The sequence below is a fragment of the Culex quinquefasciatus genome, chromosome 3 (genome assembly GCF_015732765.1).
Source record: "Culex quinquefasciatus strain JHB chromosome 3, VPISU_Cqui_1.0_pri_paternal, whole genome shotgun sequence".
Classification (NCBI taxonomy): Eukaryota; Metazoa; Arthropoda; class Insecta; order Diptera; family Culicidae; genus Culex; species Culex quinquefasciatus.
The window spans coordinates 137,960,383-138,248,740 of record NC_051863.1 but is presented as its reverse complement, the minus strand read 5'-3'; the positions used below and the strand labels follow the sequence as shown (position 1 = coordinate 138,248,740).

Below are 288,358 nucleotides of genomic sequence, written 5' to 3'. Positions count from 1 at the left end.
TATTAGATGCCATTATGTTTTTGGAGTATTTTTATTGTGATTGGAATGCTCTTATTGTGTTATTTCACTTTGATCGCTATATGATACCCTGTTAATTTTCTCTAACCCACAACCTTGGGTATCATGAAAAAATAAATTAATTAAAAAAATAGTCACTATTGGTTTGGTACTTTGAAATATTCATTTGATTCTTGACTGCATCCTTTTGTCTATATTTATGAACCCTTTCAATTCATATTTGACCAAAATGTCCATCCTTAGGCAAGCTATTTTGATATCGTTGCAAATTATTGTTGAACAAATCTCAAGATTTCAGAACAAAAAAGGACTTAATAAAAAATGTAAAAATAAAATGAATGGATTTCAATTAATTTTTCAAATATTATTCAACCAGTATTAATTTATGTCCCAAGCCAATATGATCAATCAAATCAAATCAAATTATTCTCTCTACAGCATTGCCTTGGCGTTCTCGATTGCGAGATTCCTACTCGAAACTAGGTGTTCGAAGGCTTGATTGAGGCAATTGCAAACCTCTTTTTACACCTTAGCTTCCATCCACCCCGGGATTCGAACTGACGACCTTTGGATTGTTAGTCCAACTGCCTACCAGTGACTCCACCGAGGCAGGACCCAGGGAGACGACTCCTACACCTGGATTGAGCTAACGACCTAACCTCTAGATTAGTCCGGGGCCAACATTTACTTCCCTTCCGACGGAAGGCGTGATCAGACAAATCTCGTCTCGAAAAATGCCACCGGGACCGTCTGGGATCGAACCCAGGCCGACTGGGTGAGAGGCAATCACGCTTACCCCTACACCACGGTTCCAAGCCAATATGACGGAAGGTGATAATCTTTGCAAACCAATGTGAGGTCTTTTTGAAATATCCGTGACCTAGAAAATATTTTAACAGTGGAGTTTTATTTTTTTCCAATTTTATATTTTTCATATATGTTAATGGAGGCGCACGATCATTTATAAAGCTTCGCTTTAAGTGAATATTCAAGAAGTATCGCGCGCCTCCTTATATATAGAAAATTATTAAATTAAAATAGATCGAAAATCCCTGGGTACAATATTTTCTAGGTCAAGGATATTTGAAAAGAACCCCTTAAGCGTCCTTTCCACGAATACATTTTTCAGGTACATTGATTTGCAATAATAATCTTCTCCAGCTATGGCGTGATGTCCATGTACGTCTTAAATAAAAATCAATAGAGCTTTTAAAAATTGTTTCGTTTAAAATTCTTATTTAAAAAAACCAAGGTGGATATTTAAATCGATCATTTAGGCTAGGTTTATTTTGATGATTCATTAAAAAAAAAAACAGTTAAATATTTAAATTTTTTACCGTCTTCAGGAGTGACATTGGGTCTGGGGGATGAGAATGGGTCATACAAATTTCAGGATTTTTGTATGGGATCTGGTACGTTTCGCCGAATGGACATTTCGCCGAATAAAAAGATTAAAATTAAAGGTAAACAAAAATATAAAAACCAAAATTACCAAAAGCTAAAACAAAGATCGATTCATGTTTGGCCGAAGTGAAATTTTTCCGAGGCCTTCAGATAATCGAGTCTGGACAGTATCTGTTTTAATAACGTATATAACTTGTAACCTAGATTTTTTTTCCGTTTTGAGATTCGAACTTATTTTCTTTGAGAAAAACTTCACACTTATTGAGTATTTAAATAATTCTATTTATCAATGTTTTCAAAATAATCATTAACTAATTTTTGAAATATTAAAAAATATGTGGAGTCGGAGTCGGAGTCGGAGCTAACAATTTGTTGAAAGCTAGAGTCGGAGTCGGAGTCGGAGTCGGCTAGAGTTGGTAGGCCGGAGTTGGAGTCGGAGTCGGAGTCGGTTGAAGCTGAAAGCCGGAGCCGGAGTCGGAGTCGGAGTCGGCTAAACTCAGAAAGCCGGAGTCGGAGTCGCTTGAAATATGACCCTACTTCGCAGCCCTGCTGACTAAACATTAACAAATATTTTGAAAAAAAAATCTGCCCCTGAAAACTAAATAAAAAAACTTGTTTACATGTATGTATATTAGGGTGGGTCATTTTTTACGAAAGTGCTCGGATCCGGCTGAAATAAGGTCCATCTTGTAGAGGGTACCCATAGGGACTCTCATACCAAATTTGAGCTCATTTGGTTGAAAACTGGCTTGTCGCTCGGGGTTTAAAGTTTACATGGAAATTACTATGGGAAATGTGTGATTTTACTTCAAACGCTTCTACAGGCTAAGCGACAAACTTTAGACCACACTTACACTAGGTAGCCGTGTCGGGGGTGGTCCAAGGAACATTTTTCTCTAAGGGTTCATGGTCATCCGTTCAACCCTGAGCTTGCGCAAAGCCGAAACATCCGGCGACGCCGGAATCCTTTAAAATCTCAGTTTTGATGGTCAGCGCATACTACGAAACTAAGATTGCATCGTGTGACAGAATGAGAAACACGACGCCAAACGTCAACTCACTAAAATGGAAGCAATAAATGAGGGTGTTCGCTCTCCCAACAAAGTGTTTAATAAGCAAATTGAAAATAAAGTTCACCGGATCGGATCAAAAAGTTGAGCCCTGAAGAGAACATGGCCTCCGAACCCGAGTTCGCCGTTGAGCAGTTCTGGAGAAATTTGCGCGCGAGGAATGCGAGAAGCGGGCCAGCCGCGGCAAGCGATCTTCGGCGGACTCTAACTCAAACATGGATCGGGCCGGAGAAGAAGTTGATGAAGTGCCGCCAAAACGGCAGAGTCTGCCGAGAGTGACGAAAAGTTTAGCGCCATCGGGATGGACAGAACAGGGATGGATTGGCCTTAATGAAGCGGTTATCACCGGCTTACCTAAATAATATTCCATGTAGTAAAAAACTAAAAAAGTATAGCTGTTTTTTTATTATTTATTTTTTGGACCAATAAAAGTTATTTTCTTTAAGTTTCACGAACGTATTTAACATTGTATCACTTGTACTTCTACTGCACGCACTTCTTGACCGCGTTGTTGCAGATGATACGGCTCTCGTAAAAATCAATCACCAGCTTTGAAACGTGCTGGCGGACACTCCTGGACAGTTCAGTTCCACCTCGTCGAGTCCCCTCCAGCGATCCTGGAACAGCCTTTCGCCGTCCTCTTCGGTCACTGCTTCCAACTTCTCCGCCACGTGTCCTTTTTCGAATCCGTTCTTGGCCTTCGTGCGTTTGGCCGGAACCACTGGAGGCGGGGCTGTGACCTCCGGCGATAAACTTTTCGTCGCTCTCGGCAGACTCTGTCGTTTTGGCGGCACTTCATCAACTTCTTCTCCGGCCCGATCCATGTTTGAGTTAGAGTCCGCCGAAGATCGCTTGCCGCGGCTGGCCCGCTTCTCGCATTCCTCGCGCGCAAATTTCTCCAGAACTGCTCAACGGCGAACTCGGGTTCGAGGCCATGTTCTCTTCAGGGCTCAACTTTTGATCCGATCCGGTGAACTTTATTTTCAATTTGCTTATTAAACACTTTGTTGGGAGAGCGAACACCCTCATTTATTGCTTCCATTTTAGTGAGTTGACGTTTGGCGTCGTGTTTCTCATTCTGTCACACGATGCAATCTTAGTTTCGTAGTATGCGCTGACCATCAAAACTGAGATTTTAAAGGATTCCGGCGTCGCCGGATGTTTCGGCTTTGCGCAAGCTCAGGGTTGAACGGATGACCATGAACCCTTAGAGAAAAATGTTCCTTGGACCACCCCCGACACGGCTACCTAGTGTAAGTGTGGTCTAAAGTTTGTCGCTTAGCCTGTAGAAGCGTTTGAAGTAAAATCACACATTTCCCATAGTAATTTCCATGTAAACTTTAACCCCCGAGCGACAAGCCAGTTTTCAACCAAATGAGCTCAAATTTGGTTTGAGAGTCCCTATGGGTACCCTCTACAAGATGGACCTTATTTCAGCCGGATCCGAGCACTTTCGAAAAAAATGACCCACTCTAATGTATATCAAATTTAAGGTATTTTATTTAAATTTGTAACAAAAGAATCCGTCAAAGTTTTATACATTTTGACAGTTGAATGAAAAAATACAAAATATCAATAAAACGAAATCCCGGAGTGCTACGGGTATTTTCAATCCGTATTTCAATTTATTTTGATATTTTTTTGTTCCAAAATGCAAAAATTTCGAAAAGAAAACTTTAGAGTGCCAAATGATGTTTCGAACGCTTAAATAATCAAAACACATTGTACTTTTATTTTAATAAAATTTCTTATTATTAGCATACACTTTTTCGCCCCCTATTTTTCTGGAGAATTGAGACAATTTTAGAGTTGTAGAGAAAAATATATTATATAAAATTTCATTACTTTTTTCATGCTGGTTTCTTCTGATGATTTCGAAAATCAAATATTTGTTTTTAATTGATGATTTTATTACTGCAATTAGGGAGTAGCATTCATTTGTTTGTAAATGCTTTAACCATTCTATTTAATGGTTATGTTCCATTCAAATATTACAGTTTAACTCAAGATTTTTATAAGTTTCACGTTTCAAAATTGAAAGCGATTAAAATTTATACTTAAACCTTTGCTGGTTGCACATTTTTTAAATTTGTTATTTTTTATGCATTGATTTCAGAAATTTTTTAGAAATTTACGAGATTTCGCGAGAATTGTGAAATTTCAGTCACTATCCATTTTTTAAATATGTTTCAGTGAACCAAATAAAGCAACCTTTGAGCACTGAGAAGTAGGCAATCATTATTTGACGGAACATTATTAAAACATTATTTTCAAAAATATTTGAAATTTGCTCTGTAAATTATTTAAGAGCGAGTCCACGAACAGGGCATACCCCTTTGTATGGGACGTCGTTTGGACCTCACCAATCTGCCTGAAATTTTCAGAGGTTGTTTGTACATATAAAAATAGCATCTGGCCAAAATATGAGCACTCTAGGTCAACGGGAAGTGGGGCAAATCGGGACACAAAGTTTAAAGGTTCAAAAACGTCAAAAATCTTAAAAAGGCTATAAACTTTGGCAAAATTCAATTAAATTTCAAAATTCAAAATGCATCTGAAAGGGCTCAAAAACTGCAACAAAATGCAGGGTAGAGCATCCCGATTGTTTAAATCTAAAGGGAGTTATTGGCATTTTAGTGAAAAAATAGCATAATTTTCAAACTCAAATAAAAAAGTGTTCCATCGAGATATCAACTCGGTTTGACCTGCAGCTTGTAGGGGACATCTTAGACTACCATCTGAGACTGAGAACGCTTTGGGTAAGGCAGTTTAACATATTAAATAGACACTTTTACTTTTAGTGAAGTTTTTGGTTGTAAATTTATGCTCAGGGGGACCCCTTAGGTCCAATTTTCTGGTGATAATTTTATCATATTCGTGTTCCTGAGACAATTTCACAATAGAAACATACAAAAAACGTTTATTTTGATCCATTTTAACCCTTTAAAAAATAAAAGTTAAAAAAAATTTTGAAGCTGCTTTTTTCTAGTGTCATCCAGTATCCTTGGAAACGAGTTTGATTTTCAATAAATGTAAATCGAAGATTTTTTTTAACTTTTATTTTTAAAGGGTTAAAATGGATCAAAATATACATTTTTATGTATGTTTCTATTGTGAAATTGTCTCAGGAACACAAATATGATAAAATTATCACCAGAAAATGGGACCTAAGGGGTCCCCCGAGCAAAAATTTACAACCAAAAACTTCACTAAAAGTAAAAGTGTCTATTTAATATGTTAAACTGCCTTACCCAAAGCGTTCTCAGTCTCAGATGGTAGTCCCAGATGTCCCCTACAAGCTGCAGGTCTAACAGGCAGATTGGTGAGGTCGATGCGAGATGGGTATGCTTTGCTCGTGGACTCGCTCTTAAAATCATCATTATCATCAAATTTGCCAAAAAAAATTAATTCTTTTTTTCTCGATGGAACGCAGGGTGTTATTTGATGGTAATTTGCAGGTAAAATATATGTGTCGTTTTTTTTTTATTTATGCTGTCCATGTTTGTCCATTTTACAAACTTTTTTTAAATAGATGAAAACATTCTCTGGCGCTTTCATATTTAAAACATGAAAATTAAACAAAGAGTTGCTGAGATAGAGTAATGCAATGAATTAAAATTGAGGAAATGTGAAATAGTTTTAAATTAGGCTTAATTTTTAACCTGCAGTGTTTGGTCTGATTTTCAAAGTCAAAAACGGAATTTTCGTGAATTTTTCTGTTTTCGATAAATAAACCAAAATTTATAACCATGGTCGCAGAAAATTATAAATTTTATTTTTGGGTACAACATCGAATTTGGATTTTCTGATCGATTTGGTTTCTTCGGCAAAGTTATAATTCTTTTTGATTTTGAATTCTCCCAAAAATAAAAAAAATACAATTTTACATACCTACAACTTTGCCAAAGACACCAAATCGATCAAAAAATTCCTTCAAAAGATACAGATTTTTGAATTTTTACATATCATTTTTGTATGGACAGCTGCAAAATTTGTATGGAAAATTATATGGACAAACTAATGATGCAAAATGGCTTCTTTGGGCATACCAGAGGCACCAAAAAAGTTTCAGTCGGATTAAAAAATACAAAAAAATCAAATGACCGAAATCTGAGAGAACTGCTCCATTGTCAAATGGCCAAATAATTCGATTCAATGGGTAGTCCTAAATTAGGACTTAGAACTTCTAATCATAACCTACAACTTTGCCGAAAACACATGATCCATCAGAAAAAAAAAATGTTTGAAGTCGGTAACAAGGCAATATTTTTTGATAATATTCGTATCGTTATTTTCCGTTCCATTTCCACCAGAAGTCTCTCCTTCCGGTCCAGAGCATAGTTCGCGGAGCTCTAATTGATCTAAAAGCGTCCGTTGCGTCGTCGTCGTCGTCGGCATCGTTGTTTGTTTTCCGGCCCCTTGCGTGTTCTCGAGGCAGCTGAAACCATTCGCCGGGAATCTCCTTAACGGAGATATGCACCCAAGTGCCATTAGTGGGGCTTCTCTGGCTGGTGGGTGGCCAATGTTGAGCTGCGTTTTCTCCAAAGATAAATATTTGACGTTGTGTTGGATCTTGAGCGTTCCGTTCAGGGGGAGAGATTGCTCAGAGGGTAATTTACATTCTTGTTCCAACGGCTCAACAGAGGGGCCACATCGCATCAGTATCCTTGTTGGGAATGCCGGGGAGTGATTGCACCTGAAGCAGGTTAGAGTATCATGTTATTGCAAGTGCTTCAACTGTAAGAAGCAATGTTGTCCTGATCCGATGAGTGGGCGATCGTCTACGAGGTTGGTTTTGGGTGAAATTTTGCACATATTTAAGCCTCTTTTCAGCATACAGCGAATTTCATGCATCTTATGCATGAGATTTGTGCAGTTTGGAATGTTGGAAAGAGAAATATTTTAAATAGTTTCAAACTCAACTAAACTTCAATTCCAGTTTTCCAATTGAATTAAAAACAAATTTGCAATTTAATCCCCCCCTCGTGTGACAAGCTCGCCAACTGTTGCTCCAAAATCTAATTTTGGGAAAACTCATCGAACCTCTCCCGCGTTGACAACCAGCGAATCGTTTTGTGTGATAATATCCAATCAGCGTAACGTGGCCGGGACTGTGAAAGTGGCCATGTTTTCCGTTCACAACAACCATGACGCCTTTTTCGGCCGTCACTCCCAAATGGAATGGCAACTGTTGGCAACCGGTGGAAAAGCGTAGCGTGGAAAATGCTGCACATTGATGTCATGTTGCACTCAGAGGGTGAGCTTTCACCACCTAGACTCGGGTCGCTTGATGTACAGTGATCCTTCAACAATGATGCGCCTGATGATACTGGCAAAATTGTGCTTTTCGTGCTATCATTCGAAACATGAAAAAAATCCGGGAAATTTTAAATATAATTTCGACAGAATAGAAAATTACTCCAATGTAAAGCTCAACTTAGGTATCTTGAAAGTAAGAACACAATAAGAAGGAGAAAGAAGAAGATAATTAGAATGCAAATATGTTGAAAAAAAAAATACAAAAAAAGAGTTTGTCCATACATTTATTTGTAAAATATAAATTTACCATATTTTACATCACAAAATTTGCAAATTTCACTCTGGATAGTTTCTTTTGTTATATTCAGAAGATATTGTCAAGTTAAGAACTTAACAGTAATTGTCAACTTGTATCCAGAAATTCTAGGATGTAATCTATTTCAGTTTTTTTAATCAGATCTACTGCTTGATCTTAAATCATGCAGAAATTATGAGTTGCCGATAAAATGTTTAAAAAAAAATCCTCTTATGGGAATAGTTTAACTATTCCTAGACGATGTTGAGATGAATTGTAAATGTCTCCTAAACATTATTCTTTGAAGCGTTTTAATGTTTAATCCTTGCCCTATCTTCCCTAAGGCAAATGAAAATTTTATTTAAAGTTATTGTCTGAAAAAAAAATACATTTCTACAATTTCACCTTTAGTTAACGGGGGCAAAAAAAGTTGCTTAAAAAAATGTAATTTCATTTTAAATTTCATTTCATTGAAAAATGTTTAAATAATTCGATTGATAGTGTATTATTATTTATTGTATTTTTGTATTTCTTGCTTAACATATGTGAGGGCCTTCCCTATGACCAAAGAGCCATTTTGTGTCATTTTTTAGCCAATGTGGCTGTCCATACAGAACTGGTGCGTAAATATTCGTATGTCTGTACTTTTAGGAGGAAATAGGAAATTTCTGATTAATTTTGTATATCCGCCAATACTTCAGCAACTAATGATTCAATAACCAATTTTCTGATCTCTCCGAACAAAAATATTTTGATATTTTTGGAATAAAGACTGACATTTCAAAAGTGCTTAATATTCAATATGTAACTTTTTTGAAAGGTTAGTCTCGATTCCAGATACATAAAATATGTTTTAACATTGAAAATTATACCATCAGTTGCTGAGATATTGGAATTATGTAATCGGGGCTTTTTGGGTAAATATTGAAAATTTTAATTCTCCTGATTATTTTTATTTTATTCTTTCATCATTTAATTATGTTTGTAAGATAAATGTACAGTTTTTTTAACTTTTCGATTAAAATATTTTCAAAAATGGACACTTATGAACGCTCTTTTGAAATCGAAAAGCTGATTTTATTTAGTAAAAATCTAACAATAAGAGATTGATAATTGAATTTTACTTTCAAAATTGTGTCAAACAAAATATAAGAGTAAAATTTATACATTTTTTTAAACGCAATTAAAAAATATATAATTCGGGGGTAATTTTTTTGAACGTATTTCTTTGTTTCTCAAAAGTTACGGGTTTTTATTCTTTTAAAACTATTTAAAAAAATACTAGATAAAATAACGGAAAATGGGAATTTGATTTCTAGTTTATTTAAGAATCGGAATTTTTTCCCCAATTTTTTCGGTACAGTTCTCATCAATAGCTAAAACTTTCCTGAATTCACCAAATTGATAAGAAAATTCCTCCTAAGTAAACAACATTTCGAATAATTTGAAACCATTTTTGTATGGACAGCTGCAAAAATTAATTGAATAGGTGGAACATTGAAACATTGAAAAAAAATAGCTTCATTGGTCATAGGGAAGACCCACACAAAGTTTTTGCTAAAACACTAAAATAGGAATAAAATCCATTCAGGAATTCAGAGTTTATTTTTGCATTTTCTGTCAAATAGAGGACATTTAGGAACTTCACAAAAAATGTTAATTGGTACACGTTTTTCGGAAAGAAGTTTGTTTATTCATAAATGCATAGATATTTTGCAAATCATGGATAAAAGCTCAACAGTTGTACTGCATAAATCATTATATGAATTGAAAATTAGAAAATTTGAGTACTCTTTAAATTAAAATTCAAAAATGTGATACAAGTAGAAGTTAGCTATCAACTACACATAGAAAAAAAAGCTTTAAAAAAACAACAATTTTAACTTAATCTAACGATTCAGTTTCAGTATCTGACAAAAACACGATCAATACCAAAAAGAAAAATTAGTGGATAAAAGTAACGAAGGTGTATAATAATTGTAAAATGGAAATTTTAGGAGCCATTTTAAGAGCCAACTGAGGATCGAACTGTCAAATCAATCAAAAAATATTTTTTTCATAAACTATCGAGATTTATTATATTTGAAAAACTATAAGAGTATTTCGTCGGTTAATAAACTAATTGCTTTAATAAGTATTCTTTTGAAAAGTTCAAGTAATGTGCCTACACCGAAAAAAACTGAAAAAAATCCCAGAGAGTTTGAATTTGTTACCACATTATTTGATTTCCTAGAATCAATCTAGCTAGAATTGCTAGAAAATGCATTTCTTAATGTCTAGATTCAAAAGCTCTACAATAGAAATCAAGCACTGCACATGATACATATTTTTCAAGTGTGCACAGCAATCAAGGAAGTTGTTGTCTTCTTAATCCAAAATGGTCTAACTTACCGACCTAATTCTGCACCATTCTGGTTTTAAAAATCAAACTTTATTGTAAAAATCAAACTTTATTGTAAATAATTTAGTAGACAGTCCTTAAGGGGATGAATAAAACAAATATATCGACAGTTTGCGTAGTTTTGAAGATGCTAAAATATCTGTAATGGAAATCTTGGAGTAAAAGCTCTGGTTGCTCCGTTTAGCTGACTGCCACTGGAAATCCTGTCGATAATTTCAACAAGTTTTGGAACAGATCATCCAATCATAATTTATTTTTCTCAAAATTTTAGTGATTTCTGATTGTAAATATTTTCCCAAGTTTCACTCAACAGACGCTCACTGTACCTCTCACTCTTTCTCCAAAGTGACAAACACCGTTTGGCCTCTCTTTCTCATTCCCTCGTCCGGGGTCGCGTTCGGGTTCGATTCCGGCAGCGTTGCTCCTCGGGTCGGAAAATTGTTTTGTGTCTAGAATTGAAATTTAATTGAAAACTAAAACAATTGAACCCGAAATGAATTGTGTGCGCTGATCATTTCGCTTCGCTCGTCCTTTTGTAGTTTCCCCCTCTCCTGTACACGTGGTTTCACGTGTCACCACCCAACCTTTTCTAGAATCGAGTCTCATGTTTCTGCTGCTGCTGCACCGGATCCTGATGGTAAGAAAATGGCAACACAATCGTTTGTCTGCATCATTATTTATTTGTAGCTGCTTTAGAGGTTCAGCTTTTCTCCCCTGGGGGTGAGGGAGGAGGGGGACTTTGGAAAATCCACAACTCTTCGTTGAGCTCGTCTTTTCAATGCTATTTTTAATTTAGTTCAATTTTCCGCTCACCTACCGGAAATACAACCTTTTAGCAGCAGAAGCAAAAGCGACACTCCTCTCTTCCGGAAGGAATTGGAAAACAACAGAACTTTTGAAGCTGCTGGATGTGAGACGAAGTTGTGCGCCAAAAGTGTCATTTTACTTTGCTTTGATCAGAAATTTCCACTTCACCCTAGAGGAAGGTACCTTCTTTTTGGGACGTTGTCGAGGGTTTTGCTATAGTCATGGATTGTCATGGTGACCGTGCGGTAGGACGATTCCGTTTTGAGTTTGACGGGGAAAATTCTTCAAGAAGTAATATCAATTACCGCTGGCACACAATATGCTGCTGTACTGGTTTGAGCAATTGTTTGTGATTCATACTTGTTTGAAATGAAAAACTGAAGAGTGTTCGTGATGAGTGAGTTTTGCCTTTGACCCTTTACTTTTAATTTGTTTCTAAGATATTTGCGATTTCAATTTTAAAATTAAATCTATTCGATTACAAACGCAGCCAGTCCGGAGAAAGTTGTTTGTTGCTGTTGATTTTTTTTTTTTCAAAATAAGGGTTCAATTTGATAAAAAACAATAATGAAACTCAAAGATTTTCTATCCTTTTTTGGTTAATTAAAATCTTCAAATCCTTAAATTTTGAAGTATTCAAAAATAAAAATCTTATAAGAAAGAAAAGTAACAAAAACAAAAACAAAAACAAAAACAAAAACAAAAACAAAAACAAAAACAAAAACAAAAACAAAAACAAAAACAAAAACAAAAACAAAAACAAAAACAAAAACAAAAACAAAAACAAAAACAAAAACAAAAACAAAAACAAAAACAAAAACAAAAACAAAAAAAAACAAAAACAAAACAAAAACAAAAACAAAAACAAAAACAAAAACAAAAACAAAAACAAAAACAAAAACAAAAACAAAAACAAAACAAAAACAAAAACAAAAACAAAAACAAAAACAAAAACAAAAACAAAAACAAAAACAAAAACAAAAACAAAAACAAAAACAAAAACAAAAACAAAAACAAAACAAAAACAAAAAAAACAAAAACAAAAACAAAAACAAAAAAAAAACAAAAACAAAAACAAAAACAAAAACAAAAACAAAAACAAAAACAAAAACAAAAACAAAAACAAAAACAAAAACAAAAACAAAAACAAAAACAAAAACAAAAACAAAAACAAAAACAAAAACAAAAACAAAAACAAAAACAAAAACAAAAAAAACAAAAACAAAAACAAAAACAAAAACAAAAACAAAAACAAAAACAAAAACAAAACAAAAACAAAAACAAAAACAAAAACAAACAAAAACAAAAACAAAAACAAAAACAAAAACAAAAACAAAAACAAAAACAAAAACAAAAACAAAAACAAAAACAAAAACAAAAACAAAAACAAAAACAAAAACAAAAACAAAAACAAAAACAAAAACAAAAACAAAAACAAAAACAAAAACAAAAACAAAAACAAAAACAAAAACATAAAGAGTCGAGAAAAGTAATCAGCCGCATTGATTTGAACATATTCATGTTTTATGAAGGGGGCTTGGAATTATGATTTATTTAGATTTTGTCTATTTTATTTCCAACAAAACAATATTTGCTTTTCGCAATTAAACATCACCTTTAAATGTAGAATTTGGCATAAATCAAATTTTCAAACAATTTTTGACACGCACTAAGAGTTTTTGTTGGACAAAAGTTGCTTAAAGTTATTTAGAACAAACTAGCAAAATATTGCACGAATTTTTGATTTATTTGCCATTACTCAAAAAGATTTACCAGTTTTCAACACGGTAAGTGCGTTGTACCAATTTGCTTAACAATACCCCTACAAAGATCACTACACTCAACAAGTAGAACCCACTGAAAAAACCCTCTCGCAAAAAACACTTTTTCCAATCTTCACAACCAATAAATTCTACCCCGATAAGGCGTCAGACCTCCCTCCCCTCCTCAACCCTATTCGTTTTGCACAGGTACCACTTAATTAGCATTTGCATAAACATGGTCAGCATTTCATGTACCGAGCCCATTCAAAGCAGCTGCTGCGCTGTGGCAAAATGACGCGTTCTCGGCACCCACTTCACCCACTTTTGATTAAGTCATTACTATCGAACGATGTTTTTCACCTCTTTTTTTGTGCTGTTTGTTGCTGTTGCCCCCCCCCCCCCCCCTTTGAAATGGTCGTATGCCATAATTTTAGCTCACCTCATTTTATGACCGGAACTGTTTCGACCGTTTAAAGCAGGGATGCCAGATGAAATTTTGAGTTATCTGCAATTTTTTTTCAAAAATCTGCAAAAATCTGCAAACTCAAATACACGAAAAACTAGGTTTATGAATTCGTATCCTACAATTCTGTTTAACAAAATTATGGTGTTTAACCCAAAAAACGTTCACATATATGTTTTATGTACTTAAATCTGTGTGAAAACAAACTATTTCGCTAAAATTATTTACAGTATTTTCAAGTAATTTGAAAAAGTCTTAATAAAATGTACTGGAGTTCAATTAAATCTTATTTACCTGCATGATCAAAAATCTGGATCGAATTGCATTGCGTTTTACTTTTCGATAAACGGCAGGATATCCTTAGTAAAATTTTAAAATTATATAAACAGTATTCCAAAAATTAACATATTTTTGTCAAGATACCTTTTGTATGTTTTACTCCTCAAATTTGTGTTTTCCTATTTCAAGGTTAGGCTAATATAAATATACTTTTTAAATTTTTTTTCATTGTTTTTTGAGAACAAAAATTTAGAAAAAAATAACTCATCTAAAATAATTTTAATTAAAAAATTTCGGCACGGTTTTAGTTCTGCCTATTTTGTGATACTTTTGAATAAATTAACAAAAAGTTAAAATAAAATGTGCGATAGGCGTCATCCATAAAGTACGTCACGCTCTAGGGGGGGAGGGGGGGTTGTCGCAAGTGTGACAAAGTGTGACAAGGGGGAGAGGGGGGGTACGTGAGACTGTGACGTCACGCTAGACTATTTATCTAATATTGAACATTTTTTTTAAATATAGCTTTAAAAATTTAATGTTTGATAACTTTTACTCATAAATCAAACACGATTCAAGGCTTTATGAAACAGAGTTTTTGATGATAGATTTAATATGCTTCAAAAAACTGTGATGGTTATTTTTATCACTACAACATTGAACAAAATTTAAAAATTCAAACGCAACCTGTAAAATTAAAAACATTCTCGAATGAATTCCGAATTTCAAAATCATCCTTTTATAAATCATGCCACACAGTAAAAAAATGTAAATTTCAAAGCTGTGATTTCTGAAGGTTGAATTTTACAGATTTATTGATGTAAATTTACCTCAATTTAGACTCAAAAAGTGTCATTACACCAGAAAAGTGGTAAAATTAAAAGGTTGACTGACTTAATAAATAAAAAAAATAATGAAACAGTTAACGAAAAGATATGGCTGTCGATGGTAAACTATGTCAATAGTTCATCGCTAACAACTTTTGGATGTTTTTGTGATCAGAAAAATAACCAGACTAGCGTAGTTCAAATCTGACCCTGGAGAATCCGGATTATATCCGGCCAGGAATCGGAATCTAGGTTTTCCGATGCATCGTGTTCGGTGTTAAATAACTGAGCGGACGAACCCAGAAGAACTAAAATTGGTTTAGTTTGAGCCAATATATGGGAACTATTTAATATTAAAAACGTTACTTAATCCACCCTTAGGTGGTTGGTGCCTTCCTCTCATTCAAAGGGTAATGCTATCCAAAATAGACACGCTCATGTGAAGGTCTTTTTAGGTCTCATGATATATTTGGAATACGTTTTCATCAAAATATCTGAGATCTGGCCTCCAAAAAGTGTTTAAATAACACTTAAGTGCTTATAACATTTGATAGGGTTGTCAGATCTTCAATGTTTTGGACGCGTTGGAAAGGTCTTTTGATTACCTGTTCAACGACGGGTTGCATGATAGATCCGGACAACGTTTTCATCGTGATATCTGAGATCCGGCTTCCAAAAAGTGCATAAATAACACTTAAGTGCTAATAACTTTTGATAGGGTTCTCAGATCTTCAATGTATTGGTCGCATTGGAAAGGTCTTTTAAATACCTTTCTAAAAATGTATAACATGTCGGGGTTTCTTACAAAAACCACCCTTTTTACAATCTTCCGGATTTTTGTCAAAATCGTTTTTTTAGCATAACTTTTGAAGTACTTAACTAAACTGCATAATTTTTAATAGCGACTTATGGGACCCCAAAACGGATCGAATGACGCCAAAACGGACCAAATCGGTTCACACAATGTCGAGATAATCGAGTGACAATTTTTGATCAACATCCCACCACACACACAGACATTTGCTCAGAATTCGATTCTGAGTCGATAGGTATACATGAAGGTGGGTATAGGAGGTCTAATTGAGAAGTTCAGTTTTCGAGTGATTTTATAGCCTTTCCTCAGTAAGGTGAGGAAGGCAAAACCAAGTGATTATTGAATGGTTAACAAATCTGTAATCTAAACTTTAAAAATAGTAAAATACAGTCCACACCAAAATCTCCTAAGCCTTCGCAAAAAAATTACTATGGAAAATCAAATCACGTTGAAAATAATTTTGTCTTTGTTTTATTGTGGGTCTTTGAGCTCGAATATGACCCCAAAATCATCCGAAGTGATCTGTAAAAAATACAGTTTGTAAAAAGTTTATACATATGTACTTTTGGCAATTTACACAATATGTTCTGAAACATAAAAAAACTTGAAACTTGTGGAAAAATAAGTTAGTAAAAGATTAATTCTTAAAAACTTCCAGAGCAACAACTTAAGAAAAAGAAAATAAAATGTTTTTAATATTGTGTTCATTTATTTGATTATCACAAGTAAATCTGTAGAACTTCATAAAAGTAAAACTTTGCTCAGTCGAGTCTGGGTTGTATGTAGAGCGTCCAATTTCCCCGGGGTTACAAAATTCTCGGAAAAAGGGGAATTCTCAGAAAATTTGAAATTTTACAAAAATTGATCTGATCCTGGTTCGGATTAATACTTTGCAACAAAATTGTATAGAATAGCAATAGCAATGGTTAAAATAAGTGTGAGAATCAACTAATGCCTTGACTGCCTTAAAAAAAACATACGACTTCAAGAAAATATATATATTTTTTAATTTATAATCATACAAAATATTAAAAAATAAGTTTTTTTTTTCTAGGGTTTTTTTTCTCAAAATTTATTTTCCCTAAATGAGCACTCAGCTAGCAAAATCTTAACTAAGAAATATGTACCCTCTCTGTAAAGGCTTATGAATTGATCTCAGTTGAAAGGTACTCCAAATCTCTAAATTGCAAATGTTACATCCTGGAGTATAACTGTTGAATTTTAATTAACACTGATTGGAAATTGTATTTTTTTAAAAGTAGGTAAGATTTTTTTAATCACAGTATTTGGACAGTGAGCAAAATTAATTCATGCTCAAAAACAATAAAATGCTTTTAAATTTGTCTTTGTGACCAGTTCGAGAGAAAATTATAAAGAAAAATATTGATAATTAAGTTGCAATAAAAATATTTTTCCAGAACAAGTTTTACCGGTTTGAGCTCAGGAATAAATAGATAGGCATTTAATTTGCCTTAAAAAAAATACAATTTTTATGCAATCACAACTCAAAGTTTTCAAATATTTGGAGCGAGTTTTTAGAAGGAATGTTTGCATTTTTTGGGCGCTTTTGTGTAATACGAAGAAGTTTTTCAATGATTTTTAAATGATGCAGTCTTGTGTGTGCGTGTGTGTGTGTGTGTGTGTGTGTGTGTGTGTGTGTGTGTGTGTGTGTGTGTGTGTGTGTGTTTTTTTTTTTTTTTTTTTACAAGGTCGGAATCTGCTATCAGACACCTGAGAATTCATTTCTCAGGTAGTGTGGGGTTGGGAAAACTAAAAAGAGTTTGCCCGACCCACTAAACCAGTCCTTGAACGCCGTGCCCTTTTCCCCCCGGGACCACCTTTCGGTATAACTTCGGGGGGAGGCGTTGCATTTTCTGCACTAGTCTACTTACAGGATCCATGCCGGGTGCTAGAACCATTTCCTGTTCTACATACATATGAGTCCATGCGAGGGTTTAACCGCGCCCAAGAATCGCGTTGCTTTTGATCGGTTAGTCATATGCAGCCCTCTCCTTGGACCATCGAGACGTGAACCGATTTGGTAGAGCCAACCGTCATAACGTGCTCTCCTTCACAGCCACACTCGTGGGTGCTCAACTCCTGTGACCATCGAGACGTGTACCGATTTGGTAGAGCCGACCATCATAACGTGCTCTCCTTCACAGCCACACTCGTGGGTTTTCGACTAGGCTTCTAGTCGTTCCTCCTCTGGTCGTCTCTCCATTTCCGCTGGAGAGCCGAAGTGATCTGCGTCACCGCTCCGACGACCGCATTCCACTTGGCGATGTCGCTGCACATTCTTCGCACCACATTATCCGGGCTGGTGTCTGCTCCGATAATGGCCAGCATTTCGCTTCGCGCTGCCTCGAAGCGAGGGCAGCTGAACACCACGTGCTCCGGTGTTTCCTCGCAATCGACGCAGTCCGGACAGAGAGGAGACTCTGCATGTCCGAACCTGTGCAGGTACTTCCTGAAGCAGCCATGGCCCGACAGGAACTGTGTGAGGTGGAAGGTGACCTCTCCATGCCTTCTGCTCACCCACGTGGATACGGACGGGATAAGCCGATGCGTCCATCTGCCTTTCTCCGTGGTGTCCCACTCACGTTGCCACCTTGCCAGCGATTCGGCTTTCGCAGCTTCCCGGATACCTCTCGTGCCTCTCCGGGTGTAGCGCACGGTGTCCTCCTCCAGTGTGATGCCGATGGGGATCATTCCGGCTATGACGCCAACTGCTTCCGACGAAATGGTCCTGTACGCGCTTGCAACCCGCATGGCCATCAGTCTCTGCGTTCTGTCGAGCAGCGCTCGATTTCGCTTCGTCCCCAACGCCGTCCACCATACCGGTCCGCCGTACCTAAGTATGGACGTCGCGACACTTGCCAAGAGGCGGCGCCTACTGCTCCTGGGTCCAGCGTTGTTCGGCATAATCCTCGACAGTGCCATGATCGCCTTAGCCGCCTTCTCACAGGCGTAATCGACGTGGCTGTTGAAGTTCAGCCGGTCATCCACCATCACCCCGAGGTACTTGAGCGCTCTCTTCGAGTGCACGACGTGTTCTCCAACGTGTATCTGGGCCTGCTGCACCTTTTGTGGTTACTAACCAGTATCATCTCCGTCTTGTGGTGAGCGATCCGCAGCTTCACCTCGAGCATCCAGTTCTCGATCATTGCGATTGCCTCCATAGCCAGCACTTCGACCTCCTCGACATTTTCGCCGGTTACCGTCAGCACTATGTCGTCTGCAAAGCCAACAATCTCTACGCCGTTGGGTAGCCCCAGTGTCAACACTCCGTCATACATTCCGTTCCACAGTGCTGAACCCAGAATGGATCCCTGCGGAACTCCCGCGGTAACAACGACGGTTTTTTGTCCATCGGCAGTGTCGTAGACCAGTACGCGGTTCTCGAAGTAGCTCTTCAAGATCATGCACAAATAGTCAGGCACCTTCATTTTGTGCAGCGCTGCTGCTATGGCCGCCCAGCTCGCACTGTTGAACGCGTTCTTGACGTCAATCGTGACTATTGCGCAGCAGCGGTTCCCCTGCGTTTTTCCTCCGCGCTTCGTCGGCTTTCTCGACCACTTTCCGGATGGCGTCCACCGTGGATCTCCCTTTACGGAAGCCGAACTGCCTCGCTGCTAAGCCATGCTCGCTCTCCGTGTACTTGGTCAGCCGGTTAAGGATGATCCGTTCCAGAAGCTTTCCGAGGGTGTCCAGCAAACATATAGGCCTATACGATGATGGGTCCCCCGGTGGTTTGCCTGGCTTTGGCAGCAACACGAGCTTTTGAACCTTCCACGGGTCGGGGAAGTGTCCTTCGTCCAGGCATTTCTGCAGGACTGTTCGAAACCTGTCCGGGAATGCTTGAACCGCCGATTTCAGGGCGAAATTCGGGATTCCATCCGGGCCGGGAGCTTTCTTCACCTTCAATCTCTTCGCTACTGCCACAAGTTCTTCGTTGGTGATCAGATGACCTTCAACGTTGCTACCCCCTTCGTCGTTGTACGGTGTAGGAGGCCATGCCGTTGGGTCATGTCTTGGGAAGAGCCCTTCCACAATGACCTTCAGCTTGTCGGGACACGTTTCAGCCACCATCGATGGGCCTCTGATCTTCGCCATCGCGACACGATATGCGCTCCCCAAGGGTTTGCATCAGCGTCTTGGCATAACTCCTTGAAGCAGTTTGTCTTGCTGCATTTGATCGCTTTCTTGAGCGCGGCCTTTGCAGACCGGTACTCCTCTCTGCGCTCCTCTCTAGTTGCTTCGGATCTTGCTCTCTGGACTCGTCTTCTGGCGCTGAGGCAACTTGCCCGAAGGGTACCGAGTTCTTCATTCCACCAGTAAGCTGGACGACGACAGTTCCTTGGCTCCAGTCTCCGCGGCATGGTTGTGTCGCATGCTGTCACCAGTTGTGCTGTTAGCACGTCGGCACTCAAGTCTTGGGGACCATCACACCAATGGAGCGCTTCCACGAAGAGACCCTCGTCGAAGTACTGCAGCTTCCATTTCCTTCCGTAGGACCGGCTGCTCCTATCTGGTACAGGGGCTCGTCTCCCGATGCTGTACCGGATCGCTTGGTGATCGCTATGGGTATAGTCCTCACTCACCCTCCAGTTCATGTCGGCCGCCAGTCGCGGACTACAGAACGTAACGTCGATAATGGACTCACGACCGTCTTTGCGGAAGGTACTGCTGGTTCCGCGATTCGCCAGCCTAACGTCTAGCTTTGCCAGAGCTTCCATTAGGCTATGCCCCTAGCATTGGTGCATCTGCTACCCCACTCGACCGCCCACGCGTTGAAGTCACCTCCGATAACGATCGGGCTTCGTCCGATCAGTTCGTCGGTCAGACAATCCAGCATCTGCTGAAACTGCTCCAAGGTCCATCTTGGGGGAGCATAGCAGCTACAGAAGAAGGTTCCGTTTACTTTGGCGATCACGAATCCTTCAAACGCCCTCGAGACCACTTCCTGTATGGGGTACCGCCCCATCACGTGTATCGCCGCCATTCTTGCTGTATCCGCGGCCCAGTTTCCGTTGTCGTGTGGAACTCGGTACGGTTCTGCAATAATTGCTACGTCACACCCCGTCTCCGCGGTCGACTGCCACAGCAGTTGCTGTGCAGTGTCGCAGTGATTGAGGTTCACCTGGGACACCTCCATTACTTTTGCCCGAGGCCAGCTTCCTGTACACCGGGCAATTAAAGCCACCCGTCGCATGGCTATTGCCATCGCCTTCTTTACAGAGCACGCACTTCGGCTTATTTTTGCAGTCTCTTGCCATGTGGCCTTCTCTACCACACCTTCTGCAACTGTTGGTTCGATCGGGACCGTCGCAATTTCTCGCCTGGTGGCCGAAACCCATACAGCGGAAACACCTCGTCATCTGCTGGGTCACTCGAGGAACAGGCCTCAGTGGGCACACCGACCACCCTACTTTGACCTTGCCGACTTCCAGCAGCTTAGACGCCGAAGGCGTCGATAGTCGGATCGACGCAATTTGCGTGCCGCCGTAGGCTTTCCTCAACCGGATTGCCATCGGTGTCGTACGGTCATCCAGAAGAACGATCAGCGCATCTTCTAGCTCTTCCTCCGTCGTGATCTCGTCCAGGTTCCTGCACTCAATCGTTGTCTCCGGCGATAGCGCCCTTACCTTCGACTCGCAGCCTACGGCTTTCTCGACGAGGACTTAAAAGCTGAGCTCTTGACCGCGGGATCATTCTTCAGCTCAAAAGCATCGCTCCGGTCTGTGTGCGCCTGGTTTTAACCACGTTCTCGCCAAGCTCCTTGAGTTCCGGATCGGTTCGTACTTTCCGGAGGAGGTCTGCGTACGAAACACCTTCCTTCACCTCGACCACCAAAGCCTCGCCTTTGTTACGCTCCCTGCGAAACTTGGGATTTTGGGTGTCCTCGTTCAGCTTCCTTTTTCTTCCGCTTCTTTTTCTTGACCTTCTCCCATTTCTTCTCCTTCCCTGGGTCTGGTTCTGGCTCCTTCGCTGGGTCCGGACTGTCTCCATTCCCTGCTTCTGCTTCTTTGCGTCCTCCTCCTCTCCAGGCGTTTCCCTGTCCCTTTTAGAGCCTGGGCCGGGCGGCGTTTTCGGTTCTTTCTCCCGTAGCGCTTCCTCCTCCAGTTTTGCGTTCAGCGTTTCTTCGGCTCTTTCAGCTCTGAGCTTCAGTGAATTCCGCGTCACCACCAGCGAGCTGTTTTCGCGCTCTGCGGCATTCATGGCTGCCTTGACTCCATTCACCATCTGCTTGATTCTGGTGTGGACGTTGTTTTTGTCCTTGATGAAATCAAAGAGTTCGTTAACCCTCCTTCTGACCTCCTGCAACGCGGTCCTTCCGAGCAGGACTCCGTCCTGAGGGTACTGCCGGCGAAGTTCAACAAGGATGACTTGGGAGTCTCCTCTCCAATTACTCCTATCTGCTGACTCGAAGCAGCCGCCTGGTTCAACACTGGGGATCTCAACACCTTCCCGCTTCCACGGAACGCGCTCGCCACTCCGCCTGCTGTGTCGCCGCCGTTTGACTCGCCTCCTGCCATTTCGACGTTTGCGTCCTCTTCTACCTCCGTGTTTTCCGATGCTTGGGGCGCATCGGGACCCTTTTGTTGGTTTGTTTCACTTGTCTTCATTTTGAATCCCACGAGTCGCTAGGGAAGTACGGTCCGCTGCGCCAGTGCCCTGCCGTGACGCAGTAAGGGCAAATTACGTGTGGGGTTCGCCCCTGTGCCCCACAGGCTCCGTTATCGACTGAGAATTTGTTGAACCCCCCCAGCCATGCATCCCTCGACACGGGTCGCGTCACATCTTGGATTCGGGGTTTGGTGAGGTTTTGGGCTAAAACACTTATAGCGGCGTTCGATCGCTTGACAGAGGTGTTTACGGACCCATGTGGTTTTTCGAAGAAATTAAACAGAGCCCTTGTTCAATTCCGCCACGTCCTAGACATCCTCCCGCTGCTGGTCCGGGGCGATGCAATGAATGTATGCAATCGCCGACAGCTATCCGCCTACTGCAACCCGCCCGGTAGCTGGCAGCTAAGCTCCGCAGGGACCCTCACCTGTCCCCACGGTTCACGTGTGTGTGTGTGTGTGTGTGTGTGTGTGTGTGTGTGTGTGTGTGTGTGTGTGTGTGTGTGTGTGTGTGTGTGTGTGTGTGTGTGTGTGTGTGTGTGTGTGTGTGTGTGTGTGTGTGTGTGTGTGTGTGTGTGTGTGTGTGTGTGTGTGTGTGTGTGTGTGTGTGTGTGTGTGTGTGTGTGTGTGTGTGTGTGTGTGTGTGTGTGTGTGTGTGTGTGTGTGATAGCCATCGCGCTGCTTCCAACGACCCGTTTCAGAATGACAGAGCTCCTTGCGGTCCAATTCCGAGGTCGTTGGGCATTGTTCGGCCCCGCCTAAACATAGAAGAAAGCATCTGAAGGAAACTCGATCTATATTTAGACTTCCAATCCTGTCAGGCAAATCAGGGATCAGCACGTATTTAATATGAGAAGATAGCATGTTTCGACACTACGGATCAATTCACTACTAGAGTGTAAACCTTCTGATGGCATTTTCATAGCATAAAAGTAGTTCATTAGTTTTACATTTAAACCTCTTACGCCCTTGTAGTTCTTAGTGCCATATAAATTTTCAACTTTAAACTAAAATTTCTCGAACAATTTTAAACTAATTCTTCTAGCACAACCCTCTTTGAGACATTTAATGATATCAATTCAATTTGCATCTAATTTGGTCATGGTAAACAAAAACGTAGAAGAAACTTAATGTTGACCTTGGCGGGAAGGGGTACTTTATTTTCAAATGGTAAATGGTAATGGTACTTATTAATTAGGAAGCAAACAATGATGTAGTTTTCAATAAAACTGTTTAGCAATGTATTTTGTTAGGAAAAAGCTTCAAAAAGCCAATATTTTTAAAACATTAAAAAATGTTTGAAAATGTGTCAAGAAATCACTTTAAAATATATTGTTTAATTGAAATTCAATAATTTGAAGAAAATTAGAAGAATATCTTTTCAAATGTTGTGTGTGTTTAAATTCATTTTGAAATATTTTGTAAAATATTTGATTAAAAATGCTTTAGAAAGCCAATATTTTAAACATTGAAACATGTTTGAAAATGTGTCAAGAAATCACCTTAAAATATATTGTTTAATTGAAATTCTATTGTTTGAAGAAGTTAAAAGAATAGCTTTTTAACAATAACGCAAAAAGTGCATTTATTTTTTTTTTTATAAATATTGTTGTGCTGAGGAAATTAAACTTTATAAAATTTCTACGACCATTTGTATTCAAATGCAATCGACAAAACAATTGCAATACTATTTTGTACAATATAAAAGTAATCCAAATAAACACATTTTTGTAAGATATCTTGGTTTTTCTTTCTTATAATCCAAATAAATTAATCTTATTTGCGACACTAGTTAGTTTATTTGTTTATTTTAAAAGGATCGGTTGAAAATATTGCTATGAAAAAATATAGTTTGCGCTATCAACTTTTACCAAACATTAGTTCTAGCCCCGCCATAGCTTCAGAAAAATCAGATCTGGCCCGCAGGGCCAAAAGGTTGGGCAACCCTGGGTTAATTCATCCTCCAATACCTACACCTTCTATGCATTGCTATTTCGCGATTTCGTGTTAGATATTAAAACAAATAATCAAAACTTATGCTTTGTGCTCTATCAGAAAACTAGAACGTTTTGATTTATTTCATTTTTATAAGTTTTTAAGTTTATCTTCATTAAATCCTTCTGTGCGCCAAAATTACTTTTTAAATATCGATTGCAATAGTTTTAAAAATGATATTTATTTAAAAAAAATCATATTGTGTGCACTGCAACCAAATTTTCAATGGGAAAACAATTTAAAACTAAAATAATAATTTATATAGTCTTTCAAAATTTAGAATCATAATTATTTCAATCAATCCAATTAAATAAAAAAAGGCATAAAAATGAAGTATGGAACTGACGTTTTTGTGCAATTTAAGAAATATTTTGAAATGATTCGAAACACAAACCTAAAATTAAAAACAGGACAACAATATATGTTGAAATGTTTTTAGAATGTTTGAATATTTGACTTGAAAATACTAAACTAATCATTCTTTATATGTGAACGCCTTAGGTTCTCTATACATCAGACAAAATTATACAAGATTTTTCTTTTATATCTAGAGTTTTTTAAGTTCTATAAGCTACTGTCTTTCATATGTTTATAGGACCTTTTAGAAAAAAAACCTGTAGATATGTATTGTGATACAAACAGTAATGCAGAAAGTGCTAAAAATATCATTAGAAAAAGTAAGCAGCTTTCTTTGGTATCAGATTCATGTATGATTCGTTTGTAATTAGTCGTTAGTCAAATTGAACTTATTTATGTCTCCATTATGTTTTCAAAATTGTTCCATATAAGAATCTGAAAATTCATTGAAGTAAACAACAATATTTGCTTCAAATAATTTAGGACAGCATTTTTTCAACAATAGCCAATACCTTGGAAAACATTTACTGAAACAGAAATTAATTTATTACAATTGAATTATCTTGAAGCCTAGCAACTTCAACCTTTTGAATACCAAGATTTGAGTAGGAATCTTGCAGAAGAGTACACCAAAGCCATGTTGTAGAGCGCGCAATCTGATTTGTATTTTTTCCAACAAGTGTTCCCAAGTGATTAAAAAATAGTTGGGAAAATTCGGAATACTTGCATGTTTTGACAGTAATCAATCTTGACGTAAGTCTAAGAAGATTGATTCTAAATTTGTAAATGCTATGTACTGTTGGGTAACTCAACTTATTCAAAGAAATTGTCACACAAGGATTATTTTTTTTTTGCAAACCTCATCGGTAAAATATCTGCAAAAATCTGCAACAAAAAAGTTGTCTGCAACAAATTTCGGAAATCTGCAAATTTGCAGAGAAATCTGCAAATCTGGCATCCCTGGTTTAAAGCCATTATCGAGGTTTGAAATTGCTTTTTAAAAAGGGAACTGTTTGGGTAGAACCAACGCAGTGTGTAGAATTTGACTTAAATCCCTTAACCGTGTACAGTCCACTTCCCAACACAACATCACACACACACTGACACAGCAAAAGGCCCAGTAAATGTCACTTCCCCCAAAAACTTCCGTTAGAAGCATCATTCTCGAACAAGCAGAATAAAGAACAACACGTAGTTTAGAGTTCGTCGCGACTTTCTTTTTATTTCGTTTCGACCGCAAACATTTATGGTCCTTCGCGAACCGAATAAGTTGAACCGTGCCTTTTCCCGATGGAATCGATTACCGCGAAACGGAATTCTCTTTTTGCGAAAGTAAAACGCGAACTCGAGACCGCGACACGAGTGAAGACGCAAAACCCCTCACTCTCTGAGGTCCGGGAGCGTCTGGTGCGCCTCGAGGCGCTGGGGAACAGTTTCTTCGACGTCCAGGACCAGTTCGAGGACGGAACCCCACCGACCACCCTGGAAAACTTAGTCTCGATCTTCGACTACCGGAAGGAGTTTGAAGATCGGTATTATGAAGCGAAGGCGATCTACGCTGCCCTCGACGAAGGTTCCGTCGCCAGCGATCGATCGTTCGCTGAGCCGGCGAACAACCTGAAAACTGCGGTAGCGGCGCTGTTGGAAACGCAACGAGCGCTCCTGTCCAACCAAGCGGCCCACGCAGCCCAGCTGAACCAGATTCAGCAAGGAAACCCACCTCCAGCAGGACAACCAGCTCAAGCACAACCGGATCCCTTCATCAACGTCCGGCTTCCTCCAATCAACATCCCGAAGTACGCGGGAGTCCGGAAAGAATGGCTTTCGTTCAAGGACCTGTTCGTCAGCACCATCCACAGCAAGAAGTCGCTGCGGCCGTCGCAGAAGCTGCAGTACTTGAAGTCGCTGCTGGAGGGTGACGCAGCCTCCCAAATCAGCTCATTCGGCATCTCGGATGACAACTACCCGCTGGCGTGGGACAAGCTGCTGAGGAAGTACGACCAGAAGAAGTACACCGTGTTCGCACTGGTGAAGGAGTTCCTGGACCAACCTGTCGTGTCAGACGCAACCGTTGGCAACCTCCAGAAGCTGGTCACGACCTCGGACGAGGTAGTTCGACAGCTTGACGTCTTGGGCGAGCAGTACCAGTCACGGGACCCCTGGCTGATCCAGCTGCTCCTAGAGAAGATCGACGAGGAGACGCAGGCGCTTTGGGCGCAAAAACTCGTCACGTTGGAGAACCCGAGCCTCACGGACTTCCTGAAGTTCCTTGAGGACCGGTGCGACGCCATCGAAACCTGCTCATCATTCACACGAAAGTGCACCTTGAGTGGAGCGGGGGCGAAGAAGGAGATACGAAAGCAGCCGGCCAAGCCAGCTGAGAAGGTGCAGAGCTACGTCGCAACACCGCAGCCCTGCCCAAAGTGTTCCAAAGAACACTTGCTGTTCCTGTGCGAAGCGTTCAAGGCGTCCAGCGTCGCCGACCGTCGGGAGTTGGTGCAGAAGTCCAGACTTTGCTTCAACTGCCTGAGGACGTCGCACACGGCAAAAACCTGTTCCTCGAAGCACACCTGCAAGACTGATGGATGCAACCAGCGTCATCATACGCTCCTCTGTCAACACGGCGGCAGACAGGCAGCTACCGCAGGGCTTCCGGGTCAACAGATAGCAGCGATGCCGGTCCAGCAACCGGCCATGGAAGCTCAACCCACGGTTCCGAGTTTCAAGGCGGAGGTCACCAGTGATCCAGCCGTCCAGATCACCGTTCTACCCACTGCGCTCGTCAAGCTGCGCGGTAGGAATGGTGTCTTCCACACTGCTAGAGCGATGATAGACTCGTGCTCTGGCGCGTCGCTGATAAGCGAGGCCTGCATGACGCGACTCGGGATCAGCCGGAGCAACGCGCGGTTCCCAGTAACCGGAGTTTCCGGGACACACGCAGGAACCACCCGGGGAATGGCGCTGCTGGAGATTGCACCCCGTTTCAGCGACGAAGTGGTGATGAAGACGCAGGCGTACGTGCTTGAAGTGTTGGCTCCCCCCACACCGTGCCAAAGCTTCAAGCCCAAGCAATTGGAACTACTCCGAGGGCTCCAGCTAGCCGATCCGGAGTACTACAAAGCGGGACCGGTAGACGTCATCCTAGGCGCCGAGCTGTTCCTGCCGATTCTACAAGCGGGCCAGGTTACAGACGAGGACGGTCTACCCGTGGCCCAGAAGTCATCGCTCGGCTGGCTCGTCGCCGGCAAGTTCGGTGGTGAAACAATGCTGCAAACAAATCTGGTGTCCTTCACGGTGCAGCTGGATGTCATCATCGACCAGACGCTGCGCAAGTTTTGGGAAACCGAAGAAGTGCCTGCGGCCAAGGTACTCACTCCCGACGAGAAGCGCGCTGTTGACATCTTCAACACATTCGTGGTTCGGCTCCCCTTCGACGACTCCAAGCCGGCATTGGGCGACTCGCTCGGTGCGGCACTCAGAAGGCTGCATGCGATGGAGCGGAAGTTCCTCTCGAATCCGCCGTTCAAGCAAGCCTACGCAACTTCATGTCCGAGTACCAGCAACTGGGACACATGGAGCTCATCCCGCAATCCGAGGTCGACAAGCACCCCAGCGAGTGCTTCTATTTGCCTCACCACGCAGTCCAGAAGGAGGACAGTTCAACAACGAAGTTGCGTGTCGTCTTCGATGGCTCGTGCAGAACCAGTTCTGGCGTGTCGTTGAACGACCGGTTGCTGATTGGTCCAAACAACAACGAGGACCTGTACGACGTCTACTGCCGCTTCCGCACCTACCCCGTGGTCTTCGTGAGCGACATCGAGAAGATGTACAGGCAAGTACGGGTGGACAAGCAGGACACGAACTTCCAGCGGATCGTCTGGCGCGATGATCCCGACCAACCGGTGCAGCACTACCGTCTGACGACGGTGACGTACGGCACTTCAAGCGCAGCCTACTTAGCGACCGAGTCTCTCCGACAAGCGGCCCGAGACAACGCTGAGAAGCACCCCGTAGCAGCTGACAGGATCCTCAAAGGGTTCTACGTGGACGACCTGATGTCCGGCGCCGACACAGTCGAAGAAGCTCAAGAGCTAGCTGGCCAGATCACAACCATCCTGGGCGAAGCTGGATTCGTCCTCCGAAAGTGGTCCTCCAACGCACCCGAGCTGCTGGAGAACATCGCAGACAGCCGACAGGGACCAGTCCCTGTTGAGTTCACGAACGTGACAGCGTCGGTCAAGGCACTTGGGATTCACTGGTCTCCAACTAGTGACTGATTCGAGTTCAAGGTCAACCTGGACATCAACAGCCCGAACACGAAGCGTCAACTCCTCTCCGACGCATCCAGGCTATTCGACCCGTTCGGATGGCTCGCTCCAGTGATCGTCAAGATCAAAATCATCTTCCAACTGCTGTGGCTGTACGACTTGCTGTGGGACGACCCGCTGCCACCCCTTCCCGAAGCAGATTGGAACACCATCAAGCAAACGCTTCACCTGCTGGAGCGGATTCGCGTGCCCCGCCGAATTCCAGCCTTCAACGGCAAGTTGCAGCTGCTCGGATTCTCGGACGCCTCGGAGTCGGCGTACTCTGCGGTTGTCTACGGTCGGTCTGCGGACCGCAACGGGAAAATCCACATCGTGCTGATTTGCGCTAAAACCAAGGTTGCGCCAATTCAGCAGATCTACGTCCCAAAGCTCGAACTCAACGGTTCCTGGCTGCTGGCCGCCCTGATGAAGCGAGTCTCCCTCGCTTTGTGCCACCTCGAGCTGCAACACTTTGCCTTCACGGACTCGGCAATCGTACTGGAATGGTTGTCGGCGCACCCCCGCAAGTGGAAGACTTTCGTCGCCAATCGAACGTCAGCGATCCTGGACTTCCTGCCCAGGAGCATGTGGCACCATGTGTCATCGAAGGACAACCCGGCCGACTGTGCGTCGCGAGGATCTCGCCGCTCGAGCTGCTCAACCATCCGCTGTGGTGGGACTCCCCCTACTGGGCCCACAGCGAGCAGTCGTTCTTGGAACACTGCGCAGCACCAGCACCGAAGGCACCACCCCTCGAAGAACGACAGATTCGCACATTCTGTCTGGAGATTGGCTCCCCGCGTAGCAACTTCACACTGGAGCGCTACCTTCTCGATCGATTCTCCTCGCTACGCCGCTGCACTCGGACGCTAGCGACGATCCGACGGTACCTGTTCAACCTGGCTCGACCGAAGGCGGAGCGCCTAACCGGACCGCTGACACCGGCGGAACTCAAGGTAGCTGGTCTACAACTCGTACGACTAGCACAACACGAAGCATTTGCGAAGGAGATTGCCTGCCTGCGCAAATCGACCGAAGTTTCCAACAAGAGCAAGCTGCGCCCGCTCTTTCCGTTCATCGACCGGGACGGAACGCTTCGTGTCGGTGGAAGGCTGCAGAACGCCGACATCCCCTACGACATGAGACACCCGCCCATTCTGCCGCAGCAGCACCGACTGACAACACTTGTCATTCAAGACCTTCACCTGGACAACCTACACGCAGGGCCTACCTTGGTGATCTCAACCCTCAACCAGCGCTTTTGGGTGATGGGATGCCAAACGGTCGTGCGACAGCAACTGCAAAAGTGCGTCCGCTGCTGCCGAATGAAAGCCAGAACCGCTCAGCAGCTGATGGGAAGTCTTCCGGCGGTGCGAACAACGCCGACCAGAGCATTCGTCCACGTCGGAGTCGACTACGCAGGACCAATCCTCGTCAAGAGCGGCAACCCAAGGAAACCACACGTGACAAAGGGCTACATCGCAGTGTTTGTATGTCTCTGTACGAAAGCTGTGCACTTGGAAGTCGCCGGCGACCTGTCCACGAAGGCCTTCTTCGGTGCACTTAAACGGTTCATCGCCAGGAGAGGACTGTGCACCGAGATATGGTCCGACAACGGGACGAACTTCGTCGGAGCCGATCGGCAGATGCAGGAGTTTTTCGAAACCGACGAGTTCAAGCAACAAGCCGCCCACTTCGCTGCCAACCTTGGGATCAAGTGGACCTTTATTCCGCCTTCCGCACCCCACATGGGAGGATTGTGGGAAGCTGCGGTCAAGAGTGCGAAGACCCACCTGCGCAAGGTCCTGGGAAACGAGTCGGCCACCTACGAAGAGCTCTACACCATCCTGACGCAAATCGAGGCCTGCCTCAACTCGCGTCCGCTTTGCGCCATCTCCAACTCTCCCGATAGCTGCGAGGCCCTCACCCCCGGACACTTCATCATCCAGCAGCCGATGAACCTCCTGCCGGAACCCAGCGTTTCGGACGTACCGCGCAATCGACTGGACAACTGGCAGCTCGTCCAGCAGAAAGTAGAAGAAATCTGGACAAGTTGGCGCAACGAGTACGTGACGTCGCTGCAACCGCGCAGCAAGTGGCAATCGGAGATCGACAACCTGCAGGTCAACCGCTTGGTGCTGGTCAAGAACGAGAACACCCCGCCGGCCCAGTGGGAGTTGGCCAGAGTAGTTGCGACACATCCGGATCGTAATGGCATCGTGCGGACCGTCACGCTGCGCAGAGGAACAACGGAGTACCAGAGACCGATCCAGAAGTTGGTTCCACTACCGACTGATTGAGGCTACTGCCTCAAGGTGGGGAGGATGTTTGGGTAGAACCAACGCAGTGTGTAGAATTTGACTTAAATCCCTTAACCGTGTACAGTCCACTTCCCAACACAACATCACACACACACTGACACAGCAAAAGGCCCAGTAAATGTCACTTCCCCCAAAAACTTCCGTTAGAAGCATCATTCTCGAACAAGCAGAATAAAGAACAACACGTAGTTTAGAGTTCGTCGCGACTTTCTTTTTATTTCGTTTCGACCGCAAACAGGAACTTTTAACTTAACTCAAGCAATTCTAAAAAAAACGTTTGAAGAACAAATAACAACAAAACAACAGAACAACAGAACAACAGAACAACAGAACAACAGAACAACAGAACAACAGAACAACAGAACAACAGAACAACAGAAGAACACAACAATAGAACAACAATGAAAACAATGTCCTCAACCAGGTTGTATTTTTTTTTTCATTTGAACTTTATAGCTCACACGAAAAGGTTTAAAGAATGCACCTCTCAGGTGTACTTCCACGAAGGCATCGACTTTTCCCCGAACGGAACATTAATTTTCAATTTGCAGCTCTTAACCAACGCCGTTCAGCTCACTCACAGCTCCTTCCACACTTCCTGGACGGGCGCCGGACGTTGAACCTTGTTACAGAAAGAAAAGCTTTCATCGCACCGTCCAAATCGGCACTTTTCAAGCGAGCGTCGGTTTGTTGCACAATCATCCTGTGGTCGTCGTCTCGTTGGAGGGAAAACTTGTTTTCCACAAGCTCCATCCGGGAAGCCACTCGCTGATGAGAACCGGAAATGCATTAGCACATGATGAAGCAAATTTTTGTATTCATTGGAAATTGGCGAACGTGATCGTTCAGTTTTCTGGCGAGTAGACTTGGGATTGCTTTCAGCTTTTTGCGATGGAGTTCAGCCCGGAGGGGGTGACATTATTTTTTCGTTATTAATCCTGCTCTTGCGATACATTTTCCTCCTCAAGATTAGAAGGGGATGAAATCTAATTTCTTCGCGAACGTCGCGATAAAATGAGGCATTTTTTTGTTATGAAAACATCTCCCGTCAAATTTGATGCACAATCAAAAGGCAATTATTTTCAATTTGTCCCCTTTTTGTTGCTGGAAGCCGTTCGGCTGAAGGAAAACACGGTGTAAAATTCTCATTTTGTCATGAAAAGCTCATCAAGAGCCAGGAGAGGTGAATTGATGTAAGAAGTAGGGATGGTGGTGTAAAAGGTTTCAACAGGAAATTATATGAGCGTTTGATAGGCTCGGATAATCTATTTTGAAATGAGTTTTACGCAATGTAATTTCAGCTGTCGAGGCAGGGGGGTTTTGAAGACTACCAGTTGATTGACAATATTGACAAAAAATACAAAAATACAAAAATACAAATATACAAAAATACAAAAATACAAAAATACAAAAATACAAAAATACAAAAATACAAAAATACAAAAATACAAAAATACAAAAATACAAAAATACAAAAATACAAAAATACAAAAATACAAAAATACAAAAATACAAAAATACAAAAATACAAAAATACAAAAATACAAAATACAAAAATACAAAAATACAAAAATACAAAAATACAAAAATACAAAATACAAAATACAAAATACAAAATACAAAAATACAAAAATACAAAAATACAAAAATACAAAAATACAAAAATACAAAATACAAAAATGCAAAATACAAAAATACAAAATACAAAATACAAAATACAAAAATACAAAAATACAAAAATACAAAAATACAAAAATACAAAAATACAAAAATACAAAAATACAAAAATACAAAATACAAAAATACAAAATACAAAAATACAAAATACAAAATACAAAAATACAAAAATACAAAATACAAAATACAAAATACAAAAATACAAAAATAAAAATACAAAAATACAAAAATACAAAAATACAAAAATACAAAAATACAAAAATACAAAATACAAAAATACAAAATACAAAAATACAAAAATACAAAATACAAAAATACAAAAATACAAAAATACAAAAATACAAAAATACAAAAATACAAAATACAAAAATACAAAAATACAAAAATACAAAATACAAAAATAAAAATACAAAATACAAAATACAAAAATACAAAAATACAAAATACAAAATACAAAATACAAAATACAAAAATACAAAAATACAAAAATACAAAAATACAAAAATACAAAAATACAAAAATACAAAAATACAAAAATACAAAAATACAAAAATACAAAAATACAAAAATACAAAAATACAAAATACAAAAATACAAAAATACAAAAATACAAAAATACAAAAATACAAAAATACAAAAATACAAAAATACAAAAATACAAAAATACAAAAATACAAAAATACAAAAATACAAAAATACAAAAATACAAAAATACAAAAATACAAAAATACAAAAATACAAAAATACAAAAATACATAAATACAAAAATACAAAAATACAAAAATACAAAATAATTATAAAAAGAAAATATCAATTGATTATTTTTGATTACTCAATGCTACTAAAGAAAGCAACAATGTGGAAAAATAATCCGAAAGTTTTTCACATAATAGGGGAACTATACCCTTTCTCAGCTTATTTCTATTATCGGCCTATCAGCACTTTGATCGTGAATTACAGCTTTCATAAAGTATTTTTGACTGTTCCAAAGTAATAAATAGGTCAAATAAAAGTGAGCAAGCAACTCTCCTTTGATGAAACATCTGAAAATGTTGATTTAATAGCGGAAAATGGCAAAAGTGATGAGAATTGGTCGAACGGCTTAGAGTGATTTAAATAGGTATATTTCCCCTAAATTATACCATTTTCCTTTCTCAAAATATCGATATTGATGCCACTCCCCAATCTGAAAAGAAACTCCCACCCCATTCAATCCAGCAAGTACAAAACAATTGAAACAAATTGCTTGCCGACGCCAACGGTCAGGCCACTACACTTTGGTTCAGCACAACTCACTACTAGCATCACTATCACGAGCAGGACAGCAACGGAAAACCTCTGAGGAACCTGGACCTACCCCTGCGCGAGGAGGAAGGTGAGTTTGGGCGGAAACGATAATTGAAATTTATTGAGCGTGTAACGTAAAACGGAAAGTGGAGAAAATTTCATTATTTCCTAATTAAAAGCAACAGTCGTAATTATGCACATAAATTAAAGCTCCCAGCGGCTAGAAACGATTTGTTCGTGATTTTGGTCTTTGGATTTGCTGGAGGCTTCCTTTTGGCTGAAGGCTTAAATTGTTGTGAGATGATCTCAACAGATAAAGCCATTAAAAGACAATAAAGATGAAGCTAATTGTAAACCAGCAAAGTGACAATGTCTCAACAGAAAATAAAAGACGTGAAGTCATTTCCCAAAACAAAACAAAAATAACGAAACCAAAAGTTGCCGAGAGAAACTGATAACACCATTAAATTGAAACTTACACTTCCCCACCGTCGAGGGGGGAGCTGTCAGAGAGTTTGGCATTTGGCTGCCGTCGTCGAACGTGAGCAAATTGTTGTACAAACTAACCAATTTGAACTCAATAAAAGTTTTTGCTTCTCCGAAGAATTTCTTGCTCGGTTTGATGGTTTTTCCTTATTTTTCGGTTTCTGGTCGCTTCTCAATCGTGAATGTTTTCCCTCAAATCGGTAAATAACAGCGCCTGGTGGCTTAGATCATCCTCGGTAGTTGCAAATAGGAGTTTTGTTCTAAAAATAATTTATTTTTATGATTTCTTTCTAAACAGTAAATTTTGACAGCATTCCCATTTACACATACTGCAGCAAAGAAGCTCACAAAATATTCCAATTCTGAAACACCGTGCCCCCCCAACTTGGCCACTTTCATCAAACCATCACCTTTAGTCACCACCCATCCACCCACGGTTGGCCATTTTTGATATCAAATTGATAGATTGAACTTTATTGCTCGTAGCGTGGCGCACTGCAGACAGCAGGTCACACACACACACTGGCACTCGCACAACCAATTCAGACTTTTTGCCACAACTTTGCAGACAGAGAAATTGATAGGGTGGTTTTGCAGCAGCACTCTTTCAACGGGCCTCCCCGGTCCCCGCCGAGCTTCTCGGGAAAGCCAATTGATCCTCTGGGGGGGAGGAGTGCGGGAAAGTTTGATATTATTTTAAAATGAACGTTCCAAGTGTGCGGGAAAAGTGCTGGAAGGGGGGAAAAACAAGAATAACTGTAGCATAAAATATAACGTAATAAAAAAAGTGCTTGACTTTGTCGGGTTCCTCAAGGGATGGGGGGCAGAACTCGCTTACAGGACGTTGGATGGACATGAAATCGATATTTGGGTGGGTGGGAAAGGGGTAGGATGTCGTGTTGTCATTCATTCTACTGGTTGGGGTGGAAGGGGGAGTGTCGTTCCGGCCCCGTTCCGGTGGGATCGATACGGTTGTAACTTATCGAAGTGATAATGAAGGTGGAGGGAGTTCTGGTTGATGCAACAATGTGGTTAACTTGTGGGGGTTTGTAGGAAAATTCAATTTGTTTTATTTTTCTTCAATTCTTATTCAAAATCTAGCTTTTTTGTCATTCTCAAAAAGTTCAGATTTTTTAACAAACAGTCCCGAGGAGTTATGGGAGGGGATGTTTTTGTTGTTCACTAGTGGCAATGTCTTTTACACAATTATATAACAAATTTTCTCAACTCTTCAACGAACAAAAAATCAGAATTGGTCTCTTAAGGTCACTATTTTCAAAAAAATTAAAACTGCAAATATTTCGCTAAAATCAAACTTTTGGTGGCTATATCATGTAAATGAAACGCTATTTCAAAAAATCTGTTTAGTACTTTTTCGATTGCAAATTTAATTTACATCTCAAAATTAGGTCCAATTTTTTTGTATACAATTGATTTTTTTTTTCAAAAAATCATAACTCTGCGGCAGATTTTTTTACCATACTTCTCTATGGCTCAAAAGTTGCGGTTTTTTTGTCCCCTAAAACATATCAAAAAATCTCGAAAATTAAAAAAATGCGTATTTTGGGAAATCGAGTTTTTGTAAAAAAAAGTAAATTAAAAAATCGGCATTTTTTTCCGTGTACATATTTTTTTTCAATGGTCCTCCACAATACCTACAACTTTGCCGAAGACACCATCAGATCAGTATATTCACTCAAAAGAAATAGATTTCCGAATATTTACGTACCATTTTTTTATGGACAGCTGCCAAAATTGTATGAAGACTTGTATGGGTGAACCAATGCACAGTGGAAAAAAAGGGCCCAAAAAATTACCGCAACATGATTTCGCGCAAACCATCGATTGCTATACACCAAAAGCTTCGTTTTGCACCAGGAACAATAATCCGATGAAAAATCGCACTGCACGGACCGGTGGCCGGAGTACAGGCCACCGGAAGATCCGGATTTTTGGAAAAAGTGTCAGATTTATCCAATTGTGAACTGATAAACTTTCTTCTACCATGAATAGTCACGCAAAACAATCCTAGAATAATATTAAATACCATAGGACCCATCGGAACCGGTTCCACCGATCTCCGGTGGCCACATCCGGAACCGCATTAGGAAACAGTGTTAACCAGTCATGCGACGTATCAAACTTATTGATTTTAGATGGGGACATGAGTTATACACTCCTCTCTTAAAAACATGAAGTTTGATATGTCGCAAGAGTGGTTTCAGCAATTTGCCTAATATGATCTTCGGATGTGGCCACCGGAGAACCTGGGAACCGGTCACCGGAGGTAATCATACATTTTAAGGATACTCTCCATCCAAAATCAAGAAGTTTGATACGTCGCATGACTAGTTTACGCTGTTTCCTAATGCAAATAAAATCCATTTCCGGTGTTGGTAGAGAATTGCTCAAGTGCAAAAAAGTTGAGCTTTTCAGTACTAAAATGAGAGCTATTTTGAACTTCTATGCATTGTTATTTTTGGGGATTTCAAGTAAACACATTTTCCAATGATAACAAGACAATAAAATTGCAAATTTGCATTTTTTCCATTTCTGAGTTTTTTTTCTTTGAATCAATAGAAAGTTTTTTTTAAACATTTTCACGATTTTTTTAGATGGTATGCAAATATTTCCGTTATGTAATAAAAAAAAATGTTTCGGTATTATTTTCTTTTATTTGAACAAAATATAAATTTACTACATGTATACTTTTGATCTTTTTCAAATGTTAGGATTGATTTTGTAACTATGAAATCACGCTTACTTTTTCAATAGGTCCTATGTACATAGGAAAGCCATGGCACATGAGTGGTTTTGAAAAAGTAATCTAGAAAAATTTTTAACTGGAATGGTAACAAACTTTCACTAATGTTAAAAATGTGGATATTGAAAATTGGTTAGTTACACTTTCTCCTAAATTCTTCTCATCATAACCTGTAACGTTTTTTATTTAACCATCTAATGCCCCTTTTTTTTTACTCGAAATTTTTTCTAATTTCCGTGTTCAGCGCTTATGTTCTACGAAAAACTTTTCTTCTCTTGTTTTACGGTTTCCTTGCTCCATTTTTAGTATTTTTATTTGCATTTATCTAGTTCAGTTTATGTTTATACCTCCTATCATTATCATATGCCTTTTTTATATTTGCCGTGTTTTTAAAGCAACTTTCAAAATGTTTTGCTTGTTTTTTACATTTTCTATTATAGAATTATACCATTATCATTTGAATTGTAAAAAAAATGCATAGAGGCATAGTCTAGGATATTACAAAAATCATTGCATGCATATTTTCACATAAACTATTGGAAACACAAATAAAAAAGTACATTTTTCAAAACATTGGTAAAGTCTCAAGTCAAACTTCCAATCATATTTTTTGTTTAATTATAAGAGTACTTCTTTCCAAATGCTTTTTAAAGATAAAAAATTGGCTGAAAATGTTTTTATTTGCACATTTTAACATCGAAGTCAACCAAGAGACGGGGTTGGGTTTAGCCAAATAAAATCAAAACATTTCCTTTTTTTAAGATTTAATCAAATATTTTTTTGAATTATGCTTTTTATTCATTTTTCACTGTTTCATAACTATAAACATTGGTTGCAAAATATATATTTTGCTTGTTTCGATAGAATAAACAAATTATTAAAGAACTTTTTTAAGACGTGCTTACAGAAAACTTAATTATGTTTTTTTTATAGATTTATTCTTAAAACGTTTCCAATCGGATATCGTTTGTGAAAGGCTTCAAAAAGAGAAAAAATATTGATTCAAAATCAATCCTAAAAGCTGGGCATTTTAGGTTTGATTTAAATAATAGATTTAAAAATAAGTTCAACATTTGAGAAGGTGAAACGTATAACAATTAAAACATTTCAAAGAGTTTAGAAGATTCAAAAAATTAGAAAAATATTCTGATTGAAAAGATCACCAAAAGATAAATTAATAAAATTAAAAAACACAGCGAATGTTGAAAGTAACAAAATAAGCTCATATGAAGCGATGAAATCGATAAAATTCAAAATGTTTTACCATATTTCAGAAGCTGATGAATTTAAATTTTGTTTATCGAATTATGGTGACTTTAACCGCAATGTTGTCTTTCGTCATCAACTAGCTGAATGAACTATATAAGTTTTCATAAAATTCATATTTTTTACAACTATTTTTTTCAAATTTATTTAAATAATGATGATATTGTTAGCTACAAAAAAGCTATCTTTTTTTATATGTTTGAAAAATGTTTAATCAGAATTTTGAATCTTACCACTTGTCTTTACAATTTAAAAATGCTAATAGATAGATTGTTTATTTTTTGAATATTGTCACTTGACCTGTTTTGACTGTTAGACTTAATTTATGAATCTTTTCAATAAGTTTCATCGATATATTTCATGATTTGATTGCCATTCAGACGATTTAAGTTTATAGTAATGCCACACGGAATAGGGCCGTCCATAAACCACGAGGACATTTTTTGAAAATAACCCTCTTGGTAATTTATGGATGTCCCTCAAGTGAACTGTCACATTTGTAACGCGTTTTTAGAAAAAAAAAATCTAATTGATTTTACAAGTTTTACGATATCTCAATGCTGGATGCACCAAATTAGCTGCATTTGGAGGTAAATTCTTCGAATATATCTCTTGTAACGTCGAATCTAAATTTCGAAGTTTTAAATTTTATTCATTTAATTTTTGTTGATAAAAATTTATTTAAAAAATCAGCCTTCTTTATGCCCAAAGGGAACTCTTGACGAGTCTTACCCAAAACATGAGACGATTTGGTCAATGTGTGATAAGATGTTGTTTAATCCACCTGTAAATTCGTGTAACCTGTTATATCATTTTTTTAGATTAGCATTTTTTAAACTTATTGTCAATAAATAAAAAGGTTGGGAAGTTGAAATCGTTTTTTTAAATGCCCTGCAAATAAATTCAAAAAATACTCAGAAATAAACTCAAATCAACACTGAATAAACCGATTGAACAATTTTCATACAAACTGAGAATCATCAGAAAAAGTTCCCTGTGTCGTACCAAATTGAGCAACTTCCCCAAAGTGAGATCACTCAGCTTCTCACGCACACTGCAGCCAATTCGTGACGTGTGTGACACTGGTTACAAAATTGACGTACTACACCAAAAAAAAAACACGCTTGCATCGTGAAAATTTTCCGGAAAATTGAGTGTTGAGCGAACTTTTCCACGCGTTCCCGCAAGGATCACGTGAAGTCACGTGCTCGCTCCGCTCAATCTCCTTAAGGATACAGCACGTAAACCGCTCGTTTTCACGTACTTTTGTGCTGCAATCTGGAGTAACTTCCGGCTGCTGCTGCTGCTGCTGTACTGTGTAGAGGAAGCAGTGCGGGCAGTCTGCCAAATTCGGTACAGCTCAACTCCGGGCAAGCAGACGTGGTAATTTATGGAGACTGGAGAGATAATAAGCAGCTTTCGAGAGTTTAGTAAAGTTTGAGCAGCTGCTGCACTAGCCACTGAAAGGAAAAAGTTATGATGATTGGACTCAATTTAAGGAAAAGTTCAATGAAAATAAATCAAATACATTCAACGCTGACCATTTTAAGTACGTAAATCACTAAAATAAACAAATTCACCATCAATTTAATCGAATGAAATTACAATTCAAAACCAACTCCATTAAAGGACACACAAAGCAAGTGCATATTGGAAACAAATTACTTCCTCCCTCCATGTGTCCCCACGTTCACCCCCCAGTTAGCAGTAAAAAATAACAACCACCACCCACACCACAAACAGCCAAGCAAAACCACCCGACCACGTGCGCCCGCACATTGTTGCTTGTTTGCAGGGCCAATAAATCAGGAATACACACAATTCAATGGAATTTTAATTATGTTCCACGATATGTAAATTAGTGCGCGAAATGGTTTCTATCCACCCGCGCCCCGAACGTTGCCTACATCAAGGGGGAGCCGCTGTTGTTTTTTGGTGGTTGGGTGGGGGGAGGGAAGTTTCTGCTAGTGAAAGGGATTCCAAGTTTCGTTGCGTAGCAAAAACTGGCTGTTGGTTTGCTGATGGGGTTTGCCAGGGGATACTGTTTCAATTGGTGAGAATTGGAGGAGCGAGATAAAGCTAGCGGAAAATGTTGCACACATAATGATTAAAATCTGTTCTAGAAAAAAAAGGTTGAAAAAGTGAAAAAGTTAAAAAAGAATAAAACTGTAAAATATTCAATCAGAATCATACTGTTGGGAATACTTAAGGGAAATTGTGAAACTTGTTGGCAATGTTGTATTTAAGAGAGTTTGCCCATTTTAATTAAATTTTTCCCATGCAAACCTTATTCTCTAGTATCAATGGTTGAATTACAATTTGTTTTTCTCATACTTGTTTGTTTCGAAGCAGTGCGCAAAAAAAAACGTTTTAATTTTCCATTTTTTTTTTTATTTTGATTTAACGTTTTGCTTCATTGATTTCTGAATACAAGTCTCCATACAAATTTAGGTGATATCCATACACATTTGCTATGGAAATATTTCAAAATTGTGACTTGAGGAGGGATTTTCTTATCGAGTTGGTGTCTTCGTCAAAGTTATGAGGTTATGAGGTAGGTTATGATTAGGATTATTCATCAAAAGAATTACACCGAAAAAAAAATGCATTTTTTCATTAAGTTTTTATCACAAAATCTGAATTTAGGACGTTTATTTTTTGCCAAGCTATTAATATAAAAAAAATTGAGAAACATCATGAATTACCCCGACAAAAATTCCAACAATAAATGTAAAATTAAATTTTGAATCATAAAGTACTTCTATGTTTTTTAAGGTTCGGCTTCGGTGAGAGCACTGGGAAAATTGCGGATCTTACTTTTGTCTACTTTTTTGCAAATATCTCTGGAATCCGATCGATTGTTTTAAAGACTCTCCGCAGCTAAGTTTATAAACTATCAAAACATCCTAAATCCGGCAGCGGCTTTCTGAATTTTGCCTACTCTGTGTCCAACTACGGCTCCGGTTTTCAGCTACAACCAACTGAACTAGTTTAATAATATCGTAGGCTTAATGATTTTCACGCTTCACGGGGACCACTTTTTGAAAACACAAAATATCGTGGATATTTCACGGAACGTGAAAAATCTTAAGAGCGAGTCCACGAGCAAAGCATACCCATCTCGCATCGCCCTCACCAATGTGCCTGAAATTTTCAGGGGTTGTTTGTACATATATAACTAGCATCTGGCCAAAATATGAGCACTCTAGGTCAACGGGAAGTGGGGCAAATCGGGACACAAAGTTTGAAGGTTCAAAAACGTCAGAAATCTTAAAAATGCTATAACTTTGGCAAAACTCAATATAATTTCAAAATTCAAAATGCATCTGAAAGGGCTTAAATACTGCAACAAAATGCAGGGAGAATCACTTCAATTGGTTAAATCTACAGAGAGTTATTGGCATTTTGGTGAAAAAATAGCATAATTTTCAAACTCAAATAAAAATGTGTTCCATCTAGATATCAACTCGGTTTGACCTGCAGCTTGTAGGGGACATCTGGGACTACCATCTGAGACTGAGAACGCTTTGGGTAAGGCAGTTTAACATATTAAATAGACACTTTTACTTTTAGTGAATTTTATGGTTGTACATTTTTGCTCGGGGGACCCCTTAGATTCCATTTTCTGGTGTTCCTGGGACAATTTTACAACAGAAACATTCATAAAAATGTTTATTTTCATCCATTTTAACCCTATAAAAAATGAAAGTTTAAAAAAATTAAGAAGCTGCTTTTTTTCTGGTGTCATCTAGTATCCTTGGAAACGAACTTGATTTTCAATAAATGTGAATCGAAGATTTTTTTTTTAACTTTCATTTTTTAAAGGGTTAAAATGGATGAAAATAAACATTTTTGTGCATGTTTCTATTGTGAAATTGTCTCAGGAACACGAATATGATAAAATTATCACCAGAAAATGGGTTCTAAGAGATCCCCCGAGCAAAAATGTACAACCAAAAAAATCACTAAATGTAAAAGTGTCTATATAATATGCTAAACTGCTTTACCCTTGTACCCCCTATTCCTTGTAGTTAGATCGTTTTTATTGTTTTTTTTTGAATAAACATGTCTTTTTTAAATTTTAAGGTACATAATTTAAGAAAATTTAAAAAAGAAATTGTCCATCTTTGAAAAATATTGTTTAATAACTAAAGAATTGAAATAACCGAAAATGATTTTTTCCAAGTTCTACCTAATCGGCTTTAAATTTTCAATTGATGATATCTTGGAAACTATTGGAATGTTAAAAAGGAAAATTTTCTCAATCCTTTGAAATAATATTTTGAGATTTTTCAAAATCACTACTTATGTTTGAAAATCGCTTAAATCGATTTATTTGGCACTTTTGAAATTTGATCGAGCAATCTTTTTTAAGTATAATCGTATTTCATATCCAGTTGCTAGTTGGTACTTTTTGTCCACTGAAATATATCTTAAAAATGAAGAAAAATTATTGGGTAGAGTTTGGCAAAATCGTATTTTTGTGATAAAAAGTTTATTAAATAAATTGGTGAATTCCGAGTCTAATCATATCTAATCTAATCTAATCTAATGTAATCTAATCTTATTCAATCTAATCTAATCGAACACAAGCGCAGCCAGTCCGAAGAAAGCATCCGGGAAGAACTTGCGGTTAGTTAACGCCCCAAGTCCTTTCTTGTGCATATTAAAGCGGCCAGGCCTACTGCGTTGCATTAATCGTAGAGATAGATTCTGTGAACGGATCACATTTCACATAATCAACAGGGAAGGAAGGATGCGTGGACATACCATACCAAACGCTCCGAATCTGTTAGGTGTGGTGTGTAAGTGTAAATTGGCAAATAATGTTTAGGGGAAAATAGAATTGGGGAAATTTGGGGTTGGGAAAATTGGGAATGGGGAATGGGTAAGTGAAAAACGGGTAGGAAAGTTATTTTAAATTTATAATGCTATAATATAGGGGAATATAAAAGTTAACTTTTTGCAAACAACAGAAAGTTAAAAACGGTAGCTTGAAAATGCACTTTGAACCGTCAAAAATCGTGCAAAATTAAATGAATTGGTGAATTCCGGATAAATATTTTTTTAAACAGTCTGAATTCTAACCTAAAACATAAGAAAAAGGACGAGCTTACCTCTTTTAACAAAATGTGCCAAATAATTCCCGCACTTTGGTTTTATCATTCCCTATCAACTTCAGAAACTGTAGAACCTAGCCCACTCCCATAACGCGAGCTGTCTGGACCAATAAACATTTGCTCCTGCCATCACCATGTGTGGCTGACTGGCATCACACAAAACCACATCCACACACACAAACACTCGCATGCTCAAAAACATTTTTCAGTAACAGCACAGTTTTGCAAGAAAAACGCACCTTTCGCTCTCTCACACAGAGATAGACGATTTTCCGCTGCAACATCTCCACTAAAGGCGCACACTGATTGCTCACCCCTCTTTTTTGCAGGCCGATGATAAAATTTGAAAATGCTTGGTGCTGGAAAAACCCGAATCAATGAATATGAAAACGGATTCGTATCATTGCTGGGTGGTACGGCTTCTGTAGGGCTTCCACTGATATTGGCTGTGATGTGCTGTTGCAAAGCAACACAATTCCTGAACAGAGGGAAGTTGTTGAACTTTTTTAAATACACTTTATACAACAATTTTCTTATCCTTAATTAAAGCCAAATAAAATTGATTTTTAACAATTTTCAATTGTTTTTTGAAACAAATAGAATCAGACTTTCTTTTTTTGGCATCCATGATTTCTCGGAACACACACTTGATGGAGAAATTGGTTTGGTATTTTATCGCTAAAAATGTTCCCCTTTGTTTTTGTTGAGGCCGTTCCCATCCCCCCTCTAGGTCTGACATCCCTTTTTATCATCTGCCGGAAAGTCCGCATGAAGATGAAGCTTCTGAACCGAGAAAAAAAAATATAACAGGAACCATCTACACCAGACACAACACGATCAGCATCAGCATCCAAAACACCCCGTCTAGTCGAAGTCGAAAAAAAAAAAATAAACGCCGGGAAGCATAATATTCGAAATGTTGGGAAAATTGAGACTGTATAATGTCACTTTTATGGATTCCGTCTGGGCGCTCCAAACTATAGGGATGCTGCAGACACCAGCGCAGCTCACGGGAAGTTTGGAAGTGCCAATCTGGTGTCTGACAGTCACACGGGGCACAGTTTGCTCGAGTGAGCGCGCGCGCAAGGAAGCAGGTCGTCGATGCATGCTGCTGGGACAGATACGATCTACGAAACGGAGCCGGGTGCACGGGACGTGGTTGTCAATCGATTTCAGTTTAATTATGGAAATGTTGTTTGGTATTTTTGATTGACTACACCTTGTTCCGGAACAGTGCAGAAAGTAATGCAAAATAAAATGGTCTAAGAAGACAATGGTAAGTTTCATTAGATTACCCGCTTCTTTGATAGTTGCTACACTTATGACCCTTGTAATGTATAGTATAATCAAATAATAAAGACAGAAAAAAATGATTTAACAGGTGCTTAATTTTTTATAACTTTGCTAAATGAAAGTAAATGGAACTAAATTCCACTTTTAAACACGGGCAATTCCCTACCAACTCACACGAAATCGGGAAAAGTTGTCCCGACCCCTCTTCGATTTGCGTAAAACTTTGTCCTAAGGGGTAACTTTTGTCCCTAATCACGAATCTGAACTTTTTTTTTTCATAAAATCGTGATAACTCGTGATGCTTACAGGCAAACCTGTTTACTTTACATTTCTTTTTTTTTAATTGTCTGCTCTACAACTTTGTAGAACAATAAACACTCTAAAAAACATAACCGAAAAATAATCATAATTAGAAAAAAATACGAAATTTTAAAATTAAAAATGTTGTTCTAAATGAAAAAATAACCCATTCCAACGCCCAAGGCTCCAAAAAAGTTGGAACGGTAACTTCAACTCAATGGTTCTCGGGCATAACTCAACCAATCAAGATGATTCTTCTTTCCAGTGATTTGTTAGGATGTCTAGATGATTTTAGAACTTTGCAGAACTTAGTTTGATCAAATCTGTATTTTTTGCGATCAAAAACATCGTTCCAACTTTTTTTTTCGCGTGTAAAAAAAATTCGCCGAAAATTCCGCGGAGGCAGCCGTTTTAAAAAAGGTGGAACGATGTTTTTTATCGCAAAAATTACAGATTTGATCAAATTAAGTTCTGTAAAGTTCTAGAATCATCTAGACATCCTAACAAATCACTGGACACAAGAATCATCTTGATTGGTTGAGTAATGCCCGAGAACCAGCGAGTTGAAGTTACCGTTCCACCTTTTTTTGGAGGCTTGGGCGTCCGTGTAAGTTGGACATGCGTTGGGCGTTCCAGTGTTAATGGGGTAATTCTCTACCAACTCACACGAAATCGGGAAAAGTTGTCCCGACCCCTCTTCGATTTGCGTGAAACTTTGTCCTAAGGGGTAACTTTTGTCTCTGATCACGAATCCGAGGTCCGTTTTTTGGTATCTCGTGACGGAGGGGCGGTACGACCCCTTCCATTTTTAAACATGCGAATAAAGAGATGTTTTTCAATAATTTGCAGCCTGAAACGGTGATGAGATAGAAATTTTGTGTCAAAGGGACTTTTATGTAAAATTAGACGCCCGATTTGATGGCTTACTCAGAATTCCGAAAAAAACGTATTTTTCATCGAAAAAAAAAACACTAAAAAAGTTTTAAAAATTCTCCCATTTTCCGTTACTCAACTGTAAAAAATTTTGGAACATGGCATTTTATGGGAAATTAAATGTACTTTTCGAATCTACATTGACCCAGAAGGGTCATTTTTTCATTTAGAACATTTTTTTTTCATTTTAAAATTTAGTGTTTTTTCTAACTATGCAGGTTTATGTTTTATAGTGTAACAATGTTCTACAAAATTGTAGAGCAGACAATTACAAAAATTTTGATATATAGACATAAGCGGTTTGCTTATAAACATCACGAGTTATCGCGATTTTACGAAAAAAAAAGTTTTGAAAAAGTTTCTTTTTGCGTTTCTCTTTGATTCGTCGTCCGTGTCTGTCGCGGGTGACGATGAACGGCAATGATCAACGACGACCACCTTTTTAAAAAAAATTTTTCGTAAAATCTCAATAACTTGTGAAGATTATAAGCAAACCCCTTATGTCTAAATATTACAATTTTTGTAATTGTCTGCTCTACAACTTTGTAGAACATTGTTACATTCTAAAAAAAACCCTGCAAAGTTAGAAGAAACAACAAATTTTAAAATGAAAATTTTTGTTCTAAATGAAAAAATGACGCTTCTGGGTCAATGTAGATTCGAAAAGTACATTAAATTTCCCATAAAATGACATGTTCCAAAAAATTTTACAGTTGAGTAACGGAAAATGGCAGCGTTTTTTAAACTTTTTTAGTGTTTTTTCGATGAAAAATACGTTTTTTCGGAATTCTGAGTACGCCATTAAATCGGGTGACTAATTTTACATAAAAGTCCCTTTGACACCAAATTTCTATCTCATCACCGTTTCAGGCTGCAAATTATTGAAAAAACATCTCTTTATTCGCATGTTCAGAAATGAAAGGGGTCGTACCGCCCCTCCGTCACGAGATATCAAAAAACGAACCTCGGATTCGTGATCAAGGACAAAAGTTACCCCTTAGGACAAAGATTTACGCAATTCGAAGAGGGGTCGGGGCAACTTTTCCCGATTTCGTGTGAGTTGGTAAAGAATTACCCACATATTTTTTTTAGTTATGTTATTTTTCTTTTCTTTTTCTGCAATGAATAGGTTGTTTATGATATATTTTTATTAATTTAATGTTCTTCTAAGTTGATCTATATAAATTATGAAAGATAAAATAACCGAGGTTTGATAACGATAGCTCTATTGTTATCGACAGGACGATAACGATAATATTCCGTTTTCGTTATTTCAACATGAGTATCAAACGTAAAGAAATTTTGAATGCATTCTCACTTTATTTGATTTTTTTGTTCAAATCCCAAAATTTTCCTAAAATACCGTATTTTTCAAAAAATATCAAATTTACAAATCTTGCAGCGAAATGAAATTTTATGTGAATTTTCAGTTTATTAGAGTATTGTTTGCAAAAAACATTTTTTTTTAAGAAAACATTGTATTTAAAAAAAATAATCTCAAATTTTATTGCAAATGCTGTATTTTCATAATGTGGTATTTTGTGAAAGTTTATGTACAGTCTAGACTTGATAAGCGTCATGATTCAAAATCCGAACACTTTTGCTTCGAATTCCGGACACTTCTTTCTGCTTATGAATCGCATTAAATTTTAGTGAATTCTTTAGGTCTCAAAAAAGCTGTTAACATCAAAACAATATTTTTTTTAAAACAGTTTGGTAGGATTTAAGAACATCAGATGTTTTAATTTTGTATAGATAAAAAGTCACGCAGGGGGAGATGGGTTAAAAATTTCAAATTTGAAGGCCACGTGATGTATGCTCAATCTAATATTGCGAATTATGAAAATTCGTGTACTGCCCATGTTCGCATAAATGTCCCATATGCAAAAACAGCAAGCTGAGAAAAACGCATTTAAAGTTTGTCCCATACATAAGGCTACGTGTTAAATTTTCGTGAAAAAACTGGATTTCCTCCTGATTTCTTGAACAAAGTACTGGATGTTATATGCTCTTTCGAAAGAGCACACAATTTTGAACCAAACTGCATCAACAACTCGAAATCGATGAAAATGCATATGGGACATTTATGCGATCAGGGGCAGTGTAGTTTTGTAAAAACGGTTTTTGTATTGTCTTACAAAAAAAACATAATGTACATATATAAATTTTCGCTTTGTATAAAAAAAACAACAACAAAAAATCTGAGAATTTTCTAAATAAAGGAACTTTGTGAAAATGTCCGTATTTTACTTAAAAATTCTAATAAAGTGAAAATACATACAAAATTTCGCTTCATTTGCAATATGTGTATCAAATATTGGAAATTTCAAAATACAGCCAGACTCGGAAAAAGATCACTTCAGATAATCGAATCACGAAAAAAAAAATATATATATATTTTTATAATTGATTGTCAAGCTTTAGTTGCACCCCTAAGCTACTCTAAAGTGATTGAGAATTTTTAAATCAAAGATGGCGGCCAAAGTGCCGGTTAAGAAATCGATGCCTCTGTGCTCTCATATACTAACTGGATAGGAATTCTAGTAAGCTTAGTACAAGAAAGCACAGAGGCATCGAAATTCTGAAAAAATGTATTTGGTTATTTTGAAGGCAATCAACCAATCAAATTTGACTAAAATTGTGTCGCAGAACTTGAATTTGATGTTAAAAATAAGGTAATGAAAAATACGAAAAATGTATGTTTTTTTAATGACAAAAAATTTTAAAATGAAATAAAGAACCTGAAATTAATTAAATTATCACCTGGATATAGGAAATACATCATCAATATAATTTTAAAGGTTAATTGGAAAATTATTCAATTGGGCGACGCTTTTTATCGTTGAAGTTTATATGGGAAATATCGCGAAAATGCATGCAGAAAAACATCGATTAAGTATGTTGTAGCCAGGTGGCACAAGTCTCTCCCAAAATGGTCCAAGTGAGTGTGAGATTCTTGTAGGAAATTCAGTTCCCTACAACTTTGTCGAAGGTTGCAAAACGATCCGAGTTGATCCTGAATCGATGTTTTTCTCTATACATTTTTATGATTTTCCCCATAAAACTTCAACGATAAAAAGCGACCCCTAAACCTTAACCGATTAGGCTCAAAATTGGCAAAGTTGCTTATTATTGCCTGAAGAATCGAGCCAGGGGGTATCTCTTGAGATTTTCCAAAATATTCTTGTCACCCTATTACTTAAGCAAAAAGAAATCAAATGTAGCAATTTGTCTATTTCTAGTGAACATTTTCTACAGTATAATCTCGACAAATGAGACAAAAATAACTTTTCTTCAGTTCACCCAACAACTTACGATAGATGCTTCCATCAATACAGTAAACTTATTGCGATTTTCCTCGACTCTGTTATTAGATTCAGCTCAAGTACAAAAATCCCAATTTACCGTACTTTGACGCCATAATGTTGTACTTTCAATTTCGTTTCAACGCACTTCAAACACAACTCGACGAGGGAAACCATCTCAAGTATTGATCCTTGATATTTTCACTGGGCTGTATATTTGAAAAGGGGAAAGCCCCCTTCCAGCCCACGGGGCAACCGAACGGGAATTTGATTTCCTCGGAGAGATAGCAGAAAATCTTGATATTTATTGCTCTTGATGGGATGAGTCATTTCGAGTTGAGTTTTTTTTTCAACTCCTGATTTCATCTTCTTTTCACTGGCGAAGGAGTGCTGATTTTCTCATTCTGTTTAAATATAATTTAAATTAAGAGTAATCAACGTTAAACATCATCAATTTCCTCACTCCAGTACGCTCGGCTGAATCATTTCTCAGAGGGGAGGGGCGTAACCCACTTATTTGACCCCAACGCCACACAGTTTCCGCCCCACTGCAAGGTGCAATTTTGCAGTGTTTCCAGTGGGGCAAAGTTCAACTCAGAGGACAATTATGCCCTCTCATATGATGTGGTGAAACTGTGGGGAAGACTTTCCTTTCCCAAGTCTCGAAGGGACGATTGGGGAGAAATCACCGACCCATAAATAATTCATGCCGCCTGTGTCTTGGTTCTGGAGGCTTTCTTGAGGGGAAAAGTTGGTTGCAGGAAAGCAGCAGCAGTAACTATTGCTGATAGTACCTACCGAGATTTCAGTCTCAATGCGAAAATAACGGGCTTATCTTCTGGTGCAGCATCGGAAGCTGCTTGTCCCTTCGGAGGCTTAGTTCATCGTCACTCGAGCAAGGGTTACAACTTTGGTTCTTGTCGCATGCGTGATTTTTCTTTCAGTTTGAATTTAATTATTTTTGAAGATGTTTGTTAAATAAGTTATGATCATTATTTTTGATAAATTATTACTCCGACAAACGAAATTTCTCAATTTCTCAAATGCTTTGACCACAAATTTGAAACAGAAACTATTGAGCATCGCTTTTTGATAACGCTGATGTTTCTTAAAACTCATACTTCTTAATATTCTTATCTCATATGATTCGACGGCTAACGACAGAGAGTCGCTTATTTCAGTCGGAATTGAGCCGTTCAATCGAGCACATCTGTGAATGTTGTTCATCGAGTTAATACAACAAAACTTAAGATGCGTTGGAAGTGGACTCTTTTCAAGTGGTATATTTTTAACTGTTTAGTAAGAAAAGTTGAGTAAGCAATTGATTTTTCTTCTTTCAGTGTTGTTGTGGTTCTTGCAACACTGACGTGTGTAAATCCTGAACCACTAGCAGAAGACAAATATGTAAACATTGGGAACGATTATATGCTTGGTAGAAGGTAAACACAAAAAATCTCTCTTCTTTCATATTATGTGGCATAAGGGTCATTCTTCGCCAACTCACATAGCAGTTGCCCCCACCCCTCTTCGATTTGCATGAAACTTTGTCCTAAATGGGTAACTTTTGATCACGAAATCGAGGTCCGTTTTTTGATTTCTCGTGACGGAGGGGCGGTACGACCCCTTTAATTTTTGAACATGCGAAATTAGATTCACAGATTCTTTTTATTGAAGGTCAAATAAGTATTTTTTCTTTTTTAGGCAATCAACAAGCAGGAAGCCATCATTCATCTGTACCGAATCAAATATCAACTACGATTGCATCATTCAAAACGTTCGGTTAAATCGTAACGAAGCCAATGTTCCTGGTCTCGGTGAGGTAAACAATCCTCAAAAGAATGTCACATTTATCAACTCCAGGTTGCAGTTTTTGCCAAAAGGATTATTTGATGCCTTTCCAGAAATGGAGTTGCTGAATGCTGAAGATCTTTGGATAAAAAATATTGAATACCAGGCCTTTGAAAATGCCAAAAAGTTAAAAACGATAAAATTGAAACGGAATTTAATCTCAAGCATAGATGGATTCAAAGCAGTGCCTTCATTAGTTCACCTGGATCTGTCTTATAACAGAATTACTCATTTTAATAACGATGCTTTTGAAAAGAACAGAAAACTTGAACGGCTGTTCATGAACCATAACGACATTTCAGAGCTACCTAGCTTCCAAAATATTGATAATCTTGAAGTGCTAAATTTGTCAAATAATGATCTTCAAGAAATATCTGACACCCAGTTTAGCGGAAATCTCATGCTGAATAGTTTAGATGCATCTTACAACCAGCTTAGCCACTTCAATTTAAACCAACTCGATGATAAGCCAAATCTGTCTTTCATATCTGTAAGCTTTAATAATCTTGAAAGCCTTTACATTCCTGGACAAGTTCAAAAAATGGATGCTCGAAATAATTCTATTAGTAGCATCAATGCCAATATCTGTTCACTTCAACATTTATTCTTATCACACAATCAAATTACAGACATTTCAGCATTGCACAACTGTAGAGGCATGAAAATGTTAAATTTGTCACATAACAAACTCCAAAGCATTGATTTGATCGAATCTATGCCTGAATTAAGCAATTTGAATGTTGCACACAATCAATTATTTGAAATAAATTTTCCAGCAAAGGTAGCACATCCTCTACAAATTTTAGATTTATCATATAATCACCTTAGCTTTGGCCCCACTAACAAATTTGATCAAATGAAAACTCTCAAGTTGAATAACAATAAATTTATTGAATTTAAATTTGGTGGAATGATGAAGAGTCTCAAAAACGTACAACTAAGCAACAATGAGTGGTGTTGTGATAAAATTACGCAAATTATGCAAGAAAAAAGAGAAATAATTTTCGATAAAAATGAAATCTGCATTAATTCTCAGGCTAGATTACTAAATGGGATTTGCTGCAAGGACTACACACGTGGTTTTAATAGTCGTCTAAAAGAAATGGTTACAGAAATGTATGTCAACAAAAAAGATCAAGGAAAATGTAAACCAACCAAACCAGTATTTGAGGTGAATCAAGCTATCGTTCAAACAATGCATAACAAAACTGCTGAACTGGAAAGTTCTTCAAGAGAAATATTAAATGAACTGGAAACCGTGATATGTCAAATTACACACATCGAAAAAAAAATTATTAATGACACGACAAAGCGGTTGGAACTTCAGACAGTAAACCGAAATTTTATAGAGTTAGTTGAAAAATATCGTGGAAATTACGAAATTGCAAAACAACACCTAATCAGTCCTTTGTGGACACTAGGCAGAATTGCAAAGTACACCCAGTTTAGGAAGAGAAATTCAGACAATCTTTTGGCTCGTCGCATGAAAGAAGTTGAAGAAACTATTGTTCGCGTGGAAAGAAAGAATTTAGAGAAGTTGACCTCAAAGAGTGAAAATGAAAGGCTTGAAGCAGTGCTGAACCAAATAAAAGAAGAAGAATTTAAATTAAAGAAAGAAAAACTAATTTTAGAGAAAACATGGTACAGAAACTCACCAAGCATATTAGAAGGAAAAGTTTAAATTGAAGGAACAAGTGTCTTTATTTTGTTAAACTGATTAAAGTTAAAATTGCTACGAAGATGGATTTTACGTCAATGATCACAATAAAGGAGTTAAAGAAATTGTTGTAGAAATTCATTCTCAAACAAAATTATGATTAAAAACTGATTTTTTGAAGTTTGACGAGCAGTCTTGTCAAGAAAGAGAAACTGATTTTTTTCTGCTTCACCCACGTCTTTATTTGTGGCCTTCTGGGGTTTGCTGAAAATGGCAAGAGCCAAAAAATCAATATTACGTCCTTTTTAAATGTTAGTCTTGTTTAAAAAATGAAAATAGGGTAATTCTCCGCCAACTCACACAGCAGTTGCCCCGACCCCTCTTCGATTTGCGTGAAACTTTGTCCTAAGGGGTAACTTTTGTCCCTGATCACGAATCCGAGGTGTTTTTCAATAATTTGCAGGCTGAAACGGTGATGAGATAGAAATTTGGTGTCAAAGGGACTTTTATGTAAAATTAGACGCCCGATTTGATGACGTACTCAGAATTCCGAAAAAACGTATTTTCGATCGAAAAAAATACTAAAAAAGTTTTAAAAATTCTCCCATTTTCCGTTACTCGACTGTAAAAATTTTTGGAACATGTCATTTTATGGGAAATTTAATGTACTTTTCGAATCTACATTGACCCAGAAGGGTCATTTTTTCATTTAGAACAAAATTTTTCATTTTAAAATTTCGTGTTTTTTCTAACTTTGCAGGGTTATTTTTTAGAGTGTAACAATGTTCTACAAAGTTGTAAAGCAGACAATTACAAAAAAAATGATATATAGACATAAGGGGTTTGCTTATAAACATCACGAGTTATCGCGATTTTACGAAAAAAAGTTTTGAAAAAGTTGGTCGTCATCGATCATGGCCGTTCATGGTCACCCGCGACAGACACGGACGACAAAACAAAGAGAAACGCAAAAAGTAACTTTTTCAAAATATTTTTTCGTAAAATCGCGATAACTCGGTATGTTTATAAGCAAACCCCTTATGTCTATATATCAAAATTTTTGTAATTGTCTGCTCAACAACTTTGTAGAACATTGTTACACTCTAAAAAATAACCCTGCAAATTTAGAAAAAACACGAAATTTTAAAATGAAAAATTTTGTTCTAAATGAAAAAATGACCCTTCTGGGTCAATGTAGATTCGAAAACTACATTAAATTTCCCATAAAATGACATATTCCAAAAAAATTTACAGTCGATTAACGGAAAATGGAAGAATTTTTAAAACTTTTTTAGTTTTTTTTTTCGATGAAAAATACGTTTTTTCGGAATTCTGAGTACGCCATCAAATCGGGCGTCTAATTTTACATAAAAGTCCCTTTGACACCAAATTTCTATCTCATCACCGCTTCAGCCTGCAAATTATTGAAAAACACCTCTTTTTTCGCATGTTCAAAAATGGAAGGGGTCGTACCGCCCCTCCGTCACGAGATATCAAAAAACGGATTCGTGATCAGGGACAAAAGTTACCCCTTAGGACAAAGTTTCACGCAAATCGAAGAGGGGTCGGGGCAACTTTTCCCGATTTCGTGTGAGTTGGTAGAGAATTACCCAATATTATTTTCATAAAGATAAGAAAATTTTCATATTCGAATGTTTCATATTTTAACATTGAAAATCGGACCATTAGTTGCTGAGATATCGACATTAGAAAATGGTGGGTTGAGACTTAGAAAACATCAATTTACTGTTTTTAATTCTTTACATGACAATATCTCAGCAACTAAGGGTCATATCAACAAAATTCAAAAAAGCAAAATATAGAGAATTTTCTCATCATTTCAAAAATATATTTTTTTTGAAAATTGAGCTATGGGGCATTAATTTTAAAAATTGATAACTGCGACTATTTTGAAAAAAGTTTCCTAAAAATAGCTATAACTTGAAAACGGAGCACTTTATCAAAATTTCACTTCAGTACTTTTTGATTGAAAATTTGATTTTACATCGAAAAATTAAGTTGAAACATTTTTGCGACCAATATTTCGATTTTTGAAAAAAAAAGCAGTATAAATTCAAAAATTCATAACTTGGTCAAAGATTTTTTGGATTTGAAAATTTCTGAAAAGTTGGCATTTCATGTCCCCTAAAACATATGAAAAAATAAAAAATGTGTTTTTTGCAAATCAAGATAAAGGAACAAAAAGTGAAATTGATAATCACATTTGTTTAACGTGTATTTTTACATTTTATCGGTGTAGTTCTTATCCATTACTACAACTTTGCCGAAGACACTAAATCGATCAAAAAATTCCTTCAAAAGATACAGATTATTGAATTTTCATCAATCATTTTTGTATAGCTGGAAAATTTGTATGGAAAATTATATGGGCAAACTAATGATGCAAAATTGCTTATTTGGGCATACCGAAGTCAGCAAAAAAGTTTCAGCTGGATTTATAAAATACAAAAATTAAAGTTAATAAAAAAGACCTATTTCGTAGAGCTCATTACTCAACTGTAACAAATATTCGGCACATGTCATTTTATGGGAAATTGAATGTACTTTTCGAATCTGCAATTACTAAAAAGGGTAATTTTTCATTCAGAACAATTTTTTTCATTTTAAACTAAAAGCATATTTAAATACTTGAAAATGAAACAAGATAAAAATAAAACAAGAGAAGTAAAGATTTTCGCAGTATAAAAGTTGCTCTAATGACCTCATGAGAAAAATAGAAAAAAAAAACATCTAGAAAAAACATCTGGGCATTAGAGGGTCAATACTATTAATAGGGGAGTCAGATCTAAAATTTTTGGGCCTAATAAGAAAGGTCTTTAATTTTTTTTGCAAAAATGAAAATTTTATGAAGGGGTTTTTTTTGGTTTTTAATATTTTAAATGGGGGACGTCATGAAAAAAATAGTTTTGTAAAATATAGTTTAGTCTTCTTCAAAATTAAAAAAAATATAAGTTATGACAGTTAATATATTTTCTTTAAAACAAAAATTTAAAATCTCATAAAAATGCAAGTTGTGGCAACATAGCACAACTCCATCGATCTGGAATGAAACTTCAGCCTGCAAATGAATCCTTATTGTTTGAAAACTGCACGCTCAAAGCTACGTCAGTTTGATTGGGAACTCTTTCATTTTATAAGACGAAGTGACAAACTTCACCAGAGACAGTAGAGCGGGAAGGGGGGCAAATGTCGTCAAAGATGAGCTTCTTTACTGAACCAGTTTCTTAACAAGATGATATTGTGATGCTTGTCTGTCTGTGAAGAAGCCCCTTCGGGTTAAGAGTCGTCGTTCAAGAGTGGTTTCAATATTTATTAGCAATTATTGTTCACTGGAATGGAAAATGGAAAAACAGAGGGTGGGAGGACTTGCGAGGGGAAAGTTTTAATTGCTGCCAGGGAAATCCTTCAACGGAAGAGATATTAATTAGAGTTGAAAATGTGGGGCAACTTTTCTACAGAAATGATTTCTTTACCAAAAGTTACGAAAATTCAAGTTCAGCTGTTAACTTCTTCGCATTCAGTTCACACAAAATAATCCACCAATTTTATGACATCAACTCAATCCTGACAAGTTCATCCCAGCTGGTCGTCCACAGATGGAGCTTTATTGTCCACGGGGCAGACACATAAATTCCGCAGTGTACCCCTCCTCTTGGACCCTCTCCCGTCAGTCAGTCAAGTGGGGATTGGGGGGACGTCTTTCCATCAAAGGACATCAAAAGGAGGAGCAGCTCGAGTGAGGGTGCTAACTGGAATGTAATAAAAGAGGAGCCAACTTTTATCTATTGGCACCAGATCATGAGACAACGAGTCAGCAATTTGGAAGCCATCAATCACACTGCTTGATGTTAGTGCTTCCGTGCGGGAGCTGTCTGCTGGCTTCTGGCTTGTGGCTGACACATGAGCTTTTTGTGGATATTGAGCGGGTCGGATTGATGCAAGATTCTCCTAAAATATATTTTCAAAAAACTTCTCGAGGAAATTAAATCCTTCGAGAAGATACAATAAGCATATAAATCTGTCATCTGTTCACGGGTCCCCCACAGACCGTTATTATGAAAAAAAAAAAATATTCCACCCAAACCAATGATTGGACATGGTTCCTGGGACCATTCTGCACCTCTAGGCCGAGTTTCAAAATATTTGCCGGCAGAAATTTCGAATACGGTCAGTTTTAGTGTTTCGAGTAGAAATTATGGAGAAATCACATATAAAATGCGTAGGAAAAAATCAAAGTTTCAATGTTTCAACTCCAAAACATTACTGGTCACGGCTTTAAACTGTACGAACATGTAGCAGAATAAAAACGATTTACACACTGACTTAGCCGGATTAAGCCTAAGTCAAGTAACTTAAGTATATCAATTACATGTTTATACCTTAATATTCAAAACAAACTCCTGCATTAGGGAATTTTAAGTCAAGGAAAACTAGATTGCAAAAAAAATAACTTAAAATGGGGTGACTTTGGGCCAAGGGGTGACACTTTACCAAATTTTACAATTTTATAAGGCCAGGTACCTTAACAACAAGCTCGATAAGCTACGTCACATTGTTAGAAAATCTCATGTTTTTTCATGAAATGTTATTAACAAATATCGTTTTTGAGCGAGCAAAATAAAAATATCCAAAACATATGCCTTCCCGTTTGTGATCATAGTAGCCAATGTTTTATGCTAAAAACGCTTGTATACCAAGAATTTTGAAAATTCGTCACTTTTTGTTCACTAAAATGCAAATATTTCGGCTTTGCGTGGACATAAATTGAATGTTAAAAAAAGCAAAATGATCTCCATAAAATTTCCTATAAGCTGAATGCATTAGTTTCGGCTGCAAAATTTTTTGGCTCGTTTCGATTTTTGAAATTTTTTTGGCTAAAAAATACAAATTTTTCTCCCTAAAACGCCCTGCTATGCCCAAACACAAGCTTTTATGGACTATGTCTGTACAGGAATTTGTTCAGGGGACATTAAACTATAACTTGAAGCCCAAGGCGACCAAATTTGAATGACTTTAGTATGATTGTTACTCGCATTTCTGAAAAATACTCGAAAAATGCACTTTTTTCATTCAAGCTCCGCGCGCGAGTTGTAAACCATTTTTGGGAATTTTTTGTTGTGTTAAAACATTGTTCCTGAAATCCTAATATACCATTCTAAGGGTGAGCACCGAAGATTTGACAACTTTTCATTTTTTTGGGACGGCCTGCTGTCCATACAATAATGGTACGTAAATATTCGAAAATCTGTAACTTTTGAATAAATTTCCTGATCAATTTGGTGTCTTGAGCAAAGTTGTAGGCATTGTTGAGAAATATTCTGAAAAAATAGGTACATGGAAAAAATGCTGATTTTTTTGTTAACTTTTTATTCACAAAAACTCAATTTCCCGAAATACGTATTTTTTATTTTCGAGATTTTTTTATATGTTTATGACAGGCCTGCCCAACGTCTGGCCCGCTGGCCGGATCCGGCCCGTAAAGTCATTTCATCCGGCCCGCGTCGGCTTTTCAAAATAGTTCTATGACCGGCCCTCAACTCAAAGCTGTTCATGAAATATCCAACTAATGAAATGAGTGTATAAATTAAAAATAACTGTTTTAACTAAAATTAAATAAAAAAAAACATTCTGTTTCTTTTTTTTTTGATTTTGCAATAAAATGTTGCTGGTTCAACATAATATTTGAATTTTGCCTTTTCTTTTTCAAAATCTATCATTCTTTATAATTGAAATTAATACTAATCATTTTTATATTTCATATTAAGCGCAGCAAAACTAAATTATCCAATTCGTTGAATTGTAAAATAGATATAAAAATAGATCTTTTATCAAAAAATGTATAAAAAGACACTAAATTTCAGTTCTTTCAGTTTTTGCTGTGTTTACTACAAATTGATGCTTTTCTGTTTTGAAGAACATGATTCAAATTTATTTTTTAATAAATGAGTAAGCAAAAACTATGGAATTTTTAAGAACAACTTTTAAAAAGCAAATTATTCATACTTTAAAGAAAGATCTCTGCAAATATTTTTCATTTATGAATAAAAAAATTTCAAAATGAGTCAAGAAATCAGGGAACAAAACTTAATTTTTTTAATTAAAATTCAATAGTTTACTGAAATTTGAAAAAATAACGAATTTTAAACTATTCAATATTCATTTTTCAACATTTTTAAAATTTGGAGTATGTTTAAAACCATTTTGAAATATTTTGTTATAAAATAAATTTTAACAACAACGTAAAAAGTGTTTTTTGTATGGAGATTTGATTCCAAATTTAGTTTTAATAAATTTTATCGTGCCTCGTTGATTTTTGAAATATATTGTTGTGTTGAAGAAATTAAGCTTTTAAAAAAAATTGCAACGACCAATGAATTTTTTATTGTTTTCATAGTCATCAATAATAAAACACATTGTTTACAGTTATTTTTGTTTTTCATTCCTAAAAGCAAGAATCTTATTTGCAATACTAGTTTATTTATTTGTTTACTTTAAAAGAACCTTTTCAAAGTTATATTATGAAAAATTATTGTCTTCTCTTTCAACTTTTGTCAAACATTAGATCCGGCCCGCCACTCCTTCAGAAAAATCAGATCTGGCCCGCAGGGCCAAAAGGTTGGGCACCCCTGGTTTAAGAGGACAAAAACCCGCAACTTTAGAGTCATAGAGAAGTATGGTCAAAAATTCTGCCGCCAAGTTATGATTTTTTGAAAAATAGTGATTTTTGGAAAAAAAAACAAATTTCGTAAAAAAATCGATTTTTAAGAGTTCTGAAAATATATTTTTTTTTGAAAACATTAGAAAATTTGCAATGCAATTGTCTAAGAGACTTTGAAGATTGAACCTCTGGTTGCTGAGATACAGTGGCTTTAAGAAATTGAAACAGCAAAATTGAAGTTTTTTAAATCAAAACTAACCTTTTAAAAGGGTCAAACATTGAATATTACGCCCAAATCGTTTTTTTCGTGAAATCGTGATAACTTTTGATGTTTGTAAGCAAATCCCTTGTATTTACATATCAAATTTTTTGTAATTGTCTCCTCTACAACTTTGTAGAACACTGTTACACTCTTAAAAATTACCCTTTGTGGTTTGGTTGAGCGTTTTAGCAGAATGCATTACTATGAAACTCGTCTCTTTGTATTCATAGAAAATTCCCTTTCCCTTAAAATGACATGTTCCAGTTTTTTTTTTACAGTAGAGTAACGAAAAATGGCAGAGTTTTTAAAACTTTTTTAGTGTTTTTTTCGATAAAAAAACGGAAATTCATAATTTAATCAAATTTGATTCTTACTGCTTTTTTAAATTTTAATAAAGTTCAATGGAGGGTTAATCTTTGTTATTTTCTATGAATGCTTTGATTTATTTTTCAGAAGTAATATGAATTATTTTCACACTTTTTATCTCCTTATTCCACTTCATTTCGTGCTAATCCGAATAATTCACCACCAAACTACATCGATTTGTATGCGCTGAGCCCTACATTCTCCTAAATCGTCAAACCCTCATCCTCAAACAAAAAAAGAAAAACTGTGTGTGAGTCCTCCCATAATGACATTCTTAACATGAACGCATGAACAACTCCACAAGTCGTGTGGCACCGAAAGCAATATGTCCTGCGGCGATAAACAGAACCAAATTCGATCCCCTCCCGCCGGCGCTCATTTCGTCATCTTATTTCTCGTTGAAATCGCATTCTAAATCCCGTATAGAATAATACACATTCTATATTGAGTAGCCCTTTTCGATTCCGGGGCGGGTCACACCACGCTATCAGTTGTTGGCCAGGTTCTGACGCAGTTATGCTTGGTGAATGGGACATAGACAAGTGGATCTGTAATTTTGTTTCACTTTTTATTTTCATTTGAAGAGCTTTCATAAAAAAATTCTATTTTTATGAAATTTGTGATTGCTTAGTTTTAAAATTACTCACTTTTTAATCTTTATTTTGCGTTGCTTTTTTAAATTATATTCTAGTGTCTCTGACACTAGAATCCGCAGCAACAGGAGCTGCCAACACGGGGATAACCACTCTCTCTCTCCTCGCAGATATGCTTCACTAAGCGACCATAAGCTCTTGCATCGGTGGGCCCCGGGTTGCAGTCTCCGTCACCAGCCTCCAGGGGGAAAAACTTTCACCAATTTTCCATGGAAACGGCCGGCGCGAGGGTTGCCCATTCAACGGAAAAATCTTCTTTCATACGAGTGTTGTCTAGAAAATGCAGAAGGGAGTGAAAAAAAATCCTAAACTCAATTTCCTCTCGCACAATGTCTCCCTCGCATGTCTCAAGCAGGCCCGGAATGTGCCATAATTGCACTTGTGAAGTAGGAATGGGTCCTCTTTTTGGTCGAGGGGTGTTGGTACGACAGTACGACCTGAGACACTAGACAGCAGCAGGACAGGAAATCTATTTTCTAACAGGTGGTGGCGTGATGCCGGTCCGAAGGTTTGTGTTACATCAGGAAAGAGATCAGGCTGGATTTTTGGAACGGAGCTCTAGAATAGAATTCTCTTAAACTTTTTTTTTCATAAAAATTTTTTTTTTGCATTTTGTACATAATTTATATTGACAGCCCGACATATTTATTTGTTAAAGTTGATATTTTCGAAAAATATATATTTTTTAATCTGAGAATTTTATAAAGATCTTTAAAACTTTGTTTATCTGAATGCTTTTTGCTGAGATACTGCCTTCTAGTTTTCAAATGCTGTGAAAAGTAGTTTTTCTCAGTGTCACCAAATATTGTACAAATATCAAACTCTCAGTTCTCAGCGTTTTCAATTCGCTCTCTCGCAGTCCTTCTTCGCGATTTTTGTAGAGAAAAAAATTCAGCGGCGAGAGCACGTGGTCGAGAAAAAATGCTGGATGAATGACAAAGAGTATGATCTTGCATGAAATCACGAGACAAAGGAAGAGATCTTGTTGTTATGACGGTCGCGATACTCTCTGATGCATTGATGCAGGAATATCGAATGATAGTTTTTTTCTATCACACTTTCGACACGATGCACACTGTTGCACGATTGACAAGAATTCTGAAGAGAAAAGTTTGTTGTCTTCAAAATGGTTGAATATACATCGTCATTAGAATAAATATTCACTAAATTTGTGGATTTTAAATTTAACCCGTTCATTTTAATCTTAAAGTTGCTCAAAATTGACATAAAATGAAAAATCTGTCAAAATCTAACAATCCAATCCAATCCAATCCAATCCAATCCAATCCAATCCAATCCAATCCAATCCAATCCAATCCAATCCAATCCAATCCAATCCAATCCAATCCAATCCAATCCAATCCAATCCAATCCAATCCAATCCAATCCAATCCAATCCAATCCAATCCAATCCAATCCAATCCAATCCAATCCAATCCAATCCAATCCAATCCAATCCAATCCAATCCAATCCAATCCAATCCAATCCAATCCAATCCAATCCAATCCAATCCAATCCAATCCAATCCAATCCAATCCAATCCAATCCAATCCAATCCAATCCAATCCAATCCAATCCAATCCAATCCAATCCAATCCAATCCAATCCAATCCAATCCAATCCAATCCAATCCAATCCAATCCAATCCAATCCAATCCAATCCAATCCAATCCAATCCAATCCAATCCAATCCAATCCAATCCAATCCAATCCAATCCAATCCAATCCAATCCAATCCAATCCAATCCAATCCAATCCAATCCAATCCAATCCAATCCAATCCAATCCAATCCAATCCAATCCAATCCAATCCAATCCAATCCAATCCAATCCAATCCAATCCAATCCAATCCAATCCAATCCAATCCAATCCAATCCAATCCAATCCAATCCAATCCAATCCAATCCAATCCAATCCAATCCAATCCAATCCAATCCAATCCAATCCAATCCAATCCAATCCAATCCAATCCAATCCAATCCAATCCAATCCAATCCAATCCAATCCAATCCAATCCAATCCAATCCAAAAAAGAAACAACTATTTAAATTTAAAAGTCAGAATTAAATAAAAATTATGATTTTTTTACAAGCCAGAATTTTAAAATTTCAATGAAAAATGTTTTGAATGTTACAAAATCCAAAATAGTTTTGAATCAACCCAAAAATGATAAAAATGATTCCAAACACAGAGGAATGCATTTTAAATTGATTTTTGTTGATCCCGGGCAGACGGTTATAACAAAATTCATGCCATTTCAATAACAAATACTGTTAAAATAACTGATAGTGTTATGGAATCTTCTTGAAAAATCCATTTTTGCATAAGGGTTTAATAACAGTTTATGTTATCATAACAAAATTTGTTATTTGTCTGATATTTATTGATAGCCAAAACAACTTTGAAATAACATGTTTTGTTATGGAAGAATAACTCCAACAGTTATTGGGATGATCGGATTAGTTGTTAAAATATCAAAAAATAATAACAAAGATTTATTCAAAGAATAACTAAAAATGTTATTAGTCTGTTATTACAATAACAATCAAATGACAAAAAAATCATAGCGACGAATAACAAAGTGTTATTGGCCTAGTATTTTATAATATCAAAAAATGTTATTCCCAAGTTATTTCCGTCTGCTCGGGATAACATTTAAATTTCCATTGATAAGTTTAGTAAAATTTGTACCAGCTTAATGGATGCTTTTAAAACATAATTTAATCAATCTGGAAGGAAAAAAAGGCATAATTTGAGAAAAGTTTGCAAAATTAACTGAAACTTACTGCTTTATTATTATCCCAATAAACAATAAACAATTTTATTTTTTTTTTGCATTCCAAGTTTGTTTTAAGCAGGGCTGCGGAGTCGGATCATATTTCAAGCGACTCCGACTCCGGCTTTCTGGGATTAGCCGACTCCGACTCCGGCTCCGGCTTTCAGATCCAACCGACTCCGACTCCGACTCCAACTCCGGCCCACCAACTCTAGCCGACTCCAACTCCGACTCCGACTCCAGCTTTCAAAAAATGGTTTGCTCCGATTCCGACTCCGCCTCCACATATTTTTAAATATTTCAAAAGTTAGTTTACTATTATTTCGAAAACATTGATAAATAGGATTATTTTAAAACTCTTTAAGTGGAAAAAAACGGAAAAAAAAGTTTCTAGTTTTACAAGTTTTAGACGTTATTGAAACAGAAATAAAAAAAAACGCCAGTTTTGAAGGCATTTTCAGAAGAACAGTTTGGTAAGTAAATTTGGATTTATTTGCTTAACCTCAAATTTTCATTTAATTGATTAAGAGCTAAAATATTAAATTGTTATTTTTTAATGATCATTTAAAGAAAGCTGGCCTAAATGATTGATTTAACATATAAATTCAATTTGTTCACTTTTAAGTTGACATTTATAAGAAGCACAGTGACTATCATAGTCACCTTGTATTTTTAAAGACGTTTTTTAAGACGTACATGGACAGCACGCCAAGGCTGAAGAAGTTTATTATTACAAATTAATGTATCTAAAAAAATCTTCGTGGTAAGGACGCTTAAGGGGTCCTTTTCAAATATCCGTGACCTAGAAAATATTTTATCTCGGAATTTTGGATTTATTTGAATTTTTCATTTTTTTTATATATTTAAAAGGAGGCGCGCGATACTTCTTGCATCTTCACCTAAAACGAAGCTTTATAAATGGTCGTGCACCTCCATGAAAATATATGACAAAACTTAGAATTAGATAAAAAACAAAAATCCACAGAATAAATATTTTTTAGGTCACGGATATTTTTTATCTTGAAATCCTGTCCTATCCTGAAATCTTGAGATTTGTTCAACGATAGTTTGCCTAAGGATCAACATTCTCAGATTTTAGTAGAGAAATAGTAAACATTAAGATAATCGATATATTAAACATATTCAATGATGATTTCAAAATTAGTTGCAACTTTTTTTTTATATTTGATGTCAGTTTGAAATATTTTATTTTAATTATTTGTACAAAGTTATAAACAAAATGCGCATTTTGAGTTCCAAGTAATAGATTGTTATAATCGTTGAATATTTGTTGGAAGAGTTATCCTGTCAGTGATTTTTTTGTTTTCGATTTCCATAAATAGTGATTATTATTTATATTTTTTGATGTACCTCGTAACTTTTTTCCTGAACATTGATTTACTTAAAACCACCAAGACATTCGCTATCGGTGTATAAGATGACTGCGTGTGTATTTTTTTCAGAAAGAACTAGATTAAATTTGGTCAAATTTGAGTTTAAAGGGTACATAAATATCGGCAAAAGGATGCAGTCAAAAATCAATTAAATATTTCTGACTACAAAACCAATATTGTTTTTATTTATATTTTGAGTTATGATGCAACTACATACTTGGGTAAGAGCTGATTAACAGGTTACCATTTAGTGATCTCTAAAAAAAGTAAAAATGGCAACGCAGCGCATGCAACTTGAAAAACAATTAAAAATATAAGAAGTTTTGTAAATTAATCTGTTTTATAGCAAATACTAAAAAATCAAAAATAAACATAATTTTTGTTGAATTTAAGATAACTCCGACTCCGACTCCAACTCCGGGTCCGACTCCGACTCCAGTTGATAAAATTTAGCCGACTCCGGCTCCGATTCCGACTCCAGCTGTTCGAGTTTTCACGACTCCAACTCCGACTCCAGGCTTCCCAAAAAGAACCGACTCCACCGACCGACTCCGGCTCCGACTCCGGCTCCGACTCCGACTCCGACTCCACAGCCCTGGTTTTAAGCTTCTCAATAAGCATACAATGCAAAAGCTTGTCTCCATATAATGCAAAAGGTTGTTATCTGTATGTTTTAGGTCTACTGATTTTCTTTCAAATTTGTAAATTTTAATTACAAACATTAGAATTTTAATGCAAAAACTGACTGATCTAAATTAATAAACAATATTTGAAACACATATAAGTATAAAAAACATAAATAATATAAAATAAATATTTTCAAAATGCAATTCTCCAAGAAATAATTTCTTTTTACTATTTTATTTCGCAGATTCGTTTTATCGTCGTCGTGCTAGTTTAAATTAGATCTGATTCACGTTAATTTTTGTACATATTTTATGGCCAATTGCGATCGGGATTTGATCTCTAAACCTTCGAGTTGTAACACAGAAGCTGTGACCATTTAAAGCTAGGAAGTCGGATCAAAACAATTATATCGTTTATAGGTCCAAAAAAATATTGTTTAATGTTTTAAAATTTAAGGACATTACATTTATTACTGTTAAAAAATATATCAGTTTGAATTTTACATAAGTATTTAAGGGGTTACATACATGTACAAAATCACAAAAATTTATAATTCAGAAAATTCTCTAAATTCACTAAAAAGATGATTTTCAATCACTCCTGAAAGTTCCATGAAGATATTTCATGACTGAACTGAGTAAGAGACGATTTAGTTTCACAATTTTGCCATGAGCGAAGCGAACAGTCAAAATTTGTGAACGTTTTTCTCTAAACACCGAGTTGAGCCGCGATATCTCGAGATGGGATGGACCAAATTGGCTGAAATTTGTGGTGAAGACTCCCAAGACATATCCCGTGTGCATGACGAAGCCCGATTTTGAAATTTTGCTTTTTTAAAAAATACAAAAATCAAAAACTGACGATTTTTTATATGTAAAACATTAAAAATTAAGTTTTTGAAATTGGCCTTCGTCATGCACACAGGACCGGTTTAACGAGTCTTCACCAAAATTTTGAGCTGCTTTTTTGAAACTGCTAACTTAAAATAGCTATATCTCATATTTATTTTGTATTTCGTATTTATTTTGTATTTTGTATTTATTTTGTATTTTGTATTTATTTTGTATTTTGTATTTATTTTGTTAATAGATGAAAATGTATATGTTAATGCTCTGCAAAAAGATTTTCAAAAAGTTTAAATGTGTTCTCATACCAACCTCTGACATTTTTGTCGATCTACATGTATGTAAACCTTAGAGAAAAGTTACGATGAAAACAACATTAAAGCATTTCAATTTATGTTTTCAGTTAATTTTATTTAACCAACTTTCAATATCGAAGCAACGCTTTTCCTTCGTTTTCACGTGTACACAAACAATCGCAAACTGCCTGTGAAAAGGGCCAAGTATCGCAAGATTTTTGTCTCCCGAGTCTCCACTGAATGTGTCCTTTCTCTTTATTACACTTTCGCTTTTTCTTCCCCCTCTTTTTCTGATGCAGCATCCCACTGTGTCTGCACCCTTCAACAAATTTTCCTCGTCCCCTAAAGTCCTCTAAAGCCCTCTCGACACTTCTTTCCTGGTGAGTATTTAGCGTTGGATTGTGTCCTGTCTGCTTCAGCAGCGGTGGGTGACAATCTTCAACCCACCCACCCAGTATTTGTGCACATGTTTTTGTCACCATTTTCCTCAAAATTGGTCGAAATTGCTGTTTGATAATGTGCTGGAAGATATGATTTGCACTTCATTTTCCGACCGGGATCGACTTTGTCCCCCCGAGGGACTTCTTACGAGGATTATGTCACGGCGACGGCGGCTGTTCCAATTCCCATCGGATGAGTCATTTACGAACTGGGAAATTTAACTCCAGTCCCGTTCTAACAGGCAATTACTCAGCCAAAATTGGGAGGAACAATTTTCATTATCGAACGATAGTGTCGAGTCACCATAATTTGTGTTGACTTTTATTTTGTGCCATAAAAATCTTCATTCCGCGAAGGCAAATAGGGAGAAGAAAAACAAACAGTCGCGAAAAAGTTGAACGATTCGTCGCGTCTAGAACTTTGGCGATGGAAAAAAAGCTATTTGCTGCTAGTTTTGCAGCTTGTGTTTTATGTAGGTATATTGATATCGGCGGCTGAATACTTTCACCGAAAGCGTCTTTTGCCGAAGGTTGTTTCTGACTCTTGCTTTTCATCGAATGGTGCGAAATCTTGGTTCACCAGTGATTTGGGGTGTTTTTTTTTAGTCCGAAGCATATAAATGGTACATACAATATCCTTATAAATATTAAATTAAAAGCCTTTTGGCTTGAATCGAAAACTACTGCTTTTTCAAATATGGATTATCAATTTGAACAATTTGAAAACCTCATTTAGCTAAAAATATCAATAAGGAATCGGAGCAATTCTCTGAGACTACTAGCTTAGTAAATAGTGTCTAACTTAGTAAATACTGTCTCTATGACCAAAGAGGTCATTTTGCATCATAACTTTGTCAATACAAATAAGGGTGTTTCGATATGGTCGATTATTCAAAACAAGTTTTTTTTCTGTTTATTTTAGCCCCTGAACAACTCCCCAAAATTTGGAAGCGATTTGTTCCGTCCACACTTTGCACATTGAATTTCAATTCTGCTTTGAATTTTTTTTAGACCCCCCATCATTTTTACAGTTTGATTTTTCAATGTTTTTTTTTCCATTTTTTTAACCAACACAATAGCGTTGAAATTGAGAAAATTCTCTTTAAACATTCCCCAAGGAATTATGGTGCAATCTTGCTCCTGTAAAAAGCTACAGCCTCTTCAAAACTGTTTTTTTACTCGAAAACCGCGTTTTAAACCATAGCAAGATAGTTTTTTCGGGAATATTTTCGAGAAATTGCTCTATTGTATTGCTATTGTGTTGGTTTACGAATTCAAAGCAAAAAAAGAAATACAAAATACATAGAAGCAGGTTTTCCCAAACAAATGTGCATACGAAATTGATATTAAATGCGCAAAGTATGGGGGCAACCAATCGGTTTAAGCCCAAAAGGCATTAAAAAACTTATTCTGATTTGATTCGTAAAATTTACCAACGAGCCAATCCAATACATATCTCCAAACAGTTTTTGCAACAGATTGAAACATTTTAAGGTTTGATGTTGCACCTTCAAACATAAATTTTTCATTATAAAACTCACTCAAAAAATAGAATTGCGCATTAATATTTTGAAAAAAAAAATAACATAACAATAACATAAATTCTCGATTACTGTGATAAATGTCAAAGAACACAGTTGTTATGTAGAATATATAATTTAAATTTAATCAATTTGCAACTCTAAATTATATAATCATCCAGATGTGTTCTCAATGATCCCAACTTAAGTAATGTATTTAGACATAAATAGAGGAAATTACCCTTTACAATATTTACTACCTTCAAATCGTAAATTGGGTAAATTATGCAACAAAAAATAATCGGTTTCTCCCAGTTTTATGCCAGCAAAAAAACTTTGTTAACGTAATTGATAGCTTAGGAATATTTATACGAAATGAGCCTTTTATCTATTTTGTTTTTTTATTATTATTTTTTAATCTAACTGAAACTTTTTACGTACCTTTATGTCCCAAAAATATACTTTCCATCAAAGTGGTACGTTTGATTTCGAAAATCTGTATCTTTTGAAGTTTTGCCTTCCTCACCTCAATGAGGAAAGACTATACAATCACTCGATAAATGAACTTCTTTATTCGACCTTGTAGACCTTTACGTATACCTATCGACTCAGAATCAAATTCTGAACAAATGTGTGAGCGTGTCTGTAAGTCCGTGCACCGAAAAATATGCACACGATTATCTCCGGACAGGCTGAACCGATTTGGACCGTTTGGGTCTCATTCTATCCGTCTTGGGGTACCACAAGACCCTAGTTAATATTATGAAGTTTAAAAAAGTACTTCAAAAGTAATGCTAAAAAACGATTTTATCTAAACTTTGGAAGATTGTCAAAATGGTGGTTTCTGTAAGAAAACCCGTGATGCTATATATTGTTAGAAAGGTATTTAAAAGACCTTTCCAACGCGTTCAAAAGATTGAAGATCTGACTACCCCATCAAAATTTATGAGCACTTAAGTGTCAATTATACACTTTTTTGAGGCCGGATCTCAAATATTTTGATGAAAAAGTTGTCATTTTAACATACGACCCATCGTTGGATAGGTAATCAAAAGACCTTTCCAATAAGTCCAAAAGATTGAAGATCTGACCACCCTATCAAAAGTTATAAATACTTTAGTGCAGCGATGGAATAATCATCATCAAAAGAAAATCATTGGACGTTCATCAAGAGAAAAAATCCGAAGGGAGCTTGGCTCTCCTCTCTCGCGCACGAAAGATCGGTAAAAGGAATCAAAGAAAGTCATCATCATGATTATTCGCCGGAACATCTTTTTCGCTACTACACTTGCAAGTGTTACTTCACACGTCGAAATTTGACCTGTCACATTTTGTAGATGGGCAGTGTGTGTAAACAAAGTGAAATAAATAGTTTTAAGTGGTGCTGACAAGGAAATTCACAAAAATCATCAGCAGATTAATTTTCTTGGAGAAGTTCGGGAGCGATTTTCTTTTGCGTGATTTGCCTCCTCTCTCTTTCGCGGGTGAAGAAAGTTCGCAAGCGAAATTGATTTTTTTGCGATTATTTCATCCCTGCTTTAGTGTTTTAATACACTTTTTTGAGGCCGGATCTTAGATATTTTTAGAGGCTTTGTAGTGTATTCACTTTATGAATGCGAGGAAGGCACCAACCACCTAAAGGTGCACAGCAAAAAAAGTAGTAATCCAGCTGCGTGTAAAAGGCCTGGGTGTAAAGTAAATGTTGCATTATTTTATGAGATTTTATGTAATATTACACCCTGAATTTGTAGCCCATCAGTATGGGAAACCTACTTGTCCGAAATGTCAAGCTCATATATGCGTTTATCCTTTCCATTTCTCATCGCTCTGATGGCCGAGCGGGCTAAGGCGCCAGTCCGTACTGTTGGTGCTAGGTTTGAATCCCGTCGGTTGCAACTTTTTTTTTTGTTTTTACAAAACGTGTACATGCAGCGTGTAATATTAAGTGTCTTTTTGACGAAGGTGATGTGCATGCGATTTTACCATCGGATTTTTTGCTGTGTGGATTAAGTAACGTTTTTAAAGAGTGATTTAAAAAAATCAAAAGAGGTTAACATTTTTGACTTAATTTGTTAAAATTAAATTAGCAATCATAATCTATTAAGGTATAATTTTGATAGATTGCACAATTTTCGATTGAAGTCATTGTACTTTTTTTATTTAAATCAATGTTATCAAATTAAAAAATACACATGTTGCCCATGTTTGCCCATGTCAACCTTGACATTTCGAAAGGGATAAAATAATGAACTCAAACCTGTAGGGAAGCCACACGCAACAATTTTAGCTAATTTAGAGCCGTGTTGATTTCATCAAAATATGCCCCATGCTGTGTAAATATATGGTAGTTAGTACATGTAATTTATAAAGGAAAATTTTGCTTATTTGATTTTAAATTTGAAAATTTCGCCAAAGTTTTTTCTTGCCTTATTTAAGATTTTTTTATATCATAAAAAACGAAGTTGACTTTATAGCTGTCGGCCACCATTGCTAGTACCAACCACTAGTGTCTTCCTTTTTATCTACAAGGACTTCGCCGCCCTGGGCTCCTAAGTGTATGAAAGTATGGCACGGAGCGACGGCGCCGAATACCCATATTTACACAAAGAATTTTAGAGCGCCCGCCGCGGGATTCGAACCGGCGACCTCTGGATTGTGAGTCCAGTGCGCGGTCCGATTGATCCACACGGGCGGGATATCATACCTTTTTTCATAAAATCATAATTTGTTGAAAAATTTTACCATTCTTAAATTTTCTAAAAAGATCAAAAAATAAAAGGAATCATAAATAGGGCATTTAGTTATTGGAATTAATTTTTTAGTAACAAACAGTGACTTTTAAAAGCTGCAAAACATTTCGGTATCCCCATTTTTTTCGGTGTAAACTTCATCAATAACTACAACTTTGCAAAAAAAAAACCATATCGTTCAAAATTTTTTTGGGACAGTTTTACACTAATAAAGAACTGTTAAAATGAGTTTCTTAGTTACAAGTTTTATGTTTAAGTGAAACAGAATTTAAAAATATTTTTAAATCTCATGACATTTTCAGTAGAAGAAAATTTTTGAAACCACTATTGATATTTTTTTTTTTTTTTTAAATATGCATTATCATTCCCTACCCCAGTGCATGTTAAAAAAATATTAATCTTGAGAAAAGTCTTACCATTTGAATTATATCATTTTTGACCGTCTAAATTACAATTGCCGCTCCGTCATAAGTTTCATGTTCTGGGACCAAAATTACTTCTTAAAAAAAAGTTTCACATAAATTGAAGAGGGGTCGAGGTAATCGTTGTGTGAGTTGGCGTAGAATGAATCATTGATAACCACATTGATGTTCTAATTTCAACCTTGATTTTGATGATATTTTTTTATTGTTTATTGATTTTTAATGTTTGAGGAGAATGTTTTCACCAAGTAAAGTCAAATGTTTTCTTCAAAGTGAGTAGCCGATTAGGCAGAAGAATCTATGTTAAAAACTGAACTGCACTGAAATCAAATATTCAAATCGTAATTGATTTAAATTTACTTCGATCTCACTAGATGTTTGGCAAAAAAATTTGCCCTAGTTTTTGTTTAATGTCATTTGAAGAACCTTCTGTTACCAAGCGGTTGAAGAAAAGTAAACAGTTGCAAGGAACACATATTCTTTATGAACCAGCCATTCACACAAGTTGTAAAATTGCATTTGCATTTCTCTACGTTTAGAATATTTTTTAGTATGTTTTTTTTTTGTTTTATTTGATTTTCTATGGTTCAAAACTTCAAAAGGCATTTTTTGCCGTTTTTTTACGTAATTTTTTTTAAATAATGATTTCATATCAAATGTACGGGTGTACATTGCATTTTTAAATGGTTTTTTCATTGAAATTATGAAATTTTAGCTTGTTATTTCAATTACTCTATTTTTTTTTTGAAAAAATACTTGGAATGATGAACAATCCAACATCCACCAATATTTGCTGGCAATAGCACATCTCACACCGGATATGCTCCCCCTCAGCGAATGTCACAAGGATGTTGTTCGTTTTTACTGCACACTCCTGGACCAGTCAGTCAGGGCAACATTGCGCACTGTACACAATTTTTCGTAAAAATGTGTTTAACTTTGCATTTTTTTTTTGGTTTTAACAAATTTTACCTAAAAACCGTATTATATATTTTTATGAAAATTTTCCTGATATTTGGTATTAGCAAGGAATTAAAAGGATGAGCAAACATTGTTTTATTTTTCACCGTGCCAAAAGAAGCTGGCTTCTGCAGAAAACGAATGTCTCGACGCTTTCTTGGGATCTTGGCGCTTCCTCAGAGTCTCGGGCCTGGGGCACCAGCAAGCAACCCAGAGCCAGAGAGCAAATATAAATTCTATCAAATATCATGTATCCTGTGTTACGCGCCATAAAGCCGAGTCGTTTGTTGTTCTGAAAGTGATATTGACCTGGGTATCGTCACACCGGATTCGATGTAACAGCGTGTTTGCCCTCCAGGAGCCGTTGGAAGTTCTGCCATGTGAGGACTTGTTGGGAGGAATTGTTGGAGTCGATGTACTATTGACTTAACATTGAATTTGAAATTTTGGGTTAAGATTGATTCCAACAATTTTAAAATTCTTGAGGAAGTTTTAGGAGGAAATGTAATTTTTAGAATTATATTTTCTAGTAGTTAGTAGAATATTCAAATAATTTCCTTATCTGAAAATATTTCCCCAAACCCGAAAAATTCAGTCAATTTGTGGACCAATTTCCTCCATTCCAAGTTGAATGCACTCCCTTTGAAGAGTGCTTTCGTGTGGTTGGGGTCCTTTCCCCGGGATTGTTATCGAAAATTTGCATACTAATTCCCAGTGACAAACGTTTCCCCCTGGACGACATTCACCCCCCGCAAACACGTAACACGACAAAAGGACACCCTTGGCCCCTTTTCCTGGGCAGAGGCAGAAGTGGGCAAGCCAGAAAAATGACAAACTTACCTATGTTCTCTCGAGAGAGTGGGAAGAGGGGGGAGGGTTATCAACCCATCAGAATTTGACGTCCTTTTTGTGTCGAGAGCTTGGTATCAGGAAGGAAGCGCGTCTGAGCGTTGATAACTGGTCGAAAATGGGGAAAATTTGACACGCGCCAGCCCCGAACCGCCCAGTCCCTCGAAAGTAAGTAACGAAATTTGTCGCCGAATTGGAGATGAAGCAATTTGAATACCAAATGCCCTTGCTTTAGAAACGGGAGGTAGATTTGCGGAGTTAGAGGGGGGACGTAACTTGGGAGTGGGAAAGATGTTTAGCATGAATGAAATGATTCACTAAAGATGCTGGAGGGTGACTATCAGGGAAAGGGGATGAATCAAGTTTGGATGTAAATTCTTGCAAATTCTAAGGTTACACCTCCTGAAAAAGCCTGGCTAAGGATGGCTACAGCTGTTTGGAGGAAAAGGTTGACACAATCTGAACTTTGTTGCCACAAAGGTACTTGTCATGATCTTAAGTTTTTTTTTTGTATTTTTGGTTGCTAAATTTTCGCAGAATATTTTGTTAAATTTAAAGCATGTTGCAAATTGATCATAAAATGCACATTTTTTTTAATTTTCCCTTCCAAAGCACGAATTTATTCATGAAAAGATTGCCCATCATTAGTCTAGACACGTGAAGACAAGTCACCATCAATCATAATCATTGCCATTCTTGTTGTGTAGAAGTGACGGTTGAATTAAAATTGCTTTTCCACATGATTTTCAAAGAATTACTTTCAATATTTTCAAAAAATTGTCAAAATTTGGTCAAAATTTGATTTTCCAAACAACAAATTTAACCCAGCTTTGATTGACCTACATCTGTGACGACCCTTAAAGATTCCCCTCGTTCCCAAAACTTGAATCCATTCTGTTCACGCCCACCAAATTAATCATTAATCATGACCCAGAAAAGTCACCAAACAAGTGACTGGCTGCTCTCCCAGATCAAAGTAATTTAACAACTTTTGATGATTTTTTCGTGAACCGCTCCCCCGCTTCCTGTCCGTCCCTGATCCAACTTTTGCACAGTCAAAGACCAAGGACGTCGTCACCGCCAAGTGTCCGCATGTCCTGACCGGGCAAAGCCATTGACTGAACCATGAGACGGGAGTGTCACACGTAAGCCACCAGAGAGAGCCGTCTGGGGATTGTGAAAGTTTTATTGTAAAAGTTTGGCAGCATCACCAACATCGGCCAGAGTTCGCTTGGCAGGAAAGTGGGGACATTTCATACAGCTGTGCAGTAAAAGTCATCATTGAGCGTGGAAAATGTCCGGAAAGGTGTCGGGATTCCTCTTTTCTCTCAGTTGCTATTTGATAAAATGGATTCATTTGGATTTAAGAATGAAACATTAATAAATAAATTGGTAGGCAAGCTACTACAAATACGAATATATCTCGAGCCACAAATTATACGCGCCAGCATTCTAGCTACAGTATTCGAAGCTCAATTAACAACTTGTCAAAAATAAAGTAACTTGCTTTAGTAAGAAATGCAAAAAGTAGATCCTTCTGAAACTGATGGGTATTGCCGATAGATGTCAAATTTGTTTCAGATGCTCATTCATGGTCTGGACTATGAATGTAGAAAGAAATTTCGGATACAATTGAAAACGAAAAATGTTGGCGAAGGTCGCCAGGTGGACTTATACCTTTTTATGGATTTTTTTTTCTTGTGATAGGTTAACTAAACAGCTCTAACTACAAAACCAAAATATGAATCTTGATGATCATTTGTGAGATTGTAGAGCTCAAAAGTGCAATTTTTGGGATAAACAAAATATTAGAAAATTTAAAATTTCGACCTTATTTTTATATATTTTTATATATTCGTTGAAAAGTCTTATCACAACCGAAAAAAATATTGATAATTCGAAATTTGATCGGCAATTCTTCCAGGTTCAGCATAGTTTTTATATGCAAACAGAAGAATCAAAATCGAAAACAGTGGAGCTGAGAAAGACGAGACGCAACATTACATTACGCTTTACAACTGAATCCTAACAACATCCTTAAAGCCTTGATAAAACCTTTGTTAAAACCTAGTCAGGAGTTAAGGTAAATGACATTTCATACGTCTTCAAACGTCTTATGCCAAATAGGTTTTATTTTGGCAAAAAATAAGTCTTCGTCTTGCCAAATGAAATTATGGAGATGGTTGTCAAAAATGGCGATGATAAATAATAGATATTAGAGGTAATCCAAATAATTTGAAGGCTTATTTCTCACAAATGATGGCTCAAATTCAGCTGCGGTTGAAATTTTATTGATAAACGTAGGGGAGATAGAGCCAAAAAATTCAACTCGCTTCATCAAAAATCAATATTTTGCAATCATAGTGTTTAATATTAAAAAATATTAATCTTCTAATTGAAAAGTGCCGGCGACAAAATTGGGCGAAAAGTTCACCGCCCGGAGATCGCGAGTTGGCGCGAGCGAATGAACACCGCGAAAAAAGATTCGGGGGTGCATTGGGGTTAAATGATCATTTCGTCATTCGGTTTAATCAAAAATAATTATGTTTTCGTAAATATCGCTACTTTGATGCGATGTAATTCATTTTTACAGTATTTTAGGCATTGTTACATCAAATTTGACCTTTCAAACGCACTAGAATGGCCAAATTTTAAAACATCAATGTTTGCCAATTTGACCGTTTTACCCCCAATTCCCCTTGTAGAACAAAAGAAAAGTTCATCCGCGGTCTGTCAGCAGCGCGCTGTTTTGTTTGCTGGATCAACATTTGGAAATGTCGATCGTTGAAGGAAATCGCTCAAAAGATGGAAATTAACAGATTTCAAATGTTATGGCCGCAAATGAAAGGTAAGGGTGGCTAATTTTTGATTCCGATCTGTAAAACTAGTTCTGGCGAGGGTTCTGGGCACTGCGGCAATCGATTTTACCGGCGGGTTGCTTCCGGTTGCATTTGATTTGAGGAGAAGGTTTTTCAATCCACCAGGGGCTTATTCGGGGGCAACAGTTTCGGTAATCCGGAACTTCCGGTAAGTTTCATATTTGCAGTGTTTAGCATGAAAAACAAACTTAGACCAATCTTTCAAGTGTGCGCTCTTTTTAAAGAGGGGGCGCAAACCGAAGAAGAGCGCAACTCGGGGGAGCGTTATTTCGGGGTTTGAGCGCAAATCGAAGGAGCGTTATTGTGGGGTTTTGGCGTAAAATGGGATTTTCTTTTTTAATTTTATTTACAATTAAACGAAACATTTATATAAGGGGTCATCCATAAAACACTGATAATGGGCCATCCTCAAATCTGGGTATCCAAGAACTCCCGGATGTCATGGCCTAGATAGCTACCTGATCAACGGAGGTCTATCCAGGTTTTTAAGCGAAGATGGCGTTCTAATGGTGAACGCCCGAAATGTCAAAATCAAGCAGTGGTACCAACATTGCGAAAAAAGTGTGCCTTGGCATGACCGCCATATTTTTTTTCTAATGTTGGTGCTACTGCGCGATTTTGACATTTCGGACGTTCACCATTCGAACGCCATCTTCGCTTAAAAACCTGGATATGGGTGAATTAACCATCGGTATAGCTTCAGATAGCTTTAGTGAACCACGATGGATACCCTTCGCCATGTTGGATTATTATGGGTCCTCCAGGAACTCCCGGGAGTTATGACCTGATGATCCAAGGCTTTATATCATAGGTACTCACGATCTTGCTTTGCATTAGTGTGAGTGCATGATTCCGTGCCACTAAAACCAAAACAATAACAAACGAACAATGGACCGTGCCAGGAAAAGCAAAACATAAACAATGTCAGTGGCAGTGGAGTGAGAGAGTCAGAGATAACGATTTTGACAACCGCACTACTACACACTCGCGAGTACCTTAGGTAGAAAGCCATGCTGATGATCTACCTAATCAACGGGGGTCTATATGGGTGTATTAACCATTGTAACTATAATCTTTTTTAGACTAAAAAAGTTTTTAATTCAAACCTGGTCATAACCTAAAACTTTGCCAACGGTTGGTATTCAGAAAATCTTATCTCAAGATACAGATTTGTGAAAACATTCACAGCACTTGTGTATAGACAGACACCATTTTGTATGAAGAATATGAGGCAATAGTGCACAAAAACTATTTTGGTCATAAAAAAACATCAATGGACAAGGTTTCATACAAATCTGAAAATGAAATCAAAAGTCGATTTGCAATTACGAAAGGAATTAAATACTTTGTTGAATCCAAATTAACGCCTCATTTTTCTGTTTGTTTGTTGTTGTGCAGGTTTGGTTTCAAATATTTCGTTTGATATGTTTCTTCAATTGGGCCCAAAGGTGAAGCTTACATTTGTGATATTATTGTTCACAACGATAAAGCGTATTTTTCTGAGTACAATGACACTTTGTACGACCGAGAAGGATTTAAAATCGATTTTAAATCAATTTAAAAAAAATCACAGCTCGTTCAAGGCGGACCTTAGTTGATTCATCAAAAAAATGTTGTCCTGTCCTATTTTTGCATTTAAATGAAAAATAAAATGATCAAAAATGGGTTTTAATCTGTTTCTAGTTTGTTTTTTACCGTTGAACATAACAATTGAATCAGGGCTTCAGGACCCTATTGTCTATATGGGTGAATTGATCATCGGTGTGGCTTCAGGTAGCTTCAGTGAACAAAGATGGCGAAGGGTATCCATCGTGGTTCACTAAAGCTATCTGAAGCTATACCGATGGTTAATTCACCCATATAGACCTCCGTTGATCAGGTAGCTATCTAGGCCATGACATCCGGGAGTTCTTGGATACCCAGATTTGAGGATGGCCCATTATCAGTGTTTTATGGATGACCCCTTATATAAATGTTTCGTTTAATTGTAAATAAAATTAAAAAAGAAAATCCCATTTTACGCCAAAACCCCGCAATAACGCTCCTTCGATTTGCGCTCAAACCCCGAAATAACGCTCCCCCGAGTTGCGCTCTTCTTCGGTTTGCGCCCCCTCCTCAAAAAGAGCGCACACTTGAAAGATTGGTCTAAGTTTGTTTTTCATGCTAAACACTGCAAATATGAAACTTACCGGAAGTTCCGGATTACCGAAACTGTTGCCCCCGAATAAGCCCCTGGTGAATTGAAAAACCTTCTCCTCAAATCAAATGCAACCGGAAGCAACCCGCCGGTAAAATCGATTGCCGCAGTGCCCAGAACCCTCGCCAGAACTAGTTTTACAGATCGGAATCAAAAATTAGCCACCCTTACCTTTCATTTGCGGCCATAACATTTGAAATCGGTTAATTTCCATCTTTTGAGCGATTTCCTTCAACGTTCGACATTTCCAAATGTTGATCCAGCAAACAAAACAGCGCGCTGCTGACAGACCGCGGATGAACTTTTCTTTTGTTCTACAAGGGAATTGGGGTAAAACGGTCAAATTGGCAAACATTGATGTTTTAAAATTTGGCCATTCTAGTGCGTTTGAAAGGTCAAATTTGATGTAACAATGCCTAAAATACTGTAAAATGAATTACATCGCATCAAAGTAGCGATATTTACGAAAACATAATTATTTTTGATTAAACCGAATGACGAAATGATCATTTAACCCCAATGCACCCCCGAATCTTTTTTCGCGGTGTTCATTCGCTCGCGCCAACTCGCGATCTCCGGGCGGTGAACTTTTCGCCCAATTTTGTCGCCGGCACTTTTCAATGAGAAGATTAATATTTTATTGCAATTCTTTGAAAAAAATGTTCAAAATATTTTTAAACATCTATCGCTATATAAATCATACCAGAAATTCAGCATAAATGTGTGTTTTCATCAAATTGAAATCAATTTTTTTCAGTTTTCTATTTTTTCAATCAAGATGGCGGTCAATCATATTCAATCAGAGCACGCGTCTAGCGCCATATTTGTGCACTGCTATTTGGCCGCGATAAATGCTCTTTAAGGAGCTTATGGTTTTAAGTGAGCTTTTTACTTGCCTAATGGCACTTGACAGCTACAACACCCTAGGTTTTAACAAAGCATGCGATAAAACCGTTTGGCATGGCATTGCCATCTGGTTTTCAAGCCTCTGTTAAAACTTTCATAAAACCTTATTGAAAGCCATTCGGCTTTTATTTCCACCCGGTTTTATGTCTGAGGCATAAAACCCTGTTAGAACCTATTAATTAGCTCTTGCTTGTTGGTTGCGGTGAATGCCCAAATAAAACCATTAGGCAATCAAGATGCTACAATAAACCCTTAATAAAACTTGGTGGTGGCTAGTTGGTTTAAAAATGTTACTTGGGTTTGCTTATTTCAGATTTTTTGCAACCACGTGACTTATTTAGGTATGAAATCAAGCATGTTGATCCGATATGGCAAAATTGAGCCTTTTAAGGGACCTCTGCGATTTCCGCAAATGCGGGATACGATCGCAGCAGAATAATAATTAATCCTGATAGCCGCAATAATTATTTTCGCAAAAAATGCAAATATTTTAAAGATTTTTTTTTCAATTTAATTTCATTTTACTAGGTCTAAACAAAAAATAAAAAATGTCGAAAAACAGTCTCTTGCCAAAAATAAAATCGGATCAAAACAATCTCAAAATTCAAGGAAATTCTTCAAAATATTTGCATATATTCAAGAAATGCTCATGTTTGAATTAGCCTAAAACACTCTTTTTTTTAATTAAATATTGAAATAACAAGCCATAGTTTCAACATTTGCATGGTAAAGTGTTTTAAAATGCATTTTAAACTAGTTGTTTTGCAATTTTTTGTTTTAAAAAAATGTAAGATTTGACGAAAACAAAAATTTTAGAACAATTCCATGTCAAATAGGGAATCGGTTGTACCCGACCCTCTACGATTTCAATGAAACTTTGTAGACATGTTATCCTTCGCTTATATAAGCCATTTTTGTGTTTATGGAGCCAATTTCACTCGATAATGACATTTGAGAAGGGCGTAAGTGTTTTAAATATTTTTGTATTTCGTTATTTCAAGATTGCTGTATCTCGAAGCCGTTGCATCTTATTAAAAAGTGGTCAGAGACAAACTTGTAGGAAATTTGACGAGCTTTTCGAAAAAAATACACTGACAGAAAGAAAACAATCAACTTTTATGAGATTTTTTGATTTTTAAGTTTAAAAGTATAATTTGAAGGTGAGTCCACGATTTTTTTTTCGTTAAATTTTTTGTAAAAATAGCCTTAGATGTTACAAAAAGACTCACTAAAAATGCAGGATAGAGCAACTCTCCTAAAAAATACAAAAATTAGAGACAAAAACTTTAAATAGAATTTGTACCAGCCTAATTGAGTAATTTGGTAAAAACGTTAAAAAAAATAATTCACCCTAAGAACGGAAATCAGCCAATCAAGTGCTCAGAAGTCCATAAACAACGTGGACACTTTAGGGGTGAGGGGGGGTTGGGTGGTTCTCTGAGGTTTTCAAAAAAGTGTCTACGTGGTTGATGCATGGTCCCTTCTTGAAAATGAGCTTATTCATACCTTTCGAAAGTAATCAGTTTTATTTTAGAGATTTTTTGACAATATGATTTCTTTGGTTCAATATCATCCTAATCTTACCACACCGACAATATCTCTACATCGCCATGATTATCCCCATTTTTTTATGTTTCCACCTCCTATTGCTCAGTAAGTAACTACTCAAAGATTCTCGCTACAATTCCACCTGTAACAGCATCTCTCTTCAGGTATCAACTATTTGAAACTTCAGTGCGGTAGCAGTAACTAAAGTGCCCATAAATATTCACTCCAAATGGCAGCGTTCTTCTAGCTCACAACAGTACAAACCACCCAGAAAAAAGGGCAAGGTAAAACTTGGGATAAAGGAAACAGCAGAACTTTTCCCCGCCTCAGCTGACGAAGTCAGGTCAAGTGGAAAGCATGGAAAAACGGACGAGAGATGAGGTCGGTGCATAAACGTAAATTTACAATCATTGATAAGCCCCCGGCGCGCCAAAGTTTCGTACCGGTTCGAACCGGTTCAACTCGAGCATTCCGTCAAACGACGCGACGACATTCAACAGGTTGATGAACATGGCCCGAATCCTTGGACGTCGAACTGCGCATGTGCCGTACTGTTCATCCCGAACCATCGTTTTGCTAGTCCTGTCATGGTTCTGCCGGCGTGGCCGAAGGATTCAGTCTCGGTTCGGATCTACACTAGGCAGGATGTGGCCACGCCGTCGTCGTCCAAGGCCCGTTTAACGTTGTCCGCGGTCGGAGTGAACCCCTGTTGCGGTGACAGTTGGTGAAAGTGGAGTTTGGGGGGGGCTTAACCCGGAAGTGTTGATTTTGGGCGAGGAGGTGGTGGAAGGGGAAGTGCTGGCAGGCAGCTGTCGGCGGCGCTGTCAAGTCGGTTCCCACAGTCGATATCGGGCGGTCTTCCGGAGTTGACGTGTCGTTGTCGTCGGTCGTGGAGTTCGAGAAAGGATTATTCTGCGGAGGTTTGTCGTGCTGTGTGGGGTTTTGTGGAGTTGATTTTGTGGTGGAATGGCCTTTTCGTGAAATGAGCATGGAAATGTGCAAAACTTGTGTAAAAAAATAAGATTCATTAAACAAATTGAAGAGTGCAAGAGTGCGGTGAAATTATTCAGCCGGTGATTTGGTCTAAACTCGTGCAGTGAATTAATCATGCCGATTATTGGTGTATCCTGGATAGCTGACTAATGTTCCTGAAATAACCTGGCGAGTCCTTGCTTGTGCAATGCATTTGGGTGAAGTGAAGTGAGCTTTGTGTTGGACTGCTTCTCTCTACTCATCCACCAGGACGGATCAAGAAATGGTTAGGACGTTGATTGGTGCAAAAACACGTATAATTTACGTTTCACTTCCGGTGCTTTGAGCTGCTGTTGGATTGTGTCGTACATGGTGCTATCTTGTCACTCGTGAATTTGGTTGTTTAATCTGGTTTTTCGATGAAATTAGCTTTTCGTAAATAAGTGTTATTTTTATTTTATTTTTTTTATTTGGTGCAGTCAGTAAATATGTACTTAAAAAATGATATTTTTTATCAAGAGAAGAAATTTTTAAACGATTTGGTGTGTTTATTAAAGTTTTCATAAACAATAGCTATTGTCCACATAAGATTTCCCTTATTATTGACAGAACTATTTTTAAGGCGGATATTTTTCCATTTTATTAGGATTCAGTGAACGAAAATTGAAAATTTTTAGCCTTAACATACAAAAAATATTATAATATAATTTTTAATTTTTGAAATTAAATAAAAATACACTCAACCAATTAAAAAAAACTTCGAAATGCTAATCATTAAAAGTAGTATAACATATGAATGATTGTTGGTTGATACAGTGAAAAAATTGCATCAATATTTTGAGTTGTTTAAAGCTCCAATCATGCCTTATTTAAAACATGATCTTCAGTTATGATACGTGTGAAAGACATAGTCACAGGTTTTGTTTTTCAACTTGAGTTGAATAAATTCTTATTTTAAGGACAACCAAAAACATTAGATTTTAACACAACTTTGATTGAGGAGATAACGAAACAAGTTTTTTGCGATCTTTTTTTCAGAAGCTAAAAAAACAGATTTATAGAAACTTTTGAATAATCGAAACTATTGAAGTTAAAGAGAAAAAAATATATTGATATATGTACAATTTTTCCATAGAATTTGTAAAGCAAACTTTAAAAAAAATGCTTGGAAAATTGAATCTTGGATATTATACATAATTGTGCTTTTATATTAGTAGTTTCAAATTTAATGTTAAAAAATTGGTAATTTTTTAAATGGAAATAACTCATTTATAATTCAAATTTGATGGTGATTTATAAAGTTTTATAAACCATGTAATGAGTAGTAATACATCGAATAATCAAACGATTAAACGAATTAAACAATTGAACGATTTTTTCTTCAAGTTTACCTCTGCAATCATTAGCATAAAAAATGACTCTTTGAAAATATTCAGTTGAATAAAACATAAAAGGAAATGCAATTATCCATGCAATGCAACATTTAAAAAAAAAAAGCACAAATTATTCCAAAAATAATAATAAAAACAATAAAATTTGATTTTGTGACTTTTGGACATTTGTGACTTAAATCCTTATTATTTATTTAGCAAATTTCTCATTTAAATTTTGTCAGTTTTGATCTCAATTTCAAGTAGACATTTTTTGTAAATAATATTTGTCTCAAAAAAATCTAATTGTATGATAAATATTTTGCGAAATTATTTAACATTTTTAATTGTTACATCGAATCAAAAATATTTTATAGATTGATTGATTGAAAATTCTTAGACTAAGGCCGTTGCAAATATTCTTTGAAGTTTATGTCCCTCGACTCTGACCAAAGTCTTGGAAGGGAGGGGGGGAGGGGAAATTACATGCCACGGTTTCACCATTTGAAACAAAAAAGTGTTCAAAATGCATTATACACCTGTGCAGTTGTTTTGCAATCATAAATTTCCAAGTATTGACGAAAATTTTATTTTTGTGAGAAAAAAAGTTTTTGCGGTGCTGAACATTGTAATTCCATTAATAAAATATTTTGAACTTTGAATGAGCCCAAACAAGCTAAATATGATTATCTATGCAAAAAAAAGTTTTAGATTGTTTTGAGTTGATAAGACTTCAATTTCCATTGAAATGTTCCAGTTTTATGAAAAATATTTTTATTCTCCTTTGATTTTTTCGAACCAATTTTGAAGGGGGTGCGACATAAACTTTGGAAAATATTTGCAACGGCCTAACTACCCTGTAACAAAAGTTCGGGTTTTTTTTTAAATTTTATGATGACTATTTTTGTTATTTTACCTGAATAAATCCAATCAAAAATAGGCCTTTGCTAATCTTTTTCAATATTTATGTCACCCCCTTCAACATTTCGTCGCCGTCGTGCTAACTTGTCGTACGTGCATTTTGGGCCAAATTGAGTTAAGAACGCCATTTTGTGCAGCTCACAATGCCTCGTCTTTTGACCTTCACAGATCCCCAAAATTCGATTTCAATCCTGAGATATTCAATGAAAACCAAAAACGCTCCGAAAATTTTTGTCACTTTTCATATGAAAGAAGTTTCAATCTTGTCGTGCTATCTTGTCACTCCCTGAAAATTGATGTAAGTGCGACAAAGGGCAAAGGGATTTCAGGTCAGGATGCGTTTGACGCACGTACAAGTGAGACTACCGTAAACATTTTTAATTATAACTCGGAACTCCAGCAACCAAATACAACCAAACTTCGGGACAATGCCCAGAATGGTCAGCCAAACAAAACGTGTTTGTTATTGTTATTGTTGCGTGCTTTCGTTTTTGTTTATTCAAGGTCAAACATTAAAACGCGTTTTTCTCGGAACGTCGAAATGGCGGGTGCGACAAGATAGCACGACGACGTCGATTTGCTCGAAATATTGATAATCAATTCAAAATGTATTTTTCTACATTTCCACGTCGTCGTGCTATTATGTCGCACCCGCCATTTTGACGTTCCGAGAAAAACGCGTTTTAATGTTTGACCTTGAATAAACAAAAACGAATGCATGCAATATAAACAATAACAAACACGTTTTGTTTGGCTGACCATTCTGTGCATTGTCCCGAAGTTTGGTTGAAGTTGGTTTGTGGAGTCCCGAGTTATAATTACAAATATTTACGGTAGTCCAGCTTGTACGTGCGACAAACGCATCCTGACCTGAAATCCCTTTGGCCTTTGTCGCACTTACATCAATTTTCAGGAAGTGACAAGATAGCACGACAAGATTGAAACTTCTTTCATATGAAAAGTGACAAAAGTTTTCGGAGCTTTTTTGGTTTTCATTGAATATCTTAGGATTGAAATCGAATTTTGGGGATCTGTGAAAGTCAAAAGATGTGGCATTGTGAGCTGCACAAAATGGCGTTCTTAACTCAATTTGGCCCAAAATGCACGTACGACAAGTTAGCACGACGGTGACGATTTGTTACTGTTTTCAGCATTACTAATCCGTTTTTAAATATTTTGTAATTTTGTTAAAAAAATCGATTTCCCGTTTTTTTTAATATTATTGATTGTACTAGTGCATAATGCATTTTACAACACTATTTTCAAAGAAATGTAAAAACCTTGGGTTTTATTTCAGTTGTTCTATTTCAGTTTTGACCCTCCCCCCCCCCCCTCCCCCTTTTGACTTCAGCTGAAGTCGGGAAAATAAACTCAAAAAAATAAAAAAAAAGATAAATTTATACAGGTTTTGATGTAAAATTATGAAAATTTATCTGAGAGATTTAGCGTCAAAATATTTTTTTTTATGATTTTACGTTAGAAAGTGAGTTAAATTTCAAATGCAAGGTGAAATTATGCTCTTTTTTGTATTTTCATTTATCACACCATTGAAGTTACACAGAATAAATTTCTGGTGTAAAATTACACAAATTTGTCTGAAAGATTTTGTGTCAAAATTTTATTCTATGATTTTACATTAGAAAGTGAGTAAAGTTTCTAAAGCAAGGTAAATCTATCTTTTTTTTATTTTACTTTTTTTTAAATTTCTCGGAATTCTCTGTAAAAAAATATGTTTTCCGGAAAATTTGTAAATTTATTGGGACTATCCATTACCCAAGCAGAATTTATTGTCGCCAAGCCTTATTTGCAACTAATTCAAAACAATCCAATATTGCTCAGGCAACATGTACGCAACACTCCTGGTGACAAAAAAAGCGCACGACAACAACGCGATTGGCAACAATAGCCAGATAGTTGTAAACGTGTTGCGGCAATGTTTCCTATGTGATGCTAATATTTGTAGGAGAAATTGATGGTATTGCAACAATGTGACAAATATGTTGCAAATATGTTACCATTTTGGTGAAATTTTTGGTTGCTTGAAATCAAACGTGCATCCGACATGATTTCAAGCGCAACAAACTTCTTATAAATTTCTCAATAAATATGTTTCCGCTTTGGTTTCGCTACGAAACAAAAATGGATAAGTCTGGAAAAATAAACCATTCACATTTTTCGTCGACAACAAACAAAATTGTTTTTCTCAAATGTTTTGAAGGTGTATTTCTTTGGCCATTTCAAGTTTACCGAGTAAAATTGCATTCTACTCGTGATTTTTTCATGCGCCCTTGATATTTTTGAAATTTGCTATGTTTTCTAGAGCTATTATCGTTTGGAAATAAAAAAAGTTGGCAAATATATCTGAAAATTATCAGTTTTTCAATGCAAGTTATGCAGAATGTCAATTCTGTAGAAAAAACATTATAAAAAATGGGTTTGAATAGCTGAAAATTGATTATGAAAGTATTTTTTCCAATCTACCATAATGGCGCTTCGTACGCACAGGGGTGTATTCAGGAACCTTTAAAAAAATCAGCGGTGAGATTTTTTTTTTTTTTTTTTGCAAAATAGGAGGGCATCTTGCTTTTAATGTATGTTAGGCGATACTTTTGTGTAAATTATCTGATATTGAACTTGCAATTTAAAAATATGTTGATTTTATTTTATTTTGATCTAGGAGTTCAAAAATTTACAACGAACAATATCACTAAAATTAAAAGTGTCTATTTAATATGATAAACTGCCTTACCCAAAGCGTTATCAGTCTGAGGTGGTAGTCCCAGATGTCCCCTCTAAGCTCCAGGTCGAATCGAGTTGATATGACGGAACACTTTTTTATTTGAGTTTGAAAATTGTGCTATTTTTTCACTAAAATGTCAATAACTCCCTTTAGATTTAACCAATTGGGATGCTTCTTTCTGCATTTTGTTGCAATTTTTAAATCCTTTCAGATGCATTTTGAATTTTGAAATAAAATTGAATTTTGCCTAAGTTATAACCTTTTTAAGATTTGTGTCCCGATTTGCCCCACTTCCCGTTGATCTGGAGTGCTCTAGCAGATGCTAGTTTTATATGTACAAAAAAACCCTGAAAATTTCATGCAGATTGGTGAGGTCCAAACGACGTTCCATACAAAGGGGTATGCCCTGTTCGTGGACTCGCTCTTAAATTTAGTTTTTTTCAAAATATGATGAATCCGTATCGAAATGCGGTTTTGCAAACATCAATCAATCAAAGTTTTCCCTTAGTGGATGCAAATTACCCGCTATCCTCCAGGTACATTCTAGGCTTTAGAAAAAAAAACTGTTTTCTATTAGACTTCTTTTTTGTAATCCCTTCTGATTTAACAGTGGAAAACCTTATTCAGAATAAAGAACAAAAACTATTAAATTTTATAAATCTGATAAGATTTCCAAATTATTCACCCTTGGTACGTCCCTGTTTACTTCTCTTTGAGCAAATTGCCAACCATCACTTCTGTTGCAACAACATTTCAGATATGTAGCAACGATGTTGAAGCTAAATATCCAACACCCCAATTTGTGTAACGTTGTGGTAACATAACGGTAACATAAAATTTGCAAACATTAATTTGTCTATTGAACTGTCAAACGAAATAAAAGTTCTCATTTTATTTCAGCGGTGAGATCGTAAATGATGTCTATTTTAACGAATCCATGGAATGAATTGTGTTTAGAAGGTGTGTTTTAAGAATCTTAATTTCTGGATAGCGGATGTTTCTTGGTAGGTGGTTCTCCTCCCCCTTGCGAAACGTCGCGGAGTGGGTTCCGTCAGCCCTAGGCTGGTTTCGGCTGTCCCGTACCCCACGGAGGGTGTTGATTTGGGTGGTCAGGTAGTGGGGCCACGGCCGGAACCGTGAAAGAGTCTCACCGGGAAATCCGGTGGGCAAGACTGCCCACCGGCGAGAAGCTAAGTGGCTCCGGGTAGGCGGCTCGGAACACCTAAGTACGCTTGCCGTGTGTGTGTTGCGGAGGTCGTCCTGAAAATCACACAGACCGCGAAATCCTCCTCGTCATATTCAGCAGAATTATATCATGAATAGTGAATTCGTTATTTGCTGATATGTCTAATTATCGTTTTAAGTCGATAACAGTGTGGAAAAATGTAGTTAGAAGTTCATCTTCATGCCCCAATACTTCTGACTTTAAGGCTGTAAGTCCGTTTGGACAGATTTTTTGGTAGTTTATTCCATTTATTTAAGCGCTTGCACATTGTGGACAAACTGCATAAAATTGATTTTTTCACTAAAGATGTGTTTATGTCCTGGCCCATGGCAAACGATGTTTACAACTAGTTCTATTAAGGAAACTTTGCTGCAACTAATTTGCAATATTTGTCGCTCAACATGAAGTATGTTTTTTGTTTGTTTCAACATTGGTACAATAATGTCACCGAAACGTTGCATCAATACACAAAATCAAATTGTTGCCGCAGCATATAATGGTAACTATTGTATGAAGAACTATGTTTCGATGAAACATTTTTGAGAATTGCAACATTGTTGTTCCCTTGTTGTAACTTAATTTGGACTTAGACGTTTTCAACATGTTGCGCGATGCTGCTTGGGTAACCATGCGGACACTTTTTTGGAAATCTCACTTTGTTTGTCAATGACATTGACATTGACTCAATGTTAATCTGTGTCGTATTCTTGAGAAAAACTCACATTAACATTTTTAAACGCAATTTTATGGTTGTAGATGATGGATTCGTTTTACTCGATGTTTCAACATTGTGGTTAAAAAATCAGCAGCATCAAAAATAAATAATGTCATTGTATTTACTAATTCTACAATTAAATGTACAAGTCATTATTTAAAAAAACGTTACTTAATCCACCTTTAGGTGGTTGGTGCCTTCCTCACATTAATAAAGTCAATACATTCAGTAAAAATAGCAGCATTCCCTTAACATGTTTAACAAATCAACTTTATTACTCATTTCTTTTGATAGGGTTCGCAGACCTTCAATTTTTCTAGCTCATCGGCAAGGTCTGATAAAAAAACCTACCCAATGATAGTTCGCATGGAGAATTCAGACAATATTTTTATCACAATTTCTGAAATCCGACCTCTAAAAAGTGTATAAATAACACTTAAAAGCCAATAACTTTTGATAGGGTTGTCAGATCTTCAATGTTTTGGGCTCATTGGAAAGGTATTTTTAATACCTTTCTTGCAAAAACCACCCTTTTAACAATCTTCCGGACATACGCCAAAATCGTTTTTTTAGCATAACTTTTGAAGTACTTAACTAAACTTGCTGATTTTGCTGAGACCTATGGGACCCCAAGACGGATCGAATGAGACCAATACGGTCAAAATCCGTTCATCCAGTCCGGAGATAATCGAGTGACAATTTTTTTGTCCACCCACCTACACACATCCACACAGACATTTGCTCAGAACATGATTCTAAGTCGATAGGTATACATGAAAATGGGTCTACGAGGTCGAATTAAGAAGTTAATTTTTCGAGTGATTTTATAGCCTTTCCTCAGTAAGGTGAGGAACAGGGATGCCACATGATTTTTCAAAATGTCTGTGAAAAAGTCTGTGTATGTCTGTGCAATTGTCTAAAATTCAAATATATCAATTTATAGTCATAGAAATCCATTAAAAATTGTGTTTTTAGGCATTTGAAGACCTTCGAAATAAGTTTCGATTGATATTTTTACATGTCCCGCCCGTGTGGATCAATCGGACCGCGCACTGGACTCACAATCCAGAGGTCGCCGGTTCGAATCCCGCGGCGGGCGCTCTAAAATTCATTGTGTAAATATGGGTATTCGGCGCCGTCGCTCCGTGCCATACTTTCATACACTTAGGAGCCCAGGGCGGCGAAGTCCTTGTAGATAAAAAGGAAGACACTAGTGGTTGGTACTAGCAATGGTGGCCAACAGCTATAAAGTCAACTTCGTTTGATATTTTTACAAAATATAAATTTAATGAAGTTTTTAAAAAGTCTGTGCACCTCAAAAAATGTCTGACACAAGCTCAAATGTCTGTGAAACACAGACAAATCTGTGTATCTGGCATCCCTGGTGAGGAAGGCAAAAAGTTAACATTTTCTTGAAGTTGTTTTATTTATTAAAAAGCAGTCAAGCCTTAAATTGATTTTCACACAAATTTTGACAATTTTAGATGCTGTCCTCAACATTTGTTTGCAAAAAAATTAATCAAAAACACAATCGGACCTTTTTCCAAAAAAAAAGCAAGCAAATTCCCGGGAACATTCGGGTTTTCCTAGGAAAATAGATGAAAAATTCCTGTTTCCCGGAATTTTTATAACTCGAAAAATTTGACGCTTTAGGTGTAAAATTGGATTTAAAATAGGGAAATTTACACCTATTTTCTTATTTAGGTTGAAAGTGAAATCACAACGAAATCAAAGAACAACATAAAGTTATCAGGACATCCACTTTGTTGCCTTAAACAAAAAAAAAACCTTGATCAATTTGGTAAAATTATCCAGAAATGTATGTAACTCAGCATAAAATTCACCTGTGACAAGATAGCACACACCCCCTCTCCGTCGGATCGTCCTAGCACAATCACATTAAAATGCAGACCGGCGAGCACACAATCATCGCAACCATCTCCTCATCATCCTTCGTATTCGTTTGTGATGCATTAATCATGTGGTTCGTGCGTTAAATCAATATCTAATTAGGAGTGAAAACAAAAGCCGCGAGCAGATAAAAATTAATAATAAATTGCGCGCTCAATCATTTTCGCGCGCGCGACGTTCCTCACAGCAGTGCAGCAGTGTGTGTGCGGGGGCGGTGGAATCGAGGTCCTCAGGTGCACCTGAAAATAATTAAAAATTCAAATTTTACGACCACACTCACTCGCTGCGCTGCCCCGCGTGATGAATATTCATGAGTGATGAGCGATGGTGGTTTGTTCGCGAGGGCTGAAGTTGCCCAGGGATTGTGCCTGATTGTGAAGTGCTTGCTGAAAATGGATTATCGCTAAAAAGCTCGGCCCCGAGACCACTTGATGCAATAGTGTGCCGACCGCCGCGCCCGTGGGATTATCGCTTTGGGGGGCGGGGTCTCCTAGTGAGAGTGAGTGTGTAAGTGATGTGATGAGGGGGTGGACACCTGGTTTCAGGTGGGCAAATTAACGCACAGGAGGAGGTTGAAAATTTGTAAACGTGAAATGTGTTAATTGTAAAATATTTTAAGCATTCTGGAAGCAAAGCAAGCAAAAAGCGTATACTTTGAAATTTGTAACAGGCTTGTGACCATTCAATATTATGACGGTTAAAAAAAATGAAACACGATTAAAATTTGCCATTTTTTTAATCAACTTTTTAATCCTAAAAGTTTTAATCCCAAAATAATGATTTTTTAATTGTGGATATTTATTATATATATTTTCGAAAAAGGCATCATCCTTACATTTGGGATGATTAAGTTGCGCCGGAAAAATATTTTTTTTTACAAATTATATGTTTAAATTTTTACTTCACTATTTTATTTATTAATTTCAAGCTTTTCAAGATTCAAGCCATACCCAATTTTAGTTTGTTCTACTGTTTTTGTTTTTGCAATTTAAAGAATTTAATTTTTGAAATGCTGTGAAGTGACTTACAATTATTGAACAATTCTTTACGAAATCGGCCGATATCGACCATTTTGCTCAAACTTTGTGGGGGCCTTTCCTATGACCAAATAAGCTATTTTGTGTCATTGGTTCACCCATACAAGTCTCCATACAATTTTGGCTGCTGTCAATACAAAAATAGTACGTAAATATTCAAACAGCTGTAACTTTTGAGTGAATTTTCTGATCAATTTGGTGTCTTGGGCAAAGTTGTAGGTATTGTTGAGGACTATTGAGAAAAAATAGGTACACGGAAAAAAATTTGCCATAATTTTTTTTTTTCACTAAAACTCAATTTCCCAAAATACGTATTTTTTTTTATTTTCGATATTTTTTATATGTTTTAAGGGTACCAAAACCCGCAACTTTGAGCCATAGAGAAACATGGAACATTCATGGAATTTTTCGATCTTTTCAAAAACAATACTTATAAAAATTTAATGTTTACGTACTATTTTTGTATGGACAGCAGCCAAAATTGTATGGAGACTTGTATGGGTGAACCAATGACACAAAATAGCTTCTTTGGTCATAGGGAAGGCCCCCACAAATTTTGAGCCAAATAAAAAAATACAAAAAATAAAAATGGTCGAAATTGGCCGATTTTGTAGAGCAATGCTCCATAATTGTTTTGCCTATTGATTTTTTTTGGGTTTTTAGGTGAAGGAAAACAGCTTATAATAATAAATTTGCATTGGCCTTAGTTTTCATATTTGAACCTTCGACATTTTAAAAATTATTGGCTCGATTCAACATGTTAAAAAAATTACTCTTTTTAAAATCAATTCTATTGAATTATTAAAAACGATCCAAATGCATTTAAAATTTCGAAAATAAATGTTTTCAGCACTTTCCAAAGATCCGCGAGTGAAAAATTGAGGACTCATTAGATGACACGAAGAAAAACTTATTTTCAACCAAGTTTAAACTGCAAGAGGCTGTATCTCATCAAAATTGTGGGAAATTTTAGATGTTTAAACGTATTATTTCCAGAGAAACTTTTCGTTTATAAAACATTTATAAATTGCAAAAAATTCAACTCTTTCGAATAAAATTACCTAAAAAAATTGAACTTGAAAAAGGTTCACTTTTTCGAAAAAAAACTCAAATTTGAATTTGGATCTGAAAATTAGTTGGACAATTCTATAATTTTTTCAGAAGTCACATTTGTTTGAGTTAAAACTCAGGCTTCAAATTTTGCACCATTCTGGACTAAAGGGCAAAAAATGCCTATCTAAAATACAGCAATTCCCCACGAAAACAGCATGATTCGAAAAAAAATTTCTCCAATCGAGCTCAATTATTTTCTGGAGGATCCTTGGCCGTAATAATTAGACCCGTATTTTTTTGTTTGGCCATTAGCGTGACCTACGCCGTGTTAGGGTGGTTCGAAAAATAGCAATTTTCGTCGATTTTCGCAAAAACCACTTTTTTTCAAAAAATAATATCTCCGTGCCATTTCATCCGATTTTAGCTGCCCTAGACGCAAAAGAAAGGTGATTAGTTTGGCTATTTGGGAAAAATAGTAAGAATTTTCAAAAATCTAGCTAAACATTTGAAAAGGTCGTATGAAAACTTAAAATGCTGTTTTGAAGGTCTCGGGACCAAAGAGCCTATGTCTGAAAATATTTTTATCGGATTCCTCGGAAAATTTCACATAACATATCAAAAAATGGTGAAGTTATGTTTTTGATACTCTGAGATACGATTTTTTGAAAATAAAAACTGGATTTTTCGACGCGCCACGGGCAAAAATGGGAAAATGACGAAAACGGGAAAAATCGACTTTTTTCACTGAAACTGCGATAACTTTAAAATTTCAGCGATGTCCTATAGATGTTATGGTACCAAAAGTTGCGTCTTTTAATTACAAAAATTTTGGTATCCTAACATGTATAGGTCATTGCTGAAATTTTAAAGTTATCGCAGTTTTAGTAAAAAAAGTCGATTTTTCCCCATTTTCGTCATTTTCCAATTTTTGCGCGTGGCGCGTCGAAAAACCCAGTTTTTATATTCAAAAAATTTTATCTCAGGGTATCGAAAACATAACTTCACCATTTTTTGATATGATATGTGATATTTTCCGAGGAATCCGATAAAAATATTTTCAGACATAGGCTCTTTGGTCCCGAGACCTTCAAAGCAGCATTTTATGTTTTCATTCAACCTTTTCAAATGTTAAGCTAGATTTTTGAAACTTCTTACTATTTTTCCCAAATAGCCAAACTAATCACCTTTCTTTTGCGTCTAGGACAGCTAAAATCGGATGAAATGGCGCGGAGATAAGATTTTTTGAAAAAAGTGGTTTTTGCGAAATTCGACGAAAATTGCCATTTTTTTAACCACCCTAACACGGCGGTCACCCTAATGGCCAAACAAAAAAATACGGGTCTAATCATTTTGGCCAAGGATCCCCCAGAAAAATTTTGAGCCCGATCGGAGAACTTTTTTTTCGAATCATGTCGTGGGGAATTGCTGAATATATTTAACTTATTTCGCAACGACTGTCAAATTTTAGTTTTCTTCATATTTGGCTTTCCAAATTGCTGAATATATTTATAGAAAGCAGATTCATTCCGGCGTCACCGAAATTCCCATGCTTCCAGCAAAATGTATAGGGAAAAATTAAAGCACTCTAAGAAGGCTGCCTCGATCAGAGGACGCCACATGTTAATTAGTCACCACGTGGCAGGAGGGTTTATCCAATTTTGGCTTCAAAAGTGGTTTTGTCAATGCTAAAATATTTCATTTAGTCAGATATTTGTGCAAAAACACTTTATAAACGTCAAATATAATTTTGAATCCCAATTTCTAGATACCCTCCTTATCTCATATAATTTATGATTTGAGCATTTTTTTTTTTTTTAAGGTTGAAATTTTGATTAGTTGATTTAAACGTCTTTTCTGAGTAATTTTACTTAAAAAAAATCCAAAAATGTGAACCTTATGAAAATTTACAAGAAACTGATGGAAATTTACCAGTTTTTGACATTACACATTTTTTTTAAACAAAATCTGTCACAATTTCCTGCTGAATATTGCAATCATTGTTTTTTAGGTAACTTAACTGTAACAAGTATGACGAATTTGATGATTTAAAATTAGCTTGACATTAGCTTTACTGTTGAATTGGACACTTGTTTTGTAGCAAAAAATATATTGTATTTATTTTTTGCAGACATATGAACTGGTAAATTTATGGATTTCATTGTCAATTTTAATTCCAATGGATAACAACATTTGAAAAAATCACAGAAAAAAAAATCAAATGTCATAACTTTAAGCCTGTTGCTAGAAGCATGATAAAAAACTTATGTCTCTAATTGATTTGATTAAACTTAATTTAATTGGAAGTTAACACACTTTCGAAATGTAATTGCGTGAGATATTGGTAAATGGTTAAGCCAACTATGTTTTTATATTCGCCAGCAAATACGTTAATAATATGGCGTTGTCTTTATGTTTATTACAGAGAATACGCCGATATAATTTAATTATACATTATGTTATATGAATTTTGAGCAAAATGTTAATATGTTTCATCTTTTTTTTAATTTGTGTTAAGTTTTGAATTAAAGCTTTACTGTATAACCAATCTCTAAAATCAAAAATAAAAACAAATTTAATAAAATGTATATTTAAAAACTGTAAATACCATTTGCAAAATAAGAACAATTTTGATAATAATGTTTAATACTTGCAGTATAGTATAGTTTCTCTACGGTGTTGCATAGGTTCGTCAAATTTTTGCTATGTAGTGCTTTGAAAAAATATTTAAAAAAAATATTAAGTTATCTTAAATAGATTTTGATCCACTTGGTTCAAAAAGTTGTAAATATATACGATCCATACAAAGTTTCTTCTTTTCCGTTTTTCGCATCAATCATAGGACAAAAAATTTATTTTAAGTTTTTGTCCCACACCCCTCTTGTAAATTTCCCAAAATAAAAAAAAATAGAAAAAAGATAAAAGCATTACTGTAAAGATAAATACAACATTTTGTGATACTTCTCGCCTAAAACTTTCGAAAAGCAAGCTTGAAATTAAGAATTTTTTTAAATGACGGAATGATTTATGCGAAAATTCGTTCAAAATCCACAATTTTCGGATGGCTAAAACATGAAATTCTTTAATTAACTATTTTAAACTCGTTTTTCGAAAAATAAAATTTAATGAAAATTTCAATTCAGACAAAAACATTTTTTTATTTTCTTGGATAGTATAGATATAAAATATGCCTTAATAGCTTCTAACACAATTTTTGAAAAAGACATTTTTTAAGCTTTACCAAACATTTTTTTTGGAATAAACGCAGACGCAGAGTTCTTTTTTCCCCAAAGGATGTTGCATTTACCTCATTGAATTTAATTGAATAATGGAATTTACTGTAATAATGGTTTCAAAAAGTTTATTTTTTAAACTGTAACATCTGGGTAATTCTCCGCCAACTCACACAGCAGTTGCCCCGACCCCTCTTCGATTTGCGTGAAACTTTATCCTAAGGGGTAACTTTTGTCCCTGATCACGAATCCGAGGTCCGTTTTTTGATATCTCGTGACGGAAGGGCGGTACGACCCCTTCCATTTTTGAACATGCGAAAAAAGAGGTGTTTTTCAATAATTTGCAGCCTGAAACGGTGATGAGATAGAAATTTGGTGTCAAAGGGACTTTTATGTAAAATTAGACGCCCGATTTGATGGTGTACTCAGAATTCCGAAAAACCGTATCTTTCATCGAAAAAAACACTAAAAAAGTTTTAAAAATTCTCCCATTTTCCGTTACTCGACTGTAAAAAATTTTGGAACACGTCATTTTATGGGAAATTTAATGTACTTTTCGAATCTACATTGTCCCAGAAGGGTCATTTTTTCATTTACAACAAAATTTTTCATTTTAAAATTTCGTGTTTTTTCTAACTTTGCAGGGTTATTTTTTAGAGTGTAACAATGTTCTACAAAGTTGTAGAGCAGGCAATTACAAAAATTTTGATATATAGACATAAGGGGTTTGCTTATAAACATCACGAGTTATCGCGATTTTACGAAAAAAAGTTTTGAAAAAGTTACTTTTTGCGTTTCTCTTTGTTTCGTCGTCCGTGTCTGTCGCGGGTGACCATGAACGGCCATGATCGATGACGACCAACTTTTTCAAAACTTTTTTTTCGTAAAATCTATTTTTCTTGACTACCTGTGAATTGAGAACAAGAAATTTTGATAAATCGATGCCTGTGCTCTCTTGTGCTAACTAGATAGGAAAACCAGCAAGCTTAGTACAAGAGAGCACAGAAGCATCGAAATATTAAAACTCGAAGCTTGTCAGCTGGTTAGTTTAACCCTCTAGTACCCAAATATTTTTTTCGATTTTTTTGTTATTTCTCCCGTGTTTATAGAACGATATTATTATCATTTAAATTGTTTAAAAATGCTTAGAGGCATAGTGTGGGACAATTTTAAAAATTTCTGCATACTTATTTTCACATAATATAGAGGAAACGTTATTAAGAAACACAGCAAAGTTGACCTCATTAAAAATACATTTTTAAAAACATTGGTAAAGTCACATAAAACAAGTAACACTTTCAAGCTTAGAAATTACTTAATTTAAAGAATTCCTCTTTCCAATGCTTTTAATGATCAAAAATTGGTGGAAGAATTGATTTTTGGCAATTTTTTTGAATTAAAGCCCGGGTGAATTTATAAATTGTCAAAACATTTTAGAATCAATAATTTGATTCTTTTTTAAAATATTGAGAGAAGTAAGTGCATTCAATTTTATTTGAGTTTTTTGGAAGTAGTGATTTTGGTTTAAACTTTTAGTTGACACATTTCAAATAAACTGACGCCATTTAGTTTTTCAAGAAACTCCAGAAACTTCCAACTTCCTCCCGGGCGCACTTGCATCAAGTTTCCCGGGTCTCATTTCCGCTGCTGGCGAACACACAGCTGCTGCTGCTGCTGTCCCCGACAAGTGTCCCCCCGCGTGAATGATGATGATGATACCCATCAGCAAACCCACTCTGCCTGTTCCCCTTCTATCCCACCAACCAACCAGTGATAGTGTGCTTTCAGGACCCGTTCAGAACGGGGGGAAAACCCCTGTGAAATGATTGATGAAGCCGCGGCCAGATGAGTGCCTGTCCTCAGTGCTCACACACACACAACACAAAACGAGAAACAAATAATTATAAATTTATGCCAGAATTAATTTGATTGTGTCTGTGGCGAAAGTTGTTAGTTGTTCAACCCCAAAGAGGAGAGCGGGGAGGGGGCTGAACCACCCCAGGAAAAGCTCATCGCGCCAAGTTCTGCCGGGGGGTTGGGATTGGGGTCGTGAATTAGTGAAAGTGCTGTTACTGCTCTCCGCCGCCACAAATGGTGAACTCATCGAAAATGAGCTGGAACTTGTGCTGGCTGTCGCTGACGGTGCTGGTGCTGTTGCTCCAGCAGCTGCCGGCCACCCTTGGATACTTCGACCTGTTTCTGAACCACTCAGAAGTAATAAAATTAATGGGTAAGTAAGGATGTTCCCCCCTCTGGGGGAAGGGGGAAATTTATTTCGACATTCTCTTGAGCGTGGGAATCTGGGCGGAAGCAAAATGGTTGAATCGATAGAGAAAAAACTAAAGAAGCTTTAAAAAATGGAGAGTTTTAAAACGATTTTAAAAAATTACTCGTAAACCAAAAAAAAATAACTCAAAAAAAAAACAGGAAACGGGAAACCCTACTAACTACTCTGGAATTGAGGGGGGAAACGGAAACGAACCACAGGTGTGAGATAGAATTTTATTGATCATTTAGTTTTTGTGCGCGCTCGTATTGCACGGTACAGCAGTGTTGTGTTGAGTGAAAATCCCCTTGGAGGTGGGAAACATGGGAGATTTGGTTTTGTGATCATTAACAAATTAAATTGATTGATTGATGGTGAAATCTGACAGGTGTGGGTTGTTGTTTTTTATTATATCGGTGGGAATTGAATATTTATTGTTTTGTGGAATCACTTGAAATGAAATTAAATTTGCGCTCAAGAGCTTTGTGGTTGAAGCTTTGATTGAAAGTTTATTATGTTTCAATGAGTGTTTTTATTTAATGTTGCGATTGAAATTTCTCTCTTTTTTCAATTTTTAACCGTTTGTTTTCAATTCAAACATCACCCGTGGCGCGGTTGTTAGCGGCTTCGGCTGCCGATCCCTCATGTGTGCTAAGGGGCCCGGGTTCGATTCCCGCCCATCTCCTCTGGGTGTTCTGTGTTTGTCCCGTTTAGTTAGTAAATTCAGTCTGAAAAGACGGTGTGATGTCTATTCTATTCTATTCTATTAATATGCTGAAGGAAATAGTGAGAGTTACAACATAAAAGACCAAAAATGTTATAAGCTGTATCATTTTATCTATATTTTTTTTCATAACTGATCGTTTTAATAAAATGCTTGGATTGATAAAATAATTGGACGATAATTGCTGCATTAGGGTGGAATTAAAAATTGATTTCTTCAGCAAAATTCATGTTTTATTATTTTATGAAACCAATACCGTAGAATGGATGTCCTTAAAAACTATCTCGAAAAAAGTATGGTGCTAAATTGCTTCTAACAAAAGTTACAGAACGTTCAAGAGAGACATTTCGTAATACTCGGTATAAATCATACTTTTTGCCAACACTGCCAAGTCAAGCGGAAACTTTCGAAAACTATATTATTTTTGAGGGATTGGAGTGCAATTTAACTAATAATGTCTTCTGAACATTGCTTCATAACGATTTTACGTTAGGTTCATCAAAATATAAGAATAATCATGTTTGTTTTGTATTTCATGGTTCCTTTGGCAATGTTGGCAGAAAATGTGAGTTTCACTGATTATTTCAATACACTACTTTAGAAAACTCTGAATTGTTTTTTTGTGACACGCTTTAGCACTCCCGAAGACAGTAGTTGTTCAGAACATCCAGGACTATACTTCTATACAGCAATTCCCCACGAAAACAGCATGATTCGAAAAAAAAGTTCCAATTTTTTTCTGGGGGTTCCGGCCGAAATAAATAGACCCGTTTTTTTTTTGTTTGGCCATCAGGGTGACAGCATTTTAAGTTTTCATACGACCTTTTCAAATGTTAAGCTAGATTTTTGGAACTTCTTACTATTTTTCCCAAATAGCCAAACTAATATGATATGTTATGATTTTTTGAAAAAAGTGGTTTTTGCGAAAATCGACGAAAATTGCCATTTTTCGGACCAACCTAACACGGCGTAGGTCACCCTAATGGCCAAACAAAAAAAACGGGTCTATTTATTTTGGACAAGGAACCCCCAGAAAAATTTTGAGCCCGATCGGAAAACTTTTTTTCGAATCATGCTGTTTTCGTGGGAAATTGCTGTATAATAAAACCTGAATTTTGTGAATTAATAAAATTTAAAATGCAGCTTTTCCCATAGTAATTTCCATACAAATTTCATTTTTAAAAGAGACTCAAAAAATGTGTTGATCGAACTAATAATGCATAATGTCTTCTTTGGTCATAGATAAAATACGTACGAAGTTTCATCCCATTGAAAACATTGGAAAGGAGCGTTTCTGATTAGAATGTTGGCCATTAGGGTGGTCTTTGTCTTGTGAGCAGTTCTCTACGAAATCGATCTATTTTTTTGAATGTTAATTTTTATATTTTTTAATCCGGCTGAAACTTTTTTGGTGCCTTCGGTATGCCCAAAGAAGCCATTTTGCATCATTAGTTTGTCCATATAAATTTCCATACAAAAATGATATGTGAAAATTCAAAAATCTGTATCTTTTGAAGGAATTTTTTGATCGATTTGGTGTCTTCTGTAAAATTGTAAGTATGGATAAGAACTGCACTGAAAAAAAAATTATACACGGTGAAAAAATTATTGTTGATTTTTAATTTAACTTTTTGTCACTAAAACATGTATACAAAAAAAAATTATTTTTTTTATATGTTTTAGGGGACATAATATGCCAACTTTTCAGAAATTTCCAGGTTGTGCAAAAAATCTTTGACTGAATTATGAATTTTCGAATCAATACTCATTTTTTCAAAAAATCGTAATATCGTAATATTTAATGTTTGGCCCTTTTACAATATTAGACTTGATTTGAAAATTTTGAAAACATTGTTTTCGAAAAGATCGGAAAATTTAACGTATGTTTCATATTTTAACATTAGTTGCTGAGATATCGACGTTAGAAAATGGTGGGTTGTTTGGGTGAGACTTAGAAAACATCAATTTTACTGTTTTAAAACCTTTGCATTGCATTATCTCAGCAACTCAGGGTCGTATCAACAAAGTCCAAAAATGCAAAACATAGAGATTTTTTTCTGCTTTTCAAAAATATTTTTTCAAAAGTGGGCAAACATGTGCACATATTTAAAAAATGGAAAATTGCGACTATTTTCAAAAAAGTTACCTAAAAATGGCTACAACTTGAAAACGGTGCACTTTATGAAAATTTCACTAAAGAATTTTTTGATTGCAAATATGATTTCACATGTAAAAATGAAGTTGAAATGATTTGCGAACAATATTTCGATTTTTTTGAAAAAATCAGTTTTGATTCGAAAATTCATAACTCGGTCAAAGATTTTTTGCACAACCTGGAAATTTCTGAAAAGTCGGCATTTTATGTCCCCTAAAACATACAAAAAAAAATAAAAATAGTTGTTTTTTTGTAAATCAATATTTAGTGACAAAAAGTTAAATTAAAAATCACAAATTTTTTTTTACCGTGTATCATTTTTTCAGTGTTATCCTTATCCATACCTACAACTTTGCCGAAGACACTAACTCAATCAAAAAATTCCTTCAAAAGATACAGATTTTTGAATTTTCATATATCATTTTTGTATGGACAGCTGCCAAATTTGTGTGGAAATGTATATGGACAAACTAATGATGCAAAATGGCTTCTTTGGGCATACCGAAGGCACAAAAAAAGTTTCAGTCGGGTTAAAAAATACAAAAAAAATCGAATGACCGAAATCTGAAAGAATTGCTGTTTTAACAATTTAAATTTTCAAAAAACAGCAAAAAAACTTTTTTTTTCATAAAATCATTTCTTTTTTAGAAATTGTTTTAACCAATTCAAACTCGTCCAATGAAATATTTTTTGTTTTGCTTTTAAGAAAGAATGGTTTTGTGATTGAAAATCTAGATTGAAGTTTCAAATGGTCGTATTGAATGGCTTTTGAACCTTATCAGTGTTTTCGCATTTTGTTTTCAGCTGATGGCTCTTTTATAATGTGAATTTCCAGTTTGATGGAAAGTAACTGAAAAGTGGAAAAAATAGAGCAATTCCCCACGAAAACAGCATAATTTGAAAATAAAAGTTGTCCGATCGGGTCCAAAATTGAAGTGCGGAAGGCCGAAATAATTAGACCCTTTTTTATTGTTTGGCCGCTGGCGTTTAACTCCTCTTTTTTTTTGATCATACAATTGTTTACTCTTCTACTTCCGAATTAATCCGAATTTTATTTTTTCGGATTTTTAAACAACTTTTATTTAATGCTTCAATAAGATGTAATTTGAAAACCAGGCAAATCGGGCCAGGTAATAAAATTCCATGCCAGAGCTCCTTCATTTGCGATCTCTATGTAGGAATTCCATTGTTGCCATTGCGTTCCTTATGGTACTCATCGCCATTTTGAACTCCGGGGACGCCGGATTTTTTTGGATTGGACTGTAATTTCCACTTCTCGCTGGACGCTGCGAAACCTGAAACGAGAAAATCTGTCCAAATTGTACGGATGACTAATAAAAAGACCATTCCACTTGCAGTTGAAAAAATCGTTTGACAGCAACAAACAAAAATAGCTTGACATATGAAAAACAAATCGTAGTGAGCGACTAGATGAAAATTAAGAAAAATTTGCCAGTGTTGGCCCTTTGCAAAAAACAATTACGACACCATAGCTTAAACCACTTATAATTAAGAGCATGAGCATGAGCATGAGCATGAGAGACCACCCATGGTTGTCCTTCTCCGTTGCTGAACAGGACCATAATATCCCATCAGCACAACCGGTCACACGCTTCAACGATCAAATGATGTTTCCCTTATCAACAGCATGCATGAATGCGCTGAAAAGATAAAACATCACGATCATCAAAACAAGAGCCGGTGCGAATAGGAAACAGTCGTTGGCCACCAACGGCGCCCGCCATGTCAGTTTGTAGATCTCGAGGGAATGGGACGGGAATGTTAGTTAGCACAGGCTGCTACCAAGGGTGGGTTCTATACGATATCCACACCCCGCGTGTGCCGGAAAACTACTTCTACTTGGGATTTTGTTAGTGGGTAAGGGTAATGGCCAGGATTCAACATAGAGGATGATGATGCGACCCAATAATCAATAAATTTTGTTTAATGGTGTGATGTATTATGCATTCTCAAGGCAATCAGTCGGAGTATGCGGATGAGACTATTCCCGGTTATTTGGTGTTGAGTTTAGCATAAATGATTCAATCTTAGACAGCCGGCTGTGGAAAGATAAAACCAACTAAAATGCGAAAACGCGAAACAGCCCGGATCGAAATACACGCACAATCGGGGGGACAACAAAGACGGAAACGGCAACGAAAATCCTGCGTGAGGACCGCGACGCACACCGTTCAAATTCTCCAACGCAACTGTCAAACATCCCGAAACCGCCCGGATCGAAATTCACGCACAATCGGGGGGACAACAAAGACGGAAACGGCAAAGAAAATCCTGCGTGAGGACCGCGACGCACACCGTTCAAATTCTCCAACGCAACTCTAAAAGTTTTCATATTTTAAACAAGAAAAAAAAAACTTTCCCTCAAGCTAATTTTAGCGAATTTTTAAATCAAAAATAAGTTACTTTTGTCATTACGGTAATATTTTTGTGTGTGCAATGGTGTGTGGTAACGGAAAAAAACAAAACAATTTATTTTTTTCAAAATCCACCTCTCGATTTCTCGCGCACATCCTACTCTTTTCGCGTTTGTCAAATGACTCGCTTAAACCACTTATAATTAAGCCAGATTTACTTGGATCAACCTGTGATATTCTGAAAAGTTGTTCCCCATACAATAATCTACATAAATTTTATTGGTTCTAATTACTTGAATGGGTAATTGATTGTTGAGGCAGTGAAAACTAAAAAAAAGATTTTTTCCCGTAGTAAAACGTTGAAAATCCCATGCAAACTTAAATGTCCCAGAGCTGTGGCCAAACCTGAACCAAATTGGCTGAAAATTTCAGAGGATCTTTAGTGGACATAGAACAATGATTTAATCAACAATGCAACGGTCTTTGACCACTCTTTGCATTTCCAAGGGGGCCTGATCCACACTAGGATGACCTACGCCGTGTTAGGGTTGTCCGAAAAAATTGTTTTTTTTTGTTGATTTTCGCAAAAAAAAATACATTAAAAAAATAACTCAGCGCGATTTCAACCGAATTAAGCTGTCTATGACGCAAATGAAGGGTAACTGATGGAACTTTTAGAGCAAAAGGTGGGAGTTTCAAATGTAGCCTAATATTTGAAAAGGTCGTGTGAAAATTAAAATGCGGAGGTCTTGGGACCAAAGAGCCTATATTTGAAAATATTTTTATCGGATTCTTCGGAAACTCCAATTTTGAGCCGGATTGGACAACTTTTTTTGCATCATGCTGTTTCCGTGAAGAATTGCTGAATAACTGGTTGCCGAGTTATCCTAGTTGTCAGAAGTGTGAGAAAAAGAGGAGGTCAAAATCCCTATGATGGCAAAACGGGTACTTTAATTATATTTTATTTCACAACCTGTTTGTTTCTTTTCTCAGAAATTTGATTTTTTAAAGTTCGCTACATTTGAAATATATAAATGGCTTAAACTTTAAAAATTTAAACTACAAGTGAAGTCGTTCCAAGAGCTCAATACCAGGGCACACATTGACCTCAAACTTTTGAAACGTCCGTTTCAAAGTTTCTCCCATTTCCCTTTACTCTTATCGCTCTCCAATAAACACTCCCTCGCTCGTCGAGACTTTCCGAGGCCAACAGTTTACCGGAAAACTTCCGGGGGTCCGGAGCAGCAGTTGCAAAACTCCAACTTGTTGTTTCCACCATCTTGAGTTTGCAATTGGCGGAAAAATACTGAGCAAAATTAGATTCCTTTCGGTTTCAGTTTTGACTGCGCCACCCACACTCTTTGGTAAGGTCTAGTTGTTGAATCCCACTCCCAAGTGGGTGGGTTGGTTTGATATAGTTTGCCCAGTCGGTTTGTCCTCATCGGCTGTCGGTTGCTGCTGCCGCTGCTCAGTCAACAGTTTCCACTTCTTTGAACTTTTGTGCCCGTTCTGGCATTTGGCTTGTACCTTTTACTCACGCTGATGGATTGACTGAGCAGCTGAGTTACATAGTGTGGCCTTCCCAGCTTAAAAATATTTGAAAAGTGATACGTTCTGCTTACAATTTTAGAAAATTTAGGTTTTTTATTATTTTTAAATTTGATTTATTAGTAAAAAAAAAGATTTTTTGCATTGTTAATTCTATTACAAATTCTGTAATTTTGTATTTAAAGAAGTATTTAAAATAATTAGATTTTACTCTAAACTATTATCGTTTAAACCCACCGTGAACTGCAAATACCTGTCCACACAGCATGTACGGCACCACACCAATCCATTGTAAGTCCCGGAGGACCTTTCTCCGTGGTCCTTCTTCCCTGCCGCGCGATCAGTCAAAGACGGTGTTGTAAAAACCGGGTCAAGCGGATATTGGAAGCAAATCAATCAAGCACATCTCCCGGTGTGCCAGCAAACGGGAAGGCGAGGGCATCAGGTTGCTTCCTTAAGATTTTTTTGCTTGAACTTTTCCTCCGGCGTGGCGCGTTTGTGCGCCATTTCAAGTGTCCTATTTTTTGCCACGTTGAGGGAAAAGGAATTTTTTCCCTCCTGCAGCTGTTGAGTAATTTTATACCCTCCCCCTTTTCCTCGTCATGGCCACTCGACTCAAGCGAAAGGATTATACACGGTACGGTGGAAACTTTGCCAACGAAGCGTTGTAAATCGTCCTTCTTGGGCAGAAATCTCAAATTCTGCAGCCCCTCTCTTTCTTCCACACCCCTTGAGTTGTATGGGGAGTGCGAAAACTAGGGGCTCTTCAGCTGCCCGATACTGGCCGGATTTGGCCAAAGGAGATTGATTTTCCCGGAAGTGGCCGGTGGAATTTTGGTCCGATTTTATTACCGGGAAGGCCCAGCGGCAATCGTTGGCGTTGCTTGTTGTATTGTAAGAAATTTCTTACTTAAGACGAGATTAAAAGACAGAAATTTGAGATTGAAGATGAAATAAATCAATTTAAAAAAAAACTTCGTTAGTTTTTCAAATCATCCAATTCAATCTGAATTTGGCCTGTGCCCTAAAATTACAATTAATTTTTGAACATTTATCTCGAAATCAGTGAAATTTAAAACCACATAAGTTTTAACGTTTTTCTTGAGATTAACATTTTCTATATTTAGATGCAACTTTGCCCATGCATTTTCGTTGTCAAAAGATGCCTCCTATTTGCATCATCAATTTTTTCATGCAATATTCCAAAAAAATATGTGGGCTGGTCATAAAAAAAGGAAATATGACTTTTCGAAACTCTGTATCTTGAGACGGTATTTTCTGATCGATGTGATGGAAAACATTTGATCATTTGATGATAAAAAATTTCAATGCTGAATTTCAACTTTTAATTAAATTTTTAATTGAAAATAACATATAGTATTATTTTAAAAAGTATTAAAGTTATATGCAAAGATTGTGAGTTTTCATGATTTCGCGAAACATGTGAAATCCATGGAATTTGGTGCTTGCCGTGAAAACATCACCTGCGGTTTACTTGGACTCATGAGGAAAATCGGGACAGCATTTTGGCAATTCTTTTTACTGTTATTATTATTATTATTATGATAAATTTTAATATGCACTGAAAACTGCTGTCACAAACCAGCCTGTATTTTTGATTTGCTGCAGTTGACGGTTTCTTAAGTATTTGTGAAATTAATTATAGAAGAATGCAAACTTATAGATTTTTTTTTGTTAGATAAGATTTAGTTTCAGGCAGATCTCTCGTTTGTTTTTGTTTTGTCATAAAAAATTTTAAGACAGATTTATTAGAAAAAATACTCGTTTAATTTACAAAAAAATGCTTTTTTACATAAAATGAATATATTTTGGTGAGATTCTGAATTGAATTTACATTGCAATGCAAAAGAATAAAAAAAATAATAAATTAACTCTGAATCCTTAACAGAAAAAAATAACTGTAGAAAGTTGAAAATTTGTCAATATTGATGATGAATGATGAAAGTTAATAGATTTTTGAAGAGTTATACTTAATGTTCCACGTTCTGTGAAATTTTCATCAAATTAGCTTTTTTGGAATTATTGCACAATTGAAAATTGTAATTTTTCAATGTTAAAACATCTGTATACAAAGTTAGCCATTTTTGGATCTCAATTTAAAAAAAAAAGTTATTTTTGCAATTTTAAAATATTTTGTTAACAAACATATCTTTTTTTAATATTTATTTACGAAAAGCTGAGAAAATAACCTGTTTTTTCAATATCACTCATTATGCCTTCATTTTTCAAATGACTCAGAAACTATTTGGATTCATTTTATATTACAAAAAATAAATCTCTTAAGATTTTTTTTTGCATTGAAAAAAAAAATACTTTTTCATTTTAAATTCCTGCGAAACATTTGTGATCTTCTTGAAAAAGCATAGATTTTATTATTTTTAGATAAATATATTTTTATTGATATAAAAGAAATTTTGCAAATGCTTGTTTTTACTTTGAAAATGATCCAATATTTTCCGTTTCATCGTCAACCGAAAACTCTGAGAAAATCTTATTTAACACCACCATTCTAAACTCAAGAATGGTCCCCAAAAATATCTATCAAACAAATTGGAATAAAACTTAGTGCGAGTTTTGAGAATACAACTTTTTGTGATAAACACATCAACCAAAGCATTTGCACCAAGATTGTTGTTACAGACATTTTAGTAACGATATGATTGTTAAATTCATCCCCTAAAGTACAGTCTACAAAATAGTTTACAACAGGGGTGATCAAAGTACGGCCCGCGGACCCATTTTGAATGATCATTAGGGTGCCCAGAATATGGGACTTTTTTCAAAACCTCGCTCCACAAGCTGAATATTGTTCCTTAACCTATTTTAGGATTCTGGGCCAAATATGAGCAAAATCGGTCATCATTTACCCATTGATACTCGGAGGTAGAGTTTGTATGGAAAAAATCGAAAAAATGTATGGAAAACCCTAGTTTCTTACGGTTTGGTCTGCACGGTGCGCTACTTCCATCCAAATATTCCCAAAAGTGAGATTCTTATTCAAAATTTAATGCTCTACAACTTTGTAGAACATGCCAAAGCTGTAAAACTCGATCCTGAAAAGTTATTAGCGATTTATAAAAGTCATTTTTGTATGAAAAATAGTTTTTTCGCCAACTTTAGGCTCGGGTATCAATGGGTTAATCACATCCAATTTCGCTCAAAATTTACACAGATACTTAAAATAACTCAAAAACACCGTTTTTAATTTGTGGAGCAGGGGGTCATTTTTTCTGGGCACCCTGATGATCATTCAACATGGCCCTTTGACCACTTGTAAAGTGATTTTATACTTTTTCTAAAATAAAGTTTTTTCATACTTTTTTATGCTCATCTTTTTTATTAATAAACTATTGATAAACTAAAAATTTATCAATATTTTGATCCCCATTTAAAGACACAAATATTTTGTTTAAAAATATTGACAATCAAAACAATTTCATACGTTTAAATGTAAGTGAAAATAGTAAATATCGTCATAACTTTCATCAAACATTTTTGGAAAAGAAAAAAAAAAATGTTCAAGTTTGACTTAGGTAAAAATCTGTAATAATTGCAAAAATATAAGTTTTCTATATTAATTTGAAAGTCATAATTACCCTTTTATAAACTGATTCTCAAACTTAATTTACACTTAGAAACCTTCCCTCGGGATTCCAACTCATGGAAGTTGGATAACGAATCTGATTGACTACAATCTGATTAAGGCAGACAAAATGTTGAAATCGGAGGTATAAGCCTGTTGCAATTATTTTACTAAACTTTTGTCGACCAACCCTCCCCTCCCCCCATAATTAAAAATTGGGACAAGAAATAAGGGGCAAAATATAAAAAACTGCAAAAAAATCAATGGAAATTTAAGTGCAATCAGTTAAATTATATTAAAAATGCTTACCGCTGCGTTTAAAATCATTTGAGCATGTTCGAAATTATTTTCGCTTTTTTTGTCGAATTTTATATTTTTTGAAAAAAAAAATGATTGCAATTTACCTTTAAGGGTGCTTAAAACATTTTCTAACATTTTTTTCATTGATTGTTGTGATTCTAGCTCTCAACGATTTTTCATTAATCGCACTTAGTTTAAAGATAAAACTACGCCGTTACATAAATTATTCAGATTACATGTCACCATTTTTTAAATTAAAAGAAAAGTTTAAAATTTCGTTGAAAACACAAGTACATTCAGCTATTTTTTTCAAATACCTAAAACAATAAAATCAACAATACCATTGGAAAATGCCATTTTCTGTTTTCTATTATTTTCAATAAGCGAAATTTTTCAAAAGATTACAGAAATAAAAAAAAAATACATATAGTTTAATTTCTAGACATTTAAAAATTAAATTCACGTAATTTCATTTTTTGAATAACCATTTTGTAAATTTGGCCCCCAAGCACATTTGAGCTTCAAATTTGGCCCGGCCTTCAAAAACTTTGAGCACCCCTGGTTTACAACAAAGTTAAATTATTTGTCCGTAAATTTGTCAATTTTAGAATAAGAAGACAACAATTTCCTAAGTTGCTGTCAATGCTTGAAAAGGAATCCATCAACGGATGGGACTGCTCAATAGAGGAGAAAAGCAATTCGCGACAAAATTTTGAGGCTAGGAATTTTGACAGGTATGATTTTCATAAAGTATTCGCCTCCTTCTCTCTCCCACAGAAAACTTGGGAACGAGGTAGCTGTCAAACTAGGCCAAAATGTTAAAGTCACTCACGAAATGAACTTTGAGTGATTTGAGTTCATTTCTGACGTCACGATTTTCTTCTCTATACACCCTTACCAAAAATCATGATTTTTTGAGTTCCAAATCCCACTTTTCATACGATTTTTTGAGTTCAGGTACTACAACCATAAAAATGGTTATATGGGTTGAACTGAAAAATTCGTATGAAAAGTGGGATTTGGAACTCAAAAAATCATGATTTTTGGTAAGGGTGTAGAGGAGAAAATCGTGACGTCAGGAATGAACTCAAATCACTCAAAGTTCATTTTGTGAGTGACTTTAACATTTTGGCCTAGTTTGACAGCTACTTTGTCCCCAGTTTTCTGTGGGAGAGAAAAGGAGGCGAATACTTTATGAAAATCATATCTGTCAAAATTCCTAGCCTCAAAATTTTGTCGCGAGGTCAAAGTCACTGTTAAACTCACTCACAAAATGAACTTTGAGTGATTTGAGTTCAAAAAACGTTCTTAATCCACCATAAGGTTGTTGGTGCCTTCCTCGCATTCATAAAGTGATAACTTTTGATAGGTTTGTCAGCTCTAATATCTCTTGGGCTCGTTGGATAGGTTTTTTGATTACCTATCCAACGATGGGTCGTATAATAGATCCGAACAACCTTTTCAACAAGACATTTAAGATCCGGCCTCAAAAAAAATAGGTCGCATGAGAGATCCGGACAACGTTTTCATCAAAATATCTGAGATCCGGCCTCCAAAAAGTGCGTAAATATCACTTAATTGCTCATAACTTTTGATTGGGTTGTCAGATCTTAATTTTTTGGAACGCGTTGGAAAGGTTTTTCAAATACCTTTCTAACAATATATAGCATTATGGGTTTTCTTATAAAAACCACACTTTTTACAATCTTCCGAAGTTTAGCTAAAATCGTTTTTTTAGTATAACTTTCGAAGTACTTTTCCAAACTTCATAATATTAACTAGGGTCTTGTGGGACCCCAAGACGGATCGAATGAGACCAAAACTCCAAATCGGTTCAGCCAGTCCGGAGATAATCGTGTGCATATTTTTTGGGTGCACGGACTTCAAGACATACACACGCACAGATATTTGTTCATAGTTTGATCCTGAGTCGATAGGTATACGTGAAGGTGGGTCTACGAGGTCCCCGCCCGTGTGGATCAATCGGACCGCGCACTGGACTCATAATCCAGAGGTCACTGGTTCGAATCCCGCGGCGGGCGCTCTAAAATTCTTTGTGTAAATATGGGTATTCGGCGCCGTCGCTCCGTGCCATACCTTCATACACTTAGGAGCCCAGGGCGGCGAAGTCCTTGTAGATAAAAAGGAAGACACTAGTGGTTGGTACTAGCAATGGTGGCCGACAGCTATAAAGTCAACTTCGTTCGGGTCTACGAGGTCGAATAAAGAAGTTCATTTTTCGAGTGATTTTATAGCCTCTCCTCATTTAGGTGAGGAAGGCAAAATGAAACGAAAAATGAGCACTATTCATGCAGCCGCCCGAACGATACAACGTGCTCTTTCTCTCGTTGTTGGCTCTCTCTCTTTCTTGTGTTTGCTGCGTGGTGATAGAAGTCATTTGCGATCATTGGAGAGATGATCGGAATCTCGGTAGAATGTCAAACGACCGTTTGCTGAGCGAAGCACTCATTCGTTTGAGTGTGAAACAAACGAAAGTAGAATGTCAAAATCAGGTTGTCGTGGTGAAGACGATTGAAGTGTTCTGTAACTTATCACAAACAAAGTCGACATTTCGTAAGCTCTGAAATTAGGAAAAATAAATCTAACGTATGACGTGTCATAATCAAAAAGGTTTATTCTGACACTGTTTTAAAGCAAATTTGTTTATGCATGAACATATCACTGCAATGCTACTAAAAGCCTTCATTACGTTGTATTACAATCCAATATTGTTTTCCCAGCGCAATAATTATCAGTCAAACCATACATTCACTATTCATCGCTTAAAATAATTTGATTACCAAACAAAACAACGTCTGTTTTGCTACCAGAGTGGAAAACAACCCTCTTTCCCCTTAAACAACCCCCTCCCACGACCTCCCCTTTCCCAACGGACCCGCACTGACACAAAACCAAATCGTTCGTGCATTATTTTGAAAATATGCATTCAAATGAACTTCACAACAGTGGCAGCATTGAAATGAACTGTCCGTTTGTTCGTTTTTCGATAGGCAGAGATTGGTTATGTGTGTGTGTGCACTGTTGATGCTCTGTCGATTCTGTCTGTTCAGGTGGAATGGAAAACATGAACCACTCCCGCCCTCTCCTTTCACCCTCACTCCCAGAGGAGCTGCATGAGAGCCCAAGGGAGGAAAATGCAAATAAATCAAATTTTATGCACTTCGTTTGCGATTGCTGCTCGGGTAGTCAGCGTGATGAAGGTGGCTTTTCCATTGGGATTCCAAATTGTGAAATTACTCAACCTAAAAAAATGCAAAAGAATTCCTTTAAGATATTTGAATTTTATATTTCTTTTCTGTAAACAAAATCATTACAAGCAACAATGAACCACCCTATTCAAGCAATTGATATTTTAGAACCCCCCCCCCCCCCCGCAACTAGCAAGTCGTTTTTCACCGTTGGTTGCTACAAATTTACGACCACCGTCAGCAGTCGGAGGGGGCGAAGCCTTCAGTATTTTCCCGGAGTTCTTCTGGTGTACAAATTTTCAAAAGCCCAATCACAAATGGGAGCGTATTATTTACGGCAATGGAAGCAATGGCAGTGCTGGCACGCGTTTTTAAACCGAGACCGAAGCCCGTAAATTGCGTTTCGATTGCAGCGATGCGTTTGCCCCGGCCCTGAATACCTGCCAAAAAAATAACGTTGGAATGGATCATGGACAGGTAACTTTCCAGAGGCTTTTCTGTATAAATTTGGATTTTTGTGGTTTGTCGCTCGAAGCAAATGGGAATAATGTCAGTTGGGATGTAGAGAAAGCAGAATAAAAAAAATAGTAAAATATTAATTGAAGTTAAGGAAATCATGTTGAAAAAGTACTAAACCTCAAAAGAAACATGTGTTTACTTTAATTTGAAAAACCACCTTTTTATAAAATTTGTCTTGACCCACACATTTGTATTAGATACATATTTGAGAAAGTCTATCGTGATGTGTTTTATTTTGTCTAGTTTTTAACATTGCTTGCTGCAAAATTATGCAAAAAAAAAAAACAAAAAATTACAGCAATTCCATTTGAAAAGAGCCTAAACCGAAAAAAAAATGTTTGAAGAGGTCGTATGAAAACTTAAAATGGCGTTTTGACCGTGTCTGGACCAAAGAGCCTATGTCTGAAAATATTTTTATCGGATTCCTCGTAAAATTTCACAAAACATATAAAAAAATTGGCGATGTCGAACCGTACGTTTATGAGATATGATTTTTTGAAAATAAAAACTGAGTTTTTCGACGCACCACGCGCAAAAACAGAAAAATGACGAAATCGACAAAAAAACTACTTTTTTAACTAAAACTGCGGTACCTTAAAAATTTCAGCGATGACTTCTACATGTCAGCTTTCTTTTGCGTCTAAGACAGTTAAAATCGGATGAAATTACACGGATATATGATTTTTGAAAAAAAGTGGTTTTGCGAAAAATAACGAAAATTGCCATTTTTCAAACCACCCTAGCACGATGTAGGTCACCCTAATGGCCAAACAAAAAAAAATACTGGTCTAATTATTTTAGCCAAAGAACGCCCAGAAAAATTTTGAGCCCGATCGGAGAACTTTTTTTTTCGGTTTAGGCTATTTTCAAATGGAATTGCTGTATATTGAAATAACATGCCATAGTTCCAACATTTGCACTGAAAAAGTGTTTTTAAACGTGTTTTACACTAGTTCAATTGTTTTGCAATCATTAGTTTTCAAAAAAAAATGTAAGATTTGACGAAAACAAAAAAATTGCGAAAAAAAATCATTTTGCGATTATAAACATCGATAATTTTCGAAAAAATTCAAAAGATTTTTTAATCAACCCAAACATGCTAAAAATGATTTTAAACGCAGGGGAATGCATTTTAAATTGATTTCAGCTGATTGCACTATAATTGCCATAGAAATTTTGATATTTTTTGAAAAAAATATTTTTTTGCCCCTTGATTTTTCGGGCCAATTTTGAAGGAGGGGGGAGACAAAAACTCTGAGTATAATTTGTACCAGCCTAAATTGTGTTACTCTTTAAAAAAAATACAAAAAATATTATTTTTGATACTTATAATTAAAAATCACATGAATTTTCACATAGCTTCATGATTGATGTATTTATCCTTTTTATTAGATTGAAATTATGTTTTCAAAAAAACCATATTAAATTTGGCTCGCAAGCTCATGTGAGCTGCAAATTTAGCCAGCCAAGTAAATTTTTGGAATTGTTATCATTTTTCATGAAATCGGCCGATGTGGACTTCTCAGAAAATAAGTAACACGGAAAAAGCATTTTTTTCCGATTTAGAAATATTTTTTTGCAAAAAATCAACTAACCAAACTGTGTGTTAATTTTTGAATTTTATTATTTCTTTTAGGGGATAAACACAGCAACTTTTAAGCTTTGGAGAGTAAGGACAAAAAAATTGCCACCGAGTCATGAATTAAAAAAAAATGTTTTTTGGAAAAATAGAAATTTAAGTCATTAATTTTTTGTGACCTCAACATTTAATGAAAAATGATTTGCACAATTCTTAATCGAAAAGAACTTTACAGATATTATAATTAAGTGCACCGTTTCCAAGATAAAACCACATGAATTCAATTCAACTGACAAATTCCTGATTTATGATTTTTTTTATTGTCCAAAAATCACTATTCCTGAAAAAAAATTACAAAAAGTTTTTCTCGTGAACAGAATTTTTCTGAATAGTCCGCATCAAAACCTGCATTTTGCCGAAGACACCAAATCAATAAAAAAATATGAACAGCTGAACGATTCTCCACCAAACCCGGAAATGGATTTTACCTATTTTTTTTTATTTGGCTCAAACTTTGTGGGGGCCTTCCCTATGACCAAAGAAGTTATTTTGTGTCATTGGTTCACCCATAAAATTCTCCATACAATGGCAATGGCTGTTTGTTAGGGTGGGCCCCCAAACAACCCCCCAAAATTTGGGAGCGATTGGACTTGACCCAGCTTTCCGCAAAGCGCAAATTTGTATGGGAAAACCCTCTTTTTTACATTTTGATTTTTATAATTTTCATTTTTCACTCAATTTAAAAACTAACACCGTAGAAGTATAGTCCTGAATGTCCTCTAAAACTTTCCAGAAGAAAGTATGGTCCTATCTTGCTTCTGGAAAAAGATACAGAGTTTTTAAAAGAGGCATTTCAAAATAGGTGCTGAAAATTATATTTCTTGCCAACACTGCCAGTACTTCGGTAGATATTTCGAAATCTTATTTTTTAACGTAATAAGGAAGCAACCTAGCAAAATGGTGTCTTAGGAAAAGTTGTTGTATATGAATGTGGCTTTTATTTAAAATTATTGACATGCAGGGTGACACACCTACAGGGTGTCAACCAAGCCCTAACTTCTACTGGTGACCTTTTAAAGCGTTGGTGTCTTAGGAAAAAATGTTAAGCTACTTATTCCAAAAAGTTTTGACGTGTTTGGAAGACAGGGTGGCACATCTACAGGGTGTCAACCCATTTCTAGCTTCTATTTGAGACCTTTTCGATCACTTTAAAAGGGTACAAATCGCAAATTAGGCCTGCCACGCAAAAGGCTGAACAAAAATTAGTAAAAAGTCAGTTTTTCACATAAAATTTCCTGGGGAATCGATTGCACATGTTTGAAAACACGGTAAAAAAGTTAAGATGCTAATTTGGCAACTCTCCGATCAGTTGTATTTTTTCTGTAAATTGCTCCATAAAATGAAAGGAAGCTGAATAATTTAATTTATTCTGTAAAAATGTTCAGGACATTGGAGCAATCTCTACAAAATCGGCGGATTTCGACCATTTTTATTATTTTTTTTTATTTGGCTCAATCTTTGTGGAGGCCTTCTCTATCAACAAAGAAGCCATTTGGGTTATTGGTTCACCCATACAATTTTGGCAGCTGTGCATACATGAATGGTACGTGAATATTAAAAAAATCTGTAACTTTTCAAGATTTTTTTTTATTGATTTGGTGTCTTCGGCCAAGTTGCTCATTTTTTAACACTTCTTGTTTCCAGTGATTTGTAAGAATGTCTAGATGATCCTAAAATTTTGCAGAACTTGATTTGAACAAACCTGTAATTTCTGCGACCGAAAACATCGTTCCACCTTTTTTAAAACGACTACCTCCGCGGATTTTGTGGCGTTTTTGTACACTTGAAAAAACAAGTTGGAAAGATGTTTTTGATCGCAAAAATTACAGATTTGATCAAATTAAGTTCTCAAAGTTTTAGAATTATCTAGACATCCTAACAAACCACTGGAAAGAAGAATCATCTTGATTGGTTGAGTTATGCCCGAGAACCATTGAGTTGAAGTTACCGTTCCAATCTTGGGCGTTGGAATGTTAAGCCATTCAGAAGTTTGGAGATTGAAAATTTTTCAGTCGAGTTATATTTTTTTTTTGAATAGTGATTTTTGTAAAAAAAATCCTGTACTTACAATTTTTGACCCTCACTTTTTATGTAAAATTAAATTAAATGCGCAATCGATTCCCAGGATTTTTTTTGTGAAAAACTGACTTTTACGAATTTTTGTTCAGCCTTTTGCGTGGCAGGCCTAATTTGCGATTTGTACCCTTTTACAGTGATCAAAAAGGTCTTAAATAGAAGCTAGAAATGGGTTGACACCCTGTAGATGTGCCACCCTGTCTTCCAAACACGTCAAAACTTTTTGGAATAAGTAGCTTAACATTTTTTCCTAAGACACCAACGCTTTAAAAGGTCACCAGTAGAAGTTAGGGCTTGGTTAACACCCTGTAGGTGTGTCACCCTGCATGTCAATAATTTTAAATAAAAGCCACATTCATATACAACAACTTTTCCTAAGACACCATTTTGCTAGGTTGCTTCCTTATTACGTTAAAAAATAAGATTTCGAAATATCTACCGAAGTACTGGCAGTGTTGGCAAGAAATATAATTTTCAGCACCTATTTTGAAATGCCTCTTTTAAAAACTCTGTATCTTTTTCCAGAAGCAAGATAGGACCATACTTTCTTCTGGAAAGTTTTAGAGGACATTCAGGACTATACTTCTACGGTGTTAGTTTTTAAATTGAGTGAAAAATGAAAATTATAAAAATCAAAATGTAAAAAAGAGGGTTTTCCCATACAAATTTCCATACAAATTTGAATCGCTTTGCGGAAAGCCGGGTCAAGTCCAATCGCTCCCAAATTTTAGGGGGTTGTTTGGGGGCCCAAATGGGACCGGAAAATGCCTGTTCTGATTGAATCAGTCCATTTTTAAATTTTCCCATACAACTTCAAGCCACCCTACTGTTTATACAAAAATGGTACGTAAAAATTCTAAAATCTGTAACTTATCAAGGATTATTTTTTATTTGGATTTGATTTGGTGTTGGTGAAAAAAAGCTCATTGAAAAAAGTTGGTGATTGTTAATAAACTTTTTTTCACAAAAAAAATAATTTCTCAAAATCCGTTTTTTAACTTTTGTTTTTTTTATGATTTAGGAGACAAAAACTCGCATCTTTTACGCTATTTAGAAGTATGAACCAAAATTTTTCCGACGAGTTATATTTTTTAAATAGTGGTTTCCTAAAAATGGAAATCTTATACATCAAATTTTTACCTCATTTTATATGTCAAATTGAATTTGCAATCATGAAGTACTTTACAATTGTTTTGATTAAGTGCATCGTTTTCAAAACAAATAGCCAGAATGTTAAATTTTATGCGATAAATTCAGTTTTTCAGTGTCCATGATTGTCCACATCAGATTTTTTTTTTGAGTTCAGAAAATTTCCTACAATTTTGTCTTGGAAACATTGAAGATTGGAACACTGGTTGCTAAGATACAGCGGCTTTAAGAAAAAGAATTAGGAAAATTGAATCTTTTAAGTCTCACCCAAACAACCCTCCATTTTCTAATAACGATATCTGAGCAACTAATGGTCTGATGTTAATGTTATGTCAATGTTAAAATATGAAGCATTCGTAAAATTTTCCGATCTTTTTGAAATCAATATTTTCATAGAAATATAATAAATTTCAAAAGGGCGTAATATTGAATGTTTGGAACTTTTGGAATGTTAGTCTTGATTCAAAAAAAAAACTTAGATTGATCCAAATAAAAAAGTATACGTAAAATCCATTTCCGGGTTTGGTGGAGAATTGCTTATAAACGAAGTCAACTGTCAAACTTGCAACGCGGTTTTTTATCTGGAAAACTCCTCTTCCTCCGACTCAAACAATCTGTGGTGATAAAATCAAGAAGCCCAGAATTTCAAGGGACATAAACTTCGAAAAATATTTGCATCTGCCGTAATAAAAATGTTCACAATTCAAATGATATCATAGCCTCTCCTCTGTGAGAATGGTAAAAGACTCAAATCACCCAAAAACCCACCGACAAACGCAAATTTACACGTGCCAGAGGCAAATGCAATGAATGCACACAGCTTTGTGGCACGTGGCGAAAATTCCCGGAGAGAGAATCCGTTTTGCCAATCTGAATGGTGCTGCGGAAAATATTGCACTTTCACGCAAAAGGATTAATCTGGGGAAGGGCGCGGTAGCAACGAGGGGCGCGATAAAGGCTGGTAATTTGTGTGCTCAGCACCACACCTTTACAAATTTTGCTGGTTGCACGATTGTGTGTGTGTGTGTGTGTGTGTGTGTGTGTGTTTATGCGCGTGGTTGTAAATTTGCTGATTTTCATTTGGAAACATGCTTGCACTTCAAATAAACGTTGATTGGAATCGTTACAAGTGCGAGAAAGGCGTCGATGTGTGTGTGTGCGTTTTCGCCGTTTTCAATGCTTTTGAAAGTTATGACTGTGCGGGTCGATTTAAAACTGATCATCAATCGAGATAATCTCTGAGGGCCATTTTGAGAGGGGGAAATCGTGCCCGATAATTGCACAAGATTATCGATGGGAAAATCTCGCTCGCTTTGGTGATTGATTGCGATTTCTGCTTAATTAAATGATAAAACCCGCAGCGAAATGTTATCGGATTTTCGTCGTGAATCATTTAAATTGCATTCTCATTCTCGTTCGCGGAGTCGCGCGGAGGGATGAGAATGTCATAACTTTTTTACTCTCTCCCTCTCATTGCTCATTCCTCGTGCTCATCCAATCGGAAGCGACAATGTTGCACATAAAAGTGATAAAAGCCCCCCGAAATTCCGCGCGCAAACAATAGCTTTTGTGTCCAACTCACACACACTCACACAAACACAAGCAAACAACAACAACCAGCATTGCTGCTGCTGCTGAAGAGAAGAGAGCACCGTCCAATTTATTATTTATCTCTGTCCGAGCAAATTTCCACTCCAACTTTTGGGCCCTATTCAAATATTACCTCCGGGCGATGCTATAATTGCGTTTCTTTTATTCTCGAATAAAGTGTCTCTTTTCATCACCGTTGGGACGAGATTTGGGGGAGGAGGGGGTTGCGATGAGAGGCACTTTCTCCTCTCACTCTTTCTCGTTGTTTCACCGCGTGACTTTATTTCGGGGAAACTCGCTCTCAGTCGCAGTTGAAAAATACACCGTCTCGGAAAACTGGCAACGCCATCCGGTTCTATTATCTGAAGAAAGGACAAAAATGTTCTAGAGAGCAGGAGTTCTGACATAATATTAGCAACTATGCAATTTAGTTTAAAATAGATACTTTTTTTGATAATATGTCTATAAAAGTAGATTTGAACAGAGGAATTTAAATAAAAGATGAAAGGTGCATTACAATTACAAATCAATTATTTTCGAAGAAAAATGCATTGATTCGGAAAAAAACGAGTATTTTTAAACGAAAAACCAGTAATTTGAAAACTCAATAAATGAATTCCATTAATCATTGGAAAAAAATAATCTCACTTCAACTTATGCAGGTAAAACGTCATCCCGCTTAATAAAAGACAAGAAATTACTAAAAGTTTTTCGATTGGTACTGAAAAACGTACCATGGCAATTGAACACTTTGTTTGTGGTTCCCATTTTCATGAATGCTTGTTCATGATTTTGGGAACACTTTTTTCTCCGTATGTACTAGTTGAATTGTTCTCAAATAATTGTATTTTTCTTTATTGTTTTCATGAAAAAAAAATTTCGAATATCGATGAGTTCATTTCAACCCTACCCTTAGGCCTAAAATATTTCAAATTTTTCCCCTTTTTTAGACACCCTATTGTCCATACAAGTACACAGCAAAAAAATGTGTAAATTTGGAAGGTGTAATTTTAGAAGGTTGAATATTATCTCTTTTATGATGTAATTTTACTTCATTTTAGACTGAAAAAGCGACATTATACCAGAACAGTGGTAAAATTACACATTTTCAGAGGTAAAATTACACATTTTTTCTGACATAAAAGATGTACCCCTTTTCAGATGAAATTTTACCATGATTTTTTCTTCTGTGTAGCCATATAAATTTGACAGCTGACTTTACAAAACAGTTATTCAAACTCAAAAATCTATAACTTGAAACCGGAATTCAGGATTTTTGAACGTTCGAAAATGACGAAAGAATTTTATAAGTAGTTCCTCGCCAAAAAGAAATCTCGATTATGTTTAAGAGAACAAAAAATATAGATTATAGTCATCTCACGTATTCGAAACAAACAAATGCAACATTTTTGTCGACCCTGTTTTTTCAAGCCTTATGTAGGCCAATCTCTGTTCTCTCTATTTCACTAGTAAAAGTAGTTAATTTGTTCCAAATACAGCATTTTAAGATTATTTTATCTAGATCTAGAAACTGACTCAAAATTGCCTGTTCAATAGTTCTGGGATAGATCTGGGAATATCAGATTTTGTATGTGTCAGCCAAAATAAAGTTTCATCCTTCTCTGTGCCCCATATTTACAGACTTAGCCAGACTTTTCATTTTATGCCCATTTTGAACAACATTTTGATTAAAATGAACGAATTTAATTGAAAAAAACATTTGAAATAATTCATATCCTCTCTCCCCTTCATCATTAAGAGCGAGTCCACGAACAGGGCATACCCCTTTGTATGGGACGTCGTCTGAAATTTTCAGGGGTTGTTTGTACATATAAAACTAGCATCTGGCCAAAATATGAGCACTCTAGGTCAACGGGAAATGGGGCAAATCGGGACACAAAGTTTGAAGGATCAAACAAGTAAAAAATCTTTAAAAAGCTATAACTTTGGCAAAATTCAATTTAATTTCAAATTTCAAAGTGCATCTGAAAAGGCTTAAAAAATGCAACAAAATGGAAGAAGAAGCATCAAAATTGGTTCAATTTAAAGGGAGTTATTTTAATTGTCTCAGGAACACGAATATGATAAAATTATCACCAGAAAATGGGATCTAAGGGGTCCCCCGAGCAAAAATGTACAACCAAAAAATTCACAAAAAGTAAAAGTGTCTATTTAATATGTTAAACTGCCTTACCCAAAGCGTTCTCAGTCTCAGATGGTAGTCCTAGATGTCCCCTACAAGCTGCAGGTCGAACCGAGTTGATATCTGGATGAAACTCTTTTTTATTTGAGTTTGAAAATTATGCTATTTTTTCACTAAAATGCCAATAACTCCCTTTAGATTTAACCAATTAGGATGCTCTACCCTGCATTTTGTTGCATTTTTCAAGCCCTTTCATATGCATTTTGAATTTTGGAATTAAATTAAGGTTTGCCCAAGTTACAGCCTTTTAAGATTTTTGACGTTTTTGAACCATAAAATTTAGTGTCCCGATTCACCCCACTTCCCGTTGACCTAGAGTGCTCATATTTTGACCAGATGCTAGTTTTATATGTACAAACAACCCCTGAAAATTTCAGGCAGATTGGTGAGGTCCAAACGACGTCCCATACAAAGGGGTATGCCCTGTTCGTAGACTCGCTCTTAAATATGACCTCCTAAACAAGGGAAAAATAAAAAAAATCGAAAAAAAATGTGTGTGGTAGAGGTTAACCCTCTAACATTTATATTTGACTATAATGGTCACAGAATTTGAATTTAATGTCTTTTTTTTTTGTTAATAAAAAAAATTAATAAAATTAAATAGAGGAAAACATAAACTATGAAAAAAAAATAAAGTCAAAATACAAAACTTTGAAAAAGTGAGTCTGGACTGTACAAAACAAAAGTTCATTGATATAACTTGTAAAATTTCTAATAAGATATTTAGAACACATTGCAAAAAGGTTTTTTTAAGTATTTATTTTTAATCCATTAAAAGCTTTTTCCAGTATAAGAAAAAATAATTTTGGGACTGCCAAATAAGGAAAGGAAGGATTTTTTTTCTTTAATTCATTGTTGATATCATGCAAATTGGTGACAGTAGCATTACTTTAATGATGTTTCAAGCATTTTGCGATTCTTTTTGTTTTTTTATTATTCTAAAAAATCAAAATCTGGATTAAAAAAAAATACATTTTTTTTAATTTTGTATTTTTGTAAGGCCTTCGAATATTAACATGAAAAAATATATAGAAAATAAAATTTTAGGCTTTGGTTTCAACATTTGAATTTTTTTTTAATCTCAAGGGTTTTTAAAAACTCTAGTATTGAAGAAACATTTTTTACGCAGAAAAAAGCTTTACATCGGAATTTCTGAAAAAAAAATCTACATTGTTTTAAACGAGCCCAAACCGTTTTCAGTTGATTAGAATTTTATTTAAAATAAAAGTTTGAAGTTTAAAAAAAGCTGTTCTCTGAAAATTAAAAAAAGAAAATTAAACTTTGTAGGGTTATTTTTACAGAGTAAAAATTTTCTACACCCAAACAGTGGTTGCATCATCATTAAAACATCCTAAACAATCAAAAAAACATATTTTCAGCTGTGAGCAATTTGGTCCTGAGACCTTCGTCTTAGCAAACAAAGTTTTGATTTGATCTGTAAGTGTATTCAGCTATGTCTTAGTATTTTTCATTAAAAGCCATATTATTAACCATTTTATTTAACGTGGCGAGCTAAAATTAGTTCAGCTTTTCCTCAGATAAGATTTTAAGAAAAATGTGGTTTTTGAGAAAAGCGTTTGAAATTGCTATTTTTTGGACCACCCTATTTTGGAAAAAACCATACTAATTGTCATACAAAAAAGTAATAACGGCTCTTTTTATTTTGGCCAAGGAACTCGTATGCCAAAATTGAGCCAAATCGGAGCACCTTGAATTTGGATCCTGCTGCTTTGACGTGGAATCGCTGAATTATGTTAATTATTAAACTATTAAATAAATGTATGATTTTTCTTACACTATCTTAAATGTTAAAGAATCCCTGCCTTGCACTCAACGTAGATTTTCCCACAGCCTAGGCTGCAGAAGCACTTTTCCCTCACTGACATTCTGTCCCGCGGCGATGACGAAAAAGTGAAAAAAAGCAACAAAAAAACACAAGATATTTCTGCACCATAAAGTCTTCTGCCTAACAAGTCGTTATAATGAGTGTCTTTGTATACTTTCGAGAGACTGGAAAATGAACCCTAGTTTAAGTCTCTCATCCTCATAACTCGCCCCCATAACGGTGATGCCACGCGCTGACAATGGGGCAATATCGGAATTTAGGCCACGATGGCGGAGGCGGGCGCAAGATTATTTTAAAGTCATTTTTCGCCGGGTATTTGAGCAGCGTAGTACATCAAAGGACGTCCCAGTGGAGAGGGGGAAGAGGTCCTCTTCTGTGACAAGGTCGATGAGCGGAACTTTCAGGCAGAGCATCAGCTCGTAAAAGTCAATGTGCTGAACGTAATCATCTTACGCGACATTTGCCCACGACAGGCCGCTTTGAGTATCTTCGTTAAGGAGGCGAAATGTCGCTGCTAATGTTGCCGCTCAACTTTGACGTAGTCTAGTTTCTTGAGTGCCATCGCCGCCGGAAGTAACAAGCTTTGAAGGATCAGCAACATGCTCGCTGCCACGCGGGGGAGAAAAGTTATTAATAATTTTGGACGTTGTTCAATTATGGAAGAGGAGTTGGACAAGATATTTATAAATTTAAGGGAGTGTTTTCAATGTTTGATTTTTTTTTTAATTTTTTGGGCTGGTACAAATATTTTAAAATGTTTTTCACCCCCTGCCCCGCCTTCAAAATCGGCCCGAAAAATCAGGTGGCAAAACAAATACTTTTTCATAAAACTTAAAAAAAAGTTTTTTTTTTCGCTGCAATTTTAGTTTTTGTCAAATCTGATATTTTTGGAAAACTAATGATTGTAAAACAACTGAACTCGTATAAAATGCATTTAAAACACACTCATTCATATGTTGATGTCATATGGCTTGCAGTTTAAATTTTTATATTTTTTTTTTATTTATCTGAGGTATCAAAAAGTTGAAGGTACAAAGCATAAAAAGAGATATGAGAAAGGCTCTACAGGCTTTTTATTGTGTTAGGTATTATTTTTCTGCTGTTTATATTTTTGGAGTTCTTGTAGACTTTAGAATACATTGGAGAGCAGTACATTCAGCTAACACGTCTGATTGGAAGTGGTCATGATATCGAGAAAAATAAGGAGTTTCCGAAATAATTTATGGTTATTCTTTTCGCAAAGAATAATTCTTTAGGTCAGCTTTGTTACCATTACTTAGCTAGGTATAAAATGTTAAAAATCGTTTCAATGTACTGTAATTCTCTGCGATTTCTGCCATCTGATTTATTTTTTTTGCATTTTCTAATCTGGATGAAAAAAGTTGTGGGTGCCTTCCGTATGCCCATTAACCCTCTACAACCTAACCCTTCGATCTAAAAAATCGCCAAAAATCCATTTTTCAACCAATTTTTGATCTTTAAAAAGCATTGGATAGAAGACCTCTTAAAATTTTAGAAAATTTTAGGGTTGGAAGTTTGACTTGTTTTATGTGACTTTGCCAATGTTTAAAAAAATGTCATTTTTCTAAGAGTCAACTTTGGCTGTGTTTTGCCTTCCTCACTGAGGTAAGGCTATAATCCTGCTCTGAAAATGAACTTTTTATTAAAAGCTCCTAGACCCACCTTCATGTATACATATCGACTCAGAATCGAAAACTGAACAAATGTCTGTGTGTGTGTATGTGTGTGTGTGTATGTGTGTGTGTATGTGTGTGTGTATGTATGTATGTGACCAAAATTCTCACTGAGTTTTCTCAGCACTGCCTGAACCGATTTTGATCGAACTAGTTGCATTCGACTTAGTTTAGGGTCCCATACATCGCTATTGAATTGTTTGAAGTTTCGATAACTAGTTCAAAAGTTATGTATAAAAATGTGTTTTCACAAATATCCGGATCTCAATTATATGCATTTAAACTATGTCCGGATCCATCATCCGACCCATCGTTGGTAAGGTAATTGAAAGGCCTTTCCAAAGAGTCCAAAACATTGAAGATCTGGCAACCCTGTCTTGAGTTATGACCACTTAAGTGATATTTATGTACTTTTTTGAAGCTGGATCTCACCTAAATGTATGTAAATTATGTCCGGATCCATCATCCGACCCATCGTTGGTTAGGCAATTGAAAGACCTTTCCAACGAGTCCAAAACATTGAAGATCTGGCAACCCTGTCTCGAGTTATGACCACTTAAGTGATATTTATGTACTTTTTTGAAGCCGGATCTCACTTAAATGTATGTAAACTATGTCCGGATCTATCATCCGACCAATCGTTGGTTAGGTAATTGAAAGGCCTTTCCAATGAGTCAAAATTATTGAAGATCTGGCAAACCTGTCTCGAGTTATGACCACTTAAGTGATATTCATGTACTTTTTTGAAGCCGGATCTCACTTAAATGTATGTAAACTATGTCCGGATCTATCATCCGACCAATCGTTGGTAAGGTAATTGAAAGGCCTTCCCAATGAGTCAAAATTATTGAAGATCTGGCAAACCTGTCTCGAGTTATGACCACTTAAGTGATATTTATGTACTTTTTTGAAGCCGGATCTCACAGAAATGTATGTAAACTATGTCCGGATCCATCATCCGACCCATCGTTGGTTAGGCAATTGAAAGACCTTTCCAACGAGTCCAAAACATTGAAGATCTGGCAACCCTGTCTCGAGTTATGACCACTTAAGTGATATTTATGTACTTTTTTGAAGCCGGATCTCACTTAAATGTATGTAAACTATGTCCGGATTCATCATCCGACCCATCATTGGTTTGGAAATTGAAAGGCCTTTCCAATGAGTCCATAACATTGAAGATCTAGCAAGCCTGTCTCGAGTTATGACCACTTAAGTGATATTCATGTACTTTTTTGAAGCCGGATCTCACTTAAATGTATGTAAACTATGTCCGGATCTATCATCCGACCAATCGTTGGTAAGGTAATTGAAAGGCCTTCCCAATGAGTCAAAATTATTGAAGATCTGGCAAACCTGTCTCGAGTTATGACCACTTAAGTGATATTTATGTACTTTTTTGAAGCCGGATCTCACAGAAATGTATGTAAACTATGTCCGGATCCATCATCCGACCCATCGTTGGTTAGGCAATTGAAAGACCTTTCCAACGAGTCCAAAACATTGAAGATCTGGCAACCCTGTCTCGAGTTATGACCACTTAAGTGATATTTATGTACTTTTTTGAAGCTGGATCTCACCTAAATGTATGTAAATTATGTCCGGATCCATCATCCGACCCATCGTTGGTTAGGTAATTGAAAGGCCTTTCCAATGAGTCCAAAACATTGAAGATCTGGCAACCCTGCCTCGATTTATTACCACATAAGTTATATCTGTGTTTTTTTCTGGATCTAAAAAAAGCTGAAATGTGTGTTCAAACCACTCATATTACCCATTTTTGGTGAAAAGTGAGGAAGGCATCAACTACATAGGTGGATTAGGTTCGTTTTTTACTAACATTTCCTATAATTTAAGTAAAATGAAGTATGCAGTAATTTTTGTTGTGTCCCAGACTATGCCTCTACGCATTTTTTTACAATTTAAATGATGATGGTGCCATTCTATAGCAGAAAATGTGAAAAACATCGAACAAATTTAAAAAGTGACTGTAAAAACGTGGAAAAAATAGATAGGCAAAATGTAATTATATTAGGTGGTAGAATATGCCAAATACTAGCAAAAAATATAAACTAAACAAGATAAATTCAAATTAAAATAATAAAAATAAAACAAGGAAAACATAAAAAAAGAGAAGTAAAGTTTTTCGTAGAACAAAAGTTGCTTAAAACGGAAAAAAATAAAAATTAACGAAAAAAAAAATTGGGTATTACAGTGTTAGAGCCATTTCGGCAAAATTGGCAGCTGTCCATAAAAAATTGTGTTTTAACGGTGCACATCAACCAGAGCTTTTGCACCCAGATTTTTGTTACAGACATTTTAGTATCTTCAAAACTACGGGTACTTTCGAAATATTTTTTTATTCATCCCCTAAAGTATTGTCCACAAAGCAATTTACAACAAAGTTTGATTAATTTTACAATCCCGTTATTGCAGGATTGGGTTCGTAAGTTTGACAATTTTCGAATAAAAAGACAACAACTTCCTTCGTTGCAGTGCACCCTTAAAAATACATAACTTTTTAATAAACTAAGCGACTAAGTGATAGGTATGGATGATGACTACACCTAAAAAATGATACAGGGAAAAATGCTGATTTTTAATATCTATTTATGCAAGTAAAATTGATTTCAACAAAATATTTTCGATAAGATGCCATCTTTTTAGGAATTCTAAAAGGGATTTTTTTTATAAATATATGGATTTATTTTTCGAAAAATGTAAAAAAATTAAAAATTAACAAAAAACAACTTTTGTAAAGTTTTGATAAAACGCACCGTTTTCAAAATAGGGGGAGAGGGGGTAATATGCACCCCCTAAGGGAAAACTGTCATTTCTCAACCATTACAGCATTACTGTGGAAGACTTTTGTTCGATGTTCTAAAACAACTATTATTCTTCGTCATCCATGTGAAAAAAGTCTTAAAAAACCTTAAAAATGGTTCGAAAATATCAAATTTCTAAAAACATTTTTGATTCATTTCAAACAACCATGCGGGGCAATATGCACCGCAACATTGGGGCAAAATGCACTACAACAACGGGGCAAGATGCACCACAACATGGGGCAAAATGCACCGGGTAAAAGCAGTTTTCACTAGTCACCACTAGATGACACCGCTGTGTTTACAAAGGAGCTTCACAGCGGTGCATTTTGCCCCGACCACGCTTTTTGCAGAAAATTTACTTAAAAATGCATTTTTAGATGTTTTTGGACTCATCTATTTACAGAATAATGAAGATTTTGGCAAAAACTATATACCTCAACACTTACAATATGAATAAATGCTTTTTAAATTGTCCAAAACTCATAATGAAAGTTCAATGAAAATTAGATGAAAACACAACATTTTAAAGTTTTGCAAATAACTTAAGCTGTTTTTATACTACGATGCTCAAATTTTTACAGCATGGTTTAGCAATGTTAAGCTTCCAATTTCTATGATGTTTTCCCGGAAAATTCTTCCCAATGCCGAGAAAAGCAGGGGGTGCATTTTGCCCCAGGGGTGCATATTACCCCCTCTCCCTCTATAGCCCACCTTGCCCTCTTTTTTTGATCATCGATATCTCGGAAACTTTTCATTGATATCTCGGGAACTAATCCTGTATTTCAGCGATTCTCAATGGGGGTACCAGGCCTACTTGATTTACATGGCAGGGGGTACACCATATTCTTTTTTTAAGTCACCTTTTTTTAAACGATTCTCGATTTACGCAACTTTTTTTAAGTCATGGCTTAAAATGAGAATATCCATGACTTAAATTGAGAATATGACTTAAATTAAGAATCTTTGGGATTTCGTAATTTGTCGGAGAATTTTCATCATGTATCAATTGTATTTGGTTTAGTTATGTTATTAAAACATTTTAGCATGGTTTTGGAACACCTGGGATGTTCTAGTCCATCCGAAACTTCCGGAAATTTTGTGCAGCAGGCTAACCGAAGAAACAAGTTGAAACTTCAAAATTTTGACAACGGATCCTACCCAGACTGCTTCAGTGAGTGCGGTAGGCTACAGTGCATTGTTGTAACGACTTATTGGGATGATCTGGGACATCCAAGGACTCCCTGGAGTTAAGATCTGAGGGTCTACCGCCGTAACAAGTAAGAGGTCGACGGATTTTGACCTCGGGACATATCCGCATGGCTTCAGTGAGTACGGTAGACTACTTTGCTGATGTGTTGGGATGTCCTGGGTCATCCAAGGACTCCCTGGAGTTAAGATCTGTGGGTCTACCACCGTAACTAGCAAGAGGTCGACGGATTTTGACCCCGGAATATACCCGCATAGCTTCAGTGAGCATTATATACTACTTTACTGATGTTCTAGGATGTTCTAGGTCATCCAAGGACTCCCTGATGTTAAGATCTGAGGGTCTACCGCCGTAACAAGCAAGAGGTCGACGGAGTTTGACCCCGAAATATACCCGCATAGCTTCAGTGAGCATTATATACTACTTTACTGATGTTCTAGGATGTTCTAGGTCATCCAAGGACTCCCTGATGTTAAGATCTGAGGGTCTACCGCCGTAACAAGCAAGAGGTTGACGGTTTTTGACCTCGGAACATATCCGCATGGCTTCAGTGAGTACGGTAGACTACTTTGCTGATGTGACCCCGGAATATACACGTATAGCTTCAGTGAGTATGGTAGACTACTTTGCTGATGTGTCGGGCTGACTTGAGTCATCCAAGGACTCCCTGGAGTTAAGATCTGAGGGTCTACCGCCGTAATGAGCCAGAGGTCGATGGGTTTTGACCCCGGGACTCACTCGCATAACTTCAGTGATTATGATAGACTAATTTGCTGATGTGTTGAGATGTTCTGGGTCATCCAAGGACTCCCTGGATTTATGATAGACAACCAGATCTTAACTCCAGGGAGTCCTTGGATGACCCAAGTCAGCCTAACACATCAACAAAGTAGTCTGCCATACTCTCTGAAGCTATGCGGGTATGTCCCGAGGTCAAAATCCGTCGACCTCTTGCTTGTTACGGCGGTAGTCCCACAGATCTTAACACCAGGGAGTCCTTGGACGACCTAGAACATCCTAGAACATCAGTAAAGTAGTCTACCATACTCACTGAAGCTATGCGGGTATATTCCGGGGTCAAAATCCGTCAACCTCCTGCTTGTTACGGTGGTAGACCCACAGATCTTAACTCCAGGGAGTCCTTGGATGACCCAGGACATCCCAACACATCAGCAAAGTAGTCTACCATACTCACTGAAGCTATGCGGATATGTTCCGGGGTCAAAATCCGTCGACCTCTTGCTTGTTACGGCGGTAGACCCACAGATCTTAACTCCAGGGAGTCCTTGGATGTCCCAGATCATCCCAATAAGTTGTTACAACAATGCACTGTAGCCTACCGCACTCACTGAAGCAGTCTGGGTAGGATCCGTTGTCAAAATTTTGAAGTTTCAACTTGTTTCTTCGGTTAGCCTGCTGCACAAAATTTCCGGAAGTTTCGGATGGACTAGAACATCCCAGGTGTACCAAAACCATGCTAAAATGTTTTAATAACATAACTAAACCAAATACAATTGATACATGATGAAAATTCTCCGACAAATTACGAAATCCCAAAGATTCTTAATTTAAGTCATATTCTCAATTTAAGTCATGGACATTCTTTTTTTAAACGATTCTCGAATTAAACACCCCCATTTCGTTGTGTAAATCAAGAATATGGTGTACCGACCTAGAAGAAGGTTGAGAATCACTGCTGTATTTCAACAGTACAAAATGGAATTGTTGTTAAATTTTCTGCTGTTTTGAATAAAACTAATTTCAAAATTTTAAATTCAAGAACAACATTTGAAAATGTCAAAAATAAGTATTTAGCCCTTTCAAAAACATTCTTGATTCATATAAAATTTCGAAAGTTTTTTTTTTCAAAAGGACAGAAAATTTCACTTAATATCGTCAAAACCAAATTGAAACAGTCAAATTTGAAATTTTCTTGATTTTTTAAATTGATGGCATTTTGTGTCCCATAAACATATATTTTTTTTCTTGAAAGTATGGTTGTTGGAAAATTGTTACCATTTATTAAGAAAATCCATTTGAGCATAATAAATAATTTCGATAAATTTTAAATTTCAGATTTTTGGTCAAACTGGATCTCTGAAACGTTCTAAGAAGGTTTAAGAAACCAATAGACAATTTTTACGCTATGAAGGATAAGAGTTTCTAATCAATGCTTTAAAAAAAACTAACTTAATCCACCTATGTGGTTGGAGCCTTCCTCACTTATTACCATCAATGGCTGTACACAAATTTCATCTATTTTTTAGATCTGGATTAAAAAGAACATAAATATCACTTAAGTGGCCATATCTCGAGACAGGGTTGCCAGATCTTCAATGTTTTGGACTCGTTGGAAAGGCCTTTTGATAACCTAACCAACGATGGGTCGGATAGTGGATCCGGACATAGTTTACATACATTTAAGTGAGATCCGGCTTCCAAAAAGTACATCAATATCAATGAGTGGCCATATCTCGTGACAGGGTTGCCAAATCTTCAATGTATTGAACTCGTTGGAAAGGTCTTTTGGGTCGGATGATGGACCCGGACATAGTTTACATACATTTAAGTGAGATCCGGATATATGTGAAAACACATTTTTATACATAACTTTTGAACTATTTATCGAAACTTCAATCTGTATAAAACTCGATCTATGGGACCCTAAACCAAGTCGAATGCAACAAGTTCGGGTCAAATCGGTTCAGCCAGTGACGAGAAACATGAGCTAGTTTGTTGGTCACATACATACATACACACACACATACACACACACATACACACACATACACACACATACACACACACATACACACACATACACACACACATACACACAGACATTTGTTCAGTTTTCGATTCTGAGTCGATATGTATACATGAAGGTGGGTCTACGACGTTTTTATACAAAGTTCATTTTTAGAGCAGGATTATAGCCTTACCTCAGTGAGGAAGGCAAAAAAACAATTTCGGGTTCTGGGGTTTATTATTTTAAGGCATAGCATCATATTTTGCAGAGGTAGATCCCTCAAAAATCGTTCAATAAAAAACATAAACCACATCATTTATAGATGCCTTTATCCTAAAATTTATTATAAAAGCATTCTGTTTGTATTTAATTACGCATGAATACATGCAAAAAAGGCTTTAGAAATCATTAAATTCACCTTCTTTGTTTAAAGTTTTGAAATCCATAAAATGAATAAAAAAAAATAGGATAATGGAGGGTTAAGTCATACAACTTTGTGCTGCTATTAAAAATTTAAAGAATAATCATGAAATGCACTATTCGGATCTTAAATTTTCATGTTTTTTTTTATAATTTCTGCTGAATTTCACTGTTGAACATATCTAAGGTAATATTTCACAAAAAAAGATTTTATTTAACTATCTAATGTTCAACCTCCAAACATAAATTTTATTTTTATTGTGTAGGTATTGCATGGATCTGTAAAGGATTCAGTAAAGAAAATAGAATGTTTAAATGCATGCTTATGTTTTGCTTTTAGAGCGTCCAATTTCTTGTGCCTGGAAAACAATTTTCGGGATTTGCGGTCAAAAAATCCGTTTCTCGGGAAATGTTTAAATTTTCCAGGATTTCATGCATAAGTATACATTTTCATACCTTTTTGATAACATTTATTTTTTTTACCATTGTGAATTTTAAAATAACTTTTTGAAAACAATTTTAACCTAAGTCATTTTTTAAACTTAAAAGCATGAAACAAAATTTAACCATACAAAAATCACTACTATGCATTGTTTGAATGGTGCCCAAAGAAAGTATACATACTTAAAACAAATTTAAACATAGAGTTATGTCAAGTAAAAACACAAGACGATAAATTTTCAAAAAAAAAGTTTTACTATTTGGTTTAAAAGCTAAAACAAGTATGACCTATACTAACAAAATATTTGTCATGAAAAACCTAATTTATAGATTGGGTTTACTCACTGTCCGAAACCTTTGAGAAAAAATAATATTTCTCCATAAATAATACCTGCGATCATTTTTTTTATTTCTTATGCGATTTGAAAGACAGCTTATAGAAATACACAGCAAAAAAAAAGTTGAATTTTGAAATGTTGAAAATTTGGTTGGTTGAATATTACTCATTTTTTGAGTAATATTACTCAAAAAATGTGTAAAAATGTGAACCTGATGAATATTCAACAGAAACTAATGAAAATTCACTAATTCCTGATGTAATATTACACATTGTTTTCGCCACAAAATCTGTCACCATTTCCTGATGAATATTACCATAATTTTTTTTCTGTGTAGATAAAAATACTTTTTCTTGAAGTTGTATGATTTTTCACTTGAAGTCAGGCCATGAATTGATCCTCACACTTAATTCAACCATTAACATTGCGGTCCTATACAATTTTGTTGTTAAATAACCTAACATAAAAAGTTTCTTGACAATTTCCCGTTACCCTGGATTTTTGTTACCCCCGGGAAATTTGACGCGGTGATTGCTTTATTATAATTTTAAAATTATTTTTAGTATTGCTACTGCTTTTAAAGTGTACACTTCTTCAAGCTCTCCCCTGTCCCATGCTAAACGATTACGACACGTGATTATAATCCCATTACGGTGATTATTATCACCATCGCTATCACTGAGTAGGGCTGGCAGCACTGTTTCCCGGTAAGCTTTCCCTTTTCTGGAAAAAGCTCTTCCTTTTTTTAAAGGGTGGTGGAAAGCGAAAGCCCCTTTTCCCATCACGCCTTCCCGTTTAATCAGTTTAATCAAGATATGACTTAATCCACTTTCTCGTTCAGTTTACCCCTCGGGCTGTGCCAGATTTTCTTTTTTTTTTCGCTTTTCCAGCTTCATCTTTTGGCTCCGACTTGCAGGGGTTTGTGCAAATCCCCTGGCAACATTGCTGACAAATCGCATAATGAGAAACTGCTGCAGTTGGGTGCTGCAAAAGTTGCCCATGTTTCATCGTCCCGACTTTATTTTTTTCTCGACTTTCCTGTGTGTCGAGGCAAATGTTTGCAAACAAACCACAGTCAGAGTTGGGGAGAGGGGAAAAAACGAGGAATTCATAAGCTATTCTCAAGCCCAAAGGACTATTCAGCGACACTAAAGGTTACAGCAGAGTAAAACGAAGGTGACGACAATCTGGGCTCGGAGGCAGAATCGTGGAATGTCACCGCAGAACGGCGTCTCGGTCAGGGCCTGGAGTCGCAGCCTGGGAGGAGGAACCTTGGATGCAGTGAAATAAATCTCGATGAAATATTTACCTTTCGCTGTTTGGGGACCTGCTGGCTGCTGCTGCTAGTTGCATGCAGGTTCTTGTGCAAACAAGAACTGGTCTTTGATTTGACTCAAATGGTACACGGCAGCATGGATCTCTAGAAGGGACAGTGTTGCCAGTTTAATGATTGTTAAGTTTATCAAAAAGAGTACATTATTTTTGATTTTGAAACTGCTTTGGTAAATATTGGTCAACATTAAATGATTTTAAAATCTAAAAAATAACCAAAATTCTGGCAACCATGTCCGCAGTTACTCACCATTCAAATAAGTAACAACGAGGAAAAAAGTGTCCTCCAGAAGCCCTTTTCCGCCAGCACAAACCTTCATGTAAAAACCTTCAGCGAAGCCTCAACAGACCATAACCGTAACGGGGTCCTGATTTGACTTGGCCAGATTTTTTTCTCCATCCCACCCGGAACCGCCTGCAATACAGCAGCATAGTGACCTACCAAAACCAACCGCCTAACCAACGGTGTCAGAGTCAGAGCTCTGAAGCCAAACCAGAATCCCACATCCCCCGAAAGCTTGGAAAAGCAGGAAAAAGCGGAAGCAAAACAGCAACAGAGCAGCAGCAGCAGCGGAAAAAGCAAAGGAAAATCATAACAGTCACTTGAGTAAATATTTGCATGAAAAATAGGCAACCGAGGCCAGTGAGCGACAGCAGCTGGGGAAAGAAAAACTGCTCTGGGAGCTGCGAGGGAAAAAGTCTCTTCCTCTGGTTTTGGTGTATCGCATCGCACGAGGCAAAACAGTAGACTGAAGGCAGGAAAATGATGATGACGACTACTGCCACCTCCACCAACTCCACAAACTTCCCATCTGAATCTATCTGAGTTGCTAGAAGGATAGAAATGGACCTCTTTGAGATCACGCACAGATGCAGCAATAGGGTGGTACTTTTATTTAAGAATAAGATTTTGTTTAGTTTGTTCTTCATTATTAGGCTTCTTGATTTTTGACGCTGAAAAAGTAAGTATTTTATGAAATCCATAACTTGAACACTCTAAATTTAATGGAAATTTTACGGAACGTGAACACTTTGCAGTGGCAGTGCGTGGCCGAATGGTTACGCTGTCCGCTTTGTAAGCGGATGATTCTAGGTTCGATTCGCATCTGCTCCAACCTTCCATCGGATTTTTAAATTGTAGCAATTATTGCTATAATAATACGATAACAATAATAGAAAAATGACCGAAATAATTCTAAATTTTTCAAGTCATTTCATAAGGGTCCTGATTGCTCCAAAAAGCCTCATTCACTCGCGACATAAATCATAAATCGAAAACGACAAAAACTGCTCTGACCGTTTCCTACCGTTTGTCGCTTCCACACCAATCGCTACAATATACTCTCTCTTTGTTCTCTCTCACACTCCAATCGGGTAGTATAGCCAATGGTTCAGTTGATTTTTTTTTTTTTGAAATTAAATATGTCTTTATTGAACTTTCTTATACAGTGGACTCTCTGGCTGTCGATCTTCTCGATATCAATATTGCTCCAGCTGTCAATAAATTTTTCAGTCCCTTCAAATAGATTGCTTTGATTTTTCATTCTATAATTTGATAACTCCCGCTCTCGACGGTCCCTTCAATATCGACAACGAGAGAGTCCACTGTAATAATTACATTTCTTTTACATGCTAAGTGGTATGGCCTAATGCTCTTCATCTTTGTTGTATTTTTTGTTTTATTATTAACTGATAACATTTATTTTATTTACTTCAAATTGTTTTACATTATTGCATTTAATCGAATACATTTGGGTAAAAAAGAAAAAAAAATCACTTGAACAACTAATCCTAACTTAAAACTAAAAAAATAAATTCATTGAAATATTCAAAATCATTAGAACGAGTAAACTACGAACTGTATTTTAAGATGAATGCTCCAAGCGTTCTTACCTGTTCCTGGCGAGTTTTGCAACCACGCAGTGTTGTTGTCATCTCGATGAAAATGTTCAGAAGTTCTTGTGGTGAAAACAGGTCACTACTGCCTTCAACCGTTGATGCTGGTTGGTTTTCCCCCGGTTGCTGACTGAAGCCTGGAGGTGTTGTATTCTCTGCAACTCTTTGCCGCTGATTCAACGGCAATGGCTGCAGATTTGGAACCACTCGAACAGATCCTGCTCCTGGTGACGCCAAAGCAGGAAAATCCACGTCCGTGTATGCTGGTGGTGTTTTGCGACGATTTGGTTGGTGCCTCGTCGTCGCTTGCTGCCGAATTTTTACAAACTCAGCTCGTTTTGGGCAGCTTCGATTCTTGGTAGAATGGTCGCCGCCGCAATTGAAGCATTTGGCTTCAATGTTATCGTTGATTGTTTCGCAAGCTTGTGTTTTGTGCTCACCTCCGCAGGTTGCACAACGACTCTTGATGAAACAGTTCCTTCCACCATGTCCAAACTGCAAGCAGTTCGAACACTGTGTCACGTCACGGTGCACTGGACGATAACGTTCCCAAGTCACGATGATGTTGAAAATTGCCCGAACTGCCTTCAGCTCAGACGGCGATGTCGATCCTTTCTCGAGATGAACCAGGTACAGTTGATCACGATACTTGATGTCCTTGTTGTGTCTCGTCATCTTGAAGACTTCGATCACGTTCAACTTAAGAGTTTTGAGCTCTTCTTTCAGCACACTCACATCCATGTCGTACAGGCCACGGAGGACCTGTTTCATGGGGCGTTTACCTGGATCGTCATGGCTGTAGTATTCAATCTTGGTGTTGTTCAGGAAATCCCGAACGTAGTTGTAATCTTTTCTGGTAGGTAGCAGAATTTTGAGTCCATCAGCACACAAGCGAATGGAAGCTCGTAAAGCACCAGATTTGATAAATCCGGTCAGCCACTTTTGCACCGAATCCGATGACGATGATTTCACAAAAATGGGTGGCAACTTTTCCCGTCGTTCAAATTCTTCCTTCTCGCTCACGTCCACAGGGAGGGTAGCGAACTGGTTTCCAGACAATTTTTGAGCGTCCTTGCTCAAACTGCCTGGCTTTGCAGGTAGCGCTTCGGCATTCTTTAGCTTCTTCAAATCTGCCGATCCTGCTGGTGAGGACCGCCTCTTTTTCTTGCCATGAGGCAATTTTTGCACTTTTAAAGCACTTTTCAGGAGCTAATATCCAGGAGTACCTCACTGATCGGTGGTCCACAAGGGAGTGCCAATGGTTCAGAGAGACCTTTATGACGTTCAGTCGTTGAGTCGAAATAGTTTGCGATCGGCTTTGTGTCACTCAGTTATTAAACTGCTTAAAATCTATGTTATCAAACATGTTTTGCAATTTTGTTGATAACACAACATCAAAGAAACATTTAAAAGCAATTTCCATCATGCCAAATACAAATTTACGGCAAACTGTGATAGTGCAGGCCAAAAGAGTGCCGGGCTGGTATGTTGTTAGATTCTCTCCTCTCTGAACGTATTCTTGTGTAACTCGGGTCGACGGCACGGAGTGGGCAAAGAAATTCACGAAGTATTTGTGTCGCTGGGAGAAGCGATTGAGTAAGTCGCTGACAGCCTGAGTGTAGTGTTCGCTCGCGAATGGTTGGCAAAGATTCGCTCGGCGATGAGTGAGTTCTGGTGATTTCTGGTCTTTGAACCGAAAATCAGGATCCTTGCAATTCATATTGATTTTTTGTCAGGAAAATATTTTTTTGATAAATTCAAAAATATTATGCTGAATTTTGGAGCCTTTCTCTTGTCAAAGTACCTGAAAAAATGATGATGACCTTTTTTTAATACTAAATGATGTTAAATCTATTTCTATTAAATAAACATTACTTGAACGAATTTTATTTCAACCTAACAAAATATTAGATTTCACGCAATAACAAAATGTAGGGAGACCACCAAAATTTCACGAAATTCACGTGATTCTTGAAGTCGTGAAAATAAACATACCATAATCATTATTTATGGTTATTAAAATTTGCATTTTAAAATTGTTTTTTTTTTCTGTATGAACAATATATTTAAAATTATTTGAAATTCATCTATGCCTTTGAATTCATGATTTGTATTTTTCAGAGTAAATTTTATCGGACAAATAAAATGCGAAAACAATGTTTTCCATTTCATGGAATGAATAAAAATAAATAATATGAATACTAAAGCAATGTTGATGGCTGCAAATGTACAGAATCAACCTGAATTTTAATTTGCATAGGTTTTTAAATTGAAGTTTAACAATTTATAGATTAAAATAAATAATAAAAGAGGCTGCAAAAAATCATATTATTTTTAAAAAATGACTTTTTTTAAATTTCTTAAATAAAATATCGTATTTATAATAAGCCAATTAATAATTTAGAAAATGAAACCATTTAAGAATTCAATCAAAGATCAACATTAAATAATAATAAAAAAATCTAGGATTTTTATTTCCAATAAACTTTAATTTTTTTTAGAAATTCACTGCATTATTATAACCTTAAGCATGTTTGAAATAATTTAAAAATATTTTGTTAAACATTCATATTAAGATGATTTTTCGCTAATCACACATAAGATTTTTCACTTTATTCAAATACAATCTTTCCTTTCGAAATTTGCTTTTTTTACATATTTTTGTTTATCTGCGAGCAATTCCAGCTCAAATCAGGATTTTTCTGGTCCTTTTATATTCGACCCTCTCCGATTTCAATGAAACTTTGTAGACATGTTATCCTAGGCCTATATAAGCCATTTTTGTGTATCCAGGTTTTTAAGCGAAGATGGCGTTTGAATGGTGAACGCCCGAAATGTCAAAATCACGCAGTGGTACCAATATTGCACAAAAAGTGTGCCATGGCATGCCCGCCACATTTTTTTTTAATGTTGGTGCTATTACGCGATTTGACATTTCGGACGTTCACCATTCGAACGCCATATTCGCTTAAAAACCTGGATATGGAGCCGATAGTACTCGAAAATAACATTTGGGAAGGGCGTAAGTTATTTAAATATTTTTGAATTTTGCAATTTATAAATTGCTGTATCTCGAAGCCGTTGCATCGTATCAAAAAGTGGTCAAAGACAAACTTGTAGGAAATTGGACGGGCTTTCTGAAAAAAATACACTGAAACAAAAATACACGCCACTTCTATGAGATTTTTTTATTTATAAGTTTAAAAGTTAAATTTTTTTTCGTTCAAAATTTTTGAGGAAATAGCCTAAGATGTTACAAAAAGTCTGACACAAAATGCAGGATGGTATGTCTCTCCTAAAAAAATACAAAACTCATTTAATAAACTGTTTTTTTTTTTTGAAAAGTGGTCTAAACGTCAACATTTTTAAAAGCCCTATCGATTCCCCAGACAATTTTACATAAAAGTCTCCATATTGACCATTGTCCTATGTCCAATCCATGGGATGTAATCAAACTTATATCTGTAAGCCCATACATCTAATTGAAAAGCTGTCAAAGGCAAACTTATGGCAAAGCGATCTAACTCTCACTCCAACTTTTGCTCCGTGGAAATTTATGATTTTTCCCAAATATAAATCTAATTCCAGTGTTCAAAATGTAAAATTGTTGATAAACAAACATTTACTAAATCAGTAAAGAAACTATTAAAATAGCTTGTTGATAATCGAAATGCTATTAAATTCTCTTAACTAAAGAAATTCGTAATACAAATGCATTTGTTAAAACATGTCAAATACAGCGTCAATGACATTAAGAGCTTAAAGATATGTTTAGGCGAAATAAATATTAAGAAACAAGCAAAAAGAGAATAGTTTGCAATCTAACTAAATTTGGTAAACAATGTTGAGAGCATCACCCTACACTCGCACAGCAGTCACCAGTTTTGTTGCTCACTGATCTTGACTTGGGCAAAAATGAAATCGCAACAGTCACGGCCAGCACGTAGCCCAGCGGAACAGTGACTATGTTCCGAGAGTGCCAGGAGTACCTTCCGGGCCTCAACGCTGGAACCAATTCGGAATGCCTTGAGCAAACACTGAGCAGGCAAAGCCAAAGCTCCTTCTGGAAGGTGTAGATTCCAATAAATATCATCAAAAGGGAGAGATGCAAAAAATAAGCAATCCGGAAGGAAATCGAGGGCTTGTTGTTGTCGAGCGGTGTTTATTCAACCAGATTGCTGTTTATTCTTCAATTGCTTATTTATTTTAGTGACTGTTGTTTCATCATCCGGAGGCTGGCTGGAACGTGTTGATGGTTGGAAACTAGTCGTTGAGACTTATCGTTTATTTTTTTTTTATTTTTAAACTTGTTTTTCAAAAGATAAAGGACAATCAAAGAAATAATTAATGGGTTGATTCCAGTTTGGGAAACTAATGAAATTAAGCGAAAAATTCTTATATTGAAACTCTACAAAAGGTTTAACTTCATTGTCTTTCACAAGTTTAACATGTCCATTATGGAATATTACAATGGTGAATAGGAATGGTTTCGAAGTAGACATCAAATTTGGCATTTCTGTATTAAAAATGTCGTTCCAGTTGATTATTTTTGATTCATTAAAACGGGTATAAGCTCGAACACTGACCTCTTTTCCACTGTTTTTTCCAATTACTGAAAAAATATAAATTATTATTAAGGAAAACACAATTCATGAACGCAAAACTTTACCAATCTCAAGCCATTCTTATGTGACCATCGAACGCACCAAGCATTCCCACTCTGAGTTTTGTGACATTTTTGCTTTGATTTATGTACAAAAAATTGGAAGTTTCAAAATGAGGCACTTTTGTGTAGTACCCTTCATTGCTAAAGTATTGCAGGCATCCAGAAGTTGCTAAAAATATTTAAAAAAAATATTGCAAGCATAAATTCTAAACCTTTATTTTATAATTCTTGCTAATCATACCTTGAAAGTAGTTGATAAACTCTTCATTATATTTGACACAGTTGCACATGGATACAATAAAAATCACGAAAGAAATTACTCGATACATCTTAATCAAGTGAATGTTCAACAGTTACTAAAGTTCGCTCTGATTAGCTTCAGCATCGCGGTTGAGCATTATGTTATTCTTGCAGCTGATAAAAGGACTAAAATAACGCGACTAATTCAGATATGACTCAGTCAGAAACAAAAATGTTTTCAGATAGCCTAAATTACCCAGAAGTAAACCGTAATGCATGGCTTTATCATTTAAAGATTTATTCTTCAAAAAAACTCGGAGTCATAGCCTTTGTATCCCTTTTGTTCCCTTTTTTCCCTTTCAGTTTTCTAGTAAAAATTGAACCTGTCTTTTATTAAGAAAAGTTCTTTAAAAAATAAGGATAATCTCTATGACACAAAAACAAAAACAAAAACAAAAACAAAAACAAAAACAAAAACAAAAACAAAAACAAAAACAAAAACAAAAACAAAAACAAAAACAAAAACAAAAACAAAAACAAAAACAAAAACAAAAACAAAAACAAAAACAAAAACAAAAACAAAAACAAAAACAAAAACAAAAACAAAACAAAAACAAAAACAAAAACAAAAACAAAAACAAAAACAAAAACAAAAACAAAAACAAAAACAAAACAAAAACAAAAACAAAAACAAAAACAAAACAAAAACAAAAACAAAAACAAAAACAAAAACAAAAACAAAAACAAAAACAAAAACAAAAACAAAAACAAAAACAAAAACAAAAACAAAAACAAAAACAAAAACAAAAACAAAAACAAAAACAAAAACAAAAACAAAAACAAAAACAAAAACAAAAACAAAAACAAAAACAAAAACAAAAACAAACAAAAACAAAAACAAAAACAAAAACAAAAACAAAAAAAACAAAAACAAAAACAAAAACAAAAACAAAAACAAAAACAAAAACAAAAACAAAAACAAAAACAAAACAAAAACAAAAACAAAAACAAAAACAAAAACAAAAACAAAAACAAAAACAAAAACAAAAACAAAAACAAAAACAAAAACAAAAACAAAAACAAAAACAAAAACAAAAACAAAAACAAAAACAAAAACAAAAACAAAAACAAAAACAAAAACAAAACAAAAACAAAAACAAAAACAAAAACAAAAACAAAAACAAAAACAAAAACAAAAACAAAAACAAAAACAAAAACAAAAACAAAAACAAAAACAAAAACAAAAACAAAAACAAAAACAAAAACAAAAACAAAAACAAAAACAAAAACAAAAACAAAAACAAAAACAAAAACAAAAACAAAAACAAAAACAAAAAAAAAAACAAAAACAAAAACAAAAACAAAAACAAAAACAAAAACAAAAACAAAAACAAAAACAAAAACAAAAACAAAAACAAAAACAAAAACAAAAACAAAAACAAAAACAAAAACAAAAACAAAAACAAAAACAAAAACAAAAACAAAAACAAAAACAAAAACAAAACAAAAACAAAACAAAAACAAAAACAAAAACAAAAACAAAAACAAAAACAAAAACAAAAACAAAAACAAAAACAAAAACAAAAACAAAAACAAAAACAAAAACAAAAACAAAAACAAAAACAAAAACAAAAACAAAAACAAAAACAAAACAAAAACAAAAACAAAAACAAAAACAAAAACAAAAACAAAACAAAAACAAAAACAAAAACAAAAACAAAAACAAAACAAACAAAAAAAACAAAAACAAAAACAAAAACAAAAACAAAAACAAAAACAAAAACAAAAACAAAAACAAAAACAAAAACAAAAACAAAAACAAAAACAAAAACAAAAACAAAAACAAAAACAAAAACAAAAACAAAAACAAAAACAAAAACAAAAACAAAAACAAAAACAAAAACAAAAACAAAAACAATGCGTTTTTGGTTATCCCCCATGTCATTTAAATATTCTAGACGGCAGTCATTTCACTATAAATTGTGTCTGGATATCTTCTAGTGGAATTATTTTTCCGACTTCAATAATCTTTGCTCGATAAACTATCAGCACGTAATGCACCCATTTTTTTACATTTTTTATGAGTCACACACAGATATTCTAAATTTAACTCAAAGTCGTGCAATTTGTTATCAGAAGTTCACGTCCAAAGCCTACCATAACATTTTGTTGGGAAAAATCTACCCACCAACAAAAATAGGCCACACAAAGAAGCACCCTTCAAAACCTTTTCCCGAGTCTATGTAGAGCGAGAGAGAGCCAACTTCGGGCCAACTAATGAGAAAATATTTGCTGACAACACGTCTCCACTTTTGAACTTTCGATTGTTGAACAGAGGGGGAAGCAGGGAAAAGTGGAGAGATTTTTGCACTTTAGTGTCAGAGCTTTCAGGTCGGCAGGGCAGCAGCAACAGTATAACAAAAGTTCCCAGCAACATTATGCTCAACTGTGCCGTGCTGCAGCAGCAAGAAGAGTTCAAGAGGAAATATTTCCCGTTCAACTCCCCGTCCGTCACCCAACTTTATCATGATAAATTTGTTTTTAATGTATTTCTCTCGTGAATGCGCTCGAGAGGAGGGGCGTTTCGGCGTCTAAAATATTCATTTTTATACCTTTCCTAACCTATTTTTTCTTTCTTTTCTTGGCAGGCATCGAGGTGGATCTATTCTACGTCCGCGACGGAGCCATTAACGACTACGCCATGAGCTTCGTGATTCCGATGAAGACCGGCGTGGACGATTTGCAGTTTTCCTGGCAGAGCCGCACGACGTACCCGGTGAGTTTGGGGAACTACCCTTTCGAAAGGTTGATGATTTGGTTATGAGAGCTAAATACACTACACAAAAAAGCCAATATCTGAACTTGAAATTTAACATTTAATTCGAAATTTATCTGTTAAAGCTTAAATACCCGTCCAGCTTGGCCTGTTTGAGCTCTGTTCCTGGCTTTGACCGGGCCAACCGCTGACAGAATGGCTTTGGTCGGCGGTCGTCGCGCGGCACTTGGAATTAAATTTACTGAACAAATATTTGCCCGCACAGAGCGAGACGTGTGTGCCAGGCCAACCACGCGCTACGGCAGGTGCGTCCGCTCGCCAGCACCAGCCAGGAAGACCCTACCGGAAAATGAAACAATGCTAAATCAACACCCCATGCCACGTAGTTCAACTGTCCCGCCAGTAGCTCATGATCACCGACGTGGCCATTCGTCGGTGCAGTTTACAGTTGGGGACGAATGGTTTAGAATTGGAATTACTGGAATTATATCAAAAAAAAAAAAAAAAAACATTAGTCGCAAATAGCAAAAATCCTGGAGCATGCAAAAAAGAATTAAGAATTTGTAATTCTGGCAAATAATTGCTACAAATTTGGACGCAAATAAAGGGTGATTAATTGAAGAATTCGACGACATTTTTTCCGCTAGGTTCGCTGTTGTTCCAGCGGTGTCCGGAATGACAGCCCCCATACAGTTTGAGCAGTTTTTAGGGAAAAATCGCTTTTATAATGAAAAATAAAGCATTTTCAGAAAAGTGGGGTATTGCAAAGTGTGGCAATTTCGCTAACGATCATAATGCGTGATGATTTGTAGTGATTAATTGTGACTGGTATTTTATTTAAACGATTTTTCTAAAAAGATGATCGATATTTTGGATAACTTGAGTTAAATGTTGCAAAAGTTAAAAGTAGTGATGAAATATTATGTAAAAGTGTTTAAACTTTACTTTTCTTCCCGTTTGACCAAAATATTGACCTTAAAAATGCATTTTGGGGATTTTTTGGATATTTTTGGAAAAAATCGAATAACTGGCAATTTTTTGAGAAAATTATTGCAATTATGCTGTAATATGTCTCTAATAGTTTGCTCTATCAATAATACACACATAAAGAGCATTATCAATCAAATAAATCTTATATAAATCAATTTTTCAAAAGATCTTTTTGGTAAATTTGAGGAAAAAACATGAAAAATTAACTCAGCCCCTATGATTTATACATTATTCGATTCGTTTATGCGATTGCCACACTTTACAATAACTTTCATCGACGTTAAAAAATATTTGAAGGAAATAAAAATCAAAAACTGCAAAAAAAAATATTTCCAAGCACGCTGTCATTCCGAACATCGTCGCGTAGTGCTTCTACTCGCCACCAGGATGCGTGCACGTTTCTGACGAATCTCTCAATTAGGAGTTTGAGAAAAAAATAGTTTGTTGTTTTGAAAATCTATCCTTTCATTTGAAAGGTAGTATGTAAACATTAAAAGCTGTTTGTAGGTCTCGGATCCAAAGAGCTAATATTTTAAAATATATTTATATAAGGTTTCTTACAAAAAAAAAACACATATCATATCATAAAATGGTAGAGATTCATTCACAGGATTCTGAGATACAATATTTTAAAATGAGATCAAACTGCGATAATTTGTTAGTTAAAGTAAAAGTAAATCTTTCCCTGTTCCTGAGGGGAACACCCGGGAAGATTATCGGGGCCGGCATTTATAAAGTGGATTTAGTGACAGTTCATTAATCAACTTAATGTTAACATGTTAAGGTTAATGTTAACATTCCATAGGTCGTCTTCCTAAGGTGTCTTGATAAGGTCCAGTTTGTGACGATACACTACCTTCTCTTAACTAAGCAATCGAATCTAGAAGGGAAAAGATCACCAGTTGTGTTGGTCCGAGCCGGGATTTGAACCCCGATCTACCGCTTACGAGGTGGAAGCGTTACCACTGGGCTACGTGGCTCGGTCATTTGTTAGTTAAGGATGACCTAAATTTTCTGGGTAATAAAATTTTCATAATTGTAAGTCGTTTTGGTAATCAAAAACGTAAGGTCATCGCTGAAATTTTCAATTTATCGCAGTTTCAGTGAAAAAAGCTATTTTATGCCATTTTCGGTTTTGGCGCTTTTATTGATTGAAATGGCGCTGAGCTATTATTTTTTGGAAAAATGCTTTTTTTTGTGAAAATCGAATTCAATGGCCAGACTTATTATGGGCCGGAATGGACAACTTTATTTTAGGATCTCGTATTTTGTTGGGAATTACTGTACAATGATTAAAATATAAAAAAAAATGTATCCTGAGATATAATCAGATCAGTTTTATGTCTTGAGTAAAGTTGTAATCATTGTCAAGAACTTAAAAAAAAATAGTTAAAATCTATACTAAAAAGCTCACAATTTTGTGAAAAAAAATTATTTTTATGCAAACCTCATAATATAAAAAAAAATGACTTTATTTTTAGATGTATAATTATATTCGCTATCGAAAAGTGTATAGTATTAAATTTTTTATTGATATTGTTTTATATTGTTTGTTTTTTTTACCTGCAAAAGTCCTAACCAAACTTGACCAACTCAGAAAATATTTTTTTTCGAGGAGATCTAAAAATAATGGTTGCTGAGATACAGCCTCTGAAAGAAAAGCAAACAGAAAAAAAAAAGTTTTATATACATTACCAAAAGAACGTAAATTTTTAAATAACGGTAACTCAGCAAATATGTGTCCTATTTTCTATGTCATGAAATGAAAACATTATGAAACATTATTATCTTAGAATTAAAAATATTTTTAAAATTTTTAAAATCATGCTGAACATTTGAAAAGACCCCACAAACACTTATGAGTAATTCGGTCAAACGGGCAAAAAATCTTTGAACGAGTTATGCATTTTCGAATCAATATTGATATTTTTCTAAAAATTGAAATATTGGTCGCAATAAAAAAATTTCAACTTCATTTTTCGATGTAAAATCGAATTTGCAATCAAAAAGTACTTTAGCGACAATTTTAGAAAGTGCACCGTTTTCAAGTTATAGCAATTTTTAGGTAACTATTTGGAAAATAGTCGCAGTTATTCATTTTTTAAATTTTGTACTCATGTTTGCCCTCTTTTCAATTTATTCATTTTTTTTTGAAAAACTAATAAAATTTTCTGTATTTTGCTTTTTTGAACTTTGTTGATACGACCCTTAGTAGCTGAGATATTGCCATGCAAAGGTTTAAAGGTTCAAATCAACCAGAGCTTTTGCACCCAGATTTTTGTTACAGACATTTTAGTATCCTCAAAACTACGGGAACTATCGATATAATTTTTTATTCATCCTCCAAGTTAATGCCTTAAAAGTTATTAACAACAAAGTTTGACTATTTTTACAATCAGATTCTCGCAGGATTGTGTCCGTAAGCTTGACAAATTTGGAATAAGAAGACAACAATTTCCTTGGTTGCTGTGCACCCTTAAAAGCAGGAAAATTGATGGAATTTGATGTCCCACCCAAAAAACTCACCATTTTCTAACGTCGATATCTCAGCAACTAATGGTCCGATTTACAATATTAAAACATGAAACATTCGTGAAATTTTCCGATCTTTTCGAAAACAATAACTTCAAAATTTTTAAATCAAGACTAACATTCCAAAAGGGTAAAAAATTCAATATTATTGTTTTCGAAAGATCGGAAAATTTCACGATAGTTTCATATTTTAACATTGTAAATCCGACCTTCAGTTGCTGAGATATCGACGTTAGAAAATGGTGGGTTGTTTGGGTGAGACTTAGAAAACATCAATTTTCCTGTTTTTAAACCTTTGCATGGCAATCTCTTAGCAACTAGGGGTCGTATCAACAAAGTTCAAAAAAGCTAAATATAGAGAATTTTCTCAGCTCTTCAAAAATATTTTTTTCAAAAAATGAAAAACTGCGACTATTTTCAAAAAAGTTAGCTAAAAATGGTTATAACTAGAAAAAGGTGAACTTTATCAAAATTTTACTACTGTACTTTTTGATTGCAAATTTGATTTTACATCGAAAAATAAAGTTGACAAAATTTTGCGATCAATATTTCGATTTTTTGAAAAATCAGTATTGGTTCAAAAATTCATAACTCGGTCAAAGATTTTTTGCACGACCTAAAAATTTCTGTAAAGTTGGCATTTTATATCCCCTAAAACATTTCAGAAAAAATAAAAATAGTGTTTTTTGCAATTCAAGTTTTAGTGACAAAAAGTTAAATTAAAAATCACCAAATTTTTTTACCGTGTATCATTTTTTTCAGTGTAGTTCATATCCATACCTACAACTTTGCCGAAGACACCAAATCGATCAAAAATTCCTTCAAAAGATACAGATTTTTGAATTTTCATACATCATTTTTGTATGGACAGCTTCCAAATTTGTATGGAAAATTATATGGACAAACTAATGATGCAAAATGGCTTCTTTGGGCATACCGAAGGCACCAAAAAAGTTTCAGCCGGATTAAAAAATACAAAAAAAAATCTAATTACCGAATTCTGAGAGAATTGTTCACTTGTTAATTAAAAAAAAAATTAAGGACAATATGCCACCCATTTCATGCCAGCTACTGTCCCGCCTTGAAATAGCAAACGTTGAACTACCAACCTGATGATCCAATACATTCTACGTGGGCACACAAAACCCGGCCTTTGCCCCCTCAGTTTCTCAACATGATGCATGGACCCATCCCCGAATTCGCTACAAACTCCGTTCCGTGAAGCTACTACCTCTTGAAAAGCCCCGGAAAATGAATGTGGCAGGCGTGGAATTACTATTTGTGGAGCTTTTCACTCTCGTGGAAGAGCTTTTTCGGGGTGCTCTGGGACTCATGTGGCCCCGCCACGGTAAAGGATGAATTATTACGGAAAGACCTATATTTGAACGAATCAACCAACTGGCCGGTGAACGTGAAAAGAGCCAAAGCGTGGAGAGGCCTCTTTTTGGCCAACGGGTTTTCTGTTTGCACTGCCGGCTGGGGTTGGCTACAGCAGGTCAGCGGGTCATAAATTGGTGGGGAAGTCATCATTACGTGCGGTAATTGGCCACAATAATGTATTGGTTTTTTTTGGATTTTGGGGATTGTGTGTCGATTATTGATCTTGATAACCTGTCCAAGGGTCCTGTTTGGCAACATCTTTCACCCCTTTCAAATTTTTATTAAAATTTTAGCTCGAATTAACAAATTTCCCCTTGCAATTTCACTCCCAGTCACCTAATGAATAGTTGAGTAGCCATTTAATATACTCCATTCCCCTCCTAACTTATTTTGACCATACCTTTCCCATTAGCATCGCTCAAATTGGCCCCGAAAGTCCTGGCTAATTCAATTAAAACGAGACCAAATACCGAATACCGATGTTTGGCAAGAGGGTTCTCGTCCTTAATAGTTTTCCCATCCCAACCTTCTTCCCTTACGACAGATTTCCACCAAACTATTTCCCCAGTCTCCTTCTCCCCTTCCACCCGGAAACTCTGTTTTTCGGATGTTTGCAAAACTAAAAGCTCCGAGAGATATAATCCACTCAGCGCGTGGATCGCAATTTGTGCGATCTCGGTTGATGGGGGTTAAGTTGTTAATTAATTTTGCAGAGATTTTAAATTCATTTCCTTCTCGCCGGCGCAAAGTGACGATCCGCCTTGGAAAAGATGGTGGCGGCGCCTTTATCTGCGAAGGCAAATGGGGTATGAAAAATGGAAAATCTGCTGCTTTTGGAAAAGGGCTCGAATTAGTGGGATGGCGGCAACTCTGCCGGCAAACTTACTTTGCCTTTTTCGCTAACTGGATTTCGAGTTTTGAACTTTGACTTGCTGGCGTTGTTGTTCGTGTAGCGTTTGTTGAGGCGAACTGGTTTTAAACAACTCCACGCTAGTTGATGACTTGACTCAATTTGGCTTTTTGTGCCGGTGACGGCTGTAATTTGATTTGTAATTATTCTTGCAGTTTCGAGTTTTTGAACTGACGGAGGCTGGCACGATGAAGCGGTTGAAATTTGCATCAAAATCAACATCATCAACTAGATGAGCCTGGAAAGTCACTAGAACAACAATTGTTCAACTGAACGATCGTTGTTCAACTGAACATTCGTTGTTCAACTGAACAATCGTTGTTCAACTGAACAATCGTTGTTCAACTAAACAATCGTTGTTCAACTAGACAATTGTTGTTCAACTGAACAACCGTTGTTCAACTGAACAATCGTTGTTCAACTGAACAATCGTTGTTCAACCGAACACATGTTGTTCAACTGTACAATTGTTAATAAACTGAACAATCGTTGTTCACCTGAACGACGTTTGTTCAACATCATCAGCTTCTGGCTTCCAAATTGTATTCAAAGTCACGAAATGGTTTTATTTGAACTAAAAGCACAAACAATCTTGATTTGTTTTTCTTATTCATCATGTCATACATGTATACAAAATCCCAAGAAATTTTCCCCGATGAAGAGTGTTCAATTAATCTTGTTTTCCGAACACATTTCCCAATTTGCAGTTCAAATTTGTCTCGATCGGTCAGCAGGGCTTCAACACACACAAACAAATTCCTTCACACATATGCATTCACAATCAACTCATGCTTCGTCCGTTTCTTCCCGGAACAGCTTCCTTACACCATCTCGGTGCACTACGACGACGACGAGGGCGCCCTGCAGCACCCGGAGCTGAACATCCCGAGCAGTGGCATCATCCCGATGGCGGTCGAGACGTTTACGGTTCATCTGGTGTGCTCCGGCAACGTGACGAAGGAGGTTCCGGTCGGGATTCACCTGCGCGTCGAGGGCCCACCCAAGCAAAACGATACAAAATTGATTATCAGGCGAAATAAAATTTGCATTAAAGGTGAGTGCTGTCACTTTGCCGGTGTGGACTGGGGACGACCTGCACTAACAGGACCTGTCCGCATGAAATGCATGCAAATTGCTCTTCAGTGAAGCGAAGGGGGGTGACGAATGGTGGAGGGGAACGTCAACAGGGTGGCGAAACATTAGAAAAATTCTGAATTTTTAACAGAACAACAGAACAACAGAACAACAGAACAACAGAACAACAGAACAACAGAACAACAGAACAACAGAACAACAGAACAACAGAACAACAGAACAACAGAACAACAGAACAACAGAACAACAGAACAACAGAACAACAGAACAACAGAACAACAGAACAACAGAACAACATAACAATCGGAACAACCGGCACAACCGGAACAACCGGAACAACCGGAACAATCGGAACAGTTAGAACAATTAGAACAACCGGAACAATCGGAACAATCGGAACAATTGGAACATCCAGAAAAATCGGAACAATCGGAACAATTAGAACAATTGGAACAACTGGAACAATTGGAACAACCGGAACAAATGGATAAACCGGAACAACCTGAACAATCGGAACAATCGGAGCAGTTGGAACAATCGGAGCAGTTGGAACAATCGGAACTATTGGAACAATAGGAACAACCGGAACATTCGGAACAATCGGGGCAGTCGGAACAATTGGAATTACCGAAACAACCGGAACAACCGGAACAATTGGAACAACCGGAAAAATCGGAACAATCGGAGCAGTTGGAACAATCGGAACAATTGGAACAGTAGGAACAACCGTAACAATTGGAATAATCGAAACAACAGATCAATCGGAACAATTGGAACAACAAAACGACATAACAATTAGAGCAATGAAAATAATTTCAATAACTTTGGTTTCTAGAACATTTGAAACAAAATATTAAAGTGTTCGACTTCCGATCTCAAGTGGACACCCTCCAAGACATCACGAGGCAAACCAGGACCTTTTCCTCGTCCCTCCTCTCGCTCAAATCGATCGATATTTCTGTGCTGCCAACAGATGTCACACACGCCCGCAACGATTTCCGTTTTTCAACCTAGCACTTTCCACTTCATTATCTTTATTTCTGTTCGATGAGAACCAGGGTGAGCGCTAGGGTTGTCCTGTAACTTTTAACACACAACTTCAAATTTCAAACTTCTTACTTCCTTTTTTGGTTTCTTACTTCTTACTTCTTACTTCTTACTTCTTACTTCTTACTTCTTACTTCTTACTTCTTACTTCTTACTTCTTACTTCTTACTTCTTACTTCTTACTTCTTACTTCTTACTTACTTCTTACTTACTTCTTACTTACTTCTTACTTACTTCTTACTTCTTACTTCTTACTTCTTACTTCTTACTTCTTACTTCTTACTTCTTACTTCTTACTTCTTACTTCTTACTTCTTACTTCTTACTTCTTACTTCTTACTTCTTACTTCTTACTTCTTACTTCTAACTTCTTACTTCTTACTTCTTACTTCTCAATACTTACTTCTTTTAAAACTTCTTTTCACTATTCCTAAACCAATTAAACCTTTAAAAATTTGGATGAACCCTAACCTAGACGCTCTCGTTGCACGTCGCAACACAATTTCCATTTCTGATAGCTTATCGTTTTGAATGGAGAAAACACCTATCCCCCTGTGTTGGCTGGAACCTACATTGCCACCCCCTTTTGGCTGGCCTTGGAAAATGGCCACCCATTCTGCAAATTCACACACCAACCGACACACATGTCATCATTTGAAATGGAAATGGAATCGAAATGTATGTTTTTTCTTTGTCCTGCTTCTTCGTGCTCAGTTTTGTACGTGTGTGCTTGCAGTATTATTTTTTATTCTCAATGTGTCAATCCCTCTCCCACACACACACTCATCCAAAAACTCACTCTCTAGATAGGCAAAAAAGGGGATCAAGCCAGATCGTTTAACATTTCCAACCCAGCAGCAGCGTCGATGATATCAATATTAGATCAGCTTTTCCCGTTGGTGGTGCGTGGGAAAGTTTTACCCCCAACGATGATACGCAAACAGATACGCGCAATCACACGCGTTGAGACACACTTGTGCGAAACGGGCGGATTTTGTATGGATTCTATTCATTTTGCAATTTGTGCCAGTTGATTGGAAATGGTTAATGCAGCGGGTTTTCTGCACTTGCATGGCAATTTAGAAAACAAATCGGATGGCGTGATGGAATTCGTAAACGTGGACTAACAGGGAAAAATATTTTGCACTAAATATATTTGAATGAAAAGTTGCTCTATAATGTGTAATTATTTCATGTGTTAAAAATATCAAAACGTGTTTTTACAACTCAAGAGCAATTTTGAATCCAAACCGAAAATGGATTTTATTTGTATTTTTTTTTTGCTTGGCTCAATTTTTGTATTAGCTTCTCAATGATCAAAGAAGAAAATGTGTGTCTTTTGTTCACCTTTCGATGCCATATAAAATTTTGACAGCTGTCCATGCAAAAATGGTACCAAATAGTTTGAAAATCTATTTTTTCACTTTTTTTCAGATATGAAGCAAGAAGCACGGACCAAAATGTAGCCGCCGAGATGAAATGATTTAAGAAATTTTGCGTTAGAAAAAAAAATCCAAATTTAGTTTTTGACTTCAGTTTAAAATGTAAAACTTAATTTACAATCGAAATATTGTTTAATTTTTTTTGAGGAAGTTCACTGTTTCCCACATATATCCAAGTAACCAAACAGTAATGTTACCTGAAATACAGTCCAGACTCGATTAACCGAATGCATCAGAAAAAATAACTTCAAATAATCAAAACTTTGGATAATTGAATTAAGACATTTTTTCTTCGTTGTCTTGTTTTTGACTGTTGTGCTTATATATCAAACCTAAACTGCCCCTGATCGCATAAATGTCCCATGTGCATTTTCATCGCTTGTTCGTGATTCGATTATCCGAAGTCCCATACAAAGATTCGGATAATCGAACTTCGAACAATCGAAATTCCGGATGATTGAGGCTTTGGATAGGTAATCGAGTTTGGAATGTATTACAGATTTTAGATTTTTCAAATTATTCTTTTATATTACTCTGTGACATAAGCGCCATTAATAAGAAACGTATTTTTTATTAACCACCCTTACACAGTGTAAAATTGTGTAAATTTTGAAGCTGTTATTTTAGATGGTTGAATATTACCTATTTTGTGTTGTAAATTTATCTCAATTCAGATTGAAAAAGTGACGTTAAACCATAAAAGTGTTAAAAATACACATTTACAGGTACATACAGGTAAAATTACACTTAAAAACAAAGATGTACTCCTTTCCAGATGTAGTAAATGAAAAAGGCATTTTTATGAAAGAATATGATAAAGGCCGTTGCAAATATTTTTTGAAGTCTATACCCCTCGACTCTGAAATTACACGCCAATGTTTCAAAATTTGGATGAAAAAACTGATTTGTAATGCATTCTACACCAGTTAAGTTATTTTGCAATCATTAGTTTTCAAATTATCTTTAAATTCACATATTTTTTTGTTCGCGTTGGTGTTTCATAGAAATTCAATATATTTTTAAAGGAGTTCAAATATGCTTAATATGATTATAAATGCAGGAAAATGCATTTTAAATGATTTTCAGTTGATTAAAATTATATTTCTATTAATTTTTTTAAAAATCATGGTTTTTGCCTCTTGATTTTTCGGGCTTTACATAAATAAATATGTTGAATATTTTTACTTTAAAAGGTGGTTTTAAGCAAAATTAAAAAAAAATGATTTCGAATGGAATAGTTCTCTAAATTTTTGAACATTATTTCGCAACTTTTATATTTGTATTTTTTTTACATTTAATTTCTAATATACAGCATCACAGATAATGTGAATCTAAGCAAATGATTTTTTTCCTGATCAGCCTGAAGTTGTCAACTGATGATACTTCGGAAAATTTTGGTTTGATTTTCAATGTTAAACGATATTATTTATTGTGAAATTTTCAGATCCATTTAACAGAAATAATAGCAAAAATTAAAAGTCAAGCATAACTTTTCAAAAGGTCTTAAAATTGATAATTTTCATGATTTCAAAATTTTAAAATTTTGATATTTTTTATATTCAATAGATCAGAAAATTTCACACAAGTTTCTGTTTCATTTTCTGTTTTCAACATTGGAATTCAAACCAATATTTTTCGAAATACTATTAGTTAAAAATTACAGGCTAATAACAAAGATATAAAATTATGGTAATGTTCATCAGGAAATGACGACAGATTTTATGTCAAAAAAATGTGTAACATTGCATCAGAAACTGGTAAATTTTCTTCAGATTTTGATAAATTTTCATCAGGTTCACATTTTTACAAATTGTCTATGTAATATTACTATAAAAAGAGGTTATATTCAACCTACCAAATTTTCTAAATTCCAAAATTCTACTTGTTTTTTCTGTGTATGTTACACTTAGAAAAAAAAACATTTTCATAGATTTTAATTCATAGTGAGGCTGTTACTAAGAAACTAATTATCAGATTTTTGTTGCTTCAGAAAAGAAAATTATAGGAATCTTTTTAAAAATACTTTATCCTTCATAAATTATTGAAAAATACCCAAAAATGTTACAATTTCCGACAATTTTAACATAAAAGTAAACTTCAAAACAGTTTACTTTTTAAAAATTCCGGTAAAGGGATTTTCGAGTGCAAATTTTAACTTGATATTAAACATACTTTTTAGAACCATTTTTGACCACACCTTCAATATTTTTCAAACATATCTGAATCCAGATTTTGCACAATTATGTACTTTAGCTAAATGATGAATCTTTGAGTCCCATAAAACATATATGAAAATTCGAAATTTAAAAATTACGTATTTTGGGAATTCAACTTCTAGTATAAAAAAAGCTTAAAAAAGAAATTGGTATTTTTAAAAGAGCGTATCTTTTTTCTGAATAGTTCTAATTATACACAGCAAAAAATCCGATGGTAAAATCGCATGCAAAAGCATGCACATCATCTTCGTCAAAACAAACACTTAATATTACACACTGCATGTACATTTTTTGCAAAAAAAAAAGTAACAACCGACGGGAATCAAACCCAGCACCAACAGTGAGGACTGGCTCCTTAGTCCACTCGGCCATGGTGCTGATGAAACGCTGTAAGGATAAACGCATATATGAGCTTGACATTTCGGTCAAGTAGGTTTCCCATACTGATGGGCTACATATTTTAGGGTGTAAAATTACATAAAATTGCATAAAATAATGCAATATTTATTTTACACCCAGGCCTTTTACACGCAGCTGGATTATTACTTTTTTAGCTGTGTAGTCTACAATTGGCAAGTGGCATTACAGTGAAAAAGAGGTGAATTCACACAGTTTTAGATAGAAAATTACACATTTTTTCTGTTATAAAAGATGTACCCCTTTCCAGTGGCCGTGCGGGTTGAGGCGCGGACTTAGTAAACTAGATATAATTATCGCCGGTTTGATTTTTTTGGGATTACAGATATTTTTTCCTAGCGTCTGCCAGATGTCAATTTACACAGTATTAGGGGTGAAATTAAACCTTTTTTCTTACATAAAAGATGTACCGCTTTTTAGATGTAATTTTACCATGATTTTTTTACTGTGCATACTGATGGGATACATATTAAAGGGAGTAATATTACATGAAATTTTATAAAATAACGCAAAAAAAATTTTACACTCAGGCTACTTACACGCAGCTTTTTGACTACTTTTTTTGCTTTCCCAAGCTCAGTCCCTCACAGTAAAAAATTGTGTAAATTTGGAAGGTGTAATTTTGGAAGGTTAAAATTACCTCTTTTATGATGTAATTTTACCTCAATTTAGACTAAAAAAGCGACATTACACCAGAATAGTGGTAAAATTACACATTTTCAGAGGTAAAATTACACATTTTTTCTGACATAAAAGATGTACCCCTTCTCAGATGTAATATTACCATGATTTTATTTTCTGTGCTTATAATAAAATTATTGTTGCAAAAACGAGTCACGCATGGATTGAGGACATTTAAAACACTTTTCAAAACAAATCTCTAAACATATTTCAATGTTATGTAATCATTATATTTTTTTGTACCTTTGAATTAAATATCACTGGATTATCACAGGAAAAAAGGGTTATTTTATTTTCTTGTGGAATGAGAGTTCTCCAAACCAAGTTAAGGGAACGATAATTTCTGGCAACTTTGTGTACCCTTGGTGAAAATAATCAAAAAACACTTCACAAGTACACCAACCAAGCTTCCACCGAACAAACCCGCCAAACAAACCATCGACATTATTTGCAAATTTTATGAAAACGACTTTCAAAAAGTGATAACCACTTTATCGAGGGCTCACCGCCGCAATCTCCTCCTGCCGAAACAGGCTCCGGTGCAAAAACCACAACGCGAAGAAGCATCAAATTAATTTCGTTGTTTACCACTTTGAAATTTCCACCACCCACCCTTCAGTCTCCTGCTGCCAGGAAAAACCATTTCGCTCGACACGCTTCCTGATAACGAGCCTAAAACTTCTCGAAAAGATAACCACCACCGCAACCAACAACAACTGAACTGCAAAGAAAAGCAACAGTTAATGCACTCTGCCTGGGAAAGGAGCTTCTTTATTTAATTTTGCGGGGAAAATATGCTCCAACGAAAAAAGCTTCCGTGATAGATTGTGTGTGAGTGCTTTCTTGGCTCGTTTTTATTAATTTGTGTTGTTTTTGGGTGGTTTTATAAAACATGCTACCGCGCTTCTTGTGGTACGAACGAACTTTCTCGCGAGGACCCACTAATTGAACATTAATTTTCACTTTTTATTTAGGTTAAGGATCTTGGTTTGTACTTTAGAACCCTGTCAGTCTTGAAAATTTAAGGTGACTTTTACTTAAAATAAGTTTATATGACAGGTACTGGAACTAAACTATTATTTAAAGTATTACTTCGAATTTCAATGATTTTCTAGATTCAAAGATTAATAACATAGAAAATTTGGAATTTGGAAGTTTCTTTAATACTACAACAGAATCCTTCAACAGGTTAACCACACGTGCCAAGTCTTTTTCTCAAATAATACATGTATTCTCGTTCTTCTTTCGTCTTATTTAGGTGTCTACCCGCCCCGCCAGCGCATGCCGGCCGCGGAGATTGCACCCCCGCAGGGACCGGCCCTGCTGGGTGCCGCCGCCTGTGCCCTCGGGCTCGTCCTCGTGGTGGGACTCATCGCCAGCGCCATGTACGTGCGGGCCCGCAAGCAGATTCGCCAGGATTCGCTACAGTGAGTAATGACTTGAGTTTGGAGTTGTGTTGTTGCTTTTGCCCCTGAATGTATGCAGCTCTCTGTGTACACCGGTTGAACAACAGTTAAGTTCAGCGAGCGTGCATACATTTATTACCGTACCACTCTGTACCTTACCCGACTTTTGAAGGAAGCGAAGACCTTGGTGGAAGTATCCCTTGGCTTATCAGGACAACTTTTGTGAACAAACTTGAAAAAAAAATCAGTATAAATGCTTATAAAACGACGAACCAAATAAGAATAAGAAGAATTTTATAAGATAATGATTTTTTTTACAGAAAGTACAAAATTGCTATCACACCACCCAAAAAAAAAAAAAGAACAAGATGCTACAATTTATCTCAGCATTGCAAGTTTTTTTTCCACTTTCTTCTCCAATGCCCTATGTTCATTGCACTGACTTCCTTCCTTCCTTCAAGCAGTCACGGTTTCCTTACACGTTCTGGGAGAGCAACACAATTGGAAGTGATTGCCTGATTAATGAAGGGGTAATGGAAGGAAAGTCGTGATTCCATTGTGCGGTTCATTTGCTCTTTAAGGTTGCTTTTGAATCCATTTGCCCAACGTGTTTGAACCTTAAGATTCTGATTTTACATTTGAAAAATGTAAGAAAGTCAAATATCAGACACAAAAATGATAATTATTACGATGGTTAAATTTTCTAAGCGTACATTGTTATAGAAATTTGACTATTTAACGCATTAAATCACTAGTTTCATAATTTTTAACGATATGCTAACAACACAACAGCAACAGTGAATCTCATTTCCATAGTCCAATCTTACTGTGACCCAAATCATCGCCCGTTGATGGTGCTGCTAACGATGGGAAACTGGAAATTTCACAACAACAAGTGACACATCTACAATCTACATCCACTCCCTGGCTCTTACCGCTCATTTCAAGCCACAGGCAAATCAAGTCCATGTTTGAGCATGTGTTACCATTCGTTGTATCCTGATGTTAGGCACAAGCATCCATTCAACCGAAAGCCATCATACTTGAGAGTTATTAGATATGGGCTAATTCTTAGTGGTTACGCAAATCAGTTTATTTTTATTAATTTATTCATATTTTTTGCAAACAGTAATTTCTTTGATATTTCAACATTTTTGTACACCAGAGTTCCCTTTCAAATGATGATGGAAAAGGGCCCTTTGACCTAAAAAAAAAGCAAAGTAATCCACTTTAACGACCCCCGGGTCTTTTGTAGTCTCTGTTGCAAGTTTCTACTCATTTCTAGGCGTCCGAAGGTTATGTGTGGTGAGTCACCAAAAACCTCTTTAACGCAAATGGACCGACGTTTTACTTCCCCATCCGATAGAAGGCGTGGTCAGGCAAATCTCGTCTCGAAAAATGCCACCGAGTCCGTCTGGGATTGAACCCAGGCCATACTGGGATTAAGAGGCTACCACGCTAACCACTAAACCACCGGACCCGGCCCTTTGACCTACCTTTTTTATTTTTTGTTCAGGCTAGTACAAATTTTATTTAAAGTTTTGGTCACAAATACAAATTACAAATACAAATTTTATTTGTAAGTTTTGTTTTATGTAAATGTCACCAAAATTTTTTAAAACTGACAGAATTACAATCCCAAGATCCTTAACCTAAATAAAAAGTGAAAATTAATGTTCAATTAGTGGGCCCTCGCAAAACAACTAAACTAGTGTAAAATGGACTATGGTTTATTATCACTGGAACGCCCAACGCATTTCCAACTTACACGGACGCCCAAGCCTCCCAAAAAAGGTGGAACGGTAACTTCAACTCGCTGGTTCTCGAGCATTACTCAATCAATTGGGACGATTTTTGATTCCAGTGATTTGTAAGAATGTCTAGATGATCCTAAAATTCTGCAGAACTTGAATTGAACAAATCTGTAATTTCTGCGACCGAAAACATCGTTCCACCTTTTTTAAAAAGACTGCCTAGGCGGAATTTTTGGCGATTTTTTTTTTACACGCGAAAAAAAAAGTTGGAACGATGTTTTTGATCGCAAAAATTACAGATTTGATCAAATTAAATTCTGCAAAGTTCTAGAATCATCTAGACATCCTAACAAATCACTGGAAAGAAGAATCAACTTGATTGGTTGAGTTATGCCCGAGAAATATCGAGTTGAATTTACCGTTCCAACTTTTTTGGAGCCTTGGGCGTTGGAATGTTATTTAAATTTTTATATTTTCTTTATTTCTTCGACCCCACCCCCTCGTCACTGACCAGGGCCGAGAAACAAAAACAAAAAAAAAAATTGCATCAGCCTTATATAAAATTCATAATTTATCCATATTTCTTTAATCCGATCATACGACACAAATATTTTGTTCACAAACTTATTGATAAATTTTCACATGTGTGAGTGAAAAAAGTAATTTTCGTCAAAATTGTCATTACGTTTGGAAATGAGTTATAAAACGTACAAATTTAACTCAAATAAGTAACTGTTAAAATTACAACAAAGCTATTTATATTTCATATAAATTTAAATATCAATCATATTTATTTTTCACTTTGAATCTTCCACCTCGGGATTTGAATTACGAATCTGAGTATACCATCTCATCTAGGCAGAAAGATTGTCATTGAATTCGAAGGAATAATTGTTGATAAATCATTTAAAATCATATGCGATTAATCAATAGTTGCATTATTTAAAACAGAACAACGCCATTACATTTAAGAAAATTAATGTCACTCGTTGTGAAAGGTTTTTGTTTACAATTTAAAACATCAATGTAAACGCAGGCATATTCAATTGAATTCCGTTTTTTTTACTTTATAGATATTTTGAAATAATGTTTGCCACAAAAGTTTAACAACCATGAAAGCTTTTTAAAGAAAACTGCTCTCTAATATTGAAATGAAAATAAAGTCCAAAAAATATTTACCTAATTGATGTTTTTGTTAGCGTTACACAGCAATTCTCCATGAAAACAGCATCATTCGAAAAAAAAGTTCTCAGATCGGGCTCAAAATTATAAGACCCATATTTTTTTTTTGTTTTGCCATTAGGGTGACCTACGCCGTGTTAGGGTGGTCGAAAAAATTGCCATTTTCGTCGATTTTTGCAAAAACCACATTTTTTTCAAAAAATCATAACTCCGCACCATTTCAACCGAGCTGTCTTGGGCGCAAACGAAAGGATATTAGATATGGTTTTAAGGAAAAATAGTTAGAAGTTGCCAATATCTAGCCTAGCATCAAATGAAAAATTAAAATGCTCTTTTAAAGGTCTCGGGACCAAAGAGCCTATGTCTGAAATTTTTTATCAGATTCTTCGGAAAATTGATGGTAAAGTTTTGTTTTCAATATTCCGAGATATGATTTTTTGAAATTAAAATCCAGGTTTTTCCAACGCGCCGCGCGGAAACGGGAAAATGATGAAATCGAAAAAAAAATCAAAAAAAGTTGCATTTTTCAATTACGAAGATATTGGTATCCAAACATGTATTTTAGGTTGGGGCAGTTTTAGTGGAAAAAGTTGATTTTTTCCAGTTTTCGTCATTTTCCCATTTATGCGCGCGGCGGGTCGAAAAACCCGGATAGATGTAAATGACACAATATTTTTAAAGAATAATTTTCCACATTTGATTTGCACGCTCATGTGGCCTCAAATTTTGCGCATCATTCTTAAACTTTCAGCACCCCTTTCTTACACGATTAAAATGACACACAAATAAACTAAGGAAAAAAGTGACATATTACAGTTTATACCAAAAGCCACGTTAAATATATTTTTGAACAATTGTTGTGTATTGAAATTGTGGAACATTATTTTTATTTTAATTCAATCAACTTGAAGTGACCACGTAATATTTGTTTTTTTTCTGGTAGTTTTTAAAATTTTCGATTAATTGTTAATTAGTTTTTCGTGAAATTACATCATTCGATTTTTACTTAAAAACGATCAATTCTCAACGTTTTCCAAAATTCCCACTTTTTGTAATAGTTTTTATCACTTATTTTCAGTCATGCTTTTGAACGGGTTCTCCGTTCGTTCAAGTTTACCAAGCAACACGAAAAATAACAGCTCTGAGAACGAACACTCGTCTCTAAGAAACGTTCGTTCAGTAGGCCTTTTTGAAACGAACCGAGAACCCAGTTCAGAACTTCAACATATTCCTTTGATAAGACCTCAGTAGGCTAGCTAAACTTCATTGACTTTGAATCATCCATTTACATGTCTGTACTGCTAGCTTAGTGGTAACAAATAGGTTTAGTAATCAGAGGTAGTGAGTTCGTCTCTTTTTTCCTGAATTTGAAAAGCATGGATTGGCACTTTACATGGATTTTTTTCTGAATAACTCAATTTTCATCGTTAGAATATTTTGAATTGAACATATTTTCATTTAGGGAGGTGAAACACAACTTTCTACGTATAAATCTCCCATGGATGTTCTCGAATAATAATATTTTGCTTCCTCCATACCGTGGTAACTCAGCAATCAATGGCAATGGTCAAATCAAGCACGTCCCGAGATGGGAAAGGGTGTTTCATCTTCAGGCGTTTTATTTCACTTCATGAGATTTTGGATTGTTATCCTGTTCAGAGCCCTAAGACGAAAGTTCTTCGTCAAAAAGTAAAAATATGTTTTAAAAGAAGGACAAGACTGCACAATAACATTAAATGACATTTTTGTTGAAAATTATAAATTATAAAACTTATAAAAAGTCATAATTAAAAAAAATTGCCTTTTATCAACATTTCACATAAGTACTTTTAGATTACACGCTAAACTTTCCATCCGAATGTGATTGTTGGAAAAAATAATGCGATTTTTCAAAAAAGTTAAGGCGTCATAAAAGATGGGGATTTTGCTGAAATACGGATTCTTACATGTCACACGGAGAAAAAAGAGTTCCCAAAATCGTGAACAAGCGTTCAACGAATGAACAAAGTGTTCAAATTTCATGGTACGTTTTTCAAAATCGTACCATGGGATTTGAACACTTTGTTCTACGCTCCCATTTTCATGAACGCTTGTTCACGATTTTGGGAACTCTTTTTTCTCCGTGCAGTATATTCTGTTTCGACGATGGACGGGGCGCGGTGCAGCGTGAAGATTTCGGGAGCGATGTCCGACCCGATCGAATCGCGCAAGGGACTGCGACAAGGCGACGGTATCTCCGGCCTCTGTTTCAACATAGGGCTTGAAGGTGTTATGAGGCGGGCGGGCTTCAACATGCGGGGCACGACTATCAACCGATCCAGCCAGTTCATCTGCTATGCCGACGACATGGACATTGTCGGCAGAACGTTCGAGGAGGTGGCCAGGCGGTACACCGAATTGAAGCGGGAAGCGGATAAGGTTGGATTGAAGGTGAATGTTGCGAAGACGAAGTATCTGCTGGCAGGAGGAACCGAGTCCCTTAGGACTCGGATAGGACCGAGCGTGACGATCGATGGCGACGAGTTCGAGGTTGTGGAGGAGTTTGTGTACCTCGGATCGTTGGTTACGTCGGACAACAACTGCAGCAGAGAAATTCGAAGGCGCATCATCACCGGTAGTCGTGCCTACTACGGACTCCACAAGACCTTACGGTCTGGTCACCTTTCCCGGCGTACAAAGTGTACCATGTACGAAACGCTGATAAGACCCGTCGTCCTCTACGGGCACGAGACGTGGACGATGCTCGAGGAGGATCTGCAAGCGCTTGAAGTTTTCGAGCGACGAGTGCTTAGGACGATCTTTGGCGGCGTGCGTGAGAACACTGTATGGAGGAGAAGGATGAACCACGAGCTGGCGCAACTCTACGGCAAGCCAAGTATTCGGAAGGTCGCCAAGGCTGGCCGAATCCGGTGGGCCGGACACGTCGCAAGAATGCCGGACGCGCTGGATGCGCGCCAACCGAACCAGACTATCAATCCGGTGAAGTTGGTGTTTAATTCGGAGCCGGCTGGAACGCGGCGGAGGGGGGCGCAACGTGCACGGTGGTTGAACCAAGTGGAGGAAGATCTGGAAAGTGTGGGAGTTCCGCAGCGGAATTGGAGAGTAGCAGCCCAGGACCGAGTCCAGTGGCAGCGCATCTGGAGACAGCTCATGACCCGGAGGTTGTACGAGCAGTAAAAGTAAAAAGTAAAGTAAGTATATTCTGTTTCGAGTGGTGTGTCATTTCATATGAAATGACCCAAATATGAGTTCGATTGGACGTAGCAGGACATTTCGTTTGAAATGTGATACAACGTTTATTTACAACATCAAGGGCGTTTAGTCCAGATCCTTGCACACGTTTTGGAATAAATAACATTGAAGTTCGGAGCACTCTGAATCTTAATACAGACCTTCAAAATTTGTATTTGTTTTAATTCACCCCTGCAATAAAGATATACTTTGCTATAAATAGTCTCGTTGATACAACAATTTAAAAAAACATACTAACCTAGTTGTAATATTTCGTTTCTTGAGATTTTAAGACAGCTTGAACTTGGATGTTCTAAATTACACTTCAACTTATCCTTAAAATCAAATAAGAGTGGTTTTTAAAACTATTAAATTGATGTCTCGCATAGAATTCATACTGTAAATTAATTCTTGTACTACAGACCTCGTAACCATAAAAGGACGAAACCAGCAGGGTCTTCATTTTCCGGACAAGTCAACAACCCTCTGGTCATCTCAATTCCGGCACAGACTAGACAGAGATCAACTAGCCCCTTCCTCTCCCCTCTCCCCCAGCTTCAAGTGTGCCACTAACTAAACCAAACTGACCGAAAAACTTTCGAATAAAGCCATTCCAGCAAAATTTTAAACCAAACACACTTGACCAAGAGTGAGCCAAACCAACCGAGTTAACACTTTAAAATAAACTTTTGTCCTCTTCTCGTTCTTTTTTTTCTCCGCTCCAATCTGCACCATCTGGAACGCCACCCACTTGAACCCACCGAGCAGCACCAGCTTCACCACCGCTGCGTATGGCAGCCATCAGAATGTTTTCATCCGTCTGGATCCCCTGGGGCGGCCACCGAGTGCCAACAGTGGCTCGTACGCCACCATTGCCAGCCTCAACAAATATCCCATCAGCGAGTCGAAAAAATCATGTAAGTATGAGAGTCAAGCCTGCACATGTGGTGCTACACGTGGGTGGTAGGCAGGAAAAGTTTTGTGGCTTTTCCACCGGTCACGAGCAGAACGTGCACACAAACATTACACACACCTGACAAGCAAAGAGAGGAGGGGGAAGGAAATCAGCAGGATCATCACACGTGTTTGCTAGAATTACTGCAGGTTAGAAGGTAGAACGGGGAATGAATCACAGTGAGAGCAAGATATCGTTTTCTGGAAGGCGTATGACACTCTGGTTTTGAAGGCTTGCTGAAGTTGGGATAGGTTGTAAACAACGAATTATCAAGATGTGGAAGCTGTGGTGCAACCAGCTGGATATAATTTTGCTGCAGAAAATTTTATAATCGAGGCGAATGAGCGAAAAATCCCTCCGAACTGAAATAAAATTAACTGAAATTTACATTTTCAAAAAAAAAACTTGTTAAATCCATTGTGAAATATGTATAAAGCTAATTTAAGTTTGTTTAATCAATAAAATACTATTTAATATTTTTAAATCTTTTATAGCTTGTAAACCCCAACGAGAATGCTGAAGAAATTATTATTTTTCAACAGCTTATTAATATTATGTAAACGTTTGTAGATAACTGTAATGAAGTGAATTTTTTGAATTTTGTGCAATTTTTTTTTATCAGGCTTGACATTAAAATTTAAATTATTTATTTTTTTGCAAATACCAATTTATATCAGCAAATAAAATTTATATCAGCCCTGTAAACCAATGATTTTTATCAGTTTTATCCATGAACCGAATATAAAACAGAATATTATCTTGTATTATTATTTACTTTAAAAAAAATAAAGTTTCAGCTGATTTTTTGTTACAAAAATTTTAATGTTTGTTAAATGAAATGTTATATGATATTTGTAAAAAAATGTAGAATTTGTAAGAATAATCTTCATTTCTCGTTTACTTTTTCAAAAGGTCCTATGTACATAGTAAACCCATGGCACAATTGTTGTTTCGAAAAAGTAATCTTGATCAATCATTATTTAAAAAAAAAACTAATTTATACTTTATATGTTTTAAAATCCATTTTTAAAAACATTTATTTGTGTTATTTTTCAATTTAAGCACCGTCATCAGGGGTTATGTTGGATTCGGGGGGTGAGATTGGGTCATACAAATTCCAGCATCTTTGCATGACCCAATGTCATCCCTGATGCGATAATTTAAAAATAATTAAATATTATGATATTGGGTATCACCGTCATAAACTCACTTCTTATCATGTTATTATTTTTTTTTTCAAACAAATTAGGCCGTTGCAAATATTTTTCAAAGTTCATGTCGCCCCTCCCCCCCCTTAAAAATTGATCTGAAAAATCAGGGGGCAAAAAAAAAAATTCCCAAAAAACTTAAAAATTTCCATGAAAAAAGTCTAATCAACTGAAAGCAATCTGAAGTAAATAAGTTTACGTTAATGTTCAAATGAGTCAAATTAAAAAGCTGTCAAAGACAAACTTACGGGAAATTGGACGAGCTTTCCGGTAAAAATATTTCCGGGACTAAAAAATTAAGTATGTCATATAGAAATTGCCAAAATTCATTAAAAAATCATTTTTTCAACATTTTTATTTTTGAAACCGCTGTATCTTCACAAGGATTAGACATAGGACTATGGTCAATATGGAGACTTTTATGTAAAATTTTTGGGGAATCGATTCTCACTATCGGTATTTGAAAATTTTGACGTTTAGACCACTTTAAAAAAAAACAGTTTTTGTAAATGATTTTTGTATTTTTTAGGAGAGACATACCATCCTACATTTTTCGTGAGTCACATTTTAGGCTATTTTCACAAAAAATTTGAACGAACAAAAATCGTGACATCACCTTAAAATTTAACTTTTAAACTTAAAAATTGAAAAATCTCATGGAATTGGCGTGCATTTTTCTTTCAGTGTATTTTTTTCATAAAGCTCGTCTAATTTCCTACAAGTTTGTTATTGACCACTTTTTGATATGATGCAACGGCTCCAAGATACAGCAATATTTAAATACAAAATACAAAAATATTGAAAACTATTACTCCCTTCTCAAATGTCATTATCGAGTGCAATTGGCTCCATATACACAAAAATGGCTTTAATAGGCCTAAGATAAAATGTCTAAAGTGTTTCATTGAAATTGGAGAGGGTCGGGAACAAAAGTACCAGAAAAATTCCTGATTTGAGCTTGAATTGCTAATTGATAATCATATTTATCATGTTTGGGCTTGTTTAAAATTGTTTTGAATTTTTATGCAAATCCGATGTAAAGCACCGCAAAAATTTTATTTTTCGCAAAAAAAAAAATTCATCAATTCATAGATATTTTGGAAACTGATTATGGCAAAACATTTGGACAGGTGTATAATGCAATGCATAATGTACTTTTTTCATTAAAATGTTGAAACCATGGCTCGTAATTTAAATTTTTATACTTTTTTTTTATTTTTCTTATTATGTAAAAAGCAAATTGAAAAAAATATCTCAGCCTTTCGATTTTATTGAGCAAGTGTTCTTTTCTTTCATTAAAACTTTTTTAAGCTGCAAAAAAAAACATTTTTCTTGAATGTTTAAAATGAAAATTTGGTTTTTCATCTAAAAATTAATTAAACAATTTGATTTAACCAATGTTTACATTAACTTCTAATTTTCGAAACAATAATTTTGTTTTACAAAATTCACAATTTAAACATGTACAAAATCTAAAAATTTCTTATCACAGAAAATTTATTGAATCCACTATGTAGATGTTTTTCAATAACTCCAAAATGTTTCTAGAAGATTTTTCATTATAAAAGTTAGTAGTCGCTTTTCTCGAAACACCGAAATGATTTACGGGTGCCACGATATTTCGAGATTCCCGAGCAGACGGAAATAACTTGGGAAGGTCAGTTTTTGATATTGTGAGAAGATCGAAATATGTTATTGGGATGATCGGATTAGTTGTTAAAATAACAAAAATCAATAACAAAGATTTGTTCGAAGAATAACTTAAACTGTTATTATGTTGTTATTGCAATAACAAACCAATAACACAGAAGGAATCATGAAGGAATAACAAGATTTGTTATTTTGTGCGGAGAGGTGGAGCAGCATAATAACAAAAATGTTATTGAACTGGTATGTCTCCATAACAAAAAAGTTATTGTTTTGGTTTATTTGTAATTTGCAAATAAACCTGCAGTTGCCATAACTCCTCTGTACTAGTCAGGGCTGCAGAGTCGGGTACCTCCAAGCGACTTTGAATCCATACTTTGAAGACAACTCCGACACTGGATGCGGGATATGACGTCAACGACGACTTTAGCTCTCCAAAAATACCCGACTTCACAGATTCCGACTCCAAGTAAAAGTTGCTGAAAATTAGATGAATCCGATGCAGTCTCCGAGGTCACACTCCAGCTCGAACTTCAACGTCAGCTCTGACTTCCTGGCTCTGTGAAAATAATAACAGTTTTTGTTATTCACACTTCAAAAATTCTCAATAAATAAATCAATTCCGTTAGGGCAGCGATGCTCAACCTTCTTCTAGGCTGGTACCCCCTACCGTGTAAATCAAGTAGGCCCGGTACCCCCGTTGAGAATCGCTGCGTTAGGGAATATAACAAAATAAAAAAAAGAACTCTCAAAAGTTAATTTATCGGATTAATTAAAGCTTGAAACCCCATTTCATGGTGAAATAATGACCCCGATGAAATTGGTCAAAATTATTTCATAGTTCTAGCCAATTTTAGTAAAATCCCTTAGGGGGTATATCAAATAATTAAAAAAATCAACTTTCAAAATTTCAACTTTTTAGAATAATTTTAGCTTAAGGATCCCATTTAATGGCCAAAATAATGACCCCGACGAAATTGGTCAAAATTATCCCATAGTTCTAGCCAATTTTAGCAAAGTCCCTTAGGGGGTATATCAAATAATTTAAAAAATCAACTTCCAAAATTTCAACTTTTTAGAATAATTTCAGCTTAAGGACCCCATTTCATGGCCAAAATATTGACCCCGACGAAATTAGACAAAATTATCCCAAGTTCTAAACATATTTAACAAAAGAAAAAATAATAACAGATTGTGTTATGGACACTTAGAAACTTTTCCATTTGTGCGATTTGTGGTAATTTTATTTCTAAGTCAGTATACCGAACGAATAACAAATTTTGTTATTAGGAGAGTTTTTGAAATGTATAACATTTCCTCTTATTGGCGTGTTATTAAACATTTTCAATATAATATCACTTCAATACCAAATTTTGATATTTTATCAGAAACTGTTATTATTTTTTCTTCTTGAAGTTGAACTTCAGGTTAAAATAATAACACTTTTTGTTATTTTAACAGGATTTGTTATTGAAATATTATTAATTTTGTTATTACCGTCTGCCCGGGTTGGCTGGACCAAATTGTCTGAAATTTGACATGAAGACTCTGATCACGTATCCCGCGTGCATGGCGAAGCCCGATATTAAAATTGAGTCTTTTTTAATACGAAATTGTATAACTTACGATTTTAAATATGAAAAATAGAAAATCTTTGAATATCTTTTATTTTATTTTATTTTTTTTAAATCGTCGTGAACTTGAGACCGGTTTACGAGTTTTAACCAAAATGTTGAGCCGATTTGGCCAAAGCAGTGTTGAGGTGTTGGAGCACCCGTTTTTTTTTTAAACTACTAACTTCAAAAGCTATGTCCCGGCAATTATTTAACCAAATGTCTTCATACTGTTTGGTTAAAAACAGATTTGAAAAAGGTTTGAAGTGTGCTCATACCAACCCTTGACAATTTTGCAAAATTACAACTTTGCCAAATCGATAAGAAAATTCCTTCCTAGATACAGTTTTTCGATTATTCACATTCCAATTGTGTATGACCAATCCAAAAATGATGCTCTGTGATGTTTCATTAAAAAAATATTTAAAAGAATGAAAATCATTGAAATTCCATCAGAGTGTAATGTGCATAAAATTTCCTCAACACTTCATTTTAAGGGATACCCTTTTTCATAGCCAGCAATGACGTGTTCTATCCTTCCCCCAAGCAGACTACAGATTTACACGCACGTAAACAAAATTTGCCCATCCGTGAAATATAATAAACTCTCTTGCTCACCACCGCCCCTTTTATGAGTGTATTATCCCCACAGGCCGAACTAGAGAGTTGGAGAAAGGGGGAAGGGAAGTGAGAAGGGTCCATCCGGGAGGAGATTCCACCTGTTCAACCAAATCAGTGCAAAGGGTTAGAAACATTTTTCACTTGCAACAGATTCAGCTGGGTCGGTGAAAAAGTTCTGTGAAAAAATTGAAATATTTTGTTTTGTAATTTTTTACATTTATTGTCGGTCATGTAAACTTTAATTCAGTTTAAATTTTGAATCTTTCGACTTTTAGTCTTTGAAATTTTCATTTTTATTTTAAGTGCAAACTCTTAATCTGAATTATCTGCAAGGCTGATATTTTTACTCTTCATCATCTCTCACCATCATAAAAAAAAACAAAAAATCAAAACACCCCCCAAATCCACTAACTGGAAAAAGGATAATCATCGTGTTTTTCATCAAAATGTTTTTTTTTTTTATTCGGACTGGGGTAATTTTTCTTGGTTTTGTCAAATGAGAAAAAAATATTTTTTTAAGAAGGTTTAAAACTGGGAAAAATAAATCCTTAAAAAAGATCATGAAATATGATTCAACAAAGCTGGAATAATTAAAGTCCATAAATGGGAACACTTACCCTACAAACCCAACTGGACGCTTCTGTTTATCACCCTTGCGGCATTTTTTTTCCTACATTTTTTTTCTGTTGATGCTAAACATTTTGTGCTCTCCTTTCGCAGGGTTCCGCAGCACCCCGTCACCGTCGCCGTACGCAACGGCCCTGCTCCCGCTGAACCATGGCCACAGCAACGGCGGGCTAGCCACGACGGAGTCCGTGTACGCCAAGCCGGAATCGGTCTGCCCGTCCCGGGTGTCCTATTACGCCTCGTCGCAACTCACGCAGGTATGTGTATCATGAGGGGCGAGGGGGAGAAATTTGCGTTATTTTCCGTCAGTTTACTCCACGTGGTGTGTGTGGTCAGAAGTTACGAGGTGGGTTTTATGAAGTTGCCTCAAGGGAGCTGTTTTTTTTTTTTTTGAGGTTAGGATGGGTAACAACTGCCGGAAACAACACTTGCACTCAATTTGCTTGAATTTTTTTACACGTATTTTGAATTTTTCTAATTTTAAATTCCTTGTTTACCATAAAGTATAACTGTAATTCTGGAATTAATTCAAATGGAAAATAATTCAACAAATAGTGTAAAATTAACGGACGTATCGTGCATTTTAAGCACAATAAAAGTCAAAGTTTAAAGCTCTCAGTGCGAAACAAAAAACTCTTCACGAACATTGCATTCCTTAACTATTTGCCCAATCAAAATATCTGGGCAAACAAAAATTCTTTTGCATAGCAACATTCCAAAAATTTCAAACACCCACCTGGTAATTTGCCAAAAGTCACATCGCACAAACGCATCGCAATGCTGCCACCTCAGCCTCAACCCATTTAGCAAAGGGGCACCATTTAATTCGTTTAATTTCAAGCTTGAATTTATTTTTGCCGCTGCTTTCTCACTTGTCTGACCACGACACGGAGGCCAAGGATTCCTCCTACCCAAACCCACCTCTATTTGAATCTGAGCTGCAGAAAGCCAAGAGAAAGGAATCCCTCCCCCACTCCCACCCCCACAACCTGACACCTTTTGAGTCTTTTGTTTTTCGGTAAACTCTCGTCGAGAAGAAGCTTTGCACTCGCTGTGAATGGATACAACTTGACTCTCGGGGCCGTTTGGACGACTGGGAAGAGCATGGTGGCAACTTGAGTGAATTATTCTGATTATTGTTGGAAATTGAGCTAAATAGCTACGATTAAAAAAATGGTTTCAATTTTTGAAAGCCATTGAAAAACTTATTTTTTACGTTATGTTCGAATAAAGTTTAAAAAAAATCAGCCAGAATTATAATTTTCCCAAATCCTAATCAAAAGGGTTTGAAAATCCATTTGTTTTATTCAAATGTTGATGATAAAAGTAACGAACTTTAAAAAAATATATATATATCTGGATAAAGATCATCCATCTTTTTGCAGCATATGACCAGTTTGACAAATAGATTGACAACGGTTCATATTACAACTAAAAATCAAATCATATCAATCAAAAACAATAAATAAAAAAAAATCTGTTTATTGTTCAACTTTGGAATGTTTTTGACTATACATAAATTCTCTCATCTTTTGTCAACAATTTCCTAAGAATTTCACAAATAAAGTTTCGTTACTGAGATTATCCCTAGAAATTTAGCCGTCATATCTACAATCATGTCTAATGGTGTTTTTAGACTGTGATACATGCCTTTTTTAATTGAGATCTATGTTTTATTTTATTCAAAAAATATTATCATAGATACATTAAAAAAAATATGACAACAAAAACAATGACAACCTATTTCAAAGCAAAACTAGGTTTGCAAAAAATATAAAAATCCTGTTTTTTTAAAGGTCCAATTAACAAAATTTTCAGTTTTTACTTTTTGGGTGTTTTTGAATACCCCTGGTTCAAGGCGGTTTCAAAATCAACCAAATAGCAATAACTGGAAATTTTATTTATAGGACCTTTTCAAAAGAACTCCAGAATTGTTTCTTTTTAAATAAACCATTTATTAGAATTTTTTATAAAACAGATGCTTTTTTATCAAACACATAATTCTTGTAAATCAATTAACAGAGAAAATTATTGTGACGAAAAAAAAAACCCATATCAGAATATTATAAGCTTCTGTTTTAATAAATTATTTTAAATATTTTTTTTTGATAAAACTACAAAAAAGCCATTTTATAATTTTCATAATTTTTTCAAACTTGCTCGTGCTGTTTTCAAAACTTAAATTTTCAAATTTTTAAATAAACATAAAAAATCTTAATGGCAAAATAAAAGGATTTCAATATTATAGGCACATTATTGAAAAAAAAATATTACCATTTTTGTTGAATACGGATTTTATTGCTCAGAAGTATTGAAAACAAAGTATTTATTTTAATAGAAGACAATTATTTGAAAATTTCAAATCACTCTAGATAATTTATTTTTTTTTTTAAATCATATTTTGTTATACTCTGTCACAAAGATGATTGAATTTAGTTTTCGTATTTGATAAAATTCTTTTTTATCGTAGTTTTTCGTAAAATTATTTTTACTAGATTATTAGTATTATTTTGGTTAAAAAAAATTAATAATAAGGCCGTTGCAAATATTTTTTAAAGTTTATGACCGGCTTGGGGAGGAGGAACAAAAAAAATAAAAAAATATAAAATTTTGAATGGCGCGCAATGGTTTTAACATTTCAATGCATTATACAATAATATTGAATATTTGACCTGTTCGAAATGTTAGACTTGACTCCGATTTTTTTTAATATTTTTTCGGGGGATCAAAAAATTTCACAAGTGTTTCACTTTTAACATTGAAAATTTTACCATTAGTTTCTGAGATAGGTATTGGTAAGTACTCAAAAATAAATGGCTGTTTGGATGTGACTTTAAAAACTTCTTTTTTGTTTCTTAAGTTTCATTCGCTGAATTTCAGCAACCAGAGGTCCAATTTTCAATGTATCTTAAGCAATTTTATTTAAAACTTTCTCAACTTTTCGAAAAAATATGTTCAGTAATGGACAATTATGTACACTACTCAAAAATCGAAAAACTGAAATTTGTCAGTTAAAACTAAACTTTTAGTGGTCTATAATGAAAACGGTGCCTTTATTGCTAGTTTACATCAAAATTAAAGCTAAATTTTCGAGTTTTACAAAAATTATATTTTTTTTACATCTGCAATATTTCTAATCTAATCTAATCTAATCTAACCCTAGCGCAGCAAGTCTTTCGAGGGCATCCTGGAAAATGCCTTAGGTTGATTAACGCCTAGCATCCTCTTGTGATTATTAACAATTGCAGTGCCCCGTTGCATAAAATTGCATTGAAACATCACAAACGTTAAAGCGGCCAGGCCAACTGCGTAAAGTTCACCGCAAAGATGATTCATTGAATTGCATTGAGTTTGAGCACGAGTGTTCAAACAACAATACATTTCTGAATCTACAGGGGAGGAAGAAACGTGGGGATCTCCTGCTCACGTTCCTGTTTGTTTAGGCAATTAATCGTTGGGAGCACCATGCTAAGAAGTTTTGGTGCTCCAGGACCCTCTGGGATGAGACATTGTATTTCCACAAATGCCCTGGACACTTTTGCCATGGTTATAGCGCCACAACTCGCTCTCATAGCTCGGCTGCAATATTTTTGTTCATACTTTAAAAACTTCTTTTTTGTTTCTTAAGTTTCATTCGCTGAATTTCAGCAACCAGAGGTCCAATTTTCAATGTATCTTAAGCAATTTTATTTAAAACTTTCTCAACTTTTCGAAAAAAATATGTTCAGTAATGGACAATTATGTAAACTACTCAAAAATCGAAAAACTGAAATTTGTCAGTTAAAACTAAACTTTTAGTCTACTGCTTGAAAGTTGTGGATTTTTGTGGAATTTGAGAAATTGATTTTTTGTAAAATTTATTGAAAATTTGATTAAAAATCGTCAAAATTTGATTTTTGGTGTAAATTTTTTTTTCTGAATATGTAGTCCTCACCTACAACTTTTCCGATGATCAAAAAATTCCATCAATAGATACAGATTTTCGAAAACATATTTGAATATATATATATAAGAAAGGCCCCCAAAAAGTTTCAGCCAATTCAAAAAAAAAAATAAATTAAACCCAATTCTGGTTTTGGAGGAAAATTGCTCTCATCCTAAATATGATTATCAACCATGAAAAATAAATTTTTATTTTGTAGCGGAGGTTGCGTTTTTTTCTTTCAATTGTCTAATTTTTATTAAATATTTGAATCAAAAGCCATGATAATCGAAAACACGGCAAATTTCATTTGAAATCAAACTTAAAATTTTCTTTAGTAAATAAATGTTTTTTATGCTTTTTGAAGTAATAGAAATATGTAAACTTAATTTAATTATTTGCCTGTAATTTTTAACTTTCAGTACTTTCAGCACGATTAACCGTAAGCTGCCCTTTTTTGAAAATTTAATTTTCTTTTGTTTAAGAGGCCATTTTGAACATCTATTGTTTTACGATAAATGTTACTTCTATGGTTTTGTGCTGTGCTTTGCATATTTATTTTTAATATTTTGATTTGCATTTATCTTGAGCGGGGGTTCCCCACGTTTCTTCCTCTCCTGTAAATTCAGAAATGAAATATTGTTTGAGCATTCGTGCTCAAACTCAATCCATTTCAACGAATGTGCTTTGTGGTTAACTTTACGCAGTTGGCCTGGCCGTTTTGCAAAGAAGAATTTTGGAAGTTAGCGCTCCGACATTCTCCAGGATGCTTCCGAAAGGATGGCTGCGCTAGGGTTGGTTTAAATTAGATTTGGATTAGATTATATTGAATAAAAATTGCGTTTAAACATGATTTATTAAGAAAAAAATGAACACATGAAAATGGAACCATCCATAAACTACGTGGACACTTTTTTATTGAAATCTCAACCTCCTCCCTCCCCCACCAAGTTGTGTTGTGTAAATTTGGAAGATGAAAATTTACAATTTTTTAGAGGAAAATTACACATTTTGTTCTTACATAAAACATAAAAGACGTACTCGTTCCCGGATGTAGTATTACTATTTATTTTTTACTGTGAGGATATTATTTTGAAATAAATTCAAATTTGATCAAGTGCGACAACTGATCAAAGGGATTTCAGGGCAGAAAGAGTTTGACAGACGTACAAGCCCGACTACCGTAAACATTTGTAATTTATAACTCGGGACTACGGCACCCAAATTCAACCAAACTGAAAACTTGACAAAATTCAAATTCACCTCTTTAGTCACCATGTCACTCTTAGTTTTTCCCTTACTCAGGACCACATTTTCCCACCCACTGATTTCGTTCGTTGACGGTTGCAAACTGGTGCTGCTGACCCAAGCTCCAACAGCATCACCAGTCAGCAGCAGTCAGAGATGGGATTCTATTTCTCACCTTTTCTGCATTTTCACCGGCTTTCCAACCAACACCCGACGACGACGACGTGTCCCTTTTCATTCGCAGCTTAAATGGGTGGAGGCATGCCACCTTCAGTAACCTGTTCAACCCTCACTTCGATTTAACCCTTGAGGGGTCAAAATTTTGAAGAAATGGTCAAAATATGTGTTTCTACCAGAAAGATAAAATTGTTTGTTACCAAAATAAAAAAAAATACAAAAAAAAATTGTCGAGGGTTAACGCCATTCAAGCAACGCAAACCGACTTTGGAGCTTGGTGTTTGGGGTTGAAATCTAAAGCTAACACGTTGCCCCCAAAGGCTCCCTCTCCAGAGCAGAAACTTGGTTTGTTTTTGAGGAAAAGCATGAGTTTCCCCATCAGCACAGAGAGGCTGAGAGTTGAAACAAAAAAAAAACTCCTAAATGAAAAGCCGCTTTTCTTCCTGCCGGGGCTGTTTTCACTGTTAATGACATCGGGCCCCGGAATGAAAAGAGACTTTAATTTGATACTGAAATCCTGGGAGCAAACGTTCTGAAAAGGACTCAGCCTTTCTCCCTGACCCTGCCCTGGAAGTGCAGGAGTAATTCCGAGAGAGGAGGTTATGTTGTTGCTGACGAGTTGATACTGCTGGCGCGGCACACACAATACACATTGTGTCATGAAAATGCTTTATATTTTAGGTGTGATTCTGCTGGTGTGATGGGTGGAAATGAGGGATGGTGGGTGGTGGACGTGGTGCAAACAATAACACGTGTTCTCTGGGTGGATTTGGGAAGGGCTATTGTTTTGGGAAAAGGAATTAAAATGAAATTTAAGGTGGGATTTAATGAATTTCTAAAAAAAAATACTGGAACGATTGAAAACATTTTCATAAAGAAATCGTACTAATCTTTCCGGTTTTGGCAAGCAGTCTTCTCGAAAAAAAAAAGAAAAACAGATTTTCTCTACTTCACCGACGTTTCGGCCTTTATTTTGAAATCGTACTGTAAAATTATTGCTGTAAAAAATTCTGAATCCCCTTGGGCAATTTCCAAAAAATTTCTACAAAAAAAAAAGTGAAACAAAAGCCTATCAATATTTTCAGCAGCTTTAATTCAAAAATCCAATCAAAATAAAACGCTACCAGCTCAAATCATAAGTTCTATTCCATCGTGAACATCAATAAAATCACAATCTAATTAAACCCTCAACTAGAGATAATCAATTTTGGTCTGGCAATAATCGATTCTTTCAAGTGCTTCACACTACAACACCATCACCGCTGCTTCCTCCAACAATAACAATTCAAGTTCACTTTCCATTTTCCACTTCTACATACAAAGGAGTGAAAACCAACAACGGCGAATACGGAATAAAAGCTCCTCTCATTGCTGCCAATTGCTACTTCAGGGAAAGGAGACAACCCCTTTTTAGATCCCCGAAAATTTATCCTGTTCAAAGATGATTGGATTCAGATAGGGTTATTTGTCCAAATAAAGCAGTGTATTTCACCCCCCTCTCCGCAACTTTCCTCTCCCCCACCCCAGGGGGAAGGAACAAGGAAATAAATTGCGTTTAAACCCTCTATTTGCTCTGCTTATTTTCCCTTTCTCTCTCCCTCTTGCATCAAAGTCACCCCTCGTTCGTTGTCCCGCTGCAAAATAGGGTGGGTTACCACACCGACATGACTCCTCGCTATAGGGTCGTCGGCAGGCGCCCGAAGAAAAAGCTGTTTGATCTGAGCCGGTGCTGTAGTCGTGGTGGTGATGGTTAAGCAGTAGAGCAAAAGAAGAAGGTCGTGTTCTTTGCACACGCGTCAGCAACAGAACAGAATTGGTTTAACCGTCACCAGAGGGGTGGAAGGAGAAATCAGGGATGTTTTCGGGGTTGCAAGTAATTTCTGTCATAATGGTTTATTGGAATACAAAATACAAAATAAAAAAAATATATTTTCTTCTAATAATAACGGCTAATTAACCTGACAAATAAATTTCAATTAAATTTGAAGGATGAGTTCTTCTTCACAATTTTTTTTTCAAAATAATTTGATTAAAATTGAAAAAAAAACATTATGTTCTCAACGTATCATAACTTTTGTTCTCAACGAATTTTCCAACCAGAATTGTTCCGGATACTCTAATAAAAGACATTGCAAAAAAGTTTTATATTGTTTTAATGATATCGAAAAATAACCTAAAAATATTTAGTAAAGAAGTGTAGGGCATGCGCATTCTCATTTTTTGGATTGTTTTTTTTTCAATACTTGACTAATAGAGCTTAACCAAATATCTCTGATTTGCTTCTACTCTATCTATATGACATTTTATTTTATGATTCCAAAACAAAACAAGATTTAAAAGCACTGTATTGTCACAATGATCAAAATAATTTGAATTTTTTGCGACATATTGCCCAATGAAAATATTATTTAAAGTTTCATGAACTTTTCAAAATTTTAATTGAAAATCAAAAGGCACATATTATAAAGTCTGTAAACAAAAAAAAATATATCATAAAGAGAAAAAAAAAGTTTAAAAAAATCATAAATTTAGCTACATTTGCTTTGTTCCTTTGCTTTTTTGTGCATAATTTTTTGAATTTCCACGGGATATATCAAACCAAATCATCAAATATCATAAAAATCAAACAGATTTCAGGAAAAATCTTATTCGTTCTTAAATGGCCTGATTTTAGAGATCAAAAATAATATTTTAAAGCGAAATTGATTAAATCTAGAACCTTCTGGAATTCTGAAAATGAAATTCTACCTTCAAAATGAAATGGTAGTCAAATTGTTAGTACACAGCAAAAAATCCGATGGTAAAATCGCATGCAAAAGCATGCACATCACCTTCGTTCAAAATAAACACTTAATATTACACGCTGCATGTACAATTTTTGTAAACACAAAAAAAAAGTTTCAACCGACGGGATTCAAACCCAGCACCTACAGTAAGGACTGGCGCCTTAGCCCGCTCGGCCATCAGACCGATGAAAAATTTAAAGGATAAACGTATATGTGAGCTTCACATTTCGGTCAAGTAGGTTTCCCATACTAATGGGATACATATTTCAGGATGAAATATTACACAGAATTTCATAGAATAATGCAAAATTTATTTTACACCCAGGCCTTTTACACGCAGCTGGATTACTACTTTATTTGCTGTGTACAGGGAATTAAAATGTAATTTCTTAGAAACGCTGATTAACTACTATTGATACTCTAAATTGCAATCTGATTTCTCAATATCAAGGCTTTTACATTGAATCGTAAAAACCTCCTCAAAGCCTTAACCTTCGGGAAGTCGCGCTAGTGTACTTTGTGCACCAGATTTTGGAAACTTCGAAAAACAATAGTTTTTCATGAAACAATCAAGCCGTAGCCTTGATATATGCTCAAGTTACACATTTTTACTTACGGAAACAAGTTCACCTAAGACATTGTTGAGTAAAAACTATTTTTAATATATTTTTTAAAATAGTGTTTTTGGGTTGGTGCACAAAGTACACCAGCGCGACTGCTCGTGTTAGTATTTTTTTTTTGTGGAATGAATACCGGAAGTTGCATATTGTTTTTATAAGTCTCAATCTGGATCAATTGACCCCAAAACTGTTGCATTGTATTCAGGAGGGCCTCTAATCCCGACTTGATGAAAACATGGGTTCTGAGTATGGTTCGGTGGCCCTTGGGGATGTTCCGAAGAGGGGACATTTCCGGAAATCCGGTCCACAAGGCATGATGGGTGTCAAACTTCATAATTTTCAACGGCAAACCTCAGTATGAACATTTGAAGTGTCAGCGATGATCTTGCCACCATCCGGATTAACCCGGTGGCCCTGGGGATGTTCCGAAAAGAGGACATTTCCAAAAATCCGGTCCACAAGGCATGATGGGTGTCAAACTTCATAATTTTCAACGGCAAACCTCAGTATGAACATTTGAAGTGTCAGAGATGATCTTGCCACAATCCGGATTAACCCGGTGGCCCTGGGGATGTTCCGAAAAGGGGACATTTCCAAAAATCCGGTCCACAAGGCATGATGGGTGTCAAACTTCTTAATTTTCAACGGCAAACCTCAGTATGAACATTTAAAGTGTCAGAGATGATCTTGCCACAATCCGGATTAACCCGGTGGCCCTGGGGATGTTCCGAAGAGGGGACATTTCCGGAAATCCGGTCCACAAGGCATGATGGGTGTCAAACTTCATAATTTTCAACGGCTAACCTCAATATGTACATTTAAAGTGTCAGAGATGATCTGGCCATAATACGGACTGTCCCGGAGATGTTCCGACTCATACGGCCTTTCGTCCGATCAAAACGCGTGTAATGAAAGGCCGTAAGTGCAATGTCGTACCGCCCTTTCAAATGTTGGTCCAGAAATGAAATATGAAGTGCAATCATCAAAAAACAACAAATCATACACTTTATTTATTTAGAGTATTTTTTTGCTCCCCCTTTCCAATGGATACAGGTTTGATGAATGTAACACCAATGTAATTATGTATTTTTGTAAAATTCCCAAACATTTAAATCAAGTATTGACCAAGTGAACATCGTGATCAGTATGCATCAAAAAAAAAAGTTGAATTTTGAAAACATGAAAATTTGGTTGGCTGAATATAAAAAGTGTGTAAAAATGTGAACTGATGAAAATTCACCAATTCCTCATGTAATATTACAATTTTTTTGACACAAAATCTGTCACCATTTTCTGTTGAATATTGCCATCACTTTTTTCTGTGTTCGTTTTTTATATTTTTTATCAGACCCTCGGTTCCTACCTAGGATCAGTACCTAAGCGAACCTTATAAATTAAGTAATAATCGAAGTTGACTTTACAGCTGCCGGCCACTATTGCTAGTATCAATCACAAGTACCTTTCTTTTATCTACAAAGACTTCGACGCCCAAGCCCTAGGTCAAAGGCATCCATATTAAAACGTAGAATTTACGACCTTTGGATTATGAGCCCAGTGCGCGGTCCGATTAATTTACACGACAAAAAAAAATAAAAGACTGAATACTAGCGAGGAAGCTGATTGCATTTTTAAACTTATGCTAGCGCACTCATATCATCAATTAATACATTTACTAACGATCTTACTATTTATTTCTAACCAAATAATATTTATATCTAACTTTATATTAGATGATCGCAGCTAATGTTCAAATGAGTCAACAATCAAAACGATATGCAGGACAAGCAGGAATTCCCGGGAAAAAATCCAGAAAAATTGGATATTTTTGGAACTCTTGATTCCCGGGAAATTTGGTCGAAACTCCCGGGAATTATGATACTTATAAATATTGAAGCAAAATAATATAAAGCCAATCAGAAACACTAGATGACAGATCTATACAGATTATTCTTGTTGTTAATTTATTTATTTCTGATTGGTTCAACCTTCTTGGCCTTTCGCTGCCCTATTCTATAAAAAGGAAAATATTTAGCCATATTGATGTTCGAAAAAAAGTTCGAGAAAAATTTGAACGAAACTTGTTGAAAATGCCCATTACTGTTAATAATGACATGACTACTATGTTGTGGGGTTTGAAAAATCTAAAGTAGATAAAGTATGTAAGTAAGGCCATAATAGTAGTTTATGCAACAAGTTGCAAAAAGAGGATTTTTTCAGCACGGGTCGTACATTTATCCAACGAGGTTCACCGAGTTGGATAAATACGAAGAGTGCTGAAAAAATCATGTTTTGCAACGAGTTCCATACAACATTTTTTGCAATTCTGAAAAACACCCATTGAGTGAAATTTTATGTCAAATTTTCATGTATTCTGTCAATAAATCGTTTGAATCAAAAAAATGTTGAAAAGTGTTACTTTTCGAAACAAGTGCTGAAATGTTCAACTTTTCAGCACCCATTTCAGTGCTGAAAAGTAGAACTTTTCAGCATTTATTTTGAAAAGTGTTGCTATTCGATTCTGTTATTTTTGGTACAGAAAAGTAGGCTATTTCGTCGTTCAAGAATGACAGGAAAAGTAAGTAGTTTCACGAAGGAATTGCAAAAATCATTTTATACTTTCCATTGGCACCCAAATTAATTACGATTAAACAATATGAATATGCATTCTGTGTAATGTTAAGATTATTGGTGTATATTTAATTTTCCGTAAGTATTGTAAATATTTATTCACTGAAAATTTTAAGTTGTCCTAGCGAAGAAAAAAAATAGTTTAAATGTTGTTTTGGGTCATAATTTATCATCTTAGAAAAACATATTGAAGATTTTCTAACATTCGGATTAAAATCTTAATACAAGTTTTTTGATTACTACGCGTAAGCAGGACATAAACAGATTTTTAAACAAAGGAAAAATCATTCACCATGAAGAATACTTTAAAAAATACAGTACAGTTTGGAGTCCCAAAAAGCTCTAGAAATGGTCTTGTAATTGCAGATTCAGGAGTTTTCCAACAATTAGGAAAATTACCACAACGCAATGGTTACCAAAAATAAAGTTCATTGAATAACTTAGACTAAATGTAATTAGATTCATTCAAATGTAATGAATGTATTACTTTTCTTTCAAATTACAGGCACATAAGCACTAATTTTGAACAATGACAAAAAATTTTTTGGGTCCCGGAAATTCCCGGGAAATAGCAAAAAACAACTCTCGATTCCCGGGAAATTGATATAATGTTTTTCAACCATCATGCCTTGCGGACCGGAATTTTGGAAGTGTCCCCTATTAAAACACTTTAAATGTTCATATTTTAAAAGAAAATCGCACCGTCATTGCAGACTGGATACTAATATTTTAATAGACATCACACCGTCTTTTCACAGACTGAAGTTAGTAAATAACGGGAAAAACACAGAACACCCAGAGGAAATGGGCGGGAATCGAACCCGGGCCCCTTAGCACACATGAGGGATCGGCAGCCGAAGCCGCTAACCACTGCGCAATGAGACCCTCCACGAGGTTTGCCGTTGAAAATTATGAAGTTTGACACCCATCATGGCTTGTGGACCGGATTTCCGAAAATGTCCCCTCATCGGAACATCCTCAGGGCCACCGGGATAATCCGGATGGTGGCAAGATCATCTCTGACACTTTAAATGTTCATACTGAGATTTGCCGTTGAAAATTATGAAGTTTGACACCCATCATGCCCTGCGGACCGGAATTTCGGCAATGTCCCTTCTTCGGAACATCCCCGGGGCCACCGGGGTAGTCTGTATTGTGGCCAAATCACCTATGGCACTAAAAATGTCCATATAGAGGATTGCCTTTGAAAATTGTGAATTTTGACACCCATGATGGGTGTAGGGCCTTATAGACCGGATTTCCGGAAATGTTCCCTCTTCGGAACATCTCCAGGGCTACCAGGTTGATCCGGATGGTGGTAAGATCATCTCTGACACTTTAAATGTACATATTGAGGTTTGCCGTTGAAAATTATGAAGTTTGACACCCATCATGCCTTGCGAACCGGAATTTCGGAAATGTCCCCTCTTCGGAACATCCCCAAGGCCACCGGGTTGATCCGGATGGTGGCCAGATCATCTTTGATACTTAAAATGGCCATATAGAGGTTTGCTTTTGAAAATTTTGAAGTTTGACACCCATCATGCCTTGTGGACCAGAATTTCGGAAATGTCCCCTCTTCGGAACATCCCCGGGGCCCCCCGGGTTATTCTGGATGGAGGTTAGATATCTGATAGCCTTCTAATTGGTGGAATTAACAACTTTGTACAACATTGTTTCTTCCTATTTGGAATTATATTCGGTTTATTTGAAAATTTCTGACAGGTGCACAAAGTACACCACGCGACTGCTCTTGAAGTTTTTTTTTGCGCGACTTCCCGAAGGTTAATAAAACCTTAGTTAAAACCCAGTTAGGAGTTATGGAAAATGACATTTCATACGTCTTCAAACGTCTTATGCCAGACAGATTTTATTCTGGAAAAAATAGTCTTTGTCTTGCCACATGATATAATGGAGATGGTTTGCGAAAATGGCGATGATGAAATAATATATGGGTAATTCTCTACCAACTCACACGAAATCGGGAAAAGTTGCCCCGACCCCTCTTTGATTTGCGTGAAACTTTGTCCTAAGGGGTAACTTTTGTCCCTGATCACGAATCCGAGGTCCGTTTTTTGATATCTCGTGACGGAGGGGCGGTACGACCCCTTCCATTTTTGAACATGCGAAAAAAGAGGTGTTTTCAATAATTTGCAGCCTGAAACGGTGATGAGATAGAAATTTGGTGTCAAAGAGACTTTTATGTAAAATTAGACGCCCGATTTGATGGCGTACTCAGAATTCCGAAAAAACGTATTTTTCATCGAAAAAAAAACACTAAAATTTTTTAAAAATTCTTCCATTTTCCGTTACTCGACTGTAATTTTTTTGGAACATGTCATTTTATGGGAAATTTAATGCACTTTTCGAATCTACATTGACCCAGATGGGTCAATTTTTTCATTTAGAACAAAATTTTTCATTTTAAAATTTCGTGTTTTTTCTAACTTTGCAGGGTTATTTTTTAGAGTGTAACAATGTTCTAGAAAGTTGTAGAGCAGACAATTACAAAAATTTTGATATATAGACATAAGGGGTTTGCTTAAAAACATCACGAGTTATCGTGATTTTACGAAAAAAAAGTTTTGAAAAAGTTACTTTTTGCGTTTCTATTTGTTTCGTTGTCCGTGTCTGTCGCGGGTGACCATGAACGGCCATGATCGACGACGACCAACTTTTTCAAAACTTTTTTTCGTAAAATCGCGATAACTCGTCCATAAAAGTCCCTTTGACACCAAATTTCTATCTCATCACCGTTTCAGGCTGCAAATTATTGAAAAACACCTCTTTTATCGCATGTTCAAAAATGGAAGGGGTCGTACTACCCCTCCGTCACGAGATATCAAAAAACGGACCTCGGATTCATGATCAGGGACAAAAGTTACCCCTTAGGACAAAGTTTCACGCAAATCGAAGAGGGGTCGGGGCAACTGCTGTGTGAGTTGGCGGAGAATTACCCATATATTGGAGGTAATTATAATAATTTGAAAGATTATTTCTCGCAGTTGCTGACCTAATTTCAAATGCGGATAAAATTTTATCAATAAATGTGGGGATAATAGATCCAAAAAAATCAACTCGCTTCATCAAAAACAATTCTTTTGTAATTACAATTTTTAATTCACAAAATATTTTTTTGCAGTTTTTTGAAAAAAATGTTCAACACATTTTTGAACGTCGATGGTTATACTAGTAATGTCAGAAATTCATCATAAATGTGTGTTTTCATCAAATGCTAATCAAATTTATTGCTTTTTCAACTTTTTCTACCAAGATGGAGGTCAATCACAATCAATCAAACCACACGTTTATTGCCATATTCGTGCATTGCTATTTGGCCGCGTTAAAATTTTTTTTAAGAGCTTATGGTTTTAAGTCAGCTTTTTGCATGCCTAAAGGCAATTGACAGCAACAACACCCTTGGTTTTAAAGAAGCATGAGATAAAACCATTAGGCATGACATTGCCATCGGGTTTTCAAGACTCTCTTAAAACTTTCATAAAACCTTATTGAAAGCCATTTGGCTTTAATTGCCTTTAAATAAGCTCATGCTTATTGGTTGCTGTGAAAGCCAACATAAAACTTACAAGCAATCAAGATGCTACCATAAAACCTCAATAAAACTAGGTGATGGCTAGTTGGTTGGGTACTCTAATAAAATAATAACTTTTGTTTCAATCCTTATCCTTATTGTTTCCTCTTCTGGTTATGTAATGTTATCTTGACTCAGAGAAAGTTGACTGTATATTAGGGTGTTTCAACCAAAACAAAAGTTCTCAGATCACGGCAAACCGAGGTTCCCCTTGTAGAGGATATTTTTGGCATGGGAGTCCCTATGGGCATCCTCTACAAGGGGAACCTCGGTTTGCCGTGATCTGAGAACTTTTTGTTTTGGTTGAAACACCCTACTGTATATACTTAATGTAACTTTTAAAAGAATATTATTTTTATTTGATCTCTAACAATAAATCAATTCATTATAAAAAAAAAATTGAGCCATCGTTAAGAAATTTATCAACGTGTATTTTGTTCAGTCAATTTATAAAAGATTAGAGTGAAAAAGACACCATTTGTGATAACTTTTTGATACCGAAAATATGTTTTTTGAGTGATTTTTATTTACATCTTTTAGGTATAGCATTCGAATCGATATCATTTCTTAGTAAATGTTGTAATAATTTTATGTTAATGAGTGTCTTCCTAACAAATTTTCGAATGATTCATAACATGATTATCAATTGAAAACTCTAAAACATATTTTATGTTGAGCATTGGTTTGAGAAAATTGCTAAATTTTACGAGATTTCACGGAAATTTTTCAATTTCGCAAATTTCACGCAGTTTGCAAATTGTATCTCGATTGTACAAGTTTTTTTTTAACGAAAAATTTCAATAAATTTCCCTCACCCGCGTTTTGTCTAAAATTTGTATGTGGAAGGGGACAAATACTTTCCATAAGCCTTTGAAGATTAGTTGATCATTATCAAAATAACTTTTAGAGGTTTGTTTTTCAGCTTTCAAATGAGCTTTTGATTACTATGAAACAGGCCTAAAAATCTTTCCAAAGCTTCTTTTGAAGGCCAAAGTGCTGATTTGTCAAAATTAAAAATGTGATTAGAATATGCCTATTTCTAAAATTTATTTGTCTATGCTTAGTCCATTCAAATCCGATTTATATTTTTCAAACTCATCCACCTCCCTCGCTACACCTCTGCCCCTTAGCCCACCACAGTGGGTGGTGGTTATGCTGCCAAAAGGGGGTGTGTGCGCGTCGACGGCAGCACACTATGTTTGCTTGAAACAATACCACCCTCCTCCTCCCTTCCCCTCCCCCCGCAGGGTGATCGTTTGATCCCTAATAATAATGGGGTTTGAATAACAAATACAGGATACATTTTTTCAGACACTTTCCTTCGATTTTTTTTTTCGTTGCAAAATCTCACCACCCGCGGTGAGGCAAAGCAGTCTTCAAACAGTTCGTTGAGCTGAGGTATTCAATCGTCGAATTGCTTCACAGCGAGTGGGCTTTGCGCCTTAGATCAACCTTCAACCAAAAAATGAGTGAGAGGGGTAGGAAAATGTTCTGAATTTTAGTCTTTTTTCGTTTTAGTCGTCTGAAACTGACGCTTATCAGCAACATTCCAGCAGCGAAAGGAGCCTTCACAGAGGAAATATCACGTTGCAATTGTCCCCCCCACGTTCGGGCAATGTTTTTCTGACTTGTTTTAGTTGGAGCGGCGAAAGGGAAATTTGAGACATGATTTCGTCATCAATTTTCTTGTGGGGTGCGGCGCTGGATGGTTGTGGGCCTTTTTAAGCTGAGAAAAAAAAACACACAGTTTTGGATCAATATTTTTTGGCGCCACTCGGCTTCTTCCAGCGGAGAGTTGGCATTAGCAGATGAAGCGCAGGAAACGCTGCTCATTAAAAGTGTCGGAACCAGATGGAGCGGAATGGTGGACGACATCAAAGACACAGGGAAATTGAGATGGTTGAATGAACGTGACAGTGCTTTTTTACTGGGTTGTAGAATCGAATCCTATTGCAGGTTTTATTCAGAAAAAATGATCAATGGTTTATTTATTAATTACTTCCATTATTTCGTCATTCATTTTATGCATTTAAAATTTATTTAAGTTAAATTCATAAGACCCGAGTTCAATAAAAAAAAATCCCTGAATTCAGTGAGCCAGTTTGATTTATTTGCTCAGCAGGTCATTCTTACAAATTGTAAAGAGTGAGTTAAAGTACAGACAATTCCTTCAATATTTCTTACATAAGATTTCTCACAAATTGACCTAATTTTATCAAGTCGGGTAACAGGCAATTATTTTACAAAACCCATAGTGTTTAATGGTAACTGAGGAGGCCAGCTGTCAAAATGGTTATGGGCTCTTTTCAAACGTTCAAACGTAAATTCCCTTTGTTCTACATAGTACCAGTTGTGCTATCAATTTTTTTTTTGCCAACATCCCTAGAATTAAAATAATATCAGAAGGTTTTGTTAGTAGAGCTCAGAGATTTTGGTCATTCGATTTTTTTGTATTTTTTAATCCGGCTGAAACTTTTTTGGTGCCTTCGGTATGCCCAAAGAAGCCATTTTGCATCATTAGTTTGTCCATATAATTTTCCATACAAATTTGGTAGCTGTCCATACAAAAATGATGTATGAAAATTCAAAAATCTGTATCTTTTGAAGGAATTTTTTGAACGATTTGATGTCTTCGGCAAAGTTGTAGGTATGGATACGGACTACACTGGAAAAAATGATACACGGTAAAAAAAATTTGTGATTTTTTATTTAACTTTTTGTCACTAAAACTTGATTTGCAAAAAAAAAAGCACTATTTTTAATTTTTTTATTTTTTTGATATGTTTTAGAGGACATCAAATGCCAAATTTTCAGAAATTTTCAGGTTGTGCAAAAAATCTTTGAGCGAGTTATGAATTTTTGAATCAATATTGATTTTTTCAAAAAATCGAAATATCGGTCGCAAACATTTTTTAACTTCATTTTTCGATGTAAAATCAAATTTACAATCAAAAAGTACTTCAGTGAAATTTTGATAAGCTGCACCGTTTTCAAGTTATATCCATATTTAGGTGACTTTTTTGAAAATTGTTGCAGTTATTTATTTTTTTAAATGAGTGCACATGTTTGCCCACTTTTGAAAAAAATATTTTTGAAAAGCTGAGAAAATTTTGTATATTTTGCTTTTCCGAACTTTAGCTGCTGAGATATTGCCATGCAAAGGTTTAAAAACAGGAAAATTGATGTTTTCTAAGTCTCTACCAAAAAATCAATAATTTTCTAATGTCGATATCTCAGCAACTAATGGTTCGATTTTCAATTTTAAAATATGAAATATTTGTGAAATTTTCCGATCTTTTCGAAAACAATATTTTCAAAATTTTCAAGTCAAGATTAACATTTCAAAAGGGCCAAACATTCAATATTACGCCCTTTTAAAATGTTAGTCCTGGTTTAAACATTTTGAAAATATTTTTTTTCAGATTCGGATCGGAAAATTTCACGAATGTTTTATATTTTAACATTGAAAATCAGACCATAAGTTGCTGAGATATCGACATTAGAAAATAGTGGGTTGTTTGGGTGAGACTTAGAAAACATCAATTTTCCTGTTTTTAAACCTTTGCATTGCAATATCTCAGCAACTAAGGGTCGTATCTACAAAGTTCAAAAATGCAAAATACAGTCGACTCTCTGGTTGTCAATATCCAAGGGACCGTCGAGGAAGAGAAGCATCAGTTTACAGAACGATGCAGAATGAAGACTCGATTGAAATTTGTTTTTTCTTGCTTACCAGCTATGGGAGAGAATCATGGCAACGTCCAGCAAACAAAAACAAATAAATGTCAAACACCGTTTCTCATTTAAAAATGTCTATGCAAGCCATGAGAAAGTGAAATTATTGACAACCGGAATAGATATTTGAAGCAAATAGAATCCAAGGGACCGTCGAGGTAGAGATTCTTCAAGCAAGAGAAAATATCGAGGAATAAAGACAACCGAAGTATGCAGATTGAAGGGACTGAGAAATTCATCGGTACATGGAGCAAGATTGATATCGAGAAGATCGACAGCCAGAGAGTCGACTGTATAGAGAACACAGCCTTTCAAAAATATTTTTTTCAAAAGTGGCCAAACATGTGCACTAATATAAAAAATGAAAACTGCGACTATTTCCAAAAAAGTTACCTAAAAATGGTTATAACTTGAAAACGGTGCACTTTATCAAAATTTCACTGAAGTACTTTTTGATTGTAAATTTGATTTTACATCGAAAAATGAAGTTGAAAAATTTTTGCGACCAGTATTTCGATTTTTTGAAAAAATCAGTATTGAATAAAAAATTTATAACTCGGTCAAAGATTTTTTGCACAATCTGGAAATTTCTGAAAAATTGGCATTTGATGTCCTCTAAAACATATCAAAAAATGGAAAAAAAAATAAAAATAGTGTTTTTTGCAAATCAAGTTTTAGTGACAAAAAGTTAAATAAAAAAACACCAACAATTTTTTTACCGTGTATCATTTTTTTAGTGTAGTCCGTATCCATACCTACAACTTTGCCGAAGACACCAAATTGATAAAAAAAATCCTTCAAAAGATACAGATTTTTTAATTTTCATACATCATTTTTGTATGGACAGCTGCCGAATTTGTATGGAAAATTATATGGGCAAACTAATGATGCAAAATGGCTTCTTTGGACATACCGAAGGCACCAAGAATGTTTCAGCCGGACTAAAATAACACAAAAATTAAAATTAAAAAAATACCTATTTCGCTGTTACCTGTTTATTCAATTCTGTTTATTTTTTTAGTTGTCGGTAAACAATAGTTTTTATAAGTGCAGTACCGTAATCTGGGGTGAATCGGGACTACAGTCTGAATAGGGACAGCAGTTTTTAGAGCACTTAAAGCTTTTAAATTTGAAAATGGATGTACACATTTTGTTGGCCTGAGTCTGTTCTAACCGAAACCATCATGAAAAATCAAAATATGGTGCTCCAACATGGTTAAAACTGCTGTCCCAATTCGCCCCATGTGTCCCGATTGACCCCAGTTTACGGTACAGAGTTTTTGGGGATCCTTACAGCTGTGACTAATACATTTATCTCAATGGATGGAAATAAATTTGGTTGAAAAATCGAAACGAAACAGGAAAACACTCGCAAAAAACCTGTTGTTATGCAGAGAATTGCTCTATAGATAAAATCTGGTTAAAATAATGAGAATGCGATTATTTGGTTAAATTTCGGAATTTCTCTCTTTAGACTTAAGATCAAGTATGCAACCACCAGTATAGAAATCTTGTGATTTGCCTCGAAATCGAGTTAACTGTTAACTATTTTGGAACATATTGTTCACAAATACGGCAACTTATAGAATTTACGGATTCACTAATAGGATTTTTATCCGTGTATGCTTAACTAATCAAGCTCGCATTTTCAGGCGAGTTTCTAAAGTTTCATAACATTGAAACTACAGAAAATGTCATTAAAAACATGTTCGGTAATGGCGTTCTTAAAATGATGCTATAAAACAAGAAAATTTAGTTTTTTTTAAATTTAGTCCAAGTTTTAAAATTTTGATTCCCTAAAACTTTTATTTCGATTTCAACCACCGATAATGACGATCGGTCAGTTAGTCACACCTTAAGAGATAATCAATTTCAATAATTTGTTTGTTTGATTCTTTTTACTTTGACTGCTGACAAATTAGTATAGGTATTAAATACAAGAGATACAATTTTTATCTATTTCCAAAAAAATTCAAGGAAATAGATAAAAAATAAATCTCTATCCAGGCTGGTAAAATCAATAACACTCTCAACAAGTTTTTTCAACTTTATTTATTTATTCAGTATTTCTTTACCATTCACATTTATTTAAACAAAGGATTTCAGGGTGTCCAACAGGGTGCCAAGTAAAGTATATTTCGGAGGATACCACTTTTATTGATTTGTTTTTGTGAGTACTAGGGACAATTTTGAGCCAACATTAATCGAAACAAATAGTACCACCTAGGTAATTCCAAACTCCAAAGATACTTACAAACTACGGTTAAAGGCTAAAACCAATTAGCAACTAAGCTCCCAGAGTAACTATCCCTTGCACTTATGAATATGATCCCTTGTGTGGTGAACCAAGAAACATATAATCTCTAGTTGCATAAGGCCACCTGATTGGTAATCAATACACTAGGGAACATACTGGGGTAAAATAATCTCCACATTTTGTGTTTGCTGGATTGATCAAATTTTCCACGAAACTCCACATTCCCCCTCTTATTATGGCTCACTACACTCAGGGCAACCGACGAATGAACTTGCGTCCTTAACAATTACGACCCCACCGCAATTGATTCCGAGTAATTTCCGAAAGTCGGCACTAGTTGGATGAAAATCCCCTGAAAATGGCCTCCTCCAATCCTCCTTATTGAACTACACTGAACGATTCTCTAACGACGACGACCGATGGTCCTTGATTTGATCCTTCTTCTTCTTCCTCTCCCCCTTCTTCTACAGGTGTACAGCCTCTCGACGCCGGCCCGCAGTATCCATAGCAATGGGTCGAACCCGAAGGATAAGCTGCGCCGGATTGCCGTCTCGCCGGACACCGTCCTCTGCCAGCAGCTGGCCCAGGAGGGCACCTACGGGCGCATCTTCTACGGCGTGCTGCACCATCCCCTCGGCGAAACGAGGGACGTCCTCATCAAAACGGTCGTCGGTGAGTAGCACACTGGTCTGGTTATAGGCCTTGAAGCTTCGGATTGGCCTCGAAACCCTCTTTCGGGCTTAATTATTTGCTATTGAGGGAATCTCTGGAAATTTAAATTTAATTTAATTTTTATATTTTTATTGAATTTGAGCATATTTAATAAACATGTAAATTTGATTAAATTAGACACTTTAAAATAATTAAAAATATGCGTTGATTTCCCAGAGATTCACAGTACTATATTGCGGTGATTTGGGGTCGGAATCGGTTGCGGTGTGATCCACTTTCACCGTTCGTCCGCATTGATTCCAAAGTCCAACCAACTCCCTCACATTCATCGAGGTAACTTACCATTAATCTTCTCAATTTGTTGTCCCCCCCTCCCCCTTTCCCAATTTCAGACGGAGCCTCCCTCAGCCAAGTGGCCTATCTGCTGTCGGAGGGATCGACGCTGTGCGGGGTGTCCCATCCCAACATCCTGTTCCCGGTGGCAGCTGTCACCGAGCTTTCGGGCCCGCCGAAGGTGGCCTACCCGCTGGCGACCAAGGGAAACCTCAAACTGTAAGGCTCTTTCGCAGTTAGATTGTTGATGCTTTTATTGTTTTAATTGTACGTCGGCTAGGGTGGAACAGTTCTTCCATAGCTGGTGATATTTTTAACTGTTGAAATATTTTTGTTTTATTTTTTTTGTGATAAAATACTGTTTGTTGTTCATTTAAATTGTTTTCATTTAAACAAAAATAAACAATTCATAGTATCATTCTAAGTCAACATAGCAATAATTATCTTTTGTTCTTTTAGTTTTCATTGGATTTTTTCTCCATGTTTTCAAAACTTTTCTTGTTTAATGTTTCAATAAAAAGTTTTTCGCTCTTCTTTCTATCGTTTTTTTTTATTATTTTTTTATCGTTTTTAACAAAAATCGATGTTATTTTCGTTTTTATTCTACTTTTGTTATATCAGTTTTTTTTTCCCTTTTTTGCATTTTGTTATTTTTTTCGTTTTTCCATAAACTTTTTGGTAAGTTTTTGCTTTTTTTATTTTTATCCTGTTTTTGTTATTTTTTAAAATAATTTTTGGATTTTTTGCATTTTTTATAGTTTTTTTTATTTTTTTTAGTTTTTTTTTTATTTTTGTCCTTACGCTTGGTTTATTTTTTATTTTTGTTTTTTTGTTTGTTTGTTGTTTTTTTTTCGTTTTTGGTATTTTTAGTTTTTTAGTTTTCTTTTTATTTATTTTTTTGATTTCATTAAAAATATGTTTTTTTTTGCTTTTTTTTGTTTTGTTCTGTTTAAATTTAGTTTTGTTTTATTTTATTTTGGATTTTTTTATTATTCATGGATTTTTTGCGTTTTTAATAGTTTTTTTTATGTTTTTTATATTTTTTTCTAGTTATTTTTATTTTATCCTTTTTTTATTTTATTTTTTTCTTCGTTTGTTTGTTATTTTTTTCGTTATTCGTATTTTTGGTTTCATTGTGTTTTGTTTTTTAGTGTTCTTTTTATTCATTTATTTATTTTTTAATTTCTTTAAAAATATGTGTTTTTTTGTTTTTTTTTTAATATTCTTTTTATTGTTTTTATATTTTTGGCATTATTTATAGATTTTTGCTTTTTAATTATTTTTTTTATGTTTTTTAAAAGTAATTTTTTCCTTGTTTTTGTTCTTTTTTTCTTTGTTTGTTTTTTTCGTTTTTCGTATTTTTGTTTTTTTTTGTGTTCGTTTTTTAGTTTTCTTTTTTATTTATTGTTTTGATTTCTTTAAAAAAATATTTTTTATCGTTTTTTTTTGTTGTTTTTCTTGCTTATTGTTTGGTTTTCCATTAATTCTGTTTTTTCGTTTTTTTTTTTTCGTTAATTCCAATCTTGTTTTTTGTATTTTTTGTTTTTTCGTTTTATTACTTTTTTCAAGTTTTTTTTATCGTTTTGCTTTTTCGTTGTTCGAATCTTTTTTCGTTTCAAAATAGTTTAAAACGATTTAATTTTGTTTTCACGTTATTTTGCTTTTGTTTAGATTTTTCTTGTATTTTATTTTTATTTTTTCCATTTATTTCGTTTTCGTTTAGTTTTTCGTTGTTTGTTTTTTTGTTCTTATAGTTTTTTTTTCTTTTTACGTTTTAATATAGTTTTTTCGTGATTTTTCTTTTGTTTTTTTTTCTAGCACTTTTTTTTATTTATTTTTTTTCGTTGTTTGTTTTTGGATTTTTTCGAAAGTCTTTTTATCATTTTTTTTTATTTTTTCGTTATTATTTTTTGTTTTTTTTTCTGGTTTTTCTTTTGTTTCTTTATTTTTTGTTTTGTATTTTTTTATTGGTTTTATTTTCGTTTTTGGTTTTTTTTTCGTTTACTTATGAGTTTAGCCTTGTACAAATTTTATTTATAGTTTTGTTTGTTCTGATTTATTTCTTATCACTTTTTTATTTTTTCGTTATCATTTTTTGTTTTTTTTTCTGGTTTTTCTTTTGTTTCTTTATTTTTGGTTTAGTATTTTTTTATTGGTTTTATTTTCGTTTTTGTTTTTTTTTTCGTTTGCTTATTCGTTTAGACTTGTACAAATTTTATTTATAGTTTTGTTTGTTCTGATTTATTTTGTTTATTTCGTTTATTAAGTTTATTTCGTTTATTTCGTTTATTTCGTTTATTTCGTTTATTTCGTTTATTTCGTTTATTTCGTTTATTTCGTTTATTTCGTTTATTTCGTTTATTTCGTTTATTTCGTTTATTTCGTTTATTTCGTTTATTTCGTTTATTTCGTTTATTTCGTTTATTTCGTTTATTTCGTTTATTTCGTTTATTTCGTTTATTTCGTTTATTTCGTTTATTTCGTTTATTTCGTTTATTTCGTTTATTTCGTTTATTTCGTTTATTTAGTTTATTTCGTTTATTTCGTTTATTTCGTTTATTTCGTTTATTTCGTTTATTTCGTTTATTTCGTTTATTTCGTTTATTTCGTTTATTTCGTTTATTTCGTTTATTTCGTTTATTTCGTTTATTTCGTTTATTTCGTTTATTTCGTTTATTTCGTTTATTTCGTTTATTTCGTTTATTTCGTTTATTTCGTTTATTTCGTTTATTTCGTTTATTTCGTTTATTTCGTTTATTTCGTTTATTTCGTTTATTTTGTTTATTTCGTTTATTTCGTTTATTTCGTTTATTTCGTTTATTTAGTTCATTTCGTTTATTTCGTTTATTTCGTTTATTTCGTTTATTTCGTTTATTTCGTTTATTTCGTTTATTTTGTTTATTTCGTTTATTTCGCTTTTATCGTTTTTTATTTTTTTTCGTTTTGCTGTTGCATTTTTTTGTTTTTTTTGTGTTTTCTTGTTTTGTTTTATCACATTTTTTTGTTTCGTTTCAACAAAAATAAGAAAAAAATGAACGTGTAACACTGCACCTACTGCATATCATGAATCGTGATGTTTAAATCGAAGATTTATTGCAACCCCCTGCCCAACATAACCCCCAACTTTTAAGCCGCCCAACAACAACAACGCCACATACCTCCACGCGATCCCATAAATAAATCGAAGGAGAGCCGCCCGAAAAGCCACAATGACCTATAAGGGGAGAAACTGCTGTTTTTCACTCAAGTTCTAGATAAACGAAGAGAGAGAGCGAAAAAAAAACACACAAAACTTTTCTGGCGGAGATTTCCGACAAGGCTTTTTCGGGTTTTAAGTTTAATACCACTGACAAAATAAAGCGCTCCCTCCCACTATCGCCACCACCACACGCAAGTACAAACTACACTGCACAGTAGTGTTGTAGTTTGAGCGGATGCGGAAGTTGGGCCAAAAGGACACGAGACAGCAAAATGAGACAAAATTATACGGGACAAGAGTGATATCGAACAAACATTAGCATAGTATAAGGGACTCACCGTACTACTGCTGTTTCAGATCGTTGCAAAAAAAGGAGAAAAACAACAAGACGACGGAAACTTTAAAACTATGAGGTAACTTTTGCAACCGGTGGGGAGGTGGGTTTGGGGACCATATGTTTTCGTTGGTTCCTAGCCCCTTAGATTGTATCTCACTCACACAGTTTGAAAAAGGGATCTTTGTTGGGAGAAAATAATGTGGCTTGCTTGTTCTCTAGATTTGGGAGATTTGCAAGTTGAACCCGTGCGGTGGTTGTGTTGTCCCATGTTTTTCAACTTTGGGGAAATTATGTAGCAATCTACATAAACATGATGGTGTATGGCTTTGGAGATTTCAAGCTGGGAGAAAAGTTTATGGGACAGACATTGAACCTGATTGTAAAGGTTACCTTTTCAGCACTGCAATTAATTATTATACATATAATTTTGTTGATATTGTGACGGTAGAGGGCAATAACAAAATTCATGCCATTTCAATAACAAATAAGGTTAAAATGACAAAAAATGTTATGGAATCTTCTTGATAAATCCATTTTTGCATAAGAGTTCAATAACAGTTTATGTTATCCTAACAAAATTTGTTATTGGTCTGACATTGGTTGAAAGCCAAAACTACTTTGGAATAACATTTGTTGTTATGGAAGAATACCTCCAACTGTTATTGGGATGATAGGATTAGTTGTTAAAATTACAAAACATAATAACTAAGATTATTTCGAAGAATAACTAAAAGTAACATTAGTTTATCATTACAATAACATAAAATTTATAACGACGAATAACAAATCTTGTTATAAATAACATAAAGTGTTATTGGGCTAGTATTTTCAAATATCAAAAAATGTTATTCTCAAGTTTTTTTTCCCGGAAACCCGAGCTAGCCCAATAACACTTTATGTTATTTAAAACTAATTTTGTTATTCGTCGTTATGAATTTTATGTTATTGGATTGTTATTGTCTTAACAAACTAATGACACTTTTAGTTATTCTTCGAACAATTCTTTGTTATTATTTTTTGTAATTTTAACAGCTAATCCTATCATCCCCATAACAGTTGGAGGTATTCTTCCATAACAAAAAATGTTATTCCAAAGTTGAATTGGCTTTCAACCAATGTCAGCCCGAGCAGACGGAAATAACTTGGGAATAACATTTTTTGATATTTAAAAATACTAGGCCAATAACATTTTATGTTATTTATACCAAGATTTGTTATTCGTCGCTATGATTTTTTTGTTATTGGATTGTTATTGTAATAACAGACTAATAACATTTTAGGTTATTCTTCGATCAAATCTTTGTTATTATTTTTTGTTATTTTAACAACTAATCCGATCATCCCAATTACATTTGGAGGTATTCTTCCAAAACAAAAATTGTTATTCCAAAGTTGTTTTGGCTTTTAACCAATATCAGACCAATAACAAATTTTGTTCTGATAACATAAACTGTTTTGAAACCCTTATGCAAAAATGGATTTTTAAAGAAGATTCCATTAGATTTTCTGTTATTTTAACAGTATTTGTTATTAAAATGGCATGAATTTTGTTATTACCGTCTGCCCGGGAAGCGTACGAAGATATTTGAAGACATTTTTAAAAAATTTAAAATAATAAAGTTTTAGACATAGAAATTAGCATCAGATGGTAACAGCGATATAACTTGGCTCATAAAATATCATTGTTGAGACACAATCTCCATCAACATCATCTCTTTGTCCCACCAGACGATCAAATTGGCCAACAATGGGCCAACCAATTTGATGAAACAAGACCCACAAAAAAAAACAGCCCACATGGTCACAAAATATAGGTATCCTTCAAGCAAAAAAAAAATGCCAAAACCTCCACCGGACATGTATAATACGTTGTACTCCAAAAACGCCTTTTGGCACTCACTGGCACTGGTGTGTTGACATGACGATATTTCCTGCAGGCAACATTGTGTTTTCGAAGGTTTTTTTCCCGGCTATCAAAACAACTTTTCTTTTTCATTCTTTTCTTCAGAATCTCCGTATCCTATCACCCAACGAACGGTTCAACCAAAACATTGCGGAGAAGTGATTCTGCAAATTTGCATAAATTTTCCCTCTGCAGGAGAAGAAAAAAAACTTGGGAAAACCTTTCTTCCCCGTCTTCTTGGCTGGGGATCTGCTCCCTTCAAACGAGCCACATAACTGCTGCAATCTTCTCACATTTTCGATATTCTTCCTTCAAGCAGGGCGTTTGTTTTTTCTTGTGTCGGTTTCATAACTTTTACTTTCCATTTTTCCTCGTTTTTTCCCCCAGTGTCGCACATCTTGGCACTTTGAGGCACTGTGAAAAAAAAAATCAAAACTCCGAAACCTCTCAAAAAATAATTTTTTTTTCCGTGCTTTCTCTCCTCGCAGATACCTCCAGAGCTGCCGGGAGATCGGGCTGCAGGGCACGGGTCTGTCGCTCAGCACCCGACAGCTGGTGGATTTTGGCCTGCAAGTGGCCCGTGGCATCTCGCATCTTCACTCGCTCGGCGTCCTGCACAAGGACATCGCCACCAGGAACTGTGTGTGAGTATTATGCTGCCTACTTCTCTCTTTGCTTCATCTTTTCCCCATCAGGACGACATTTCTTCAGCTGGGCATGTGTTTATGTGATTTTGGGGCTATTTTAGAACTTTTGATTTTCAGTTAAGGTTTTATAGCTGTTAGCATTGAATATAACATTTTCCAAAACAAATGGCAAAATACGCTTTGTTATATTGCAGTTAGGCTGGTACAAATTTTATTTAAAGTTTTTGTCTCCCCCCTTCAAAGTTGGCCCGAAAAATCAGGGGGCAAATTTTTTTTTTACAAAAAACTTCAAAATTTTAATGAAATTTGAAGTTTGCCATGTTTGGGTTGATTTAAAAATCTTTTGAATTTTGGAAAATTGTCAACGTTTATTTATATTTTTTTTTCGCTAAATTTGTTTTGTCATTTTTTTTAATCTAATGATTGCAAAACATCTGAACTAGTGTAAAATGCATTTTAAAACACTTTTTCCATGCAAATGTTTAAACTCCAATATCAATCAGAGTGGAACGAAAACCAAGAAAAGTATGACCGAACTTGCATGTGATTTAGATTGCAGCGATTTAAACATGTAAATAACATTCCGAAAGGGAATCACTGCACAGTAGGGTGCCCAGAATATGGAACTTTTTCTCAAAACTTCGCTCCACAAGCTGAATATTGTTCCTTGAGCTATTTTAGGACTCTGCTTCAAATATGAGCAAAATCGGTCAATATAACCCATTGATACTCAAAGGTGAAGTTTGTATGGGAAAAATCGAAAAAATGTTTGGAAAACCCAACTTTTTTACGGTTTGGTCTGCACGGTACGCTACTTCCATCCAAATATTCTCAAAAGTAAGATTCTCATTGAAAATGTAATGCTCTACAACTTTGTAGAACATACCAAAGCTGTAAAACTTGAACCTGAAAAGTTATTAGCGATTTAAAAAAGTCATTTTTGTATGAAAAATATTCTTTTCACCAACTTTAGGCTCGGGTATCAATGGGTTAATCTCAACCAATTTCAATCAAAATTTACACAGATGCTTAAAATAACCCAATAAACTGTTTTCCGCTTGTGGAGCAGGGGGTCATTTTTTCTGGGCACCCTACTGCACAGTGCACAGTGGTCCGAAACCGAAATCTAGCGTGACAAAATTGATAGCGGCCACACGTTAAGATTTAGAGCTTTGGTGTCTTCGGGACAAATGATCAGGGTCAATTGGGGCATCTTTTGGTATGGTGGACATTAGGGTGGTCCAAATTTTAGGGTGGTTCAGAATTTTTATTTTGGCGGGATGACGAGATAACGCTTTGGTGTTTTCAGAAAAGTTGTAGAGGACACCATTCTTAGCAACTTTGCTGAAGAGCACAAAGCTCTATATTCAAACGGGAAGTTTCTAGAGCCATTTTTGTAATTTAGGTGAAGTGTTTATGAAAAAAATGAGTTTTTTGAATTTATCAACTCAGGCTTGTGTCGTAGCGAGTTGGTGTCTTCTAGACATTTGTAGAGCTTATCAAAACACACATTTATCTTCCAAGAGAGTGAAAATCGGACTTTTAAAAAGAAAGTTATAGCCAAAATACGACGAAAAAGACGCCATTTTGAAATGGTAATAACTCGAAAAGGTGGTGGAGTTTGACCTCGCTCTTAGAAGCATCTGAAAGTACACATTCTAGAGTACATTTGCTGAAAATATCTCGGAGGTCTTTTTTGTTTAACTTATTTAATCTTATTTTGAAAATGAGCATTTTTTAATCGTTTTTTGCCCATAACTTTTGATAGAATTGATCAAAATTCATTTTTCAAGAATAAAAATGTTCATTTTGACAAGCTCTACAATTGTCTAGAAGGGCCCAAAAATGTACAAAATGATTTAGTGGTTGTAAAAGAAGAAACAAGTTTTGGCTGAAATATTTCAGGAATTAATTTAATTATTTTGTCACGCTAGATTTCGGTTTCGGACCACTGTGCAGTGGTCCAGAACGCAAAATTAAGTGGAAAATGGATTTTCAAAAAAAAAATGTGAAATTTTGGAGCTTTGGTGTTTTCAGAAGAGTTTTTGCAAATGGAAAAAAGCAACTTTTCAAATTGGTTCAAAATTAGGGTGGTTCACGATTAGGGTGATTTTGAAAATCTAACTTTTCAGGAACATTTTGGGAATTTTTTCGTCTTATAAAAAGTTCTTGAACTTGCCAATCCAAGCAACTTTGTTGAAGACACCAAAATTTTATCTCGCAATCTACGCCTTCTACGACCAACATTTAGAGAAAGCATCTGAGCAAACCTTTAAAAACCAGTTTTTTGAACGTTGCATTTCTGGGATAAGAATACCCTAACAAAATTCGAAAATCGTCCTACTGTATGTTTTTCCATGTAATTTTGCCCGCTGAATCTGAATCCGCCCTCAGAATTGAGCCAAAGTATCAAAAAATCGATGTTTGGTCATATTTTGGGTTTTAAGATAAATTTACATAGAAACTCAAAATATTTAAATATTGATCCAGTGTGAAAGCAAGTTTTAATTTGCGCACCATGTAAAATACAATGTTAATTGAAAAAAATGGACTACGTCAATCGATTAAACTTCCATTTTTCTTACAAATGAGTCCTGGCTCGACTTTGTACGGCTTGTGTTTCCAGAGATATCGCAGTTTGAAAATTGAGGATTCAACTTTTATTTTGCGAAAAAGGCAAAACTTTGGAGTGGTGTTAAACAGGTGGTCCGATTTGGACAACAATCGAGATTCTCGCTTGTTTTTGTGGTACCACTATGTTTTGATTTTGGGAACAATGTTGTCGATTTTGAAAACATTTACATCGAAATCGACAAAAATGTTGCTGATTTTGGAAACATTTCAATGTTCACAAATTCGACAAAACAGAGTTAATGGATTTGATTACAGGATTTCTATGCGTGTGCGAGTAAAATTAAAATGCTGCCAAAGGCAAACTTATGGGAAACTGGATTAGCTATTTTCGAGACTGAAAAATCAAATTTTCCGTATAGAAATGGCCGAAAATCACAAAAAAATGGCCAAATTTCCTGTTTTTTTATATACACAGTTTTAAAGATACACAGTTCCCTGAAACAAGAGAACAGCCTTATATGACTCACATCTAGTTTAAATTAGAGAAAAGGTAGGATAGTAACAGAAAAAACTGCTTCCCTTTTTATGTTCTTTTTTTAATATTCGTATTTTTTTTAAGGTGCCAAATCTGACGTAATTATTTAACGAACCCTAAGAAGGAAGCTTTTCATTGTTGCAATGAAATTCCATGTACCTTCCAAATATTAGAAAAGTTGAAGATTTGAAGATTTGAAGATTTGAAGATTTGGTTTTCAGTGAATTTAATTAAGATAATAGAGCTTAGACTGATTTGAAAAGGGTAAGCCACCATTTACGTAGGTTTAAGTTTTTTTTTAAACAAGATTGTTTATGCTTTCTTGGAACCAGAATCCTCAAGTTATCGGTTTAAATAACTTGAAATAAAAATAATATTGTCAAGCAAAAACACATATCAGAAAACAATTTGGTTCTATGATCATCAGATCTTTTCTAATCTTAAAACACACAACCATGGCGCAGCACTTTTCACTCATGCATACTAAAATATGTCAACAAGAGACAGAAAAAAATAAAACACATCTTTATTGATGTCCCATTGTGTGAGTGTGTCTCAAGAAGCCGTCTCGTCCTTGACAACCAAAAACACCACCAAGCCTAGCTCCAAGGCCTCAAAGTTTCCCAAAAATACAAGAAGAAAAAAAGTAATTGAATTTTATCCTTCCCTTGTTACGCTTGTAAGATAATGTATTCATAAATCTCAGCCAACTCTCGGCAGTGTTTGGGAGTGACTGTGTATGTGATATGCATTCTTGTATGTGTGCCACATGAGTTTTGAAATAGTTACGCAAAACACTGTACGTTACAGTCAGTTTACCGAAAAAAAATAAATTTAACATTGTTTAAGCATTGATTAAAAATGAATGTTTTGTTAATATTTTTTTTATTTTCAAATATTTAAACATTTCACTTACTTTTTTTTAAACTGAGTGCTGGTGCCCATAAAGCAAGACGGGCCCATAATAAAGGCACAAGTCTCGCTCGACTTCGTCCCAAACCACTGCATCAATTCTTCATCTTTCTTTTCTTCTTCTTCCTTTCTTCTTCTTCCGCAGGCTCGACTCGGAGCAAAACGTACGTGTCTGTGATAACGCGCTGTCGCGTGACATCTTTCCGGCCGATTACCACTGCCTCGGCGACAACGAGAACCGGCCGATCAAGTGGATGGCGCTGGAAACGCTGGAGAAGAAGTTTTACACCGCCTCCAGCGACATCTGGAGCCTGGGCGTGCTGCTGTGGGAGCTGGCCACGCTGGCGGCGATGCCGTTTGAGGTAGGTTCCGGGGAATCAAAGGGTAGATGGAGACATTTTTATGACAGGCACCATCTTTGGACGGATGACGAATTTTATTGTTTAGGCTTCTTGAATGTTTTTGTTTTATTTGAATTTTCTATGCTTTAATCTTCGAAGTCTTTAAAAAACTGAGATAAATTTCCTAAATCTTCATTTATACAAGCAATTTGTATTGAAATTAGTTTTCACATTAGCTGATGAAAATTTCATAATTTTTGTGAGCAATTCTCTACGAAATCAGTCATTTTTTTAGAATTTCAATTTTTGTGCTTTTTAATCCGACTAAAACTTTTGTGGTGCCTTCGGTATGCCCAAAGAAGCTATTTTGCATCATTAGTTTGTCCATATCATTTTCCTTACAAATTTGGCAGCTGTCCATACAAAAATGATGTATGAAAAGTCAAAAATCTGTATCTTTTGATAGAATTTGTTCGGAGCGGACTGTATTCTTGCTTCACTTCAGGCGGACTTGGGGAACCAGTTTTGGGAGGGTCGGAAATACCACAAGCAAACAGAAAAAACACTTTAACTTTCTCTAAACTATTCTATTAACTAACACATAACTAATTTTAGAGGTTAAATAATGTTTCCTTCCGACGATCGCGACGCGGTGACTTTACGTCCGACCGGTTCGGCTGCTTGCGATAGACTTGCTGCTTCTCCGAACGATCGCGCAAACTCGTCCGTTGCGCGCCAAAAAACTCTCCACTCTTCGTCGTCGTTCGGGTTGTCGCTCTCTTTCTAGCACCGTCGTCATCAACGGCGCGCTGTTGCCGCGCACATCGTTTGTGCGCTTCTTTCTCCCTTTCGGGCGTCGTCGTGCTAACTCGCGCAAGTCGTTGCGCGCGCTTCTTTTTGTTGTTGGCAACGACGCAGGCTGGGTTGCCACCTTCTTTTCCGTTCTTGTCGCAGCAGGCACAGTGCTGCCAAAATCAAACCAAAATTTCCTTCGAGCTGACCTTGTCAGGCTCGAACATCCTCCACCCGCGAAGAACTGCCGTTGATATCCAGGCGATCCAGAGGTCATTCTTTCGCCTCCCAGGTGTGGCCGTACTTTGACCAGGTGTGTGTTCTTTCAATTCTTTGCCGGGCGCTCTTGGGATCCGCAAGTCGATGCGAACCCCTTTCGCCCTGTTGTACAGAACCGGGCTAATCTTCGTTGCGTTCTTACAGGATGCGCCGGTCAGCGCAGTTAACAGTCGCAGGGGCTGCCAAAAGGCCTGGCCGACTCGTGGGATGTGCTCCAGTGCTTGTTGATGCTTGCCGATTGTAGGAAACCGGCATCTTGTTCTGCTTCCACTTGGACCATCTCCAGTGCCTCCAGCTGATGCTCGCTTTAGTGGATCGGCGTCTACCGACCGCTTGTGTGGAACGAATCCTTCAGTGTCACTCCTTTGCTTCTTCCATGCTGGTGCTGCAGCTGCTGGATATTTCGAACGCTCATCGCTCAGCTGTGTGTCAACTGCAGCAGCCTTGTGCGGCGCCGAGGCCGCCCTTGTACGCACCGTTACTCCTCCACATGCGTTTGTAGTCTTCTCAAGTACGCTGAGTGCAGCAGAGCGCTGCGTCGTGGGACCTTGAACCTTGTGTCCTTGGTCAGGAATCGCTCGGCTTGAAAAGCCAGCGTTGTCTTCGAATGTTCGCAGTATCACGTGGAACGGCAGGTAAACTTGCTTCAAATTCGTTGGATCACTCACCTCACTTGCTTCCTTGTAGATTCCAACTTCTCGTGCGCAGGCTTCGGTGTGCTGCTCCAAGTTGGGTCGATCCTCAAACTCCGTGCCTTGAATCAGGACCGCTTCTTCGTGTGCTGCGCCACTTCCAATCGTGCCGTCCAAGACCTGGCTGAAGCTCGTCTCGCGCAGAGCCACCAAGTTGACTCTGACGGCGAGTTGGACTCCAGCAGGAATCGCCATGGTGTTGGAACGTGACTGATCTTCGATGTCAGCCAACTCGTTCGCGTGGTGTCTGTCCAGTTCATGTTGTGTCGTTATTAATAAACAACTGCAGGGGTGTGGGCTGCAGGGTTTATTCCGAGAGTCCACGACGGCTGACAGCGCGTCGGGCGCTAGTTGTCCTTGTCCAGAGGAGCTGGCTTCTGGCGTCACTGGACTCGTGTCGGCTTGTTGTGGAGCACCAGGTTGCTCCACCTTCGTTGGTTTTGTCGGTTGCTTTGGGTTTCTCCGGCACTCGGCGTGCAGCAGGGTGTGGTGCCGCTTCTTGCACGTCGCGCACGCTCCGGTGGACACACACTGCGCCGAGGTATGTCCCGTCCGGAGGCAGTTGAAGCAGAGGCGCTTCTCTTTTGTCTTGAACAGCCGCTCGGGGACTGTCTTCTCCAGGAATTGCGGACACTTCCAGCTCTTATGCTGGCTTAGTCCGCACACGTCGCACGTCTGTGCTGGCTTGCTTCCGGTGTTCAAGACCATTCGCTGCTGACCCTGTTTGTCCGTTGTGGTTTGTCCGGGTGTCTTCTTGGTGGGTTGTGACGAGTCCTTCTCGTCAGCGGTCTTGATCGTCTCGATGACGGGCTGCTCAGTCTTGGCGTTCTCGGACCGTTCACCATGCTGGATGGTAAACTCCGGTTGATCACTGTCCAGCAGCTCTTCCAGCTGCTTCCAGGAACTCTTCGGGGTTTCGTCGATGGCCATTGTAACGTTTGTAGTTTTTGCTTTGGTCAAGTATAGTTAAAAGAATATGTAAATCTGTAAAACCACTATATTATGTAAGATTTAATTGAAACGAACAATACCCCAACCTCAAAGTCGCCCCGGCGAAACGTCAAGCAGCAGATGACACCACTACACTCACACTGCTTCCGGCCTGTTCGAGTGTGAGTAGGAGAGAAAAAAGGGAGAGCGAAGATCATGGCCTGCTGGTGGTGGTGGGTTACTTTCATCCACGTCTTCGCTCGATCAGTTCTTGCCTGCCTGTTCGTGCAGAAGGTCGCGTCGCGCGAACAACAGCCGCTGGAAAGTTTCCACGCGGTTTCTTTTCTGATCGGATCGCGCAGCCGAAAATCGCCGTTGGAGGAACAAACCAGAGCGGTGGGAGGCCGCGGAAGCTCGGCGCCACCGTCAGGAACCGGCGCTGGTGATTCTGCAAGGAAAAGTGGTGCTGTCGACGACGTAGGGTGAAGCTGCTGGTCAACACTCGGATCCGGCGAACAAGAACCACGTTCCGCTGGCCGCCGACCGCAACCGCCGGACAAGAACCACGTCCCGCTGGCCAACCACGCGCACCGGCGAACAAGAACCACGTTCCGCTGGCCGCCGGACAAGAACCACGTTCCACTGGCCGCCAACCGCCGGACAAGAACCACATCCCGCTGGCCAGCCACGCGCACCGGCGAACAAGATCCACGTTCCGCTGGTCTCCGACTGCAGCCGCCGTTGAAACCACACGCCGCCATGCGGGTGAACCCCCGAAGAACCAGGACGGGTCGTACCCGGCATTCCGCGGCAGCTGAACCGAAGGTGATCCGGAGGGAACCGGCTCATCAGACAACCACGCGGCGACGAACGCAGCAGGCCGGGCACGACGAAGAGAGGTGAGGAAGAGTTGGGTGTAGGAAGAAAAGAGAAAGAAGAGCAGTTGCTAGGGCCGGTGAGAAGAAAATAAATGACTTTGGAAAAGAACAGTGAAACTGTAATTATTCGGCTATCCGGGAAGGCTCATTCAGTACACTGGCGCCCAACAAAAAGACTCACGTTAAAAATTTGTGATAAGTTTTAGATTTTTGTTATACGTTAGATCATTTGGTTTTTGAGCGATAAACTAGTGATGCATCTTATTTTTTGTTAAGTGCGTTGGGAAAGCAAGCAGGAGGAAAAGAAGGTCAGCCGGAGACGTGTTTGCCATGCAAGATGGCGTATTATTTGGTGTTTGACAGATCAGCTGTTGTTTAGATTTGGTTTTAGATTTGCCATGGATCTGGTGAGCTTCGGGCTTGCGGGTATCAGTTTAGTGTAAGTTGAGGAGGGTCTCCGACCGGCTGTTCTTGGAAGCGATTCTAGAGAGTTTTTTGTGAGTTCCTTCTGAGCTCACAAAAAACTCTGCTCTTTGTCAAGGATTGTGTAACGTTTGTAGTTTTTGCTTTGGTCAAGTATAGTTAAAAGAATATGTAAATCTGTAAAACCACTATATTATGTAAGATTTAATTGAAACGAACAATACCCCAACCTCAAAGTCGCCCCGGCGAAACGTCAAGCAGCAGATGACACCACTACACTCACACTGCTTCCGGCCTGTTCGAGTGTGAGTAGGAGAGAAAAAAGGGAGAGCGAAGATCATGGCCTGCTGGTGGTGGTGGGTTACTTTCATCCACGTCTTCGCTCGATCAGTTCTTGCCTGCCTGTTCGTGCAGAAGGTCGCGTCGCGCGAACAACAGCCGCTGGAAAGTTTCCACGCGGTTTCTTTTCTGATCGGATCGCGCAGCCGAAAATCGCCGTTGGAGGAACAAACCAGAGCGGTGGGAGGCCGCGGAAGCTCGGCGCCACCGTCAGGAACCGGCGCTGGTGATTCTGCAAGGAAAAGTGGTGCTGTCGACGACGTAGGGTGAAGCTGCTGGTCAACACTCGGATCCGGCGAACAAGAACCACGTTCCGCTGGCCGCCGACCGCAACCGCCGGACAAGAACCACGTCCCGCTGGCCAACCACGCGCACCGGCGAACAAGAACCACGTTCCGCTGGCCGCCGGACAAGAACCACGTTCCACTGGCCGCCAACCGCCGGACAAGAACCACATCCCGCTGGCCAGCCACGCGCACCGGCGAACAAGATCCACGTTCCGCTGGTCTCCGACTGCAGCCGCCGTTGAAACCACACGCCGCCATGCGGGTGAACCCCCGAAGAACCAGGACGGGTCGTACCCGGCATTCCGCGGCAGCTGAACCGAAGGTGATCCGGAGGAACCGGCTCATCAGACAACCACGCGGCGACGAACGCAGCAGGCCGGGCACGACGAAGAGAGGTGAGGAAGAGTTGGGTGTAGGAAGAAAAGAGAAAGAAGAGCAGTTGCTAGGGCCGGTGAGAAGAAAATAAATGACTTTGGAAAAGAACAGTGAAACTGTAATTATTCGGCTATCCGGGAAGGCTCATTCAGTACACCATCACGTTGGTGCATCCGACGGTCTTAGCTGTTGTTGGGTTCGTTGTCTCGTCCACCCATTGTGGTACACCAGGCGTGTACGCGATTCTTCGTCGTGTGGGCATGCCTACTTCTAGCAGCTTCTCTTCGATGACCGTCAGGACCTCTGTGTGCAGGTCGTCGAAGGCGTCGTAAAGGGCATCTTGCTCGTCCCGTGATGTTGACGGAACCATGCCAAGGATCTGCCCGTACGCCGTGTGGTACGCATCGTACGCGGCTTCTACCTCCTTCTGGTACGTCTTCAACGCTGCCCATGTGAGCGTCGTGGCATCTCTCAAGCTTTCAAGAATGATAACGAGCTTACCTTGAGCCAGCTCACGCTGGTGGACGACGTCGTTGAACCGCTCCATCTCCGCCAGCTCCTTTACACTGCTCGCTCCGCAGGGGATCACTCAGTGCACTTAGTGACCGGACTTGCCGCCGGTCTTCTTCTTCGGTGTGGCCGCCTTCTCCGAGTTCACCAGCCTCTCCGGTGACTTCCTCGGGCGAAGCGCTTTGGCCACCGATGCTACAGTGGCGGAGCACTGAGCTCGGAACGGCTGCTGGAACCGTTCGCTTTCACTTCACTTTGCGTCGAACATCCGGAACCACTTTCCAGAACGTTCTTCGCGTTTTCCGGAACCACTTTCGCGGAAGTCTTCTCACTTCGAGCGTCTTCACTTCCGGACCAAGTTCGTAGAAGGTTTTCGTCTCTGCCTGCAACTTCCGCTTCTTCTTCTCTGGAGTCGACGCGTCCTTGCTCAGCGCCGCTCCCGGGAATTATTGCAGGCACTTTATGGCAGTTTCCGGCACAAGAGGGACACCAACGATCGGACCCAGTGTCCGAACCAAGCACGGAAATCAGCCAAGTCTGAAATCACGGTACTTGGGGGAACTTTGTGTCCTCTTGGCCGGAACTTCACTTCACTTGAACCTTCTTTCCCGAACCTGTTTCCGGCTTCAGAAGGTTCTGGACGCATCCAAGATGGCGTCGCTTAGCACTTTTTACACTTGCTCTTCGGACGCATTCTGGTCGATTCCAAAATGGCGTCGCCTTTTTCACTCTGAGCACTTTTTCCAGTCACCACGCTTTAGCCAAGATGGCGTCCGTTTTCACTCTTCTTCGCGGCGACTTTTTCCACGTTGTGTTTTTTCAACTCAGTGGGCCTTGTGCACACTTGCCGCGATAGAATCGACCTTCCGCCTTTTTGTCCTTAACTTTCCCCGCAAATCCCGGCACTTCTAGTTCAATTTATCCGGCTCGAAGGACCATGTTCGAAACGGACTGTATTTTCACTTCACTTCAGGCGGACTTGGGGAACCAGCTTGGGAGGGTCGGAAGTATCACAGGCAAACAGAAAAACACTAGAATTTTTCTCTCACTAATTCTATTTACGGCTACTTAACTTAATTTTAGCGATTATTTGTTGTTTCCTTCCGACGATCGCGACGCGGTGACTTTACGTCCGACCGGTTCGGCTGCTTGCGATAGACTTGCTGCTTCTCCGAACGATCGCGCAAACTCGTCCGTTGCGCGCCAAAAAACTCTCCACTCTTCGTCGTCGTTCGGGTTGTCGCTCTCTTTCTAGCACCGTCGTCATCAACGGCGCGCTGTTGCCGCGCACATCGTTTGTGCGCTTCTTTCTCCCCTTCGGGCGTCGTCGTGCTAACTCGCGCAAGTCGTTGCGCGCGCTTCTTGTTGTTGTTGGCAACGACGCAGGCTGGGTTGCCACCTTCTTTTCCGTTCTTGTCGCAGCAGGCACAGTGCTGCCAAAATCAAACCAAAATTTTCTTCGAGCTGACCTTGTCAGGCTCGAACAGAATTTTTTGATCGATTTGGTGTCTTGGGCAAAGTTGTAGGTATGGATAAGGACTACACTGAAAAAAATGATACATGGTAGAAAAAAATTTGTGATTTTTATTTAAATTTTTCTCATAAAAACTTGATTTGCAAAAAAACTATTTTTATTTTTTTTTATCTTTTAATATGTTTAAGATGACATCAAATGCCAACTTTTCAGAAATTTCCAGGTTGTGCAAAAATCTTTGACCGAGTTATGAATTTTTTAATCAATACTGATTTTTTCAAAAAAATTAAATATTGGTCGCAAAATTTTTCAACTTCAATCTCCAATATTTCATTTTTTTTCAATCTGTATTGATTAAAAAATTCATAACTCGGTCAAAGATATTTTGCACAACCTGGAAATTTCTGAAAAGTTGGCAATTTATGTCCCCTAAAAGTAAGTAAAGTAAAAGTAAATCTTTCCCAGTTCCTGAGGGAAACACCCTTGAAGAGTATCGGGGCCGGCTTTTACAAAGCGGATTCAGTGGCAAGTGCATTTTCAACTTAATGTTTACATGTTAAGGTTAATGTTAACATTCAATAGGTCGTTTGTGACGATACACTACCTTCCCTTTACTAAGCAATCGAATCCAGAAGAGAAAAGATCACCAGTTGTGTTGGTCCGAGCCGGGATTTGAACCACGATCTACCGCTTACTAGGCGGAAGCGTTACCACTAGGCTACGTGGCTCGGTCGACTCCCCTAAAACATATCAAAAAAATAAAATAAAAATAAAAATTGTGTTTTTTTGCAAATCAAAAGTTAAATAAAAATCACCAAAAAATTTTTTACGTGTATCATTTATTTTTCAATGTAGTCCTTATCCATACCTACAACTTTTCCGAAGACACCAAATCGATCAAAAGATACACATTTTAGAATTTTCATACATCATTTTTGTATGGACAGCTGCCAAATTTGTAAGGAAAATTATTTGAACAAACTAATGATGCAAAATGGCTTCTTTGGGCATACCGAAGGCACCACAAAAGTTTCAGCCGGATTAAAAAATACAAAAAAAAATCGAGGACAGAAATGTATAATTGCACTTCTTGTACACAAAATTTGTCACCATTCCAAGATGTAATATTATTATATTTTTTGTGTTGCTACTCACTGTGTCTTTTCCTGGGATCAGGGATATTCTGATCGACTGAGTGTCTTCAGCAAAGAAGTAGGTTATGATTAGGACCTTTGGGAAAAATTGGCACATGAAATAAAAATTTGGATTTTTTTAATTATCTGTTTATCACAAAAAGTAAAATTTCCAAAACACGCATTTTTAATTTTTTGAAATTCTTTGATATTCTGAGATGTAGTGCGTGACGATGGTAGAAAATCTGGTTTAGGAGATATGATTTTTTGATAAAAAAAAATCGTGTCTTCATTGGAACATCTGGAAATCTGGACAAAAAGATTGTTAAAAATATTTTTTCAAGCAAAATCAAATTTGCAATTGAAAAGTACATTACAATTTTTTTTAATGTACCGTTTTCAAGTTGAAGCTACTATACTGCCCTTGATCGCAAAAGTGTCTCATATGCATTTTCATCACTTTTGAGTCATTGATGCACTTTGGTTCAAAATCGTGTGGTCTTTCAGAAAAGCCTATAACATCTAGTACTTTGTTCTAAAAATTTGTGTCTAGCCTTATGTGTGAGACAAACTTCAAATGCAATTTTCTCAGCTTGCTGTTTTTGCATATGGGACATTTATGCGAACATGGGCAGTAGGGTGCCCAGAATATGGGACTTTTTCTCAAAACCTCGCTCCACAAGCTGAATATTGTTCCTTGAGCTATTTTAGGACTCTGGGCCAAATATAAGCAAAATAGGTCATCATTTACCCATTGATACTCGGAGATGAAGTTTGTATGGGAAAAAGCGAAAAAATGTATGGAAAACTCAATTTTCTTACTGTTTGGTCTGCACAATGCGCTACTTCCATCAAAATACAGTGGACTCTCTCGTTGTCGATATTGAAGGGACCGTCGAGAGCGTGGGTTATCAATTTATAGATCGCACAATCAAAGCAATCTATTTGAAGGGACTGACAAATTTATTGACAGCAGGAGCAATATTGATATCGAGAAGATCGACAGCCAGAGAGTCCACTGTATTCCCAAAAGTGAGATTCTTATTGGAAATTTAGTGCTCTACAACTTTGTAGAACATACCAAAGCTGTAAAACATGCCCCTGAAAAGTTATTAGCGATTTAAAAAAGTCATTTTTGTATGAAAAACATTTTTTTCACCAACTTTAGGCTCGGGTATCAATGGGTTAATCTGAACCAATTCCGCTCAAAATTTGCACAGATGCTTAAAATAACCCAAAAAACCGGTTTCCGCTTGTGGAGCAGGGGGTCATTTTTTCTAGGCACCCTAATGGGCAGTATAACCCTATCAAGCCTTATGGGTCATAACTACCCAAAAATCAAAATTTCCAAAAGTAGCCTATGATTTTCATATGACCCTTAACATCATAACATTTTTGTTTTTTGAAAATAAAGGCCTGAAATGGTAAGAGTATACGATTTTGATTTATCTTTTCTTTTTTTTGCATTTAAAAAACTGCTTGAAAGAAAAGCAGCCCTGATAAAATGTTTTTAAAAAGCTTTGCAAATTTACAAATTTTCTACATTTTCTCAGAGACTTTAAATTTTGGGCAATCAATTTCTGAGATACAGTCTCAAATAGAATTCTAGAAATCGATGAAAATGAGTTTTTCTAAGTGTTATCTTACTAGCCTGTAATTTTCAACTGACAACATATCGGAAAAAATTGGTCTAATTTTTTATGTTGATAAATGAAACATTTGTGAAATTTTCTGATCTTTTCAATAAGTTGTAAGGAAAGGCATGGACAAAGTTTCATCCAAACCAAAAAATGAAAATCTTAAAATTGCGAAAAATTGTGAATATTTAGAGAACTACTCATTTCTGAAAATTGATTATATTTAATTCAAAATACATGCACAACCGATCGATAATAACTAATAATTTATTCAAAAATATATTTTTAATCGGAGGGAACACTTTTATGGATTTAGAAAAAAAAAACACATTTTATGCCCAATATATGCTCCTTAAACATATTTCCTAAAATTATAATTGTATCAAATTCTCTTTGAATTAAAATAGAAAAAAAACTTTTAAGAATTTGGCATTTTTACATTGGTTTGTAAGCAATAGGAACTGCCCTTGAGAATGCTTTAAAAAAAATCTGATCCAAACCCTACTGTTGAACGGAAATTCGGATTTAAAACGAGCTAAAACTGGGTGGTCCCATTGGTACTGTCAATATACGTTTCACAGTTTGAAATGAAGGGTTTTCACTAAATTTGCGAAAACATTAGGTAGGAGCCGAAATTCCTCCTTAAACTTCTTTGTGATCGAATTACCAATATTTTTTAAAGCTTAAATATCCTAACACTACTGGGTCTCCGATGGGATTTAAATTTTTGACCATGTTTCTGCTATGTTTCAAAGTTATAATTCCTAACATTCCCACATAATTTAAACCAAAGCAAAAAAACAAAAAAACATTGAGGACCATCCATGACCATTGGAGGCTTTTTTATGGAAGATAATCTCATTGATATAAATCCAAATCTATAGTTAATTTTTGAAAATAAAACCCCTATGGTGGTTTGAAAAAACATGATTTTTGATTGTTTGTTGAAAAAAAAAACTCTAAAAATAGTTTACAGAGAAGAGTTCGAAGTTTGTACGCATGGAAAATAAACTAGAATTGAATTAAATACTGCTGCATCCTTGGCTGCATCAATTTTTTAAGAACATCCTATCATGTCTGGTGCAACATTTGAAAAGGGCGCATAACCATTTTGACAGCTGCTGCAATTTTGCCAATTCCAAGAGATCAGACAACTATTTAACAAAACTAACAGTGTTGAAAGGTAGCTGGAGATGCCAGCTATTGTTCGCTTCAAGTTTTGCGAAAAAGTTACAATTGTCTCGGAATGTGCAAAATAGTTCCAGCTGTCAAAATGCTTACGCGCCCTTTTCAAATGTTGCTCCAGATGTTTAGTTTTCAATTTCAAAATGAGGAATCTGTTCTAGATCTAAACACTGGTAAAAAAAACACTGGTTAAAGAAAATCGCGTGTCGAACCTGTCCGAATCGCTCGAGCCCTCACAAACAGTTCAAAATGTAAACCAGGTCAGTATAAACGAATGCGGACATCCAATGCTAAATACTTCTTCAAAATATCACCTTCCGATGACGCGGGACTCACCCAACAATAACAACCGTATTGTTGGGGCATGGAAATCGAGTACAATCACGACACCCCCCACATTTGGAGCACTTTTCAGCACTGAACGCAAACCTCGGCGAACGGTGCTTTCACCGCGTCAACAAACGCCCAAATTGAATTAAATTTGTGCCAAACCTGGTGTGTGTTGCGGTTGGCCTATTTTCCGGGGTCGTAGTCTATAAACGTGATTGCTTTCGTGATAACGAGGAAGATGGCTTTTCCCTGAGAATTTGGACAAGATTGTGAAAGGACCGAACCCATTCGTTGATTAGTTTTTCTTTTTATTTCGATTCAGTTTTGTGTGTGTTGCGCTGCCCTCACGTGGCAATAGGATTGAATTGACGGAAAGAACGTCGTTGAATGGCGTCGTCGTCTTCCGATCCAAAAAATGAAATGGGCTAGTTATTGACTAAATGTGACAACAAAAGCCTCTACCGCGGGACATTGACCGGCGATCCGGAGGGCAATTAATTAGGAATGCGTTGCAACAGCAGTGGCAGTTACGGCAGGGCAGGCCGAACAAATGTTACCACTCCATTACGAGGGACACCCACGGAGTATTGGGTTGACCACTGAACGAGACCATAATGGCACGTAATGAACGCCAGGGAGAAAAGTGAAAGAATATTAAAAACTAATAAAAATTATAAGTATTATTAACAATATCCACAAAAAATAAAAAATAAATATTTTAAGCTATGGACCCTATTTAAAAATTTTATGTGGAATTACCCGGTGTTTGAGTGACTATTATTAGGTTGTCCTATAAATGCAATGTCAAGAAAATCATAGGGCTCATCCGGATTCTAATATATTTATATATCATGAAAAATTCCAAGAATTATTTAGAGACCGCGATTTGTAAATTATTTTTCCCATTAACGGTACACATCAAGCAGAGCTCTTGCACCAAGATTTTTGTTACAGACATATTAGTATCTTCAAAACTACGGGAATTATCGATATAATTTTTGATTCATCCCTTAAAGTACTGTATGCACAATAATTTTCAACAAAGTTTGTTTATTTTTACAATCAGATTGTTGTAGGATTGGGTCCGTAAGTTTGACAAATTTGGAATAAGAAGACAACAACTTCCTTAAGGGTGCACAGCACAGCAGCCAAGGAAGTTGTTGTCTTCTTATTCCAAATTTGTCAAACTTACGGACCCAATCCTGCAAGTATCTGATTATAAAAATAGTCAAACTTTGTTTTGAATAGTTTTGAAGACAGTAACTTAGGGGATGAATAAAAAATCATATCAATAGTTCTCGTAGTTTTGAAGATACTAAAATGTCTATGACAGAAATCTGGGTGCAAAAGCTATGGTTGATGTGTACCGTTAAAAAGTCTGATTTTTTTCCTTGAATATTAAAAAGTAAGATTGGAGAACTCCGCATTAAACGTCACTTTCAATTTTATTTGTTTGGAAATGTGAAGAAAATAAAAAGAATCTTACCGTAGTAAGAACAACATAAATTTATGGTTCAATGGCCATCCATAAATCTCGTGGACACTTTAGGCCAAATCTGCTAAGGCGTTGAAAGTTTTTATAATTAGATGGTGTAATAGAGTGGTACGGGTTCGAATCTCGTCTGTGATCTGGTGATTTTTTCGCTTCTTAACCACTTTCTACTACCAGTTGTCGTTCTACTACGAAAATCTTGAAAATAATAAGAATTGAGATTTTTTTTAAGGAAATTCAACTCCCTACAACTTTGTCGCTGGGTGCAATAAGGTCCAAGTAAATCATGGTTTTTGGTGATTTTTTAGTATTTTCCTATTTACTTCCTATAAACCTCGGTTATACTTTCAAGTGAATTGATAAATTTAAATATTTTTGTTATTTTTTAGTGCTGTTTTCCTGTAGAACACAAAAAATATTTTCATAGATTAAAAATAGGCTTTGTGATATTTCATGCTAAAAATTGCAAATAACACGGGGACCTGAATTTCAAATCACGAAATTCCACGGAAATTTCGCGAAACAAAAAAATTATAATACAATAACTCGGATAATCTTAATAGTTTTCAACGAAATCAACGTACCGAAATCATTGAAATTTTATTAAAAATTAAAACTTACGAAAAAATAAGTTTGTTTCAACTTCTACGGGAATTATCCAACTAAATAATCAAATATTTTGAAAATTTAACAGGACTCAAATCTGAAATGTTTTTAAAGGTTATTTTAATGATCAAAAATATTGTTAATTAAAGTTTAAATAAAAAACATCTATCTTATAATATCTGTTATAAATTAAAACTTTCAAATAAAATAATACTAATATTGTTTAATATTGTATCCTAAAAAAAACTAATAAACTTTTATTGATATTCTAAATAGCAATCTATTTTCCCAATATTTTTCTCTACTCTCGTGGAATTCAGTTTTTCATTCTACATTCTTAATGCTTGCTCCTCCGATCAATGATATATTGACTCTGGTAAAAACCACTGTTTCTACTGAATGTTACTTTTACATGAATGTATGTGCAGTCTCATCAAAATATACATGTTCATCCAATTTTATAAAAAAAAGTCCTTTGATAACTTGATGGTTCCTAGAATATGTTTTTTACTTTGACTGATTTTATTCAACAAATTTTGTAACAAATTTTTATTAATGTTTATCACGCCTTTTAATTTAAAACTAATACAATTTTAACTTTTTGGTCTTGAAGGATGAAAAATTTGTTATGTTGTTATTTCAAAGAATTGATTTGAGAAAATTGATAATTTTTTTAGAAATATTCAAATTACACGAATTACACGCTGTCCCCGAGATCGTGAAAATCACTAACCCTAATTATTAATAAAATAACACAATTGATATGCTTTACTTTACTCTTATTGATCTACAACCTCCGAGCCATTCGATGTCTCCAGATGCGTTGGAGCCCTTGCAAATGTATGGCTTGAATTTGAAAATTTGACATTTTTACATCGAAAAGATAGCAAAACTTTACGAATGTTTAATTTTTTAAACATTGAAAATAGGACCATTAGTTGAAAATTTGTTTCTCCAATTTTCTCAAAGATTTTGGACCAGTATGCCCACCGGAACAAACCCCTGAATGCCCGCCAAAAAGTCATTTTTGTTACATCCTAATAAATATCACTTGAATTTTGCCAACCTTCTGTGGCCGAATGGTTACGGGTTTCGCCTCATAAGCGGAATGTCATGGGTTCTTCTCAGGGTGGCAGCATTAGGTTTAAGTTCAGAGGTAGCAGCAACCGTATGAGTATAAAACGGTTGCTTCACGTGCTCTTCTAGCATGTGATTAATCTTGGGATATTCCTTTGCGCCTCTTCCCAAAATACTTTCCTCGTGTCTTCGCATGTAAATAATGCCCAGCCGATCGGTATTGCACTGCAGTCCAGTCGCATTGTCCAGATCAGAGCAAAGGGAACACCGCAAATATAGCACAACAAAGACAATTGTCTTTACAAGACCCCGCGCGGCAAATAATAGCTGCTGGGAAGAGCTTGAAAAATGACACGAAAAAATTGTCACCGCGGTTCTAGCGATACATAGCACACAAGGCACAAGGAAAGGAGTTTACAGCATCTGGATGGAACAGCACTTTCCATCTCAATAGGGACTGCGTTATAGATCTGGAAATGCTTAATAACAGTAAAAATGGGTAACACGCTACAATAGTTCTCGTAATCAGGATTAAGTGGCTTAATACTCAAACAGAAAAAATCACTTGAATGGCCATAACAATTGAAAGGGTGACCATATCTTCATAGTTTATGACTCAATGGATTGGTCTTTCAATAACCTATCCAATGATGTATCACAAGATAGATCAGGACATCATTTTCATCCAATTTACTGAGATCCGGCTTCAAAAAGTCCATACATATTTTTTAAGTAGTCGTAACTTTAGATAGGGTGACCAGATCTTGAATGTTTATCGCTCATTTGAAAAGTCTTTTGATTATATTTCTAATTATTTATAATATGATGGGGTTTGGTGTTAAATAAGGTTATATTATGACATCCAGACATTTTCGAAAACACATTTTTATACATACTGTTTGAACTTCTCATCAAAACTTAAAAAAGTTAAACTTTATCTATGGGACCCTAAATCGAATCGAATGCGATCAATTTGGTTAAAATTGGTTCATCAAACATACAGACATTTGCACAGTTTTCGATTCTGAGTCGAAATGTATACATGAAAGTAGGTCTAGGACGTTTTTATTAAAATTTCATTTTCCGAGCATGATTATAGCCTTACCAGTAAGATGCAAATATTCATAATTTTGACAGTCGAAACAATTGGGCTTGATAAGCGTACTTACATTTTAGTTCAATCAATCAGTTTAATTTATTGTTATTATAAATATTGTTTTCTCCCGCATGAAAAAAATATATGAAAATTTAAAACTCACAAATATTATAGTTTTCATAAAGTTGTGATAACAACAATAAAATTTATTTTGGAATATACCGGATTGCAAAACTAACTTTAATATTTAATATTGCTAAATAGTTCAATTCATTTAGTGTGTTTGTATGAAAGCGATCCTCTGAAAAAAAATTTGTCATGATGTTTTAAAGAAATAACATTAAATTGACAAAAGTGTTTTTGAATGCAGCCAAAAATAAAAAAAAATGAATTATACATCCCAGAGGCTATAGAAAAAAATCGAGTGCTTTTTTTGTTGATGAGACTTCTTTTAAGGCTCTAAAAGGCATATTTCCCGATCAGCTATTTGGCGGCCATCTTTGTTTTAGAAAAACATTCAAATCTTGATTCAGCATGTTTCAATCAAAAAAAAGACACCCTGCCCCCTGATTGTACGGAACGATTTTGGATGGGGAATCGAATATTCGTTTTTGAAATTTGATTATTTTAGATTTTTTAAATGAAATTACGTGCAACTTATTAAATTTTATTGTTTTTTTCATATTTAATACAGTTTCCTTTAAATTCATATTTGCTTATTTTAATCAATTTGATTTTAACTCTCTTTTTTCGAAAAAATATCTTTATTTTAATATTTTATTAAACTCTACCGATGACCAAACAAAATCTTTAGGAACCGTTATCAGGGGTGACATTGTTTCTGCATTTTTGTATGACTCGATCTCACCCCAGATGACACTTGATTTGACAAATGATTTGAAAAGCATTTTTTACAAAATATTGTTATTGTTGATTTATGGAGTGAGCAAAATAGAAACTTTATTACAAATTCATGTTTGCAAATAAGCCATAAAATATTTCTCTAACAAATTTTGAGTTTGAAAAAGATTGTAAATGCGTAAGCAGTCTCAGATGGTAGTCCTAGATGTCCCCTACAAGCTCCAGGTCGAATCGATTTGATATCTGGATGGAACACTTTTTTATTTGAGTTTGAAAGTTATGCTATTTTTTCACTAAAATGTCAATAACTCCTTTTAGATTCAACCAATTGTGATGCTTCAACCCGCATTTTGTTGGACTTTTCAAGCCCTTTCAGATGCATTTTGAATTTTAAATTTTGCCCAAGTTACAGCATTTATAAGATTTTTGACGTTTATGAACTTTGGCGTGATCCATAAAGTATGTCACGCTAAAATTGGCCAAAATTAACCCCCCCTCCCCCCTATGTCACACTTTGTCACGCTGGCTCCAACCCCCCTTTGAAAAGAACGTCACATTCTGTTGACCCCCCCCCCCCTCGATATTGATTTTTTGAATAATTATAACATGATTTATAAATAGAATTATTTATAAATTCGGAGTAAAATCGAGAAAGTTTTTAATTTTTACAGGTTGTGTTTAGATTTTTATTTTTATTTTGTAGAATGTTGTAGTGATAGAAATAGCCACAAACATTTTTTTGAAAATCTGATGATATAAGCATATTAAATGTCGCATTGAAAACTCTGTTTCTTAAAGCCTTGTGTCGTGTTTGATTTATGAGGAAATTTTATAAAAAAAAAATATTTTCAGATATATTCTTTGACTGAATTTTCAGTATTCAGGAAATAGCTTAGCGTGACGTCACGGTCTCACGGACCCCCCCTCTCCCCCTTGTCACACTTTGTCACGCTTGCGACAACCCCCCCTCCCTCCCTAGAGCGTGACGTACTTTATGGATGACGCCTTTCAAACTTTGTGTCCCGATTTGTCCCACTTCCCGTTGACCTAGAAGTGCTCATATTTTGGCCAGATGCTAGTTTTATATGTACAAACAACCCCTGAGAATTTCAGGCAGATTGGTGAGGTCTAAACGACGTCCCATACAAAGAGGTTTGCCCATTGCCCTGTTCGTGGACTCGCTTTTAAAATATTTGTTTTGCTTAATATCTTTAACATGATAAAATAATAATTTTCACATATTCAAAATTATCTAGAAAGACTGAACAACAGATTCCCTACCCTCCCCTATCCAATTCCAAACGCCAGTCCCTTTAATGTCACCTTTATATTCTTTCACTTTGTGCTAAGGCGTGGACGCGTTCTTCTTTTTTCTTCTGTGGATTTAATGAATTCTATCTGCAGGAGATCAAAGCGCGGTGTGCGGTAGCGGAAACGCCAAGAAGATTAGACCAAGGGGGTGGGGGGGAGCTGAACGAAAACGCTTTTTTATTTGCTTTCTCACTTTACTTTGACCACCTGCTGCTGCTGCGGTTTCGGAGATGGTGTCGGACTGAACCGGACTTTATAGACTAGCCGAGGGGAGATTACAGTTCCATAGACTCACCTTCTCTTTTCTCTTCTTCTTTTTCTCATTTCATGGTTTCCTGCCGGCCGCAACAGGAAGTGGACTCGTTCGAGCTGGCTGCGTACCTTCGCGATGGCTATCGGTTAGCGCAACCCGTGAACTGCCCGGATGAGTTGTAAGTATTATTGCTTCTGCTTTAAATTTGCTTCCCTTCTCTGCAGATTGTTAAAGGTTGGAGGTAGCTCGTCGGTATTTGTGAAAGAAGGTGGAAATACGGTTTATAAACGGTACTTGGCAAATCTGAGGATTATCCTTTGAGCGGAAAAGGTATTTTCCGTGGGATTTTGAGGGTCACAGGTGTGCAAAGAACGAAACTATTTGTGGGTGTTTTAAAATTAATTCACGTTCCATCTAGCACGTTCAAAATCAAAGCTTCATAAAAACAATTATTAATTTTCTCAAACTCCCATCACAGAATTTGTGACGAGACAAAACTCATTAAAACTACTGCAATAAACTGCTAGATTGCTGCTCATTACACGCCATGTTATTCAATCAACTTGGCTAATAAATTTGAAAGGGGGCAAAACTTCGCCAAACAAAACACTTCACTTGCTCCGAGATGCTCCCAGATTTATGCTCGGTAATCAAACAAACGCGATCATTTCGAAGCACAACTCACAGCGGAAATTTCCCACCCCAAAGAAGCGTTTCGTGATTTTTGCAAAGTGGGGGAGGGGTCTTTAGTCGGTCAAAGAGCATGACAACTTTAATCAAAGCAAATGGAATCATAACTTTATTTCCCATCGTAAAACACTTTCATCTTGCCTTTTTTTATACAGAGAAACCTCTTTTTACGCGGTTGCGTTACGCTTTTTGTTTCGTCGATTGCTCTTAAACCACACAATATTTTTGCAAGCTTCGAAAAGCATTTTGTAGAGCTGAACAAAACCTACAAATTGCTTTTAAAAGATTGCAAAAATGTTGCGTCGTTCCAGAGAAATCGACGAAATAAAAAGCGTAACGCCACCGCGTAAAAAGAGGTTTCACTGTAACAACTCGGCAATAATAACTTCAAAGAGCAGAAAGTCCTCACGAAGGCCTCGACTCAAATGTTGGGCAAACAGGAAAAGAGCGCCGTGCATAATAATATAAAAGTCTGTACACCACTCCCCTGAGAAAAAGGAAGAAAGAAAAAACTGCCAGCAAAAATCATTGTTCTCTTTAGTGCCATAACTTTGGCGGTAATTTGCTGCCATACTTCATGACTTTCCTCCCCCGCCTGTAAAACCCATATCATTGAAACCGCATTTCTCCAGCGTCCCATTCCAGCCCATATTGGCCCCATCGGAGCAGGTTACGGGAGGAGGAGGGATTTGGTCCAGGTTCTGCCACTTTGCCACTCTGCTACTGATTACAATGAGAGCTGGCATAAAAAATGAACGAGAGAACAAAAGGGCGAAGAAGAAAAAAACCAGCAACAAAATATTTACTCCAAATAAAAACCGGGAAATCTGCGAATCACTTCCTCAACCTTAACTGCTTCGGTGTTTTTAGGGGTTACAAGCACGTGAGATTTTTAAAACTTTTACACATTTCCTAGACCGCTTTTAAAACACAAAGATAACCCATCCCCAGATCCCCAGAAAAGACCATTTTCCAGAATGCCAATCCCCAGAAATCCTTTCGCCAGTATAGCCTAATCTTCTAGATTGTCAATTTTCTACAAATTTTTGTTGCTGTTGCTTAAAAAAATTAGGAGAATTATTAATGAAACTAAGAGATCAAGAGTTTTTTTAAAGGTCCTATAAACATATAGAAAGCAATAGCTTATAGGACCTTTAAAAAAACACAAGAGATTTTCTTTTCTTTCAGTTTGATTTAAATCTTCAAATCCTAACATTAAATTCAAATATACAAAACATCAAATCTTATAAAAAAGAAAAAGAAATATATATGAATTTTATGTTTCTCGTTAAAATATTAATCTTCAAATATTATTAAAATGAGGTTAATCACTGCAAAGTTCCAAGTACGCGTAAAAAATTACTTACAAAAACAAAAACAAAAACAAAAACAAAAACAAAAACAAAAACAAAAACAAAAACAAAAACAAAAACAAAAACAAAAACAAAAACAAAAACAAAAACAAAAACAAAAACAAAAACAAAAACAAAAACAAAAACAAAAACAAAAACAAAAACAAAAACAAAAACAAAAACAAAAACAAAAACAAAAACAAAAACAAAAACAAAAACAAAAACAAAAACAAAAACAAAAACAAAAACAAAAACAAAAACAAAAACAAAAACAAAAACAAAAACAAAAACAAAAACAAAAACAAAAACAAAACAAAAACAAAAACAAAAACAAAAACAAAAACAAAAACAAAAACAAAAACAAAAACAAAAACAAAAACAAAAACAAAAACAAAAACAAAAACAAAAACAAAAACAAAAACAAAAACAAAAACAAAAACAAAAACAAAAACAAAAACAAAAACAAAAACAAAAAAAAACAAAAACAAAAACAAAAACAAAAACAAAAACAAAAACAAAAACAAAAACAAAAACAAAAACAAAAACAAAAACAAAAACAAAAACAAAAACAAAAACAAAAACAAAAACAAAAACAAAAACAAAAACAAAAACAAAAACAAAAACAAAAACAAAAACAAAAACAAAAACAAAAACAAAAACAAAAACAAAAACAAAAACAAAAACAAAAACAAAAACAAAAACAAAAACAAAAACAAAAACAAAAACAAAAACAAAAACAAAAACAAAAACAAAAACAAAAACAAAAACAAAAACAAAAAAACAAAAACAAAAACAAAAACAAAAACAAAAACAAAAACAAAAACAAAAACAAAAACAAAAACAAAAACAAAAACAAAAACAAAAACAAAAACAAAAACAAAAACAAAAACAAAAACAAAAACAAAAACAAAAACAAAAACAAAAACAAAAACAAAAACAAAAACAAAAACAAAAACAAAAACAAAAACAAAAACAAAAACAAAAACAAAAACAAAAACAAAAACAAAAACAAAAACAAAAAAAAACAAAAACAAAAACAAAAACAAAAACAAAAACAAAAACAAAAACAAAAACAAAAACAAAAACAAAAACAAAAACAAAAACAAAAACAAAAAAACAAAAACAAAAACAAAAACAAAAACAAAAACAAAAACAAAAACAAAAACAAAAACAAAAACAAAAACAAAAACAAAAACAAAAACAAAAACAAAAACAAAAACAAAAACAAAAACAAAAACAAAAACAAAAACAAAAACAAAAACAAAAACAAAAACAAAAACAAAAACAAAAACAAAAACAAAAACAAAAACAAAAACAAAAACAAAAACAAAAACAAAAACAAAAACAAAAACAAAAACAAGCTGAACATAACCCCTTAAACCAGCGATTCTCAACGGGGGTACCGGGCCTACTTGATTTACATGGTAGGGGGTACCAGCCTAGAAGAAGGTTGAGAATCGCTGCCTTAAACCACCATCCGGAATCTGAATCGTCCTCGGTGCAGTTAAAAAGTCCCTTATCAAACGCAGCAAAGAGTAAACGAAGCAGGCACCTCCTCGCTGCTCTTTGGTGGGTTTAAAATTTCGTTTTATGTTCGAATAAATGGTAAATTGAGCTTTCGAAAGCTTTGCTCTGTTGTTGGCACACCCTTTTGTTCTCTGCTGGCGTTGCTTTCGCTTCCATCCCAACCCATTCCGACATATTTGCATATTGTCGTGCGACCATTTTCAAGTCTTTTTTTTTGTTGAGAAGAGAAAAGACACAGGAAAGGAAGGATGAATTGCACTTGCAATAAAAGAAAGAGGTTAAGTCCTTTTGTTTTTTTTTGCCATTTTGCCGTTATCCTTGTTGCAAGATATTGTCAAAATTGATGTCTAGTTTGAATTCTTAAGTCTAATGAACAAACTGAAATTTTCTACAATCAAGGACTTTTATTATCCCGAGAAACTTTTTAACGGTAACATCTCCTTAAGTAATTATCTCCAAAAATATTTTGTCCAAAATTTCACCAGAGGTAACAATTCTCTCACGAAAGTCGTCCGCCCGGGAAACACCGGAAAAATAAATATGTTGCTGTTTATTCATTCATTACGAGGCCATCACTTTCCGCTTAAAACGACACCCCACTTGGAAGCTTGTTCTGTCCCCTTCATGGTGCGATGAAAATTTCCTCCCAACTAAGCCTGCTCTTTGATGGTCACCGTGTCGAGAGGAAAAGGAGTAACTTAACGAGCCCCAAAAGAGAGTGGGCTCGTTTTGCATAAAACCCATAAACAACTCGCGGGAAAGTGAGATGAAGAGCCCTTAATGTGCTCAGGGGGAAGGGAAATTCGGGGAGGAACCCCGGAAAAGTCAGGAAACAACATTTTTCGGTGTGTCTCGTCGGAGTGACATTCCTCTCCGCCGACGTGATGTGGCGCAACGGGAAAAGTTTTCTGCACGTTGCAAAAGAGTCTCTCCACAATAAATGACACTCGAAAGAGCGGCAGAAACAGCACGGATATTTTGCATATTTATACGTTCAGTGTATTATGTCAACTTAAACTTTTATACTAACTATGGGGTAACTTATTTAGCTTGACGAAATGTCAGGAAATATTTTCTGTAGTTTTATGTTGACAATTATTTATTTTTTTTTACAAAGGAATTCTAAACAATGAAATGCAATTAGATACTTTTTTAAAATATGCAATATGTAAATTTTCAAGATTTATTTTCCTCAAAAAAAATGTATTTAAACCACGATATCTTTGGGCCGAAACTCATTCAATTCATGCAAATTTAACCAATAATTTTTTAAAGCTCCTAAAATCCCTACAAATAATCAAGTATGTGTCCACAACACACCAGTTTCAACAGCTCACTCATTCATGGAGCTCAAAATTTAAACAAAAAAAAAACACACATCCATCAGTGGCCACCCCCAAATGAAGTTGTCAGCCACAGCAAATAAATTCATCGGAATGTAAATCCTCTTAGCCCCGATAACACCTTCCTGGGTGGCAGCGCGACGTAATCTCTGGCTCGGCAACACTGCCATAAACCTAGAAAAAAGAGCTAGAGAGAGTAACCAACTATGCTTCCCTCAGAGCAATGCTCGCCCATTCAAACTTTTTCACACTCTGTGAATGAAGAGCTTGGCAGTTCTCTGGGAAGTCATCGAATTTAAGTAAAGCAAATATTTGCTTTATTTTTGATAACTTAACAAACAGCAACCAAGGAAGTTGTTATCTTCTTATTCCAAAATGGTGAAACTAACGGACCCAATCCTGCCACAATTTGATTGTAAAAATAGTTCAACTTTGTTCTAAATTGTCTTGAAGACAATATTTTAGGGGATGAATAAAAAAATATCAAAATTTCCCATAGTTTTGAAGATACTAAAATGTCTGTAACAAAAATCTTGGTGCAAAAGCTCTGGTTGATGTGATCCGTTAAGATGAAAGACAATTGAAACATTTGTAAACCCACAGATTATTCTGAATACGTTTAAATTTTTTTGAAACCAGATAGTTTAATTCGAGTTTGTTGATTGATCAGACCTTCAAAAAGTATGTATATCCCTTGTAGAAATGATGTGAAATCATTTTTACTTAGATTGAACTAATATTAATTTTTGATTTAATATTTTAATCAGCATAAAAATTGATTATATTAGTTGTATCCAACCACAGTTACCAAATTTCAACATTTTAAACAAGTTTATAGAGACGAAATTGCTTAAAAATTCTTGTTCATTTAATTTTTTGTCTATATAATTTACATAAAAAATAAATAAGTTTTAATTAAAGCTTTACTCAGCTAATTTTACTACAATAATTCATCTTAATTTTCATTTTGATTAGATACCGTAAACCGGGGTGACTTTGATAGGATTTCAATTTGTTTTTGGAATATTTTCCAACCGGTAAGGTTTTTCTCAAGATTATTATTTTTAAAACATGTACTGGGGTAGGCCACACAAAGTCCATGCACTTTTTTGGAAAAAAAGTTTTTTCAATAGTGTTTAGAAAAATAGTTACGTTAAAAAATCTTAATTTAAATTCCGGGGAGACTTTGATGTCAACGTTTTTCTTGTTAAAATCATACTTTATTTGTACGTTAAATGTACTATCACTAAAGTAGCCGATATAATTTTTAAGAAATAAACCAATGTTTATATTTAGTTAACTAAGTTTATAAGCTTTAATAAAAACATATAAATTTTAGGTAAAATTGTTAAAATGTCGGAATTTCGCCTGAAATTTGTTAAAACTAGTTTTGTTTATAAAATTATCGATTTATATTGCATTGATTACTGAATTCGAATTACGAATCACAAGTTTTCACATTTTACATGAAAGTTGTTCAACTGAAATTGCTTATAAATTTGGAGATTTTCTTTTAATTGTGTTTCAAAAACACATATTATGTATTGTTTGCAAACTGATTTAACCTTCTCCTAGTGGAAAATTGTCCAAAGAATCCGAAAATGCATTCCGTTTTTCGATTCAAAATCATGTTCATTGAGAAAGTCATTACACTTTAAGAAGTTTAGAATAATGACTTTCATCAACATTTTCTTAACTAAAGTTAACTAACTTTTTAAACTTTTCAAAATTTTATGAAAAGTTCTGCTTGAGGTACTTTGAACACTTCTCTACCTCGGTGAGTATGATTCTAAACAATTCCGTACGTATTTTAATTGTACTCTTCATTTTGCGGAAAAATCGCAAAACTATCAAAGTCACCCCTTTTTACGGTACTTAAAATAATTATTAAACTAATCTTCATCTACCTTGCTCAACTTTTTTTGGTCAAATTTTATACAATTTTTTGTTTGTAATTTTCGAATGGATTTAAATTTCAACCTCAGTTCAATAAATAAAGAGATATCCTTAAATATTTGATTTGAGTTTTTCTAAGTTGAGTCCATTTATCAATTAAATAAAAAAATAAATTTTTGATTTCGATTAATTCCTTATCTTCGCAAAAATATTCCCTAATAATTCACGGTGTACAGGTTACTACATATACTATGGGGGTGACATTGGGTCTGGGGTGTGAGATTAGGTCAAAATGTTTTTTTTACGGATTTTACCATTTCTCAGGTTCTTCTCAATGAAACTGAATTGTGTAAAAAGGGTTATGTAGGGGACATCTTAAGATGACTTCGCTGAAAAAATCTCGTTCCTAGAACAAATCCTGTTATTTTGGCAGCTGTCTAAAGTTGAGGTACGTTTTTGGCCTAAAATTACCTCTCGAAAAATCATTTTTCTAAAAAAAATTTTGAATTGCTCGAAAACTACCCAAATGTTTGAAAATCTTCACTTCAAATGATTCCCACGAACAAGAAACACTGTTGGATGACTTGTTTTTACCATATCGTTGCATTTGAGCATCATTTTTGTTTCATTTTACCGAATGTCACCATCTCTAAGGGGCGAGATTGGGTCAATTTTCAAACTATTCGCATTCGCATTCGCATTCGCATGGAGGAGATTGGGTCAATTTTCAAACTATTGGCATTTAAGGTAGTGTTCATCAAAATCCATCATTTTCTGGGAAAATGTTAGTAAACTTTCTAAGAACAAATCTACCTTGAAAGATTTTCGATGTTATTTAAATTGTTTTTGTTATTAAGAAATTAGGGACCATCCATAAACCACGTGGACACTTTTTTGTACCCCCCCCCCCCCTTCGTGGACAATTGTTCATACAAAAAAAAATCTTTTTTGTATGGAGCGTGGACAATCGCCATACCCCCCCCTAAAGTGTCCACGTGGTTTATGGATGGTCCCTTACGAGAGGTGTATCGTTTTTTGACCCATAGTCACCCCCACTGGTGGTATTCAAAAGATTAAAAATGCATTTTCCTGCTTTGATTATAATGTTTTGCATGATTGAATTTATAAAAAAATGAATTATTGTATAATTTCGATTTTCAAAAAAAAATAAAAAATATCCATAATATTGAAATCTAATTTTAGGCTTAGTAATTTTTCTTGTGAATAACTGATTTCAAAACTCAAAAAACTGTTCAAATAACCTTGAAAATGTTATGTTTACATTTGTATTTTATATTTTTCAATCATTTTTAACTTTTTCATAAATTAAGCCAATATATAAAATATTGTTCTTTTTTAGTTCTTTTAAGTCACGTAATATTGTTATTGGCATGACATTATCTAACGAATAGAATCAAAGCAAATATTTAGAGTAGTATATGTAAAACTGACTTATGATTGGTATTTCAAAAATATTTTGAACTTGTGTAATGATAGTAAAATAGTAACCTTAATAAATATATATTTTAAAATAAATGGATGGACAATTTGTATTGTTTTATTGTTTACTCATTCGATTTATAGAGCGTAACAATTTTCTCGAATTCACTTCTATTTTATCTAGTTTACATTCCAAAACATATTATCTGTTAACAAGTCTTTAAATGTAAAAAAACTACTTATTGTAAATTTACTCTTGCCATCACAAATCGTAAAAAATCACGGGAATCAGAATTCTTAATCTAATAAGGATAAATCTTAAATATTTTGTTTAGTTAAAAAATAATATTATGGAGCAAAAATTATTAAATCTTTTATTAACCAAGTCTAAATCATCTGATTTCTATTGAATTTTTTCCAATGGTATTCAAATGAAAATATTATTTGATTCTGAATGTTTTCAATTAAAAAACGTTATAATCCACCCTTAGGTGGTTGGTGCCTTCCTCACATTTAGAGGGTAATGCTATCCAAAATAGATACAAAAGGGCGGACCTTTCAGTGTTCTATCAACTTGAACTTAATACCATCAGATTATTGGGTAGTCAGATCTTCATAATTCAGGGCACTTAGGGGAAATTCTTGTATGTTTGGCAGGTAAAGCACTCGCTCCTAACTCCATCCAATTTGCTGATTTTCACTATTTAAACAACTAATTTTGCAAAACTTTTGATAGAAACTTGCTTGCTTACTTCTTATTGAGCTATTTATCACTCGATTTCAGTTGAAAACGCTTTTATTTAGCATTATTTGAATATCAAAGTTCTGACCTGTCAACATGAGAGGCATGCTGGAATTAGGTGCAGTTCCCCTATGTGCTATAACTTTTGATAGGGTTGTTAAATTTTCAATCCTTTGAACTCGTTGAAAAGGTCTTTAAATTACCTATCCAACGACAGATCGCATAGTTTACATACATTTAAGTGAGATCCGGCCTCAAAAAAGTACATAAATATCACTTAAGTGGTCATAACTTGAGACAGGGTTGCCAGATCTTCAATGTTTTGCACTCGTTGGAAAGGTATTTGATTACCTATCCAACGACAAGTCGCATGATAGATCCGGACAACGTTTTCATCGAAGTATATGAGATCCGGCCTCAAAAAAGTGTATAAATAATACTTAAGTGCTTATAACTTTTGATAGGGTTGTCATATCTTCAATCTATTGAACTTGTTGAAAAAGGTCTTTCGAATACCTTTCTAAAAATGTATAACATGCCGGGTTTTCTTACAAAAACTACCCTTTTTACAATCTTCCGGACTTTTGTTAAAATCGTTTTTTTAGCATAACTTTTGAAGTACTTAACTAAACTGCATAATTTTTAATAGCGACTTATGGGACCCCAACACGGATCGAATGAGGCCAAAACGGACAAAATCGGTTAAGCCAATGTTGAGATAATCCAGTGCAAATTTTTTTGATCAACATCCCACCACACACACAGACATTTGCTCAGAATTTAATTCTGAGCCGATATGTATATATGAAGGTGGGTCTTGGAAGTCAAATTAAGAATTTCGCTTTTCGAGTGATTTTATAGCCATTCCTCAGTAAGGTGAGGAAGGCAAAACGATCACTGATTTTTCAATATTTTGTAGTCGACTGCTACTGAAATTACTTTTAAAAGATTTTTAACAAAGCAAAGTTTTAGAGACATGTCACAACATACTTGTTAAGTGAATTTAAAAAGTGCCATCAAATCGGGCGTCCCATTTTACAAATTTACCCATAACCATTTCAGGCTGCAAATTATTGAAAATCGTGTATTTTTTCGAAAATTCAACAATTAAAAAGGTCGTGGCGTCCCTCTTATCAAGAGATATCGAAAAATGAAGCTTGACTTCGTGATAAGGGACCAAAATTACCCCTTAGGCCCAAAGTTTCACGCAAATCGAAGTGAGGTTAGCGCAACTTTTTCCGATATGTGTGAGTTGTCAGAGAATGGCCCAAATTTTTAATAAGATTTAATTGATGAGTTTTGCTCGATTATTGTTACTTAAAATTAACAATTTTACTAAAAAAATATCCCTTGTGTTCCAGATTATTTGCATTGTCCTTTACTATTACTAGTTGCGTTGCAAAACAAATGTGTTATTGCCATGTGATTTTTTTTTTCCAGAGAAATTTCTCTCTGCGTAAATAAAGAGCTAAAACGAAAATTATAGAAGCAAAAAGTAAGCTAATTCCGGTTTTTCATGCTCACTCCTTCACTCGCAACACTATTTCTCCCCACTACTAACTAGTTTTATTCATACCCTATTGTTTCACTCTCTACTCTCACTCTCACTCACTCTCTACACTCACCCGATCCCGATGATGCTATGAGACGCGGGTTCGATTCCCGCCTTATCCACTGAGCTTCTATCGGATGGTGAAGTAAAACGTCGGTCCCGGTTTCTCCTGTCTCGTCAGAGGCGCTGGAGCAGAAATCCCACGTTAGAGGAAGGCCATGCCCCGGGGGGCGTAGTGCCAATAGTTTCGTTTTTTGTTTCACTCTCTCTCTCTTTCTCCCTTTGTTTCTCTCTCCAGCTACACCGTAATGTCCTGCTGCTGGCTGGCGGACTACAAGCAGCGTCCGTCGTTTCCGCAGCTAATTGCCTATTTGCACGACTTTCACGAGGACCTGGGCAAGTACGTCTAGCGTGTCAAACGGTGATTTGAGTCCGGGACCTCTGGAGGTGGAGTTGGAGTTGGAGAACGACCACAACCGCAACTAGTTTTGGCTGGACACAATGCTGGATGATGACGGACGGATGGACGATGGTTACCTTTTTTACATACACAAAGAAAGAAAACAAAAAAGTTCGAAAAGTACACGCTAATTTGGGTGCAGCTCCGGGGAAATGACAGTTACCAACACGTTGACACAAACGGAATGTAGAGTAGAAAAGCCACTGCTGGAGATGGAGAAGAGTTAGTAATGTGAGTTAAGTGCATTTAAATACTTTTGAAAGTCAGGAGTTTTGCACTGCCAGTGAGAGAAAAATGAATATCGCGACAGATTAAAAATAAAGGTGCAATAATGGATGGAATGAAGTGCAAATGTGAATAAAAAATGAAGGTTGAGCTGTCTTAATTTATTTCTATTTTTATTTATTTTAGTTTACGGTTATTTACAGTTATTTATTATTTTTAACAAAAAAAAATGAATAAAGTTGGCTAGAAATAATCACTGCAATTTGACTATGATTTTTCATTAAAAAATATGCAGTTCTTAACGCATTAGCAAATCTATATGTCATTTATAATTCTAATTTGAATGAAATTCAGGAAATACAACATAATTTGTATATTTCGTTCGTCCAAACATGCTTTGCTCTTTTGAGCTTTTTCTACAAAAGTGCGTGCAAATGTATGACAACATTTGTCTTGAGAACGGAATTTCAAATTGGTTTTGTAAATTCGGCAAATTTGTTATAATGAATTCAAGGTCCCTTCTTTGCCCTGACACAAATTGTGAACTAACAGAATATCGTTACCAAATAAATTACAATTATAATCACTTTTTAAAAAAGTTGCCTATATGAAAATACTTTCTTTTGTCTATTCACCTTCAATTTCTCGAAAAGTTCGTTTGGTAAAATCTGCCTCTCCGTTTTTTAATTTATTTTTTTCAATAGCTTACTTCCAGAAGGATTGCTTTTGGTCAAAATCGAGTTTTTGCGAAGTACTGTAGTCCCGATTCACCCCAGATTACGGTAACAATTTTATGAAACATGTTGATCAAATCGTCCATTTTACATTTGATTATGATCTATCACATTTTGTTTGCTCAAAACATTTTTTAACTCTGAATTTTAAACTATGTCTTGGATGAGAAAAAGTTGCAGTAAAACATTTCTCAAATTTGAATTTCTTAAAAAAAATAAACACAATAAAACAAACATTTCTTTATCAAAAACACGGTGCAAGTAACATTTCGTTGCTGTTCAAAAAAAAACAAAGGACATTTAGAAATTTTTATGGCAAAGCATAATTTACTCAAAATCTTTGTCAGAAGTTTTTTGAAATTTGCATTAAGTTATATTACAAAAAAATCAATAATCATCGATTAATTAAATAAATTTGGAATTGGTCTTTTTGCAATTCTTTGCGTTTTTTTCCAATTATACGCAAAGTTTTCCATGATAATTTTGAAATCTAGTGTGTCTTGTATATAAAATTGCATGCTTTTAATGTTTACAAATTGCATCGTTTTGAGTACAAATAATTTAATTGAGTTTTTCGTGAAAACAAACCTTATTAATTTTTTGTTACAAAAAATTGTAAAAATTGATAAAAAAAAGCTATGAAATTATTAGATTGGTATACTGCCGTTCTACGCATAATTGTCCCATGTCAGTTTTGGACTATTTTGACTTTATGACATTTTTAAGTTTAGTTTGATGTGTACTTTAAGAAAAACACATAAAATCTGGTACTTTGTTCGGAAACTCATTAAAAACAATACCAAGTCTGTTTGTCCCATCGTTAAAATTCTACGCATAATTGTCCCACCAAGTATTTTCTTACACGGAATCATTAGTTTTACTAATCATTATGTCTTGTTTACCTGTATAGCAAGAGAATCACAAATAAGGGTGATAAACTGCTATCTGGGGCGATTAGGGACACATAGGGCGAAAAGGAACCCACGGGACAATTATGTGTAGAAACACAGAAATCAGTCGAAAAATTTCAATCGCGTTTTTCTCAGATATTCCTTTTTGAACATGGGACAATTATGCGTAGAACGGCAGTATATTCGTCGAAATAATTTTATGAAATTCGAAGTTTTCTTTCTATTTATATAGCAACTCCATTTTCTTCAAATCAAGGTTCCAGGGATGGTTTTATCAATTTAAAAAATATATTTGTTAAATAGCGGCGTGCTTAGCATTTTTTTAGTTTTTTCTTTAAAAAATAATAAATTGAAACAAATTCAAATATGCGACCAAACTGACTAAAGTTAAATTCCATTATGTGGAGATTTAAAATGAGATTTTTAATTTAATGACATTAATGTAGATTCCATTTATTTTATCTTTTGACTGAGAATTTTCTGAATAAGAAAAAAATAAAACAAATATAATGTTGGTAGGTATTGCCTGTGAATAGGAAAAATTCTTTTGATGTGATTCAAGAATAATTCGAATAATGTTATAATGAAAAATGTTTGCAACATTGGAACATATTTTTTGAATTTTATTAATTTTGTACATTTTTTTTTGCAAAAATCTAACAAAATGTTTATTTTTTAACTTGTGTTTGATTTTCTGAAACGATGAAATGGGATCATAAACACTTTTTAATCTTTTATATTGAATAGATCGAAAAGGCTGTTTGTTCAAGATTTTGACCCTTTGATCACAGAGTTATCAAAATGTTATGAAGAGTAAATAGGTGCCTCCGCTTTTTGGAATATTGATATTTAAAATAAAATAAAACCATTTCGAAACATAAATGATAATCTTAAAATGCGACAAGTATTTACGTTTCATATTTCAAATGACGTTGAACTTTTCAATATCTTTGTAATATGATCATAAATTGACTATTTTAATTTTAACACCAACATACTGACAGAGACGACATATTGTCTCTAAAATAAAAAAAAGGTTAAATTTAAGAAAAAGGTTCAATTTAAGAAAACATGTTTGAAAAATGCAAAATAAATCCGTGAAATTATCGGACTAAACTTTTTTTAAAGTAATTCTATTTGAAAGTTTATACTAACGATCTTAAAACGGCCCAAAATTGTTCCGATGGTACTTTGGCCAAATTGTTTGACAAGTATTTTTACAATATTCGTTTAATTGGATATTATTTGAAGTTTTTTTTTTAAATCCGCTAAATAAAAAAAATTAAGTTAAAAGCTGAACTTAATTTTTGTACCGATTTATTTTCCCAATTTCAAAATTCAATAACAGATTATAATATTTTCTGAATTATTTCCATTCGATTTTAAAAGTTTTTTCAATAAAAAATTTAACCTGATTAAATTTTTTGGGAAATTTTATAAGGGGGTTGTCAAACACTTCAAAATAAATGTGCAAAGCCCTACTGTTGGTCCAAGCTAATTTAGAGCAGTTCAAAACATATAAATACAAAAAAAGGCATCGCTTCAAAAAATTTCAGCTTTTTTCAACACAAATGTAAGGTTTGAGGATCGAAAAATCTAGCCTGGCATTTGAACGTCTCTGGAGAAAAAAGCCTTTGTCTGAAAATATGGAATTTCTTGGAAAATATCTCATAATGTAATCAAGAGTTATATTACAAAACAAAGCGATGAAATAAATTCTAAAGTTTCATACGACCTTTCCATATGCAAGGATATGTTATTTTGATTCTTCATTCAACTTTTTCTCAAATCCTACTAATAACTTTTTATTTTAGTCCAAGAGAGCTTAAGTCGGTTGAAATGTTTCAACTTTTAGAGAAAAATGCTTTTGATTTTTTTTTCGAAATTTAGTTATTCGAAACCACCCTAATGTAAAAAAATGTCTAATTGTTTCGTCAAAGAACCTCCTGACTTGTTTTTTGAAATATTCTGAAATGATTAGTTTAACTTTAATTTGGAATTGCTGTATTATCATTTGATTTATTTTAAAAGAGATTTTAAAGTGTTCCATCATCCCTCTAGTTTTGTTTTATTTTCAAACAAAAATAAGCATACAGTATGTTTTATTGTCATTTGCACTTCCTGTTCCATTTCATCCTAATTAGGTAAAGATTGTTAGCTATAATAGACAAGTTTGTTATGAATGGTACGTAAGTGAAGCACACAACAAAGTCAGTTTGTGGTTAACCGTGAAGTGAATGATATTTTTTTCCTCCCATCTCGTAATGTCGATAAGCCGTAAATTGTGTAAAACTTAACAATAATTGTTATATTGTAGATAAGCCATATACATTATACATAGAAAGCGAGAAAGAAGCTGAGAAATCACAAAACTAAAAAAGTGCAAGCGAATCGCGCTATACTGCCATAAGTTGAGATTGATAGTAGAGCTGAAGCGGATAAAAAAAAAACAAAGCAAAACAAGCAACAAAACCAAAAAAAACATCAATTAGAGATGCGACTACTAGTTTTAAATTAGTGCAAATGAGCGAAAGTTGAGAAGCGCAAACATAAGATAACACACACACACAAACAAAAAGAGAGAGAGACAAATAGATATATATTTTTGTTACGAGTAAAATTTTTATAAGTCGAAAACTTGAGGTAAAAAAATCGAAAAAAAGTCAGTCGAAACAAACAAGGGAAAATAAAACAAACCAAACCGGCTTGGTTGCCGTTGGTAGAGATATTGTTAAAGCGAATTATTTAGCCTTGGGCAGAAAGTTTTGTCCTGCCGCTTCGAAGGAAAAGCTTCAAACCGGAAGTTTGAACCTCCCCCACCCCTCGCCACCAGTTGAGCGTCTCGGTAGTTGCTCGTCACAAGGTGGGGGTGGAGTTGGAGTTTTTTACGCGAAAACGAAAACTTTTATGCACACAAATTAAAACCACCCACGTGAAACCCATTTTCGACTGGGCCCAGGTCCAACGCTTGAACAAACTCTCTCTGCTACTACTGCTAACTGCCACTACCGTGAAGAAGGGGTGAGGTGTCAATAGTTGCACTGTTTAGGTCAGACTTTGTTTTTTAAGTTGAAATTATGATTCAAAAAAATATAATATGAAAACCCGATTTAATCCCACCTGGGGTGAGATAGAGCCTTTCTTACTAAAGAATATAACAATAGTAGAACTTCTTCTTTAAATTCATAACAACGACTTTGTTTATTTATAACGTCAGAAAAAAAGAAAGTCTAATGATGAAAGCAAAGTATTATAAATGATATGCTTTCGAAAAGAAATAAAAAACGCTATTTTCACCAAAAGAATATTTGTAATCGTACATATTCTTAATCAAACAAGAGATTATGACAAACGCGAGCATAGCCAGCTTCCCATGCGCCAGTGACAACGCACACCGCGGTTTTGGTTTTCTAGCTTCGGTCGAGCCCTTTTGTGTGTCGTACCGAATAAATAGCTCAAATAAAAGTGAGTAAACAACTCTCCATTGTTGATACACTTGAAAAAGTTGATTTAATAGCGGAAAACGGCAAAAGTGATGATAATTGGTCGAACGGCTTAGAATGATTAAAATGGGTATATTTCCCCTACAAGTGAACCGCGTGTGCCGCACGGTGCAGAGAAGCTCGCCATTCAGCTTCTACATAAGTGAGAGTGTCAGAAAATGCTATTTTTAAAACCGCACCACAACACACTCAATCGCGACTACCTTAAGAAGAAAGCCATTGGCGTCACCAGCATTGAAAACTTTGAAAACGATATAAACGATGAAAAGCTTAGAAAGCTCCTATTGGAATCCAATGAACCCTGTTAAATAAACTTACGACAAATGAAGTCTACATTTAGGCGATTTTAGGAGCGCACGGGAAACAAATTGATTGTAGCCGGATGAATGTCCTATGTCACAAAAGTTTTTGCATAAACATTGGACAGTTATGCAAAAACGCATAGGGCAAAAGAAAACGAAAAGCTACGATATCTTACACGTTGTAGGAAACATCAGTAGACAAGCTACTACAAAACGAGTATAAGTCGAGCCACAAAATAGATGCGCCAGCATTCTTGCGCCAGTGTTTGAAGCTCAACTTGACAACTTGTCGACTTGGCGACGAAGCGTCGAAAATCGATGCAGTGTGATTTTTTGACGATTTTTCCGATTAAAATTCATGCTGAATCGACATATTTACGACGATGGAAATGACGTCCTGGCTTAAAGTAAAACCTATACGTTTCTTTAGTAAGAAAGGCAAAAAGTAAATCGCTCTAAAAATTGATCCGGATTGCCGATCGATGTCGAATTTGTTTCAGATGCTCACTCATGGTCTGTACTATGAATGTAGCAAGAAATTTTGAATAAAATCAGAAATGAAAAATGTAGGCGAAGGTCACCAGGTGGGCTTTTACCTTTTTTTAGGGATTTTTTTTCTTATGGTAGGTCAATCAAATGGCTCTAACTCCAGAACCATATTATGAATCTGGATGAAAATTTGGGAGGTTGTAGGGCTCGAAAAATGCAATTTTGAGATAAATAAAAGACATGAAAATGAAAAATTTGAGCATATTTTCATTTGAAAACTGTGTATTTTGTTGAAAAGTCTGGCCGCATCCGAAAACAGATGGATATTTCGAAATTCGGTCTCAAAATGACCCTTGTTCAGCACACCAGCTTTCAAATGCACTTTTAACAATCAGAATCGAAAATAGGGAGCCGAGGATTACGTGACACAAAATTTGGCAAAAATTTTACCACACACGGACATCACTCGAACTCCACGGAATTTATTTTCTCAAAATTCGAGGGTTGAAGATAGACGAGTTCTGTCAAGGTGAATCGATAGAGCGTCGAAAATCGATGCAGTGTGATTTTTTGACGATTTTTCCGATTAAAATTCATGCTGAATCGACATATTTACGACGATGGAAATGACGTCCTGGCTTAAAGTAAAACCTATACGTTTCTTTAGTAAGAAAGGCAAAAAGTAAATCGCTCTAAAAATTGATCCGGATTGCCGATCGATGTCGAATTTGTTTCAGATGCTCACTCATGGTCTGTACTATGAATGTAGCAAGAAATTTTGAATAAAATCAGAAATGAAAAATGTAGGCGAAGGTCACCAGGTGGGCTTTTACCTTTTTTTAGGGATTTTTTTTCTTATGGTAGGTCAATCAAATGGCTCTAACTCCAGAACCATATTATGAATCTGGATGAAAATTTGGGAGGTTGTAGGGCTCGAAAAATGCAATTTTGAGATAAATAAAAGACATGAAAATGAAAAAATTTGAGCATATTTTCATTTGAAAACTGTGTATTTTGTTGAAAAGTCTGGCCGCATCCGAAAACAGATGGATATTTCGAAATTCGGTCTCAAAATGACCCTTGTTCAGCACACCAGCTTTCAAATGCATTTTTAACAATCAGAATCGAAAATAGGGGAGCCGAGGATTACGTGACACAAAATTTGGCAAAAATTTTACCACACACGGACATCACTCGAACTCCACGGAATTTATTTTCTCAAAATTCGAGGGTTGAAGATAGACGAGTTCTGTCAAGGTGAATCGATAGAGCGTCGAAAATCGATGCAGTGTGATTTTTTGACGATTTTTCCGATTAAAATTCATGCTGAATCGACATATTTACGACGATGGAAATGACGTCCTGGCTTAAAGTAAAACCTATACCTTTCTTTAGTAAGAAAGGCAAAAAGTAAATCGCTCTAAAAATTGATCCGGATTGCCGATCGATGTCGAATTTGTTTCAGATGCTCACTCATGGTCTGTACTATGAATGTAGCAAGAAATTTTGAATAAAATCAGAAATGAAAAATGTAGGCGAAGGTCACCAGGTGGGCTTTTACCTTTTTTTAGGGATTTTTTTTCTTATGGTAGGTCAATCAAATGGCTCTAACTCCAGAACCATATTATGAATCTGGATGAAAATTTGGGAGGTTGTAGGGCTCGAAAAATGCAATTTTGAGATAAATAAAAGACATGAAAATGAAAAATTTGAGCATATTTTCATTTGAAAACTGTGTATTTTGTTGAAAAGTCTGGCCGCATCCGAAAACAGATGGATATTTCGAAATTCGGTCTCAAAATGACCCTTGTTCAGCACACCAGCTTTCAAATGCACTTTTAACAATCAGAATCGAAAATAGGGAGCCGAGGATTACGTGACACAAAATTTGGCAAAAATTTTACCACACACGGACATCACTCGAACTCCACGGAATTTATTTTCTCAAAATTCGAGGGTTGAAGATAGACGAGTTCTGTCAAGGTGAATCGATAGAGCGTCGAAAATCGATGCAGTGTGATTTTTTGACGATTTTTCCGATTAAAATTCATGCTGAATCGACATATTTACGACGATGGAAATGACGTCCTGGCTTAAAGTAAAACCTATACGTTTCTTTAGTAAGAAAGGCAAAAAGTAAATCGCTCTAAAAATTGATCCGGATTGCCGATCGATGTCGAATTTGTTTCAGATGCTCACTCATGGTCTGTACTATGAATGTAGCAAGAAATTTTGAATAAAATCAGAAATGAAAAATGTAGGCGAAGGTCACCAGGTGGGCTTTTACCTTTTTTTAGGGATTTTTTTTCTTATGGTAGGTCAATCAAATGGCTCTAACTCCAGAACCATATTATGAATCTGGATGAAAATTTGGGAGGTTGTAGGGCTCGAAAAATGCAATTTTGAGATAAATAAAAGACATGAAAATGAAAAATTTGAGCATATTTTCATTTGAAAACTGTGTATTTTGTTGAAAAGTCTGGCCGCATCCGAAAACAGATGGATATTTCGAAATTCGGTCTCAAAATGACCCTTGTTCAGCACACCAGCTTTCAAATGCATTTTAACAATCAGAATCGAAAATAGGGAGCCGAGGATTACGTGACACAAAATTTGGCAAAAATTTTACCACACACGGACATCACTCGAACTCCACGGAATTTATTTTCTCAAAATTCGAGGGTTGAAGATAGACGAGTTCTGTCAAGGTGAATCGATAGAGCGTCGAAAATCGATGCAGTGTGATTTTTGACGATTTTTCGATTAAAATTCATGCTGAATCGACATATTTACGACGATGGAAATGACGTCCTGGCTTAAAGTAAAACCTATACCTTTCTTTAGTAAGAAAGGCAAAAAGTAAATCGCTCTAAAAATTGATCCGGATTGCCGATCGATGTCGAATTTGTTTCAGATGCTCACTCATGGTCTGTACTATGAATGTAGCAAGAAATTTTGAATAAAATCAGAAATGAAAAATGTAGGCGAAGGTCACCAGGTGGGCTTTTACCTTTTTTTAGGGATTTTTTTTCTTATGGTAGGTCAATCAAATGGCTCTAACTCCAGAACCATATTATGAATCTGGATGAAAATTTGGGAGGTTGTAGGGCTCGAAAAATGCAATTTTGAGATAAATAAAAGACATGAAAATGAAAAATTTGAGCATATTTTCATTTGAAAACTGTGTATTTTGTTGAAAAGTCTGGCCGCATCCGAAAACAGATGGATATTTCGAAATTCGGTCTCAAAATGACCCTTGTTCAGCACACCAGCTTTCAAATGCACTTTTAACAATCAGAATCGAAAATAGGGGAGCCGAGGATTACGTGACACAAAATTTGGCAAAAATTTTACCACACACGGACATCACTCGAACTCCACGGAATTTATTTTCTCAAAATTCGAGGGTTGAAGATAGACGAGTTCTGTCAAGGTGAATCGATAGAGCGTCGAAAATCGATGCAGTGTGATTTTTTGACGATTTTTCCGATTAAAATTCATGCTGAATCGACATATTTACGACGATGGAAATGACGTCCTGGCTTAAAGTAAAACCTATACCTTTCTTTAGTAAGAAAGGCAAAAAGTAAATCGCTCTAAAAATTGATCCGGATTGCCGATCGATGTCGAATTTGTTTCAGATGCTCACTCATGGTCTGTACTATGAATGTAGCAAGAAATTTTGAATAAAATCAGAAATGAAAAATGTAGGCGAAGGTCACCAGGTGGGCTTTTACCTTTTTTTAGGGATTTTTTTTCTTATGGTAGGTCAATCAAATGGCTCTAACTCCAGAACCATATTATGAATCTGGATGAAAATTTGGGAGGTTGTAGGGCTCGAAAAATGCAATTTTTGAGATAAATAAAAGACATGAAAATGAAAAAATTTGAGCATATTTTCATTTGAAAACTGTGTATTTTGTTGAAAAGTCTGGCCGCATCCGAAAACAGATGGATATTTCGAAATTCGGTCTCAAAATGACCCTTGTTCAGCACACCAGCTTTCAAATGCACTTTTAACAATCAGAATCGAAAATAGGGAGCCGAGGATTACGTGACACAAAATTTGGCAAAAATTTTACCACACACGGACATCACTCGAACTCCACGGAATTTATTTTCTCAAAATTCGAGGGTTGAAGATAGACGAGTTCTGTCAAGGTGAATCGATAGAGCGTCGAAAATCGATGCAGTGTGATTTTTTGACGATTTTTCCGATTAAAATTCATGCTGAATCGACATATTTACGACGATGGAAATGACGTCCTGGCTTAAAGTAAAACCTATACCTTTCTTTAGTAAGAAAGGCAAAAAGTAAATCGCTCTAAAAATTGATCCGGATTGCCGATCGATGTCGAATTTGTTTCAGATGCTCACTCATGGTCTGTACTATGAATGTAGCAAGAAATTTTGAATAAAATCAGAAATGAAAAATGTAGGCGAAGGTCACCAGGTGGGCTTTTACCTTTTTTTAGGGATTTTTTTTCTTATGGTAGGTCAATCAAATGGCTCTAACTCCAGAACCATATTATGAATCTGGATGAAAATTTGGGAGGTTGTAGGGCTCGAAAAATGCAATTTTTGAGATAAATAAAAGACATGAAAATGAAAAATTTGAGCATATTTTCATTTGAAAACTGTGTATTTTGTTGAAAAGTCTGGCCGCATCCGAAAACAGATGGATATTTCGAAATTCGGTCTCAAAATGACCCTTGTTCAGCACACCAGCTTTCAAATGCATTTTAACAATCAGAATCGAAAATAGGGAGCCGAGGATTACGTGACACAAAATTTGGCAAAATTTTACCACACACGGACATCACTCGAACTCCACGGAATTTATTTTCTCAAAATTCGAGGGTTGAAGATAGACGAGTTCTGTCAAGGTGAATCGATAGAGCGTCGAAAATCGATGCAGTGTGATTTTTTGACGATTTTTCCGATTAAAATTCATGCTGAATCGACATATTTACGACGATGGAAATGACGTCCTGGCTTAAAGTAAAACCTATACCTTTCTTTAGTAAGAAAGGCAAAAAGTAAATCGCTCTAAAAATTGATCCGGATTGCCGATCGATGTCGAATTTGTTTCAGATGCTCACTCATGGTCTGTACTATGAATGTAGCAAGAAATTTTGAATAAAATCAGAAATGAAAAATGTAGGCGAAGGTCACCAGGTGGGCTTTTACCTTTTTTTAGGGATTTTTTTTCTTATGGTAGGTCAATCAAATGGCTCTAACTCCAGAACCATATTATGAATCTGGATGAAAATTTGGGAGGTTGTAGGGCTCGAAAAATGCAATTTTGAGATAAATAAAAGACATGAAAATGAAAAAATTTGAGCATATTTTCATTTGAAAACTGTGTATTTTGTTGAAAAGTCTGGCCGCATCCGAAAACAGATGGATATTTCGAAATTCGGTCTCAAAATGACCCTTGTTCAGCACACCAGCTTTCAAATGCACTTTTAACAATCAGAATCGAAAATAGGGAGCCGAGGATTACGTGACACAAAATTTGGCAAAAATTTTACCACACACGGACATCACTCGAACTCCACGGAATTTATTTTCTCAAAATTCGAGGGTTGAAGATAGACGAGTTCTGTCAAGGTGAATCGATAGAGCGTCGAAAATCGATGCAGTGTGATTTTTGACGATTTTTCGATTAAAATTCATGCTGAATCGACATATTTACGACGATGGAAATGACGTCCTGGCTTAAAGTAAAACCTATACCTTTCTTTAGTAAGAAAGGCAAAAAGTAAATCGCTCTAAAAATTGATCCGGATTGCCGATCGATGTCGAATTTGTTTCAGATGCTCACTCATGGTCTGTACTATGAATGTAGCAAGAAATTTTGAATAAAATCAGAAATGAAAAATGTAGGCGAAGGTCACCAGGTGGGCTTTTACCTTTTTTTAGGGATTTTTTTTCTTATGGTAGGTCAATCAAATGGCTCTAACTCCAGAACCATATTATGAATCTGGATGAAAATTTGGGAGGTTGTAGGGCTCGAAAAATGCAATTTTTGAGATAAATAAAAGACATGAAAATGAAAAAATTTGAGCATATTTTCATTTGAAAACTGTGTATTTTGTTGAAAAGTCTGGCCGCATCCGAAAACAGATGGATATTTCGAAATTCGGTCTCAAAATGACCCTTGTTCAGCACACCAGCTTTCAAATGCACTTTTAACAATCAGAATCGAAAATAGGGGAGCCGAGGATTACGTGACACAAAATTTGGCAAAAATTTTACCACACACGGACATCACTCGAACTCCACGGAATTTATTTTCTCAAAATTCGAGGGTTGAAGATAGACGAGTTCTGTCAAGGTGAATCGATAGAGCGTCGAAAATCGATGCAGTGTGATTTTTTGACGATTTTTCCGATTAAAATTCATGCTGAATCGACATATTTACGACGATGGAAATGACGTCCTGGCTTAAAGTAAAACCTATACCTTTCTTTAGTAAGAAAGGCAAAAAGTAAATCGCTCTAAAAATTGATCCGGATTGCCGATCGATGTCGAATTTGTTTCAGATGCTCACTCATGGTCTGTACTATGAATGTAGCAAGAAATTTTGAATAAAATCAGAAATGAAAAATGTAGGCGAAGGTCACCAGGTGGGCTTTTACCTTTTTTTAGGGATTTTTTTTCTTATGGTAGGTCAATCAAATGGCTCTAACTCCAGAACCATATTATGAATCTGGATGAAAATTTGGGAGGTTGTAGGGCTCGAAAAATGCAATTTTGAGATAAATAAAAGACATGAAAATGAAAAAATTTGAGCATATTTTCATTTGAAAACTGTGTATTTTGTTGAAAAGTCTGGCCGCATCCGAAAACAGATGGATATTTCGAAATTCGGTCTCAAAATGACCCTTGTTCAGCACACCAGCTTTCAAATGCACTTTTAACAATCAGAATCGAAAATAGGGAGCCGAGGATTACGTGACACAAAATTTGGCAAAAATTTTACCACACACGGACATCACTCGAACTCCACGGAATTTATTTTCTCAAAATTCGAGGGTTGAAGATAGACGAGTTCTGTCAAGGTGAATCGATAGAGCGTCGAAAATCGATGCAGTGTGATTTTTTGACGATTTTTCCGATTAAAATTCATGCTGAATCGACATATTTACGACGATGGAAATGACGTCCTGGCTTAAAGTAAAACCTATACCTTTCTTTAGTAAGAAAGGCAAAAAGTAAATCGCTCTAAAAATTGATCCGGATTGCCGATCGATGTCGAATTTGTTTCAGATGCTCACTCATGGTCTGTACTATGAATGTAGCAAGAAATTTTGAATAAAATCAGAAATGAAAAATGTAGGCGAAGGTCACCAGGTGGGCTTTTACCTTTTTTTAGGGATTTTTTTTCTTATGGTAGGTCAATCAAATGGCTCTAACTCCAGAACCATATTATGAATCTGGATGAAAATTTGGGAGGTTGTAGGGCTCGAAAAATGCAATTTTTGAGATAAATAAAAGACATGAAAATGAAAAAATTTGAGCATATTTTCATTTGAAAACTGTGTATTTTGTTGAAAAGTCTGGCCGCATCCGAAAACAGATGGATATTTCGAAATTCGGTCTCAAAATGACCCTTGTTCAGCACACCAGCTTTCAAATGCACTTTTAACAATCAGAATCGAAAATAGGGAGCCGAGGATTACGTGACACAAAATTTGGCAAAATTTTACCACACACGGACATCACTCGAACTCCACGGAATTTATTTTCTCAAAATTCGAGGGTTGAAGATAGACGAGTTCTGTCAAGGTGAATCGATAGAGCGTCGAAAATCGATGCAGTGTGATTTTTTGACGATTTTTCCGATTAAAATTCATGCTGAATCGACATATTTACGACGATGGAAATGACGTCCTGGCTTAAAGTAAAACCTATACCTTTCTTTAGTAAGAAAGGCAAAAAGTAAATCGCTCTAAAAATTGATCCGGATTGCCGATCGATGTCGAATTTGTTTCAGATGCTCACTCATGGTCTGTACTATGAATGTAGCAAGAAATTTTGAATAAAATCAGAAATGAAAAATGTAGGCGAAGGTCACCAGGTGGGCTTTTACCTTTTTTTAGGGATTTTTTTTCTTATGGTAGGTCAATCAAATGGCTCTAACTCCAGAACCATATTATGAATCTGGATGAAAATTTGGGAGGTTGTAGGGCTCGAAAAATGCAATTTTGAGATAAATAAAAGACATGAAAATGAAAAATTTGAGCATATTTTCATTTGAAAACTGTGTATTTTGTTGAAAAGTCTGGCCGCATCCGAAAACAGATGGATATTTCGAAATTCGGTCTCAAAATGACCCTTGTTCAGCACACCAGCTTTCAAATGCACTTTTAACAATCAGAATCGAAAATAGGGAGCCGAGGATTACGTGACACAAAATTTGGCAAAAATTTTACCACACACGGACATCACTCGAACTCCACGGAATTTATTTTCTCAAAATTCGAGGGTTGAAGATAGACGAGTTCTGTCAAGGTGAATCGATAGAGCGTCGAAAATCGATGCAGTGTGATTTTTTGACGATTTTTCCGATTAAAATTCATGCTGAATCGACATATTTACGACGATGGAAATGACGTCCTGGCTTAAAGTAAAACCTATACCTTTCTTTAGTAAGAAAGGCAAAAAGTAAATCGCTCTAAAAATTGATCCGGATTGCCGATCGATGTCGAATTTGTTTCAGATGCTCACTCATGGTCTGTACTATGAATGTAGCAAGAAATTTTGAATAAAATCAGAAATGAAAAATGTAGGCGAAGGTCACCAGGTGGGCTTTTACCTTTTTTTAGGGATTTTTTTTCTTATGGTAGGTCAATCAAATGGCTCTAACTCCAGAACCATATTATGAATCTGGATGAAAATTTGGGAGGTTGTAGGGCTCGAAAAATGCAATTTTTGAGATAAATAAAAGACATGAAAATGAAAAAATTTGAGCATATTTTCATTTGAAAACTGTGTATTTTGTTGAAAAGTCTGGCCGCATCCGAAAACAGATGGATATTTCGAAATTCGGTCTCAAAATGACCCTTGTTCAGCACACCAGCTTTCAAATGCACTTTTAACAATCAGAATCGAAAATAGGGAGCCGAGGATTACGTGACACAAAATTTGGCAAAAATTTTACCACACACGGACATCACTCGAACTCCACGGAATTTATTTTCTCAAAATTCGAGGGTTGAAGATAGACGAGTTCTGTCAAGGTGAATCGATAGAGCGTCGAAAATCGATGCAGTGTGATTTTTTGACGATTTTTTCGATTAAAATTCATGCTGAATCGACATATTTACGACGATGGAAATGACGTCCTGGCTTAAAGTAAAACCTATACCTTTCTTTAGTAAGAAAGGCAAAAAGTAAATCGCTCTAAAAATTGATCCGGATTGCCGATCGATGTCGAATTTGTTTCAGATGCTCACTCATGGTCTGTACTATGAATGTAGCAAGAAATTTTGAATAAAATCAGAAATGAAAAATGTAGGCGAAGGTCACCAGGTGGGCTTTTACCTTTTTTTAGGGATTTTTTTTCTTATGGTAGGTCAATCAAATGGCTCTAACTCCAGAACCATATTATGAATCTGGATGAAAATTTGGGAGGTTGTAGGGCTCGAAAAATGCAATTTTGAGATAAATAAAAGACATGAAAATGAAAAAATTTGAGCATATTTTCATTTGAAAACTGTGTATTTTGTTGAAAAGTCTGGCCGCATCCGAAAACAGATGGATATTTCGAAATTCGGTCTCAAAATGACCCTTGTTCAGCACACCAGCTTTCAAATGCACTTTTAACAATCAGAATCGAAAATAGGGAGCCGAGGATTACGTGACACAAAATTTGGCAAAAATTTTACCACACACGGACATCACTCGAACTCCACGGAATTTATTTTCTCAAAATTCGAGGGTTGAAGATAGACGAGTTCTGTCAAGGTGAATCGATAGAGCGTCGAAAATCGATGCAGTGTGATTTTTGACGATTTTTCGATTAAAATTCATGCTGAATCGACATATTTACGACGATGGAAATGACGTCCTGGCTTAAAGTAAAACCTATACCTTTCTTTAGTAAGAAAGGCAAAAAGTAAATCGCTCTAAAAATTGATCCGGATTGCCGATCGATGTCGAATTTGTTTCAGATGCTCACTCATGGTCTGTACTATGAATGTAGCAAGAAATTTTGAATAAAATCAGAAATGAAAAATGTAGGCGAAGGTCACCAGGTGGGCTTTTACCTTTTTAGGGATTTTTTTCTTATGGTAGGTCAATCAAATGGCTCTAACTCCAGAACCATATTATGAATCTGGATGAAAATTTGGGAGGTTGTAGGGCTCGAAAAATGCAATTTTGAGATAAATAAAAGACATGAAAATGAAAAAATTTGAGCATATTTTCATTTGAAAACTGTGTATTTTGTTGAAAAGTCTGGCCGCATCCGAAAACAGATGGATATTTCGAAATTCGGTCTCAAAATGACCCTTGTTCAGCACACCAGCTTTCAAATGCACTTTTAACAATCAGAATCGAAAATAGGGAGCCGAGGATTACGTGACACAAAATTTGGCAAAAATTTTACCACACACGGACATCACTCGAACTCCACGGAATTTATTTTCTCAAAATTCGAGGGTTGAAGATAGACGAGTTCTGTCAAGGTGAATCGATAGAGCGTCGAAAATCGATGCAGTGTGATTTTTTGACGATTTTTCCGATTAAAATTCATGCTGAATCGACATATTTACGACGATGGAAATGACGTCCTGGCTTAAAGTAAAACCTATACCTTTCTTTAGTAAGAAAGGCAAAAAGTAAATCGCTCTAAAAATTGATCCGGATTGCCGATCGATGTCGAATTTGTTTCAGATGCTCACTCATGGTCTGTACTATGAATGTAGCAAGAAATTTTGAATAAAATCAGAAATGAAAAATGTAGGCGAAGGTCACCAGGTGGGCTTTTACCTTTTTTTAGGGATTTTTTTTCTTATGGTAGGTCAATCAAATGGCTCTAACTCCAGAACCATATTATGAATCTGGATGAAAATTTGGGAGGTTGTAGGGCTCGAAAAATGCAATTTTGAGATAAATAAAAGACATGAAAATGAAAAAATTTGAGCATATTTTCATTTGAAAACTGTGTATTTTGTTGAAAAGTCTGGCCGCATCCGAAAACAGATGGATATTTCGAAATTCGGTCTCAAAATGACCCTTGTTCAGCACACCAGCTTTCAAATGCACTTTTAACAATCAGAATCGAAAATAGGGAGCCGAGGATTACGTGACACAAAATTTGGCAAAATTTTACCACACACGGACATCACTCGAACTCCACGGAATTTATTTTCTCAAAATTCGAGGGTTGAAGATAGACGAGTTCTGTCAAGGTGAATCGATAGAGCGTCGAAAATCGATGCAGTGTGATTTTTTGACGATTTTTCCGATTAAAATTCATGCTGAATCGACATATTTACGACGATGGAAATGACGTCCTGGCTTAAAGTAAAACCTATACCTTTCTTTAGTAAGAAAGGCAAAAAGTAAATCGCTCTAAAAATTGATCCGGATTGCCGATCGATGTCGAATTTGTTTCAGATGCTCACTCATGGTCTGTACTATGAATGTAGCAAGAAATTTTGAATAAAATCAGAAATGAAAAATGTAGGCGAAGGTCACCAGGTGGGCTTTTACCTTTTTTTAGGGATTTTTTTTCTTATGGTAGGTCAATCAAATGGCTCTAACTCCAGAACCATATTATGAATCTGGATGAAAATTTGGGAGGTTGTAGGGCTCGAAAAATGCAATTTTGAGATAAATAAAAGACATGAAAATGAAAAAATTTGAGCATATTTTCATTTGAAAACTGTGTATTTTGTTGAAAAGTCTGGCCGCATCCGAAAACAGATGGATATTTCGAAATTCGGTCTCAAAATGACCCTTGTTCAGCACACCAGCTTTCAAATGCACTTTTAACAATCAGAATCGAAAATAGGGAGCCGAGGATTACGTGACACAAAATTTGGCAAAAATTTTACCACACACGGACATCACTCGAACTCCACGGAATTTATTTTCTCAAAATTCGAGGGTTGAAGATAGACGAGTTCTGTCAAGGTGAATCGATAGAGCGTCGAAAATCGATGCAGTGTGATTTTTTGACGATTTTTCCGATTAAAATTCATGCTGAATCGACATATTTACGACGATGGAAATGACGTCCTGGCTTAAAGTAAAACCTATACCTTTCTTTAGTAAGAAAGGCAAAAAGTAAATCGCTCTAAAAATTGATCCGGATTGCCGATCGATGTCGAATTTGTTTCAGATGCTCACTCATGGTCTGTACTATGAATGTAGCAAGAAATTTTGAATAAAATCAGAAATGAAAAATGTAGGCGAAGGTCACCAGGTGGGCTTTTACCTTTTTAGGGATTTTTTTCTTATGGTAGGTCAATCAAATGGCTCTAACTCCAGAACCATATTATGAATCTGGATGAAAATTTGGGAGGTTGTAGGGCTCGAAAAATGCAATTTTGAGATAAATAAAAGACATGAAAATGAAAAAATTTGAGCATATTTTCATTTGAAAACTGTGTATTTTGTTGAAAAGTCTGGCCGCATCCGAAAACAGATGGATATTTCGAAATTCGGTCTCAAAATGACCCTTGTTCAGCACACCAGCTTTCAAATGCACTTTTAACAATCAGAATCGAAAATAGGGGAGCCGAGGATTACGTGACACAAAATTTGGCAAAAATTTTACCACACACGGACATCACTCGAACTCCACGGAATTTATTTTCTCAAAATTCGAGGGTTGAAGATAGACGAGTTCTGTCAAGGTGAATCGATAGAGCGTCGAAAATCGATGCAGTGTGATTTTTTGACGATTTTTCCGATTAAAATTCATGCTGAATCGACATATTTACGACGATGGAAATGACGTCCTGGCTTAAAGTAAAACCTATACCTTTCTTTAGTAAGAAAGGCAAAAAGTAAATCGCTCTAAAAATTGATCCGGATTGCCGATCGATGTCGAATTTGTTTCAGATGCTCACTCATGGTCTGTACTATGAATGTAGCAAGAAATTTTGAATAAAATCAGAAATGAAAAATGTAGGCGAAGGTCACCAGGTGGGCTTTTACCTTTTTTTAGGGATTTTTTTTCTTATGGTAGGTCAATCAAATGGCTCTAACTCCAGAACCATATTATGAATCTGGATGAAAATTTGGGAGGTTGTAGGGCTCGAAAAATGCAATTTTGAGATAAATAAAAGACATGAAAATGAAAAAATTTGAGCATATTTTCATTTGAAAACTGTGTATTTTGTTGAAAAGTCTGGCCGCATCCGAAAACAGATGGATATTTCGAAATTCGGTCTCAAAATGACCCTTGTTCAGCACACCAGCTTTCAAATGCACTTTTAACAATCAGAATCGAAAATAGGGAGCCGAGGATTACGTGACACAAAATTTGGCAAAATTTTACCACACACGGACATCACTCGAACTCCACGGAATTTATTTTCTCAAAATTCGAGGGTTGAAGATAGACGAGTTCTGTCAAGGTGAATCGATAGAGCGTCGAAAATCGATGCAGTGTGATTTTTGACGATTTTTCGATTAAAATTCATGCTGAATCGACATATTTACGACGATGGAAATGACGTCCTGGCTTAAAGTAAAACCTATACCTTTCTTTAGTAAGAAAGGCAAAAAGTAAATCGCTCTAAAAATTGATCCGGATTGCCGATCGATGTCGAATTTGTTTCAGATGCTCACTCATGGTCTGTACTATGAATGTAGCAAGAAATTTTGAATAAAATCAGAAATGAAAAATGTAGGCGAAGGTCACCAGGTGGGCTTTTACCTTTTTAGGGATTTTTTTCTTATGGTAGGTCAATCAAATGGCTCTAACTCCAGAACCATATTATGAATCTGGATGAAAATTTGGGAGGTTGTAGGGCTCGAAAAATGCAATTTTGAGATAAATAAAAGACATGAAAATGAAAAATTTGAGCATATTTTCATTTGAAAACTGTGTATTTTGTTGAAAAGTCTGGCCGCATCCGAAAACAGATGGATATTTCGAAATTCGGTCTCAAAATGACCCTTGTTCAGCACACCAGCTTTCAAATGCACTTTTAACAATCAGAATCGAAAATAGGGAGCCGAGGATTACGTGACACAAAATTTGGCAAAAATTTTACCACACACGGACATCACTCGAACTCCACGGAATTTATTTTCTCAAAATTCGAGGGTTGAAGATAGACGAGTTCTGTCAAGGTGAATCGATAGAGCGTCGAAAATCGATGCAGTGTGATTTTTTGACGATTTTTCCGATTAAAATTCATGCTGAATCGACATATTTACGACGATGGAAATGACGTCCTGGCTTAAAGTAAAACCTATACCTTTCTTTAGTAAGAAAGGCAAAAAGTAAATCGCTCTAAAAATTGATCCGGATTGCCGATCGATGTCGAATTTGTTTCAGATGCTCACTCATGGTCTGTACTATGAATGTAGCAAGAAATTTTGAATAAAATCAGAAATGAAAAATGTAGGCGAAGGTCACCAGGTGGGCTTTTACCTTTTTTTAGGGATTTTTTTTCTTATGGTAGGTCAATCAAATGGCTCTAACTCCAGAACCATATTATGAATCTGGATGAAAATTTGGGAGGTTGTAGGGCTCGAAAAATGCAATTTTTGAGATAAATAAAAGACATGAAAATGAAAAAATTTGAGCATATTTTCATTTGAAAACTGTGTATTTTGTTGAAAAGTCTGGCCGCATCCGAAAACAGATGGATATTTCGAAATTCGGTCTCAAAATGACCCTTGTTCAGCACACCAGCTTTCAAATGCACTTTTAACAATCAGAATCGAAAATAGGGAGCCGAGGATTACGTGACACAAAATTTGGCAAAATTTTACCACACACGGACATCACTCGAACTCCACGGAATTTATTTTCTCAAAATTCGAGGGTTGAAGATAGACGAGTTCTGTCAAGGTGAATCGATAGAGCGTCGAAAATCGATGCAGTGTGATTTTTGACGATTTTTCCGATTAAAATTCATGCTGAATCGACATATTTACGACGATGGAAATGACGTCCTGGCTTAAAGTAAAACCTATACCTTTCTTTAGTAAGAAAGGCAAAAAGTAAATCGCTCTAAAAATTGATCCGGATTGCCGATCGATGTCGAATTTGTTTCAGATGCTCACTCATGGTCTGTACTATGAATGTAGCAAGAAATTTTGAATAAAATCAGAAATGAAAAATGTAGGCGAAGGTCACCAGGTGGGCTTTTACCTTTTTAGGGATTTTTTTCTTATGGTAGGTCAATCAAATGGCTCTAACTCCAGAACCATATTATGAATCTGGATGAAAATTTGGGAGGTTGTAGGGCTCGAAAAATGCAATTTTGAGATAAATAAAAGACATGAAAATGAAAAAATTTGAGCATATTTTCATTTGAAAACTGTGTATTTTGTTGAAAAGTCTGGCCGCATCCGAAAACAGATGGATATTTCGAAATTCGGTCTCAAAATGACCCTTGTTCAGCACACCAGCTTTCAAATGCACTTTTAACAATCAGAATCGAAAATAGGGAGCCGAGGATTACGTGACACAAAATTTGGCAAAATTTTACCACACACGGACATCACTCGAACTCCACGGAATTTATTTTCTCAAAATTCGAGGGTTGAAGATAGACGAGTTCTGTCAAGGTGAATCGATAGAGCGTCGAAAATCGATGCAGTGTGATTTTTTGACGATTTTTCCGATTAAAATTCATGCTGAATCGACATATTTACGACGATGGAAATGACGTCCTGGCTTAAAGTAAAACCTATACCTTTCTTTAGTAAGAAAGGCAAAAAGTAAATCGCTCTAAAAATTGATCCGGATTGCCGATCGATGTCGAATTTGTTTCAGATGCTCACTCATGGTCTGTACTATGAATGTAGCAAGAAATTTTGAATAAAATCAGAAATGAAAAATGTAGGCGAAGGTCACCAGGTGGGCTTTTACCTTTTTTAGGATTTTTTTCTTATGGTAGGTCAATCAAATGGCTCTAACTCCAGAACCATATTATGAATCTGGATGAAAATTTGGGAGGTTGTAGGGCTCGAAAATGCAATTTTGAGATAAATAAAAGACATGAAAATGAAAAATTTGACCATATTTTCATTTGAAAACTGTGTATTTTGTTGAAAAGTCTGGCCGCATCCGAAAACAGATGGATATTTCGAAATTCGGTCTCAAAATGACCCTTGTTCAGCACACCAGCTTTCAAATGCACTTTTAACAATCAGAATCGAAAATAGGGGAGCCGAGGATTACGTGACACAAAATTTGGCAAAAATTTTACCACACACGGACATCACTCGAACTCCACGGAATTTATTTTCTCAAAATTCGAGGGTTGAAGATAGACGAGTTCTGTCAAGGTGAATCGATAGAGCGTCGAAAATCGATGCAGTGTGATTTTTTGACGATTTTTTCGATTAAAATTCATGCTGAATCGACATATTTACGACGATGGAAATGACGTCCTGGCTTAAAGTAAAACCTATACCTTTCTTTAGTAAGAAAGGCAAAAAGTAAATCGCTCTAAAAATTGATCCGGATTGCCGATCGATGTCGAATTTGTTTCAGATGCTCACTCATGGTCTGTACTATGAATGTAGCAAGAAATTTTGAATAAAATCAGAAATGAAAAATGTAGGCGAAGGTCACCAGGTGGGCTTTTACCTTTTTAGGGATTTTTTTCTTATGGTAGGTCAATCAAATGGCTCTAACTCCAGAACCATATTATGAATCTGGATGAAAATTTGGGAGGTTGTAGGGCTCGAAAAATGCAATTTTTGAGATAAATAAAAGACATGAAAATGAAAAATTTGAGCATATTTTCATTTGAAAACTGTGTATTTTGTTGAAAAGTCTGGCCGCATCCGAAAACAGATGGATATTTCGAAATTCGGTCTCAAAATGACCCTTGTTCAGCACACCAGCTTTCAAATGCATTTTTAACAATCAGAATCGAAAATAGGGAGCCGAGGATTACGTGACACAAAATTTGGCAAAATTTTACCACACACGGACATCACTCGAACTCCACGGAATTTATTTTCTCAAAATTCGAGGGTTGAAGATAGACGAGTTCTGTCAAGGTGAATCGATAGAGCGTCGAAAATCGATGCAGTGTGATTTTTGACGATTTTTCGATTAAAATTCATGCTGAATCGACATATTTACGACGATGGAAATGACGTCCTGGCTTAAAGTAAAACCTATACCTTTCTTTAGTAAGAAAGGCAAAAAGTAAATCGCTCTAAAAATTGATCCGGATTGCCGATCGATGTCGAATTTGTTTCAGATGCTCACTCATGGTCTGTACTATGAATGTAGCAAGAAATTTTGAATAAAATCAGAAATGAAAAATGTAGGCGAAGGTCACCAGGTGGGCTTTTACCTTTTTAGGGATTTTTTTCTTATGGTAGGTCAATCAAATGGCTCTAACTCCAGAACCATATTATGAATCTGGATGAAAATTTGGGAGGTTGTAGGGCTCGAAAAATGCAATTTTGAGATAAATAAAAGACATGAAAATGAAAAAATTTGAGCATATTTTCATTTGAAAACTGTGTATTTTGTTGAAAAGTCTGGCCGCATCCGAAAACAGATGGATATTTCGAAATTCGGTCTCAAAATGACCCTTGTTCAGCACACCAGCTTTCAAATGCACTTTTAACAATCAGAATCGAAAATAGGGAGCCGAGGATTACGTGACACAAAATTTGGCAAAAATTTTACCACACACGGACATCACTCGAACTCCACGGAATTTATTTTCTCAAAATTCGAGGGTTGAAGATAGACGAGTTCTGTCAAGGTGAATCGATAGAGCGTCGAAAATCGATGCAGTGTGATTTTTTGACGATTTTTCCGATTAAAATTCATGCTGAATCGACATATTTACGACGATGGAAATGACGTCCTGGCTTAAAGTAAAACCTATACGTTTCTTTAGTAAGAAAGGCAAAAAGTAAATCGCTCTAAAAATTGATCCGGATTGCCGATCGATGTCGAATTTGTTTCAGATGCTCACTCATGGTCTGTACTATGAATGTAGCAAGAAATTTTGAATAAAATCAGAAATGAAAAATGTAGGCGAAGGTCACCAGGTGGGCTTTTACCTTTTTTTAGGGATTTTTTTTCTTATGGTAGGTCAATCAAATGGCTCTAACTCCAGAACCATATTATGAATCTGGATGAAAATTTGGGAGGTTGTAGGGCTCGAAAAATGCAATTTTTGAGATAAATAAAAGACATGAAAATGAAAAAATTTGAGCATATTTTCATTTGAAAACTGTGTATTTTGTTGAAAAGTCTGGCCGCATCCGAAAACAGATGGATATTTCGAAATTCGGTCTCAAAATGACCCTTGTTCAGCACACCAGCTTTCAAATGCACTTTTAACAATCAGAATCGAAAATAGGGAGCCGAGGATTACGTGACACAAAATTTGGCAAAAATTTTACCACACACGGACATCACTCGAACTCCACGGAATTTATTTTCTCAAAATTCGAGGGTTGAAGATAGACGAGTTCTGTCAAGGTGAATCGATAGAGCGTCGAAAATCGATGCAGTGTGATTTTTTGACGATTTTTCCGATTAAAATTCATGCTGAATCGACATATTTACGACGATGGAAATGACGTCCTGGCTTAAAGTAAAACCTATACGTTTCTTTAGTAAGAAAGGCAAAAAGTAAATCGCTCTAAAAATTGATCCGGATTGCCGATCGATGTCGAATTTGTTTCAGATGCTCACTCATGGTCTGTACTATGAATGTAGCAAGAAATTTTGAATAAAATCAGAAATGAAAAATGTAGGCGAAGGTCACCAGGTGGGCTTTTACCTTTTTTTAGGGATTTTTTTTCTTATGGTAGGTCAATCAAATGGCTCTAACTCCAGAACCATATTATGAATCTGGATGAAAATTTGGGAGGTTGTAGGGCTCGAAAAATGCAATTTTGAGATAAATAAAAGACATGAAAATGAAAAATTTGAGCATATTTTCATTTGAAAACTGTGTATTTTGTTGAAAAGTCTGGCCGCATCCGAAAACAGATGGATATTTCGAAATTCGGTCTCAAAATGACCCTTGTTCAGCACACCAGCTTTCAAATGCACTTTTAACAATCAGAATCGAAAATAGGGAGCCGAGGATTACGTGACACAAAATTTGGCAAAATTTTACCACACACGGACATCACTCGAACTCCACGGAATTTATTTTCTCAAAATTCGAGGGTTGAAGATAGACGAGTTCTGTCAAGGTGAATCGATAGAGCGTCGAAAATCGATGCAGTGTGATTTTTTGACGATTTTTTCGATTAAAATTCATGCTGAATCGACATATTTACGACGATGGAAATGACGTCCTGGCTTAAAGTAAAACCTATACCTTTCTTTAGTAAGAAAGGCAAAAAGTAAATCGCTCTAAAAATTGATCCGGATTGCCGATCGATGTCGAATTTGTTTCAGATGCTCACTCATGGTCTGTACTATGAATGTAGCAAGAAATTTTGAATAAAATCAGAAATGAAAAATGTAGGCGAAGGTCACCAGGTGGGCTTTTACCTTTTTAGGGATTTTTTTCTTATGGTAGGTCAATCAAATGGCTCTAACTCCAGAACCATATTATGAATCTGGATGAAAATTTGGGAGGTTGTAGGGCTCGAAAAATGCAATTTTGAGATAAATAAAAGACATGAAAATGAAAAAATTTGAGCATATTTTCATTTGAAAACTGTGTATTTTGTTGAAAAGTCTGGCCGCATCCGAAAACAGATGGATATTTCGAAATTCGGTCTCAAAATGACCCTTGTTCAGCACACCAGCTTTCAAATGCACTTTTAACAATCAGAATCGAAAATAGGGAGCCGAGGATTACGTGACACAAAATTTGGCAAAAATTTTACCACACACGGACATCACTCGAACTCCACGGAATTTATTTTCTCAAAATTCGAGGGTTGAAGATAGACGAGTTCTGTCAAGGTGAATCGATAGAGCGTCGAAAATCGATGCAGTGTGATTTTTTGACGATTTTTCCGATTAAAATTCATGCTGAATCGACATATTTACGACGATGGAAATGACGTCCTGGCTTAAAGTAAAACCTATACCTTTCTTTAGTAAGAAAGGCAAAAAGTAAATCGCTCTAAAAATTGATCCGGATTGCCGATCGATGTCGAATTTGTTTCAGATGCTCACTCATGGTCTGTACTATGAATGTAGCAAGAAATTTTGAATAAAATCAGAAATGAAAAATGTAGGCGAAGGTCACCAGGTGGGCTTTTACCTTTTTAGGGATTTTTTTCTTATGGTAGGTCAATCAAATGGCTCTAACTCCAGAACCATATTATGAATCTGGATGAAAATTTGGGAGGTTGTAGGGCTCGAAAAATGCAATTTTGAGATAAATAAAAGACATGAAAATGAAAAATTTGAGCATATTTTCATTTGAAAACTGTGTATTTTGTTGAAAAGTCTGGCCGCATCCGAAAACAGATGGATATTTCGAAATTCGGTCTCAAAATGACCCTTGTTCAGCACACCAGCTTTCAAATGCACTTTTAACAATCAGAATCGAAAATAGGGAGCCGAGGATTACGTGACACAAAATTTGGCAAAATTTTACCACACACGGACATCACTCGAACTCCACGGAATTTATTTTCTCAAAATTCGAGGGTTGAAGATAGACGAGTTCTGTCAAGGTGAATCGATAGAGCGTCGAAAATCGATGCAGTGTGATTTTTGACGATTTTTCGATTAAAATTCATGCTGAATCGACATATTTACGACGATGGAAATGACGTCCTGGCTTAAAGTAAAACCTATACGTTTCTTTAGTAAGAAAGGCAAAAAGTAAATCGCTCTAAAAATTGATCCGGATTGCCGATCGATGTCGAATTTGTTTCAGATGCTCACTCATGGTCTGTACTATGAATGTAGCAAGAAATTTTGAATAAAATCAGAAATGAAAAATGTAGGCGAAGGTCACCAGGTGGGCTTTTACCTTTTTAGGGATTTTTTTCTTATGGTAGGTCAATCAAATGGCTCTAACTCCAGAACCATATTATGAATCTGGATGAAAATTTGGGAGGTTGTAGGGCTCGAAAAATGCAATTTTGAGATAAATAAAAGACATGAAAATGAAAAATTTGAGCATATTTTCATTTGAAAACTGTGTATTTTGTTGAAAAGTCTGGCCGCATCCGAAAACAGATGGATATTTCGAAATTCGGTCTCAAAATGACCCTTGTTCAGCACACCAGCTTTCAAATGCACTTTTAACAATCAGAATCGAAAATAGGGAGCCGAGGATTACGTGACACAAAATTTGGCAAAATTTTACCACACACGGACATCACTCGAACTCCACGGAATTTATTTTCTCAAAATTCGAGGGTTGAAGATAGACGAGTTCTGTCAAGGTGAATCGATAGAGCGTCGAAAATCGATGCAGTGTGATTTTTTGACGATTTTTCCGATTAAAATTCATGCTGAATCGACATATTTACGACGATGGAAATGACGTCCTGGCTTAAAGTAAAACCTATACGTTTCTTTAGTAAGAAAGGCAAAAAGTAAATCGCTCTAAAAATTGATCCGGATTGCCGATCGATGTCGAATTTGTTTCAGATGCTCACTCATGGTCTGTACTATGAATGTAGCAAGAAATTTTGAATAAAATCAGAAATGAAAAATGTAGGCGAAGGTCACCAGGTGGGCTTTTACCTTTTTAGGGATTTTTTTCTTATGGTAGGTCAATCAAATGGCTCTAACTCCAGAACCATATTATGAATCTGGATGAAAATTTGGGAGGTTGTAGGGCTCGAAAAATGCAATTTTGAGATAAATAAAAGACATGAAAATGAAAAAATTTGAGCATATTTTCATTTGAAAACTGTGTATTTTGTTGAAAAGTCTGGCCGCATCCGAAAACAGATGGATATTTCGAAATTCGGTCTCAAAATGACCCTTGTTCAGCACACCAGCTTTCAAATGCATTTTTAACAATCAGAATCGAAAATAGGGAGCCGAGGATTACGTGACACAAAATTTGGCAAAATTTTACCACACACGGACATCACTCGAACTCCACGGAATTTATTTTCTCAAAATTCGAGGGTTGAAGATAGACGAGTTCTGTCAAGGTGAATCGATAGAGCGTCGAAAATCGATGCAGTGTGATTTTTGACGATTTTTCGATTAAAATTCATGCTGAATCGACATATTTACGACGATGGAAATGACGTCCTGGCTTAAAGTAAAACCTATACCTTTCTTTAGTAAGAAAGGCAAAAAGTAAATCGCTCTAAAAATTGATCCGGATTGCCGATCGATGTCGAATTTGTTTCAGATGCTCACTCATGGTCTGTACTATGAATGTAGCAAGAAATTTTGAATAAAATCAGAAATGAAAAATGTAGGCGAAGGTCACCAGGTGGGCTTTTACCTTTTTAGGGATTTTTTTCTTATGGTAGGTCAATCAAATGGCTCTAACTCCAGAACCATATTATGAATCTGGATGAAAATTTGGGAGGTTGTAGGGCTCGAAAAATGCAATTTTTGAGATAAATAAAAGACATGAAAATGAAAAATTTGAGCATATTTTCATTTGAAAACTGTGTATTTTGTTGAAAAGTCTGGCCGCATCCGAAAACAGATGGATATTTCGAAATTCGGTCTCAAAATGACCCTTGTTCAGCACACCAGCTTTCAAATGCACTTTTAACAATCAGAATCGAAAATAGGGAGCCGAGGATTACGTGACACAAAATTTGGCAAAAATTTTACCACACACGGACATCACTCGAACTCCACGGAATTTATTTTCTCAAAATTCGAGGGTTGAAGATAGACGAGTTCTGTCAAGGTGAATCGATAGAGCGTCGAAAATCGATGCAGTGTGATTTTTTGACGATTTTTCCGATTAAAATTCATGCTGAATCGACATATTTACGACGATGGAAATGACGTCCTGGCTTAAAGTAAAACCTATACCTTTCTTTAGTAAGAAAGGCAAAAAGTAAATCGCTCTAAAAATTGATCCGGATTGCCGATCGATGTCGAATTTGTTTCAGATGCTCACTCATGGTCTGTACTATGAATGTAGCAAGAAATTTTGAATAAAATCAGAAATGAAAAATGTAGGCGAAGGTCACCAGGTGGGCTTTTACCTTTTTTTAGGGATTTTTTTTCTTATGGTAGGTCAATCAAATGGCTCTAACTCCAGAACCATATTATGAATCTGGATGAAAATTTGGGAGGTTGTAGGGCTCGAAAAATGCAATTTTGAGATAAATAAAAGACATGAAAATGAAAAAATTTGAGCATATTTTCATTTGAAAACTGTGTATTTTGTTGAAAAGTCTGGCCGCATCCGAAAACAGATGGATATTTCGAAATTCGGTCTCAAAATGACCCTTGTTCAGCACACCAGCTTTCAAATGCACTTTTAACAATCAGAATCGAAAATAGGGAGCCGAGGATTACGTGACACAAAATTTGGCAAAAATTTTACCACACACGGACATCACTCGAACTCCACGGAATTTATTTTCTCAAAATTCGAGGGTTGAAGATAGACGAGTTCTGTCAAGGTGAATCGATAGAGCGTCGAAAATCGATGCAGTGTGATTTTTTTGACGATTTTTTCGATTAAAATTCATGCTGAATCGACATATTTACGACGATGGAAATGACGTCCTGGCTTAAAGTAAAACCTATACCTTTCTTTAGTAAGAAAGGCAAAAAGTAAATCGCTCTAAAAATTGATCCGGATTGCCGATCGATGTCGAATTTGTTTCAGATGCTCACTCATGGTCTGTACTATGAATGTAGCAAGAAATTTTGAATAAAATCAGAAATGAAAAATGTAGGCGAAGGTCACCAGGTGGGCTTTTACCTTTTTTTAGGGATTTTTTTTTCTTATGGTAGGTCAATCAAATGGCTCTAACTCCAGAACCATATTATGAATCTGGATGAAAATTTGGGAGGTTGTAGGGCTCGAAAAATGCAATTTTTGAGATAAATAAAAGACATGAAAATGAAAAAATTTGAGCATATTTTCATTTGAAAACTGTGTATTTTGTTGAAAAGTCTGGCCGCATCCGAAAACAGATGGATATTTCGAAATTCGGTCTCAAAATGACCCTTGTTCAGCACACCAGCTTTCAAATGCACTTTTAACAATCAGAATCGAAAATAGGGAGCCGAGGATTACGTGACACAAAATTTGGCAAAAATTTTACCACACACGGACATCACTCGAACTCCACGGAATTTATTTTCTCAAAATTCGAGGGTTGAAGATAGACGAGTTCTGTCAAGGTGAATCGATAGAGCGTCGAAAATCGATGCAGTGTGATTTTTTGACGATTTTTCCGATTAAAATTCATGCTGAATCGACATATTTACGACGATGGAAATGACGTCCTGGCTTAAAGTAAAACCTATACCTTTCTTTAGTAAGAAAGGCAAAAAGTAAATCGCTCTAAAAATTGATCCGGATTGCCGATCGATGTCGAATTTGTTTCAGATGCTCACTCATGGTCTGTACTATGAATGTAGCAAGAAATTTTGAATAAAATCAGAAATGAAAAATGTAGGCGAAGGTCACCAGGTGGGCTTTTACCTTTTTTTAGGGATTTTTTTTCTTATGGTAGGTCAATCAAATGGCTCTAACTCCAGAACCATATTATGAATCTGGATGAAAATTTGGGAGGTTGTAGGGCTCGAAAAATGCAATTTTTGAGATAAATAAAAGACATGAAAATGAAAAAATTTGAGCATATTTTCATTTGAAAACTGTGTATTTTGTTGAAAAGTCTGGCCGCATCCGAAAACAGATGGATATTTCGAAATTCGGTCTCAAAATGACCCTTGTTCAGCACACCAGCTTTCAAATGCACTTTTAACAATCAGAATCGAAAATAGGGAGCCGAGGATTACGTGACACAAAATTTGGCAAAAATTTTACCACACACGGACATCACTCGAACTCCACGGAATTTATTTTCTCAAAATTCGAGGGTTGAAGATAGACGAGTTCTGTCAAGGTGAATCGATAGAGCGTCGAAAATCGATGCAGTGTGATTTTTTGACGATTTTTCCGATTAAAATTCATGCTGAATCGACATATTTACGACGATGGAAATGACGTCCTGGCTTAAAGTAAAACCTATACCTTTCTTTAGTAAGAAAGGCAATAGTAAGAAAGGCAAAAAGTAAATCGCTCTAAAAATTGATCCGGATTGCCGATCGATGTCGAATTTGTTTCAGATGCTCACTCATGGTCTGTACTATGAATGTAGCAAGAAATTTTGAATAAAATCAGAAATGAAAAATGTAGGCGAAGGTCACCAGGTGGGCTTTTACCTTTTTTTAGGGATTTTTTTTCTTATGGTAGGTCAATCAAATGGCTCTAACTCCAGAACCATATTATGAATCTGGATGAAAATTTGGGAGGTTGTAGGGCTCGAAAAATGCAATTTTGAGATAAATAAAAGACATGAAAATGAAAAATTTGAGCATATTTTCATTTGAAAACTGTGTATTTTGTTGAAAAGTCTGGCCGCATCCGAAAACAGATGGATATTTCGAAATTCGGTCTCAAAATGACCCTTGTTCAGCACACCAGCTTTCAAATGCACTTTTAACAATCAGAATCGAAAAAGGGGAGCCGAGGATTACGTGACACAAAATTTGGCAAAATTTTACCACACACGGACATCACTCGAACTCCACGGAATTTATTTTCTCAAAATTCGAGGGTTGAAGATAGACGAGTTCTGTCAAGGTGAATCGATAGAGCGTCGAAAATCGATGCAGTGTGATTTTTGACGATTTTTCCGATTAAAATTCATGCTGAATCGACATATTTACGACGATGGAAATGACGTCCTGGCTTAAAGTAAAACCTATACCTTTCTTTAGTAAGAAAGGCAAAAGTAAATCGCTCTAAAAATTGATCCGGATTGCCGATCGATGTCGAATTTGTTTCAGATGCTCACTCATGGTCTGTACTATGAATGTAGCAAGAAATTTTGAATAAAATCAGAAATGAAAAATGTAGGCGAAGGTCACCAGGTGGGCTTTTACCTTTTTTTAGGGATTTTTTTTCTTATGGTAGGTCAATCAAATGGCTCTAACTCCAGAACCATATTATGAATCTGGATGAAAATTTGGGAGGTTGTAGGGCTCGAAAAATGCAATTTTGAGATAAATAAAAGACATGAAAATGAAAAATTTGAGCATATTTTCATTTGAAAACTGTGTATTTTGTTGAAAAGTCTGGCCGCATCCGAAAACAGATGGATATTTCGAAATTCGGTCTCAAAATGACCCTTGTTCAGCACACCAGCTTTCAAATGCATTTTTAACAATCAGAATCGAAAATAGGGGAGCCGAGGATTACGTGACACAAAATTTGGCAAAAATTTTACCACACACGGACATCACTCGAACTCCACGGAATTTATTTTCTCAAAATTCGAGGGTTGAAGATAGACGAGTTCTGTCAAGGTGAATCGATAAAGCGTCGAAAATCGATGCAGTGTGATTTTTTGACGATTTTTCCGATTAAAATTCATGCTGAATCGACATATTTACGACGATGGAAATGACGTCCTGGCTTAAAGTAAAACCTATACCTTTCTTTAGTAAGAAAGGCAAAAGATTCAAGGTTTCTTAAATTTCTTGGAAAACTTTGACTACCGTCATCTGTGGTGACAATGGGTCTGGGGGGTGAGATTGGGTCATACAAACGTACAGAAATTTGTATGACCCAATCTCACCCCTCCAGACCCAATGTCACCCCTGATGACGGTTAATAATAAGCGTTAATGAGTTTTATGAAGTTCATACACCACAGTTAGAGCAAAAATTATGGTTTTTCAGAACCACATTTTTGCAACAATACTGCTGATCAAAGTATTTAAAACATGAAAATTTCTAACAGAAGAAATCTTTGTTTTCCATTTGTATCATGAAAAAGTGATTGATAGTCATGAAAATTTAAATATTTTTAAATAAGAAACAAGTTTCATTCTTTTTATTACGAAACAAGTTTCAACTTGATGTGACGACTCCATTCATTGTCATTTTTACACAATTACATAAATTTTGAGACACATTTTTTCGGCATTCGCTGATTAGTTCTGGTTCAGAAATTCGTAAAATCAAACTGAATGCAGAGCATTTTCATGTGACGATCAATTTTCTATGAAAATAACAATCAATAATAAAATTGCCTTTCCTGGATGGAATATATTTATATTTTTTAACAATGTCTAGAAGTGATATCTACAAAAAAAATATACTGTTTTTTTGCGAAAGTCTGTGTTCGTTTTTGAAATAATTACTATTTATTGATATTTTCTTAAATTTCGTATGTTTTTTTCAATAATTACTATTTATTAGAGGGTGACGATTCCAGATTTTCAATTTTCCGGGAATCGAGAGTTTAATTTGGCCATTTCCTGGGAATTCCCGGGACACTGGAGTTTTTATTACTCTAACAATAGTGGCAATAATTTAAAAAGAAATTAATGATTTTGTATCTTTTCAATGAATTCAGTTACAATTGATTTATACTTATTCTTTGAAACGTTTATTTGAGTATACTATTTTTTTTTTCTTAATCTGCAATTACAAGATCTTTTTTTGAGCTGTTCGGGACTCAACATTGTAGTTTAAAATGTTTACGGATATTAATTCGCACTGAGTGATTTTTCAAAAGTTGCACAAACTTGATGCATGAACTTCTTATTACTTTTTTGTAAAGTAAAAAAATCCTTATTTATAATTTCCCAGTATCGGAATTTTGGCAATGTGATAAATAACGACTCAAAACAACAATTTGATCTTGTTTTTTTTTTTTTCTTTTTTTAGGTTATCAGTAAAACCCGAATATTCAAAACTGGTGGATATTAACTTTACAAAGAATGCCAAAGTTTTTTTTTCCAAAATAAAAATTAATTGAGGTTGGCGTGAAGCACAAAATAACTTACTGAAATAAAAAAAAAGGCAATTACTTTGATAAAGCGATTATAACCTAAGGGAAAAAAATATTATGGGGATTGTAATTCTCGAGAGAGCATATGTCAATTGAACTTATTTTGAAGAAGCTTTTCGCCCCATAGAAATAATAAATAAAAAAGTATTTATTAAAAAACTTTAGATTTATTTCTGAAGTGCAACTGCGAAGTACGCTTTAAGGTAAATTTTGTGTCTTATTGACATTTTTGATAAGTTAAAATTTACACTTTTTGAATAAAAAACATTGATTTATTTGAACTAGAACATTGAACGTTTTTCTTAATTTAGAATTTTTTAAATTATTTTCTGATTAGTTTATATAGTTTTGCTTCGATTTCCCGAGAACTCTCGCTCGTCACCCAATACTATTTATCATGTTTTAAGCAAATATTCTCTTTCAAAATTATTCAAAATTACCAAATTTAAAAAAAAATACGTTACACAATAGTTCATAAAATTTAACTGTTATGATGAAGAATATATCGAACGTGGAAAATATCAATTTCATCTTTTTAAATTCTCAAAAAAAAAGTTTAGATACATGATTGTGTTTAAGAATGTCAGCATTAGTAGAACATGATCAAAACTAAATTTCCGTATCCTTATATGCCAATTTTTAATTTAATTATAAATCTTTTCAACAATAAATCAAAAATCGAATCCAATCAATATTTTTTTTGAGTTTTTTTAAGGCCAATCATTTTTTTTTCGCTTTTGGGTTCTTTTGAATACCTGGACTTTTAAAAATACTATGGATTTTTTTCCTACGCAAATTCAAATATGAGTAAGCATTTGAGCTTCCTTAAAACAGTTTTATTCCGAAAAAAATTTCAATTCAATTCAATTAGTTTTTATTGGTAAATAATCAATTTACAATATCGTGTTTCAAATAACCTAATAGAGTTTTGGAGTTCCTTTCAGCTAAGGTTTCTCAAAATATCACGGAGCATGAAAAAACGCCTAAAATTTAAATTTTAATTGAAAAAAAAGTTCTACAACTGGTTGTAAACTATTTAAAATACATTGTTCAACGTTCATTTTTGTATTTTAAATAAAATAGGGCCATTCGGGATGTTTTGCAAATTTTGAATTTTGGCTGCACAGGTCAAAATTGAAAAAAAATCTAGCTTCGAAAAAAATCTGGAAAAATTTTCAATCTGAAATCTAAAAACTATAAATGGGGATGGGTTGGGAGGATATGAATTAATTTAAAAGGTTGTAGAATTCTGATCGTTAAATTTACATTTTCACTAATACTTACTAAATGTTTCATTTTTCATAAAACTCATTCATTTGCATCAAAAAGATGTTCGATCTGTCGAAATCTGGCAATGATAAATCATTATTCTGACGAACACTTGAAAACCCTGGCATTCCCAGATTTATGTGGCAACTTGGCAACTACAGATTGGAAAAAGACATTAAACATAAAAAATGTATAATTTGATAAATTCATTGAAATTTTGCAAATTTTCGGTTAACTGTAAAGTATTTCTGACACTCTTTGCTTTGCTTGCTTTGAAAAATAGGCTTGAAATTTGAAATTTAGTGTTTTTTTTCCTACTCTCTCCCCTCCTTGATATGGAGCAGAGCCGAGGGACAAATATTTGAAAAAAAAATTGTAACAGCCAATCATTTTCAATCAATTGAAAAGTTTATGTGTTTGACATTTATCATGAGAAATTGGCCTGCATTTTTTTTGTATTCTTGATTTTTTTTAATATTAGCATTACTTGAAGTTGGAAAAATTGATTAACAAATGTGTTCAAAAATAGAAAAAAATCTTAATTACAAAAAAAAACTAAAAGTTTATACTTCAAACGCAACATTACAAATCAACAATTACCACCTCACCCCTCAAAAACTGCTACTACTAAAACTACTACCACCTCCACGCCACTAGTCTCGCTTAAACTCGCTTTTTGCCACCGTTTGCCAGTTTCTTTTGTGAAAATTTATTGTTTTTCCCACGAGGAGGGAGAAAAAGAAAACACAAGAAAACCTCGCCACGAAACGTCTGCGCGCACACACCGCTTCGCTCGTAATTTCTATCTTTCAGCTCTGTAAATATTACCCAAGAAGTCATGGAGGTTACCGACGCAAAAGAAAAGTTTAACTTTAAAAGAAAAACTTTGCTTGTGCAAAGAGGCAAGTCGAGCACTGCAAAACTTAAAAACCGGAAAAAACGGAAGCTACAGGGTCAAGAATTAAGTTTTATTTTTCTATAAGCGATACTTTGCGACAAAAAAAGAAACGGAAGAAAACGGAAGTTTATTTTTTTACGCGAAACTGAAACCGAATTTATGTTGAAAACTTTTCGCAAAAAAAATCGTCAAAGAAAAGGCAAGCCGTCAATTAGAAGCTCGCTCGCTTGGTTCAGTTGTTAATGGATTAATTTGTTTGAGAAACAAAAAGTTTAAGTCCAAGCTGTAGCATTTCTGTCAAGATGAAAGTCACTATTTTCAAATCTAGCACCTAACGCAAAGCAGCCAAATTTAAAACGTTTTTAGACGCGCAAAAAATCTGTGAACTTACTGCCAAATCGAAGAAAAGTTTCACACAAACAAACACACACTCACACAAAATTTACTGTAAACACTGCTAAACAAACTAACTTAATGTAATTTTCGATTTTTTCTAATCCATACCAAGTCGAAGAAAAGGAAGAATAAGAAGAGCAAAAAGCATAACGTAAGATCAAGCCTACTTAAGAAGTCGATGTTATATCTGTCATTTTTCAATTTATACGCTGTAATCTTTAACTGTCTCACACGAACAAAAACTAACACACAAACTCACACAAAGAGCAGACACAAAAAATATGTCTCAATCAAACAAAAGGGATGTTTCGAGTGAACGAAAAAACAGAAAGAAAGAAGAAAAAACGTTAAGCCCCCTCGGCAGGGGTTGTGCGAACAAGATGTAAAACGAAAATCAAAAATAAAGAGAAAAGAATGCAAAAGTCAGTTCGAAAGCAGTTTTGGCATTGCCACTCCCCTTCTTTGCGCTGCTGCGCCCCTCTTTTTTTGAAATGATGACAGTCTCACACACGGCGGCGTTGATGATGTTTGGGCCTTGGGTGGTGTAGCGTCGTGGCCGCTCTCAAGCGCTGCATCTAAGCCGCCGGTAAATCCTCCCAACCACCCGCTTACCGACGATCCGTGTCCTGCACTTCCGGCCCGTAATCGTTCGGACTCGTCGTAGATTCCTCGTCCTCTCCTGCTCCCAATGCCTTCCACCGACTCTCTCCCTCCGTCACCTTCACACTCCCTCCCTGCCAAAGTACTCCATGTAGAGGTATCCAACATTTGGCACTAAGATGGTATGTGTAGGGGTGTTTACAAAAGGCACGACTCTACATCCCCCCCTTACTTTATTAGACCTTAAACGTGATCAGAAACCTCAAAGTTTAGGTAGAATCATTTAATTCCATTATTTTGAAAACCCATATATGTAGTTTTATTTGTAAATTGATGATACATATGAATTTAAATCACAATCTCTTTTGACGTATCACGTAATCAGACTTTTTTCCTCAAACTTATGAATCTTTGTATGTACTCCTTCCCTGCCACTTTAATTTGTTTTTTTTTTTTGTTCTCCTTCATTCAATATGTACTGTTTGTCATTATATGATACTATGGAAGGACACACACTCCATGGAAAACCATATTAGGAAAAAAAAAAAATAGTCGGAATCAGAATACATTTGAAATGCTCAATTGAATTAGATTTTTTTTTAAAATGAATTAAACTCATCAGGATATACCTTAATTGTTTCTCGAATCCACTCATTTCAACTATAAACTCTAAAAACTTCTTGCTTACTCGTTCAAAAATCATTTCAGTAACTCATCCTCTGGAACTTCTCAGGATATCCTTATTGAAAAATAGTACTATGAAAGTAAAATCAGCTCCATATGTCTACTCATGATTCACTTCTCAGAGCTTGTACTGTAGCATCAAAGTCCATTTCTCAGAAAATTGAATCAATTAACTCCTCAGAGTTGGCTTTCATTCTTTCCTCAAAGCTTTATTTACCGACTCCTCTGAGTCAAATCTAAATTAACTCCTCCAAGCTTCAACATGTTTATCCACGGGTTTGAAATCTCCTAAACTCCCAGAAATGTAGCAAATGTAAGTAATTTTAAAACTTAGAAAGCTGCACTTTTCAGGATTTTTTATTTCTTTTTTTTTCGAATTTTCCAAAGCAGTAACAAATTTTCTTGATTTCAAAATTGCTTAACCAGCAAACCAACAAAACTCGATTCCTTTTAACCAACTTCCATTCATAGGTTTACAAACTCCTCAGAGTCAAGTAACAATTTATCTCGATTTTTTTTTAATTTCTTGCAGTTGCATTAGACCTGTTCTCAAGCAGGGTTTTTTTTAAACGCATAAAAAAATGTATAAAATGCTCTACTTCCGAAGCAGGAAAAAAAACATCCTTAACATTATTTTGAATTTCACTCATTTACTATCAATAATCATCCAATCAATTAGAACATTTTTTTCAATTCCTGAAATCTTTCAACTAATCCAACTTATCGGAACTTTTGAATTTTCGAATTCTACGGGCTTTACCCTTTTCAAATAATTCCTTAAATCAACTGCAAGTATACTCCTCAGAGTAAAGGCTGTAAAGTCAATACTTAGTAAACTCTTTAGAACTGTAAATTCTAACATCCGTTATAAATTTAGACAGCAATGTTATTCTATAATATAATCAAATTGATTTTTTTTAACAAGATTCTTCTGCAAAACTCGTCAGATTTTCTCAGTGCAATTCCTCATATTTTCTCCATACAACTTCACGAATCTCCAATTCAACTCCTCAGATTTCTTCAGCAAAACTCCTCAGAGTTCATCAGTTCAACTATTCAGAAGATGCAATAACTCCTCAGTGTCTTGAGTTTGGAAAATTAGTCAGAAACTGCATTACTCCTCAGAGTCTTGAACATAAACTCCTCAGAGTCTTGGATTGGAAAATTACTTAGCACATGCATCAATCCTCAGAGTCTTGTACTTGCCAAATTCCTCAGAAAATGCATCTACTCCTCAGAGCCTTGAACTTGGAAAATTACTTAGAAAATTTATCAACTCCTCAGAGTCTTGTACTTGGTAAACTCCTCAGAGTTGAATCTCACTCCACTCCTCAGAGTTTGAACTCAACTAACCCCTCAGAGAGCTTGAAATTGTTCTCGGTAAACTCCTCAGAGTTGCGTCTTTACTCACTCCTCAGAGTTTGAACTTAGCTGTCCTCAGAACTAGCTCACTTCTCAGAAATTGGTTAACTCCTCAGAGTAGCATCCTAATTCACTCCTCAGAGTTTGAACTCATCATACTCCTCACAGTTAGCTCACTCCTCAGAGCTTGAAATTGTACTCGGTAAACTCCTCAGAGTTGATTATTTGTTCACTCCTCAGAGTTTGAACTAAGCTTACTCCTCAGAGCTCACTTCTCAGAACTTTTACATTGTTAACTCCTCAGAGTATGTTTTCAGGTTACTTCTCAGATCTTGAACTATCAAGTTTCGTCAAGAATTCAAGTAGACTTTTCCGGGTGTATAAAACATTTGTTAAAACTGGTGCCCGAAACGATACTTAAAAATCGATTATTTTCAAATAAATGTATCAATACCAAAAGTCAACGTTTCATTGCAACTTAAATCCGAACAAAACGCAAAAAAAAATTCAGAGATTTTTTTTTGTCTGAACTCAACTTTTACAAAAAAAAACTTTTAACTCCTCAGAGTTTTTGTTTTTATCAACAGCAACTGCTATTTAAAATGTATTTTGTATATACAATCAACTCCCGGTAAATACGCAATAACCAAAAATTTGCCATAAAATAGAATTGTTTAACACCATTAAACTGCTTTGAATTCCAAATTGAACCAAAACTGAAAAGCAAAATCACCTTTCAACATAACACTACTACAAGGAAGCATAAAAAACACAACACTAGCGTTACGCCCCGCACTGAAAACTTCCTCCAACCTCGAACTGATAACTTCTTACCGTTCATCCTCGTCGCCAGATGTAGCGTCGTGGCCGCTCTCAAGCGCTGCATCTAAGCCGCCGGTAAATCCTCCCAACCACCCGCTTACCGACGATCCGTGTCCTGCACTTCCGGCCCGTAATCGTTCGGACTCGTCGTAGATTCCTCGTCCTCTCCTGCTCCCAATGCCTTCCACCGACTCTCTCCCTCCGTCACCTTCACACTCCCTCCCTGCCAAAGTACTCCATGTAGAGGTATCCAACATTTGGCACTAAGATGGTATGTGTAGGGGTGTTTACAAAAGGCACGACTCTACAGGTGGGTCTCGTTTGGGTCTGGTTTGGAGGCGGTTCCAATATTTTTGTATTAGCTGGAGTTTGTCTTAATTTTATAGAAGTCTACAGGTAAGGTTTTTTTTTGTTAAAATATATTACCTATTAAGATTGTGTTGGATATTTCAATTTTTTATGGTATCTTTTCTCGAATCTAATTAATCAATTTGTTTGATAAAATATTTGAAATTAAGATTTACTCTAAACAAGCGGAAATTACTTATTTTCGTCACACTAAGCGGCATATTTTCATCATTCAAGAGGTATTTCATACAAGAAAAGTTTTAGGTTCCTTATCAAATAATAGTTGTAGTCAGGGTTACCAGGTTGCCAGATAAATCTGGGAATGCCAGATTTTTTAAGTGTTAGCCAGAATAAAAATTTACCCTTCCTGTGCCAGATTTTTCCCTTTATGCCCATCTTATACAATTTTTTTTTTTGATTAAATGAACGTATTTAGTTGAAAATCAATTAAAAATAGAATATGGTTTAAAAAGGCAGATGTAAATTCAACATGTTTGAGGTCATAACATCAGTTAAACCTGAATTGAATTCTACAAACTTTTGAATCGCCATTCACAATTGTAAAATTTTCGTCTGCCAGATTTTTCCAGATTTTTAATCGATAATTTGCAGGATTTTTCAAATTTTGACCTGGTTACCCTGGTTGTAGTTATTGCTCTGGTTTTAAAATTTTGATGATTTTTCAAAGTCTGATTCTTTTATCTTATTCTTATTCTTATTCTTATTCTTATTCTTATTCTTATTCTTATTCTTATTCTTATTCTTATTCTTATTCTTATTCTTATTCTTATTCTTATTCTTATTCTTATTCTTATTCTTATTCTTATTCTTATTCTTATTCTTATTCTTATTCTTATTCTTATTCTTATTCTTATTCTTATTCTTATTCTTATTCTTATTCTTATTCTTATTCTTATTCTTATTCTTATTCTTATTCTTATTCTTATTCTTATTCTTATTCTTATTCTTATTCTTATTCTTATTCTTATTCTTATTCTTATTCTTATTCTTATTCTTATTCTTATTCTTATTCTTATTCTTATTCTTATTCTTATTCTTATTCTTATTCTTATTCTTATTCTTATTCTTATTCTTATTCTTATTCTTATTCTTATTCTTATTCTTATTCTTATTCTTATTCTTATTCTTATTCTTATTCTTATTCTTATTCTTATTCTTATTCTTATTCTTATTCTGGATGTTGGAGACCTTGAACGAGATGATTTGGACAAATTTTGTAAGATACCCTTAAAAAAATTATTTTGCCTATGTTTACTTGTAAAATTGTATTTTAAATTACTTAATAATAATTTTATTTTCCTTTGTTAAAAATCTTTTAATTAAGATTTTGTGATAAAACTGTGTATATTGTTTATTGAAACTTATTCAAAACATTCAAAATTAGATATAACCAAATCGAAAAAAAATCTTCAGTTTTAGATTTTTGTAATTATTCAAAATATCATAAAATATGTCATGATAGTTCTTACGTCAAATTTCAGCCAATTTGATTTATCCTTTATCGAGATATCGTGGCATCCGTAAATCAACTCGGTGTTTCGAGAAAAAACCCTCATTAAGTTTGCAGTTCGCTTTGCGCATGACGAATCTTAAAACTTAAATCGTCTTCTACTCACTTAAATCATGAAATATCTTCATGAAACTTTCAGGAGTGATTGGAAATCATCTTTTGAAAGGATTTAATATTTTATCGGAAATATGACATTTTAAGTTTTTCTAAATGTATGTAACCCCTTTAACCTTATTTTCCAAAACTCAAATATTATAATTAATGCTAGATCATACTAAAATAGCTTGACATATTCAAATCGTTTTTTTTTTTTCGCCATTTAAACTTCGTTTCTGAAGAGAAAATAATTGTTATATAGGTGTCACAAACTCCCCTTTTAATTTTCCACTGTCATGAACGCGTTTTATCCAAAATAAAAGTCAGTGCTCTGGGATTCACTGGATGTTATATATTTTTAACACTTAACTTAAAACTGTTTAGAAAGAATCATGCACAATTTACAAAAAAAAATTTGCATGCCGAATAAAATGTATCCTAAAGTTTACTATTTCATACCTTAAATATCAAAGGCTCAAAAGCAAACAAGAACTTTTCAGGGATTTCAAGGTAAGGTTTGAGAGTAGATATATTCAGCGATTTCTTAAATTTAGGCTGGAAAATCACTTCAAAGATTACAATGTTTATTTTAAATTGAGAAAAAAAAAAACTAAAATAAAGCAAACAAGTAGATTTTAATTTTATTTCTCCTTGACTTCATCAAGCTGACCTCTATTGGATTTTCAGATAACTACCCACATAAAAGCTAACGAGATCATAAAAGCTCACAAACCTTTTATCCCAAAACAGAGACATCTGCTGTAAAAAAACGAAAGATACAAAAAGCTTCCCCTTAAAGCTACTCGAGTCCCTCTTGCGGAACCCACTGCAAATAAGGTGAACGACGCTTTTCATTCTTGCACCAATACTTTTACACTTTTCTCCCTGTTCGTGACAGATACAAATGACGCCGCCTTGGGTGTGCTGCCGTCAGCCATTTTTCTTTTCTTTACTTGGGAAATTTGTGTCTAAATTTCGTTAAAAATCATGATAATTTGATGATTTTTGAGCTTGATATTCTGGGAAAACTGCTTTCTGTGGTATACTCCGAGAACTGGTTTAATTCATTTGATTCTGTCAATGTATTTATGGCGTGAAATGTGGAAAATCAGCGAAAGAAAACACGCTTGTTCAGATTTTGCATGTTTTTTCTGATTTGAAAAGTCGTAAATATTTTTAAAAATAAGACATGTAAATCCTAAACTTGTTAGTATTTTGACGTAAAACAAATTGTTTGGTTTGAAAATGATATATTTTCTATAAAAATCTAATAAAGATAACCAATATATGCTCAATAATTATCAAATAACAATTGAACACTGGACATCAATCACATGGCTTTGGCTCGAAAAATAAATTGTTTTTGGAATAACCACCTAAGTCTTTCATGCAATTCCTGAATCCGCATAGTTGACACACATGCAACGATGTTTCAAATTAAAAATAATTAAATAATTAACACACGTTCAACAGTTTGGAATTGCAATGGGCAATCCAGTATCCCCTGTAGTATTTGACTGGGTCACCGAATGTTTTTTAAAGTGCCCCTTTTTGTAGAAGTCTAGAGTTTTATTTGAAAAGGTCGTATAAACTATTGTCTTTCATATGTTTATAGGACCTATTCAAAGAAAAGCGATTCAAATCGCTGTATTATTATTTAAGATGTTATTCAAATCAATTGCAATCGTAGAATTCAATAATAAATTTGTTTAGTTGATTTCAATCACTGACAAACCTGAAAAAAATTCTTGCACTTTTTCGATGATTCACCATGATCCAAATTAACAGCCATTATTCCCGTCACATTACTGCAAGAAACTTTCCTGCACAGTTATCATGCTTGACCCAGTTTGAACATGCTTCGTCAGCACCTCGACCTGGCGACTGCAGTTAAAGCCACGCTACCTGAGCTCACCAATACCAGCACATATGATGAAAGTCGTTCCCACCCTTTCTGAGTTGTGATTGGTTGCTTGTAATGCTAAGCTCCTCCCTCGTGCTACATTTTGATGTTGCACGACAACTTAGGGGGAACGATTCAGGCAGCAGAATGAGACAGCCAGTGTATGAACTCGTTTTTGGGTTGAGTAATTTATTTGATTTTGTTAAAATATTACGAAAAGTTCAAAATGTGATTCAAGATTTGCAGAGATTATAAGAAGGTGATTTGTAAAATCTAACTTTAATTTCCTATTTAATTTTGAACAGATCACAATTTTGATCACATTGTAAAGCTAAACTGCAAGTTCCGAAGAGTTAATACTGAACCGATTTGTACGTAGGGTTTAAAGAAAGAGATATTAAAAATTGCTTGATATTATAATATTTAAACGACCTTCAAAAAATATGAGCACTTGAGTATTAACAATACACTTTTTCGAAGCTGGATCTGTTTCTATGGCAAAGATGTCCAGATCCATCAGGCGAATGAGCTCTAAATTTTGTAGATCTGACAACCTAGTCTGAAGCAATGAGAAGTGATGTAAAAACGTTGCAAATATTTATCAAAGATTACGTCTCTATCAAAAATTTCATATATAAAATTGGATCTAAAAAAAAATGCATTTTCAAACCTTTATCATAAATAAACGAGTTTATGAATAAAGTATCGAATACTTTTTTCGAGGAGCGGCCGTGGCTGACTGGTTACGGTGTTCGCTTTGTAAGCGAATGGTTCTGGGTTCGATTCCCATCTGCTCCCAACGAGAAAGTTAAGTACACAGAATTTGAAATGATGAATATGAACGAAAAATCAAAGTCGCTCGAGGCGGGGTTCGATCCCCCGTCCTTTGGGTTGGTAAGCAAAAATGCTAACCACTAGGCCATGACGACTTGGTAAGCTTGGACTGGAATTAGGAATACTGTTACATAGAGCGAGTTGTGGCGCTATAACCACGGCAAATAGAGTCCAGGGCATTCGTGGAAATACAATGTCCCATCCCAGAGGGTCCCGGAGTACCAAACCTTCTTAGCATGGTGCTCCCAACGAATACAACCAAATCTCGGAGCGTATGGTGGTGTGTCCCTACGCTTCTTCCTCCCCTGTCGATTCAGAATTGTGTTGTTGTTCGAACACTTAGTGCTCAAACTCAACCCAATTACGAGTCATCTCTGCGATACGGCTTTACGCAGTAGGCCTGGCCGCTTTAACGCTTGTGATGTTTCAATGCATTCCGATGCAATGGCGCACTACAAATGTTAATATATGACAAGAAGAGTGCTAGGCGTCATCTAACCTAAGGCACTCTCCAGGATCCCTTCGAAAGATTGGCTGCGCTAGGGTCTGATTAGATTAGAGATTAGAAAGTATCGAATACTTTTTTCGAAAAAAATGTTTATTTCCTCAAAACTTAGATAACTAAAAGCTAGCGCTGGTAAGGCAGTTGTTGTGATTAAAATGCATTGTACAACACTTTGTTATTGGCCTAATATTGATAGAACATTGAAACAGATGAAGTTGCAATTTTAATGAAATTACTTTTTGATTGTGAGGAAAGCACCAATCACCTGATTTTTTTAAGTTAATTTTGCCAAAATTGAAAAAAAATCAAATAAGTTTTATCATTCCAACGCGCAAAAAAAACGAGCGGCTGAAAATGCATTTTAAATTGTTCTAGATCTTTTTTCTTCTATTTTCATTGACATTTAGAAGTTTTGAAAGAGCCGTAAGCTTTGAAAAATATTTGCAACGGCCTTACTTTTGGGTTGATAAGATTGTCAGATCTTTATAATTTTTAGCAAATTTGCCTTTCTTATGATTTAAAAAAAATACGGGCCTTTTCTATATTCCTCGTTTTGATTAGTTTAAAATAGATGCTTATTCAATTAAAACCCATTTCATAATATTTTGAATATCTAGCCTCTTAGAGCAAATTTAAAAATATTATAAATAATTGTTAAATTAAAGTTCAAGGTACTGTAAAACAATTCAGTAAAACAATAATTTTGTTTGATTAAAATTTAATTTGAAAAGTGCTTTCACGCTCAATTAGTTTTAAATAACTGTATAGAGTAATTTTTCTGATATGTTTGTACCCGACTCTCTCCGATTTCAATGAAACTTTGTAGACATGTATAATAGCCATTTTTGTGTATATGGAGCCAATTGTATTCGAAAATGACATTTGAGCTGGGCAAAAGTTTTTTAAAATTATTTGTGTACTTAGTAGTTCAAAAATTACTGTATCTCAAAGCCGTTGCATCGTATCAAAAAGTGGTCAAAGACAAAGACTTGTTGGACGAACTTTCTGAAAAAAATACATTGAAAGAATAAAACACCTCATTTTTATGAGATTTTTCTATTTTTAAGTTCAAAAGCAAATTTTTTTGGTGATGTCACGATTTTACTTCGTTCAAAATTGTTGAGGAAATATCCTAAGATGTTACAAAAAGACTCAAGAAAAATGCAGGATGGTATGTCTCTCCTAAAAAAACATAAAAATTATTTACTATAACTTTTTTGTTTAAATAGTGGTCTAAACGTAAAATTTTTAAAAAGAAAAACGATAGTGGGAATCGATTGTCCAGACAATTTTTCATAAAAGTATCCATATTGATCACTGACCCATTTCAAATCCTTGTTATGATACAGCGCATTTAAAAATATATTTTTTTTTTTTTGAAAAAAATGTTTTTTGTGGTTTTTGGCAGTTTTTATTTGACAGACTTGATTTTTCAGTCTCGAAAATATTTTCACCGGAAAGCTCGTCCAATTTCCCACAAGTTTTCTTTTAAACAACAAAAAATAATTTTGCTAATTTATTGCATGCAATTTCGCATCAAATTTTGCTTCGTTTATTAATGGCTTTTTAAAGAAAAAATAGACTTATTATTTACGTTCAAACAATCACAAAGATATCATATTGAATAGTTGTATTTTTTTTTAATTGTAGGAACCTTTATAAAAATTAAATCAACCGTAACAATCAATCAAGCAGAACAAAACATGAATTTTGAATTTTAAAATTTATGGTTTAAGTAGCAAACATTAATCATAACGAAAATGAAAATAATAGTAAATGAAAGCATCCTTTTTTTGATCCAATTTAAAATATACTAATACACATAATATGATGCAATTCTCAGACTACCCTCTCACCCTTCCCTTCCCTTTCCTCTTATATAACTCATCTGTTCTTGAAATTAAAATTATGATTAAATTTAAAAAATAAAATTAAAATAGTTATATTGCCAGCTCCCTGAACGAACCCATTAAATATTGCAATTGGTTTTTGTTGCTATAATTTTAAGCCATTTAATGAAATTGCATTTTTTTTATTTGCATTGCATTGAGTTTATCAAAAAATACATCTAAAATGATTAAGCTGTAATTAAACATCCGAATGGAGTAAAAAGGTCGGTAGAACTTAAACAATATTTAATTAAAATTAATGAAGGTATGCAAATGTATGAAACGTTATAACATCTAACACAACTTATTCACAGAGTAAAACAGAGTTACCACTGCATCTTGATTTTTGGTTCAACTTTGTGGTACATCGCAAGTACATCGCACGCCTGCTACCAGCAAACCTTATGGAGCCAAAAAATGAAATGACTTTTCTTCGGACTGGTTACTCTGAGTTACTCTGTGACTTATTTTTGCAAAAATATATCGAATTTTTATCCAAATTAGTTAAAGCTCAGTCAATTTGATGAGTCCCGCAAAGTTCATACCCACACAAAACTTATAACTTAGTTGTCTAAATAATGCAGCTGAATTTGCCATTCCGGATAGTATAGATTCGATGACAATCTGTATTTCCATCACTAGAGCGTTTCAGAACAAAACAATTTTAAATGTTTTACATAATATATATTATTCGAATAACAGCAAGTTACGACAAGTTCATCCCCTTTTATCCCATGAAGTGCTAGAAAGTTTCTGTGTCTTAAACCAGGCATTTAAAAGTTATGTGTGAGTTCAGACAATTCATAGTTACATTTGAGTCAAATTAAACTATTAAACATATTCAAACTAAAAAATGACCTTAAAAATCCAACCAGCAATTCTCCATTTTTGTACGAACTCGCCATCCACCAAACCGAGAATGGCCGAAAAAGGTGGACCTCTGCCATTCTCCGTCGTCGTCGTTCGTGCCCACCCGAAGTTGCAGGGTTCGTGCCCTATCGCAAGCCGAAGCGAGCACGTTCGGGTTACGAATCATCTGGCGAAGGGAAAAACGTGGCAACAGTGTACAGTGTAAAAAGAGCGTCATGTTGCGGAGGAGAATTTTTTGCTTTCGACGTGGGTTTGATGAATTTTGGATGGGAGTTTAAGTGTTTGAATTGAGGTTTCAGGAGTTGTAAAATACGGAAATGTGGGCTGTGAGCCATTGCGAATTGAATGATGGATTAAAATTTTTGCAAGCGATTAGATTTATATGAGAAAAATGCATTTTTTCACAATGCTTTTAAGAAAGCAACGTTGCCACGTCAAATAAGCGTTCTCCATTTTGGAATCTAATCGATATAAATTTTGCTTTAAAAAAGTGTTTTAAACGAATTTTGTTGAGCAAAGTTGAATGTAAATTGAAACTAGCACAAAATTTTAATGAGGAATTTTACTTAATTTGAGAATATTAAGGAAAAAAGCTATATTTTTACATATATTAAAAAAAATTATACACAAATTTTAGAGTTGTTTAAAAATATTCACAAAAATAATCATTTAATGATAATTCATCCAATAAAACCTTAAAAAAACAAAGAACATACTGAAACAAACCCCTTGCTCCACAGAGAACTACAAGTGCGCATGATCGAGTATTATAAACCGAGTACCGTAAAGTTCATACGCCAACTAGAGGAGTCTTAATTCAAATCAAATTTTTATTGTTATTTTAGGATATTTATTCAATTTAATAATGTTTGATCATTTCAAAAAACAATACTTGTTAAAGATATAAGTTGAAACAAGTTTGAAACATGTTTTGAAGCATATTTTTTTTTTGAATCAGCAAGTACCGACAAGTTCATACCTATGAAAAAAGATGTTTTGAATGAAATTTTGACCATTTTATGAGACAGTATGAAGTATGATACATTTTTCAGTAAATTTGTTCAATGTTTTTAATGTCTAATTGTCCAAAACGGCTTCAAATTACGAAAATATTGAGATTTTCAACAAAATTTCAAATTTTCCTCCACCAAAACAAAACGTGGCAACGTCGCATTTTTCCCGAACAATGCCTTCGGCTCGCTTCGTGCCAATTCGGCTCTGAGAGAAACTTTTCCGAAGCACCATACGAACCAAACTCTCACGCACACTTGCACAGTCAATCTCATTGCAGGATTCACAATTACCACCAGAAAAAAAAGAAACCAAGCGGCCACCGCCAACGGGAATCAAACCCGAGAGTGATCTGATCGAAGCGAAATCTGGGGCCCCCTTCCAAAAGTGGCAACACTGCGAAATCGTCGACGAAACTGACAAGGCAGCACTGCGCTCTCTTACGGGGAGAGAGCGCAAATAGAGATTTTTGCGCGCGGTAGCCTTTGCTGATTTTTTGTATTTTTTGCGTTTTCTTCTTTTTTTATTCGTGATTGTGTCAACTTGGCAGCACTGCTTTGCCGGCAAGCTTGTTTACGTTAATTTAAATTCGAAGGCCGCGCGAGCACTGCGTTGCGTTGCGTTGGAATGACGGCGGCGACGACGACGACGCGCAGTTTTATTAAACTTGTTTTGTGAACGCGGAATATACTGCGGCGCGACCTCCGTGGCTGGCAATTATGATTGCTGGTTTGGTTTGGTGACTCCAGAGAGAGAGCGAGCGGTTTGTGGTTTTGTGGCGAACCTTGGCAGACCGACCCTGGAAAGTCACGGGGGACGAGTTGTGGTTTCGACGAACTTGACGAAGTTTGTTAGAAGATTCCAGGATATTGTTTTTGTTTCATTTTGAAAAGTCCCATTTAATAGCATCGACGCTCAGATGGCACGTCAACGACTAGTATAAAAAAATAAAAGTAGAATAAACTCATCCTACTACAATTTTTCCTCCGTAACTGTAAAGAGGGAAACTGCCATAACTTTATTACTATTTTTCATCAAAATTTATGTAGCTCATAACTGAACTTTAATAAAGTCTTTTCTAAAAACAAAACACCACCTCACACCATAAACTGTTCAAATTTATTTGCGCTTTCCCTCAGCTTCAACGTCAGTGGAAGAGAGAGCATTCACTTTGTTTTCACTCGCTCTTGACTTTTCCCACGGCCCACCATCAAGTCCAAACAGACAGTTTGGTTGGAAAGAAAATCGCACCGAAGAGTGTGCATTTCACTTGAATATGCTCAACTCTTGACTAGATGGATCAGTGCAGAAGAAAGCACTTGAATGATGCTGCCAAGTGCCAAGGGAGAGATCTTTGAGTGCATATCGAGCATTGAGATTATAATGAATAAACCTACGATTTATTGTTGTTTCATCGTTTTATTTTTAAGAAAATTTAAAAATATCGGTTACTTGATTTGAGAATCAAACGTATTTAGGAGTCATCAATTAACGATCAATTTCAAGATAACGTGGCTTACAAAAAATTCTCTAGATATTATGATATAATGATTTAAGGTATTTTTTTCCTTTCGATTTTCCTAAGAGCTGTGCAAACATTTCTTTTAAAATTCACAGTAAACAATTGTGTAAATTTGGAGGATGTAATTTTGGAAGGTTGAATATTAAATCGTTTATGTTGTAATTTTACCTCAGCCTAAAAAGTGATATTACACCAGAAAAGTGGTAAAATGGCACATTTTTTCTGACCCAAATGATGTACCCCGTCCCAGATGTAATATTACCATGATTAGTTTTACTGTGTACGTTATGTACCTATTTAATGGCATAATGTTTCTTTTTTGTTTTCAAGATTTAGTCAGATGATTTTAAATTATGACATGAATTAATAAAAAAATAGAATATATCTTGTTAATAAATCCACCAACAGAATCCCAGCAAGCTTAGTATAAAAGAGCAGACCGGCATCGATATGTTAAAATATTTACAACAAAACACACATTTCCTATGCATTGATTCTGAAATCGATTATTAATATCGGGATTGCTCTAAATGATCATTTCTAGTTCAAAAGAGGTTTGAAATTAACTAGGAAGGCGAATTAAGAAGTTAATTATTCGCTCGGTTTTGTAATTTGACCCCTATTTTTTATCTTGCAAATCTTATCAAAAAAAAAAAATCAAATCAAATTATTCGCTCTACAGCATTGCCTTGGCGTTCTCGATTACGAGATTCCTACTCGAAACTAGGTGTCCGAAGGCTTGATTGTTGAGGCAATTGCAAACCTCTTTTTACACCCTAGCTTCCATCCACCCCGGGATTCGAACTGACGACCTTTGGATTGTGAGTCCAACTGCCTGCCAGCGACTCCACCGAGGCAGGACCCAGGGAGACGACTCCTACACCTGGACTGAGCTAACGACCTAACCTCTAGGTTAGACCGGGGCCAACATTTACTTCCCTGTCCGACGGAAGGCGTGATCAGACAAATCTCGTCTCAAAATTTGCCACCGGGACCGTCTGGGATCGAACCCAGGCCGACTGGGTGAGAGGCAACTTATGCAAATCTTATAACTTTTAGATAAATTTACCAAATAGGTTGCTTCCGGTTGCAAAATATCCAGATGTTTCTATTTTTTCAACTGTCAGATGAGGGTCAAATATGGTCCTTTTCTGCCGAATATATTCCGGAATCAGTCGGGGTACCTCGGCCCTCTTATGTGGAGTTTTGGCCAACATAACAAAAACTTCTCACAGAACACAGAACAATGCCGGAAATGATACAAAACCCAAACTATCATAAAAAAATAAAATATGAAATCCCCTGGTGAGGATGGCATTTTTTACATTTTAATTAAAAAAATACCAGAAGCAAGCTTGGTTAAAATTTTCAACAAATGTTTTTATTTGGCATTTTTTCCCAGTAGTTGGAAAAATGCCAAAGTGATTCCGATTTTGAATTTGACAAAAATCCTGCGAAGCTTCAAGGTATCGGCCCATTAGTTTGCTTTCATCTATTAGTAAATTATTCGAAAGAATTATTCTTAATAGAAAGATGACGCACATTAATGAAAATTCAATTTTCGCTGATGAGCAGTTTGGATTTCGCCTTGGGCATTCAACTACTCATCAGTTGTTGAGAGTTTCAAATTTAATTCGAAGCAACAAATCTGAGGGCTATTCTACACAGTAAAAAAAATCATGGTAAAATTTCATCTAAAACGGAGTACATCTTTTATGTCAGAAAAAAGCTTTAATTTTACCTCTAATAATGTGTAAATTTACATCTGGCAGACGCTAGGAAAAAATATCTGTAATCCTAAAAAAATATCAAACCGGCAATAGTTATATCTAGCTTACTAAGTCCTCGCCCCAACCCGCACGGCCAACTCGCCGCTGTGAAAACTGGACGATCAAAGCCAATGTAGCTCTATGTACCGTATATGCAGTAAATACAGTATACAATGTACGGAGCACATAGAGCTACATTGGCTTTGATCGTACAGTTTTCACAGCGGCGAGATGGCCGTGCGAGTTGGGGCGCGGACTTAGTAAGCTGGATATAACAATCGCCGGTTTGATATTTTTTTGGGATTACATATATTTTTTCCTAGCGTCTACCAGATGTAAATTTACACATTATTAGAGGTAAAATTAAAGATTTTTTCTGACATAAAAGTTGTACTCCTTTTTAGATGAAATTTTACCATGATTTTTTTTACTGTGTACTGGCGCTGCTCTTCTAGACATAGAAAAAGCATTTGACAGTGTTTGGCATAAAGGTTTGATTGCGAAATTGAAAAGGTTTAATTTTCCGATTTATATCGTGAAAATTATTCAAAATTATTTGACGGATCGTACTCTGCAGGTATGTTATCAGAACAGCAAATCTGATCAACTACCTGTACGTGCTGGCGTCCCTCAAGGAAGCATTTTGGGTCCAATTTTATACAATATTTTTACTTCTGACTTGCCTGATTTGCCCCCAGGATGTCAGAAATCACTTTTTGCTGATGATACAAGCATCTCCGCCAAAGGTAGAAGCCTTCGTGTCATCACAAGAAGATTACAAAAAAGCTTGGATATTTTCAATTCTTATTTGAAAGAATGGAAAATTACTCCAAATGCTGCAAAACTCAACTTATTATTTTCCCTCACAAACCAAGGGCTGATTTTCTTAAACCAAAAAGTCATCACATTATAAAGATGAATGAGGTAAATTTAAAGTGGGAGGATCAAGTGAAATATCTTGGACTTGCTTTTGACAAAAACCTTACTTACAAGGATCACATTGAAAGTATCCAGGTTAAATGTAATAAATATATTAAATGTTTGTATCCACTTATAAACAGGAATTCTAGACTTTTTCTCAAGAATAAACTGTTAATTTATAAACAAATTTTCAGACTTGCCATGCTTTATGCGGTGCCGATCTGGACAAGCTGTTGCTTGACCAGGAAGAAATAACTTCAGAGGATTCAGGACAAAATTCTGAAAATGATTCTGAAACTTCCTCCCTGGTTCAGCACCAGTGAAATTCATCAAATAGCCGAAGTTGACACTTTGGATGTTATGATGCTTTTCGACAAAAAACACGGTGTATTTTTTAGAACAAACTAATGATAAAAAATTCGGTATGTCTGATATTTGGCACCGTGAAAGAAGGGCTCTTTCCCGACATTTTGCGGTATATACCGAAATATTTCGTCGGGGGGTCCAGTGCAACTTTTTTTTTTTGAAGATTTTTTATTCGATTTTATGGGATATTTGTTCAAAAAAGTCACAGAAAATCGGTGCATTCATGTTGATATCATTTAAACTTCTTATGAATATGCCTTGGGGACTCTATCCAACTATATTTGACCAATATTTGACCTCCAATAAAAAAAAAAATCGAACCAAATTTACCAGATTTCTAGCATTCTTTGAAATTACCCCAAAATCCAAGCTGGAAACCCCGATACGACCGAAAGTAAATCTTTTCTTTGTACAATTTGTCATGAAATAACAGCAACACATTGCCCGGATACAAATTTGAGCATAAACCATGCAAAACATAGATTATTTATTTAATAAGCTGTTTGTTACCCAATAGGTTCCGAAAATATTTTTTTCAATCCTCGGCCACATAACACCATTACATTTTTAAACATTTTAGAATGAATAACATTGTAGAAAACAGTTTTCTAAACAAGTTCCATAAAAAAGTATCACTTTTGGTTCAATATAAGCAGAGATATGCCCAATTTCCTGAAATAAATAGTGCCTTTCTCCAAAATTTCTTAATTTAATTACATTGCACACGATGGGCTTTGCCTACTGAGATTTGTAATGAATGCTATAGAATAATTTCATTAATTTCGTCAAAACTTGTTATAATTTTTACGTTTCAATAACATATTATCATCATAAAAAATATCTTAGTAGGCAAAGCCCATCGTGTGCAATGTAATTAAATTAAGAAATTTTGGAGAAAGGCACTATTTATTTCAGGAAATTGGGCATATCTCTGCTTATATTGAACCAAAAGTGATACTTTTTTATGGAACTTGTTTAGAAAACTGTTTTCTACAATGTGATTGATTCTAAAATGTTCAAAAATGTAATGGAGTTATGTGGCCGAGGATTGAAAAAATAATTTTCGGAACCTATTGGGTAATAAACAGCTTATTAAATAAATAATCTATGTTTTGCATTGTTTAATGCTCAAATTTGTATCCGGGCAATGTGTTGCTGTTATTTCATGACAAATTGTACAAAGAAAAGATTTACTTTCGGTCGTATCGGGGTTTCCAGCTTGGATTTTGGGGTAATTTCAAAGAATGCTAGAAATCTGGTAAATTTGGTTCGATTTTTTTTATTGGAGGTCAAATATTGGTCAAATATAGTTGGATAGAGTCCCCAAGGCATATTCATAAGAAGTTTGAATGATATCAACATGAATGCACCGATTTTCTGTGACTTTTTTGAACAAATATCCCATAAAATCGAAAAAAAATCTTCAAAAAAAAAAGTTGCACTAGACCCCCCGACGAAATATTTCGGTATATACCGCAAAATGTCGGGAAAGAGCCCTTCTTTCACGGTGCCAAATATCAGACATACCGAATTTTTTATCATTGAGGTCTCGAAAAAATACACCGTGAAAACATTGCAGTCTTCAGCTGCATTTATCCGCTCTTTATTTAGTTTATAAAGTAGTTTTAAGGTATCCCTTTTCCCTTTTGTACATGTAGGACCTCCTACATTTGAAATCACTGAATAGCGAAAGCTGCAATATTTCATGAATAAATGAAAGTTGCTTGTATTTAAAATTGACAGATTGGGGTCGTTACCCTGTTCGCAGCAACATCGCCTGTGTTGATGCTCCGCGATTTTTTTCGTTTTACGGTGAAAGTGCGTTGATTAATCGCGAGTTCTT

At 35.7% G+C, this 288,358-nt stretch overlaps 3 protein-coding genes across 3 annotated transcripts; all 3 read left to right on the top strand.

Moving 5' to 3' along the window:
• The first annotated feature begins 25,668 nt into the window (after window positions 1-25,668).
• LOC119769267 lies at window positions 25,669-30,985 on the top strand. The gene is made up of 4 exons (XM_038261220.1): window positions 25,669-27,844; window positions 27,907-28,619; window positions 28,668-29,358; window positions 29,415-30,985. Exons 1-4 carry the CDS (start codon window positions 25,669-25,671, stop codon window positions 30,983-30,985), a joined length of 5,151 nt encoding a protein of 1,716 aa, XP_038117148.1.
• A 20,355-nt stretch (window positions 30,986-51,340) lies between these two features.
• Window positions 51,341-61,026, top strand: LOC119769266 (leucine-rich repeat and guanylate kinase domain-containing protein-like). The gene is made up of 2 exons (XM_038261219.1): window positions 51,341-52,361; window positions 61,013-61,026. Exons 1-2 carry the CDS (start codon window positions 51,341-51,343, stop codon window positions 61,024-61,026), a joined length of 1,035 nt encoding a protein of 344 aa, XP_038117147.1.
• A 37,474-nt stretch (window positions 61,027-98,500) lies between these two features.
• LOC6052525 (tyrosine-protein kinase Drl) lies at window positions 98,501-232,672 on the top strand. Its single transcript, XM_038264752.1, has 12 exons — window positions 98,501-98,717; window positions 144,150-144,277; window positions 150,906-151,143; window positions 158,245-158,413; window positions 165,328-165,476; window positions 171,324-171,487; window positions 192,666-192,867; window positions 193,260-193,419; window positions 199,128-199,283; window positions 203,453-203,669; window positions 221,707-221,786; window positions 232,449-232,672. The coding sequence occupies exons 1-12, from the start codon at window positions 98,579-98,581 to the stop codon at window positions 232,558-232,560; spliced, it is 1,914 nt and encodes a 637-aa protein (XP_038120680.1). The 5' UTR covers window positions 98,501-98,578; the 3' UTR covers window positions 232,561-232,672.
• The last annotated feature ends 55,686 nt before the right edge of the window (window positions 232,673-288,358 follow it).

Bases quoted from the DNA above. Each gene is read 5' to 3' on its own strand.
- LOC119769267 (XM_038261220.1), top strand. From the start codon at position 25,669: ATGGAATCGATTACCGCGAAACGGAATTCTCTTTTTGCGAAAGTAAAA. The intron at 27,845-27,906 runs GTGCGGCACTCA...CCGCCGTTCAAG, and splicing joins GGCATTGGGCGACTCGCTCG to CAAGCCTACGCAACTTCATG. The intron at 29,359-29,414 runs GTGGGACTCCCC...AACACTGCGCAG, and splicing joins CTGCTCAACCATCCGCTGTG to CACCAGCACCGAAGGCACCA.
- LOC119769266 (XM_038261219.1), top strand. From the start codon at position 51,341: ATGGAGTTGCTGAATGCTGAAGATCTTTGGATAAAAAATATTGAATAC.
- LOC6052525 (XM_038264752.1), top strand. From the start codon at position 98,579: ATGGTGAACTCATCGAAAATGAGCTGGAACTTGTGCTGGCTGTCGCTG. The intron at 98,718-144,149 runs GTAAGTAAGGAT...TTTTCTTGGCAG, and splicing joins AGAAGTAATAAAATTAATGG to GCATCGAGGTGGATCTATTC. The intron at 199,284-203,452 runs GTGAGTATTATG...CTTCTTCCGCAG, and splicing joins ATCGCCACCAGGAACTGTGT to GCTCGACTCGGAGCAAAACG.